This window comes from Ctenocephalides felis, unplaced genomic scaffold, assembly GCF_003426905.1.
Source record: "Ctenocephalides felis isolate EL2017-DRISC unplaced genomic scaffold, ASM342690v1 CF-g0.4_SCAFFOLD_03570, whole genome shotgun sequence".
NCBI classification, from domain to species: domain Eukaryota; kingdom Metazoa; phylum Arthropoda; class Insecta; order Siphonaptera; family Pulicidae; genus Ctenocephalides; species Ctenocephalides felis.
The window spans coordinates 3220909-3475470 of record NW_020539724.1 but is presented as its reverse complement, the minus strand read 5'-3'; the positions used below and the strand labels follow the sequence as shown (position 1 = coordinate 3475470).

The 254562-nt window shown below is 28.7% G+C and overlaps 2 protein-coding genes across 3 annotated transcripts; one reads left to right on the top strand and one right to left on the bottom strand.

Annotated features, from left to right (window-relative positions):
- Positions 1–11368: 11368 nt before the first annotated feature.
- LOC113383012 (forkhead box protein O) lies at positions 11369–151229 on the top strand. Its single transcript, XM_026621265.1, has 7 exons — positions 11369–11489; positions 141152–141449; positions 144455–144692; positions 145405–145543; positions 145652–145969; positions 146068–146438; positions 151091–151229. The coding sequence occupies exons 1-6, from the start codon at positions 11427–11429 to the stop codon at positions 146404–146406; spliced, it is 1395 nt and encodes a 464-aa protein (XP_026477050.1). The 5' UTR covers positions 11369–11426; the 3' UTR covers positions 146407–146438; positions 151091–151229.
- Positions 151230–199426: 48197 nt separating this feature from the next.
- Positions 199427–244451, bottom strand: LOC113382979. Of its 2 annotated transcripts, none has more exons than XM_026621236.1 (8): positions 244349–244451; positions 242780–242942; positions 223880–223970; positions 201740–202129; positions 201456–201645; positions 201210–201393; positions 200876–201145; positions 199427–199844 (listed from the first exon to the last, which is right to left on the bottom strand). In XM_026621236.1, exons 4-8 carry the CDS (start codon positions 202113–202115, stop codon positions 199548–199550), a joined length of 1317 nt encoding a protein of 438 aa, XP_026477021.1. In that variant the 5' UTR covers positions 202116–202129; positions 223880–223970; positions 242780–242942; positions 244349–244451; the 3' UTR covers positions 199427–199547. The 2 variants fall into 2 exon arrangements, with proteins under 2 accessions (XP_026477021.1, XP_026477022.1); XM_026621237.1 differs by having other exon boundaries at positions 244328–244355.
- Positions 244452–254562: the final 10111 nt, after the last annotated feature.

The following is a 254562-nucleotide window of genomic DNA, read 5'->3' as shown; positions in this document are numbered from 1 at the left end:
CAAATTTTACTTTGTTGGAAATCCGATTCAATTTCAATAGATATTCTTCTGATGTTGTACATTTATTGTCTTTTACTCAAATTTGAAATAATAATTCACATATTAAACTCCAGCCATCTATTAATTACGTTAATTACACCTGTAATGAGCTCATACACGTGCCACCAGTATGTAGGTATTTAGGACGCGGAAGTTATAAAGCCATGTAAAAATGAAAACATTTATTTGTAAATAAAAGACAAGTTCATAATTTTTACGTCAAGAACCATGTGCTATTTATATAATTTTTTTCAATTTTGTTTTTATTTATTTAACTTACGTAACATTGTTAAACAATATTACATACCTATGAAAACATAAAATAAATTATGTAAAATAATAATAAAATTAAAATGTTATTTATTATTATTTTAAATAAACTGTCAGAAACAGTTTAAATCAAAAAGTTTAAATCGTAGGCTCCTGAATTATTTTGGCTCGTATACCCTTTCTCTTAAAAACTCATCGATTTGTATAGAAACCTCTCCATGGACCCCATTCAATTCGTAAACGAAATTTTTTTTTGAATCACTTTGGGAATCACTGGCTTAAATACTTATACCAAATTTTGTATTGAGGCCTACCCCAGTCTAATAGAAGATCCTCACAAATTATCTGGTGTTAAATATAAAATTTTCATTAACACTATAAGGATTTTTTTTCTGATTTTTATCGTACTGAAACCTTAGCGACAATTTAAGATCTTCATTAAATATATTCATTATTTATATATAAAAAGTAGTTGGCATACTATCTAGAGGTTTTAGGCCTTATGTGCCAAGAAACAGATTGTGCCTATGCAAGCTCAGGGCCGAGTATTTCAGATGCGAAATTAAATTCTGAGCACGTGTTTCGAGGAAATTAAATATTATATTATAAATGATTTAGATAAGATGAATTTATATGATAAAACTGACCTTAATTGATTTAATAAATGTAAAATTCTAAATCTGATGATATATACTAATTTATTCATATACATATTTTATTTATATACAAATGTTTTATAAATTTTAGAACATTATTTATATACATATATGTGAAAATAGAATACATATCGACTAATGAAGTCAAAAATACTAATGGTAAAAATTCTATCACAACTAGAAAGGACAACTTCTAGGTTGCCTTTAGAATTCAACCATTTCTCATTCTTTCTTGTTAGAAAACCTCAGGTCCCTCTTACAATACTAGACAGACCAATTAGAAATAAAAAATATATACATAGCAAAAATTCAAAAAATAGCTCAAAAATATTCTGAGTGGATATTTTTAATTATAATAATTTAAAACATTTTTTTTATAAACGAACCGTTTCCTTTCAAAGAATATTTTGTCTCCTAGAGACATCTATTTTTTAACTGGGCCATATTCCTTCTCTTTCCTATTTGATATTTCGTGACTCACCTAGTTGACCTTGAATAGAGAATTGAGACTCCGACGATCGTTGGTATGGCAGTAAAAGGAACGACTTGTAACGGATAACACATAATGCTAATTAAGATTTCCATATTTTAGATTTTAAATTATAGCACACTGATGATGAGACAAACGTCTCGAAACGTTTGCAAAAATATTATTTAATTAATTAGTATATATATATATATATATATATATATATATATATATATAGCGAATTTGTATATTATAGTAAAAAATATATTATAATACTATTATTATTTTGAATCCACTATCTATCTATCATTAAGATTCTTTAACAAAACGGTTATTTCAGTATATGGATTTGCATAATATATCTTAATTAACTTTTAGCTCCATAACAAGATGTAATTACCCGGCTTCTGAGGTAGCTGCCTTCTTGCGCACTTTGCTCGTATAATTATTAATATCTCATATTATATCAGGATATTCACAAATATTAGTATAGAGTAATATATCAGATACAATCAATTTTAAAATATTGTTTGAAATACTTTACTAGTGCCAGTATAATATCAATTTTCTAAGCGACTTTCTATCAATTTTATGGATTGATTGAATCCAGTAATTTTGAGTGATATCTGATAGATTTTTGCTTTGATTCCTCCGCAGCATCCAACCGTATCGGTATCAAGTATGATTATACATAAATACTTTAGAAAATGTTTCACAAAATTTTATTAGCTTTTCTTAAATTATTGCGCTTAAGAAACACTGCTAACCTAAGTTCAAATTCAAATTTTTGAAAATTCGGAATAAGTCGTATTTTAAATTGCTAAACTTATCCATAGCTAACCGACAAGAGCTTTAGTCTTGCAGCTATAACGTTCCACGTTTTATTTTTGTTTTGGGACAGCTTGATATCAAGATAATTATAATAATAAATGGTAGTCTGCATCACATCACTATTAGAAAAGACAACTACAGGGTTATAGATATTGCATTACAACACCTCACATAACCCTAATGAGCACTAATTCTTGGTTGGGCCAGCGGTGGCGATATCGGTTAGAGCATGGGCCAGCACCAACTAATCCCAGGTTCGCTGGTTCGATTCCCGCTCCCGCCAAGCCTGACATCAGTCAACTTTGATGTCAAATTTCCTCTTGAGGTTATAGATCTCAAATGTTGCATGATAATAAAAAATGTCAGCAAATACTTCGAGTATAGTTAATTAGTCATAACTGGATTGGACCATCCATTCAAGATTCATGTAATAAGAAAAGTCAAAACAATTACTGAATGTCCTAACTGTGACAGATTGTAATTAAAATAAAAACAATAAAAAACATTCTTAGATAACATCAGATTATCAGCCTTCCGTGGTAACATAACATATTTTGAATAAAAGCAGTATATTGCATATTTGATGTCTGGATGGACCTATTTTTTTTTTTTGATATTTTTTTTGATAAATATTGTCAATGTGTTGGTAGTCAGAAAACTATCAAGAAGCTATACCAATGGTGACCATACGAGCGTGTATTAAATTAAATTAAAAAAAAAATTGATCCTGTCAATTGCAGAAAACTGACTTTCAAAACATCACAAATATCTAATTCACATTAGTTACACTTCATTTACAACTTTTCAGTACATATTATTTTAAACTGCTTAATGTCGCTGTTAATCTGTTCCTTAGGGGCCATCCATTAACCACGTGATTTTTAATGATTTTTGGACCCCCTCTTGATAATACGTGGTTGTGATATTTAAAAACAAACCTCCTTCCTCACTCAACATCACGTGTATTTTTACCACCTAAATTTTTGATTTTTTTTAGCTTCAACTAAAAAATAAGGACAAGTGATATTTTACTAGACTCGTGCTTCTCTAAGTATGAAGTTATTTGTTATAATTGGTCCAATGGTTTATACTCTTTTTGGGCTTGCGTGAGTAAAAGATGGCTCCTTATTGGATAACAGGACAGCAAGTATAGATATTACACTTATAATAAATTAAATGTTATCTTGCCGGAAGGTGCTGAGAATTGGCCAATAAGAACAGTTCTAAAAAAAATAAATACATTAATGTTTTTAAAATTGTCGTTGCCAGAACAGAACATAGTGAAATATCTTGGTCTGCATTTAGACAGCAGACTTACTTGGAAAGGCCACATAAAAACAAAAAAGCAGCAAATAATGATCAAAATAAAAGAATTTGATTGGCTATTGCGTAAAAAGTCTAAGCTCTCTGTAGAAAATAAGTTGCTGCTATATAAATCAATCATTAAACCAATCTGGACCCACGGAATTGAGCTCTGGGATGCTTACAAATCAAATATAGCTATAATGCAGAGAACTCAGTCAAAAATTTTACTTACAATTCTTAATTCTTCGTGGTACATGACAAATGAAACCATTCACAGCGACCTCAACATGAAAACGGTGCAATTAACGTTCAAAGAATTTAAGGAAAAATACAAACGCAAACTGGACTCACATTCGAACCCATCAATAGTTGATATAACTCAACCTTTTGGCATAAGGAGATTGAAACGACACTGGCCTTTAGACTTAGTCTTAGATTAGGTCTAATATAATATTATCATATTAATTGTTAAACTGAGAAGATCTCATTGGAGTTCTTCTTAGGCATTGCTCTTAAATTTTGTCAATTTAGCTCATAGGAATCTTTATGTATTTCTGATTGCTAAATAAAACAGAGTTTAAAAAAAAATGTCGTTGCCAATGAACTTGATTTTTGGATAACAATGTCACTTACATTTTGGAGGGCGATTTAAATGCGAAGTATTTTTTTATTAATTCCGAATCAATTTATTGGAAGCGCAATATGCCGCCTCATAACATATCATCTCGATATTTACGATTACGCAACCGAATAATGTGTATTACAATGAAGAATGGAGTGGAGTGTGTGCGTATACTACATACTCGTATAATAATAATATACTATAATATACTACATACGCGCGTAGAGTAGATCGGCGACCGTCCGCGACTCATACGCCAGGCGGGCCGGTTATCGAGCCGTTTATTCGTGGCTGTTTCTCTGATAACAGTGTTGTTGACCTTCATCCTCAATAAATTGGCAACAACGCTAAAAGACTCTTCGTATTATTACCACTACACAACTACTACCGATACTTTTCTCGAACGACTCTTATAAGCGCGCTTAAGAGAGGCCAATTGTAGATTCAGAGTTGTGGAGACCACTCTGGAAGGTGGAAAGATTTCGCGAATTTGGTCACTGTGATAGAGATCCTAAATTTCATAGATAACTGTTTTATTCAATTTATCAATGTACTGACTCTTCTTAGTATCTAAGAACGGCCAATTGTAGATTCAGAATTGTAGAGACCACACTGAAGATTCCTGGAAAGATTTCGCGATTTTGGTCACTTTGATAGGGTTTCTAAATTTGTAATTCTATTTTCAATTTGGTAGATATCTAATTCATTCAACAGTCTTTGATCAAGTTTATCAATATTTTGTCAAATTAAATTGTCTTTGATCAATTTATCAATGTTTTACTTGACCTCTTATAAGCGCGCTTAAGAACGGCCAATGGTAGATTGAAAGTTGTAGAGAAGCACTCTGGAAGGTTCCTGGAAAGAGATTTTTGTCAATTTGATAGGGTTTCTAAATTTCATAGATAACTGTTTTGTTCAACATTTTTTATTAAATTTACTAATGTAAATTGGCCAAGTGTAGATTGCGAGTTGTAGAAAAATACTCTGTAGGTTCCTGGAAAGTCAGTTTGATCGTGTTCTTAAAACCCCTGCATATCTAATTTCTTTAAGATTCTTCGATTAAATTTATCAATGTCTTGTTCGACTCTTATGAGTGTTTAAGAACGGCCAATTGTAGATTTAGAGTTATAGAGACCACTCTGAAGGTTCCTGGAAAGATTTCGAGCTTTTTCAGTTAGATGAGGTTGCTAAAGTTCCTAGATTTGTTCAAAATTCTTTGATTAACTTCATCTATTGCTTCTGGTATTTTGTATTAAATTAGAATCTTCTCTGAGCTATTCCTTTTACGCAATTTTATTATTATTCTACTACCTAATTTTATTGGAAGACAACCCAAATAATTATCCTTCTGATATGATCAAAAATCTTTCATCAACTCGATTAATTGCTATTGGTGTTATCTTTTTTTCCAATTAGTATTATTATTTGAACAGCTATTGCAACTATTCTGAGTGCTCTATGAGATGATGTTTCTACTACAAAATTTTATTAGAAGACAACCCGAGTAATTATCCTACTGATTTGATCAATATTTTTTGATCAACTTCCTTAATTTATGGTGAGGGTGTTATAAATGGGAATCTATTTGTCCAACTTCATTACTATTATTTGAACAGTAATTACAACTATTCTCAGTTTATGAGATGGTCAGCTCTATGAGATGGTCTGATGTTGTTTCTACTACCTAATTTTATTAGAAGACAATCTAAGTAATTATCCTTCAGATTTAATCAACAATTTTTGTTCAATTCTTTTAATTGCTGGTGATGATATTAAAATTAGAACCTATTTGCCTAATTTCTACTTCCTAGTTTTATTAGAAAACAACCCAATTAATCATCCTTTTCATCTGTTCAATATTTTTTAATTAACTCCATCAATTGCTTATGTTGTTATAAATTAGAATCTTTTCGTCCAATTTCCTCATACAGAATTTGATTGTTATTATTACTATTTGAACAGCAATTTTAACTATCCTCAGTACTCTATGAGATGTTGTGATGTTGTTTTTACTACCTAATCTTTTTATTAGAAAATTACTCACGATTATCTTTTCTCTATGTGATAAACATTTTACATTACAATTTTGTAAAGTGTCTTTTATATATTATTACAACTACAATAAAGTTTTAGGTATAAAGATATGCTTAATAATAAAAAATTCTATTCTTGAACATTAGCAAATTTTTGGTTGTAGTTAAAAAAAATGTCCAGATCGAATTCGCCAATCCATTAATTGACTGACCGGGTATGATATATGTCAACTTATTCATAGTATCCGTTATTATTGTTAAACAAATTTCCTCTTTTTCCTAAAAACTAAACGGTATCTAAACGGTTAACGAATTCAGTTCGGGTTAGTCTGCCGGTATTGTTTTCCTTGCTAATTCTCAAGCCAATGACGTTAATGCAAACACTACTGAATTTCAAATTATCACCGACACGAAAAATAAATGTTCATTCATCTTTAAGCAAATTTCGACAAATAATATGTACACACAAATATTCAGTCTTCTAGAAAAAAAATCTTATTCTCTATATATATATGTGTGTTAAGAAATTTCGTACATATGATAAGTTGTACTATAAAACTTTAAGGTCAAAATTGAATAGTGCAAATGATAATTATTTAACAAAGTATTTAACACATTAGTAAATTTGACGTGATACTATATATATTAGGCATACAAATTTCTATCTGGGCAAGCTAGTCAAATGAAATTGAAATGTATGGTAAATGTGCATAATACACCTAATTTGGCATAGAAAATAAGTATTAATTTATTCTCCAACTTATCTTAATTTATTGACTAAAATCGTTAATTGGCAAGTTGATTAATAAAAAATCTAGCTTGCACAAAGGACTGAAATTCTTCGATGCAGTATTCGTTATTTACTCTGAGATATTTAAACAATCATTGTAGTTCACCTATTTATGAGTAGAAAAAATAGATTCACGAATAAATATAATGTGGCGAGAATAGCTCAATCAGTATCATGCCCGACTCACTCGTCAGGAATACTCGGTTCGTGTCTTGGCACTGACATATAATTGTCATTTGATTTGTCCAATTGAAATTAAGCAGAATTTGAATTGTTGGTTTGAGATAGAATAGAATTGAAAATTAGAAGAAGAAGAAGTAGAAGAAAAAGAAAAATGTAAAAGTCAGTTATAAAGTAGAATGTAGAAGTAGGTTATAAAGAAGAATCGAGAATCAGTTATGAAGAAGAATGGAGAATCGGTTCTAAAGAAGAATGTAGAATCAGTTATAAAGATGAATGGAGAATTAGTTATAAAGTAGAATGTAGAAGTAGGTTATAAAGAGGAATGTAGAAGTCAGTTATAAAGAAGAATGGAGAATCAGTTATAAAGAAGAATGTAGAAGTCAGTTATAAAGAAGAATGTAGAAGTCAGTTATAAAGAAGAATGTAGAAGTAGGTTATAAAGAAGAATGTAGAAGTCAGTTATAAAGAAAAATGGAGAAGTCTGTTATAAAGAGAATTGAATAGTACAGGATGCATGAAGATAGTACATGATATAATAAAAGATAGTATGGGCTATAATAAAAATAGTATATAATAAAAGATAGTATAAAGACATGTTATAGATGGCTAAATGCTCTAATTATATATAAGCGAGGCCTATACAGAATTAGGAATAAAAAATAAATGAAAAAGTTATCAAATCAGTTCATCAAACGATTTATCAAAAATATTTACATCAAGCTTTTTAATAAGGCATTTGGGATACTCACTTTTTTGAGATGCTCTGCTTTTCTATTTAGCTCTATCTTTCATATATTAATTATCTAATATAATTAAACCTAATTTTATACAATGCTAAAAATTTCTTAAGGGAGCTAAGTGTATAAATATATAAATATTATGCACTGCAAATTATTATAAGATCGACGTTTTAATTTTTACTTATTTTTTAAAACTATTTTTACTCATTGCAAAACATCCCGTGCAAAAAAATATTATGCACATAAAATATTGTATAAACCATGAAGTAAATTCAAAATATTTCAAGAAATGATACAGATAAGAATCGTAGTTCTAAAAATATATGAATGAAAAATTATATTTTTGCTAATTTATAAACAAAATACGTTTCCATGCACTTATTGCAAAACATCCTGTGCAAAAAAAATTTATGCACAAAAAATATTGTATAAACTACGAAGTAAATTAAAGAAATGACACAGATATGGATTGTAGTTCTAAAAATACATGAATGAAAAATCATATTTTTAATAGCTTAATTATAATTTTTTATATACATTTGTAAATTGCATTTGCTTAGAAAATTGTAGTTTAAAATATTGCAAATATTTTTAATAATTTTTATATTTATATAAAACATACTTTAGAACATCTTGAAGTACTGTATATTTTGAAAAAACATATTTTTCAAATTTTGTTTAAACAAAATATAAACAAAATATCAATTAACCAATTATTACCATTGACTGAAAATGGATAATTACAGAATGATGATTTCAGAATCAATTTGCCCTGCCCATAATGCATATATCTTTCATACTATTACAAATCAGTCAGCAATATGAATGGGCTCTCCTCAACTATGCATTTTCCATACAAACGATAAAAATCAAAAACTTGCTTCCTCAAAAACCGCAAAAAATTTTGAATCATAAATTATCACACTCAAAATCGTATGAACAGGTAGTCGAAAATCCAAATTACAATGGTAGTGATGGATTTCATATACCTTAGCTGCTTTGTCAGTTAATCCTTTGGGGATTAACAAGTTTTTTCTCCTCAAAGAATAACTAGGAAGGTGCATGCGATCGTATTCGGGTTAATAATCTCTAGGAATTTGTAATACCTGTGTCAGCTGTAATTTCAGTCTGTACTTGTGATCTTAAAGAATTATTATTCAAGGTAAAGAAAGGACCAAACTGTTTTAATCTGTAAAAAAATGTTTGGGCGTTGATTTTCTAAATATTTAATTAGTTACCTAAAAATTCTTAAATCCGAGGGTACTCTACTTTCTCAAAAATTATACATTTCCAAGCTGTATGTTTATTAATTTAGTGCTAATCAAATGAAAATTATACTCTGAATAGAATAGCATATTTATGATTTTTATTTTTTTTGTTTTTTTTTTTATTTTATTTATATATTGTAAATAAAATAGAGAAAAAATCCCAAATATATAAAATAGAGTACTTTTGTTTTAAAATATATAAATTATTAAAAACTTATTCAACAATATATTTTTTTATAATTGGCTAATTACACTTAAATCATTTTTTAAATATTTATTTACTAAATGTCATATTTAACTGGACAGTTGTAAATAAAGTAGATAAAAAAATCCCATTTTTTATAAAATAGAATACTTGTAATTTAAAATATATAAATGATTAAAAACTCATTAAACATATTCTTATATAATTGGATAATTACACCTAATTAATTTTTAAATATTTATTTACTAAATAGAGAAAAAATATCCCAAATATTTTATAAAATAGAATAGTTGTGATTTAAAATATATGAATTATTAAAATCTTATTCAACAACATTTTTTTTATAACTGACTAATTACACCTAAATCATTTTTTAAATATTTATTTACTAAATGTCCTTAACTGGATTGTTGTAATTAAAATAGTGAACAAAAAATATATATTTAATAACTTTTTGCAAATAAAAAACATATAAATTATTAAATGCTTATTCAATTAACATATTTTTTTCAAAATTACTTAATTAAATTTAAATAATTTCATATTTAGTAACTTTATGCAAATAAAAGAGTTCATAATGAATAAAATAGAATACTTGTGATTTTAAACGTATAAATTTTTAATTACTTATTCAACAACATAGAGTTTTTTTTAAAATTGAATTATTAAAATTCATAATATATTTCTATTGAAATGTGATAATCTGACTACCTTTATAAACTGTGTTTAATCAAATTTCAGATATCACAACCAATTTAAAAATAAAACGACTCATGTACTTTGCCGAAACTTTTACTGTGTAATAATTATGATTACAACATAATATTTTCAAATTATTTCTTATCCAATATATTATCTACAAGATAATATTTTGAAATTCATAATCAAAATTCTAATCAGTGCATTTTGCTGTATCCGCTGTTTATTTTTATTCGAGCATATAAAATACTTTATCAATTTCTAAACATGAAAGTTCGCTGTTGAATAAATAATTCTTGGAGTGTATTAAAATATATAATTCAACAAATCATACAATAAAATTGATATATTATTAGTATTGTATTTCACTACATCCGTTGATCAAACGATCCATCAAAAATATTTTGATTCGTTATTATAAATGATAAAACACATGAAAAGTTTAATAAACAGCGCGTGAATCAGCGTCACTTGTATAAAAGTTGTGAAAATATTGTGAATTTGAATAGGATGTGGTGATCAAATATTGAATTTTATTTATAAAATATCGATTGGTATCAGAAATTATTGTTTTAAGTTGGACAAGTTTATCAGTTTTGTCTTGTGCTTTGAAAATCGATTTTTGAATGTAATGTTTTTATATTGATAGAGAAATAAACGATTAGTCAACTTCCTTCAGATATTTTTGTATACTTATATGGTCTTTGATTTTGATTTAGCCATATGATTTAATTCTACACGTACAATAATATTTATTATTTAAAATCTTTATTTTACGGTTTATATTCTACAATATTAGGAGCCAATACGATCCTTTCTTCATATGAAATAGTAGTAAAAACGTCAGGCGTTTTAGATATAATTTCAATTCAAGAATAATTAATTTTCTATTTCAAATATCAATACTATAAACATGTACAATTCAAAATTCAAAACTATACAATTAACACTTGTTTATAAATAAAATAGAGTACAAAACAAAGAATAGTTTTTACATTAAAATGATCATTCACCATGAAAATGAATGCTATAGCATTCACGCCCCCGAACGTGTTAAAGATTGTTCTGAAAACCATAATAAATTTAGTTGACCCAAGCCATTTTATAATATTCTATAACAAATTTGTAGTTTTTAATATTTCATATTCTTTTCCTCCCCAGGAACTGGTCTGCCAGCCCCATCGTCCGCCCAAAATACCAAAAAGAATTCATCTCGTCGCAATGCCTGGGGTAATCTATCTTATGCCGATCTGATCACGCAGGCAATACAATCAGCAGCCGATAGCAGGCTGACATTGTCCCAAATTTACGAATGGATGGTCCAGAACGTACCCTACTTCAAGGATAAGGGGGACAGCAATTCTTCAGCCGGATGGAAGGTTAGTAATAGTAATAACTTTGAAATTTTGGTTTTGGTATAAATTAAATTGATATGGTTTTGATGACAATAAATATCTAACAAAATATTGAAACAGTCTGAGCTATTAGATTTAAGTTAAACTGGAGAGATTTGACTTTGTCCAATATGGCTTGATTAGGCAACTCTCCAATGGAAGCCTTGTTGTAATAAATCCATATGCAGCTCTCCTCTCTTCAAATTGATATTATGATTGACAAACTCCTTTAGCAAAATGTTAAGGCAACACTCTAATAATGAAAGCCTTGTTAAAATATTTTTTATGTGTAGATCTCTTCTCCTCAAATCCAATCTCCTCAAAATTAAACTCCTTTTGCAAAATGTTCAGGTTTATACAAATATTCATTCTTATATATAAACGAGTGTATATATCTAAATTGATACTGCCATCCATATCCATTCCAATCTTGTGCATAATTTTTATTAATTACTTCTGCATAGATTCAGATGAAATTTCAAGTATTGACGAACTCTAACGAGTTATAATGATAAGGAGGCGCCCATTAATCACATAATCAATTTTTTAAGGGTTTTTGGACCCCATTCCCCCTTGGTTATACGTTGTGATTTTTAAAATTAACCCCCTTCCCCACCAAAAATCACGTGTATTTTTAATTATGAGAAAAGTTGGTAATTTTTTTTATCTTTTTGAAAATTTTTGGATTTAAAAATAATCAGGTATAAAATAATTACAGGTGAGATCTAATTAGACACCTTTCTCCCTCACGTGATCATTCGTAATTTTTCTGTCCCTAAATTCCTCAGGTTATTGATGGACGCTCCGTTAGGAATTTATCAATGTTTATGAAATAACACGAAGCACTTTGATTTTTTTCTTCAATTGTACATCAATTTTTTTACAAATGAAAGAGTTATTGTTGATAAATCAGTTTTAAGTTGCTTTTCCTATCATTTACAGTTACAAACAATAAATTTAAGAAGTAGATCTTGATAAGAATCTTCTAGGAGTAAATTTTATAGCTGGTTCTTAGATTTTGTTTAATTACAAATTTAATATTTCACTTATTCATTTTCTTTATTATTCAAGTGTGTTTTATTTTTATTCATTTATATATTATTTTCATGTCTCAATGTTCAATACAATTACATTTCGTATTGGATTCTTAATGAAATCTTAATGTTTTCTGTATTCTATAACACTTTTAAACACGTGAGAATTATTGTGATAATGAATATATTGTAAAAGCATTGTATTTAGTACGATATAAAATCAAAGTATAGAAATTGCGTGACTAACCACTTGAAATTGAATAGAGAATTCGGACTCCGACGATCGTAGGTGGGGCAGGAGACAGTATATTGAACGACTTGTAACGGATAACACATAATGCTAATTTATGTTTCCATATTTTATGCCATGCTGATTAAAAGAAGCCAATATATTTATACTAGTAAATTTTATTTTACTGTATGGAAAACAACCGTTCTTCAAAAATATTGACTTATCATGTGGACATTTATTTTTAATACTATCGACTTCTACAGTAAGTTTATCATGCCATTCATATATTTTCCTCTTATTCCGTTACATACGATGGCAAAATATATAGTATGTATTCGTTTTGCTATAAATCTACGGCATGTGACCGAATGGTAAGCAAGTGGCCTTGCAATAGCTCCGTCTCCGTAGTCCGTATACTTGACTTCGAGAAGCAAGTCAGTCTAGTGCTAGTGAGTGAGAGAATCATTTCGAACGCATTCCTGGCAACCTTCAGCATAATAATCCAAAACTCGCGAAGAAGCGTATTCTGTAACCTCCCCCCTCCCTCTCCGCCCCTTCGATCGACTAGAATTGACTTTACGCGCGATATAAGGTTGTAACGTTTTCATATGAATATACACAGTGGCGTAGGGAAAGGAATTATTATTGACCAATTTTTTTTTAATTTTGTGTATCACCATCTGACATCATCATGAAGATATTTAGTAACTCGATTCCATTCTTATTCTATCAGTTTTGGTTATATTCTACATACTTCAAGTTAGTATTTTTCAATTCTCATTTCTCTTTTTTACGAAGACTTGGTAATTGTTTTGTTAGTTTTTACAGATTACTATTAGTAATACCGTAATTGATTAGTTATTTTTTTTAGTTGTGATTATATTTTACACACTTTCAAAATTGGTAGTTTTGGTCATTTATGCAACTTTATTGTATTTGTTTATTTACTTGGAAACACTTAATTTTTTACTTATTCAAAGTGAAAATAGATATCTTTGCTGCTATCCAATTTTATACCGATTTAGCAAAATTGGGAAAATACTCAGACGGTTGTTGTACCTCTAATGGTTATATTTGATTTAAATCTATTTAAACATCAAACCAATGCATTCAGTAATAGATTTAAATTTTTTGAAACATTTCTTACAGATTTTGAACAAAAACAGTAAGATTTTAAATTTTAAGTGAAATTTGGACGTCAAATTTTTTTTCTTTGGTAAATTTCGTATCACTTATTGCATTTTTTAGGTTTTGAAACTGCTAAACGCCTCCATTTTAAAACCAGTTAAAAATTGCATATATTTTAATTTTTTCCCATATAAAAATATTAATATAATAGATAAAGGTCGTTCATTTTTTCAATTTCTAATTTTCAATTGTTTATGACCCTTTGAAATAAATTTTTCAATTACATTTTTAGAAATATCGAATTTGTTTTCTCAGAAAAATTGCAAAATCTTATGCTTCTACACATTTTGCTAAATTTATGCTATCTATTTCTGTTGTATGAAGCTTTTAATTCAAATTTAAAATTTATTACTTATTATTACGATTTTGTTTACTTGATTACTCCTATAAGTAGTCAGATTAATTAAGTGATTAATGTCAAGTTTTTGGCACCCAAATCTTACAACGATTTAAATTTAAATATAGATTTAATAAAACCCATTGTTAATCATCTACAGTTCGTAAGAGTAAAATTGCGCAAAAACTACTAATTCGTTTGTAAATTAAATACATTTATGGTAATAGTATTAGTGGTTTACAACTTATTGCAAAAATATTTTAGATATTCATTACACAATTTGACCTTTATTTATTTTCATTTTCTTTTTTTGGTTTTAACTGACTAATGTTTATTTGCTAATTTTTCGTGCAACATTGTATAATTTTAAATATGAAATTTAGTACTGCAATATGAATCGTACTAAAATCCTTTTTATTGAGCAACTTTTTATTATCAAATCGTGTTGTCTCCAATTAAAATATTTTAAGGATATCTTCAAGAATTTGGATTCATGATGTTCTACACATACATTTACGTTTTCTACATACATAAGTATTATATTTATCATATACGCGATCATATATATGCAAATACGTTTCTCAGAACGTTCAAATGATACTTTCGTACTCATGAGTTGGCGACACGTGTAGTTTTGTAAATGAAATACGCAAGATTTATATATAAATACAAACATATATATATATATATATATATATATTGATATTTGATAACGCAATTGATTACGTTTCACCATAAAAATATGCGTGTGTGAAATCTCGTGAATGATTAACATTCGAGTATCAAATGAAAGAATTTCATGGTTTATTATTATTATTATTTGGTTTTTCAATGAATCAAATGTTATGACGGAATTGTGCGTATTATACGGTTTGTAGTAAAATTTACTACAGTAGTATAATAGTTTTATTGCCTTTTTACTACACCGCATACAGAGGCGTTTTTGCTCTTGTACACATGGCAGACAACCTAGCTTGAAAATACTTCATCCAGATTTTATGTTATGAAAGTGAAATTTTCTTCAATGAAATGTATTTATAAAAAATCAGCAAAATTTAAATTTTGAAGATTATTTTTAAAAACGCACGTTAAACATTTTCATAATCAAATGTCTTGTATTTCTTGAGTTCAAGATGTGCAAATTATTGATAGATATTCTGGCATTTTTCTAGTTTTAGTATCTTTATGCAGAAATCAGTCAGAATGTTTTGATTTAAATTATTATATCAATTCTGAAATGGTCTTTTCTATCAAAATTTAAAATTTCAAATTACGGGTCTAGTTTTTCATTTGCACTTTTAGTTCAAAGTGTCCAAACTATTGGTAGAGATTCGTGATTTAGTTCTATATTTAGTATCATATGTAGAAGTATGTCAGAATATGATCTAAAAGATTACAACAATTTTGAATTTGCTTTTTCTAATTCAGAATTTGAAGTTATGGGTCTAGTCTTTCATTTGCACCAACTTTAGTTCAAGGTGTGCAAATTATTGATAGAGATAGACTTATTTCTAGGTTTAGTATCTTATCATGTCAGAATGCTATGATTTAAAAGATTACATCAATTTTAAATTGTCTTTTCTTTGAAATTTCAAAATAATAGGTTATTTTTTTATATTGCACATAAATCCAGTTTATCCAAAAATATAAGTTGTATAAATTCTTGACTTCGAATCGTGTCAAATTTTTTATCCCATTTTATACTTTCAATAACTATTTAGCAAAATTTGGAAAATACAATTCATTAATATCATGAATAAACTTTACTTCCTTGGATAACGGGTCACACATATCAAAATAGATTTCAATAATTTCTATAATTCAATGTGATTTAAAAGATGCCGATGTAAGATTGCTTTTTCTAATAAAAATGAGAATTTGGGATTTCTTTTCTAATGCAAAAATACATCAATAGAACAACCTTTGAGTTGCAACGTAGTTCAGAAGATATATCTCACTAAACATCCCATTCAAATCTTTGTTTTTATTACTTTTCACAAACAAAAAAAAACGAATTCTACAATTTCAAAACATTTTTTATACATTTTCATTTTCAACAGCAATCACAACTTCTCCTTTTAGGAGCAGTAATAGATGGTAACTCATTGGTTAACTTAACTGTATTTGATATATGGTATTAGAATGAATCTAATATTGATCACATATTAATATCTTAGATCAGCAAAACACTACCAGAGCCAAGTTGAAAAAAAATCATTATACATTAATCTTTATCAATTTCAAAATTCTCTGACAATGGCTAGAAGATTTAGTATATTCAAAGCCATTCTTTAGTCCTACAATTTTACTTATTGTATAATAAAAAAATAAGTAATTGGTATTCTAGAGGGTCCTCCATCATTATTCATTTTCACTTTTTTTTCAATGGCCAGACTAGTCAGTCATTTTCTATCAGTCAGAAGTAGGGTTTATCGCTTTTCAAAAACCGGTTTTAAAAACCGTTTTTTTGGCGAAAATTATGAAATTCGAAAACCGGTTTTTTAGTAAAAAAAAGTCGGTTTTCACTATATAAATGAAAAATGGCGAATATAGCCAAATATAAAAGATAGATGAAAGCGTTTTGATTCTTGAAATCATATCGTTTCAACTGCATCTTACTCAGAAGTCTTTTTCCATTGTACTTTCAAATAAAAAATGAAATTTTAGAGTTGTTTTTATAGCATTTTCAAAACGTTATTTGTGGGACCCTTTATGTTTTGGATCTATATTCTCAATTGAAAATGGATATCACTACTACTCGATAGAAGTTGTTTTCTTAAATTTATCTTAACCGAGTTCAGCAACAAGTGATTTAAAATTTGTGTTCAATTAAAAGATCTTGGAAGTTTTTCATTTTTACAATCTACTTCATTTTCCTCGAGACCAAAGCAAATTTCTTCTTACCAAGTGCGCAAAAATGGTAAAATGTTGACCACCCCTGTGCCAATTATGTCTGCGCGACAAACATCGTCTCGTAACGGAGTTGGTTGTAGTAAAACGCTGTTGTGGTCGTATGGAGTCGCGTGCAACATCGCCACGTGGAGCATTTATGTAAATAAATAAATATTTTATCCGTGTGCAATTCATTAGTTATGAAATGTTTTTGTTTGCTCATTTATGTTGCAGACGCTTTTTTTATTTCGCGATTTGTACAGTATTGCTTAATATTTTTGTTGATTGAAGTAGTGGAAATGAGGCATTTTTCAGTAATAGATAAGTAATTATTGGTCATGGAATTATTAGATGTTTAGTTGTTATCATTGATGCAATTTGCGCAGTAAGGGATAATAATTAATCACGTGATCGAATTTTAAGGATTTTTGGCTTCCCCTCCCCCTTGTTGATACGTGGTGATACTCAGAATTAGCCTCCTCCCCTACCAAACATCAAGTTTATTTTTAGTTACGAGAAAAATCTGCAAAATTTTGTGGGTGGTACTAATTGGAGTTACTCCAACATACTTATTTTATTTATTTATATATTTTTTCATTTGTTCATAATTTCTTTCACCTAAAATAAAAAAAAGGGCTTAAGAAGTTCACTAGCCAATTTCTGTTGAAGAAATTTAACCTCATATCCACATTTTTATTTATTTTACATTTACATTTTTCATCAAATTTAGAAGTAACACTGTCAACTTCTACGTATTGTCATTTATTTATTATGCGTCATTTATTTATTACAATATCTTTATATGTCCTTTGTGTCCACCAAGGACATTTGTGAATTATATGGTAAAATAATTAAAAAATGTTAATGGATACCAGGTAAATTCAATTTGATACGAAATTAAGAATTAAACTGATCTACAAGAAATAGAAACGATTTCATATTTTATTTTTCGACGATGGAATTTCAACAAGTAATTGATATGCAAATGTTCCACCTCATTCTGAATGCAACATTTAGCAAAATTTGTAATAGATATAACTTGAAAATAAATTTATAATTTTCATATTGCCAAATATATTAATTAATACTTCTATAATGTCTTCGATTTTGTAAAAAGTATTTAACCTTCTCGTAGACCTGGGGTCTACTGGACCCCAAATCCATCTTGAGCGACCATTTTTTACAAGGTCATTTTTTGCCGACTATTTTTCATCCAATTTCGTATTAACGTCTCCAATTTTGTAAAAAGTATTTAATCCTTTTCGTAGACATTGGGTCTACTGGATCCCAACTCCATCTTTAGCGTCCATTTTTCACAAGGTAGCTCGTTGCCAAGTTAAAAATGTAGATGTTGCATTGTAGATACTCCAAATTTCATGTTCGTTTTTTTTTAAATGGAGCCAATATGCAGCCCATGGAGAGAGCATTTAAACACCGCTGGGGTCTGCTGGACCCCATGTGTATGCCTCGGTACTGGATGAGCTTTTTTGGTAGCGAGATTCAAAATGTGCAGCTCAGAGTATGTAAAGTGAATCCATCTTGAATATTGGGGAAATTTTATATTTTAGATTTTGAAAAATTAAATCTCAATAAGTAATTGGTATGTTCAATTCAGCTAAACATGTTTCAATAAATGATAGATATATAAATTTATATTTTATAGTTGATGCTCCTAGAATATTTTCAAGTTTCTTGCCAAATTTTGCCAAATTTCTTGCCAAAAAAACTTTGATATCAAGCAGTATCATAACAAATTTCGTCTTAAGGCCCTTTATAAATCTCAACTATAATCTCATGTGAAAATCGCCTTTCGTGGGCATTGCTGCAACATGCCAACACAATAAGATATACATATATATTCTATATCGTCTACACATGAAAAAGAAGTTGCTCCCGAGGAAAACTATTAGGTTAGAATGTCCGTCACCATGTTAAAAACTAACAATAATCCTTTACTCCGTCTCCAATTTTCTAAAAAGTGTTATAGTCGTAATTAGAGCGCCGTTCGTAATAAATATATAAGCATTCCCGAGCGAGTATTTATATTCGCGAGCGTAAAATTGCTGCCACGTGTTTTAGCTTGATATCAAAAGTGTGGTGATGCGCTAAAGTGAGACGGACGTACAAAACATTCGGCTTATTCAACGTTCATACTACGTATTACGATCCTCTACATGAGAGAGTGTTTGTTATATGAGCTTACGTACATAGTGGGAGAGCTGGGTGGAAATTTGGTAGGGTGGAAAATTCTAGAATAATTCAAAATTCATATTTTTTATTTTATTTATTTGGAGGCCAATCGACTATGTGCGCAAGATTTTGGCTGATACAATTAATTTATATCAGCATACAGACTTACATAAATATACTTACTTATACTTAACGCACATCTATTTACTATTTTTTTTAAATATCTTTATGAATTTTGTATGTGAGTTATTTATTTTGCGTAATTTAAATTCAATCACTTCAACATTCTATTTTTCTTATTTTCCATGGATTTTTCACGGACTTCATCATTTGAAATAATTGAAATTTACTGGATAGTATTATCTTTCTTCTTCTAAATTTACCTATGAGCTTGTATTATTGAAATTGAAAGTTTACCTATGAGCTTGTATATATATTTATTTATTTTACAAGTCGTCGGTATAATAATATTATAATAAGGCTCAAGTCTATATTTTGCAGATTTAATATAATTTAATTAACTATTAGCTATTTTATTACTTATTTATTTATTATTTAATTTATTTACTATAAACTTATTTATATTGAGTTAGTTTTAATTATTTTTAAATATAACTAGTTTGTTTGTTGCAAGTATTTTTTTTTTTAAATTTAATAAGTATTTTAATAAGCTTTACAATACTTTTACAAATTATCTTGTTTTTACAATACTTTTACATATATATATATATATATATATATATATATATATATATATATATATGAGTGAGTTCTTGAGGGCGATACATCAAACAAATATATATATATATATATATATATATATATATATATATATATATATATTGTAATTGTATATTCATTCTTTTATTTTTATAAAATCTTTTTGAATTTGTTCTTATCCTTAATCATTTGCCATATTTCAATTTCAATTGCTAACTAATAATAACTTTCTTTCAATATTTTTTAGTTTTTTAAGTTTTATTAAATTGAATTCGCAAAGCATTCAGCATATATATTTTTTTAAGTCGTTTATAGTTTTTTAAGTGCATATTTTAAATCCTTTTTAGCTTAAATATTTTTACTTGCAAAAACATTTTTTATTTATATATTGAAATGAAAATGGATACTACTACTGTTTGATATCGGTTAAAAAGGCGGTTTGCTATTGTGACAAGTAATTTTTATGCGTAGTAATTTTAAAAATGTTTTGCAGATAACTACTTATTGCAGTTTTTAATTAAAAACAAGCAGTTGCATTTTTGTACGAGTTACACATTTTATAGGTCATCCACTGTTCATATAAGAGTAAAATGAGATATAATATTAATTCATACTTTATTTATTTATACAAACAAATACATAAAATGTACTAGTTTTGAATCATCATAAATATATTAACTAAAATTGACCAAATAATTCAAGATAAACTCAAACTTTTGATCTTTGGATTATATTTTTTTAGTATGATTTTACCTAGACTCTAGTTTTTAAATTAGGCATTTACGTAATTCATAAAAAAAAATACTCTAAAATCACAATAATCTATAAATTAATATATAATTCCATACAAATTTGTATTTGAAGCTAAACTACTCAATTTCAATTAATACCAATATATTATAATATTACACAATGCTAAGAAATAAGAGTTGGATGTCTGGTACAAATTCGTTTTTTTTCGAATATTTATTGGGAGTTTTCAAGAGTCAAAAAATAATTTAAAAACAACGTTTTGCAAATAAAACAATGTATTATTTCAATAATAATTTTGCGTTTTGTCATTCTAAATATTTTATCATTATACTGAGAAAACCTAAAATGCTTAGATTACAATTGAATCATTGAATAGAGTACGAAACAGTTCCAAAAAAATTGGACATGATTTACCAAAATACATTAACGTTATATAAAACATTAGTTTTTTTTTTACTAAACACTTAAAAAACAAATAAAATTTCGATTTCATTTAACCTCACCAGCTCTCACACTATTACGAGTTCTCGTATAGTTTTGCGCGCTACAAATACGTAAGAATCTCTTGGAATCGACGCCGGCGTATGACTTGGAACGGCTTCCCATTCATGTGCCTTTATTGTATTGTGTGAATGTCTACTTTATTTGTTTTGTTATTGTTATATAGGTGCAATTTTATGCAATTTGTTCCTCTGTCAGACACAATAAAACGATAAGATAAAATTATGTCATTATCGATCGATAATTTTTCCACTCTTGAAATAGATAAATGAAAATACTCTTACTCTTTAATAAGAATCTGATATGATAATTATTGTTTTGTCATTCACCAACAGAAATTGATTTATTTTAGTCGAGCCAGTATAAACACTCCTATTTGTTAAAATTGTGTTTGTTCGTTTTTGCAAAATTTTAATAATACCTGCAGATTTTTTTCACCATTACAACTGATTTTAGTCAGATAATTAAAAAAATATAAATAAATGATGAGTTGAAGTTACCAGCATCACTTTGCGGTGAGCCCGACATACGCAGGCAAAAGACCTAGTCTGGGATGCCTAAATGCATTTCCTTCGCAATACCAAAAAATCAGCACTGGTCTACTTTAAAAATATAGTTGCGTATAAGTTAAAAATACATTTCTATTACTTATAAAAAATTATAATTTTGAGTTATATCTTTTGTACAAGTATGATTAGACTGATTCGTTTTGTTTCAGTTTTTCAGTATAAATTTTACCATTTTTCTTGTGGGAGTGAGTACACATATGAATGTGCTAATTGTTATGTATCTAAAAATAATTTAGGTGTATAGAAACGTAATATATTACATAACTGGCTTCTTTGTTAAGAATATATGTGCATCATCTGCACATGAACAATATATTGTAATTTTGGCTGCAAGTATACGCTTTTGTATTCTAGCTAGATAGAATAGAATTTCGCATCTAATTGGCATTGAGCAGTGTTATGTCATTGTGAGTATCTATTTGCCAGGGTTGGATAATAGAAGAAGATAGATTTTGATTCTTTTACAACATATACACCTCAGTATAATTTCTTTATTTTATAAAATGAATTAACTTCTTTATACGATGAATACTTACAATATTTCATTATCCTTTATCCGGATCATTAGTGAATACATAAACGGAAATCCCACGTCCCAAAATATGCGTAACGCCATCAAATAATATAATAATGGCATATATCATCGCATCATTTAAAATTTTACGACTGGCTGTTCATTTATTCTTTAAATGATTTATGAGCAAGGTCAACTAGAATGCTCAACTTTGATTCGAGATGGTTAATTAGCGATGTTCTGAGCGAGACTTCTATATCTAATCAGATTAAAAAATCGAACAAAAATGCATAAGCGTTTTTTTATAGTCAGTTGAGTAATTGACACGAAAATTAGTAAAATGATAAATACAGTAGACCCAGAATTTACATTAAAATTGAAAATACTCGGAAAAGATTCCAAAACCGATATGAAATAGTAGAGAAAGATTACATGATCAATCTACAATTCATTATGTTTCCAATAAAGTATGTTATATAAAATTATTTTTATCGAAACTATTCGTTACAGTGATGAAAATCAAAAGCAAGTAAATTTGCAGATATTTTTAGTAGGTACTGATGTGCGTAATTATTATATTATGGTTCAATGTGTTGTCTTATAGAATTTTTACATAACACTGTAATTAACATAAAACAGAAGATGAAATTTTGAAGCACTCACATTCCTCGCAACATAGTTGTATAGCACACATGCGGTATTTTCAACATAAAATGTATGTAAATGTTTCATATATAAATATGAAGTCATAAATGTATACGCACTTATATTAAATGCAAGGATAGCTAAAATAAAGGCGATTGCATTCGGAATTATTTTACATCTTAATGATCACTTTCAGAATATAGTATGACATTAAACTAAACTTACAGCAATTTTCGAAAACTTTAATGGTAGTTTTTCCTATTTTGTATTCACTTAGTTAACACCGAATATGCCCGAAGTCTGTGCGTATTGGATAGGTAGGCCCGAGGAGTTCCAGTGGTCAGCTAATAAATGTTCAAGTAATTACCATAAGTTTTGCTGAAGCCGCAATTACTTCTCTAATTGAAATTTGGCGGTTCAAATAATAAATACATTCTGGAATTAATATCAAAATGTTACTTAACAAATAATGATTATTTTCTGACTGTAATATAATATTAGGCAAAGCCACGCTGAGCAATTAATATAATATTAAATAAAGTTTTTCAATATAATTGTTTATATATTCATTTCAATCTTTTTGTTTATATATTCATTTATCTAGGACTTTTAGTAATTGATTTTTTTAAAATATATATTGAATGGCAATCAGAACAATTATATTCTATAAGTCATTGGGCTATAATTTTGATTCCCAAGTCTACTTATCATTTGGCTGGTTTGGAACACGGAACTGCAGTTGGCCCCTTATTAAAATAAATGTAATAATAATATTTATTATTCTAATAAAAGTAATCTTAATAAATTTTACTCGTTCTTTTATGGCGTTACATAATGTAATAACATTGTAACTTAATAATCCTGTGTGGCCGCATGTTAACGTTGATGTACAGAAGGCCAAAGTCGTCTGGCGATCAGTACCGACACCTTCGGTCAAGGTTGTGTAAACTAGTATTAACACATTTTTTTCCTTTTAATTTCTTTTGTGTATATTTCTGGTCAGAGCCAAACTTTGAACATCGATGGTAGTAGAAAAAATCTTGTTAAAATCGTACCTAATAACTTAAATGAGCAAAACCAACTAACTTCTTGGCTTCGTTCGGCCATCGAACTTGTGGCTTAATAAATTATAAAATAAAAGTAAACTAAAAATAATTTTTGATTTTATTTATGAACATTAATGATCAGAGTTAAGCATTGATGGTTCTTTAAAATTAAAAAAAATCGCACTGTTGCTATAAATAATATATTCAATACCTTTTTGCCTTCTTTGAACTTTGTTCTAATAACTAAAATTATTAAATATATTATTATAAATATTTGATGATTGATCGTTTTGGTACATATGAGCATTTTATTAATATTTTCAGTTTTGTTAGTATATTTTTTCATTATTAATTAATTAATTACTGTTTTACTAATTTGTGAGAATTTACCATGATAAACACTAATAAAATGTCTTGTCTTGCATATCACTAGCAAATGATAATTATTATACTATATGCAGAAGATTTTTTTGAACACCTAAACTTTATAAATAATTCCTTTATAAAAGTGGTTTTATTCTTTCAATGTTACATAAATTATGCTTAAAATAATTAAACCGATTCTAATTAGACTCATTGGCTCCATTCAATAATCATTGAAATAACAGCTATTTTTGGCACCAAAACCGATAACTCATAACAACAAACACAATTTAACAATATATATATATATATATATATATAAATTTAAAAACACTTGTATAATTAAAAACAATTAAGCAATTTGATTACAAAATGTCTTTTTGTAATACACTATTTGCGAATTATTTTACGTGTTTATTGAAATATTTTGACCCTTAATATTTATTATTACTGACCTGACTTTTACAATATTTTCATAAATTGTCTTTTCCGAAATTAGTGCTTTTGCAAAACACACATTTGCATTCAGCAGTGTTTTAATAGTGGAATAAAAAATATTATTGTTATTTAACGAGTGTTACATACAATATAGGTCGTTACAGTATGTTTTTTTGTAATTAAGGTTATATAGTCTCTTCATTATAGTATTGTATATTTTTTGTTTGAAACAGATATTTCCATTAGTTAAATGATTACAGCGCCGAAATCTAAAATTTCTTAAATTTTAATGTAAATTAAGTAAAAATACAATTAAAATTATATTATTGCTTAAAAGAGTAATCCAACTATAGGCTATATGAGGGGCTATATAAAATATCCTTAAATGAGGGATTAGAAAATTTTAATAACCTGATATTTTAATGTTATTTTTTATCATCGTTTTTTAGTATTGTATATGTTTTTTCAATTTGTGTGCAAAGACCGCCCCGAACTTTAACGAAGGGTGTGTTTCTACACTCCCATAGGCCGAAGCAACAGGTTGCTTTTACTACGGAAGCTTTTTCTGAATGAAAAGCTCAACGCTATGAGTTTTCCTCACACAGAATGAGCTTTACGCATGTTCAAAGTTCTTCGCTTTGTTTCGAATGAATACATATAATAAAAAATTGTAAATTATAATATTCTTCATTTCTTCTATCCCAAAAATCGGAAGAAATATTTAGATATTTTTCTTGGCCCATATTCTCAATGAAAAAAATTATATATTTCTAAGAAATAAACACAGTCGACTATATCTTGTGACATGTTAGTTTGTAAAATAAAATTGTAAAATTGTACCAATGAAAATTTGTCATTTAGAAATAAAATATATTTATTTTGGGGTTGAATCATTTAGCAATATGTGGCAATATACATTAATACATTTTCAGTGTTCTTATTTATATTTGTAAACCATCTACCTATGTGAGATCTTTAACCAATTGCTCGTAAAGTATAAAAAATAAACCTAAGGGTGTGGTATCCTATTTTTTGGAGGTCCGCTTAGAAAGAGAAAAGATTTTTCCCAAAGTATAAACAATGCATCAAATTAAACGAATATTTAAATACTACCATCTAAATGTGAATTTGTTAAAGTTTAAAGTTGGTGCATTCAATAGTTCAATATAATTATTTTTATAGATTACAGAATGAAAATAAAATAAAAAAAATAAAAAAAAAATAAAAAAAGTAAAAAAAAAATGTGCGATTACGGACCAATGCACTCTAACTTGAAACTAGCCTAGTTTTTGGTTAAGAACACGTTTGGCCTACCGAATTTTAAACAGATGCACCATGGTATCTACTCAAAGCGGACTTTGCGAATTTGATGAAACTTGGCTCACATTGTTATTATACTTTACCAAGATTGCGATCAAAATTTCAAATTGGTGCATTCAATAGTTTTCGAGATATGCGAGATTGATCGGTGGCTGGCTCGGCGCTCAATACTAATATTTAACAGATGGTATCTTCTCAAAAGCGGCTCTTGCAAATTTGATGCAACTTGGCACTATATAATTATTGTTGAATATTATTTTAAATTCTTCACTGTGGCTTTTTCACGTTGCACTATTATTCAGGATTTTTTTGAAATATAAATGATTAGATATAATTTTTAAAGAAAGAAAAATTGGATAACAAATTTTAGATCAAAGAGATAGTTATTGTCGAAACAAATAATACTGCAAGGTCAGATGGCATAGAAAGTGTTAGGCACTATTTTTTATTTTTTTTTTTAAATGTATAATCAAATTAAAAAACTAGCCATGACAGGGCGCTTCATGATCTTCATTTAGTATAAATATTTTAGTCATAATAAATTAGTTATCGCTTTATACATTTTTTCAAATCAATTACCATCGGAAAATTTACCGTGCTTTGTTACTAAATGTGTACTAAATGAATAATGATGGATGCAGCCGTCGCTCCACCGTACGCTATGTAAACGCCAATTTAGTGTAATCATATCATCGCCAAGACGAAAATAAACTTTGGCGTTACTGGAATAGATCCTACACACAAGATGGTATTTGGCACATTTTCAAGTTTACGTTTGATTAGTGCCTCTACACATGTAGTTGTGTAAATAATTGCTCAAACACACCGAGGAGTTCATGTATTTATATAGATAATTTTGTACAAAAAAATGTAAGGCTGAATATTTCAAAGCGTATGTTTGAAGATGATGATAATATCGAAACTGACACAATAATAGAAACTGACAAATGTGGAAAAATCAATTATTAGATGGTAATATATATATATATATATATATATATATATATATATATTATTGATAATGTCTTAATATTAATTTCTTGTAACTCTAACCCTTCCAAGTCAATTGTCTGTGACTTGATTTTCCAAATTTGGGGATGCCCTTGTGATTTATTTATGGTCATAGCATTAGCTATATATATAGTGCCAGGTTTTGTGCACTTAATTAATTTCATATTATTTCCGCATTTCGGATGCAACTAATCCATTTATTCCTCTCTTTAGTGGGCCCATAACTTAAGCAAGTTAATTTTTTATATATCGTGTTTGCTTTTCAATATAAAAATGTGTATTGTTTATGAAAATATTTTTTAAATATGAAGAATCTTAGCAGAAATATCATAAAATATTCAAGTCTTTTTAAAGGTATGATAAATTAATGAAATTATTATATATTTTCAATTGATATGAATTGGTCAGCTTTGGAGCTCTAACTTGTATTTTTTTTATTTTTCGAATCGTTCTGCACAATATGCATTCAAACAAATTTTAAAACTCGTTAAATGATACAAAGTCAAAGACTATGATTGCGTTATATGGAATTTCTAATGTATGTGAAATAGGTTATCAACAGAGTTCAGCAAACGTCCAGTGCAATAAAATTCTTGCTGACAAAATTTCTACGTAAATTTTTGAAATAACTATATATAGAGGTCCAGCAACATACTTCAACTTCTACTAATTGCTTGTTTTTAATGACAATTTTCTAATATCACTATCTTTGGTTAATTAAATCATTAGTTTTGTTTATCAACATGGTAAATGGAGATTTGTATATTTGTATTAACACACTTAATAGTTTTGAAAAAGATATGCCTTATTTGTTTCTATTCTCAATTTTTATATTTACCAATATATTTGTTTTGAATACCATGTATTTGGTATCAAATTTGGATGTGAGATTTGGGTTTGTTATAGAAATTGAACGAAGCAAAATATATATAGAAGAAAACAACCTGCTAAACAGGCATCTATCCAAATAGTGAAATATAACTAAATAATATTTTTAATTTTTTTTTTTGATAGACTTCTGTACGTTTCGATGCCTAATTTGACTCTTCTTCAGTGGATAAAACACACAAATTATTCAGTAAACATTAAAATTAGCACATTCAGTAAAATTAGAATAAAAGTCATGTTAGTAAAGAAGAATGAAGAGTATTAATTTCAAAATATTATAATTGATACATAATATCTGTCCAAAGCTGTGGAATAATCATACTGTTCCCTAGAGAAGGGTTTCAATTTGACTCTTCTTTACTGGATGAAACACACAAATTATTCGGAAAACACGAAAACCACCTTCATTAAAAACTACTTGATTTAAAGTCATGTTAGTAAAAAAAGTATGAGTAGTACAAATTTACAAAAATTATAATTAATATATAATTGATGTCCACTCTGACCAAAGACTCGTCCAAGAATCATACTTTCTGGAGTCGAATTGGGACTCAAAACATGTGACGCCCAATTTTTTTCAGAAACATATTTTGGTATTTTTTTAATATCTGGATGGATGTCTGTTTATGTATATTTCAATTTATATTTCTACATTCGGCTCTTTGTACCTGTTTGTATTTGTACGACTGGTATGACTTGACGGTCAGCTCTGGGTTAATAGTTCAACTGATAAAGTATGTTTATCATTCCAAAAGATGGCTGCTGTACAGGGCTGTTATTTTCTTCTGTTTGCCTTTGAGAATGTATTGAAAATTTTGACATTCCAATCTTTAATGATAATACAATCTGTAATAATAATACTCACTTGGATTCCAATCTCTAATAATAATACTCATTTGGATTTCTTATATATTGGAATCTTAAAAATTATTGAACTTGTTATCGATTTTCACACATTGGTCGTCGCAACTGAAAGGTTTCAGGTTCAATACCCTCTTCGGAGAACCTGATATCAAACAGTAGTGATATCAGTTTACACTTTCAAAATATATATCTAAAATATGGTTTCAAGGAAAAACCGCCATTCGAAGAACTATTGCAATATCATAATTCGATAACACGATCATTTAGATTTGGAGTGCCCAGAAGCAAATAAATATGTATCTCGATTAGTAATAATAATAATAAATCTAGATGAAAACTTGTTCACAACAGCTTATTGAATACACGTAGTTTTGAAAAAAAAGTTCAAGGAGATTTGTTTATAATCTTTTTTTACAAATCGAATTTTACTATTGCTAAAGCTCTATTGCGATATTTGTTAAAATACGAACTTATTTCAAATAGTTGTACTTGAATATTGTTTTTATGCTATTTTTATATTTCATTTCGTTAAAGTATATAAATTATAAATCCTTTATAATATTCTTTATTTGATATGGGATGTTGATGGGTGGCTCGCTCCGCTCTCAATACTAGTATTGAAACAGATTGTACGTTTTCAAAAATACATAACTCGATTTTGATGAAACTTGACATACATTGTTACTATACTTTACTAAGATTGTGATCAAAATTTAAAGTTGGATCATTCAATAGTTTCTGAGATATTTGATGTTGATGGATGGCTCGCTCCGCTCTCAATACTAGTATTGAAACAGATTGTACGTTTTCAAAAATGCATAATTCGATTTTGATGAAACTTGACATACATTGTTACTATACTTTACTAAGATTGTGACCAAAATTTAAAGTCGGATAAACAAAATTTAGAGTTGGATAAAAAATTTAGAGTTGGTATAAATAATAACTAACTCATTTCAATCTGTACCTGGAAAATTGACAACATAAAACTATATTTTACCTAAATGACAAATCTTATGGTTTGTTAGACCTTAGACAGTTTCAAGTTTCTTGGTGAAACGATATTGTCTGTTTCATTGTTTTTTTTATGAGTGCATACTATTTCACATCACAACATTATAGTTACTTCTTGTTAAGGCAGTAAAACTGGAAAAAACTATTTTCACCTGGAAACTGGAATTTTAAATTTATTATATTTTTAAGTAAAAATGGATATCGCTATTGGATGATATCGGATTTATCATAAAATCCATTTGTGCTCGACTATACAGATCTATATTATGATTTCAGAGCATATAGTCTTTTTCCGCCATTTTTGCTTCAAATTAAAACATAACAATTTAAATGCAATTATTTTAGAGAAAATACTTTCTTAACATACTTTGATCAATATGTTTAATCTACAAGAGACTGAAATATACTTTATATATTTTTTATTCTTTCTGAATTGGATTCATCTCCAAAATGCTCAATGTTCTTATCTCAATCTTCTATTTCTACTTTACAAAGTTCAAAAATCGGATTGCATCTGATGTTGCTATTGTTTCGTTTATAACAAAGTTGTCTAGCTGAATATTATCTATGAATGATTTTCCTTTTCGTTGGATTGTTTCCAAAAAATTAGATTACGTTTTACAAACGCGCCACGTATGACCATTCTTATGTATTTATATAGCGATCGAATTACAAAATGCTCTTTGGGTCTTTGAACTTTATCTTCGAAAATATTTCTCACCGTGTATTCGTCTTGTGTTTTAATTAGATAAAAAAGATAAATTCGGTTCACTCTCTGATATTTAATATTGAGTGCGCGCTGATATCTTATTTTTTCGATTCTGACTTGTGAGATTTGATAAATTAATTGTCATTGAAAGGTAATAATAAATATACTATATAAACTTAGAACATGGAATATAATTATTGGTTTTATTGTTATAGAATAATAAATACTTAAAAATTATGTTAATGCTGGAAGCTGTTAGTTACTTTACAGTCCAGAGTTTCTTAAACTTTTGTCATTTGCGTCCCCACTTACGATTGCGAGTTTCTTGACAACCCCATACAAAATATAAAAAGAAAAAGAAATATTTTTTAGAAGATATTATTTATTAGGTAACAATATACACATGCAGAAATAGTTGTAAAACATACGAAAATCTAGACGTGATGTTATGAAATAATACATCACATACATTTGACGTTAAAATCTATCGCGACCCCAGAATTTTTTGACCCATAGTTTAAAAAGCCCTGCTCTACACCATAGCTTCCCAAACTTTTTTGTGGCGTGGACTCCTTGGGACCTCATTTACTCGAAATCATTTTATTTTTATAATTTGCCAATTAAAAAGTACCAAGTTTGACAGTTTTCATTATTTCAAAATTGACAGTTTTTACTACCAATTTATACGAAGAATGGAGCATAACTTAGCGTTGCCATAACAACGGTCTATTTGATCAAATAATTTTCTCTGAATTATTAGTCCCATTTTTTTTATTCTATCACATCCACCATAAAGTTGATTCCCCTTTCCACTCGGATGCCGCCGCTCCGGCGAGAGAATTTCATATTAATTAAAGTTAAGAGCTAAAACTTTCAGAGATTTTTGTTTGTATCAATTTCGTAGCATTTGAGCGTTTGGAAGCAAAGAAATTCTAAAATATCCATATTGGACCACCCTATTGTAAATATTTTATTAAATTATTATAACGAATATTTTGCTATTGATTTTGTTATATCAATTGTTTTTCAGAAATAAAAGCTTTGCTTATTTTTGTTCAAAAATTTAGTAATATTTGATATTAAAAATTAAATATATATTTTTTGTAAATATGTGACTAATTCCTGAGGCTTCTGAATTATTTTCTATATATCACAATTTTGGTGTAGTTTTATATCGATACAGAACCTTAATATGTATAAAATATTGATATTACGATTGCTTGGTATTTGCACACGTGAAATGAACGATGCGTATAATTGGCCCTTAGAGAGTTTAGTCGCCTATACTCGTTCGTTACATGTGTTCAAGTATATTATATATATATATATATATATATATATATATATTTCTAACTATATATTCGAATATCAAAAGATTCAGCAAAGCGCTCCTCGATACGGATGCCAACGTTTTCTTATTAGAGCGCCACGTTTAAGTGCGTTTATGTTGACACACATTGGCGGAAAAAAGTGATGAATAATGAGGACACTTTCCCTAAAAAAGGTTTTTTAAATTGTAGTTTCAATCAAAGTTTTTCCATATTTTTTTTGTAATTTTTTCCTAAAACTAAACTAAAGAAATCTAAAATCAAGGCTGATCGATATAGATGTTTTCTTCCAACTCTACGAAAGTATCAGTTATCAGTATTTTTTATACTAAACATTATATTTCGTATATATTATTCATTTATTAAGCACTATTATATAAAGATAGAGAAGAGAAATCACTTTTACTTCAATTTTTTATGCAAATGCAGTTTTGTGGTCAATTATTTCTCTTTACTTCTGCGCTTAAACAGGTAAATTGTAGGACAATAAATATAGTTTTATGTTTATTAAAAAAAATCTAAAAAGTATTTACTTAATTTAATATTAATATTGAAAATATTGTTGTGACTATCAGAATGTTGTATTCAAATACTTATACCTTTGTCTTAAGTCTCTTTTAATTGCATTCTGCATAAATATTTAAATTTACAATAAATTTATTCCAATAATGAGGATAAAATAATTTTATCTAAATGAAGTACGCCACTGCAATCACATTCTATAAATATGTGGCGGGAAACTTCTCGAAATAAAAGACTTGTTGAAATTTTTCTTGAAATTTTGCCAAATTCTCTTCAGTAGGTAGTTAGTGGCCGCATTTGTGGTATGCTACTTCAAAATCAATTAATTGAAAGTGGAAATTATATTCAAGAAAGAAGTAGAAAATTAACTAGAAGGATAATCACAAATTATCAAATGAATGGGTGTACTCAGAATTTGCACTTTTGTTCTTAACATTTTGTTAAATATATAACCATAAGTTGCAGAAGAAATGTGGAAGTTATATTTATTGACGAAATTTCAAAATTTACCATGTTGATCGATATTCTGAAGAGTTTGCATTTTTGTCCTTAAGATTTTGAAACTGCTCATATTCCTATGTAGAGTAGGAAATGCTGATGTTTTTGTAAAAATTGCTGCTATAATTTATCTTCAATTTGTTAGTGATATTCAATTATTATTATAATTACTTTACTATTATTACATTTTAATTTCAATGTAAATTTATTCACAAGCTTTTCAAAAATCTAGTTAGTCTTTTCTCCTTACATTAACAAGTTCAAACTAGCTCTTTAGGGTTTCTGATTTTTATCCTGGATAATTACATTATTATTTGTTTTGTTCGATAAACGTCTTTGAAAACTTATTTTATCACTATTAGTATTTAAATATTCTATCACAATAGTGACAAAAGTTTACATAGTTGTTCAAATAAAAGCACGTCTAGATCTACACATGCTACCGATCAATATTTGTTTATGCTTTCTTTGTATCTAAATGTCATTGTATTTTTTTTAAATATTGAAAAGATATAAGTATTTAATTTTTCTTGCTTCACATGAATTATGGTTTTTCATGATAATGATGGAAAATACCCTGGCAAGTCACAATTGTGATGCAAAACAGCATTAGAAATGGCAATTACATTTTCAAATTTTTCTATATAATATTTGGATTTAATAAAAAATATTATTGACTATATCAAAAAGTACATAGAAATGTAATATATTTCCTATATATCATTCAATGAGGCAGTCCAATGCCACCGGTGTCAATAAAATTCATCGTGTGCACGAGTACATAGACATATCTATCAGATTTGTTCGATTTTGTTTGTAACCTCACATCCTCCATAGAATGAGGTTCATTCCAATAACTTGATGGAAAGCCTACTAGTGTAAAATAGATCCGTGGTTCCCAAACTGTGGGATAATTCTAATAATTTATAAAAAAAATTTAGTATTGGTACTGATACTAAGGCGTCATTCATTTATCACGTGGTTGATTTCCTATGATTTTTGGACACCCTTGTTCACTCTTGTTCACATATATTTTAGTACCTAAAAAAATCGTAAAATAGTAGATTTTTTGAAAAATTTTGGATTTTTTCTTTATTTCTGGTACAAAATAAATACACGTGATATCTTGATAGACCTTCTAATTGATATTCTTCTTTCCACGTAATATTACGTGATTTTTTACTAATTTTATGTATCCTCGACGTTTTAAACCATTCGGAATAGAATGAGACCAAATTTGGAAACAACGTGTGTGTGTCAGACGATTTTTTTAGCTTTTGACGTTATTTTCTCAAAAACGGCTGGACCGATTTTAAAATGTAAAAGCCATTCGATTTAACTGATAAGGGCTACCGTTTGTCAGTCTTGCACTACCATCAGTTAAGTCTTTTCTTCGTAATTAGCAGGAGAGTGAAAAATTTTTCGTTCACGTTTTACCCAAAAATATTATAAATAGATATTCAAAATTCAAAAACTGTTCGAAACATTTTGGTTGGTATTGATACTGATTAGTTTTTGATAAAGGTGTGATAAACTTTAAATATTTTCTTATAAATAAAAATTAAATTTTTTATCCAACATTTTAGAAACAGGCAAAAAACTCTAAAGTAGTTACTCCACCCGTGCTGTATGTAAATCGCGTGTCTAATCAAACATATTCCCTGAGGGGTAAAAATGACAATATCTTCTGGATTGGTTTATTGTTCCATGTGTCATATATTGGACGTGCATTCTGCCTATATGGGATTTATTAGGCCTAAATCGTTTTGTTTTTCCTTACCGACTCAATATATTACCTTGAAAGCCACACTCGTTTGCATGCGGAATGTTTTCATAAGAGAAAGAGCTGTCTTGAATGCAAATTTTATTGGAAATTGCTGATAAATTGATGAATTATTTATGTGCTTCTATATTTATAGTAATTGATAATAATATTGACTAATAATATAATAATTAAATTGATCACTTGGGAAAAGAGACAAAGGGTTTGGTCTCTCTTCTTTGTAAATTTTTCTTTCTTCCTAATAATGGTTCACTTATCCCAATATGGGCTTGGTTCTTCATTTATTACTTGTTTTTTTTTGTATTCATATATTTTTATAAAAAAGTTTTTTCTTTTTTTTTCAATAGCGATCAGAATACATGACAATTCTATGAGCTATTTGGCTTATGTAATTCACTCGTACACATACACACACACTTTCAAACACACATATAAATTGATCTGATAAAAATTATATTGTTAAATAAATATTAATAATATTAATATATATTAATTAAAACACTAAAATATAGCCAAAAATACATAGAAATTACAGCAGCCAAAATTGCTCGAAAAACGATGATTCTAGATCCATCAACTTGGTTTACATTTAAAAATCATTATTTAAAAACCATTCAATCGACCATTTTTGGACATGGTATATTTTTAAAATAATGTTTGTTTATGGTATTTTAATAATAACTAAAATTTTGTAAAAAATGGTGTAGCTTTTTGTTTTGTTCTTCCTGGCATAAATTGCTTAATTTAGACATACATGAAGTACCCAAATGATATTTAATATTAATTTTTTTCAGTTAGTGGAATTGGCTGCCATAAAATTCAAATAATACAAATATATCACTATTCGTTTTAATGCAAAAATAAAACTACATTTTTAAGGTTTTCATCTTTTCTATAAAAACATTTTCCCATCGGTCGGTGATTTCCAGTAAACGTTACAAACACATTATCATAATTGCATAAATTTATATTTATTAGAAAATAATCTACGTTATGTGGAAATTATCCTCTATTAAATAGATAGACGGCGTTAGAAATTTCATATGATTATTTCAGTGGAAAACAAATATAAATTTGCATGTTTTTTAAAGATAAAATTTACCTTACCTTGACAATCATATTGTAAATCATAGATAAATTATAGTTGAGGTAGGTAGAAATGAACAAGTAAATTTAATAGTTCTAGAAAAAATTTAGAAGCATTTTTAATTGGCATAATTTACTTGCTAATTACAATGCGTAACATCAATTATTTTATTTGCATAATTTTAAAATATTATAATGCGTGCATATGAGTAGATAAAAAATTTATAAATCACATATTTGCGTATGATAAAGAGTTTTTATGATAATGTGGAGTCATTATAATTCATAGTTAATAATTGCATTTGTAAAAAAAATAATTAAATCTAAACGCTATATTTATTAGTCTATTTATTTAGTTATGAATTCATCTCCAAGTCTTGGTTAATAGTTATATATTTAATAAAATTTAAGACATTTAATCGAAATCATTTGCTAAGAACTAAATTTTAAGAGTTCTTTGCACTACTTTGTTCGATGAGTTCTGAAATAGAAAATAAATTATATATAAATAATATCCACTATTTGATTTGATATTTCTTATAAAGATGACAAATTATTATAATTACTTCTTTTTCCATCTGGAAGTCTATCGACCCCATTCGTATTTGCCAACGATTTGTATACATTTGTGTACTCTTATTTAAATCGCACTTGTTTGGCACATGTTCACAATTATTTAATGAAAGAATGTTGCTGCCAGACTTTACACATTATTGACAAACTTCTGTGTAAAGAATAAATATGGTCTTCCATAAATAAAATAAGAAGTGGAGTGATTGGACTAGAAAATAGAGAAAATTAATCATTGTGAAATAGTTAGCAACACACATGAATTTTAATCAAAATATGCATCTTTGAGAATAGTTAAAATGTGGCAGAAAGAATTATTTAGGATGATAATGATGAGTGAAAATTAAAAATGTACAAATATGTTAATATTTTGTTATTTATGCTTTGCAAAAGTAATTAATAGTTTATTAAAAAAAACAGCTTTTACAATGAGAATAATTTTTATAATTATATTAAACTATTTTTTTTTTGTTTCAGGTACGTCTAATATAGTGTTAAGCTGATACATGGTATGACTTTTCTTTTCTGCTAATTGTAAGGTAAACTTTTTTTTCTTTAATATCTATCATAAAAATAAAATTGTTTCAAGTTAAATTAATACAATGCGAGACCAAAAATAGAAGAGTTTGAAATAGTTTGTCGGACAGTTTCTGAAGTCTCACCATCCCTGTTACATATTTATCTTTTACAAAACCAAATTAATAGTGTTTTCTTCAAATGATATAAAATATTTACGGAATAATTTATAAAAAGATGCAAAAATTTCAATGCAAAGTGAAAAAAGTGACCTACCGGTTGCTTTGCGATGCATCATCGATGTCCGCGCAAAGTCCGACGCGTAATTAGCAGCAGAGGTCATGGCAAGGACTGCTTATAGGTATTAACTCGTTTGTTAGTGCATTAATTTGAGAATTTTTGGAAAATTTCAAATATTAAAATAAAATACCACAAATTATTACCTGAAAGAAGGGACATATTTTACTGCTAACAGTTAGAACTTCTTCATTTAAAAGATAAAATCAATAGAAAACATGATCGATGAATTTGTATTTAGTAGTGTGAAAGATGTTTCATTATGACATGTAAGATAAACCTATTGTATTTTCAATAAAATTCTGTATCATTTTATGTTATGTATGGGGTTGGGCGGGGGACAAAGGTCAAATTTGACTTTAAGTCCCCTAGTGGCAGACACCTAAGGTTATTTGTGCCCCTTTCACTTGTATTTTGAATTGAAAAGATTCATACTTGCTTAAATAATACGTATTAAATAGAGTGTCCGGTGCTTGGTGCCGTCCGGCGTTACGGGACTTCCCTCTAAACTGTCTAAACCAAATGAACTACATCACAACACATGATACGTATCAAACAAACAACCTATCGAACTATGCCCAGTAAAATTTCTAATTCTTATTATAGAAATGTGTTCTTTTCGTTTTATTATATTGGCCACGAAGGTGACAAACTTCAGGGCATTAAGCTTTACACGAAATTGTTGCTACCCCTGGTAGAGGGAGTAGCGGAGTGTTTTAATTGAACTAGTTGTTCTCTTCTAAAAGTAAAGTCCGCTTAACAACATGTAAATAAACAATAAAAATAAATATATCTTCTTTCATTATAACTTAGTAACAAATAAGTGATTGTAATTAGAACTGCAACAAATACATAATATACAAACAAATCAGTGTTTAATACAGTTCACAGCTACAAGGGTTAAATTATAACCTAACAACCTGAATTATCGAAGAAAAGTTTTAATAAATTCTATAACTACGTAACATAAAGTACAATACGGTTAACGTTCTGTATTTATAAATTAATTCTGATTAATAGCGATTGTTTTTATTATATGAAACATACAAATATATATATATATATATATATATATATATATAATTAGCATGTATACATTACTTATTGTGAGTATAAAATATAATATGTGGTTTTCCACTTTGCCTGATGCAAATGGGAATCACTTTGAAATCGAGTATTTTAATTTATGTTTTCCGCTCGACGGATCTCGATGTTACCTGATCTGTCTAATCATCTAAAATGAACATCTTTGCGTGCTGCCGTGCAAAGATTGAAAAATTTCACTAGCAAATCTTGCTTTCAGAATTCTGAAAGTGAATAAGAGAAGAAATTCTTTTTAAACAAGATGATAATACAACATTTGACCACTTGCTAATGAACATCTTGAAATTGGTGAAAATCCCAAGTTGGTAATTGACTCTGATCAATAGGGTTAACAAATTAATTTAATTTATACTGCGGTTTTCAAACGGTTAGAATTTTGTAAATAAGTGATTCAGAATATTTTCCAGCAGATTTGAATTATGACATTACTTAATATAGATTTGCTGAAACGTTCTTATGCAAATCCGACCAGATTATAGGTGATACGTCATAAATTTAGCATACTTGCATGCGATTCAATTAATGAAGCTAGTCGGATAGTAGTCACACCAGTAATATAGGAATATTTTACAAGTCCTTAGACAGACTTTTCGAGTACAATCTTTTTACTCTATTGACAAAATTTGATAATCTATGTTGGAACATCAGTAAATTGTATTAGGACGTGTTAAATTGTAGGGATCTGAAAAAATTAACAGGGCACTTTGATATTTTGTCTCTATGGATGTTATTAAGAAAATATGCCTGAGAAACCATAGCTCGAGTGTGAATTTTGAGCCAGCGAAATTTTCACCAGTTATAGTTTTTATTTGTGTTCATTTATCAATTTACTTTTTTTTTATCCCAGGTTTACGTGTCTGGTTTTGCTATAAAAATTAAGTTTTGACAAATAAGATTCTCACTATATAAAAATATACGGGCTTTAACATTTTCCTAGAAGTCGCTCATTTTCGACGCATTACCAACTTTTCCACTCATTTTTGCCATAACCCATTTCATAACCCTATAGTATTATAAGTGGTTAGTTTGATTAGTAGTTAGTTATTATAAGTGGTTATAGAGTTGACTATCAACTCTATAATCACCAAGTTATCAGACAAGTGAACCTAAGATTCTTGTAAGTTGATATTTGAAGATTTGGATGAATGTTATGGTTCTCTTATCAACATTTCTGGAAATGACCAAAGTAGTAGAAATACAATGTTCCATAATCCAAAAATGTGTCCCGATTTACTTATAGATCCATCTTTATTTTGTTATACCAATTTTTTGTATCCAATTATAATTGGTGACTGTAGTGATCTAGAAGTAGCTTCTGCAGATGATACAACGAATTCGCAAATGTTTCAATTGAGATAAATTTCATATCAAAGATAATCCAATGTTATGGTTTTGCATTTTGTCCAAGTGATCCAATTAAATTTCGTCATAAACATTTGTGGGTCAAGGATGAATCGCTTGAAATTGCAAGGTCAGCGCCGACCTAACCCGAATTGCACTGATTAGATCCTGATAATTCGCGGAATATGTATTTCGTTCTCATCTCGGACTTAAAAATATAGATAAACAATCATCAGTATTGTAGTTGTACTAATAAATTAATAATAAATTCATTAGAAATAGAGAGACCAACCGTTGGGTTTACTTTCCAAAGCTACGTTTTTGAGAGTAATCACAACAAAATCATGGTAATATCAAATTTTAATTGCTGTTAATAAGTAATATATGTATATATATATATATATATATATATATATATATATATATATATATATCTTAGTGAATTTATATAGTTTACTATATCCTTTATTTAAATCTTTTGCATTTAATACATAGTAGTATCAATGAAATATTCATTAGGCTATTAAAGAATAAAAAGGCTATAATTTAAATATCGCGACATTGAAACTAATTAAGGCGCGACTACATAATATTTTATGTTTTTTTAAATCGTTGGGATTAATCCGTTATTTATATTGCCGGCTTACATTTCTGCAATCACACTTTCCTGATACATGTATGCAGAAATGAATTCTGATTTCTTAATCACGTAATATATACATATTGATAATATATATATATATATATATATATATAAATATATATTTATATATTTCTAATTGGCCTTGGTGCTATCTAAATGCTATACTTGTATATCAGACAAATCAAATAAACTTGTCAATTAAAGTCGATTAGTTGAACCAGGCTGTCGGTTTAAAATAATATTTTATAAAATATAAGCTGTTATAAAATTTGAAAATTAAGCATTTGTTAGTATAATTTTCAAGTGGATTAATTATATTTTTGGTTATTTTTACAGTATATATGCAAAATTTAGAGATACAATGCTCTTTATTGTTTTGTACCTTGAAATAACTCAAGGTTTAGATAATTATGTTTTAAACTTTATTTTTTAGTTGATAGATAAGTTTGACCTAATTACCCAATTGTAAAGATACGGTTAATATCAAAATGAGTATTTTAATACTGCAATATCTAAATGCATGTAATTAGTTATATTTCCTACAAGCAATTTAACACATTTGTTTTTTTTTTAGTCCTATTTATACATTTTGATACACTTTTTAACATTGCTGATTGATAATATTTTATTTGTAGTAATTTTTCATCGTTTTACGTTAAAATATGACGATTTTTAAAATTTTAATCCTTACGTTTTAATCCTTAATTCAGTATATAATTTGATAAATCAGTACATAATATAATAAATTTAATGTTAAACAAGTTACTAATTTAAAGTCGCGAATAAATTCATTTTGAAAGGTTTACATATCTTACAATTTTTTATAAATCATATCTTACAAGTTTTTATTATAAATTATAATGCGTTTTATTATAGATTATATGCTAATATAATGCTTTATTAAATATTTTAATCAAAATCGTGGGAAAATCATTGAGTATTATTAATCTATTTTTTATTATATATATATATTACCACAAAGTGGTAGATTGCAATCTTTTATAATCAATTAAAACTAGATTATCCTTATCCTAAATTATTTTTTATTATCACTTAACCAGAAAAACCACATTTGATGTGGAAATTCAATTTTATGTCATAAAGTCATAATAATTTATGATGTAGTTTAATATTGATAATCAGCTTTTGGTAATAGTACAATTTATGGTAATTTAATTAGAACTGAAATAAGAAAATGAAAAACTTTAGTTTGATATACTTATGTCTGACAAAATTTCATTATTTTGCAATATTTTTTTAGAAATGTATAAAGTCATAAAATTTGCTATTAATTTTAAAAATTAGATGTTGAAACAAATGTATAGTATTAGAATTTCATTTATTTATTCATCAACAAAATATATGAGAAAAGTATATAACTAAAATTGATTAAACGATATATATATATATATATACATACAAATTACAACTATTATTATTTTTGAGTCTGGAAACTCTAGAAGCAGTATAAATGCTCATTCTTCACTTTTATCAAATCAGACAAATTATACCATTTTTTACCAGAAAACTTTAGTTAGATTTAACACAAGCATATCCAAATTTTCCAAACTATCCAACTCAGGTAAAAGAATTAAGAGTTGACCTTCAATTTGCGTTCAATTTATCTAGGAGAGTTTGTCTTGGAATGGTGGATGGCATCATGAATATAATTTTCTAATTTTTTACCATTCTTCTACAGACAACTATTGTTAGATTCACCATCAGCAAATGCAATTTTTCCCAATTACCAAACCCACGTAAAAAAATATTGGTCAACCTTCTATTTGCGCCAAGTGGATTCATACGAAATTTTGGAATGATGAAAAGCTATCAGCAGAATGAATATCATTTACCAACTATTGATACAAATAGCATAAGTGTATCCAAATTTTCCAAACTAACAATCCCACGTAAAAAATCAATGGTCAACCTTCAATTTGCGCTCAATTCATCTACGAGAGTTTGTCTAACCTTCGCGAAGGTCCAACTCGGTTCGGAATATCAAATGGCATGGACCTTGCCGGCGATTTAAACACATTAGGGCTCTCTATTTCAGGGTCTCCAAAAAATTCTGACTTACACATATACTAATGTGAGGTACACATTTATTTTATATGATGTTCAAACACCAGTCGAAATGATTCAGGAAGGAAGAAGTGATAATTTTACACACGGTTTGTTAAATGCCAAGTTCGTTGCCTTGGAATTGTCGATTATGTGCGGTTTAAGATTATATTAATAGATATATTTTGAATATGGATTGGGAAATCTTGGTTATTTTATATGCAATATGGATATTAAACATGATACAAACTGGAATAGAACACAAACTATATGATATTAGAATGTCCATATCAATCAAATAAAACTAACGCACATTCTTAAATATAAATCATTGGTTGGTGTTCAGAATTAAATGATAAATGATAAATTGTTCTATTTTAATTTTAGTTAATTTATTCTCTTATATTACTCTGATGATTTTTTGAAGATTGCCTAAAGTTTTTATTTATTATTACAATATTTTAAGTATCCTTGATTTGATCGACCATGAAACGATTTCCTGGCAAAGATTTATTCCTGATGTATTACACGTGATCTATTAAATTATTATTTTGTATACCAAATGCAATAGATGTGCTACACTTACAATAAGATTTATGATACATTTATTAGCGACCAATTTATGCATTATAAATTTTGAACGAGGACAAATCTTGAATTTATGTAAATTCCTAGGAGTATTTTAGGAAGTCCAAAATTAAATTTCGTAAGAAACACACCTATTAACATAGAAGAACATCATAATAAAAATATTTTGCAAAGAATACCCAAGCCTTCACGAAGTTTATTAAAGGTACTAACTAACGATACTCATATAGTAAGAGTAATACACAGAGGATATTTATTATATTCTAATTAAACCTAAAAAATATTCCATATCGTGGCCGAGCCCAGTGACATAAAATTTTAGTTAATCAATTTTCATTATATTTAACATCTAGTTGTTCGTGGGATCAAATTGCCACATAGAAATATAATGACCTCAATAATAGAACTGAACGCGCCAATGACCTATGGGTGTCAATCGCTTTAGGTGAAGGGTACAGAAATAATATAAGTACAGAGCGATGTGTGCGATTAAATATCATAAATTACAACGGAAATTATTATATTCGAGACAAATGACACTTTTTCGAGAAAAAAATACTGGTAATTGGTAATTATGCACTGGGAGCGAGAATAACTAGTCGAGAATAGCTTTGTCATTTTTACATAAATGGCCGAGTGTCGTAGTAGATTTTTACCTGAATGAAAAGAACTCTCAATTTAAAATCTTCATCATCATCATGTATTTCAAATTTTTATAAAGATAGAGCAATATCTAAAAAAAAGAGTGCGCGTAAGGTTTACACGCGATTGAAGTAAAACTTAATTGATACTGTACAAGATGGCATTTAAGTAAAAATAAATATATCATATAACAATTTTGAATGATGTTTATTAACATGATAACACTCGTGAAGCACACATTTATTAGTTTCGACCATTATACACATTTATATAATGATAAATTATAAATTATATATTTATAATAGCATTAAAAATATGTTTAATATTTATAAACAATAATGTAATTAAAGTCATACTTCAATTATGACACGATCGGTTTGTCATTGCAATTGGCATTTAGGACTTGGACCTTTATCATAGAAATGAAGTAATTGCTGGATAATAAATTCTATATTATTCGTTCACACAGTGGATTATGCTAAACAACGCCTAGAGAAATATTGTTTTCATAATTTCACTCATCATGTAATTATTGGGGTTGAAGAACTTCATGCAATTAAAATCAACATGTATTCATTGACTGATGGATTTTTTTTTATTTTTTTGCTGGCGATATAGTCTCATTCTTTGAACAGCTGTAATAATATATGGTAGAAATAATATCTAATCAATTACTAAAACTAAATTACTGTAAGCAAAATAGGAGTTTGTGATAGGAAAGTGAAAATTTAGGACAGCATGTGATGTTCAACTAATTGCAAGCAAAACAAAAAAATAGAAGAAACGACAAAATTAAATAATAATGATACTGAATATTATCCACGATTAAAATGATTAAATATTGGTAGAAATCAAATACAGGGATTTAGATAATTTTAGTTTGTGTTTTATAATTTCACTTCTCAATACTAACTAAATTCGTGAATACAACTACATCAAATCGAATATGTATATGATTTAAAATCGTCTATTTCCAAATAACTTGTAAATGTGTGCTCTCGTCTCCGAACGACCTTGTACTACATAAAGCCGGCGGACCGTGCGGCGCCGATGCACTGATCACCGCGATTTCACACCGACACATTTTTTTCGGCAATCAAACACCTAAAACTAAAAATTTATATGGAAAGTAAAATGTCCACAAGATGACAGACTGATGCCACAAATTGGTACCTTTTTGTGTAAAATTAAAATGGAAAAAATGTGCTCAGAACAGAGCTAAAACTCTCTAGATCCAAAGGAAAATCTCCAAACCAGTCTTATAGGATAATGCTTTTATAATTAGTATCATAGGATAAATCGGATTGACTATTTATTAAAAATATTTTTTCAATTGCATACATTTGCATAGATTTATTGCCGATGAAAATAATATAATTTTTAAGACAATATTGCTGGGTGTAAATGCATTTAAAGAGATTATCTCCTATGTGATATATATATTTTATTATTTTTTGACATTTCTTTTAAGACCGTATGGCCATTTTTTGTCAATCTTCGACTAGGAGATTCCTCGCATAATTCTTTCAAATATTTATTTTAATGTAATTTTTCGTGGTATTTTTTTATCCTTTCTTTTATCATTCATTAATAGTTTTTATTTTTAAGTTTTCATGTAGAGTGTCATTTGTAATATACCAGGGTGCATTCACAAATTTATTAAAAATATATAAAGACTTCTATACAATCTTCATAAGTCGATATTATTTTTAATAAATTGCTGATAACAAGAAGCGAATTGTCTCTATGAGAAATGTTATGGATTCCTAGCACCAGGTAGAGATAAATTTTAAAAATATCCTTGGCAAAAGCTGGTTACATTTTTTGGTTCAAAACTAAATCTATGTAATAAAAATCAGAAAATTCGAAAAACAACACATTTAACAAAAAGTTGAAAAGAAGCATCATTAATGCACAGGTTGGCTTCAAAATACCAGGAAGTTTACAAACACTTATTTGACTATTATTTATGCTTGTCTTTACTTGCCCATACAAATATATATTAATTATAATTTGTTGCATTTTTATGCATCTTTTTAAAAAAACTAATTGATTTTACTTACAATCATAATTGAAATTCAGCATAAATAACAAAAATTCACAGTAATTTAATTTTGGTATTTTTTGTCTATGAGATATTTGTATCAACTAGTATCATCTAAAACTTCTTGAGCAATTAGAGAAGTTCGAAGAATATTATTTAAAATAATTCACAATCTGAGCCCATGTTATCTTTCTCGTCGATGCCAATACTATATCACTATCTATCTAAATGCACTTTACATATTAAATTATCTTGAATTACAATTACATTAATTATTAACATGCTTAATTAGTTCATTGACGCATGTTGAGAGACTAATATAAGATTAAAACAATATTTATCTTTGTTTAGTTCTTTATCAAGATTATGGAACAATCTCTTGTTCTAAATAATGGGATAAAAATTAAAAGAAATAATTTTAACAAGATTAAAATGATAATTAAATCAATAATATAATAGATAAATTCTAATAATAAAATGTAACTAATATTGCAGTTATTCTTTGGGTTGCCTTGTTAGGGTGATGTGCCATCGTAGAATGGATATATTTACCTTGTCTTCATAGCTGTTCTAGCTCCTTCCTTCCTTCATATAAATTTGCAGTAAAAACTGTAAAAATCCTATGTATTTGCTGAGCAATCAGGCGTTTTATATATATCCAAGAAAACCTACAGGTTTTATGTGTAAAATGCCTGATGCACAGCAAAAACATAGCATTTTGACAGTTTTTACTACTAATTTATAGGAAGACCATAACATAGTGTTGCCATAACAAGGCTATATTACTGTCTATTTTATCGAACAATTTGACCCTAAGCCTATATTTTTTTACCGTTATTAATTCCACTATCTTCAATTCAAAATTTCAAACAAGTGCTTCGAAGCTACAATCATTTGCATTCGATCTTGTGTTTGACTTGGCCTTATCTAGAGCTGTGTATATATATTATGATTTCAAAACTAGATAACAATTTGCCTTATCTTGCACTGATAACATAATGTTATATAATTCTTTCAAGAACAGACACACGACTAATGAATTTACAAACATTCAGTATCTAGAATGTACTGTTCATACTGTGCGTGCATGTTGAACCCAAACAATTTGCAACTTTGGTATTTGATAGAGACATTGATGTCATAATTGTAAATTTAAATGATAAAAATACAAATTTGAAAACGACAAGTTAATCTTTTTATGTTTTTTATATTTGAACAGCAATCAGAACTATGTGTTCTTTGAAATCTCATAAGGTGCATTCCCTAGGGGGCGTCCATTGATCACGTGATCGATTATTTAAGGATTTTTGGATCTCCCTCCTTCTTGGTAATATTCAAAACAACCCCACAACCTCTAAACATCACGTGTATTTTTAGTTACGAGAAAAAATTGTAAAGTTTTTGATTTTTTTGAAAATGTTTGGATTTTTTGTCAACCCCCTCCCCCGTATCCCCTTGTTTTTAGAAGTCAGCTCAGTAAAGGGCCATTTTCTTCCTGGTGAACTTGGGTTTTCCAGAACGAGAATGATTATTTCACTGGACAGCCTCCTAAAAATAATAGGCTAGGGAATGCACATTATGACAATTCATGTAATTCATTCCTGAGACTTTAGCTCTATTTTTGATCAGTTCAGATTAATTGTTCTTGATCAATATAAAAAATTAGAGCTATGCTCTCTCTTTAGAAACCTCAAGTGATTAATGGACCCTAACCTATTGTTTTTAGAAGTCAGACCAGTAAGGAGCCATTCTCTTCCTGGTGAACTTAAGTTTGTCAAAAAGAAAAGTTCCTTACTGGACTGCCTCCTAAACACAATAAGTTAGGGAATGCACCTTATGATAATTCATGTAATTCATTCCTGAGACTTCGGCTCTATTTTGGATGGAGGTATAAAAAAGCCATAGGTTTAAAAAATTAGATCATCTTACAGTCAAACGGACATTTCTTCACATTTTCCATCCTTCAAACCGGTAGAAAATCATTCTATAATTATCTAATTAAATCTAATAATTACATACCTACCATGTGTTACATTTTATCATGTTACTATTATTAAAACAGTTTTCTTAATATTTTCGAACCGGTTTAACTGTATCAAGTCGAGCATATATTTTTCGAATTGAACAAAATTTAAAATTCACGCCATTTTCTGATCGATTTGCATATGTGACCCGGCTGAACTAACGTTTTCAAAAAAATATTTGCATATTATTACATGCAATTAAAAAGGTTAATGCCCATCGTTTTGTAATACTATGACAGAGTAAATGATATTAACCCTGTTTTAATTAGTAAAAAGATAATAATTGTATATTAATAACTAATTTTTATATAAGAACCTTTGGAAATTTTTCTTAAGTAATTTACTAAATTAAGTACTCAAGGTCTAAGGCAAGTTTTACCCGTTGTCAGTGATGTATAAAACTATTATGTAGTTCATTCATTAACGACATCATACAACTACATAAAATATAACCAACAAATATAATATTTTTAAACAGATATTATATTATTTTTGTTATATTCTAGTTATAAATTAATTAATTTTACACTCATGCACGTAATATTACCATACGTGTTAATTAATTCTTCTTCAATATTTTCATACTTGTATGGTCTTGTATGCAATTCTTTGTGTGGATATATAATTATAATAAAAAACACACCTTTTAATATCATCTTTGAATAGATCAAACAAATTACAGAGTTTTATTGGCAAATGTCTTGGCTACGTCTGTTTTATGTTTTACTATATTATATATGTGTACATTCGTTATCGTCGGACAATAATATTATAAGACTTTAGGCAAGAACGTTCACAAGTCCACTATTTGATATGGAAATTTCCGATAGAAACGCACAATGTCTGTCTGCGAGAATACGTAAGAATATATATGTATAAATACATATATATTTACACACATTAGATGTACATATATATTTATACACAGACAGACACATACGCATGTGCATATATATTTATATGATTTTTTAGCAAAAACTATCCTAATGCTATGTTTTTGCTATGCGATCAGGCGAAACTTATAAAATTTGATTTACATTCATTTACAGTATATAAAACTGTGTATGTATATATGTATATCTCGATATAAAAGCCAGACATCAAACATCGCATAAGATAAAGCATCTGTAATGAGCATTCCGTTATCAGTTTTTTATTAAACTGATATCACAGCTTGCTTATCGAATACGATTTTACTGCGTTTATTTATATTTGACTTTATAGTCTTTTGAATTATATTACGAAATCGTGATAAAGTTATACAATTAAGCATAGTCCGGATTAGTTAACAATTAAAAACAGGTGTTGGGAAAAATGTAATTGGAAATGATAATTTTCATTAATTATTTCATTATTGTTAGAAAAAATAATCAAATATCGGGTAGTTCAACAATAGTGATTACTACAGCTAATAGTACTCTTAGTTCTGATCAAAAACTATAAAAATAAATTTTTTTTAACGCCAATAAGAATGTTGTAGTAACTGTGACATCCTTGTTCATAACTCAAATAACTCAAATTCTAGATAATCAGGAATATTTGCACACCTATACTATGTAAGATTACCTAAATAAAATCAATTATCAATTATTAAATAGAACAAACTATTGTAAGTCAAGTTTAAAAAAAGTACAGTCGTCAGAGTCTAAACAATCAATAAAAAAAACTTTATTTGACAAAAAGAAATAATTTCTCTGTTATTCTTACATTTTTTGTTTATCTCACCGCTGCCACCAAATATATAATGCCAAAAACGAGTAAAAGAACTTTGAAGTGGTAATCAGAAATAAAATTTCCGTCTAAATTTCTTGGTTCTTCTTACATTTTTTGTTTATCCCACCGTTGCCACCAAATTTATAATGCCAAAAGCCTGAAGAAGAATTTTGAAAAACTTTATTTGATAAAGAGAAATAAAATTTTCGTCCAAGATTCTTGATTGTTCTTACGTTTTTTGTTTATCTCACCGCTGCCACCAAATGTAATGTGTAATGGCAAAAGCGTGAAATGAAATTTGAAGAACGTATTTGGTAAAGAGAAATAAATTTTTGTCTAATTTTCTTGGTTTTTGTTACATTTTTCGTTTAATCGCACCGCTGCCACCAAATATGTAATGCGAAAAGCGTGAAAGAGAAAACTGAAGAACTTTAACTGGTAAAACAGAAATAAAATCAAACACCGGCGATTTTATTAAGATTTAGTATATTGTATGTGTTATATTTGATGTTTCTTCTTTCGTAAATTACCATCCAGTTGATCCTGTTGCTTTTCTTAATAAAACACCGTTTCTTCGGGAATACTCGTTAGGATTTGGTTCCATAGGAAAGTATTGTGAAGTAGATAATATTTATTCTTTATCGGTGAAATCATGCACAACAATATAAATTCACACATGTGTGTGCATCTAGGAAAGTCCCTAATCTATATTTATTACAAGCGTTGCCTATTACAAATATTAACTAATATTCAAATTATGATTATTTGCAAATGTCCCTGTAAATAACGATGATTAAGTGAAGGTCGCTGGTTACCCATCAAAGGCCGACTTTCTTCCGGATTTCAAAAGTAAGCCACGCGACAACGAACCGACTATGTCGCGCCGGGGATTCACAACTCCGAGCAAAAATTGCTTTTGTGTCGCAATTGTCGAGCAAAAATATATGAAATAATCATTATAGTGATAATGTGCCCTCAAGTAAAAGAATAATATATACACAAATGTATACTCTCATGTATTTTTGAAATATGCCAGAACGATAATGGCAGTCTTTGTTAGTCTTGAAATTTACAGTTTTTTACTGAAATGCTACTAAATTAAATATATATTAATTTATCAGTATCTAACTAATATTTTAACGATTATTTATGTGATAAATGGCAATCTGGTTTTTTATTGTACTATATTTTTATACCTATCCTAAATGGACATTAACAAGTATCCTAAAGTAAATAAAATTGTTAGAAACAAATTGGGAATATAAATTGACTTTGAAAATGCAGAATCATCTGACCATTGACAGTAATTTTGAGTTTGGCAGAATATATGTAGAATGGTTTTTGTTTATGACCTGACCCTGCCAGTGTTCTGGTGGAGTTCTCTGTTGATAATTATTAATCTAATGTTCTAAGAAACCCAATATTCTATTTATTTATTTGATATTTGCAAACTGTACCTGCAGTTTTACCCAAAATTTCAAAATTTTCATTCTGGGCAAAAAATTCCTACTGCAAAAGTAAACCTCAAAAGAAAAACCCAAAACTTGAATGAATAATCAACATAGAAATCACTTTATTGCACCAGGGACAACGCACTCATAAATTTAGTAATTCAGGAAGTGAATTACAAATGAAGATGATCTATTTTGTTTATTGATTGATTATTTGCATAATGAAAATTCGAAATAGTGACTGTCAGAAAATTTGATTTAAAAGTGATAAAAAGTAACATTAGAGTCTTTTCTCAATGGAGTGAACTCTAAATTATTATTTTTTCTTCTATTCTAACTTTTTTACTCTCTTTTATATAACATTAGAAACTTATAAGATTTATCTTATTTATATTCTATCTATTTTACTGTATCTTTTTTAATAATAAAAAAAGTGATAAAATTTAATTTAGTGTCTTTATGTCCTCATAAGTGGTTTTTAAATACTGCAAGTAAACCTTATAAGTAACTGCAAGTCTGCTGATCATTCAATCGATTACTGTAATAAATAACTTATCTTCCTTATAGATACTAATTTGTATTACTTCTTCATATTATAATTAATTGATGAGCTTGCCATGTAGTGGTTAAGAACTTGGGCTAGCTGAAACTGGTTCCGACCTCGATATCAATCAGTATGATATCAAGTTTTCACTTCAGATTATAAATCTGAAAAATGATCCCAAGTAAAAATCGACTTTTGTGGGCATTGCTGCAACACATACATACCAACACTATTACATAAAAATATCTAACATATATAGTCTACAGTTAAGAAAAAACACGTTGACCGCTGGGTTGCCTTCTCGAGAAAAGTGATGCGTCAGCATGTACTTCATAGCTCATATAGTTCTAATCGCTGTTAAAAATATATATGTATATACATAATTAATTTGACCAATTACATTAATAAAAATGTTTTCCTATTCTGTATGCACGCTAGTAGTTACTATTGGAATGTCATACTATGGAATATTCCCGATAGATCTGTGAAAATTTATACTTGAATGTGTGCGTGATAAGAGACTCCAGCTGATAGCTTGGGGCGAGGTCGCATTATTATTAATACATACAATTATATATATATATATATATATATATATATATATATACATACAGTTATATAGCATATATTGATCAATATGCATATAACTTATTCGCAAAATATATAGTTTGCAACATATTGTATCAACTTTTCATCCTACTAATATGTATCTGAACAAAGATTTTAAAGAAATTTTTAGATCTTGTCTGAAAAAAACTTAAAGAAAATTGAAAAATCAATCAGAGGGGGTTCATTAATCACGTAAACGATTTTTAAGGAACCCCCCTCCCTCCCCAAAATTACGTGTATTTTTAGTTCCTAAAAAAATTGTAAATTTTTTGATTTTTATTTTTGAGTTATTTCGGATTTTCACTTGTTGAGGTAAAAAATAAATGCACTTGATATCTTACTAGATGCGATCCAAGCAGATAATTGTAGACATTGCAAAGTTCTACAGATCTTCATTTGGTCTTATCGTCTGCGATAATAATCATCTTATGGTATTGAATTAAATTGAATAATCACATAATAAACCCGTGGCTAACAGAATAAAGAAAGACAAATTGCATTTATCCATTTCCCTCTTAATATTCTTAAGGAATTTGCAAATTTGAATTGATGATCTGTACAACTGCTTCTTAAAGGTCAACCGAGGTGCATTTGGTGCACTGTGCATCGCGACTTGTCTTGCATACGCCTGAGAAGTTATTCTGAATGGATATTTTATTATTTCTTCCTTATTTGTATTCATACAGTGAATTTACACATTCATATAAATTCTAAATATAACCTTGATAGGATTGATGAAAAAGGAAAATTAAGGAAATCCAGGCGGTACATTTTTTTGTTACATTTGTAAATGGTAAAAATAGTTTGTAATTCAATTTAAAAATTTATAAGAAAAATATCATGAATTTGTTTCATCGAAGTTTCGTAAATTTTATAGCTAAATCTAAATGTTACATAGCGTTTCCGACTTGCCCTAAGCCTGAAGAATATTGTGATAGATTTACACAACTTAAATACCCACATTTTGCTAGATGGAATTTAAGCAAATATTCTACTGCATGTTTAATAATTAGAAGACATTTTAATGCATCATACCGATATAAAATTTAGATATCATAGGCCAATTAATCTCACTGTGTTTCATAAAAAGAAAAAGAGTAATAATTCCATTTATCAAAATCTGGGAATTTTTAAAATTTACTGGTAACAATTTAATATTCTACGCATCTCCTCACGTCCATACAAAGTCGAAAACTGTACAATTCTAGTGAAGCGTTCCATTCAAAAAAGTAACTGAGACCAAAACTAGATTTTTATTCGTGATATGTATCGTGAGAACTGCATATTTAATCGTATTCTCTTTTATTTTTTCAAAATAACCGAACGCTTTGAGAATTTTTATGTGAATCATTGGTGCATTGACCAATGTCGCGGACTGCCGACCTTGAGGAATCCCATATACATGGAAAGAAATCATAACGCTCTACTAGTAAAGGTAATAAATACCTATTAAATGAAAAAATGCTGAAAAAATTAAACCTTCAAGAAGATTACTGCACCTGTATCATACAATTCTGTTGGTGTATTTCATTTTATTATCATTATTCCAATTACAATTTATTTCTGAAAACTTTAAATGCAATCAGATAAATTGTAATAATAAAGTCATCACTTACAGATAGGACAAACGTTTGGGTTTCATATCTTCGAAAAGATTGGATCTGCCTTTGCCAAAAACTAATCAGCACAACCTTCCATCAATACGAATCGAATGTTTTTTAGATCATTCAAATCGGTTGATCCGTGTTCTGGAGATCGTCGACGAAAATTTTTGTATCCGCATACATCCATGTTTGTTTTAAGGTATGCCAAAATGTTCAAAGATCTTTGGAACGAGGTTATAAATATTAGTATTATATATTATTAATAGAAGAATGAATTTGTTTATTCGTAGTAGGTAGCAATATTTACGTTTTCCTTTGCCCAAATGAATGTCATCTCCCCATTTTCTCTTACTTTCGAGTATTGTGCCGAAATCTTTTTATTCTTGCGTTTGATAAGTAAAGCGCCTATCTGTCGTACTTAGCGCGCTCTTTGAAGAATTTTCGACCGAAATTCGTCTTTAGAATTTATTGGCCGTTTGATGGCTCGGATTTTATTATCGAATGAAAAACGCCGCGGTTCTCGATAACGATCACTCGACGACAGATTGCCTGAATGGGTCTTAGAATTTAATATCAGGATATTGTCTTTGTACTTTCGAATTACAAGGACGAGAGATGAAATGTCGCAGTTGAGGGTCCGGTTAAATAGCCGATGAATTAATTTGGGCGCCTGGGAAATATGATACAGGTGGACGTAGTAAAAGCAAGAACAAATTGTTAATAATAAATAAAATTCCACTACACCTATTCATAACTTCCCATAGGTTTAGTCATTGTAATCGCAAAAAAGTCGAAAAAAAAAATTCATATATCTTTACGTTTCAAAGGTTTCTGAACAGTTTGGCATATCTTACAAAAAATGAATGTATGTGTGTAGTATGTATGTATGTACGGATACAATTCTTCGTCAAAAGTTCTCAAAAATCTATTTTTTTTTAAATTGAATGTTTTTTAAAAAAAATAATTTCCGGCACGAGATGTTCCAGCAATTTATTTTAAAGCACGATCATATGCGCCACTAGTTCTTCCTCAATTTTCTCACAAAATTGCATACTGCGCTCATTAGCATTTGCTCCTTGAACCCGCAAACGCGCAAATACTCACCTGCGTGCGTTTCTTCTAGAGTGAGACCGGCAAGTCGCGCGATACGGTAGCGGATAATTTGCATAACCGCATACATTTTTTATCATTTGTAATTAGGTTAATTTATTGCGATTGTTTCCCCTCTGAACGACCGTCTTTACATAAGCCTCAAGAGCCTCCACTCTCGATGAAGGGAAAAGGTCTAATATAGAAGCCACCGCGAAAGATGACACGTGTAAAAACTCGGAGGGTTGTTCCTTTGAGGAAATCATAATAAAAAGATTCTGTGGTAGTTAAAAGTTTGAGAAATGATTTTTTGTTGTTACTTTTGAAATTTATTTTTTATCCTATCGTGCAGAATGTAGCAATTATTTTTGTCAAAATAAAAAGTAAAATTTTCTCTTGTCTTTCGTTTATACATCGATTTTACTGTATTTTCATTTTATCATACCTAGCATCTGAATTTGTGCAAGCTTATAGACATTCATTCATTAAGAAATTCCTTATAATTAGAGCTAAGGATTTCTATTCAGAATTATTCAGAAGTCCCAGTTCGATACCCACATTGGACAGCTTTGTGTCAAGCAGTGGTGACAATGATTTTCATTTGGAAATATAGATAGCAATATGTTTCTAAGTGAAAATAATCCTTATCCGTCATTTCTGCATCCAAAAAATAAATTGGAAAGAAAAGACCAACAGTTGAGTTGCTTTCCAAAAACCACGTTATTAAGAAGTCATCAAAACAAGCTTCTACGACTTTTAAGTTCTGATTGCTGGTAATAATATGAAAAAAATTATATATTAAAATATTGACTTTTATTAAAATTAACTTGATGCCAAGAAAAAAATTGACAACCTCTATTCCTGCTACGTCTGTCACCACTCTTTACCTTTGTATCTGTCATATTTCATTCATTTATCTTAAAAAAATATTTACAAATGCACAGCATAGCTAATGAGTCGTTTTATATTAATTTCTAAACCCGGCAGGGTTGCCTTTGCGCTTTCTCCCCTTTTGGTAAAATAAAGAAATTATAATAAAGACACCGTACCGAAGGGGAAAATTGTTTGATCCATTGCCTTAGTCTTACAGTCGATATTTTTAAGGTTGATAAAGTTGAGATATGAAAAACGTTTTCGGGGGCAGATGCTCTTTCATTGGCATTTATCTTTTTGAGTTTTTATTTATCTAGGTTACAACGAGGCAGGATATCAAATTACGAGTGTTGACTTACCCTGTTGGATGTGGACGACGTGGTTTTACGTTGTTGGAGTGGAATTTGTATTTGTCTAATCACGAGGAAATTGTATAGATAATTACCTCGTAGGAATTGGGAAATTTGAATGTATTCGGTTAGGAGGTACAAGATACTAATAATGAGGGCTTAATTATCAATATACATTTTGATTTATTTCATTGATTTATTAAAATGCATTTATTTTAATGCAAAAGTGCCAAAAATTGTAACTCTGTTTTTAAGAGAATGGAGCGTCCGATTTTAATAATTCTTTTTTTTAATTTTTTTATTTTATTTCATTAAATTATAACAATCAGAGTCAGAATGACTCTATGAGTTACACAGCTGATATAAGAAGGAAACTATAATTAAAATAATATATAAAAGTTAAAATAAAAATAATAATAATTACAACTTATAACATAATTAAAACTAAAGGTAAAATTATAATATAAACTAAATAATCCGTGAAACTGTTCCAATGAACAGCTCACTATGTTATGTCGAATCCAAAGGAATTTTTCTCTTTAATCTTCTAGTAGACGGAGTCATAAGTAGAGGTGCTATAAGATGATTTGGATGGTTTTCTAGCTTGGAGTGATGGATTGAACTTCTGATGCTAATTACATCCTCAATAAATCGAATATTGAGGTCGTCATGGATGACTTTACCCCAAAGCTCTATACCGTAGGTTCAGATGAGCACTATTACAGATTTATATATCAATAATTTGTTGTCAACCGATAGGATTGATTTGCGCCCCATTAGCAAATTCAGTTCTGCAATCTTCTGCTTGATTTGTTTTATTTTAGAAATAATGTGGGTTTTCCATATTAGTTTTCGATCCAAATATGTTCCCAGATCTTTAACATTTTCAGCTGGTGGAATTTTCTGGGTACTATAATAATTCAAAAAACATTTTACTTGTATTGACAAAATAAAGAACTGATTAAATTTTTGGCAAGGCAGGTATAAATTCTGTTAACATTTTAATGATTCCATGGTAATGGATAATCTATTTTCGCCTCAGAGTCCAACTCAAAATCTGTTCCAATGCCTGGCGGTTACAGACGATAGTTTCCTCTGGTTACCTACGAATAAATAATTTTAACTTCTTTTAACAATCACTGCACTTCTGATATTAGTTCAGAGAGCAATCGAGCCGAGTATTTATGAATCCGGAGTATTCTAACAGTTCCCGCACCTGTGTTTGTGTATATCAATCGGCGTCGGTTTTATTTGCGCCAAATATTCGCGCGCTCGTGTTTTGTGAACTTACTCGGTTTTCATCAAAATATTTGCGTTGTAGTAATTTCTAATGAAGACCAGTGCGATCGTAGTACGCTTTCCATGTACGTACAAGGGAAATGTTATACATTAATATATGTAGTTTTCATTGGCAATATGCGCGGCCAGCGCAAATATTCTGCGGTTACATCAAATATATACGGAGAGATTCATACAGATTTCTGTATTTCTAGCGAATAGTTCAAAGGGAACGATTACATCAGAAGTATGTGCTTAAAACAAGCGGGTATGGTTCTGCATAATACAATTAGGATATGTCAAGAGCAGGAAGAAATCAGACTGTACTAATATGAACCATCTGTAAATAAGAATAGTCTTCTTGACATATCATAAATTAAGCATAATTGAAGATAAAAACATAACTCATCAACGTTGATTTCTTTCTTTCTAACTTTATACACCAAGCAGTAGTAACAACGTCTTTACTTGGAAATATCGATATCAATATATTTCCAAGTAAAATTTGCCTTGATATGGCATTGCTGCAACCAATAATAAAAAATCATCAGTAATAGAGTTACTCTAATAATAAATAGGGTTGGGCGGTCCGCGAAGGTCCAATTTAACTTTGATCAATTATATTGTGAAAACTAGACAAATTACATAACAAATGACACATATCAAATAACTATCTTACTATGTTCAGTAAAACTCCCAGCTAACTCATCATTATAGAAATGTGTTTTTTGCTGTTTTTCAAAAAAGTACACCTGATCCTTTTTACCCCATAGGCGGGGTAAAATGGGACAGCCAGGGGGCAAACAGGTCTATTGTTTAATTTTTAATTTTGAAGAAATTTTACGAAATAATAGCTACATTACTCAACAAATGCAGAATATAAATTTCGTCTGAAATATTTATCAGTAGGATTGGAAAAACAGTTCATTCAAAGTTTATTTCGTAAAATATCTTTTTTAACAATTTATTTCGCCAGGGTAAAGGTTTAGTTGGTCCATTTTATCCCACCCACAGGTAAGCTTTTATAGAGGTCTTGCAAACTAAACAACAGTGCTCATAACCAGTAAAACTAACAACGAAAGAAAATACTTTTATTATGGATCTTCAAACATTGCTTATCTCCTGATAGCAGTTAACAAATAATGTTGTTAAAAATTTCTTATTTATTTGTTTTTGAGAAATTTGTGGTGGATCTTCTTACCCGCGGACCTATATTGTGAAGCCTCGTTCTGCACTTTATTGTGAAATTGATTTGTAGAACTATCAAATATAATATTTTTAGTGTATCATAGTAAATTTTACATATTTTATACCATGTAGGCCTATGCTGATGTTACCTTTCCAGTTTTCCGAGCTTTTCTCTATGTGTCATTTATTTCGACATGTTCCATTTTTTGCTAATTGGCATATTAAATATTTTTTTCGGCCTGTTTTCGATGTACCTTAAAACCTTTGACATGCACAGAGCATAAAGATTCACATAGGCATCTAATTATCGTAATTAACATTCATTTTACATCCATACGTGTAGTTTCCAACAAAAGTCCGCGAATGGTACTGATTTTTTCTTGAATTAATTTCGAAAATTGATAGAAAAATATTTGTAATACATATGCTTCGTATAAAATGTTTTTGTGACTAATGTAATCATATTCACGTATACTGGGAAATTGAATAATATCTAACATTGCTTAGAAGACGAAAATTGTTTTTTTTTTAATTTTTGGAGTGAAAACACGACATTGATTTTTTTTAAATAAAATGTAGGACTTAAGTGTATATTCGATATGCTAAATTATGAACTGAGCCGAAGAAGCTTATTAATTCATATTCATATATTACAATGCACATATTTTTATTTAGGCTTATGTTTTGATGAATAATGAAATTGTTAGATAGATCGTGTAATCCTTTGTTATTTCAGTATCGTAAATTTTGCTTATGGAGAATATTTTGATAAAATTGCGCATAAATCTTTATAAAATGCAAATTTGTGGAAAATTTATATGGTAATAATGTACTTTTTACTCTTCACGACATTTTTGTAAAGTAATTAAACTGTTCGAAAAATATTAGTTATGTGAAGTATACTACATACGTTCTGAAATGTTGCAATTAAATATCAACAAAAAACTTAGAAACATAATTAGTGTCTTACATTTTTGTTTGAAATTGTTTTATATTTCACATGTTAACCCTATGTAATTTCAAATTTAATTTTAATTAAATTAATTACTTTTTACAGTTATATAAAAATGCTATGAATAGAAAAATATGGATAGCCATTAGCCATGTGCATAAGGGCTTTTTTTGGTATAACAAAATCTATTGTATATCTAAGTTTTTGAAAACTCGAAATTCTTTCATGTTTAACCCTATTGAAAATTTGGCATGCATATGTTGAATTAGCAGATTGCTTTGCAGAAATTTTACCTGCGTTATTTGAAGCATTGTGTGGGCGAGAGGAATCGTGAATAGATTAACCGGATTTCTTTCATACAATTGTCGAAAATCATAGAATTGACTGAGGTATATACATGTATATATATATATATATATATATATATATATATATATATTAGGCATATGTGCACTTCTTTACCTATTCATAATTTATTTTATTGCAAGGTGTTCAATCAGTTTGGTCATCGTGAGAAAAAGTTTCATGTGCACATAATGGTTTAGATATTTTGGATCGAGAATAAAAACATAATTGATATATTTTATAAAAAAATGGATAAATGAATTATAAATAAATGAATGCTTTGATAAATATTTATGTGGTATTTACGGTTTGGAGTACGAATTTTTTATGTAGCTTGATGAAGTGATTATAAAAATTCATAAATAAAATAATAGTTAAATAAACGAGACTAAATAATATTTAAAAAAAAATTACCATTTTCTATGTAAAGACTTAAAAGGACACCCTCATCAGAACTCTGCTAGAAAGAAGAAACGTACTTGAATTATTCATTCCAAGTAGAAGTAGTACTGGTATCTTCTTCTGATTTTCTTTTATTTTTTATATTTGCTAGACCCCTACTAAGTACTTATTGCGTTTCTTGTAAATATTTTGGTAATGGTAATATTTCGTAGTAAAATTAATAAAATGGTCATTGAGCCAGTTGACCCAGATTGTGATACGTAAAAAGCGACTTACCTTTCTCAAAGCTTTCTTTTATTACCATCGCAATATAATTTTTATTAATAAAGTTACTAATAAATTATTACTTTTAAACAAATTCTACAAAATGAAAATGAAAATGAAAAATCTATATTTCACGCCGTATTTTTTATTGCTTCACTAGCAGGCCGGACAAAACGGGAAATGAATACGCAGAGAAGCCTTACACGTAACGAGGGCACGCACTGATTTAACGATTCGATTCAATTGAAACAAAACAGAAAAGAAATGTACACACAAAAGCTACATGGACTTGAAAAAAAAAACTGGAAAACTGGAAAACTGGGAAAAGCATTGCTTTGATAATTGCCGACCCGTTTGTACGACTCGTGAAAATGATACTCGAATTATGAGAAATCATTTTCAATGGATTGAAATTAATCTAACTTGGTCATGGAAAATACATGAATTCTTTAGAAAAAATTCTTCTAACTTTATTCATGTTTTGTTCATACGTTTATGAATTAAAAATTAAACATTTAACATAATTTTGTACCAATGGTCACCTGACGATAGCCATGATTTTAGCCTCCCAAATAATACGAAGAAAAAAAAGATATCTATATATGTATAATTAATCCAGATAAATGTCGCTACTATAGGATTTACGGACAAGTTAAAACTATTGTACTACATAAAATAGCGGCTGTCTGAAAAAAAAAAATTTTTATTACAACTTTTTTGGCATACTCGATTTTTTTTTTAAATAGTAAAAATCGAAATTTGTAGAACATTTTAGTTCATACTGTAGAGATGTCTATGGAAAGAAGGCACTGTAAAATTTCATGAAAATTGGTCCCGTGGAAGTTGGAAAGTCGTGGGTATCTTATGGAAAAGGACAGTTTCGAGAAAAACGCGTTTAAAGTTTCACAGAGGAAGGAAACAACGGAGGATTATCGTGGTGAAAAATCTTCCTCACACATTCATAAATAGTTAAACTTTAAAATATAAAAAAAAACGAAATTGATTTTTTTTAATTCTAAACTACAATACCCCTATGGCAGTTAACACTAGTTGAATTTTTATTTTACATTTACAGATTTTTACTTTCATGATTTATCCATCGTTTTATACATTAAAATTTATAGTTCTTTTCTTCAGGCTATTTTATAACTCGGAGCACGGCCTTGTACGACGGCTTCACTTCTACTTTTTTAAATAAAATATAACGAAGCGCAGAATATAATAAGAATATGCACATAATATTTCCAATATCATTTGATTTTTTTGCTCAATAATCGTGCACATTGTATTATTAGCCGAAGAGCTTGTAAAGGTAATACCTTAGTAAACTAGACTGTTGAAAAAACAAGTGGCAATTGCAGAAAATTGATTTTTTATCATGTATATTGATATTAATTTAAAAATAATAATAATTAAATAAGGTTTCAAGTTCAATTGAATCGGCTCGCTAAAATCTTAACAATTTTTAAATACAAATAAAATATAATTTAATCATAAATATATGATAGTAATTTAATTAGAAATGTAGTTTAGCCAATTAACGAAGAAAATAGATTTTTGTGATTTTTAAAATTTTTGAAATAAAAAAGATATTTTTCTTGGATCTCCGAAACTGCTAGACCTGCCTTCCCACAAATTTCATCAGTTCTTCATCTCGACAATGTAAATAAAATGTTTTTTGAATCACTTAAATCGCTAGGTTCTCTCAAAAATTGAATTACCATTTTGGGCACTTTTTGTCCCGTGATAATTAGATTTTGACGAAGTTGCTGCAGCTTAAATTCAAAAAATAAAAATCAATACAAAACAATGCTATCTGAACATATGCAAAATTTCAAACACACTTTTGATTTAAATAATCCCATTATTTTATATATTGAAAAAAGTGTTGACATAAGAAGTTTCATTCTTTGAACTGTAGTATCTGTCTTGCATATAAAAATATTTTCCATTTTAATAACCTCACAAAAATATAGTAACCACGAATAATACAAAGTATTTCAATAAACTTCGTCAAAATCTCATTATCAATAAGAATCGAATGCTTTTTGAATCATTCATATTGGGCAAATTTCATTTTTGATATTTTGCGGTTACTATAACTTACACTGCGGGAAGTTAAAAATGCAATAACTTGGAATAAATTTTAACAATTTTTTCGCCAAAAAATATATTTCCATCCCCCCAGCCGTTCCCTTAATTCTTGCACACACCGCGTGGCTGGCTGGAAGTACTGGAACCCGTCTTATTTGCAACAATTTTGTATACAGTACTTGTACAGACGATGTGAAGCTAAGGGAAATAATGATATCGTTTGCTTTGAGAAATACCAATATATGTATTTCTCCGAGGTGTATCGATTGTGGTTGACTGATCATTGTACTCTATAACGTAGATATGTTTTTTTTCTGATTCTGTTTGCCTTTTAGCGCTTTGCTTCTATGTTGACATATCGTCGTTGGTACATTCTCGTATATACAGAAGGAACTCCGCGCGCGATTTTCGAATGGATGGGATGCTCTCGATAATTTGAATGTTTATTTTTGATAGGTAGGAAAAAGAATTGGGGTTTTATTATTAAACGATGAATTTTTGTTGCAAACATTGGAAAGTTTTATGCTAATTGTTAAAACGTTAAACCATGGTTGAACCATTACCAAGGAAGATTGATCTTTATGCATATATAGTCAGCTTTGGTACATGATCCATAGGGTTGTGACATTCAGTAATTTGTAATTGATCAGATTTTTAATACATTTTTATATATTTACAAAATAGTGTTTGTGTCGAGTATCAGGTTGTTTAAGAACTTAACGTCAAACCGAAAGGGGGTGATAGTATTGACCTTAACTGTCCAAAAATAACTTAAAAAAAATCATCTCACGTTGTTTCGAAATTAAGAGCTTTTAAGTGCAACCTAAGGCTTTGGTGAAATTATGGCTATTGTGGTTAATTTTTATCAATTTTGTTCATTTAAACTTTAGATCCCTGATCTTGAATAACATATCTAGGATCACAGTAAAAAATAATAACAAAGTTGCTCCAAATTTTCAAGAATTTGTTGAACTCTGAGTTTAATTTTTTTATATGGGTCCACTTAGAGAGGAAAAACTCCGATAATACAGAAAATACTACATGTCACAACCATATAGTTACCATAGAGTTACCATAGAGTTATGACATCTAGTAAATTGTATCCATTACCTATACAAGGTGTCCCAGAACATAACGTCAATCCGAAACAGGGTGATAGTATTGATCTCAACTGTCCTGAAAAAAAATATCTCACGTTCTCTTGAAATTATGAGCTTTTAAGTGCAACCTCGAGCTTTGGTAAATTTGGCACATTTAATCAGGATTGTAAAATGGTATAATTCTTGATAATTTTATTATTGAAAACTTGCGAGTAACAAAATTGTATTAAAGTTGTATATCAAAATTAATCATATGCTCTTTATTTATTGAAAGTTCTCATAATTGTTTTAAATTTATAATTGAATCAAATTTCACAATATTTTTTCATATATTTTTTTCCTCTTTCAGGTAAGCTTTCAAAGATTCAATTGCATGTTCGCTGGTAACATATGAACTTGCTGAAATCACATTCGTCAGGTAAAAATATATGCTTTTATGTTTATAAAATGTTTTTTTTTAAATCCTTTTCAATCAACAATTGACTATTTAATGCCAAAGCTTTCATATATTTACTTGTTTTACTAAAATTTTGGTCTTTCACAACGCCAGCGCATTTTTAGTCAGTAGGAAATCATTTTTCTAAATGAAACAAATTATTCTGCATGTGTTTATATATATAGAATCGCAATGTCATCGTTTATTCCGGGTTCAAGATCGCTTAAAATAACTATGATATGTACTTTTTTCATATCAGATTGTAAAATGAATTTTCAAAATCACCCTCCCTTCTTCTACCAAACACCAAGTGTATTTTTAGTTACGAGAAAAAATGTTTTTTTTTGTTTTGTCTGAATTTTTTTAACGAAATTCAGGCACTTCTCCCTCCCCCGCATGATATTTTGTGATTTTTTGTCAAACCCCTCTTTTCCACAAGAAATCTCACGTGAATAATAATAAAACCCATTTTTATTAATCATTTTGGTACAAATTCTACTTAATAAATTATATCTTACACATCAAAGTTCATAAACTTGTAATTCTCTTGATCTCTTCAATAGAAGTTAATAGTTTTTATTTCTTGACACCTTTTGCGCACGTTTAAGTCATATATTTTTTTCGAACAATCATTTTATTATGAAGTCATCTTTCAAATACTGATTCGAACTATTCATATGCAGAGTCACAAAATGACTTATGCTTTTGTCTTTTACTGTTATTGAGTACTTTTCCTCGACTCGTCAGCATATATATAGTGAACAATCATAAACTCCTAATTTGACCATTATATTACCATAATATCATCGTATAATATGTAGATGTATAAATCGTTTGAAATATAAAAAATATTGGCCGTGCTCATGGTCACCTGATTCGACTAGAAATCGTTTACTTCCGTTTTCCGATTATTATAATGTAAGATTATATTTTATTAGTTTGAATGTAACGGCTGGTAGTGCGGGTCGGTTGGATAGATGGCTCTGGGTCTTGAGAGAGTGTCTGATCCCGTAATAGCCGACAGGATGTATGTGTGGTTTGGTAAGGATGATTGAGAGTAGGAGTGACAGTATGGATTCAGGATTGATTGAGATAAGTTGAGTTTGGTTAAGTAAGAGTAATAAGAGTTCTGTAACGAGTAGTGAATATACCGAGTATTGAAGAATTAGTTGTGTTTTAATAAGTATTTCAGGATATTCAAGAGGACGTTACAAGCTTAAAATAATAACAGTTTTATGCTAAATCGAGTTTAGAATGATACTGGAACTGGATTTATGTAGCATCTTGTCTATTGGCAAGTTGTAAAAACGTAGTCAAATCAGATCTATGCATAGACCTCACATGTTTTTCATTGAGAACGAAACTTGCTGAACGAACGTTGCCGATAATCGTGGACTCTCCCAATTGATTAAATGTCATATGTCACATGTTTCATTTTAATAAAATAATGGTAATTGTGATGACTGATAATTTTGCAAGAAATGATATTAATAATATTTATCATAATAGTCAAATATCTACAATAAATTTACAATAGCGCCATCGCCTTCAACTTGAGCAAAATACACTGACTGTTTCCTACTAACTTTGGCGCAATTAATAACCTGAATTATCAATTGATGTTAATGAAAATTGTTACGTAAATGTGTCGTAAGGAACAAATATATATATATATATATATATATATATATATATATACATATATGTATGTATACATATGTCTATTTCTCTATGAATAGCTAGAAAGTGCTGACCGGCCTTGTCCAGTAAAATTGTACACGTGGACACACAGAACATTAAATATAATTAGCATACATATTACCATTGATACAGTAATATATCTACAAGCCACTTCTGAGAATTGAGATTATTTTTATATTGACTATATCGGTATGGAATTAACTCAAGGGTTGCCCTTAAATAGATAGATATTATTTGTTTTAATAGAAAAGTCCTTGGCTCTTAATCGGACGGAGTGAGAAATTTACTTAAGAAATCGTTAACGACCATTAGGTATAGATTAATACATCTTTCTCGATAATCTGTAATCCCGTATATATTTTTTGATTATAATATAACAATGTCTCTCTAGTCTCTATGTATATGACTACTTTATGTAATAATTTAAATTTTTAAAAAAATCCAATTTTTTCATTCAATATAAAGGCCCAAGATTCAAATATTGCACCGATTCGGCCGCAATCAGGAGTTTTTAAATAATCGCGTACGTAGTCATCAGATTAAAATTTTCAACTAAAATTAGTTTCAGTTATATTTTACACCAGAGACCCTAGTAGAAATGAACCTTATTATGTACGCAATTATTTAAAAACAGCTATAGATACTTATCTGAAAAGACATCTATTATAACCACAAATACTAAATACTTCAAATTTTTTATTATAGCATAATTTGCATAATTTTGGATATTATAATCGAATGTATTTAATTATAACCCAACCCTGTATTTAATCGAATATTATTTTTCAAATCGATAAAATCCAGTGAAAACTAACTAATTTTATAATGACATCAGGCGACAAGTGCAATTTCATAAAATTATTGAATTTAAATTAGTTTTAGAAATATCAGACAAATACAATTTATTCTCATCAATCTATAGAAACTTTTGAATGATGCATATTTGAATTTAATAATTTATATTTATATCCACAGTGGAATGTGATTGCAAAATTAAATGTGTATTTTCGAGTTGAAATGGAAAAGACATAGTATCGATCAGTAATTTCATTTATTGGAAATATAATTAGATTCTTAGATATTAAACGCAAAATGCAAAAATAACCCTGGCTATGGGAACGAGGTAGAAATTAGAATGTTAATATTTGATGGTGGGGTAATTTAAAGTTCTAGGGAGGATAAGATAATGGAGATATATTAAAATGAATGCATTCGATTGGCAAAATTTAAATTTTAATATTAATGGCAGTATTCAAAAAGTTATAATTTCTTTGTAGACCAACAGTAACCTTTGTTTGTAATTTGTAATATATATATAACGAAGGTAATCCTTACCCTGTCTCATGATGTATCTACAACTTCCAAGTTACAAGATGTTCTAGATTTTAGCATAGCGATTTATATATATATATATATATATATATATATATATATATATTATATCTACGATTCCAATGCTAATATACATATAGATTGCTAGCGCCACAGTCAATAGTCATTCCGAAAGTTGCGGCACGATAGTTTTTTTTTTGCTTTCGGCCTCAGTCGAATCGAAAAAAATCATTAGAATCAAATCAATGTGCAAATTGCGTGTTATTTATTATTCAAAAGAGAAAAAGCGAACTACGAAATGAACGCTAGGTGAAGGAAAGAGTTTTTTCCATTGCGCTCCAATCTGAAATGATTATTAAAATCTGCTTCGAGATTATAAAGCACATTCGATATCGGAAACCATAGGAAACTATTAGCTTATAAAATTTTTATTATATACCTACAGGTATTTTGTGTAAATTTTTCTCAAATATTTTTTTATCAATCTTTAAATTCAAAATCACTCTTTTTTAAATGATATTATCAATAATAGTTTCATACAGACTCGTTTTCATCCCATGGCGTGCTTTGAGTTTCTTTCGCGTTGCAAACGGCAATATCCATTCCTAGTTATAATTTGCGATGAAAGTGTATCGCCATTAAAATGCCATGCATAATTCATCTGTCTCTGATAATTATTTGATCTTTAAGAGTCGAACAGAAGCTCAAATGAATTTATTATAAAGATGAGAGGAGGATACTGTCTTACTTTTTCTGAAGACTTTTTAACAGGGGTTTAGTAAAATATTCCACTACCGCAAGTAGAAAAAGGGCTATGGTTAAAAATAGATATGATAGAAAGGGTCTGATCATAATTTTTTTTTAAAAAAAACTACATAGATTTTATCATATATAATCATTATTAGTATTATTGTTTTAATGTTTGATATATTTTTAAATGTGGGGTAAATACAAATTTTGAACGTGGGATAAAAGTTTTATTATATTGAGTCTAAGTTGGTTATAAATGTGGGGTAAATATTGTTTATTTGTACTAACTCATATTAAGTTTGAATGCGCCATGTTGTTTAATATTGCTTGAACCAATATTGTGCTCATGTAAGGCCCATATTGGTTAACTATATAGTACTTACATAAAAAAACAATATTGCGCCACGATTCATTTCTACTTGGGTTACGTTATATATACGTTATAAATTACATGAAATTACCTACTTATAAATTAAATGATTAAATTGTAAATTTAAGGTGCGAAATATGCGAAATCAATTATGTATAGCGCACGTTCACACAATTATATTTTAGTATAAATAATATTGTTTTTAAAATAAGTTTTGCTAATTTAATTTTGTGTGTTAAGATAATTTACAAAACATTAATTCATCTTCCTGTTTGGAATTCTTTTATTTACTGTGAAATTAAATACCGCAAATTGTTTAAAAACATTTCATACACGTGGAGCGCCATACACAATAGCTTATCGCATAAACTCAGAAGGCAAGGTTACCTGGTTTCGGGAAGAAGACTTTGCTATATTTACATTTATCATTAAAAGTAATGCATAAATAAATAGTAAAAAATTGAACAACTGTTTTAAAATGAGAAACGTATTTTTTGTGTTGCTGTAAGGTAATATTCAGATTTTATTTTACTTACGCTGAACGCTGAAAGGGAGGGTACGTACTGCTCGAGGTCTATTTTGAAAACTGCAAATAATTTTTATAATTAAACTACTTTTTGAAAGGCTATAATATTTTAAACTGTTCAGTTTGACTATCAACTCTATCATCATTCAAAGTAAATCTGATGTTCTCCTTGTTAGTCTAAATCAAAATTGTTTTTTTGTGAAATGGAGCAGATTTGAGAACGTAACGATTTACTTACGTTGCTATAAAGTTATTTTTTGATATTAAGAACTTCATGATCTTTGCTTCTGTCAAAATAGATTATATAAGAAAAAAATGGGCAGACAGCGAGTTATTTCGAAAATATTAAAAATGATAATTAAAAGCTTAAATGATAATTACCGATGTTCTTAATTTATATCATTTACGTAATCAAATGTTTATGATGCGTTTATAAACTTGTTTCATAATGATATTATGGCGTATATCAGTTCAAAGAATACTTTTTTTTTAATAATAAACAAACAATATGCGTTCGTATTGCGTCAACAATTGTGACACGAGGTACGTGGGTACTTCAAGTCGTGGGCGCGAAACCTGAACAAGATTTTTGTATTGAATTGTCTTCCTTTAGTATTGTGTATCGGGTTTGTACAATTTTATTTTCTAATGTAAGCATGAAAAATATTTGCTAAAACACTTTTTCTATGATAGGTTATAAGAATTATTTTGCTAGAAAATTAGTACTGATAGTATTAAAATAGATTTAACGCAAATCAACTGTTAGATTGAAAATATTATACCCAGAAAATGATGTCATATTAGATGTTAGATGTTTTGGCATTTACTCTACAAGTGTCATAAAATCGTATGACAGAAGCCAAAATTTGTAGCTCAATCTATTAATCTCTATAATAATAGATAATGCTTCGTTTTCATCTAAGCTTTGTAATACCAAAAACAAAAATGTTGGACGTAGTTCTGGTGCGTCAGAGAACCGGAACAGTTAAACGTAATGTTCCTTTGTATATTAGGCGACACAACAACAATTCCACAATGCGAGAGAACTAAGAAATAGACTCCAAAGATCATGACATGAGTGTATTATATCTCATTCACAGAAATGAAGGTGATTTCCAAACTGCGGTTCGTAGACCACACAATTATGACTAACTTTCGTGATTGATTTTTAAGCTATATTAAATGCATCATCAAGTGAAATATCCCACTCAGCATAGTAATATATAAGCTTATAAGCATATCATATAGTATTTTTTTGACTTTCAGTAATTATTTCTATTTCTTATATCACTCATGTGATTCCTTTTGAAGGATCTTTTGACCCTTGATATATTTAAAATTGAAATTTTCATGTTTGCATACTTATTTATACTGTTTTTATTAAATTACAAAATATATTGACAGAAATGAATTATTAGGTAGTAATCAGGAGAGATCTTGTTCAGGTATGCTAATGATTCATTTATACAGAAGCTTTTATTGGAATCAATAGATACAATTGCAAGCACTAGACGCTGACGTTTGATGCTGAAATGCAAAATTAAAGTGATATAGTTTTTTAAGATTTAGTTGTGAAGAATGCCATTGAAGTTTTAATATTTTTGTTTCTTATTTCATTACATTCTGTTACATCTAGTTATTGAGATGGAAAATAGCGAAAGTTTATTTTGTGATTGATTGTTCAGCTGGATTAGATGTATCATCGAGTGAAGTATTCCATTCAGCATCGCAATATATAAACTTCAGATTTTTTTGACTTTCAGTGAAAACAAAACAATATAGATCACAGCACATGACATACCAAACAACCAACTGTCTCAATATGTTCAGAAAAACTTCCAGTTATAGATGCATCATAGAGTGAAATATCCCATTCAACGTCATAACACATGTACTTCAGATTTTTTTGACTTTCAATGCAGCAAAACAATATAGATCACAGCACATAACACATACCAAACAACCAACTATCTCAATATGTTCAGAAAAACTTCCAGTCCAGTTATTGTTTAAAATTTGCTGCGTTGCTGTAGTAAATCTAAAACTAAAAATTTAAACATAAATACGATTTTGTTACTTCCGGTTATCAAGATGGAAATTAGCGAACGTATCTTTTGTGATTCATTGTTGAGCTGGACTAGATGCATCATAGAGTGAAATATCCCCTTCAGCATCGCAATATATAAGTTTATGACCATATCAGTATTGTTCGACTTTCAGTAAATATACTGTGAACATAGATCACAGCACATAACATATATCAAACAACTAACTATCGAAATATGTTCAGAAAAACTTCAAGTTATTTTTTTAAATTTATATACGCGGTTTCAAGAAATGATTGATGGCATGTTTCTTATTCCTAATTGTCCGGTTAGTGTGCAACACTTGGCGCGCGACTAAACCTTTATAATTTTTTTTTTCAAACCCCTTATTATAAATTATTGGACATCGCTGTCTTAGATTACAAAACGAATCAAAACACAAGTCCGTTTGTTTGTTGTGTATCTCTGTGACGTATCTCACAGCTTTATTTACATTCTGTGACGTAAAGCCAAGTCTTGGCTGTGACGACGCACCGCATATTTAGGTAAGCACGTGGTCTTAAAATTAACCGACTTTTTGCACAAATTGGGAAATTCAGACATTTAGGAATAGAAATATTGGAGGTGACACAATCTCACACTATTTCGTGAGAATTAGTCACAGAAATCCTGGTATTAAGATTTTTTAAAAATATTACTCTATTTGGCTCTCTCTTGTATTTAGGTGATTTTTGTACAAGTATGGTGTGAGCTTTTGTAAGACTTGTTCTATAACTGGTCAACCTTAGGAATCTGCTAATTACTTTCTTCTTGCCGTGATCAAAACCATGATCTATAATAATTATAAATAAGATATTCTAGAAATATCTTTTAAGATATCGTTCGCTTTCTTTCAAGTCCGAAACTAGTTGGGCGTATGGGAATGCAGACCCACACATCGGCGTCGATGGAAACTTTTGAAATATGTAGCACAAGAAAGCAATAATTTTCTAATTCATATAATTTGATTCTAATTTACATGACCCCTATTACAGAGATTTATGTAGGAAAATAAAATTTGTAAAAAGTAGTATTGCAGCAATAAAATAACTTTTGACTAAAATTAGCTAAAAAGATGCAACAAAATTAGATACAAATATTCTTTTTTGTGCTTATTATAAAATTTATCTTTGGAATTTTGTAAACGAAAGTAGCGAATATAATACAATTATAAATTTTTGATTTTTATTTTAATAAGGGGTTTGAAAACTAAGTTTAGAAAGTGTATTTGTAGAGATAGGATATGGAGCTTTTTTTTCTTGGTATATATACTATTTTGTAAATATTGATAACTGACCGAGGAGACTATAGTAAAAGTTGTTATAAGTCGCCTTATTTCATTTCCTTCTTATAAAATTTACCTTTGGGCATCGTTCAGGATTCTGCAAACTAATGTAGCGTATATAATACAATTATAATTTTTTGTTCTTCATTTTAATAAGCAAGAGATACCCATAGCTAATGAACCATTTTAAAGCTCCTTTTATTCTAGGTATGATTTTTTTAAAAAATATTTATAATTAGTAAAAAACATCTCTTTAAATTTATTTGGAGGTTCAAATTTGTTCTTTAGATATTTCCATCTTAATTAGCAAATTCGCCTTATTTTTCAAAAAATATTACATCGTTTTCTCAATAGTTTTTTTTAACGTAAAATAAATTTTCTTGAAACAATAGATACCCTTAACTACTTTCTGGATCATTCCAAAGCTCCTTTTACTACATGGATCATTTATAAAAAATCATTTACATCATGGATCATTCATAATCGATAAAACATCTATTTAAACATTTGTTTGTGGTTAAAAATTTTTCGGATATTTATTAGCAAGTTGCAATACCAGTTGCAATCGTAGTAGTTCCTTGAGTGTTCTTTGTTGTGCTTTGTTTAGATATGTCTGGATCCCTGATTTTCAAAAAAATAAATAAATAAAGCCTGCTACTCAATACAACGCAAATACGAAAATCTATCAACGCAGACTGAAAATTAAAATTAAATAAAGAATTTCAAAAAAATGTGTATGTAAATTGAAATATAGACATAAAACATCGAAGACCTCTCTATCCAATCAGCCTGTTTCAGCATCAAGTTTTAACTTTCATAGCTCGTTTATACGTACTTAGATATATCTAATATGTAATATAAACTATGTATATAACAATATATGTATTATTATTATATTAAAGAGTATCAATATATTAGTATGTGTCTATATAAATTCGAGGTCGTCCGTACTAGCGCCAAGGTTGATCATGTTACATCACACATTTGTTTCGCTTGGAATGCGATACATACAGTCGATTTGCCGGTTTTTGCTACGAAACCACTTTTTCCATTCATTATTTCAATATGCGTACTATGTACATTTCATATAACTTTTATTGAATAGATAATTGAATTATGATGATAGATTGTAAAGGTATGGATTAGAAAAGTATTACAATAAAGCACTCTGGATACTTGCGTATGGTTGCTGGTTGAACTACCTGCAATAGCTTTTGATAGTGTTTTTTTTCAAATTTATGTTTTATAAATACCTAAAACTATCTATTCTTATGCATTTTGTTCTGATGCAAATCTCACATCTATCATTATTAGAAAATAACCCAGTGGTATTTGTTTATTTTGAAGTGAAAAAATTACTACTGCTTGATATCAGGTTGTCTGAGAGTTGAACCCAGAGTTCTTACGTTAAGCCACGAGCGCACTTTTACTCGTGGATCGTGGATCAACCGATTTGAATGATTCAAAAATCATGCGATTTGTATTAATGGGTAAAAGTGCTGATCAGCTTTTGGCAATGGCACGCCCAATAGTTTCGAAGATAAAGGGCAAAAAGTTCCAAAAATTACAATTCAGTTTGTGAAAGAAGGGAACGTTCAATTTTGGAAGATACAAAAAGCATATTACTTGTATTGATGGAATGAAAAATTGACTTTTTTAAAAGGCAGGATCAACAGTTTTAGAGATCCGAAAAAAATAAATAACTGTCATTTGGTGATGAAAAGTTCTTAATAAAAAGAAGTTATTTTTTGGGGGAGAAAAAAAATATTTTCTATGCATTTTCTAGTTTATTAGTTCGTCTGATAGATTATCAGCAACTACATGATCGCAAAATTTTACTTACCATATATTTAATTAATCATGCATGACATTAGAGTTGCTAAAGAGATTTAGAAATCGAAAAGTGCAATTTCTAATTGGAAATTCAAAATCATTAAAATTTGATTGCATAAAAGAATAATCTTAGAAAAAGTTAGCGTGTTTCAAGAACCATTTACTGAAGATCACTAACTAACAAAAGATCTCCATAAAACACGTGATAAACCGTGATAGTGTTTGTATTAATTGGAGCGTGTTTGAAGCCTTCATGTATATTGCTATCCATCAAAACGAGTTTTTTTCTAATGATTGCCTCAAAACCATTTCACTGCACAAAACACAAATTAATTGAATATTAAATAGATGATGTTCGTTTTTAGTATAACGCATCGTGTTTTATGTTTTTCCCTCAGAAAGTGAACGCTTGTCCGATCATGTCAGAGACTATTTAGAAAACGCAGTTAATTTTCCATAACACACCATTTTCAGTTAGTTTTCCATTATTATTTTCTCGTTAATAGGAAAAAACTAGCCTGAGTGGTTTCGATTTTATTGAGACAGATTTTTGTGAATACATACTTTGGACTAGAACATCATTTGAAACATGATAGAGTAATTAAAAAAAAACAGTTTTTATATAGAAATTCAACATCATGAGTCTTAGATATCCAAATATACATTTCTTGATTGAATCGATGTAGCAAGATTTTGCATTGAATTTTTACTTCTCTCGATAAAATCCCTGAATGTTAATATCATTAAATTTAAAGTCCTAATCAATCATTCAATGATGCTTTGTTACCAAATTCATAAAAACTCCGAAAAATCAATTAATACTAAACGTTCCGCATTAAACCCTATAAAATAATTGGTAATTAGCAGACACTTGCCATTAATTAAAGATTTAATTTGATTTCTCGATTGGAGCTTATTAAAATTTCCAACTCCACTTCAGTTTTGACTTTGCATATAATCGGATATCATAAACCTCGTTTGCGATAATGCCAAAATATTTAAATTCCTTTCCTTTAATATGCATAACTAACAATCGTATAATATTAGGGATTGCGTGCGTAGGCACTTCGGGCTATCGCTATTTTTATTTTCAGAATAAGTTACAGTTTGATATATTACATATGCAAGAATGCGTGTCGAATTGGAATGTGCATAGATAGTATTAAAGTTTTGAATTTTAATTGGGCATGAGGAGCCCACGGGGAAATCTACCTTGTGAAACGAAATTATTGCTTATATTGCATATCATATTGCAAATTCATGACAATCCCGATTTGTAAAAATACAAAACCGTATCTACTTGAAGAGCACCTCATCATCAATTGCATAACTTATGGTCTCTTCTTATATAAAAGTGGTCGACCGTCAAATCTGGTAAAGTGGGAGCCATTAAATCACACCGTGAACACGAATCATGTGAAGACATATGGAAATTTACATCATATACACTGCTCTGGTGAATCTCTTAGAGCATATTTTTACATTTTCAATAAGAAGCATATTTTTATTTGAATATATTTCATATGCAAGGTTATATGGTGACAAGCGACTAGTTGATATAGAGATAATTGTCAAAATGAACTTAAATTACAAATTACCAAAATTAGACAGAGTCTACAAGAAACATATATAAACAAAACCAAATCATGTCCTTTTTTCAATAATTTTAAATGGGTGAACCATTCTCTCAAAAATTGAGCTTTTCTATATTTTTTTATCTGTATTGAATTATTCAAATCGGTGCTCTAGAAATCGTCGACGAAAAATTCTATCTACACATACATACGCACATATTACATTTGTTCTAAATACATGTAAAATTTGAGGAGGCCTTGAATAGTATGATATGTAAAAATTCTTCATTTAGATATTAATAATTGTACGAAAATTTTGAAATTTATGAAATTTTTGACAGTTTCTTACAAAATGTGTTACATGTCTTAAACAAAATGTGCCTATATATATATTTGTAATTTTTTGCAGCCCAATCGTCGAATTAAAAACACTTACGTGACTACATTACCAAAATTAGACAGAGTCTACAAGAAACATATATAAACAAAACCAAATCATGTCCTTTTTTCAATAATTTTAAATGGGTGAACCATTCTCTCAAAAATTGAGCTTTTCTATATTTTTTTATCTGTATTGAATTATTCAAATCGGTGCTCTAGAAATCGTCGACGAAAAATTCTATCTACACATACATACGCACATATATACATTTGTTCTAAAGTATGTTAAAATGTTGAGGAGGCCTTGAATAGTATAGATATGTAAAAATTCTCATTTTAATAATTGTACGAAAATTTGAAAGTTTTATGATTTGTTGACATGTCTTAAACAAAATGTGCCTATATATATATTTGTAATATTTTTGCAGCCCAATCGTCGAATTAAAAAACACTTACGTGACTACACTTGCGTTGTAACCTTGATCAGTGTCCATAATGCACCGCTGTTAATAACATAAAATATAGGAGGGCAATATGTACTCCTTCAATTTCTTATATATATATATATATATTTATATATATATATATATATATTACCTAGTATGACTAAAATCAACTTTTCCTCGCCAATTATTTTTGTCCAACTGGAGTAATTATATCCTCTTTTATACGAAATTGATTTTCGTATAAAAGTGGACCATCAGCAGAGTATATAGAATAATAAGGGGGCGATACAAATAATTAATTGGCACATATTACAGAATTATATGGGCTTCTTATTGTTTACCTTTTATTTACTTCGATGGTATCAAATAATTATCGTAGTTCGATATTGTCCGCACAGATGCCTTTTCCTCTTGATATCACCCACATCGTAATTTCATAATTAATTGGTCACGGGACAAATCTTTTTCACAATTTGTTGGAAGATTTAGTTAATATTTATAGAATACAATCGTAGTTACATATTTATCCAGTGGCGCAATATTATTTTTTATGTGGGCTCTATATAGTTTCATATCTGCCCAATATTTATGAACAATATTAAATACCATATTTAAACCCAATATGGGCTCAATATACATAAATATTATATACACCACATTCAAAAATATTATTTAATTTATATTAAATACAGTATTTAACTTAATAATGAAAAATGTTATTTGTTCTGAAAAGTATATACATTTTTACATAATCTATTCTATATCATAGATAAGGAAGTCTATATGTTGAATCTGGGCGGCTTGCTGACTCATACAGCAGTGTAACGAAAGGGTTAACTATCATTTTTTTACGTATTGATTTTTTAAAGTATTGGAATTCTATTTGAGCATGTTATTACAATCAATTGAATAACAATGAATAATAGTATCAAATCTTTGCTTTTATAAAATAATCATTTTGTCGACACCAAAGTGCGAACAACATATTCTTATATAATTCAGAAGCTTTAATAATATTATTATTCCGAAATAGAACAATCACGAGGAAATGCAAGTAACACAATGCAATGTTTTCATAACTCGATAAAAATTAATTTTAATGAATTCATTGTTTATAATCGTTAGATCATCAATCTTACTGGCGCAGTAGTAGCAATGACAATGAGATTTATAAATCATATTTTACGACCTATAAAAAACCAACGTATCACCTATGAACAACATTTAATTATTTTTAATACACTGATAATAATTTAATAGTTTCATAGTAAAACATTTATATAATTGTAATATATTACGACTCAAAGCAAAGTTGGCAATTAAAATAGTAATAAATATGTAAGGTTATTATTTGATACGGATTAGAGTTAACCGTTTGTGGAGAATTAAATTAAAATTTTATTATGTTTTATTGAAAACATGTAATTGCATAATGTCTTATTATAATATTCAAACCATTCGTCATAATGTTAATAGCTTATTTTAAATCCCCGAAGTAATTAACAATGCAAAACGCATTGCATTTCACACATATCCATAAGATTGATTCAAATCGTTAGACCTACGTGTATATATATATATATATATATATATATATATATATATCCAGTGACATGAACGTAAAGTCTTAAGCCGGCCACAGACGTAACTGTATACTTGCGCAACTGAATGAATGCGCAACCAGGCGTATTTTCACAGCGCCCACAGACGGTTCAAGTTTATGTTCAAGTACTTGCGCAAGCATATCACAAATGTCAAATAATAAATGTCAAAACATAACCTAAAAATATATCTTTTTTATTAATTTATGTATTTACAGCATCAGAAGAGAATTCAAAGTGTTCAGAGGGCTAATTTAATAACTTTTAATTGTCGATAACTTCATAAACTTGTATTATGAATTTGCTACAAAGTAAAATAAAAACGGGATATGTGCTGCCACACGCGGCCGACGAATGAACTTGCCGACATGAATAAATGCGCAATTAAAATAATGAAAAAGTGCTCATGCCTACTCGCTTGCACCAGTCTGTCAAGTTGCGCAAAAAACACCCCACAGACGCTAGAGAATACATGCACAAGTCGCAGGTTGCGCAAGTATACAGTTACGTCTGTGGCCGGCTTTACATTGAATTTGTAATAAATTATGAATCAAATACCGATTTCGAAGTAATAATGCATCGCATATAAAACGAGTTTATGCATACATTGTAAATGCACTGGTTTAAAAGAGGACACCAATTTTATTGCATGTTTAAATGACACAAGATTTTTATTTGTATTCTCACGACAACTATTTGTATGATAAGCAGGATATCAAGGATAATTATAAAATATTATAATGAATATTAATTAAAAAATTAGCGGAATGCGTTACTTTGTATTTCACTGATCACTTTAATATATAAACATTTTATATTAAAATAAATGATACAAAAATATTTGTGTTATTATACGTCCAGGTGATTTTTTATATTTTTTTAGTAAATATATAGGGGAAAGTCCCCTAGTGGCGGACACCTAAGGTTATTTATAAATAAATCAAAAAATATTTTACTAAATGTGTATTAAATTATGATTTATGTTAGATAACAAAGTTAGAAATGAAACTAAATTAACAAAACCGCAATCTTTGTTGAAAAATAATTAATGCTATCAATCATACTTTGGTATAAAAAAATATGATTTCAAACAGTGGCAGCTAGTACCGGACATTTCAAAATAACCTGCATTGATCACGTATGCAGCCATCTCAACACTTTGGACTGTCTGCACATGTGTCTTTGACAAATATTCTTAGAAATTGCAAAAAAGTCACTATTTATCTATCCTTTTGGCTGAGCCACACCGATGCTCTCAGCTGGTGCATTCATCTAAGCTTTTCATTCTTTGACTAGGAAATACAAAAATGGGGGTATGTAGTGACCGTTAGCTCTCATACAGAACAAATTAAAATAATTGGAATAAATTACGTAAATTCTCACTAGAAATATCAATATGTTTACTGTGTCCGGTCCTGTGCTCAGTACAGACATTTTCGTTCATTTGGTGGTAACTACTAACAAATAGAAGAATTTATGTTTTGCATTAAAATAAATTTAATTCTGATAACATTGCATACTTATTTTACTAGCATTACTTTTTTTGTGACCATATTTTTTATTGTTTTGTAAGAAATTTGGAAATACTGCCTCCAGATATATTTGAATCGCACAGCAAGCTGAGATCATTGCATTTGTTTATTACCTATTGTTTTAAATGGTTATGAAAAATCCTTCAATGGTGCGTCTTTTGTATAATTTTTCTTCAAAGTATAGTATGATCTATCATAAAAAATCTATATTATGTATTAATGCGTTAATATGTATTCTGTAAGCATAGATTTAAATTATCTGGGTTGTTTTTTACGTACAATAAATGATTTTTTGCCTCTTATCCTAAAAGTAAATCAAACTTCCCCTTGTAAGCAAATGCAAATTAGTTTGTTAAAAACCCGCAATATATCTGGTCTCAATTTACCTGGGACCCGACTAATTAGCGAATCATAAACAATTGTCTGTGCGTTAAATCTTGGAATAACATAATTGCGCAGGGGCATTAATTAACATCAGATTAACATCACAGTAGACGTATGATCCGGGTTAACTATAAGGCTCCGACGAGCGTAAAAGATCAAGTTACTGAATGTAAATAGATTAAGGTTCTGATTGTTGAATTTCCTTGATTTTTAGAAGAAAAGATCGACGATTGTATGACATTCTAAGACATAGCAAATGCTGCTTTTTAATCATGAACTTATGTTATATACATACTGGCCAAAAAATAATTTTATAATGTATCAGGAGACATATAATATTTCATTTACCCCAGTCCAGGGTTACTTATAAGACCTGATGATTTAATTAATCTCGAACAATTTTCGATAGAATCCGCGCGAGGACAAAATTTCACACACCGTTCCGTTAAGACGAACACCCCCCAAACACCAGGAGCTTCGCCCTTTAGATCCACGGGGAGGGTGACCGAAACAACTACCTGTTACACTTTGGGGAATAAACTGTTGCTTCGGTTGTGCGAGAGTCGGTTCCTCTCGCTCCTTTCCATTGTACGTGCTACATGGGGCCCATGGCATTTGGGGGGCGCCTACTTGTGTTTCCAATACATGTGTAAACAATGAACATTACGCGAAGGCTTTTTGTATGAGTACCATGTGGTTGGTTCATGATTGGAAACGACAGAGATGATGGGAGATTTTGGTTAGTTTTATTAGAAATGGTAGTTTCAAAATTATGTGTTATTTGGCAATGTTTTCATTATTCTTTTTTGCAATATATGCAATTTTTTTATTGAAAATCCAAAGACGCATCAAAGTTGTATACACTTTTCTTTTTTTTGCACACCTTTACATTTCAAAGGTTCCTTATCATTTTGGCATACTTTAGGAAAACGGGATGTATATGCTTGTGTGTGTACCAAGGTTTACATTAATTTAGAAATATGAACAAACAACACTTTTTTTTGCACGAATTTATTAAATAATAATTTTACAAACGTTTCGAGACTAGGTTTGTCTCGTCACATCCGTGTGTTATAATTTAATATTTAAAATATGGAAACCTAAATTAGCATTATGTGTTATCCGTTACAAGTCGTTTATTACACTGTCCCACCAACGATCGTCGGAGTCTGAATTCTCTATCAAGGTCAATTAGATGAGTCACAAAGAGAAGGAATAGGGCCCAATTAAAAAATAGATGTCGCTAGTAGTAAAAATATTCTATGAAAATTCTATTCTATCAATATTGTCAAAAATTTTGATGCTAAAAATGTTAAATTTTTTACTCAAGATTCCCTGCACCACTACTTTTAATTTATGTTACGCCACTGAATTTTTATTGATGTGAAAATCTCTTCTGATATTTACAAAATGCGTTTGAACTAAGCTTCTCTATGTGAGCTCAAGGCTATCGCGAGAGCTTTCGCCAGTAAGAGCGAGCTTTTGGAAGCTCATAGCAAGCTTTCATCTGTGAAGAGAGGATATTAGAGTATGGGTGAAACGTAGGAAATGTAAGGAATCACGTGTACGTGATATCTCTTAACAATATGATTGCGCGTTGAGAATTATCTATGTAGCATATTATTATATACACGACTAACTTATAAAAATGCGTAATAAATATTCGTACATATATATTGAATTTTATCTAAAAAAAATTATAGGTAAAGGAATTATACGTATATGAATATTACGTCAAAAAATCAGATCCTCATAGAATTTTTTTTACCAGCAATCAGAATGGTCATCTAACTAAATTCTGAGCTTTGGTATTGCTAGCCCGATAACTGAGCAGGAATCTGGTAACTTAGCAAGTGAGCTTTTTATATTGTTAGTTCGATAACTCAGAAGGCAATCTTATATTGACCTAAAAACTCGAAGATCTAAGCATATAAAACACAATTTGTGCAGGTTTTAGTCAACCTAGAGCTCCCAATTTGTGCCTCCAAATCTTCAACTGACACTAGACCAATTAGACCAATCTTTTGCCAATTAAGTCAAACACAGCAATGAATCATTATGATTCTATTACATATTTACACCATAGATTATTTTCCTTGTCTTCGCATTCCATATTCCATCAGTTCATAATAACTCACGCATCGGAGGCAACATATGCTAACACACTTCATATATAAGTGAGTGGATTGGAACACCCCCAATCCCCCAAACCAACCCCCAATTTAACCGTAAGAAATTGGTTTGAGTAGCCGATCTCTCTCAAACGGTGTAAAGCTCCCATGCTTGTAAAACGTAAGCTCTTTATTTATCCGTTCAAAGCCCTTAAGGGACGCTTCTGTAGCGATTCGTGATACCTTACAAGAATACACATACGCATAATCGTAGATGTCTACATAAATATTAGTAGACACACAATATATACATTATATATATATATATATATATATATATATATATATATATATAATGAATTAGATATAAACATATTGTATTATAGAATGAAGATAGCAAACGTTTGTGAAGCGACAGACTAATAAGACGCTTTGAATTGTTTTGGGTGAATGAATTTTGAATAATTCAAAGACAATGTAGAGGTGCTATGATTATATATCAGTATTACATTATATATATATATATATATATATATGTGTGTGTGTGTATGTGTGTGTTGCGCTAGCAGTTATTGTTTAGCAATCAAAATATTTCTAGAAAATTGTTAGTATAAAAAATAGCTGATTATAATTGTGGAAATATGTGGTGTGTAAGTGAAAGTGTCAGCTGACACATTATATAGATGGTTTACCTACTGCAAAGCATGCCACATTCGCTTATAATTGTTTCTGGTCATATTCATAGTCATTGCCAACCTAAATTAAAACTGATTTCATTGTCAAATTTGGAGATTCAAGAATTCTCATTAATTTATTAATTTTTTATGAAGCAAAATCCAAATATTTATTTTTAAATTATACTGTACCATGCCGGTTGAATCAAGTAAGTTTTCCAAAAGTGTGGAGAAATTTATAGCTTTAAAAAATTTACACATGGTCCAAGAATCAACAAGAATAATTAAAATCCAAAAAGGGGCTATATTAAATTAAATAATATTAAATGGCAATTATTATTCTGAATTAAAATATTATTTCAATAAGTATCATAAATTCAAGAATCAAAATTCTGTTTATTAAAGCAACAAAAATTTGAATATATATGAAATGAAACATTCAACCAATGTTTTAAGGCCATTTTTTCACTACTTAAAATTATGGGATGATAATTAATGTAATATTATGAATGATAAATATATATCATTAAATTTTACGACGTTTATTTATGATATTAATTTGAATAATGAAGCAACTATCTATGACTAATTAGATTTATACGAGGTGATTATCAAAGAGTTAATTTGAGTTCTGTGTTTAATATATTAGATTAAAAATTCACTTGAATACTAAGTATCTTGTAATATGGATATATGAAATATGAACTATAATCTTGTAATATAGATATGTGAAATGAAAACACCGAAGAGTGAAGAAAATAAGAGAAAAATCCTAGTTTATTATAACTAAAGTGGTTAATGCTGAATTTTAATATATTTGCTCACGATATTTCAAGTCATTCTGAATCCAATGAGACCAAATTTGTATTTTATAAGTATGTTAGTAGCACGTAAATTAGAAATAGCATTGATTGATTATTATTGAAAGCAGAAATTTTATTTTTTGGAGTAAACAGTTAAACTAATTTTATCTAAATACCTCAATCTCAATTCTTATTAATAAGTATACTATGTGTATGTAGATGGAAGTTCATGCATCTTGCCTGAAGGCAAAATGCTACTTACAACTAATTTACACATTTTTATTATTACGATATATAAAGTGCCAAGAAATCAGTATTTATTACCATACATAATATAGGACACTTATTAAAAGTATCTACGAATGCAAAAGCTCGTGCAAAGCTCGCGGTACACGCGAAGGCGAGCGTCGCCATGGCTACGCACCCGAACCAGTGCGTAAAGCGTGGGACGCCGCGCCGTAGCGCTCCCGTAGCACGGTGCGTGGCAAGGACAATCGCGCGGCAAAAACAAAAAGGCATTTGTACGATATAAAAACACAAACAGTCTCATTGTCAGTAGTTCAATGTCGAGAGATTTATTTTGAAATTAGCCTTATGAAAAGTTCAAAATATGGAAAATCAAAACATTGAATGATATTGAACAAAATTATTTTACGACTGAGGAAACCAAATATTATCAAATTTATCAACAATATGTATAGGGGAGACTGGGTACGGTTGTGCCACGACAGAGACAGTCGTCATAACAGCTAAACTATAATGATTTTGAAATAGGTTCTAAATAAGAAAAAGCAAGTAATGTTCAATCTAATAACATCCTGAGACTGGGTACGGTTGTGCCACGACAGGGACACTCGTCATAACATCTAAACTATACTGATTTTGAAATAGGGTCTAAATAAGAAAAAGCAAGTAATATCTTCAACCTAATAACATCTCCTGAAAATGTACCATGTCTGTATAATACATATCTATTTATTTGTATTCTTGTCACATACCTCTTCATATTACGTTTTGCTCGGAATATGATCTACATTGTTTGTAAATATACGAAAATATCGTAGGCGTTGATTCAACGTTTTTGCCTTGAATTTCCTTAGAGTTAGTGGGCTGTACTTTCGTTCTGAAGACGTTTCGAAACAGGTTATCGAAGAATAATATTTATTTAATTTGATTTCTGGTAATATATATTATTTGAGAAATATTTATTTGAATGTATAATATGTTTATATTATAACATATAAATTTTTCACATTTGTACAGCATTATTTCTAAACTCGTATCAGCTCACTTGCTCACTGTACTATATGTAGTATAGCAACTTTGATTAGGAATTTTATTTATGCACCTTATAGCGATTCGAGTCAGCATTGATCATGGATAATAAAAGCAATATATTGTCGTTTTAATATAGTTAATAAATTTGTATCAAAGTTTATTTTTAATATATAAAATTTCACATTGGTGGCCCTAAATTGATATAATTTTTATTTGAAAATATAGATCCAAGATATGGTTCCAATTGAAAATAGCCAATTTCGGGCACTACGGTGTGAAATGGCAATAAAAGATCTCTCTCACTATTCTTCCCTGATTTGAGTTGGAGTTTAATTCAGCTCACGGACTTGCCCTAGGGCAGTAGTGCCCATTATTGGTGATCTCGACATGATTTTAACTCTCAAGCTTCTGATAAATGCTAAAAGCTCAATTCATGCTTAACTTTTAAAATGCTTAATTTTTTAATGAACAGCTTATTTACAAATAGTAGTATGGCAATTTTAAGTGATTTTTTTACATATGACATTTTTTCCTAGATATATCCTCGAATTTCGTTTACATTTTTACATCTGTTAACTATCAAATACCTTGGGAGCATTTTACAATTCATCTCTGACTGGCGCCCTCATTTCCAAAAAAGATGCGTTCAAGTGCCTTTAATGTGTTATAAAAATATCCATTTTATTATTAATTTGAGAGTTTCTTACACTCTTCGTATTATATATACGTCGGATGCGTCAATGTAGTAATCTATCATCGAAATTCAAACGCGTAATTTATTGCCTCACAAAGAGGCATTTATGGCATTCTCAGTGACATAACTTGTATTAAAGCGCTAATTTGAAATTTCACTCCTCGCCTTTGTATGTGTCACATGCCTTTCGTTTCATATACCTCTAGGAATATATATATATATATATATATATATATATATATATATATATATCAAAAGTATTACGAGTGGATGGAATATTAAATTAACTACGAAATATGAACAAACAACGCTCTTTTTTCACTATTTATTGAGTATTTAAATTTTACAAACGTTTCGAGGTTCAATTTGTCTCATCATCAGTGTAATAAATTTAAATTTAATCAATAAAATATTGACTAGGAGGTCCGTGTTCTCTTATGCACTACTCGTGACTAAGTGGTAAACAGCAATTGGGTGTTATCGGCAAGATCACGCATTTTATTGAATTTAAGCGAAATTGCGTCGTTTTGAGAGGTAAAAAAAAATGAAAAAAATAATAAACAATTTTCTGAATAAGAAGGCTTGTAGGTCAGATATTATAATATATATTTTATATATATAAGAAATAGCCGATGTTATTTCATGGTTTTCAGTAAATATTAATAAAACAAACACGTACTTCTGGGATATGTACATCTATTCCGTTCAGTTATACGTTTGATAATTGTAAATATAAATAAATTCTGATGTAAATATTTTGTAATTAAAATAGGTGGTATGATGTTGTTGTGAAAAATCACTCTACAAATAATTCCAAAGAATTTAAAACTAGTTCATACGTTCAAAATGAAATAAACATGATATATATAAAAAAAGATTTTATGTTTTTTGTTTATAAATAGTATGGTAATAATAATTCTTTAGTAACTTTTTTCTCGCTGACCCATTCAAAATTGTAATGGACCTCTGGGGGTTCATATGGGCACTTTGAAAATTACTGTCACAGAATTCTAAACTCGTCAAATTCTAAATTCTGGTCGGGAACTCTTGATACTAAAAATGAACCTCTAAACTTACAAGTAATTTAGTGTTTAGGCACACAGTTAACACAGTAATTTTGGTTGCTGTTGTTAAACTCCAAGTCTTTATTTTCATTTCTCAAATTAGTGATAGTGGTGCACATTTAAAATCATATTATATTCTATCGATTTTCTGTCAACTTAGGATTCTCCAAGCACTTGTAATAAGCTACTTTTTCCAAAAGATTTCTTCTATTCATGAGAATTCTTCAAATTTTCTACGTCTTACCTTACAACAGTTCACGTCTCTTTCCGAATCCGATATGAGGCGAAAGCCTTTCCTTATGTATGCGACGCGACGGTCTGAGAATAATAGAGATTTTCAAATATTTTTGAAAAAAAAAAGATATGTTTTTAGTTTGTTCATTTACTAAAATAATACAATCATATTTGATTTATTTAATGTATAAAACTAAAAATATAATTTAATACGATTTTAGTTTAAGGTGTCTAAAAATTTTTTTATCCCACACTTGATAGATTTTGAAAATTTTACTTATGGAATTATAAATTTTGATAGCGAATTAAAATATAAATAAATAAAAAAAATAAATAAAATAAAATTTTAATCAATACATTTATTATTGATTAAAAAGTCTTATATTGATATAGTCCATTACCAAATACTACAATAGCTGAAAATTATTAAGTTAAAGGGTTCTAACTTTTATTATACATCATTTTGATTTGAAATAGTACATAAAACAAATCAAGAAATGCATTAAGCGAATACCAGCATATTTAGTTACATATGCTGGTGTTTACTTTATTTAATTTGCCATACTTCATTTAATTATTATGATTGAATAGTGAATTCTTATATTATAAATTGAGCACTGTATACATTTGTAAATTATACAATGTCTAAATGTTGTTTTGGTTTGAATATAAATTTAAAATAACGGTTTTTTGAATTTTCTTGATTATATACAGTTTAGGTATATGATCCAGAAAAATGCATAGTAAAAAATTAAGCATTATTTATAGTAAGCCTCACATTTTGATCTTTATTGAAACTCTTATTGAATGGTTTAAAATTTTAAAACAATGATGATTGTTTTGGTATTTTGAACAAACTAGCTTATACACACGTAAAATTTAGTTTTGATCATAAAACGGGGAGTTGCAATCTTACCTACATATTTCCATTTTTTTAAATTTTGAATAGAATTAGTATCTATTAGAATTGGAGATGTAATAATGAATTTTTGTAGATAAGTCTTAATACAAATAAAATAATATTCTCGTTTAATTCTCTCTATAATTTTTAATTTTACTAATATTTTAATAATATATATTTCTATTTATTTATTCAATCTACCATTTTAGTCACTGTTTGTCAAGCATTTTAGGAACGCCTGGGTCTGCTTTTGCGAAAAATGGAATTGAATGTTTTTTGAATTATTCAAATCGGTTGATCCGTTTTAGTGGGATCGTTGACGAAAATTTGTAACATACATCAATTTTTTCTCAGGTACGCCAAAATGTTCGGAAACCTTTGAAACGTAAAGATTTATAAAAATTTTCATTACTGATTTTTTCGCGATTACTATAATTTACTCTACGAGAAGTTAATAAATGTATGACATTTTTCAAAAAAAAAATTGCAATTATGCATGATAAAGTACAAAAAATGTAGATGCAATTATTAACTTTCGCGAATAAAAATTTAAAACCAATCAAAATTCAAATTTTTCTTACTACTATTCTTTCATCCCTTAAGATGGAGAACCATTGTATCGAAGAAAAGACACGTCGTTACGCGCATCTTACGAACCGTTCGCACGCATTCCGTGTCCCATAAAATCGTCCCTTTCTTCCTCCAGACTCGCAGACGCCGATATCCCGTTGTGATTTCGGTCATTTGCCAATTACCACTCTGATTTTTACGCAGGGGTTCCAGGGCTTAGGGTTACTCCTTAGGTAGGAAATTCGTATTAGTAATGTTAGAATTTGGACAAATGATGGTTGTTTCAATTTTCGAATATTTTATTGTAATAAGTATTGTAATATTATTTGAAATAATTTTTTTTTTTTCTGAGTATAGATAGTTTAAAATTGAAGAAAATCTTACAAATCATTTCAAATAAACTTCCAAATCAGGTATAGGTCAGAAAAAGAACAATAACCTTATATTAAAAATTTGGCGTTTATCAAAATTATTTCTTTCAACGCCCCCTTTGAAGATCAAAATTTTGTAGTGCATCCCTAAGAAATATTTTAAACAATCTTGAAAAACTGTTTTTTTTTCTATTTACTATCCTAAATTAGACATTTTTACCAACGAGACCAATATAGCTGCTATATAAGAACCATAAAATCAATTTCAATAATCCATTAACCATATTTTCATTACTTCTGATTCGAGTTTTCGTGAAAAGTGAAAACTTTGCAATAGTCAACTCAATAAAAAAAACTAAAGTTCAAAAGTGAATTCGTGTTCACGACACTTGGAACAAAATTCCGACCAAAAAAATAAGATAAGAACTCCGGTAGCATAAGTAAGGAACAATTGCCGAAGTAAATCCGTCACCAGATAGTGATCACCTTTTGCGATACATTTGAGGCGACGAGAAACATTGACGGATGAGTACTCCAGGGAAGAGTTGAGGCACACCTTGATGAAAAGGTCGCATTTTTTTAAAAAAAAAATTTTGCCGATTTGGTAAAGAAAAGATCAGAATGAAATTTTTATTCTTGAAGATAGAGCTTGAAGTGTCAATTATCTACTATCAATATCTAACTATCAACGCATTCAGGAACAGGTGTTGCCCTTACGAAGTGCCGGACAAGTGAGAGCAAACATTAGTTAAATCGTAAAATTTATCCAAGGCACTTTTTTATATTATTCTCATTATGGTTATATTAAATTGCAATAATAAGAACATTTTTATTTCCATGTTTCATCATTATGATCATTTTTTATATGCGAGTTTTTCACATTTGCAGAATTATTATGTGTAATAAGTAATAATTCATTAAAAATGCTTCAATGAAAATGAGATAGAAAATAATGGAAACCTGTGAATGTATAAATATAGTACAATTGAATGTCTTACCCATTTTTTGCGTAGTATCGTGTTGAATATTTCTAGATTTTCATGTCAAAATCCAGAATATTTCCTTTTTAGTAAGTAATATACATAAAATATGACAATCCATATCCCATAAGGTTTTATCGGTGATGACTTATCGTCTGGCATTCTAGTTAGTCATACGCGAGCAAGAAAATATTTCAAGATACTGTTCTGACATTTTGAACTTATCTAGAAGTTCGTATTACGAAGTACGTAGATGTAGATACAATGATCGTCTGTTCAATAAATTACATCCAGCCAGAATATACTTTTGTTATTTTAGAGCTTAAGATCGAAGGAAATCTTAGAAATCATTTCAACCAGGCAGAGAGTTATTTTATAAAATCAGATGCAGAAGTACTTACTGCTTACATTTTTACTTAAAAAGCATCTAACAAATCTAAGTTTTGTTTAGCCTTAAATGCATAAACAGTATGACATTTTATTTGTTGATACCCATAAAAAATATTGGTTAAATAACATTTTCAATTGTTAAATTTCACTAAGCACATTTCCGCATTAAAATTTATTTCACATAATATAATTCTCCTCGAGGGTGTCCGCACTTTTTGCAAACTTTTTTAAGTAAATGTATCGATGATGACGTACACAGTATTTCAAATTTTTTCTCAAAAGTATACATAAAGCCGTCGAAAAAAACTTTCCCGTCTTTGGGGGTTTCGTTCATTGTGCTAAAACGGAATTCACTCTTTTTGATGACGAAGAGTTGAAAAATCACAAAAGAAATTATGATTTACTGTCGTCTTGCCGGGCATGGATGCTCATTTATCATATTTGCTGATTTTTTCGAAAGCCGCACTGCAAAAGATATGCATGCTTGAGAAAAAATTGAATTTTCTACGGTACATTTATGAATTATGAGGTTTAAAAGCATGAAGATGAGTGTAGGTACAAAGTGGAGATATTAGCAGATAAAAAGTTGCAAGTGGTAGAAACATGTATATTTATATTATAATAAGAATTATAAGTTATTTTGTTGAGGTTTTTAACTTCTCCGAGGGTAAGTTATTGTAATCGTCCAAAAATAAAAAATGAAATTTTTTGCATATTTTCATGTTTATTATTATTTATATTGGCATACCTTATGTATGGATACAATTTTCCGTTTTCGGGCGCACGGATCAACCGATTTAAAAAATTCAAAAAGCATTCGGTTCCTATTGGATACGATACGTGTTAATTAGTTTTTGGCAAACACAGGTCCAGCTATTTCGGAAAAATGGAGCTAAATGTGCAAATAATGGTAAAATTCAATATATTATGTATTATCTATTACAGAGTAATGGGCATAGGTCATAGATATTAGGCATTTAAAAAAATAATACCGTATATGATTTATTTCTACTTTGCCTCTCTCTATCTGATCTTTATCTAATTTGTAAATTTATTTGTCATAATTTATAAGATTTCCTCCAATCCTAATGAGCTAATAAAGTAAAACATTTAAAAATTTAATTGGTTGCTCCAATTTCACGATTGAAAGTTTAATTTTTTCAAAATTTTCTTGTATTTTCTTTATAAATAAAGACTAATAGCGTTAATCAATAAATTGCCATAGTTAATAATCATTCAAGAAAAATAAATGCCAAGATCTCTAATTGATCTCTAAATTTATTTAACATAATTTGTAAGATTTGCTTCAATCTTTGCTAAGATGTAACAGATTGTTCAATTAGCGAATACAAGAAAAGTATATATCAATATTTTTGAATTACTTGTTTTTTTTACTTGGTGCTCGAAAAAACATACCTATATGTCTACTTACATATCATATGTTTCTCTACGATTTAGTAACAATTAACTTTATTACCTAATTACAACTACCATTACCTAGAACAATGATAAAAATCGTATCTAATCTACTGACAACCGAAAACGACATATTCCCGGAACGGTCGTTTTCCAACATTTCCATCGGCCAGAAATACCCTCAATAATTTCAATATTCATGGTAAGCGTTCGAGTTAGCCAAAGCCAAAGTCAATTGATATTTGTATAGTGCTTTATAAATAACCTTGTGCTTAATATATTTCTTTATCAATGCGCGGTGTTGCCTAATAAATATTATATGCGTCACATTATCACACAAAAGCCAACGAATAACATAACACCAGAGTTGGATAGATTTAGCGCGGATATAAAATTCGGGTAATAATGGTTATTATCGGAATTGGCGGAAGAGCTGCCAAAATGTGGGGATAAAGGAGCTACATTGGGTAAAAAGGACCAATGGAATACCCTATGTTCTTTTTATTTTGAGTGGGATTTACAGATATCTACTTCCTGATAGTAGAATGTCTAGAAGATTGTAATTCTAAAAAGCTCAATTTTATATGTAAATTTTAACAAATATTTGGTTATGAACTTTATTTACATTTTTTAACAAAATTGTGTGTACTCGATTCGGACATGTGCTAGTCCCAGGTTCGCTGGTTCGATCCACTGCCAAGTGTGACATCAGGCAACTTTGATGTCAAATGTCCATTGATTTAAAAAAAAACAGTAGTTTTTTTTAAATTTCATTTGGCCTCGCTTACTCTGAGCATTTAGCTACCTACAACATTTTTATTTATGTACATTTTAATTTTTATATTATATTCAATATCTATATATCTATATATTCTACTCATTTTCTTCTTAATTTTTCTTCTTTTTATTTTTTTTTAATTTTGGCTCTTTTCAAATTTCTAATTCTATTCAACTTCTTTCTATCTTCATTCCCTTTTTTTTCTTCATTCTTCTTTTTAATTTCAGCAAGTTCTAATATTTTTTCTTCTTATTCCTGATACAATTCAGCTATTTGAATTCTGTTATTCTATTTTTTTCTTAATTTTTGTTCAAATTCTACTTAACAAATGCAATCCATATGAGATTATAAGTATCTAACAAATATCTCAAGTGAAAATTGCCTATCGTGGTATAGCTGAATATAAAAAATAAAAATAATGATGGTCATAAAAATATCAACAAATACTTCTACTAATATATTACATTATTAATCATTCTCACATTTTTGGTTTCTACATCAATTGATTTTTTTTTTCATTTCTCTTTATTGAATTACAACCTGTCTTTACAAAAGGAAGACATTCAGTAATTTCGATGATATATGAAATAGAAAATTTTTATAATAATTTTTTAACTATCCTTATTAATTTTTTTACCTGTGTCTATTTGGCCACACCTGCTATAATTTTCTATTATATGTGACCAGATACAAAAATTTCCATAATGAGTTCATTGATTTTTATTCTGTATTTTCGTATTTGCTTAACAAGTAAGTGTGACATGTATTATGACTACTTTCGAGATACGTGAATGATTGTATAAGAACTTTATTCTATTGAAAGCCTAATGACAGTGCTAAAACTACATTTCTGGCCTTGTTATACATTGTTGTACTAATAACAAATCGACAATGTTATAATTTGACAAAAATATAAATGGAAGCGATTTGTGGAAATTATTGTTACTTTGTATTATATTTTTTTAGGCACAATCGTGTAAATGTACACAAACTCATAGATATTTACATATAGGTATGTATATATATATATATATATATATATATATATATATATATAGAGTAGGGCGTGGCACAAAGGTCCAATTTGACTTTGGGCAATTATATTGTGAATTTTTTTTTTAAGTAATTTATGATTCCATGATATAAAAGATTTTTTTTTATCTACATCCATTCTTACCGCGTAAATGTGCTCAATCAGAATGTAATGAAAATAATATGTACACCTATATATAAGCTTAAACTAATTATTTATAATACCATAAAATAATATTTTGACTGCAAAGCCATGTTTAGTCTATGATTCAGTAAAAATATCATTATAATTTTCCTGATCACGTTTGGAATTTGTTTAATCACTGTTGTACGTGAAAGCTCGTATGTTAATTGGACATGTATAGTTTCTATGATTTGATTCAAAACATTTTATACATGTTTGTTTTGATGCTAACTAGTTTTTCTGTTTATTTTTTCAGGTAAGATCAATTACTACATTCTGCTTATTTATTGACGAACTGGTCGGGATTTGCAATCTGATACTGCATTGGTATGTCATATTTTTGCATATTAATATTTTTATTATTATGTAAATAAACTTTATGTGAAACGTATCGAGAGGGAATGTTACCAGAAAAAGACAAATAATTCTCCAAACTGGTTGAATTTTCATTATATATTAAAGAAAATAAGGTATTTTCAAGTTAATTTTCAATTTGTACTTTATTTGTAACATCTGTATTAATTTCTTTAAAATTTATATTACAATAATATATTATCACAATTTTTCACCTAAATATTTTGCGCATATAAGATTTTACAAATGGAAGAATTTTTTTTTAATGATTTCAGTTGATTTGAGAAATTAATTGTTTCTAAGTAATCGTGCCGGTACATCAGACCATTGTACTTTCTTATAAAAAAGTGTATTGTTTAAAAGTGTGTTTTCCGTAGAACTAAATTTATCTAGATGCCCTAAAATCTATCTAAAAAGAAAGAAACCCGGTTTTCGAATTGCATTTTTTTCCAAATGACCGTTATAACCGGTTTCGAGGTTTTATAATCCAGTTTTATTTTTAAACTTTCATTTTTGCTATATTTCTGAAAAGACTTCAATTAGTTAATATTCGGTTTACACAAAAACCGATATTTTATAAAACCGGTTTTCGAATTGTATTTTTCCCACAAAATCGTTATAACCAGTTTTGAGTATTCTTAAATCAGTTTCATTATTAAGCACTCATTTTCGCTATATTTCTAAAAAAAATGTCAAATTCATTAGTCGTTATAATATATGATTTATACAAGAGCCGACATTTTAGAAAACCGGTTTTAAACCGGTTTCGAGTTTATAAATCGGTGTTATTATTACTCTGAAAAGACTTCAATATCATTAGACAATAGAGTTTATAAAAAACAACTGTTTAGAAAACTGGTTTTTAAATTGAATTTTTTTTCACCGGTATACAGAGGGTATATTCTTGAAAAAAAAAAACGATTTTCGAATTCCATACCGGTTTAAACCGGTTTTTAAAATAAATCCTATTATTCAAGTTCATTATTATATAAACTTCTTGGCAAAAAATTCCATTGTATCAAGATTTTTCATACCGGTCTTTTTCGGTTTCAATAGTAAAATTTTATTTCTAGTCATTTCTATATAACTCGAAACACTTCAATAAAGAAATTATAAAATTTAATACGATTTATACCCGAGAAATAGAGAGAGAGAGAAATTTAGCGCCCAACTTTAGCTCCTCCTTGGCAGCATAGAATATAATAAGAGGCTTTCATATAAATTGCCTTAATAAGGATAATAATCATCGTTATAAAACATAAGTACGCAGTAAGAATATGTATCTGCAATTGCTTCTCTAGACTAATTAAAACGAAAAGAATTAGTTGGCAAGATTTATTAAGTGACGCTGATTTTATGCGTCATTTTCCAGTTTTTGCGAAGGTCGAACGTCTGTAAATGCATATGATTATTTAAACGCCACTTGGGTTCGAATTTTATTGGGATTCACATTTAGAAAAATTTATTGTTTTATTTAAATTAATTGGAGATAATTAGTGCAGAATACTTGTTTTTTATTTATAGATTCAAATAAAATAGAGTACCAGTTTCTGAGGAATACAGAAATAAATCGATTATTATATGATGAATCGTACAATTTAGCAACTGAAATATTTAGCTAATCATTTTTACTCTAATTTAAATCATTGCCAACATTTTTTTAATTTTTTTATTGTTTGATCCTGAACATCAGCAAATTTTTGGTCTTACTTCAAATGTCTAATTTGATTTTCAATCTCTTGATGATATTATAATAAGGCTCATGCCAATATTTTACAAATTTTATATGATTTGATTAATTATTTTATCATTTATTCATTTATTCATTTATTTTCTTAAAACTCTAAAATTTTTATAGTGGTAGTTTTGTGCAAAATTCACAAGATTCATCAAGTATCCTGAAACATAAGGATTTCAATTTGTTTTAACCATCTTACTATGATTTAAAAAGAACCTTTAAAATTACTAATGCACATTATTTAATCAGTATCTAAATAAAAAATGTATCAATTATCGAAATATGAATGTAAATTATTTATTAATAGAGTATTTTACGTTAATGCTCTAGTTTATAAAATAATCTGGGAACTCGTTTTTATTCACGACTGAATAATTTTGTTTAACAATTGAAAATATGAATAATTTATATTATATTGATTAAAATGCACTATGGTATTAACACATTTTTCAGAAATGCGTAAAAATAATTTTTCAGTTTATTTATTACTAGTGAAAAATATTTAGAAGGTAAAATCTAAATTGCCATAGATAGATTTTAAATATGTTTACATATATATATACAGGTACGATATTACAATTTTTTTAGAAAATAGTATTGAAAGTTTCATATAATTTTGGTGTCCTTTGAACTATTTAGCCTTAGCAAAAAAGACGCTGGTCAATTGGATTCGTTAATTCCAAATACTTGATTATTTTGAGTATTTTTGAGCAATACATAAGAACAATATAAATCTTAAAAATATGTATTATTAAAAAGATGTACATAACAAAATACTTGCCCTTCTGAACAAAAAAGCGAAAAATATTTACTTTACAAAGCAAAGAATCCCGATGCAATATCGATGCCCAGTTATTAAAGAGATAACCTTGCATTTATTTGCAATGAAATTAATTTTATTTAAAATTTGTTTTATAGAAAAATACGCATATCGTAGACATGACTTTCTCTAGAACAATAGTTGTATTGGGAACAAGGATTTTATTCATAAATGAGTAATTGTGTTTTGCAAACAAACGTAAATACTTGACATCATCCCCGTCTACTGCCACTCGAGAAACCCTTGGGAAAAGTAGAAGAATCTGCATATATATATATATATATATATATATATATATATATATATCAGATATGGTCATAATTTTTTATGATTTATAAAAAAACGATTCAATATGAGATACATATTAACTTTATATAAGAAATGAAACATTGTGTGGTTGGCTGAGCCATAATATGTATGTTAAAAAATTTAAAATGCTTTTTTTGGTACTTGAAGTAAAATTTTTGGCTTATTAATGAAGAAAATAACCATATTAATTAGTATTTGTTCGAAATTAATATAAAATTTGATTTAATTAATCAATCAATTGAAAATCACTCCCCTTCTTCTTTTGTTTTTTTACTGCCTAGCCAACTCCGCGCTCATGACCAATTTGTCTTACCACAACATGCCCCCTCTTTTGTTTTTTTACGGCCTAGCCAACTTCGCACTTCTGACCAATTGGTATTTTAAACATTTTAAATAAATTGAATGAAAAATTGTCGATAGTATACTATAATTCAACGATCATTTTCGTAATACTTTTATTTAAAAAAAGAACTAAAATAATTTAATAAAAAACAATATTTGTGTTGAGTGGGAAATAGAAAAGTGCTTCTAGATTGTAGTTTATTACGCTGAAGTATGAGATAATAATTACTGAAGTTATTGAAATATCAATTCTACATTTTCATATCATTTTTTTGGCCATGCCTGCTAATCTTATTCAGAATATTTATTCCTGGAGCTTTTTAATCTTTCCCGAGAGATGTCTTTCGCGCAGTCTGTTTGTAAACAAACGATTCGTAGTAAAACGAACGTGAATGCTGCACACGCGTTTGCCCTCTTGGTATTCTAATTATTAAATTGAAGAAAAATACTTCTCAAGATATGAAATAAGTAACTGTAGTAAACAGAACAGAAAACAGAAAAATACTCGTGTATGCTATTAAAAATTATCAATCAAATGCAAAACATTCCCTTCCTGGAGGAACAAAGACTTATCATAAGCAGATGTAGGAAGAATTAATTCTCTTGATGGGAAAAGTAGGGATGTTTAGGGATTTAATTTGTGGGAGGAATATTGGATAAGTTTTCAATTTTCATGTGTTACTATGATTTTAAGGCCAGAGAAAGCTTTTGTTTTAATAAATATGTAAGTTAACAATCGGGTGTTTAAAATTCTCCATGGAATTTGGATTTGGAATTGGAATTGGAATTGAAGTCGATATTACAGGTTTAAATTTAAATTATAGATCTGAAAGTGTTTCTCTCTAAAATGCATAATTTTTTGGTTATATTATCATTATGTTCATTATAAATTCTTGAACAAAGTTAGTAACGCTCAACCAAATTCGTTTTTTCTTGTTTTACTAATTAAATCTAGATAGCAGTTTTTTAGTTGATTTCCTCCCTCCCACCACAAAGCTCTATTTGCAAATATATCCTTTATAATGATTGTTTTATATTACTATATCTATTTTCTAAGATGATTGGAAACGGTATGCAATAAAATTACAAGTAGATAATAATCAATAGTTTTTATTATTTACCGATGTCATATTGTCTCTAGTAAATTGAAGAGATTTGTACGTCAACAAGTACGCTCGGAAAATCTCTTGTGGAAAGTGGAAATGTTCTCAAATACCACAACGCATTAAGTTGCATTGATTCTGCAATAAACCTCCGTTGCACGTGGCTACGGGAATGTGTATGTGTGTAAAAAGGCAGGGCTTGGGAACCTTAACAGAAAACTAGAACTAAAATCCAATTTTATCTTACCTGGGATTCTTGTTTTTATTAATATTTTTTTCTATAATATTGTTTTGAAAACAGCTGGGCTTGACTGGGCCAAAAACTAATCAACACTTCTATCCATCATAGGAATCGAATATTGAATCATTTTAATCGGTTGATCCGTGTTCTTTGAATCATTGACGATAAATTGTACGCTAATATATACCCACACACACACGTACATCCATTTTCTCTAAGGTATGGCAAAATGTTCAGAAGATTTGGAAACATAAAGATACATAAAAACTTTCATTTTCGATTTATTTCCGAGTACTATAATTTACCCTACGGGAAGTTAAGGGAGTCAATTCTAGTGATTTTGGACCCCCCTCTCCCCCTTGATACGTTGTGATATCTAAAATTGCACTCCACCTCACCAAACATCACGGTTACGTAAATTTTTTGATTTTTGTTTGAAAATTTAAGAAAACATGAATACACGTGATATCTCACTAGACCCCTCTCTCCCCCACGTGATTTTTTGTGATTTTTTGTCAAACACCCCCTTCTCCTAAAAGCCACATATGATTATTGGCTAAACTAGAAGTTTCGTGTATTTGATATCTATTTAATGGTTTCCAACCCCTGTCGTAGTACGTCGCATCTACTATGAAACGTAATAACGAGAAATGTGCGACGTTGTGCTTCTCGTTATAGTATCGGACATAGTTACGTGAATGAACACTTGAAATACGTAGAAAGACTACATTGTATCGACAAAATGTTTACTATTATCGTACAAATCCGATCTCTTGAATTTATTTATGTTAACTTCGAATAATAATATGCAATATTTCGAATGATGCGTGATTTAATTCTAACTAGATGTGGGTGGGTAGTAGTCATTATAAAATCTTTCCGGTACACGAAAACTTGTAAATAAATAAATAAAACATCGATTTGTCATTTGAAATTACTGGAAATGGAAAGGTATAAGTTTTTAGATTGGTTAATTGACATAGGATATGAAGAGTTATGCTTTTTAATAATTTTATATATGAAATTTATTTGGTGATAGCGACCTAACACATTTTGGTGGCAGCGGTGTGATCCACTTTTTTATGTTATGTTTTATGTGTAAAACACCTGATTGCACAGCAAATACATAGCATTTTGAAACTTTTTATATACTCGTAACATAGCATTACCATAACACAACTATTTTATCCGAGAGTTGGCTCATGTGTTTTTAAAATCACGGTAGTCCTTTCATAATACAAAGACTGCAGTAACAAACGTAGCACAATTTTTTTTATGGATATACGAGAAAACGCATTATCATTTATATATTATAAATTGAATATATATTATTTATTTCATTAAAATTTCGTTACTGAACTATCTTTTACCAAATTCTATAAATTTGCGAATTCCGAAGTGCATATTAAGAATGAGTTTGCGTTCCGTCAAGAGGCGTGTTATTGTTCCGGTAGTAAGCGCAACAAGTTGTCGAAAGCTCAAAGCTCAAAAAGCTCAGTAAAGCGAAAAGAGAGGAAACATGAAACTGATGTCTTCATTAATGCGATACACAACACAGATAGCAGAGACTTTGCTACTTGCGATGCGGGAACTTTATTAGCAAAGCGAAAGCTCGTAAAAAGCTCGCGATAATCGCCAATTTTTATTATTCCTATAATCGTCAATTTTTATTAATCAGTTATTTATTTTTTATTAATATCTTATACAAGTTGTAATTTCTAGTCATATTTCTTTATACCACGACTAAGTATATATTTATTTAGTACAGAATATTATATATTATAATATTTTATTATTATTATAAGTCATAATAAAAATAAATAACGGTTAGTGCTGCCCGAAGGCAGGTCCGTGAACTGAGTTAAACTCCAACTCGAATCAGGGAAGAATAGAGTGAGAGATTTCCTATTGCCATTTGTCATCACAGTGCCCAAAATGGGCTATGTCCATTTGGAGACATTTTTTTAATTTATGTTTTCAAATGAAACTGGACATCGCTGCTACATGATGTCAGGTTGTCGAAAGCACAACAACGAGTCAGTGAGCTCAACCATTACGCCATCTAACATCCATATATTATGAGTATATATGTAAAACTAAAAACAAATAAAAAACTATTATTTATATTTATTTCGCAAATATGTAAGATTTCTCTTATTCTGTTTCATTCACAGCTATTGAACCCCACAAAGTGGCGGATTAGACCATTATTATCCTCTTATATGCTACAAAACGATATAATATGTCTTCTATGTGTATTCTTATGCATGACAGTATTCTTTTTCAAACATTTACGAATGTAAAATATTACGAATGTGAAATCTGCCATTCGCCTTTGAAGATTTTATACTTTCCAGGGCGCTATTTGTGAACTAATGCTGAAAATAATCTTTTGGTATAAAAGAAATATCTGAGAAGAATTATATTTAAGTATATATATATATATATATATATATATATATATATGCAAAAATGTATTGACACATATGAAAAACTGTATGCCAATGTATATACAGAGGAAAAACTTGTTTGTGTAGAGTGTATATATGTGATACTTGACTGTTGCAACTATAGAGAAGATATTTTGTTGATAATCTGATTAAGACAAACTAATTTACCAAGTCTTTACATTATATTTCTATCATTATAATTTTTGTACTTGAGAAAAAAATGGTAGAGTTATGGTAGAAAAGAATGGTAGACTACAAGAAAACTTAGCACTTGTCAATCACCTACATTTTATTTTTAAAAGTTCCTACATTACTATTATATTAATTCAATTTTAATTTGCAATAGAGGCGATAGAGATCGCATTCGAAGTTCTAATTGCATTTTAATAAGACTAATTTCTATTTCCGAAGACGACGACGTTAAAGGAAAAGCAAGAAGTTGATTTGTATGTGACACATAAGTGCTACTGACTTGGCAGGTCCGATGTCATTAGAACGACCGACTTGTGTGAGTTTGCATTTGTATATTTGAAGATTGTGGGAATTTGATAAGAATTAATCATAGCAGGGGCGGACGAGGGGGTAAATGATAGTAATAAATAATAGTAAGCTTAATTCTATTTTTGCGCTTGGGCAGGTATTGGCCTACCGCTCTCAGTAGGTTCGTGGTTGTCAGTAATTTGAACAAATGCATTTGACTTCCGCATGTCGTATGTATTTGAAGTTTCATTTTTCATATTGCTCGTTAAAAATTGCAGTATGGCGTGCGATTTTCCTCGTATTTTCAGTATGTACATTTATAGTTATCAAGGTTACAGTGATCAAGTGCGCGTAATTAGTATTGATAAATCAGTCGGCCGCTATCTCGTATCGTGTATCAGTTTGTGTGACGAATTGTCCATTGATCGAGCACGCCACGAAAACTTTTGCAACATCTCTGGGAAATTGCGCATATGTTACAGAACTAGGTGAAAATGGACAGAGGAGCTTTTTATGAAAAACCAAAATAAATCTTGATTGAAATTATTACAAAGTTACTGATCGTCCTAAGGTGGGCTTGTAGCAATATCTTAAACAATAGTCAGTAAATTTTGTACATTTAAAACATTTTTTTCTCTTAAAATTTTACAAGTTCTCTTCAGCATAGATGCAATATTTATTGCATACTAAAAAAAAAATTTAAAATTCGCCCATGTGATTGAGGATTATTTAATTTTGTATGAATTTGCCAAATGTAATAGTGATAATTAATATTTATAAATAACATAATGCGTAGGGGAAATTGTTCAGTAGTCGACAAAGAAAATTTGAGGCATATCTCTGCCCGTGCGTATGTTTTCCAAAATCTTCCTCCTTTTATAATTAATGAGTCTCCCATTTCCGTGATACATCTAAAAATACACGAATCCATTCATTCGTTTTCATTATGAATAAACCAAAAAGCATTTTAAAACTGAATTATCTTATTGCCTACTTCCTGCATTTATCAAAATAAAACGTATATTTAAGTATAACTGCGAATGATAGAAATATATAGCATGCCAGTATTAGGTGTTGGGTGTGCATAATATTGTCACTTCTTGTAGGAATGCTCATCAGTCAAAGCTCTGAATGTAAGCGAAGACGATATATGAAAAAATATCGCATACGACATATGCTCGGAAAAAATACATTTGGTAATGTCTGGATGAGGTAACACTTTTCTTTATATGTAATGTCAGCGAATTTTTTAAGTTTTAATTTCTTATCAGACAATTTTAGAGAAATTAGATATTTTAGAGAAAATAGATACTCTATCAGTAATTGAAAATTGCCTATAGACAGCAATATCAAAATTTAATTCGAGTGCAAAGGGTTAACTTTTTAAGAATCACAATATATCTGCTAAGTAATAACTATACTTTTTATTATATATCTTCTATATATATAAAAATAAGTCGGGTTTTCCTTCCTGACGAAATAACTCCAAAACGCACGAACCGATTTCGACAATTTTGCATTCGTTGGAAAGGTCTCGGGCTCCGCAAGGTTTATAGCCAAGAAAATTAGTGGTGCATGGCATCGTGCCCTAATGCAAATTGCTGCAACTTCATGCATCGTAATTAAAAATTCGAGTAATAAAAATAATCAACAATTGCTTTGAATAATTTCAAATAGATTATCTTCTATATACATATAAATAAGTCGGGTTTTCCTTCCTGACGGAATAACTCCAGAACGCACGAACCGATTTCGACAATTTTGCATTCTTTGGAAAGGTCTTGGGCTCCGCAAGGTTTATAGCTAAGAAAATTAGTTGTGTATGTATCGTTCCTTAATGCAAGCTGCTGGAACTTCACGCACCGTAATTAAAAATTCGAGTAATGGCATTATAGTGAGTATTATCAGAATTATGCTTGGTTAAGTCAACGAGCAATTCTTGCCGCAAAGAATAATTATGTACACGCACTGAATTTTACCATTCAATCAAAAATTGCTGGCGATTTGGTGACATACTAATGATTCCGACTGGTCTTCCGTTTGACTTCAAACGATTACAATATCCAGTTCGCCTTGCGTTCGCAATGACAACTAACAAGTCGCAAGGCGAATCGCTTAGTGTTTGCGGGATAAATTTCAAATAGATAGTTTTTCACATGGGCAGTTATACGTTGCCTGTTTACAAGTTGGAAAACCATCCGCTTTGTTTGTGTTAACGCCAGACCAAAAAACAAAAAATGTGGTTTGCCAAAGAGCACTTCAATGAAACGGATAATTTGCGGATTCACTTTCATTTACTTAAAGAAGTTCAACTAAAAACACCTAATTTTTGTAATCGAAATAAATACATTACTTTTGTGTAATAAATCAAATTTTTCCTTTTCAAATATAAAACAAACAAAAAATTTCATCATCTTTCTCACGAAACCATCTGGTGGCGAAACGGAGTTCGTCGGGTTTGCTAGTATATATATATATATATATATATATATATATATATATATATATATATATATTTCCACGTGTGTGTTATATCAATATATGTAAGTTCCCATGTATACATTTATATGTTTCAACCCCTCATTCCTACCCTTAAACAAGAGTTTCTCTCACGGAGGCCTTGATTCAAGACGACAGGACCAGCGAACAAATGACACTCGTCGCGCATCATGCGTTTTGACGTTTGACACCGCGTGTCATGTCATTGCGTGGGGTGCCAAGGGTTGTCCTGCACTCGGGCGAGGGGTGAGGTGTAATATTACACATTTACAATATATATATATATATATATATATATATATATATATATATATATATATATATATATATTTGTGATATTTATGCAGCCCAATCGTCGAACTAAAAGAATACTAAATAACAAAATTATTTATTCCATTAAACGTTTCGACACTTGATGTGTGTCATCATTCAGTAATCTAAAAAACATATTATATAAAAAAAAAGTTGATAATAAATATAAATATATAAAAAGGAGAAAATTATACATACCAAACCAGGAAAAACAACAGAAAAAAATAATTATGATGTAAAATTGATTGAACACTAAATTTGTGTAAAATAATAATAACTATTATATTAACAACGAGAAATTGAAGGAGCACATATTGCCCTCCTATATTTTATGTTATTAATAGCGGTGCATTATGAACACTGATCAAGGTTACAAAGCAAGAGTAGTGATAAAGTGGGAGCGGGGTGTGAGAAACGAAAGGGGAAAGGAGAAACAGAGAAGAAATATAACGAACGAAAGATTCTATTCTATTCTATTCTATTCTACTATATATATATATATATATATATATATATATATATATATATCAAGAAGCACAATAATTTTTAATAAATTTACTCAATATATTTCTTCTCATTAACTTCTTACAATACTTATTCTGATAACTAACATGAAAGAATTGATGATGATGGATTTAAAACAATTTTGAATTGTTTATTGAAACTGTAACACTTTCTACTATATTTACTTTTAATTGCTTCATTAGTTATTTATGTTTCAACTCAAAGAGCTCTATCAATGACTCTTATTATTTGTATAATTTAGTATTAAAAAAAAACTTGTGAAATGCTACGGTTCGAGAATCATCTTTGATTTTCTTTTGGCACGCAATATTTTATATTTATGCTTGCACATAAGTATTTTTGATTTATATTTTTTGCGTATCGGTCGACAAGCAAAAATTAAGCTATACTCGTATATTGTTCCAAATTGGCTGATCGATGAAGACGCTGATAACAGTATATGATAACTACAATTGCCAATGGTCAGTTGATTTTGTATTTTTGAAGCCTATCTTCAATCATATATTTTTACTTGTTATTTTTAGAATAGATATAAAAGTTATAGTACCTACTTACAATGAAAAATATTTGTATTCATATCAAAATGTTGATATATTCTTGTTGATATCTTTTGCTCTTTACCATCGTTGATCATCCATATTATAGGGTGCAACTTTGATTTGATCGTTTTGTCATTAATTGTATGCAGGCGCTCGGCTGTGATTTCTCAGATAATTATCGCTGTATAATAAACTCCTCTCCGAAGCCTTGTCTTCCCTTCCAACTGATGATTGCATTACTTGGAACGAATTCTGAAGTTCCGTGAACTCTTAATATGGTGATATAAATAGATGCAGGAAGTAGGGTACGTTTTGCGTACGCGAAAATGCTCATTTGCATCACTTGAATGTATTAATAAAATCAGTTACGTTTATAGATTAAGATGTAAAGTACTGATTTTTTATTGGTTTTGTTATTTATAATATATAGGGTGTCCCAGTCCAAAACGGGGTGATAGTATTGACCTTAACTTTACTGAAAAAAATTTTAAGAGCAACTTAGAGCTTTGGTGAAATTATGAATTGAAAATAGCCCTATAAGATACTCCGGTGTGGAAAGGCAACGGAAACAAGTTTATTCTTGTACACTTTCTAAAATTTAGTTCCAGCGTAACTTATCCCACTTCTGTCCTTGGTCAGACCAACCATTATTATTTGTTAGCGTAGAATCATTAGATTTGCAAAGTATTGGATATGTAATTCAATCGCCATTCAAATTAGTGTATTTCTTCAAAAATTTATTATGATTTTTTTATGAATTTCATCATGATTCAATTCCTTCTCGGTTGGAAATCCCTGCCCGTTTCATACACTTGTTCTCGCATAATTCTCTTTGCGACTGCACAAGTCTGCGTCGTCATCACTCTAAGTCAGGGACGAACAGAGGTTAATGCCGAATATCATGGCGCGAATTTTTTTCTTCTTTAGTTTTATTACGATGCATACAATCAGAACTGGTATTATTAAAAGACTTTGCCAAGGCGAGGAAAAAAAAGAAGTTTTCCTAATGTGCCTTTTATTATATGAAATGTCCGAAGGCGGTATTGAAGAAAAAAACTAAAGTACATTCTTCACACGTGCACTTGATGGAATTTATAAATACTGCTTCAGCAAGTAATGATGGAGATTTTTAATTTAATTATTATTTGAAATCAAGTTGGCGGTTTATTAATCTTATTGGCATTCACGGGTAGGTAGAATGAAGCTACTATAATTTTGCAGAGATAATTTGCTAGAATTTTTTTTATTTAACAAACTATCATTAGTACAACCATGCGTTTGCTTCAGATGAGCTTTGATTCTGATCAACTTTCAAATACTAAGCTGCATAACGTTCTATTTACTTGTTTTTGAATAAACCAATAAGTCAAAGTTTTTCTGATATGTACTTGATTTTGAAAACTTAATATTATTAACTTTTCGCATCTAAACTGAATTTTGAATTTCTTCATGTTTCAAGATCTCCTGAACATTTTGGCATACCCTATGAAAAATGGAATAATGTATGTGTATGTATGTTTGGATACAAATTTCGAACACCGATATGAATGATTCAAAAAACATTCGATTCGTATTGACTGGGAGACGTGCTGATCAGTTTTTGGTAAAGGCTGATCCATTCGTTTTGGAGATACAGGATCTTCAAAATTGATTGATTTGATCAGTATTGGCGGGGAGACGTGGTGGTTAGTTTTTGGCAAAGACAGGTCGAATCGTTTGGAGATACTTCGCAAAAGTGCAAGTTGTGAGAATAAAGCATCTTAGATTAAACTAGACTGATTAAAAAAAACTTGTTGATGTTAACGGTGTGCAGAAATGATTAGTTTTTGACAAAGTTAGGTTTAATCTTTCAAAAAAAAGAAAATTATATAATTTTTGAAAAAATAAGGTAAGGTCCATTTCATGAAAAATGTCTGTTAAATACAAATAATTAAAGTAACAGTATTTATAATAATCTATACGAAAATATTTAAAATAATTATTACTACTCATTAATTAATTTTTTTTATTGATTATGGATTATTGTTATTCTTTGAATGTGAGTTAAATTACGGTACCTAAAGTTTCAGCTATTTACCTTAAGGCACAATGTCATGTACGATTAGTCAAACAAAATTATTTATCCACTATTAATAATGATACTGAATCTATTATCCAAATTGGAAAATCATTCAATCTTGTGCGTCTTTCAGGTGTTAATTCTATACAAATACGCACAAGTTGTTGCAATTTTAATTGCCTTTTCAATAATCAATGTGGTGACGCGCTCATATACATATCAGGAATAAAAATAAATATAAATATGTAAAGAAAAATGTTATATGATGTAACACGATGACTATCAGTAATAAACTAGAATTACTTTAGTCTTTATCGGTATCATATTTAGATTTGCAATTGTCATTATGACGATGGTACTGCGCACATAGAATAGATACATTGAGGCATAATTGTATAATTTATGTAATAATAGTATCAATATTCTCATTATATAGTTATAATATTATTGTTATTAATTGTCATACATATGTTATGAACGTGACTCCTGTAGTATCCTGATTTTCTTTCAAGTTTTTGATCTAATTATTTTAAAAATTGTTACATATTATCAAAGAATGATAAATTTGTCGATAATGACAATGCAAACCGAAATTTTATAATAGATCAATTTTATATTTCCTGTCAAAAGTGACAGACCTGCACAGTTCTGTATATTGCATCAGCCATAGGGACAGTAGCTAGGACAATATTATGCAAGACGGTTTATATGCCCAATTGAGATAAAAAATATTTTAATATCGTAAGATTTTATTGAAATACGCCTGTTACTACTTACCTTCCCTACATGATTCGTTACGATGAGAAAATAAATAAAAAACTCATGTCATATAGTTGGTTTCATAATTGTTTCATAAATTTGTTTTATTGCCCTTATAGTATTATATAGTTTTGCTTATAAAATATAAACACCATATATTTGAATATTTAATATTTTATATTTAAAGTATACATAAAACTCCAGATTCTGCCAGTCAGGACATAAACAACACTACCCAAACTGGTATAACCAGATCCGTTTACTACGTAGTATTTTGCACTAAAAATCGATTGAACATTTGCTTCGTAATCAAACAGATTTTATTATTTTTAAACTATTTTTTCTATTAATTTATTATTGTACAGCAAATGTAACAGTAATTTTACTCTATGAGCAGCTATGTTGAGATGTATGAAATAAAAACCAAATACCTTTCATCTGTATTGTATTCCTTCAATTGTTTGATATGTTACTAATGTTTTTCAACATCATTTCATTATATATTCGGATTCATTATACGCCTTTTATGCTTTTATTATCTTTGTTCGAACCCTGGTCTTTCACGGTTCACATTTCATATGAAAATTGATTATATGGGTGTTAATTACTGCTGCTAGTTAGCGATGTTTGGTTAATTTAGTGTCTGGACTTACTTAGCTTATATATATATATATATATATATATATATATATATATATAAGGCAAAATCTTCTTGGCAATACATCAAAATTAAAATTGTAAACGTTTATATAATCTTCATTGAACTTCACACGTTTCGAAATTTTATATCATCATAGAAGAGAAGAACAGAGTACGAATAGTTTAAGAAGCTCACATTTAGAAAAAGTTGATCCAAAGCTTATTAGAATGTTAGCTATTCAATACAAAAATTATTTGTACAAAAAATATATACCTATCAATTTCAATTCGTGTCATTTTCAAACAAAGTAATTTTGAAACGATATTTTGTTTCATTCAATTTTGTTTCCAAACAACAAAATCAAGTGAGTACCAACTGATTTTTGAAACATTGTTTAATAATACTTGATCATTTTCACATAGTGGAAAAGTATCATTTCTCTTGTTTATACTATTTTTGTGCATTTGAATGAAACATGTTTCTGCAAAGCGTCCCAGAGATGTATTCGTTTCATGATAAAGCACTGCATTAACATGGAATTTGAAGCTATGATTGTAATTTTTTTATGATCAATGATTATAGTTTTGGAGTTGTTTTTTTTTTCAAATTTTGAAGGCCTTTTTTTAAATTTTGACAAAGTTTGGATTCAAGTTAATGTTAGTACATTGTTAAGCATAATGTTTTTTTTTATAATAACCTCTTGACTTATATATATTGTTATATTTTAATTCAATTTATGCTACTCTAATATTACCTTTATTAATATTATTATTTATTAGTTATTACGTGTGTTTTTTGATGAACAATTTCCAAAAAGTAGATAAGTAGAGCTTAATCTGTGTCCTCAAAATTATTTTTTAGGTGATAATATTTGAACATTGTACGGTATAATTAAAACCATGAAGATTACCATTAAGTCTATTCGTGAAAGCTATATTACAGCTATTTAACTTAAAACATTTCAGATAAGGAAAGCTCTCTATTTTAATAGCTTTAGTTTTCCATATCTATAATCTCCCAACTAATTCTATTAGCATAAAACTTTTTGCATCCAATAAATACAATATCGATAAAAATCTTATGTATGTACATAACTGCCCGAAACTTTTTCTCAATAGCAATTCACCAGTGGCGTAGTTAGTCAGGGGTGGGCCAGGCCATTAGTATTTATGAGAATTTTCAAGTTTTCCGAAACTAACATATCGAAAGATCGGCGGGCGATAAGACTGACGCTTTAATAGTTTAGTTATAAAAATCCGATTGAGTTTTATTCCACGAATGATAAATTTTATCGCACTAGGTGAAGTCGTTTGAAAAGAACTTGCAAAAGTGGTTTCTATTAAATCTTTTTGGCCTCGGCCTTATCACGATCAATATGTATGTGTGCCATACAAATATAGAGAATTTGTTGTTTGACCAGGAGTATATCCGATTTTTCTCGAGATGTGTTATCATTGAATTGGTCCGTTTCCTAATAAGAACTTTGTGATGTATTTGTCTGTGTTCGTGAAATAACTTACCTAATTCAGAAGTACCTATATAAGAGAAGCGTCAGCATATTGTTGGACAGGGAAGAATTAGAACCAGAAGAGGAATTTTATTGGGACATAAATTATTTTTAAATTTTTAATTAAAATAAACAAGCTTTTCATCATGCCAACAGGTTATTCAATTTGCTTATCGTTAGAATCTACTGCTTGACCAGCAAGTAGAGATTCTATTTTTGTACCAGTAGAGTATTTCTATTTATCTTCTGGGTTACTATTTAATTTAGTTCTCAGTAGCTTCCTCATTTTCATTTTGTATCAAATCCTTATTGGTTGTAAGTAGAGTCCCATCTTATTTTTTACGTCGCTATTTAATTTGCACTTTAAAATTTAATAATAATAATTATTATCCTCAAACATTTTTTTCTATTACCAATTTATCATTTTATTAAAGTACGTTTTATTAAAAAGTAGTAAAGTGTAGTAAATAGTAATAGTACACCTATAACAGTTTTCTTGTGTAAATATTCTTTTTAATTAACGATGACTGAACTTTACAGTTTTACGAAAGACAATAATTCTTTTTCTAACTTTTGATATCCCTCTCTAGATTGTTATTTAAATAAATATTGAACTTTTCATTCAGTGGCGTCGATTTTTCTAGAAGTATGAGCCACTTGGGAAAAAATGAATGATATGATATAATATAAGATGAAATGTTAGTATTTTGTATAAAATGGTACTGCTTATTCTAATGATATATTTTTTAGGTTTTTTAAAATATTTGTTTAGTAGGGTTCTAAAACTCTAGTCTATTTTTTCCTTCTCAATCTGGTTTATTGACTCAAAGGCCGTTCATTTTTCTTCCATTTTATATTAGCACTTTATATATTTATAGCCAGATCTATATTCTATATATGGTTTTATTATTATTATACTCATTAATACTCAATAAACAAACGAATTTCCGTTTATCAATGCTTCTTGCACTCTGAACATATTTCAATGTTTATCTAGAAATACGTCAGAACAAGGAGGATATCAAATATTGTTTGTGACTTCGTATAAAAGACAAGAAAAACTGTTAATATAAATTAAATAAGTTTTAAGCTTATTAGGGTATATCCTTTGGACGAGGATTTGTATTTACATAGTTTCTTATTAAAATGGAGATCAGTCGTAGAAGTCTGATTAATTAATGCTACTTTTTGCATTATTAGACTTTCCGCTTGTTGCACTCTAGAAATAAAGAGGAGGTAGAATTCTTTTAATATTAAAGGGAAATATATTAAGATTTTTAAGATCTATGTTTAGTAATCACTACATTTTTTGTATGTAACAGTATTTTTAGCAATTGCATAAAATATTGTATTTTACCGAAGGAGAAGTTTGTTTTCATCATTTCAGTTCGAAATTGGCTGACACCAGAATTGGAATAGGAAATCTGTATGCCAAAATTTGACTTTTAGTTGACGATTGCTGCACAGATTTCAATAGTTTGAAATCCTCTTATTAAAACTCGTTGATTAGTTTTGTGCGACGATCGGCCGAGCCGTTTCTTCATAATTTTTCCTGTAGCCACAGATCATGAACCGATTTTGATATAAATATATTAGTTGGAAATCGTCGATTTCGCATAATTTTCTCAATTTTAGTGAAGCTTTTTTTATAATTGGTAATTAAAAATTTGCGTGCCTAAATTTTTACCCTCCTGCCGCAAACTCCTATTTTGCAATAGTCATTTAGACAAGTATAGAGTATCATTGGTATAAACTCAAATTTAATATCGTGAATTTTTTAATATTAAATATACTATATTTGATACATTTTATTATTCATACCCATCACTTTGCATCTGCTGTAAAGAGTTATATCGTTGGAAGAAAGTTCTTTGTCCTTTTGCCGGGCTTTTTTGAATTTCAAATTCGTATCACTGTCAGCGATTAAGTAATCGCTTTATGAGCCTTGAACTATAACCAGGGTTTGAATAATATTTTACCCTCTACCCTACTTGTTACAATATATATATATATATATATATATATATATCATTTCCATTCAAGACGTTTGATTTTATTTTATTTGATTTTTTATGTTCTACTCTTCAACCCCTAAAAAATGATTGCTCCAGTATGAGTATTCTGTATGAATTTATCAAAATTATTGTATAAGTATATAAATGCTTGAATGTGTGTGATTTAAACGTTTCTAAGAGATAGATATATATGTATCAGATAACTCGGGTTAATGACAGTTTTGTTCTGTCAGAAGTGAACTATAAAAATGTCTCTGAAACGGTCAGAAGTCACGAGGGTTTCAGATATATAGTTTGAACGGATAACTTCTGTGTGAGACATAAAAAATATTGAATATACGGATGTTCGATAAAACATATAAAACTAGATAGGATGATGACATTGGGAGGAATAAGGAAAATTGATATATTTGCATGGTGTAATAAATGGCGACTCTCAGTTGCTGTAATTGTTAATGGTAACATATGCTAAAACATGCATCAACATTTTTTTATATAATTTATTTTAGCTATAATCAATTTTATCCTAGCATACATAGGTATAGTCATATATATTACTTGATTATTTAACAGTCAATAAATAAAATATCGTTTTTATTTAAATTGTCATGTAAATGAAATGCCTCAGAATTCAGCAGGAAAACTAAACTAAATAGTGCTTAATAATAAAATAATATATTGAGCAAAAAAATTCAAGATATTTATTTAGAAATATGAACAAACATCACTCTTTTGTGCACTAATTCATTCAATAATATTAATTTTACAAACGTTTCGAGACTAGGTTTGTCTCATCATCAATGCATTTTAATTTAAAATCTAAAATATGAAAATCTAAAATAGCATTATGTATTATCAGTCACAACTTGTTCTTACTAATGCCGTGCCTACAAATTGTCGGCGTCTGAAACCTTTATACAAGGTCAACTTGATGAGTCATGAAATATCAATTATGAGAAGGAATATGGCCCAATTGAAAAATAGATGTAGCTAGTAGATAATGTGATATTTTTTGATAGGAAACAGTTTGTTTATAAAAAAATGTTTTAAATTATTATAATTAAATATACATGTACAGATGACATTTTTTTGCTTCTGAATGGAGTCAACTCAATATCTCTAATATCCTGTAATAGAACTTTGGCAACATCGATAAATAAATTAAAAATACTGTTACGAGCTATTTGGTGATTTTATTTCCATTTTTCATCTGGTGATTTTATTTTCATTTTTCATCTGGACTATATATCCTTCTTATTGAAATTATAAGACAATCTTCTCCCAAATGGAGTCATCTGAATCTCTTACGTAATACCTGTATTACGTCTTCAACTCTTTCTCATGGCCACTATCTTATTCTCGATATATAACCGTTTGGAAGTTTGTAACATTTTCGTTTTTATATTTCCCTATTCGATGTGTTCTGGCGCCAAGTACCGCGGTAGGGCAACGAAAATCGTCTGGCATGCAAATTTTCCTCGGGAAAACTCTGCGCTTTCGCTGTTTCAGATATTTTTACTTTTTTGCGTCTACTTCGAAGGTTCTCGATTATTCAACATGGACTAGACGTAGGAGAGATACTCAACTGATAATGCAGATAGGATTAAATTTTGGATTTTATTATATTTATTTTGGTTTTAAGAACAGATTTTTGACTTTAAAATCACAAAATTGTACTTCTAAAATACAACTTTCATGGGTAATTGTATTCCAATTCCATAACATGTGCAATTACTTTTTTAAATTTGTTCAAAAATAAAATGATTTACGTTTTATGCTATGTTATACTTTAAATTTAATATACTATAATTTTTGTGATTTTAATCCTATCCAACATTTAAGTTATATCAATCTCTCGTTTTATCACCGGCGAATCTTATTTTATCCTGAGATTTTAGATTGCTTATCCATTTCATAAGAAATAAAGAACCTTGTCCAATCCAGTGAATTACTTCGATTTAGGAAAAACTATGTTGCGAACATTTATCATACAAGTGTATAAGAGGGTGGCTTGCGGAAATTTTACTCAAGGGGGATGAAGATATCTGATAAGTCAATGATCGAGGACTACATTTTAATAATAGTAATTAGACTATTTTTGGACATTATTCTTTATTGGCATTCATTTCAAACTTTAAATCTTTCAAATTTCAAACTTTGGTAGAAAATCAACAGCTACACAAAGACCAGTGTTTTTCGATATTTTTTAAACTTAGATTCGTGTTTGAATTAGTTAACTGATCTGGCCAATATCAATTATTATTAATTTTTAGAAGTCCCTTTCTAATATCTATAAAAATATAATACTTTTTTCAATACATTAACGTTTTGGGTTGAAATTGCGAAGGTTGTTGTTGCTTTATTTGTCTTGCATTTGTTTTTATCAAATTAACAATGAACTTAACTGAGTAATAAAAAGAGTGGCTCATATTTTGTTTGAGATAATGCAATTTTTGATATTTGATGATATCCTAAACAAATGTTTAATATGGTGGTCAGCTTTGATTGGCAATTGGTGGCATTCGAGTTGACTTTGGTGGTACCAATGGACATTTGATTGAATTTGCTTTTATCAGAAGATGGAAAAATAAATTGTCATGGCATGTCGATCTTCCCAAATGATCAGAATTTAATTTAGTTTTATGTATGTGTAAATAGTTAATTTTTGATAAGTCAATTTTCACATTGGTGACCCTGACGTGATTTCCACATTGGTGACCCCGAAACGAAATAGATGAAAAGATCATCATTTTGCAAATACTCTTGTACAAACGCAGTACTTTTTCCATAAGTCTTCTTATAAGTATTTGACCCCCAGCTCTCGCCATGTAATATCCTTATATGAAGGCAACATCTGTATTACTCTGGTCCTCCAATCTTTCCAAAAATCACCGCCTCGGTTAGCAACCGGCCAGCCGTCCCGAACTTGAAGATATTCATCTGCTTACGTAATGCTTCCTGAATATGAGTAGAAACGAAACTCTCTTTTAATGGCAGTTTGGGGGATGGTTTTCGGGGGTGAGAAAAAGCAAGGTGAAGTATTGTGTCCGGGCGGCGAAACTATGTATTGCCCTTCTCTCTAGAAGGAGAACTCGAGAGGAAAATTTCGAATGTTCAACCCCTTTGGAAAGGAATGTTTGGGGTAGTAGCGTGGTAGTAAAAATTATAATTTAATCTACTATTTGGAAAATTTTAAATTTGAGTATAGCATTAGTTTTTCTTCTGATGCAGAATGACATGAATGCTATAGAATTCCAATTTTAAAGTCAATTATTTTGAATTTAATTTTATAGAACCATACGTTTTTGTAATTATTATACTTGATAAGGTAATGACTACCTGATTCTTAAGGTATCTTGTATTATCTTATCTTTTTCCTTAACCATAAATTACCTTGGGCAAGCACATTGCGTAAAATAGAAGCTTAATACTTGACGTGGATGCTACAGCATTCATAGTATATAACAATTTAAATATAATAATTTGATAACCCTTATAAATTTTGTTACCTTGCTGAAACTGTTACTTGGCCCTATAATGCAAACAGTATCTGAAAGTGACCTAAATTTAATACAATTATAAAACTAATTTTTATTATTACATTTCTGAATACACCTTTATAAAAGTAGCTCATATATGCATACACCCACACATATGTAAGCACAAAATCATGGAAAGAGGTCCCGTGAAGAAAAATGATCCATTAATCCGTAACCCAAAGTCTGGTTGGCGCCAAGGTCTCGCTGGATACCGAGGGACGCACAAAAGATTCTTCTCTTTTTGGGAGAGTGGGAGCACCCTCTCTGATACTTCCAGCACTGAGGTACTTTTACAAGGGTGGTTATGGATTCCTCACACCCCTTAACGAGGGTTAGTGAATGATGTGAACTAAAAGAGCTTTCGGTAGCTCTCCCAGCAAAAGTACACTAGACATTGTCGATGCGTTTATATATTATAGGTGGGGAGGTTTGGGTGAACGGAAAAGATGTTGCAATAAATGAAATTGGTTCGGCCAAGGCGGATATGACTTAATCTTAATATAGAATTGAGATGTAGACATATGGATTTTTTGCAATGTTGAATATAATATACCGATATATCTGGATTAGATATTAATTGATTACATCTTATAGCTTTTGCATTTAACGGACATTATTAGATTGAATAAAAAAAGTATGTTTTTCAAAAATTGATATTCATTTTATTTTTAAATTGGTTGTGATATCCGAAATTTGATTAAAGTAGTCAGATTATCGTATTTGAATCGTTATATGCGATGAATGCTATAGCATCCACGTCCATAAATACCCGTCTATTTTACCGAAGGCATTGTGCTTACCGAAGTTGATGAGTGACTATGGGAAATAATAAGATAATACGAAAGTACCTTGGTAATCAGTTAGTCATTATTTTGGCATTTATAATAATTACGTAAGGTTATATGATATTAAATTCAAATTAATTGATTTTAAAATGCTATAGCATTCACGTCTGCGAACCTGTTAGTATGATAACACGGTTTCCACAAATTTCTACACATTTGAAACTCATTCAACATGTCGAAATTTGAATTTTGAAACTTTGCCCAGAGACTTCAAAGATCTTACATGAACATATGTCGAAAGCACTAAAAAGGGGGCAGTGTGGCGCCCTTGATCATGGATCATATAAACAATATATGGATTAATGATTATAATTATACTTCACACGAGGAGTTTAATATATTTACAAGGATGGTACCGAAACTATGCAAATAAATAAAAAAAACTTTTTGATTTTATATTGGATTGTCTATTCAGAAAACATCATGTTCATTCACTTAGAAACTAAAACCCTCTTCAAATAGATTATTTAAGAAGCTATAACTTAAATTTATCTCCAAATGAGGTCCTTGACTTTAAAACCACGAATCAAAACTACTCTAGTTTATCTAATGCTTCACAAGCACAAAATTACATATCCGGATACTTTATACGTATAATAACACTTTTCTTCCGGGTTCCATACAACATATACTATTCGGAAAAGTAGAAATGATAACATCTCACCGATTCTAATAAGCGGAGAGTGTTCTAATTCCAATGGATAGTAGTTACCGCAGATATGTTTAAGTTTTGGCTACTTCAGCAAACAAACACATAGGAATAAAAGGAATCTTTGCTGAGATTTGAGGAAGGTGGGGTAGAAAGATTAAGGGAAAAAGAAGATATAAGAAATGCGAACTTATTTTTGGCAATATCAAGTTTTAGTTAAATATTAAATATCACATCAGACAAGACTAATTTTTCAATATATTTTCATGACACTGAAGATTAGAAATACACATTTCATGTTGTGATGAAAATTAACTGCTGCCTATCTAACAAGGTTTACTCTTCTGGATTTTGATGAAACTTTGCATGGTCCAATGAAATAATATATGTGTATATATATGTATATCTATATATATATATATATATATATATATATATATTTATATATTCTCATAATCTCTATTTCTTGATAACCTTACCCCCAATAACAGTTACCATCTCTTAAGAAATGACCTAAACCTAATTCTTTTCGCAGCCCTTTCTGATAGAACAATCACATTTGCATATTATACATTTACTATATATATATACTAAGGCTAGATATATATCCAAATTTTAATCAGGTTATAGGTTTTTTTTGCTTCTCTGAATCCGGACAGCCGAATGATTGGTTGCACTCCGTCAGTAAATGTAACTCGCTCGTTTATTGATGGCTAATGGCGCATGAAGGAATGAAATTATATATATATATATATATATATATAATTCTGAATACTGCTAAGAAGAAAAATGAATATTTAGGGGTCAGTCACATTTCTAGATATTTTATTGTTTAATCAAGCGTTTTAGCATTTTGCTGTCTTTCGCAATGACCAAAGACAATCTTGTTAATGCAAAATACCCATTTGTAAATCTAGTTTATTTTCTGGTTACCTGAATTTATTATGATGGGATTGTGGTCCAAATAATACATTGTTGGAGGCAAATCAGACATTCATGGATTTTATTATTCGCGTTTAGTTACTTTTATCAGATAGACAATTAGGATCATCCAAATAAGTTGCCAAGATTAGTTCTTAATGCACCAGCTATGAGAAGGCTGGGCAATCGACATGTCTATGTCTCACTCAGTGGAGTGATTATTACAAAATTTAAAAAAATAATATTGGTTTTATATTAATCTTAAAAGAGCAAGAAAAAATAGTTTGATTGCTATTTCTATTTATAAAAAATTGTATAGGCATTTATTTTATTACTTTTACTGCTACACAAGTATTGGAAATGTAGATACATAAGATCAGTAAATAAATATTTATTATATCGCCAGCTTTTTTGTTTCTTCTTAGCTTTAGATTGAAGTTTGTTTCTGAATGATATTTCTGTACATCCCTGCTCCTTCATAAACTGTCGAGAACGAGTATAAAAGTTTTCCCAATAAAATTCTAAAACCGAGTGCGGGATCTGTATTTTCTGGAAGAGGAAATCTTTGTAATCTGCTCTGACAATTGCACTAAGGCAAATGTGCAACGTTATTACAATGGAAATTGTTATTCACAGATCGGAAATTTTAAGGAATTGTGAAAAGTTGAACCATATTGCTAAGTAGATAAATGAATAGATGAGTATTGTTGGAATCGTGTAATTTAAACGTCTTGAATAAATTGATTAATCAGACACGTTAAATTTTGTATCGTTTTCTAAGCTCATTATTTTTTTTACTTATTTTTATTAAAAAGGGACAAGATATTATTTCACGCAAGTGAATTTATAACTTTATTTTTCTATATAATGTGTTCCAATATTTACTATTAGTAGAAATTGATAAATTACTTAAAACCTATCTTCAACTTGATCCTTATAAGTAAATTGTATATATATTTTACATTCACATATTTTCACCAACTATTTTGAATTATAGTGACAAACGATTCAGAATGACTTGAAACGTCGACAAAACATTAAATTCAGGCAATTGGATGTTCTGGCAAATGCATAAACAACTCCTTCTGAAAATAATAAATTAATATTTTCCAATGGCAAAATTTCTGAACTATTATCATTTGAACATAGAAGCACAGGCATAGAAACTTATTTAAGTAATAATATTAAATTAAAAATTTATTTTCCCGAATGTGAATCAATAATTCTGTATATGCACATTCATGTATATGGGTTTATATCCCTTTACCCATAAGGGGGTGCAAATGCATGATCCGGAAACATTTCCATCCGGATACATTGCTTAAATTTCAAATATATCACTAGAACTAGAATAAGAATATTCTTGCATACTACATATAGCAATACACCAGTTTTAGAATAATCTTACAACCAAAAAGAATTCGGTTTTTCCCCTTTCGCCTTTCTAATTTTCCATCTCTCTCGGTTGATTCAGTTGGCCAGACTTCCTAACCGGAATTCCGGAAAAAGTCGCTTGGCGGGAAACGGGAAATATTACAAAAGTATCGTCATCAATACTACACAGTAGACGGTTTTGATATCATTGGATGACTTTATCAAATCTTTGGAAGATCTTCCACTTCAGGTACAAAATAATTAGATTAAGACACAGAAAAGTGACACCTATTTAGCAAAATATTCTAGTATTTGAGGTCGGTCGTGGTTTAGAGTTAGCTTTGGACTTTGATTCACCTGCTTGGAAATATTTGTTAATTGGCTCACCAAATCCTTTGAAATAGATCATACTTAAATAAAGCAATCAGGTGGTGCCGGTCAATTTGCAAATGTGAAAATTTTGTTTGAACCTCTTGGTCCTGGTTACTAACAAAAAATCCAGTATTGCCATCAACTTGGTCGTCAGGACAACATCTCATGCGACTCGACTAGTTCTAGTTGCTGTTAAATAAATAAAGATAATCTTTTGATGCTGGCTGCCAATATTCTGCAGCCTTATTCAGCATAATTTTCTCGTCTATGTACATCATCCATACCTCTAATCCATTCTGCAAGTGTTTGTGCTCATGCTTATACGTATTATACACCCATAATACTTCTAATCTCCAGACTACCCTTTTTAACAATGCGGAAAAGTGCCCGATCGGCGTATCAATTACCTTGCTCCATTTTCATCGAAGTGAAAAAAGCTCACAATATCTGATTTTACCGAAAACAATTTTTCCTTCTGATTTTTACATTCGAGGGCCACTTTTTCCCTTCTCGCTTTTCCACTTTCCCAAAAGACTTCATCGTTTGCATGCAGATTAGGCTCAGTAATGCGAAATAAATTAATATATAATACCTTTCCGGTGTGTCGCCCTTTTAGTAAAGAACACCTCCGTCTGATTTTTTGCTAAGGAACCACCCTTCTTTTAGTCATTTTTTTTGGTGATTTTAAAGATTATACGGTTCCGAGGACAGATGTGCGAGGAAAATGATTTTTTATAATTTTATTCGGTCTGTTATTGAATGGAGCATTTAATGCGCTGGCAATATTTTGAGGAGATAATTGAAATAATCATATTAAAGGAATCGATTTGGAATGGAATCCGATCTTAATTGAGTGATAGGGGAATTGAAAAATGTTCTTATTACTATTTTTAAGTGCTGTATATGTAATAATGATTATTGAATCTTGTATGTAAAATGTTATAAAATTTCGGGCTGTTGTATTTTTAATTAAAAATAATTGGTCCAGAAAATAGAAAACAATAGACCACTTTGGGGTGTGAAAAATATGAGTTAATACATATCTTCAGTTATCAAATTTCATAAAAATCAGTCAAACCGTTTCGGGAGATTATTACCTCTAACACCATGACACGTGAATTTATATATAAATCATTAACCATTATCCATTTAAATTGAATCACATATGAAATCTGCCAGCATGTCATTATTGCATAAGGGCGCTTAACCTTAATTTTAGGTAGGTCAGCGCGTGTGGGCTAATTTCAATCGCTTTATTACGAAGTGACCGACATATCAGACTAAACATCAAAGACGACTTTGACGACGAAAATTGTAATTGTTGTAGGTATGCAAATTAGATTAGCCGACTAAATAAAGGACTCGCTAAAGAACGGCTGAAATGTTTAATACAATTTTTAGCGACTTTGGGGGGCAAATTGTTCAGATCATTAATGTTTTGACTCGCCTTGAGTCAGACTTGTTGAAATCCATAACGTTGTGGGTAAACTAAATCCACAGCATTTTTGATTTGATGATTTCTTTTGAACTTCTGTATAATTACAATCTGCCTGGTAAGGCATTCAGTAATTTTGGTGATAAATGTGTAAATACAAGATTTTGAAATGTTAGCCAGTGGTAATCATTTTAGGTTTGAAAATGGTTGAATTAGAATTACAGAACTTTACATTATTTATTTATTTATTTACATTAGTTATTTGCTAAATCTAGAGTGTTAGTTCTTTTGAGACTTTTGTATAAAAATAATTAATAATTTTGAGATTGATTATGCAATCATCTACTCAGAGAAATTCTCAGAGCTAGAAGTGCATGTTATTATACTAATCAAGGAGTATTAGGACTTGGAAAAGACCTTCGAACGACTTACTGTAAGACTCTTGTATTTTTCCAAGGAAAGGATGATCCTGTACAAGTCCCACAGTCTATATTTTATATAGTACTTAAATCACCTGTTTAATTGAGTTTATTTTGTTCAAATTATAATTTTAAATTGAAAGTTTCTATTAAAAAAAATTAGTGTATATAATATAATACTCAGTATTAATTTAAGTTATAAGCCAAACATATACTTTTCTTCCTTTGAAATAGTAATCAAGGCAACATAAGATCTTATAAGTATTTGATTGAGAGACATTTGATTGAAATTTAAAATACACAATTTTATAAACATGCAAAAATTATTTGATTATTTGAGTTGATGATTTTATTATTTGAGTGTGAAAATTTAGGGCTGTATGTATTTTTCAATTAGAAATTATAAAAAAATGAAAAGGAAATTTATTAAACTTAGTTTGGTATTATACAATGAAAAATAAATGTATTTTAAAATAGAGTAAGAAAAAATAATTTAGATTTGATTCCATGAGAAGTCTATTGTTACCTATAAATATTACAGGAGAAAAAAATATAATTACTACATTGAAAAATTTCGGTCAAAATGCTTTTAATTATACATTCATTAATTTGTTATTGATCAACGGACCTGATATTAAATTTTAATAAATAAAAATTAAGCCTCAAATATTTGTAAAATAAATAGAAACGATTAATTTAAAATTATGACATTTTCTTCAATTATGTGTAAATGTACATGATGTGTGAAATTATTCATTACACTCGTATTTAATCTAAACCTATGATTAATATCAATAAAATACCAGAAAGTATTTTCTTGTTTCATATCTTGCATAAACATCAAATATTTACCCACCATTTGCATAACATTTCTATATTGTTATTAAACAAAAATCTCATTAAAACTAAACCAGTTTTACTTACAATAATATACTTAGAGAGTATGACGTGCATGGACACTGTTATTTTATTTTTATGTTCGAAATGCAAAGTCCGTTTGCAAAGTAACAATGACTGTATAACAAGCTTTTGTTTATACCTGTATATGTCTTTTTAATATATTTAAAAAAGAAAAAAAGTAGTAACTATATTGATTTATGCATTTGCTGTTATGTTTTTTATTTTACATACACCCATTGACGTAATGGCAATTTTCTCGCGATAAGTAGTAAATAGAAAAATATGGAAGACGAGGAGCTTTGTAATGGAATATGTAGAGTTTTAATTGTTTGTGAAAATATTAAAAATTGACAATTTGTAATATTAGTTTTGATACATGTACCGATCCAAAAATGAAATATCTATATTTGTACGATCTAGGATAGATAAATAATTTTTTTCCTACTTCAACATCTTTTCACTTCAATGTCTATCACTTGGTTCATTTTAATTAGGGAAATAATAAATTACTTACTTTCTGAATAAATTTATTACTTAAGTTTGTCAATGACATCATTATTCATATGCCTTTCAACGGATTGGTCATATATTTATAATGATAATATAGCAATGGTGTTTTTTTTATCAAGTTTCTGGATTTCACAGTGTTTCTCCTAGTAATTTTTGTCACTCTTTTTTCTGCTAATAAGTTTTGGTACCTTATTCCTATAACTTTTGGATCCCATACAGTTCTCGGAAAAGCTTAATTAATTCGATTATAATAAAAAAATCATTAAAGTGCGTTTATATTCTTAATGACATCTCAACTTAATTGTCATCATGTAATCATATCACAGTCACAATGAAACGGTGCTTGTAATTGCTTCTACGTGCACATAAGTTTACGAGAGTCTGATAGAAAGATTATTCAAGAGAAAAAAAAATCAAATTTTGAAGAAGCACAAAAAGGCTAAAAATACTACTAAAATAACTTAAAATTATTGTCAAAATACTACACTGTTTATCACTGCTATATGTAATTTATTCAAAGTTTCGATGCAAACTGAGTGATTGCTTATAAAATAACCCGTGCCTCACAGAGTATGATTGTCCACTCAGGTGGACAGCCGTCCTTAAAGAGTTAAATTTATCGTTTTTCCAACTTTGCTGATAAATTTGTATTTGGCATTGGGTAAATAGAGCAGCTTTTAGTTCACAAAACCCCTTATAATTAAAACTGAGACAATGGGTGTGTTTGACCCAGTAAACGAGGACGTTATTGGGTTTATACAGTTTAATTACAGCTAATATGCTTAAAAGCCTATATTATATAGTGGGATGCTGAATTGGATATTTCACTCGATGATGTATCTAATGCAGCTCAACAATCAATTACAAATTTTACGAGGTCTATTTACCATCTTGATAACCAGATGTAATAGAATCGATTTTTTTAGAGAATTTATTGCTTCATGCTAGCCATCAAGCCAAAAAATCAACGAAACAAGCTACAAGTGATTTGGGTTTCATTTATTATATTTGCTAGATGCCTACTATGAATAGTTTTAAACTACATACAAATTAAGAAAAATCTCCAAAGCATCCTTCAATAATGTTATGAAACACAGATTTCTTTTTTTTTTGGTTACAAGGCTTCTATTATCCTAGTATATTTTCCCATTATTGCTAGTAGGTGCTATCTTTCTGTCGATTTTTGAGTAAATTTCCGACCAGCTCTCCAACTCCCCATTATATTTAGTATTTGTATCGGCTTTTGTATGTATCGTTAATATGGTACGTGTTTATGTGCGCTATTATATCATATCGTAAATCGTAAAGTCACATGGTCATATAATAAGTGTCCACCTAGGTCAGTTACGTGATCATTTATTTGATTCTATCAGGGTCACTTATATCACATATCACTTATGGTAGATTATTTATATTAATATATACATACAGTTATTGTCTATTTAATATATTTATGAAAATTGGATCGTTTTTATATTTTTGTGATTTTTTTTGTCCTGGGGTCACTCGAGAAATAGGTTAACTGTAACTGTTAAAGTTAGTTCGTGGAGAAGGGTTGCCTTATGTCTACAAGGTATATTTTACAATTTGCATCATTTATATCTATTTTTATTCGAAAATATGTATAAAAAATATTTGAAAAGTTATGATAGAAAACATGTTCCCCATCAATAGCAACATGCCCTGAAATGATAATGGTAGTTGGTAATGGTAGAGGATTTGTGAGCTTCCTTGATTCAAATTAAATTCTGACAGAGGATGTACTATTCTAATTACTGAAAGCTTATTTTTTGTATTCAAAACATATTGTAATTACATCTTTATTAATATTACAAATATGATTTTGTATTTGCCTCCTAAATTATAGACCTGCTTCTGTAAAACTCATTTTTCACATTTTTCTGATTAGACATCACCCGATTTATTAAATCATGATCATTTTATCTTAACCTTTATTCTAATTATTTTTAGTTTTTTATCAATTCATTTGAAGGTAAAAATTTAGTATTTTTAAAGTGATTAAATTCTTTTATAAATATTTCAAAGATAATTGATATCGGATCGATATTTTTAGATTGATCAATGAATTTGGAATTTTGACGAGATGAAGGTAACAGTTTCGGAAAAATTATCTATAAAAATGGAATATACTTGAAAAAGATATAATAGATATAACTACTTAAAATTTAGTCGAATTAACTACTTAAAGTTTAGTTGATGTTCTAAAATTTATATTATTATATGTAACTTTGTAATAAACGCCAGTTTATAAAATAATCTATATATTGTACCTTTTGTGCAAAAATGAATAGATACGCTTTAGGAATGATTTTACTCTAAATAAAAAAATCTGTAAATTAATTTTTTAAATTTTGTAGCTCCCATATGATTTTTTTTACATCACAGGTTTTATTACCATTACCTAACAAAGAAAATATTCAATTCACTATTTGACCTTTGCCTTGTAAACATTTGTATACAATTGACGTTCAAACGTTAATTATAAGTTTTTTAATACACAATTATTCCTTCAATTTATATTGAGTTATGCTGCTATTTTGCATTCGTTAGTTCCTAGTCGAATTATGTAAATAATACGCGTTTGTAAAATGCATTCTAGATTAAAAAAATCGTGATTAGTATTATGAACTATTCTGTATAATTATGTTTTGAATTGATTTCAATAAGAATATTTAATGAATATTTGCAAAACAACAGCGTTTTTATGTACCTACCTCAATAAGATAGTAATGGTCCCATTCTACAATAAGAATAATAAGCTTTCAGTTACTGTTATGCTTTTAATGTGATGAAATATTTTAACAATAGATCTTATGGTATATTGATAGCTATCAAATTAATTTTGAAAATGTATTTTTGTCGATGAAATATATATAGAGAGACAATATCGTAATCGTAATATAATATACGATTTTTAAAATAGATCAAGAATTTTAAGAAAATAATATTGTACTTCATCCAGAACTATAAATATTTTTTATGAAATTGTCCCAGTAAACAATTTACTAGGTTAGGATAATATTAGGTAGACATTAGTTTGATATATTAATAGAAAAGAAATCTGGCAAGAACTTCTTTTTATAATAAGTCAATAATCAATATGGAACTAGTTCATTTTGTAATTTACGAATTATTTCACTTATAAAATATTATCATATGAGTTTGTATACGTGACTATGAAATAATACATGGTATTCTATGATGATAATGATTTTATATAATAATAGTATCACAAGTGATGTCCTTGTTAATAGGACAATCCGTGATAACACGGTCGTACCTTGATTAGAACAGAATGATCTCTGAATTGGTGCGGAATTATTCAAGAACACTTGGAATGGGGCTCACTTTGAGGAAAATAAATTAAATTCCATAATATAATGGAAATATTGGGCCTAAAACAGATTTAGATATTATTGAAATAATCAATAATAATAAACGAAAACATACTATACTATAATTTATGACATAAAGACGAAATGAATCGTGGCCACATTGGGAGTGAATCGTGGCGCCATATTTAAATCTTGGGCCAATATTACCAATATTGTACCATTATTGAAATGAATCGTGGCCGCATCGAAAGTGAACCGTGTCGCAATATTATATCTTTGGCCCATATTATCAATATTGTGCCAATATTGGCAGGAGCGCGTTTTATTATTATTATTATAGTTTTGCTTTGTTATAGATTAATAAATATTAATTATTATGCATTTACAAAATGCATTTTTTACTAAAAAATCTAGTATTAAAATTAATACTTTATAATGGCATCATAATCTATTACACTGAATCGCACGACATTATTATCTACGGAAAAATTAATGACTAGTTACTAAGCAAAATTTAATGGGTTGCATCATGCAGTAATAATTATCAGATATAAATACGATTACGTATTCTGAACACATAGATGGATAATAATAATACACAATAATATATGTATACTTATACATATATAGGGTAGGACGGGGCACAAAGGTCCGAATCGACTTTTACATCCAAACAAATAACACATTTCCATTTTTCATGAAGCTTTGTTAAAAGAGAACATCATCAGATTTGGAATATTTATTAAATTAATTGATTTTTTGTAAAATATTTTTTTTTTATTATTTAGTGATCTATTATTGTGTACTACTCGCCAGTATAAGGGTTTAGGTGGTCCTTTTTTTGAAATGTATTTTTATATGTGAATATAGAAAAATACTATATTGTAACATTAACATACTTGATTAATATACAACTTACCATTATATTTCATTTTTAGGTATTTCCATTATAAACCGTTATCCTGTGCTAATTTTCCTAATATTCCCATTAATCCATCTAATTATTCCATTACAATAGTGCAATTAGCTGGTGATAAGGAAACATTTCGTTATGTAATGCGCATTTTGCGTCTCAAGGATGTTCGGTTAATTGATTTACTTATATGAATAGATTATGCACATATATATGCATTATGCATCCATTTAAAATACGTATACGCAAGTACAAGGTAGAAGGTTGATGCATGTGATTTTGCATGTGTCCGATTCAAGGATAATAGTTTCTTTAAATTTAAACTCATTCAGTTATTTACTGACACAGAGCTTAGGAATACACATGCATTATTGGTAAAACAGATTTATTTTTAATGTCATAATTTGTTATATCTTATATCCGGAAACTCTTTATTCAAAATTGATAATCTTAAGATGCAACGTTGAATATAGAAATCTCTTTAAATTTAAAAAAAATTAGTGTTTTATGAATAGCATCAAAATTGTGAACAATTGATAGATTCTCTACATGGAAACCACATAAACATGTTTCTATTGATCTTTATTTATGTAAGTGTATCCGAATCATTATTTTGGCAAATTGTTACACAAATCTGTGTTTAATCACTTAAGATTAGCTGTTAATCAATTGTGATTAAATTACATAACGTTCCACTTCGCATTAATCAGGTGCGTGAACCTTGAACGCCAACTAATATCTGGATACAAGGGATCATGATATTTACTATTGTCGAGGCAAACACTGCATAAGATTATAGAGTTGTCTAAAATCAGTGGCTTTAAATCTTTTTTCAATCTCATAAAGTAAATGATTATGTTAAATAATATATATTCAATATATAAATTATAATATATATTATTGGATGTATGTGGCGCCTATGGGGTAAGGAGCTGATGGCAAATTTTAGAAAAATAGCACAAAAATACCAGAAAATGAACAGAACTAAACAACTTTTTAAAATAGTTGGTTGTTTGATATGTGTTATGTGCTGTAAAGTAGGCTGTTTAATTTTTACAGTATGATAACCGAAAGTCAAATATTTATATGCTTATTTGTGATGCTGAATGGGATATTTCACTCGTTGATATATCTAATAAAGCTGAACTATACGTATTCTGTTTTCCATCTTAGATGTAACAGTATTGCATTTTTATTAAGATGTTTATTTTTATACAACTCGAAATTTTTCTACAATGCTAGGTTGATTTTTAATTATTTATGACCTGAACATCACAGATTTAGAAATTCTATATTCGATAAACCTAAACATTATAGTCAGCATAGATTACAGGCAAAATAGAAGAGTCCTCAGCACAAGATAGTAAAGGAATGCACCACAAAATCATATATGAGATATCATGAACTGTTCAAAGTACAAATCGAGCTGAAGAAACGTATATATATATATATATATATATATATGTGTGTGTGTGTGTATTTTTTCAAAAACAACTATTTTTTACTATGTCTTTTGCTAATATAATTCCACGATATGGAGTGTCCCTGGTGATTTTATATACAATGTCTTGAACTCGACGCAGTTCAGATATATAAATTCTATAAATAAAAATAAATAAGTATTGCCAAAAATCCAGCCAAGATTATTGCATTAAAGATAACAAAGAGCACAAATTTAGACGCCGCAGCTTAACTGCCAAGAAGCAAAAAAACGCATCATTGTACATTGTTGAACGTCTTTATAGACGTAGACGTATATGCAGATATATGGGACAGGGCCGGTTTAGGGGGAACCAGAAAAATATAAAAATACATAAACACCGCATTTTAATCACGATCTATGCATTTGATTTGTATAAACTATGCCTCAACTTTTTATAAATTTATTATCATGCTTCAGTGTGATACTTAGTTTTGTTATACTGTTTAATTTGAGAGATTATTTTGAATGCCGAACCCTATAAAAGTATTAAATATACCTAAACAGTTAAAAATTACCAAATTCCATTATTTATAAATAATTATTTAGAAATATGTATTCTTCAATTTGTGTAGAGAATCTGAATACTCTACTAAAAATTTCTGTTAGTAATCGGCACTATGTACATTTACAATGGCATTTTCATCATGTATTAGTTTTACTTATTTTTATAATTCTATACGCAAGACAATTAAATAAGCACTTAGCTATAATATTATTTGGTAAATATGATGTTTTATTTTATGTACGTTATTTTCGCAAAAAAATAAAGCTAAAGTCTATAAATTTTATATTTAAAATGCCTGAAAGCACAGCAAATACATAGCATTTTGATAGTTTTTACTACCAATTTATATGAAGAAAGAACCGTAACATTATGTTGTTATGACAACGCTATGTACGGTCTATTTTATCAGAGAATTGGCACCTTAATTTTGGTTGGAATGTAAAAATGACCAGATTGCATCACCTGGTTAAATATTATTTTTTATTTCGCTACATCGCGCCGTTGATTTCATTGAAGCAGTTCCGTTTTTAGTATTAGTATTTATAATCAAATAAATGACGGGCCGTTGAAATTTTAACCTCTAAATATATTTCAAGTTCACTTGTTTCGCAGACGACTCAACTAATACAAATACATTGTATTAATGATTCGACATGAACACACAATCCTACATATAGAAATAATAAGTAGATATATATACGAGTATATATATATATATATATATATATATATATGTATTATATATATAATTACAAATATCTGTAAACACCAATATCTGTAAATATAGTGTGCATAACCTCGTCCAACAAATGTCATATAGAGCACGAACTCGACAAGTTTTGTGGTTTTTTGATTTTTTCAATTTTCTTAACGAAATATTTTTCTTTGATTTTATTTATAAAATCAAGACATAATGAATATATCAAACATAATACGTGCCATGTCATTATTGTTAAACACTTTTTGCAATTTTAATTTGATGTCATTGATATTTTTTATCTTATGATTTCTGCAGTCAGTTGCTTCAGTTCTAATAAAAATATTTTTTATCATTTTTGTTAGAAATATTTTTTATATAGTTCTCGTAATGCTTAAAATCATTACTAATTAAATTGGAAATTAGGTGTTCATAATTACTAAGTTAAAGTTAGTATGATATATTTCACACATAAATTTTAAATAAATTACACATATTTTTGATTATGTTATTTTTTCAGTGATCTATTTTCGTTTCAATAAAGTTATTTTCTATTATTCTGTGCAAACTTAGAAATTGTTAAAAGTTTCAAGTTTTCTCTTATCTTCAAATTTATACTAAAGCTATAAAAATTACTAAATTGATGTTAGTCCAATATTTACATATACATTTCAATTTAAATGTTAATGGTGTTGATGTTATACTTATTTCAATAATATTATTCAAATATAGAAAAATAAAAAATACACACTCCTCCACATTAATTCTTCTTACGGACAACTTGATATCGAGCAATCGTTATATTATTTTTTTCTTGAAGATATGTATGGATAAAAAATATCAGACTGCATTGGAATTAAAAATGTAAGAATAATATTAAATTGAATTTATTAAAAAAAATTTAAGCAAAACCGTTGGGCTGCCTTATAAATAGCATAACATTAAAATTACGAATAAATTTTGGCGACATTAAGAATCATATACCGTATCATGAAATGTTCATTTATCACATTTGCAATTGTCGCAGACGCTCCATTCGCTAAATTAATGATAATGGGCTTGAATTTAAATTTAAATTTTGACATCGTAATGTACACACATATATACATATACAAAGTTTTAAAAATACTGCACATTGAGAAATATAGTTGGAACATCAATAAACAAAATGAATGAGAAATCATTACAAACTTCACTAACTTTATATAATGTACATTTGAGAAATTTTATATAACACTATGCAAAAAGGTTTTATTACTACTTATGGCAAATACAAAAAAAATATCTGGAAAATTTGGTGCAGAATCAACCTCAAACCTTTATCTCAAGGTTACTCTTTACATCAGATCCCGGTTAACTTTTGGCGATGACTAGGTACGAAAACGATCTACTGATATGCTGAGATGCAAATAAAACTGACCAATAAATAAATGCAAAATTTGAATTTGACTTCGTCATTAGATTCGCAATTTTGCAAGGTCGTGCCGAATTTATAAAGATGAAATGAGTCATTTGGAGACGTGTGCCAAGTCTGTCGCGTAGTTAGCTTCATAGATGGTTGAGTGAGCAGGTTATATTTATTAATATTGTAAGAGATATTTGACATATTTATATACTGGATGAAATGATTCTAAAAGTATATTTTTAGTGATTCGTAAATTTATAATGGAATGAAAACGGTTTACGATGTCTTATACTAGAACAGAGTTCCTCTATAACATACACTCTTATATTTGTGACATGTCAACTTTTATAAATTATCAAGTAAACAATTCATATTTAATTATTAAATTGGTGACCCTGACATTGGTGACCCCGACGTGAAAGACATACAACAACAGGCGTGAAATTAACTTCACATTCTGTTAAGTATTGAATCAGAGTTATGAACATTCCCTTAATTTAATGGAAAAGTTGATAGAATTGTGTAGTATGCGTATAGTCTTTTTATCCCGACCTAAGAATAGTATTATATGATTCTTCCTCCTGGTCACGAAAATATATATTCCATTTTATTTGTAAACGTTAGCGATTTTCAATCAGTTGCCGGTTTTAGCGCCCGGGCAGGAGAGAAGCTGGTAACTGATAAAGTCTTGGCGGCGCCATCGGTTTTTCCCCATTTTCCCGTTTTCCCGTCGGGCGCGAAAGTTAGTAAAACTCCCAAGGTGATAAATCAGTCACCTAGCCGCGCGCAAGCTACCGGCAGATATCCGGACAAATACAGATACAATAGTTTAGTAAATTTCTGAAAGATATGTATACGCCTAAGTTGTGTGGGAATATACCTATGTATACACCTGATGTAATCTAGGAGAATAGTATTTGATTTATGCCGTCGAGAAAAACAATCTTGGATAAATCAACTAATTTGATTGAATGCTCCTTTTAAGAAATAAGAAACTTATAATACTGCAATATTAATTTAAATATGAAGACAACAATTTTTACTACATAGCAATTGATATGTACATATGCATGTGTGTAATATCCAATCAAATCTTGTAATGCCATGTAATAATACCTATAAACCATCCAACTATTTACACTGCAATAGTTTACACTGAATTATTAATATAATATTAATTATTAATTAAATAATAATGATTTTCAGTATTTACTATGTAAATACTGATATAATGATTTTTGGATCAATCAAATAAGGTCAACAATTCTTCGGAAAATTAAAGATTTAAATAAAGTATAGCTAAAATCTAGATTTATTAAAAGTGACCTTAAAATCCAAAGAGAGAGAAATAGAGTATTGTAAATTTTTCACATTGTCCCAGGTCGGAGATCAATTGTGGGCCAATATTTAAATCTAGGGCCCATATTGCCATAATTGCGCCATTATTGGCAGTAGTTTCTTTATAGATAGGCCGAACAATATTCGTTTCAAAATTTTCGTAAAATGTGAGAAATACATGAAAACACATCATGCTTTAAATGGTTTATCTATTATATAAAAATAAGTCGGGGTTTCCTTCCTGACGATATAACTCCAAAACGCACGAACCGATTTTGACGATTTTGCATTTGTTGAAAAGGTCTCGGACTCTGTGAGGTTTATAGCAAAGAAAATTGAAGAAAGATTTCAGCAGAAAAGCGGAAAACACTTTTTCTTTTTTCACATAAAGCATCATCTCTGATACTTAGCATGGACTACAAACTAATATTTTTTGTTTGACTGCTACCCATTTGTTTGACAGCTACTTATGCTCAGTTAATTTAATGTGACAAACCGGCATTGTGTTCACTGTGAAATTGTGCAAAAAAAGTAAATACATTCGTTTCCTAACATTTCAATTGGAAACCATCAAATTAATCACGTGTATTGTGCAAATTCTTATTCGATTTCAACAGCAGGCAATTTTTTTCTTCATATTTTAATCACCAAACGAAACGTTACATAAAGTGAAACCATCTGGTGGTGAAACGGAGTTCGCCCGGTTTGCTAGTTGTATATAAAAATTATGTTTCCCATCTGAATTTCACGTTATATTTACACGAATTATGCATTATTTTTTATGTGGGCGTAATAGGGGCATTTGATGGGCCGACCAGGATTTAATTCTTATCTTATAATAATATTTTGCATTCAAGTGAGATTCTATTAACGCCTGAGTTGGTCAATCACAATGCATTCTGACTATTATTTTTCCTCCTTTGTTATTTACATTACACGTGTTTCTTTCCAAGGATTTAAACAAAACCTCCTTTGGTTACGACATAATGTATCTATCTTACAATAATCTTCTAGAATTTCAAAACACATACATTTTTCTCATGTTTTCATCATTCTCTCACAACTAATGTGTGGTCATCACAAGCTCTTAATCATCAGTAAATTTGATACCTGTTTCGCGAATAAATGACAATAGACTGTGATGGTATTATTAGGTATCATCAGTAATGGGAATCTGGAGGCGGAGAATGATATCTGTAGGTATTCATTCTTAAATTTTGGTAATGGATATAATATGATACGAAAATAGACGGTGGAATCAATTATGTTGCTTTATAAGAGTTGGTAGTAATAGAGATAGAAAAATTATAATAAATAAATAAAAACAATTCTTACCGTTGCAACAATGTTTTTTAATGACTTGAACTTTAATAGAAAGACGCATCTTTGGTTACCTGTGCAACATAACAATTACGAAATTAGTCTCTTGACTAATTATTAATCATTTTCAATAAAGAATTTTTTTTGCAAGTCATAATCGTAATATATGCACATAAATAAACTGTTTTGACTATACTACTCTATTAACCTTTCAAAAAACTGTAATTATATACTATTTTCTATCAGCGGCGTTAACGTTTTAATTTCGAGAGCAATTTTTTCGGCGTATCGCCTTAAGTGAACTGTGGGTGTATTGTTACATCGGTCACGCGTCTTAAGTATTTCGTAATCTGGAGCTAATAGTGAGATGTCTAGACCATTAATGGACTGCCCACTAATAATACATTCACAACCGATAAATTGCGAGTTCATGTGTGTATTTTAACTGATGTTTTATTACACATTGTTAAGTTGAACAACCTATGAAATAAATAGTAAAACTTGGCGAATATAATTTTACTTGTGAAGAAAATTAGAGCAATTTTTAGCATGATTGGTTGGAGGTTTTTATTTTTTTTTACTTGAAAATTTTCAATAATAAAATTATCAAATTGAATGTGCACACGCATATTTTTTCTAATTATGCCAAAATGTTCAGAAAACTTTGAAATTTTCATAAAAGATTCTTTTGCAAGTAACTCACTTTACGAAATAATGGTACGTCTTTAAAAATGCATTGTTTCAAAACATAAGTTAGGATTTTCATTATATTGTCCTACTTTAAAAATAATACATTAATCCCTCGATCTACAACACCATGTAGGAAATCGCGCACTGATCCTTTTTCAAATCGTATTCAAATGAGACATGTGCATTTCCTTTTCCGAACTCTTTTTCAACAAAACGTGCGGCCATCCGTCTAGCTAACTCGCCGCAGGATGCAACGGGGGCGAAATGGGGGCAAAACGGGGGCGAATCGGGCCCACCTAGTGGCGACGGTGTGCCGTGCGTCGCGTGACACCGCGACAATTTACGGGATAGCGCTCGAACTCGACTCAAACCCAGGGCCCCGGGTCGAACGACGGCTGCAGGAGGCCGCCCGCACTTACACGATGTTACTTGCGCACAAGGGAGGAGAAAGACAGAGGAATTTGCGTGGGATCACAAGGATAAACTCGGACTTTTGAAAGATTAAACAATTTGCGCAGATATTTTTTGAAAAAAAAATGTTTATTCAAACTCGAGCAATTACGATCTGACGATTGAATATACCACTTAAGAAGTATCTTGTATACTCTTTTCTACATGCTAGATAAATTAAAATATTCCCATATAAAAATGAGTTCTTCAAACATATCGCTAAAATCCGAAACTATGTATTTACTCTTCGGAGTTTAACATAGAAATGTCACATTTTTTCTTAAAGCAGTTTTTAGCATTTGTTCAAATTTTACGGGAAATTTAAAAAGCGATGGGATCTTGTCATTTTTTAAGAAATTTTGACACGCTATTAAGAAACCATGTGTTTGTTTCGTTCAGGGCCGTATTGTCGAGGCGTTTGTTTATGACCCTGTCGTTATGCAATTGCAAAAACAACCCATCAGCGTATCTTCTTTCAATTACGTTCTCTTCAAAATGTAAAATTTTAATTATGGTATATTTATAATTATTCAAAATGAAAAATCTATATTATGGTTTAAATGTTTAATATGCTCGGTTAACATCGTTTTAAATTGATTTGGATTTTTTGAGTTATTTTTATGTTGATGAAGGCGTTTACTCAGGTTTTGGCTAGTTTCTCCGGTATGAAAGAGTTCGCAATTAGAGCAATTAATCTTAGATTTGTGTAAAAATTGAACTAAGGGTTGTGTCACAATTACATACCAACAAAATGCCACATATATATATATACAACAATTAACAAATTGGTAATAAATCATTATCCATATTATATCTTGTTTCAGAAACTCCGAAAGTTTTTTCCAGTTAGGGGACTTTTCAGATACTATTTAGGCAATTGCTCGTAAATATTGTTGATTGCTGATAAATCTTTACATATAGTCGGCACTCCATCACTGGTTTCTCCCCTGATTCTCGCTAAATCTGATGATTTGTTTTATTCGGTAAAAATTATGACATGAAAATTAAGGAGAAATAGTCAGTTTCTGTTGCATGATAGCTTAATAATAATATTTAATCTTGATAATTATAACTTGCTTATAATCAGTAATAATAATAATGATGTTTTTATAATTGCTGTCTTCAATTATAAAAGCAGAATCGACGTCCATCCTAACGATTTTGCTCGTCAAATGTACTCAGAAGTTTAGCCCATCGACTGAGGCGAAATTAGAAGATTGCATATTTAATTTTAATTTCTTATAAAAATTACAACTTTTGTGCGAGTTTAATTAAATTATTTAGCGATATTTTTCAAGCACCGGATTGTCAGTAAAATTTTACTAACTGGGTTAACTCTTAAACTTATAAATTGACTGATAAAAAAGCACTATAAAGTATTCTATTTCTTCACTACAATTATCGTGGAATACAAGTTTCGATTTTCCAGAGAGACGCATTTTCCCATCCCAAATCGTCTTTTGCTCCACCGGTAATGGATTAATTTCACTTTCCGAATATTCTCGTTGTTTCCACACCCCGCAAACTTTACACCCTCGAACTTTTAATAACCCGACGTGTTAAAGTGCGAGCTTTTCACAACGAAGAAAGCTCTGATCGTGATAAAGATTTGATTAGTGGAAGAGATAATTCGAAATTTGAAGTAAAGATTATTTATTGGTTTATTGTTATATACCAATAAGAATAGTAATGAAGAATATAAAAATCGGTGTTAAAAAATCAGCTTTTAATGAATATCCTAATAAAATGGCTTAGGTGATTATAGGAGATTTAGGAGTTAGTTGTAACAGGGGTAATTATAGTAACAGGCGTTTTACAATACACTTTGTGTTACGTAGTTATAGAATTTATTAAAACTCTCCTTCGATAATTCAGGTTGTTGGGTTATAATTTAACCCTTGTAGCTGTGGACTGTATTAAACACAGATTTGTTTGTATATTATGTATTTGTTGCAGTTCTAATTACAATCACTGATTTGTTACTAAGTTATAATAAAAGAAGATATATTCATTGTTATTGGTTATTTACATGTTGTTAAGCGGTCTTTACTTTTTGAAGTGAAAAACTAGTCAATTAAAACACTCCGCTACCCCCTCTACCAGGGGTAGCAACCATTCCGTGTAAAACTTAATGCCCTGAAGTTTGTCACCTTCATGGCTAATATAATAAAACGAAAAGACGTCCGAACAGTCTTAAACAAATACAATATATAAAATTTTTGTGAAAAACTAAAAATAATTTTATTTTATTTAAACTTTCCTTAAAAAATTACAATAAATTTAAGACAAGAATGAATTCAGACACTTGTACAAATACCTCAAATAGCAATTGAAATTTTTATGATAATTTTCATAATAATATCGCGGTATAATAGATTATATAAATTAGTTTATCTTACTTTAAATCGAATGTTACACATATCTTAGTAGGTACTTTACTACTTTTTGAAGTGTTTTGCAAATTGACAATTTTACCTAAGTAAGAGTAGATACTCAATTGAAGTATGGTAAACAAATATTATCTTTTGTTCGGATATAATATCTTTATAATTAGTCAATATACACGCACTTAAAAATTTGAATTATTGCATTTATCTTTAAGTTGTTCTTAGTTTTATTGCATGATTTATCAGTTATCAGATATGTAAGCACTACATTTGGAAATGACATAGTACTATCATTTATTACTTGTAAATGATAGTTTTTATAATATTTTCTGCTGAGCACATCTCATCTAGATATGTTTGAATTAATTTTACAAAAAGAAATAATTTATTTTTTCTAAAAAAATTTCTTTGTGCGTAATCACTACTTACCAATATTGCAAATTTCTTGTAAATCAGAAAACTAATAAATATTTTAATTTTGTTGGATTAGTAACATGTCAAATGTTTATTCTATAAATACTCTAAATCAAATTTAAATATAGAATTGAGCCATTAACCTATCTGTTATTACAATTTATCATTATAAATTCTAATTAGTGCAATTACCAAGTATGTAATTCTAGCGATTGCATGATCAAACATCTGTCCCATTATAAAATAATCATTCGTAGCTTCCCACTTAAAACTCGATTTCTTAGTAAAGATTTCCAATGGCATTTTCTTCATGAATGTTTTAAACATGTAGAATCGTGACATATTATACTTTTTGTATGATGCGGCGCGTGTCGTCCTTTGAGGTAACCTGTAACCCATTTGCATTGCAATGCATTGGGAAAAGATATTTTAGAGATGGATATTTTAGGTATAGAACAATGAGAATACATATAATGTAAGTTTTGAGATTTTACTAAAATTAATGGTACATTTATTGAAAAATCTACAAAGACAAAAAAAGACCGAATATTTTAAATTAAGTCTCAGAAAGGGTCGTGAAGTGTTATTACTTTTTCGGTAGGCGGCTGTACTCTGATAGATTTCTCGTGAAGTATTGACCAAACAATTTCAAATTTATGCTCGTTGGAAAGGTGACATTTTTATTTTTTGCAACTTTAAATAATTCTTATAATTAAATCATTGCTCAAAGGCCTATGATATTGTAAACTCTTCGGTTTTATCATCAACTTTATCACCATGCAAAGTTTTATCAAAATTCCAGATGAGTAAACCTGAAGTTCCTCTTGTGAGAAAATTTAACACAAATTCAAGAAATTTAGATTATTTATCTTTTTGTTTATTTTTTTAGATTTTTCCATATGTCTTTTTCTAAATGTCCTTTCTAGAAGCCTTGTATAAAGCAGCCCTCATAAATTATAACTTATAGTGTTACGTAATACTTTCTACCCTCATGCTCAGTAATTTATGTCGCAGTGTTCATGGTCTGACCTGCAGGTCGCTGAATTGGCTATGATTTTGTGATTGAATTGTACCTACTGTAAAGGCAAGGGTTGGGAAAAAGATAGACACTGTAATTTATCTAACCGAATTTCTTAGACAAACATTTTGGTACTAAGTTTTATCTTTATGGAAAAGTCTATTAGTTTTGATACAAGATAGGTGCTATTGTTATTTAGACAGTTTAACTAAAATAGGAATGTTGCTAACTTTCATTTTAGTAAAATTAAATTTTACGTAAAATCAGTTCATTTTGGTACAAATAAGATAATTAATGTAACGGAAATATTTTGATAATTTGAGCAAATTTATTGTTACTATTCTAAACTTTATTACATTTATTTTTGAAAAAAAATACTGCCGCGTACAGAGTTTCGTATTAATATATAAATTTTCACTAAAGAAATTTTAGTTTGGGATATTTCATTTAGCAAAATTCAATCTTCATTTAATTTCAGTAGTAGTTCAATATAATCTTTCTCCATATATCAATTACCTAGAGGTGGGCGAATAAAGCTGTTAAATTCCCGATCGCCACAGCATGTGTTAATGTGCCTTCTCTAATTGAGCTTTTTGTCTAATTCCTGTGATTTTAAAGCCCTTTTTCCGACAGCTTTGCTTGAACCCTTCAATTTGAATACGACATTTCTCTACTGGACACAAATAATTAAATATTAAAACGTTCAGCCTAATGAAACGTCAATGGAGTCGAAACGGGCGACCGTTTTTGATGTTAGACGATTATATGGTGAATTTTGGTCATGGAATATATTGCTTGGAAATAGAAAGGATTATTTGGAACTAGTTTCAAATGAAATAACTTAAGGACTTATGATATATTTTTTTAAATTCAAATTATAACATAACTAATGTAAGGGTTTGAAATTTTATTAACAATTGAAGCTTTATATATAATGTTGTTGAGTTCTCCTAACTATTAAAATTTCCAACAAGGTAGTATTTTTCAAATACTACCGTGCAAAAGATTTAAAGAATTTGCGAAATACACCAAAGGTATGATGATTGATATATTTCAAGGTGATGGTTGGTTACAGATCTTTTGCCTTCTACTTTAAAATAGCATCATTAAAATACTTTTATTTTGCTTGTTTTTGAGATATTGATGTCAATCCTATTTGCTATGAAATATTTTGTCATCAAAAAAACCTTCAAATCCTTTACTCCTAATTCGAAAAGTTTTTATCTAATGGTTTTATGGTAACAGGATTTATAAAATCATTAATTGCTCGGATATCTTTATTACTGCAACTTTAACAATGGCAGTGTATATTTTTTTGCTCGAATCGTGTCAATTATATTCGTTTCTATCGCTTCGATTTTATTTTATATCAGTTTTAGAGCTAAACTTTCTAGAATAGCTTTATTGTTGCGATATTTTACGATCGGTTATTCCCTATTCGAACTGATGTGTTTATAATAAATCTGCAGAAGTGTTTATTGGTGTCTTAATTTTGCATATAAATTTTATAATATTTTATATAGACTATATAAGAGATTTATTTGATAGCTTATATTGTGTCTGCTTTGAAATTTGTAACTATCGTGAAGTAAACGTTGAATTATATATTTAACCTTAATTCATTAATTAATTTCACTCCTAGATTGATATTCTTATCAGATCCTTATCTATTATATAAAAATAAGTCGGGTTTTCCTTCCTGACGATATAACTCTAGAACGCACGAACCGATTTCGACGATTTTGCATTCGTTGGAAAGGTCTCGGACTCCGTGAGGTTTATAGCACACTTTTTCTTTTTTCACATACAGCGTCATCTTTGATACTTAGCATTTACTACAAACTAATATTTTTTGTTTGGCAGCTACTCATTGTTCTCTGCTCAGTTAATTTCATGTGACAAACCTAGATAGTGTTCACTTTGAAATTGTGCAAAAAAAGTAAAAAAACTACTACTCAATCAATCAAAAAATCAATCACGTGTGTTGTGCAAATTTTTATTCAATTTCACCAGCAGGAAATTTTTTTCTTCATCTTTTAATCACCAAACGAAATGTTACATAAAATGAAACCATCTAGTGGTGAAACGGAGTTCGCCCGGTTTGCTAGTTGAATATAATTTTATATTCCAACAAAATCTTATAATTAATTTGTTATCTTTTTCCAGAATTCCATAAGGCACAACCTATCTCTCCACAACCGCTTCATGCGCGTCCAGAACGAAGGCACGGGGAAGTCCTCCTGGTGGATGATCAACCCTGATGCCAAACCTGGTAAATCTGTGAGACGTCGTGCAGCCTCAATGGAAACCTCCAAATTCGAGAAAAGACGAGGTAGGGTAAAGAAAAAGGTAGAAGCCATGAGAGTTGGCTCCGGAATGACGACAAGTATCACCGGAGATAATCATTCGAGTCCTGGAAGTTCAGTTTCGGAAGGATTGGATTTGTTCCCCGATTCACCGATACACAGGTAAGAAGATAGATATAATTCTTGTCTAATTGTTGCTCTTTTCTGATCATAGTTTATAAGTGCTTTGGGCAATGAGTACCTACTGATAATATTTTTTCACCATTGGTAGAAAAAATGTTATCTGGCTTCATTGGAACATTATGGAAAAAATATCTTAATATGGAATATACTATCTGGTACTATTACTTTTGCTTTTATTTTTTAAATAATTTTTGTTTATGAAAATTATACCAGGATTATTTTTTTATTTTCTTTATATGGAATATTTTTTGAAATTCACTTGCTTGGTTACTTACTTGTTTACTTATGTACCATTATTGATTAACCATGGACAAATTTTGCTTATTGAGACAAATTATGCTCTGATTAATTTATTTCATATTTAGCTATTTACTCTTTTAAACATAAATATATTTCTTCTTCATCCTGCTTACTTTTTCATAACATTATAGTCGCTTTTTATAATATTTCAGCATTTTTTAAATCTACTGTATCATTCTTAACCACTACTTTTCTACTGCTTGTCTTTACTATTTTTAAATTTAGTGCTTGCTCTCTTATAATATTTTATATAATTTGTTTATATCTATTTTTAATCCTTATAATCTTTAAATCTCAATTCAGGTTCACTCTAAACCATAGGTTTCCAAACTTTTTGTATTGTGGACCCCTTAGGTGTTGCCATTGACCTCCTTATTTAGTCGATATCGATTTTTTATACATTTCTTTACTACTAACATTAGTAACATATAAGTATTTAACATTTAAAATGAAAACACAATTTTAAGTTTAGACATTTTTTAATTCACAATATAAAATAGATATTATAAAAGTGTTTGGTTATCTACTAACATAGACCCCTTGAAAGTTATAACGGATCTCTGGGGGTCTTTATGAGTAGGTTTGGAAACCACTGCCTTAAACCTTTATCGAATATTTTATTATGAATTTCAAAATGCATGAAGTATGAATGGTGTCTTCATTTTTTATATTAATTGTATTTTATAATGTTTTGTTTTTGTACATTTTTCCGATATTTTATCTCTTTGTTTTGGCATGTGCTCTATGGAAAAAGGAATATTAAATTATAATATCATTATACTATATTTTGATTTTAGTTTCATCAAAACTACATATAGGGGCATTTCCTTTATTTTATTATGATTTCAAAATATTCTATTCTTATTTGTGTGATAATGATGTTATAATTTCCACAATTCCTAATTAAAATCATCAAATGCTATTTTGATTTCAATTAATAATTACTTCTTTCACAATATGACTTCTTTGACCCAAGCAAAATCTAAACATAGAAGTGATTTCATACTTTATATTTCGGATTATTTCCAGAAATCGATTTTAATATCTACTAAAATTATTTCATTATCTAGTTTTATCAATTCATTCGTAATATTGCAAAATCGTCCACATCCCTAGGACGGTTCCTTCATTTGAGAAATATAATATTTATTAGAAATATTTCACAGAAATATGTAACACAACATTACATAATCATAATAAAAAATATATTGCAAAATTGCTGGTAATTAACTACAAAAGTTCAACTTACAGCAAATTAACAAAGTGATCTATCTGTATACAAGTAACAGTTATTATATAAATAATTCGAAAAAAAAAACTTTAGTTTACGCGGTAGGACACTGACGCAATGCAATAATGGAAGCTTGTTCGAATGAACATACCTAATCTTTCTCTCAATTGCCCATTCAATTCGTATTCTCTTTCACCAAAGTACCAATCTATTACAAAAATCCCTTGAAAAAGTAACATATTTCAACAATTCTTCAGTGAAGACATATCTTTCTCCAATCGGTCTCAATTAACGAACGGCCACGGTTCAGTAACTCAATATGATTTACTGTCCGTAATGGCTTACAATTATGTAATCTGTTACTGCTAAAGTATTTATGACATTCGCATGCTATTAAATCGTTAACTATCGGAATTCATTGAACGAGTGTGACTGTGCATGTTTAAGTGGTATTTTATTAGATAGCCAGTTTCTAAGGTCCTGTATTAGAATTTATTGGTAATTTATCACAAGTTAGCAATAAGTTGTAAAAAAATTGGCATGGTAGTAGTTTAATTGGTTTTCACATTTATCTGCATTTGTGCTTCTAGATTGATCATTCTTACAGCTTTCAGCATTTTATTCTTACAGCTTTCAGCATTTTACCTATCTTCCACATTTTAAAATAATGCAACTTTCTCCTTCATAATATTAAGTATGCTTTCTAGTCATATATATTAACAAAACTTGTTTCTGACAAAAAATACAGGAAATCTTTGTATGAATTGGTAGTAAGAACTGTCAAAAAGCTATATATTTGCACTGCCATTAGGCGCTTCTTCTAGCATTTTTCTAATCCACATATTTCAGACCTCTTCAACTCTTCCTGATTAACATCTTCCAGCCTGTTTGTTTCCACATTTCATTTATCTACAATTTTTCCTGGTCAAGATCTTCCAGGATTCTTCTGTTTCATCATTTCATACATCTTTAACTTTTCCTGGTTAAGATCTTCTGGCATTCTCCTATTTCATCAGTTCATATATCTTTAACCTTTCCTGGTTGAAATCTTCTAATCTTTTTATTTAACATTTTATATATCTTTAACTTTTTCTGGTTAAGATCGATCTACCAGCATTCTCCTATTTTTACATTTCATATATCATTAAATTCTCCTGGTTAAGATCTTCTATCCTTCTCCTGTTTCAACTTTTCCTGACCAAGATCTTCTAGTCCTCTCTTTTTTTAACATTTTATATATCTTTAGCTTTTCCTGCTTAAGATCTGCTAGCCTTCTTCTATTTCAACATTCTATCCTGGTTAAGATCTTCTGGTCTTCTCCTATCTCAACATTTCATATATTTCTTACCTTTCCTGCTTAAGATCTTCAAGTTTTCTTCTATTTTACGCTACCTTATCATTTTATTCAATTTTTTTCTAAAAATCAATCACCAAACCAAAACAGCTCCGCCGGATTCCAACTATCCCCGGACTTCAGACAAAGAGCATCATCAAACGCCTCGTCTTGCGGCCGATTATCTCCTATTCCGTCCCTGCACGGAGCAGAGCCAGATTGGACGACATCTGGAAGTGCTGGATATAATCCTCCAAACGATTATCAACCACAACAACAACCTGCCTTGGATCAATTGGCAGGAAATTTAGCTGAATCGATGAAACTACAAAATGTAGGAGATTATATGCAAGGGTGCGTTAAGAAATAAATAATTATGGATCTAATGAGTGTAAGAATATTGTAATTGAATAGTTAGAAAAATCGGTAGTTGATATAAGATAATCTAACACATCACCAAAAGACACCTAACAATTTCTAGAAGATTTACCCTAGTATTCATTTCGTGTCCAATTTGCAACAATATGAGAATAGACAAATTCTGTTTATTAATATATGGTTATATTTCGATATTGTTCTATTAGAATCAAATTCTAGAAATTAATTTACTAATTGTGAAAGTGATTGATATATTAATCAGTATATTATTCTCCTACTCTTTTGATCCTTAATCAAATGAAAACTCATTTCTCTTTCAGGCACCCAACAAATTCACACATGGAAATTATATTTTTAACATAATTCTTTTAATAGAATTTTTTTATTAAATTTACATAAGTAGTTTTATTAAATTTTAAATATTTTACAAGTATTGTAGAGTTAAAATTGTAGTGAAGTAATTTGTAGTCGTAATCAATTTTTAAATATTTTTCAAATTATTTTTGCATGCGAATTCGCTTATTTTTATACACAAGTACTGTAAGTTTTTATAGTATTTAGTATTGTAAATATTCAACAACGTGTTTAGATTGATACAGTAAATTAATAAAATCCCAAATTATAAAATTATAACATCTGTGACATTGATTTGCATATTTTGGTATTTATACTCAATTTTTTTCTTTAGATTTGTAAATTCAGGAAATCAGCATATTCCACCTCCGCCATATCAACAACCATATGGGACATCACCTTATGGCTTGCCACAATGTCCATTGCACAGAATACAAAATTGCGGTTGCATGCACTCTTGTGATCCTAGAGAAGTAAGTAAATTTAACTTTGAGTTAAATACATCACTCACAAATTCCTTACCAAAAAGCTACTACGACTGCCTATAAACTTTCCTAACCAAGTATGTTTTTATCTTCTAGAGTCTATCACCATCATCTTGCCCTGGTATGTCACCGTCTTACCCTCAATCTGAGCCATCTCCGGATCCCATGGGTGGTGCACAGTATCTTTCCACAGGTGGAGAATGTTCTCCATCCCAGGGTAATTCTTCCCCTCCAAGTTCTCAAACCTCAACACTTCTGCTGAGGAGGAATGGGACAATCCTGGAACAGCAAAACCAAGCACCGAGCACAATGATGGGACAGTTGATGGGAGCTTTGAATAATAGTGCACTTTTGGATGATTTGAATATTAATATTGAGTCTATTCCTGGAGGCTTCGACTGCAACGTTGATGAGGTAATAATTGATAATTAATAATTGATTGATAAAACCGTAACTTTGTTCAGTTCCATGTGAGTATTTTTTGGTAATTATATATTTTTTATATCTTTTAGTTAATCAAGCACGAACTGAGTATGGACGGTTCTCTCGATTTCAACTTCCAATCCCAAGCTGCTGCAGCAGCCGCCATGGCCGCTCACCATCAGCAACAACAGCAACATAATCACCACCAATTAGGTGGCAATCATCTACAACACTTGCACCATCAACATCTACATCACCATGCTGGCGGTTCCGTACAATTGGCGTCGGGGACTGGTCTTGGCGGTAGTGATAGTTCGAGGACATTAGGCGATGGTGGTGTCAATGGAAATGGTGCAAGGGGTGTGGCGGTGTCCAGTCAATCTGCTCAATATTCGGCGAGTGTGACACCACCGTCTTGGGTGCACTAGCGCCGCGGGCGCCGTCCTGACGGCGCTTACAGGTAATAATTGATAATTGATAATTTTAAAAAAATACTCTTACATATCATAGTAATAACAAGTAGTTAACGTTTACTACTAGTATTTCTACTGCTTTTAACATTAGTAGTAGAATGTATTTATAATGGTCATAGTAGCAACCACTTGATGTAGGCGACTCAATATTCGAAAGAAACTCGATGGTTTATATCAGGTTCTCGAAAATGTATGATTACTAAATCTGTCTTTATATAGAATAAGGTAAATATTGCCACGTCACATTGAAATTCACAATTTTGTGACTATTCCTATGTTTGTTTGCTCCTGAGTAATCAAGAACAATAGAAGCTTCGCAAATCTTCTGCTATTTTTTTATATTGCATCAACTATGTCAGAATCTACCAAGTGATTCCATTTTCTATGCACAACCGTTAATTTATTAATTCGCAAATCTATGCCCCTATATTTATGTACTTTTGTTCCTGAAGTGAAACCGTTTTATAACGGCGACTCGAAAAATGCCATCAATTAATAATTCGTGATCGGTTCGAAGGAACTTGTTCACAAAGTTGCCTACGCTTGTTTTTCACGAATTCGACAAAGTCGTCCAAGATCATCGAAGAGTGAAATTTGAATAATGGAGTCCACCAAGCAGTTTGCTGAAAAGTTTTTTCGCACCGACAAATTATTAATGTGTTTTAGCCGTTCAACTTATCGGTTCCAAGGCAAAAAAATTATTTCGAGGGCAGGCGATCGTATGGTCGCGCGATTGGTTTTTCGTCATATATAATTGAATATTTGCAATCGAAGTTTTGGGCTGAAGTTAATTAATTTGTTCTTTGGTGGGGAAAAAAACAAAATATTCCTTTAGGTACTTTCTAAGTAAATTTTGGGGATTGTTAGATCGCTGTGGTATAATTCAATGAAAGGTTTGTATTGCTTGTTATTTTAATTATTTTACAATAAATATTGTTTGAAAATTACCTGTACCAGATTGAAAATGTCCTTTTAAAATAAGCAAGTTAACAGTAAATAATCTTTTCTGTGTCCTATGGGTTAGACATATCTTCGACCATGGAACTTCTTCTAGTTCGATACTCGGATGGGTCTGGGACAAACTGGTGACAAGCAGTAGCCGGTCATTATTTGGAAATATAGATAACAATATGCTTCTAAGTGAAGCCTTTAATAGCATTTTTACATCGATGAAAAATTTATTAGGGTTACTGATATTGCAATAAGAAATTTATAACAAAGATATATGATAACCTTTTGGTTTGCTATTTATATATGAAATGAATTTGAATTTAGAATTTTTATTGGTGATTTGTGTGACCCTCCAATATTCAATTCAATCAATATTTTGCCAATATAGGGCTGTAAGTTATGTTTAGGAAACACTCGATTAGAGCATCGATAAATCGATATATAGAATTTCAATACTAAAAAGCTTTTTATTAGTGATTGATTAGAAAACACATTAAGCTTCTTCATTAGTGATTGGTTCAATCATGATTTCATTACAATTTCATTGTAATATTTTAAAGAGCTGACAATTTTAATTATCTTCACTAATATAATGAATTTACGTTTATTTTTTGTATTTGTAATTTGTAATCCATCCGCGTATGCCCAATTTGGTGTCCCACAAATAAGACGCATTCAAAATCATTTTCTACCCTGTTTTAAAACGAATAACGAGTGAAAAATTCCGCAGACATTTATTAACCGCATTTACTGCTCAGAGTCGCGAATTCTATTAAATATGGCTTGAGAAAGAACTCAAGTGTTGAAACTTTTTGCATAATTGCGCAGAATAATGTGCCATTTTCCACCGCGGCCCCATCGCCCCTCTCCTTGGAGGAAAAGGAAAAGCACGCGTGCTCTTGGAGAGAGAAGTCGGAAAATGTCGTTTTGTAAAATTACATATTTTCTTAAAACAATTACTGTCAACATTTGTCGACAGGAAGTTCGAGCTTTTTCTTTGTAGTGAGGGATGATTTAAATGCACGACTTGATTTTGACGACTTATAGGGATGGATTTGCATTCATTAAAATCATTCAATTATAGAATACATACCCACAAATACACACACCCAAATATATATATTAGGGTGGTCCTTAAAAAGGTTATTTTCGAATTTCCTTGCTCCCAGGGGCTCAAATGGTTCCAAATAGATAAAAAACAATTCTCTGAAAGTTTTAGCTCTTAATATTAACGTTTAGATAGAGCGCAATTCAATCAAAGTTTGTATGGAAAGAGCATGGAAAAAATTTTGAAAATTAAAAAAAAATGTTTTAGGTGTAACTTAGCGACAAATAAATGAGTTTTATTCATTCATTTGTTTGCTAAATTACATCTAAAAAACATTTTTAAAATTTTTGAAAACTTTTCCATGCTCTTTCCATACAAACTTTGATTGAATTGCGCTCTATCTAAACGTTAATATTAAGAGCTAAAACTTTCAGAGAATTGTTTTTTATCTATTTTGAACTATTTGAGCCCCTGGGAGCAAGGAAATTCGAAAATGACCATTTTAAGGACCACCCTAATATATATATATATATATATATATATATATATATATATATATATATTAGGTTGGTCCTTAATATGAATATTTTTTAATTTTATCTTCTAATTTTAACTTATACCAATGCTAAATAAACTCATTATTCATTGTTTGTCAGAGCTCATTGTTTTGCAAAAAATGAAATTATCCCTTATAAAATTTTTTTTTATCTTAATCTACTTTTTTATTATTTTATATTTTTTATACCTTTGCTAGTGTAAATGCATAGTTGGTCTTTTTTACCCTACCCAAATGTAAGCTTTTACATAGGTTATATGAAAAAATCTGTTTGATATAACTTAAAAATAACAATACTTATAAAATAATTAAAAACACGTATAAAAGAGCTCAAAACTAAAATCTACCGACGAGACAAAATACTTTTGTTATGAATATTTATACATGACCATTTATCTTCTGATAGTGTCGTCGTAAGAGTTAGGGTGATAGCTCATCTTTTGCCTTCATCTTTAAAATAGTGTCGTTAAAATATTCTATACTTCAATTATTTTTGTGATATTGGTGGTGGACCTAGACAGAAATCTATATTTCAGCCATGATGTTAAAAGAATTTATTGGATGCAGAAAATCCACCCCTGTCTTATTCTTTCTGCAATCTTATTCCCACTTAATCAAATATGGTAATCATAAGGTAAACTCTATTTGTTTTATCATTCTTCCATTTCTGGATTATAAACTTCCAGTTCCTGGCTCATTTGATCATTTGATTATCGAAGTAACTCATTTGAATAATTACGTAAAAACAGAAGATGTTAAAAGTTACTTTTTAAGTTCATTTCGAATTTAATAACCGTGAAGATTTAATTTTTTGCCAAACTTTTCAAGACACTGGGATTAACTGAGAAGTTAATTCAATGGGGAAATGAAATATGGTTTTATAGTTTGAATGAAGTAAACTTGATAGATACTTAAATAAATAAATTATAAATAATAAATATATCTGTATATGTATTAGGTTGCAAACTAAGTAAGTGCGGTTTTCAGCTTAGATGATTTTAGCTGAATATTTAGGTTTGCTGACGTTGTCCAATATATAAAATACATCTTGTAATGAATAGTTGGCAGTTTAGTTGTCCATCTATAAAAAAAAGTTTTTTGATCCTTTGCGTTCGGCATTCATTGAAAGTTGGATAATCAAATTGAAAAAGTGGCAGTGTCAAAATTAGATGATTAGATGAATTGTAGATGTTCTTCTTGTTCTTCATCTGGTCGTCCAAATGAAGTTGATCACAAAGGATTTGTCTACTTTGAACTGTTATTACCAACCAACTGATCGATTCTGACATATAAAACTATAAAGTCCTGACCTTGTACCTTTTTGTTTCGATCTCTCTAAAACTCCTTGAATGGTGAACAATTCAATGATTATGATGGTGTCAAATTGTATTTGATTCAGTTTTTAAATCTTAAATTATTGGATCTTGGTTGGAATGATTTGTCACGTCCACCATAAAGTCTTGATTTGGTATCTTCTGATCTGACCTTGTACTTTCTTCTTGAATGGTGAACAATTCAATGATTATGATGGTATTAAAGTGTATTTGATTCTGTTTTCAAATCTCAAATTAGAGGAGCTTGGTTGTAATGTTTTGATGCATCCACCATACAGTCCTGAGCTGGTACCTTTTAAATCACCATACAGACTTGACATTGTACCTTTTTGTTTGGATCTTTCACAAAACTCTTTGTATGGCAAACAATTCAATGATTTTGATAGTATCAAATTATACTTGATTCAGGTTCTCAACCAAATGGTTGGAATGTTTTGTCACATCCACCATACAGTCCTGACCTGGTACTTTCTGATCCACAATACCTTGTGCCTTTTTGTTTCGATCTTTACAAAATTCCTTGAATGGTAAATAATTCAAAAATTATGATGGTGTCAAATTTTACCTGATTCAATTTTTTGCTAATAAAAACCATATAAAAGTGAGAAAATGATGCTGTTTGAATGATAAAAGAATGGATGATACATATACAAATGCCTTATTTTATAACTAAAATCTGCATTTACTAAGTTGTCAACTATATATGTTTGGGGGTATCAATTTTCAATTTTTTAATTTTTTTTTTTGCAGATTTTGGACAATGTGCGAACGAATACCAGCCATTATGGAGGAGTGAAATCGCCGAAGCTCAATCACCCAAAAAAACGTAAGAACTATAAAAAATCTTACTATAAAATTAAATTCTAGCTTTTTCACTATCGTGATGATTACCACCAAAATGATCTCAACTCCTTTCGTTCATGCAAATATTCTGAATATGTGTTAAATATATTTCTGTTGGATAGATATAAAAAATAGATATATCTCGGATGTCTAGTGCTAAGAATAAGAAACTTTGCTTTTTTATAATTCATGTTTTTATTCGGTTCTCAAAAAATTCTCATACTAACTATATACTAATTTTAAGAAATGATTTTGTGGAACTGGTAAAAACATGTGGAAAGTGCAAGCAATTGTATACATACATACATATAAATATATGTATATGTATATATGTATATATACATGTTAATAGCATATATCTATGTGGCTGAATCTACCTCGTAGTTCAGGTAAAGATAATTCTATATAATTTGACAAATTTAGCGCCTCGATTAGGACAGTTAATATATTTTGCATTTTTGCCACAATATAGATAATTAATTAAATTAGTATGTACAGGATATTTCTTTTATGCCAATTACATACAAAGCTTTTTATTTAATAAAAATTATTTTTAAAATTTGTGATTGCGTTTATACGAAATTGATCTTGCAAGCAAAGAATTTTTTATCAACTTATTTATTGGGTGAAAAGTTTTTCACTGGATTTTGATTACATATTATGCTATTTGTCGCTAGAAATAATAAAGCCTTTAAATATTGAAGTGATTAGAATAAAAAGGTTTCATTCTATTTATAATTGAGGAATGTTTAAACAAAAAACAACCGTGTAATTGCATGAATGCCTTGCCTTGTAAATATAAATAAATGGTTATATTTTTTAATCTTTGAGTAACATAATTTTACATCGGCTATAAGATTCCGCGTATTTAATATTTGTATAAATAAAATCATTAAATGAAATATATATATTTGTATGCGTGTTGTAAATATGTCTAAGCTTTAAATAATTATTCTCATTTTTGAATATTTAGCAAATTTTTAGACATATAATGTCTTCTTCACGCGTAAATTTAGTTTGATATTCTGATAATGTTCAAGGGAGTGCTTGGACGATTTTTAGATTTAGAAAAATGCTCATGAAAGCTAATTTCTGGCTATGAATTAAATAATAGATCATTATAAAGAACTAAGTAATTTAGAGATTGCAGAGTGACATCATTAATGCAAGTAAATTAGCTAAATAATAAATTTTTTTACATCTCATTATTAATAAGTTGGATTTTGTTCCTGATTCGTAATTCCTGATTCGTTCCTGATTCGTAATTTTATACTTGTGGACACTGCGGGCTTTAATTATTTAAACAATAATAATTAATATAAAAAATAACCATTACTTCATTTTTTTAAATGTAAATTATTTAACCCTTTCCACTCGGATGCCGCCGCTCCGAAAACTTTTTGCCGTGCTTTGAAGACTTCAGTAAAATTTGAAAAAAAAAAATCAATAAATTTGCTTTTATTAATTATTATTGATTATTATAATATTTTTCGATTCATTTATTTATATAGTACAATTGTTTCTTAAAAATCCATTAATAATTATTCTGAGCAAAAACAGAAATAATTTTTAATTTATGTAATAAAAAAACTATTTGACGCACTTTTTGAAAAATGAAGGTTTTAGTGCAAAAAAGAAGGTGCAAAATTTATAAATTATTATTTAAAAAAAATATTTTAAAGACTTCAGCTTTATTTAAAACAATTAATTAGCCTTTACCAATTGAAATTAATTTATAAAATTTTTAATACAAGCGTTTGTTAAAAATCTATTAATAATTGTTATGAACAAATCCAGTTATAATTATTAATTTATTAAAAACAAAAAAAAATGACGCAATTGTATAAATTTTTTTCAAATCAAGGTTTTAGCGATTGAAAGCTTTGCAAAATTTTATTAAATATTTATATGACTTCCTAATCAACAATTATTATTATAAAAAATATATTAATATTTGAACCAACTGTGAACGTCTTTTTTTCAAAAACTATTTATCATCATTAGTAAATTAAGTAGACAAATTTTTGTCGAATTTCATTAAGATTTATAAAAAAAATTTAAGCCCGGAATTTATTAGTTAACTTAAAACTTTTAAGTTAAAAGATACATCTAAAATTGCGGGTTTACATGCCAGAAAAAACAGGCCCAGAAATTGTTTTATAAAAAAATCCACATCAAGCACAATATCATCCAAATATACGTAATTAAAAGCATTAATAATGTACGAAAGTCAAATTATTTTATTAATTAGCTAGACATATTTTATAGTCAAAGTCGATAGTGTGTATGTTTCAATATGATTGTTTTTATGCGGAAATTTGTTTACCATTAGTAGTTAAATTTTATAGTTAAATTTATTAATAGTCGTTTTGTTTTAGTTATTCTAGATAATGTATAAATTAGTAGTATAGATCGGTTAATTTCTAATATAAATATATATAATATATTGTCTCATAGTTTGATATATAATAGAATTTTAAGTGAGGGGTACATGAAATATTTATGGCGATTAGCTGGAAGTTTGTAGATTGAGGATATCATTTGCTGAATACAGATTTGTTTGAATTAGTAATAGTAATTTAGAAAATTATGAAAAATTTTATTGATCCAACTTTGTTTGTTCTATTATACGAAAACGTACTCAAGTTGTAAAAATCATTTGTTCTTCATTTCACTTTTTGTACCTAAATTATATAAAAATTTACAATCGTTGCAATACTTGTAATGACTGCAGTTTTGCAATTTTGTTTATTTTGCACTCCAATCATGGTTTTAAAGTTCAGCATTTTTTTATAAATTTTGACGGTACACAAATCATATTTGTCAAGTTTATACAAATCTGAATAAGTTATATACTGAAGTCAAATTATCTAAGAATGAAATTTATTCGTGAAATAGACACAACCAGGTTTTAAAATAAATAATAGCTTAATTTATTTCCAATATATATTTTATTCGATTTTTATTACCCAATAGTTCGTTAAACACTTTGCTGTTTTTCAAAATTTTAGGAGTTGGGCGTCTTATGCAAAATTTTATTAAAAGTTTATACAACTTTGAAATTAATAAATTGTGATGATTTAAAAAAAAATAACGATAATTGATGCTCTTGTTTGGAATATATTTTTTTCCAAAAATTTGGTTATATATAAAAAAATTGATAACTTTATGGATACTGAAATAATTAAAGGTTCAATTCTCCGGTAAAATAGACCGTTGCCATTAGGATATTTTTTTTTATTTTTTTTCTGATATAAATTGTAGAGCAATATACGAATATTAAAAATCGCGCTTAAATGTTCAAAGTCGTTGCTAAAAATCAAAATAAATTAATCAATAGCCAATAACCATTAAAAATACCTACTAAAGAGCTTATTAAATATAGAAAAAATAAATGTGATATACGTATAAAAACGGGAAAGGCACTAAGAAAAATATTCAGATTTATTGGAAACCACTATTTATAATTTATTTCTAATAAACAATATTTTAGAATAACTAACTAAATTGTGACGTCATTAGGTGAAGAATTTTATATATAAAATTTTAATTATATTTTACAAACAGAATTTTATATTTAAATATTCAGATTTATTGGAAACCACTATTTATAATTTATTTCTAATAAACAATATTTTAGAATAACTAACTAAATTGTGACGTCATTAGGTGAAGAATTTTATATATAAAATTTAATATATTTTACAAACAGAATTTTATATTTATTACCAATGGTTCCAAACTCGGTTGGTAGTATTTTACCTTTTTAAATTTCTAGCGCTTTTCTCTGTTAGAAAAACTAGAAAATTAATGGAAAATCGTGTACATATTGACAATTAGACTGCCGTGATTTTTTATTTCTGTAAACTTAATTTCATCACCTATAAAAATTATATAATGAAGCGATAAATGATAAAAATTATACCTAAATTATATAGGTAATTTTTATTATACATTGCATATATCGTTCATTATATATAATTTTAGTGATTTTTTATGTGAAAATGTGTTTACAGAAAATATTTTTTTCGGCTTAAGAGCAATTATTTAATAAGTAAACAATAAATGTTAGAAGTAATCAACGTCCTTATGCGTACAAACTCAGGTGTTTTATAACGGTGAGAATACGTGAATGGAAATCATTATATATATATATATATATATATATATATATATATAGAATGTATATATAATATTCTGGATTCTAATATTAAATATAGTTCCAATTTTGCCAAGTAAAAGCCTCCATATTTTTTGAAAAATATTTGTTAAAACTTACATTTATACAAATTTAGTCTAGCAAAACTGTATTAAAATTTAGAACATAAAAAAATTCACAAGGGAAAGTGGAGACCCTTTGTTCACTTGTGTTGCGTAATATCAACGTTTCTGTTACGTTATGGGATGTTTCGTAATATCAACGTCTCTGTTACGTTCTGTGTACGTTACGTATTTCTGTTTCTGTTACGTATATATTATTATTATTATTATTATTATTATATATATATATATATATATATACATGTATATATATATATATATATATATATATATATATATGATTTCCAATATCTCGCAGTTTGTTTTAGCTTTGTAATGCCATTAAGCTTTAAATAATAAAATGTTCACACAATTTATACTAGATGTTCATATATGGATATAACATGAATGTATAAATATGAAATTACATATATGTATATATTTATAAATCAATGTAATTACATAAACGTTAAAACATTAAACACATTTCTCTACACGTGCAATTTGCTTAAAAAAGTGTTCAATAAGGATGAAGTTTGTATGTTAGAATTAATATTAAGTATAATATATATATATATATATATATATATATATATATATATATAATTTATGATTTGTAAATATATGATAAATTTCTGTATATTTATTATTATGGATAATTGTTAGGTTGAAATATTTTTACAGTTAGGAGAATATTGTTTCAATAAGTTGTGTACTATAGAACCTCCGATGTAAAGCTATATATATAGATATATTATATAAGAAATGATAAATTATATGGTTAATTTGTTGTTATTGCTACACATATATACATAGATAGAGCCATCTTTTTTGTGTAAAATCAATTGTTGTATATGTACCTATATGAAACATAATATATACATAATATGAAAGTGATGATACATGGTTATGTTCGTATGTGTATGAAATAAGTTTTGTATATACATAAGAATTATAGAGAGACAATTTTATGGATTATAGTCAATTAATTGTATGTAGATAGCGTAATAAATATATTTGTTCTGTACATCGTTGTTTTATTACATATTTATTTATCATGAATCGTGAATTTCAGGTTGTGAGTCTTGAGTTATATGTCCAGAAGAGGGATGTGGTGTTAAAATTATAATTATATAAAATTTTGCAGCAGAGCTAGGAAATAATATTACCAATAGGACACCAGCGAATAGGAAATTATATTACCAACCAGGTAAGTTGTTCTCATTTGAGAATGATTTGGGAATTTTAGATACTTCAAATTCAAAAGAACGAATTTATTTATATATATATAAATATATATATATATATATATATATATATATATATATATATACCATGTATATATACTACTACCAGTTCCCAAAATTTTTCCACCGAGTGTTTGGTAGATGTATATATACTCTTGGGACCTGCATAAGAAAGTACTTTCCGTTTCTTAAAATATTTTTTTTACATTAATGAAAAATTAATGTACGCTAAAAGAGGATGTTACTTTACATGGCTTATCAAAACGTAATTATCAGAATTTAATATTGAAGAAAGTAGATTCAATAATGTAAGGAAAATATATTAATAAAATCTAGTTAGATTGGGATTATCTCCAATATTTTAATAATATTATAGTTACACTCTATGCGACATTATATTATAGTTCGATTTTAACAGTTACAAAAATTGACAAAATTTTACAAAACATTGGAAGTTCCAAGAAAAAAAATTCTCAAAATTTCGAGATATATAATGTGTACCCTTTATCCAAACTATATAAATAAACCGTATATTATATAGTACTGTAAATTGTATTTTAAATTATATGTCCCAACAAAATAAATTATTTTTTACTATTCATTCCCTTAGCTCTTTTTCTGAATTATTCTCATTTTCCAACAAGTTCAACATTCAATCAACCGTCTCGACCAGAAAAAAACCTGATTAATCAAACAACGCCTATTTTATTAACAAGAATTCCAGTTATGATAGTAATTCAAGGCACCCTTGAATCGTGTACATCGTAAAAAGTGAAATTGAAGCATCTCTTCTTGGATAAAGTTTTATTTTTACGTCCCAGTTATGTAAAAATTGTGTCAGGCCAGTTTTTGACATTGATGGAACTTCATATAACTCCAATATCGCGAGATGAATCATAAACTCACGCAATTACCGAAATTGATATTTTGGGTTAGATACGTAGAATACGAGAGGAATGGAAATTGGCCAAATAATATTAGTTAGATGTACAATAAGCCAGAGAGTTTTGCATACTTTAAAAAGAAATTCATAGGCAGTATACACACATTTATATATATATATATATATATATATATATATATATATATATATATTATATTTCGTGACTCACTTAGTTGACCTTGAATAGAGAAAGAACGACTTGTAACGGATAACACATAATGTTAATTTAGATTTCCATATTGGCACCACACGTAGATTTCCCTCATAAATTTCTTCCTCCAGCCTCAAATCTTGAATTCATTCAATAATTTCATAACTAAAATTCATACCTAATAATCTTCCAAAGTGACACAGTACAAAATATGAACTCAAATAAGAATACCAACAAGCGTAACACATCCGATTACTTTGTACTAAGCGTGGAAAACCGAAACTTTCTCGAAAAACTTTTTAACGATGCCAAATAAAAACACGATTTCTTTTTCAAGGAAAAACTTGACTGAATAGCGGTAACACACACAGGTAACTTGGAGAAAAGTTGCGAAAAAAGTAAAAGAATTCCGAATTGCAACACGTGAAGCACTCATTGATGTGCTCATTGATGATTTCCTAACGCGGTTACTGTAATGAACCGGTGTAACTTATTTTAAACATTTGTTGCAGGACAGAAACTTATTCGAAAAATATAAACTAGATTAGTGATAATGTATCATTTGGATAAGTATTGTAAATTTTTTTTGTTTGCTTAGGCACAATATAAAGATCAACCTTATTGGACCATATTCAAGTTCCTGTACGGTAAGCTATTGTAATCATTCAAAAATCGATAATTTTTTGCATATCTTCACGTTTCAGAGGTTTCTGAACATTTTGGCATATATATATATATATATATATATAAATGTTTGTGATGTTATTTTTTCCAAATATGAAAAAATCTTTTAGTTGTTGTACCTAATATCATTTCCTAATAGGCCAAACCTTTAACATTTAATTTCTCCTTTTCAAAAATTTTCCATCTAATCGATCCATTTAATAATATTCTAATAGACATTCTTTAATATGAAATATGTATAAAAAACGTGTTAGGCAAATAATGTGCTGAGCTGCCACTCGACTTTCGACAAAAAATGCGAACTCTGATATTTATTGAATAAATTATTAGGTGAGCGCCTTTGGGGAACGCACTAAAGACGCATTTTACGGTTGAAAAGGACAGAACTGAATTAAAAAATATTATAAAAAAATAATAACTTAAAATTTATAGTAATAATAACACTGAAAAACTTTAAGAAGAATTTTGTAATAATTCAAATTCAAAAATGTTTATTAACTTTTTTTCTAATTCCAAAGCAAGCAATTGACTCAATTGAATTATCTCTTGACACAAACTTTGACTATAATATTTTTTCAAAACTTTGATGAATTTTTAAATTCAAACTACTTGTCGTAGGACCGCAATATTTCAGTATGTCCTATAAGACCATGGTATCTATAGTCAAAAAAGTTTTTTTTTTTCAATAGTTAATTACAAGAAAACGGCTCGATTAATCTTTACCTAAAACTAATCAGTATCATTCCCAACCAATATCTCTCGATTTTTTTAAATTGATTTAGAATCGTAAAATTTGCTTTAAATTAGATAGTTTTTTCAAGAAAACATACTTCTCCTTCGGGAAGTTAATGATTTCATACATCATTTTCCTCTCGAATGCCCTTCTGTAAACGTTCATTAAAAATTTGTTGCTTTTCGTCTCGTTGCCGAAAGAGAGTGCTTCTCGTTATCGTATAAAAATCTCCCTAATCTATGAGATGAGCTCGTTTTTATTAAAATCTAATTTATTAAAAATCTTAAATTACGCATATGCAAAATCACAGTACCAAGGCAAGAAAAGGAATTCAAAAATGCGTAACGAAAAATGTGGAATTTAGAATCAAAAATGTATGTTATATTATAGGTACTTTAGAGTAAACGGAATTTTTAAGGTAGACTTTATGCTCGATTATATATGGAAGATTTTTTTGGGAAGATTTATATATGGAAAATTTTCTTAGTTATAATTGATACTGTCTTTAACTTCAAAGTAGGCCAAATAACCTCGAGGTAAAACTATTTTGTACAGGTGATACTGAGAAAACATCTTCAAAACGTAAACTATTTCATTAAATTACAACAAGGAAAAAACACTCAAAATTTTGAGTCTAAATGTAAATTATCAGTATCTTTTTCGATTAAATTAAATTAAATTGTACAGTTAAATTTTTTTTTCAATAAATATAATAAAAAAAAACTGAAAAAAATAGCAAAATAGCATATAGCAAATAGAAGTTGCAGGTATACCTAGTTAAAATAATCTTATCATATTTACTAATAAGCATAATTAATTATTTCAATACAAACTAAAAGGAAAGTCAATTTTTCTTAAACACAAAAAGTTTTGTTGAATTGCTATTAAATTCTACGTGTACGAAGTCGCAGATAATAATTTCATAATATTCCTTTACCAATTGCGTGCCATTGTTGTTTGTTTACAAGCTACTATCAACTCAGTGTCGACTGTCCAAAGAGTTTACAAAAAATATTGTAGGCAGGTATTAAAACCAAATGCAGAGGGCAGTTGTGTATCGATATAGTATCGATATTTTGTTTACAAGTAACCTATCTTTGCATTGGCGCTTTGTTGATCTATGGAATCCCGAAATCGTGGCCATTGTCGCAGTACTTCTTTCATTTGGTGCTTACACCTGGTAGGCATTACAAGGCGCATGACCCGAGCGCCAAAAGAGACGCTCGGGTCATAGTGCTGCGTAATCCGAAAGGTGTCGAAGAATCCGGAGGAGTCCAGCAAGTTTTATAGTGAAAGTAATTAATTATTGCATTTTTATAGTTAGTCTGGCGAGTTAATTATTGCATTCCTGTGATCGAGTTTATACAATAATTGTGAGTATATTACATTTTGATAGTACATATTTGTTTTATTTTAAGCATTTATTTAACCTTTCGTTACGTATTTGCGCCATTACCATAGCGTCGTCTCCAAAATGGCGAATTGTACTCATATTTGTTCAGATTCTCTTGAAATGGTGTAGATCAAATATAGGCAATAAATAATGCTTTCTAAATTAAATTAATATTTAAAATCTCTTTTATTACAATTTGGAAGAATTTTGCAATGAGGATTACATGCCGACGCGTGAGCCGTGGCTTGCCAAAAATATTTATGCGTGTATCGAAAGGTTAATTAAATACCAGAATATATTGAAGTTATACTTTTAATTTAATTTGCAAAAGGTTGCGTTTTGCAAAAGACACGTTTGTCAATTACTCGAAGCCCGAGAGTGTTTTGTTCATTCAAGTGATACTTCCAACATGGCTGAGTTAGACATATATACGACTCCTTCTAGATTCATAACTTTTAGAGAAGTTTTTATCACAATATATGCTGTTTTCAATTTTAATTGATATACGAATAAAAAAATTCCAAAACAGTTATATAAAGATTAAATATTGAAATTCTGCCAGGCGTTCCTACATAGTTCGTGATCCTTAGTGCAAATTTAAAAACGGGTGCGCATAATTCCATGTGCAACCGACACTTATAAATATTTAGTACAATTAATAATTTACTAAATATAATCTGTAAAGGTATTCTACATTGAAGAACAATCCGAAGCAACTTATTGCAATGGTACCATTGGACCCTTGATGTGCCCCATCCACTAGGCGATCGGACGACCATACAGTTTCTGAGTAAATGATCAATAAATGTTGAGTTGTAATATTTATTTTTCCCTACACAAATTTAGTTAATTAATTTCAAAAGTGAAGTGGTTTCATTTTAAATATTAATTAAAATTAAAATAATTAGCCACACTTTCAGCACATACACCACAGATGCATAAGTATGTACGTGCATTTAACACCTAAGTGTGTACGAAGCTACATTATTATAAAGTATTATTTTCAAATATCATTCATGCAAATTGTCTAAAGGCTAAATTCTATAAAGCAAAATTTATTCAATCATCATAAATGATTTAGTTTTAAACAGACACCATATTAACTTCGGACCTGAATCCACCAACTCGACCTTGCATTCTGCCGAAATTGTACCTGCTATGTAAACATTGTGTACAATTTTTAGAACCAACTAAGGGAAATGTTATGCAATTTGTTTTGAATGAATTTGTGGTCATTGAAGAACATGCGTTTACAACATCTAAATTTTTGATATTTTTTTTCCAATGTTGAAGATTCAAGCAATTTCCATAAGGCCAAGCGGGTTGCTTCTAATTAGTGTCTTGACAATTTCTTTTTTAATTATTTCACAGAAGTGTAATATAGTTTTTTTATATGCCTATATTTCGATGAAAATTTTGCTCTTCGAACTTTGAATTTTTTGACAGCTCTGAACTTGAAATTTTTTGACAGCTCTGAACTTTAAAAATTTTGACAGATGTGAACTTTAAAAATTTTGACAGCTCTGAACTTTAAAATTTTTGACAGATGTGAACTTTAAAAATTTTTGACAGATGTGAACTTTAAAAATTTTGACTTAAAAATTTTGACAGATGTGAACTTTAAAAATTTTGACAGATGGAACTTTTAAAATTTTTTACAGATGTGAACTTTAAAATTTTGACAGATGTGAACTTTCAAAATTTTGACAGATGTGAACTTTAAAAATTTGACAGATGTGAACTTTAAAATTTTGACAGATGTGAACTTTAAAATTTTGACAGATGTGAACTTTAAAAATTTTGACAGATGTGAACTTAAAAAATTTTGACAGCTCTGAACTTTAAAAATTTTGACAGCTGTGAACTTTAAAATTTTTGACAGATGTGAACTTTAAAAATTTTTGACAGATGTGAACTTTAAAAATTTTGACAGATGTGAACTTTAAAAATTTTGACAGATGTGAACTTTAAAAATTTTGACAGATGTGAACTTTAAAAATTTTGACAGATGTGAACTTTAAAAATTTTGACAGATGTGAACTTTAAAAATTTGACAGATGTGAACTTTAAAAATTTTGACAGATGTGAACTTTAAAATTTTGACAGATGTGAACTTTAAAATTTTGACAGATGTGAACTTTAAAAATTTTGACAGATGTGAACTTTAAAAATTTTGACAGCTCTGAACTTTAAAATTTTGACAGATGTGAACTTTAAAAATTTTGACAGATGTGAACTTTAAAAATTTGACAGATGTGAACTTTAAAAATTTTGACAGATGTGAACTTTAAAATTTTGACAGATGTGAACTTTAAAAATTTTGACAGATGTGAACTTTAAAAATTTGACAGATGTGAACTTTAAAAATTTTGACAGATGTGAACTTTAAAAATTTTGACAGATGTGAACTTTAAAAATTTGACAGATGTGAACTTTAAAATTTTGACAGATGTGAACTTTAAAAATTTTGACAGATGTGAACTTTAAAAATTTTGACAGATGTGAACTTTAAAATTTTGACAGATGTGAACTTTAAAAATTTGACAGATGTGAACTTTAAAAATTTTGACAGATGTGAACTTTAAAAATTTTGACAGATGTGAACTTTAAAAATTTTGACAGATGTGAACTTTAAAAATTTTGACAGATGTGAACTTTAAAATTTTTGACAGATGTGAACTTTGAAAATTTTGACAGATGTGAACTTTAAAAATTTTGACAGATGTGAACTTTAAAAATTTTGACAGATGTGAACTTTAAAAATTTTGACAGATGTGAACTTTAAAAATTTTGACAGATGTGAACTTTAAAAATTTTGACAGATGTGAACTTTAAAAATTTTGACAGATGTGAACTTTAAAAATTTTGACAGATGTGAACTTTAAAAATTTTGACAGATGTGAACTTTAAAAATTTTGACAGATGTGAACTTTAAAAATTTTGACAGATGTGAACTTTAAAAATTTTGACAGATGTGAACTTTAAAAATTTTGACAGATGTGAACTTTAAAATTTTGACAGATGTGAACTTTAAAAATTTTTTTGTGAAACTTTAAAAATTTTGACAGATGTGAACTTTAAAAATTTTGACAGATGTGAACTTTAAAAATTTTGACAGATGTGAACTTTAAAAATTTTGACAGATGTGAACTTTAAAAATTTTGACAGATGTGAACTTTAAAAATTTTGACAGATGTGAACTTTAAAATTTTGACAGATGTGAACTTTAAAAATTTTGACAGATGTGAACTTTAAAAATTTGACAGCTCTGAACTTAAAAATTTTGACAGCTCTGAACTTTAAAAATTTGACAGATGTGAACTTTAAAAAATTTTGACAGATGTGAACTTTAAAAATTTTGACAGATGTGAACTTTAAAATTTTTGACAGATGTGAACTTAAAAATTTTGACAGATGTGAACTTTAAAAATTTTGACAGATGTGAACTTTAAAATTTTGACAGATGTGAACTTTAAAAATTTTGACAGATGTGAACTTTAAAAATTTTGACAGATGTGAACTTAAAAATTTTGACAGATGTGAACTTTAAAAATTTTGACAGATGTGAACTTTAAAAATTTGACAGATGTGAACTTTAAAAATTTTGACAGCTCTGAACTTTAAAAATTTTGACAGATCTGAACTTTAAAAATTTTGACAGATGTGAACTTTAAAAATTTTGACAGATGTGAACTTTAAAAATTTTGACAGATGTGAACTTTAAAATTTTGACAGATGTGAACTTTAAAAATTTTGACAGATGTGAACTTTAAAAATTTTGACAGATGTGAACTTTAAAAATTTTGACAGATGTGAACTTTAAAAATTTTGACAGATGTGAACTTTAAAATTTTGACAGCTCTGAACTTTAAAAAATTTTGACAGCTCTGAACTTTAACTTTTTTGACAGCTCTGAACTTTAAATTTTGACAGATGTGAACTTTGAAAATTTTGACAGATGTGAACTTTGAAAATTTTGACAGATGTGAACTTTAAAAATTTTGACAGATGTGAACTTTAAAAATTTTGACAGATGTGAACTTTAAAAATTTGACAGATGTGAATTAAAAATTTTGACAGATGTGAACTTTAAAATTTTGACAGATGTGAACTTTAAAAATTTTGACAGATGTGAACTTTAAAAATTTTGACAGATGTGAACTTTAAAAATTTTGACAGATCTGAACTTTAAAAATTTTGACAGATGTGAACTTTAAAAATTTTGACAGATGTGAACTTTAAAAATTTGACAGATGTGAACTTTAAAAATTTTGACAGATGTGAACTTAAAAATTTTGACAGATGTGAACTTTAAAAATTTTGACAGATGTGAACTTTAAAAATTTTGACAGATGTGAACTTTAAAAATTTTGACAGATGTGAACTTTAAAAATTTTGACAGATGTGAACTTTAAAAATTTTGACAGATGTGAACTTTAAAAATTTTGACAGATGTGAACTTTAAAAATTTTGACAGATGTGAACTTTAAAAATTTTGACAGCTCTGAACTTGAAATTTTTTGACAGCTCTGAACTTGAAATTTTTTGACAGCTGAACTTGAAATTTTTGACATCTGTGAACTTGAAATTTTTGACAGCTCTGACCTTGAAATTTTTTGACAGATGTGAACTTAAAATTTTTGACAGATGTGAACTTGAAATTTTGACAGATGTGAACTTTGAAAATTTTGACAGATGTGAACTTTGAAAATTTTGACAGATGTGAACTTTAAAAATTTTGACAGATGTGAACTTTAAAAATTTTGACAGATGTGAACTTTAAAATTTTGACAGATGTGAACTTTAAAAATTTTGACAGATGTGAACTTTAAAATTTGACAGATCTGAACTTTAAAATTTTGACAGATCTGAACTTTAAATTTTTGACAGCTCTGAACTTTAAAATTTTTGACAGATGTGAACTTTGAAAATTTTGACAGATGTGAACTTTGAAAATTTTGACAGATGTGAACTTTAAAAATTTTGACAGATGTGAACTTTAAAAATTTTGACAGATGTGAACTTTAAAAATTTTGACAGCTCTGAACTTTAAATTTTTTGACAGCTCTGAACTTGAAATTTTTGACAGCTCTGAACTTGAAATTTTTGACAGATCTGAACTTAAAATTTTTGACAGATGTGAACTTGAAATTTTTGACAGATGTGAACTTTGAAATTTTGACAGATGTGAACTTTGAAATTTTGACAGATGTGAACTTTGAAATTTTGACAGATGTGAACTTTAAAATTTTGACAGATGTGAACTTTAAAAATTTTGACAGATGTGAACTTTAAAATTTTGACAGATGTGAACTTTAAAAATTTTGACAGATGTGAACTTTAAAAATTTTGACAGATGTGAACTTTAAAAATTTTGACAGATGTGAACTTAAAAATTTTGACAGATGTGAACTTTAAAAATTTGACAGATGTGAACTTTAAAAATTTGACAGCTCTGAACTTTAAAAATTTGACAGATGTGAACTTTAAAAATTTTGACAGATGTGAACTTTAAAATTTTGACAGATGTGAACTTTAAAAATTTTGACAGATGTGAACTTTAAAAATTTGACAGATGTGAACTTTAAAAATTTTGACAGATGTGAACTTTAAAATTTTGACAGATGTGAACTTTAAAAATTTTGACAGATGTGAACTTTAAAAATTTTGACAGATGTGAACTTTAAAAATTTTGACAGATGTGAACTTTAAAATTTTGACAGATGTGAACTTTAAAATTTTGACAGATGTGAACTTTAAAAATTTTGACAGATGTGAACTTTAAAAATTTTGACAGATGTGAACTTTAAAATTTTTGACAGCTCTGAACTTGAAATTTTTTGACAGCTCTGAACTTGAAATTTTTGACAGCTCTGAACTTGAAATTTTTTGACAGCTCTGACCTTGAAATTTTTGACAGCTCTGAACTTGAAAATTTTTGACAGCTCTGAACTTGAAATTTTTGACAGATGTGAACTTGAAAATTTTGACAGATGTGAACTTTGAAAATTTTGACAGATGTGAACTTTAAAAATTTTGACAGATGTGAACTTTAAAAATTTTGACAGATGTGAACTTTAAAAATTTTGACAGATGTGAACTTTAAAAATTTTGACAGATGTGAACTTTAAAAAATTTGACAGCTCTGAACTTTAAAAATTTTGACAGCTCTGAACTTTAACTTTTTTGACAGCTCTGAACTTTAAAATTTTTGACAGATGTGAACTTTGAAAATTTTGACAGATGTGAACTTTAAAATTTTGACAGATGTTGAACTTTAAAAATTTTGACAGATGTGAACTTTAAAATTTTGACAGATGTGAACTTTAAAATTTTGACAGCTCTGAACTTTAAAATTTTTGACAGCTCTGAACTTGAAATTTTTTTGACAGCTCTGAACTTGAAATTTTTTGACAGCTCTGAACTTTAAATTTTTTGACAGATGTGAACTTGAAATTTTTTGACAGATGTGAACTTTGAAAATTTGACAGATTGAACTTTAAAATTTTGACAGATGTGAACTTTAAAATTTTGACAGATGTGAACTTTAAAAATTTTGACAGATGTGAACTTTAAAAATTTTGACAGATGTGAACTTTAAAATTTTGACAGATGTGAACTTTAAAATTTTGACAGATGTGAACTTTAAAAATTTTGACAGATGTGAACTTTAAAAATTTTGACAGATGTGAACTTAAAAATTTTGACAGATGTGAACTTTAAAAATTTTGACAGATGTGAACTTTAAAAATTTTGACAGCTGTGAACTTTAAAAATTTTGACAGATGTGAACTTAAAAATTTTGACAGATGTGAACTTTAAAATTTTTGACAGATGTGAACTTTAAAAATTTTGACAGATGTGAACTTTAAAAATTTTGACAGATGTGAACTTTAAAATTTTGACAGATGTGAACTTTAAAATTTTGACAGATGTGAACTTTAAAAATTTTGACAGAGTGAAACTTTAAAAATTTTGACAGATGTGAACTTTAAAATTTTTGACAGCTCTGAACTTTAAAATTTTGACAGATGTGAACTTTAAAATTTTTGACAGATGTGAACTTTAAAATTTTGACAGATGTGAACTTTAAAATTTTGACAGATGTGAACTTTAAATTTTGACAGATGTGAACTTTAAAAATTTTGACAGCTCTGAACTTTAAAAATTTTGACAGATGTGAACTTTAAAAATTTTGACAGATGTGAACTTTAAAAATTTTGACAGATGTGAACTTTAAAAATTTTGACAGATGTGAACTTTAAAAATTTTGATTAAAAATTTTGACAGATGTGAACTTTAAAAATTTTGACAGATGTGAACTTTAAAAATTTTGACAGATGTGAACTTTAAAAATTTTGACAGATGTGAACTTTAAAAATTTTGACAGATGTGAACTTTAAAAATTTTTGACAGATGTGAACTTTAAAATTTTGACAGATGTGAACTTTAAAAATTTTGACAGATGTGAACTTTAAAAATTTTGACAGATGTGAACTTTAAAAATTTTGACAGATGTGAACTTTAAAAATTTTGACAGATGTGAACTTTAAAAATTTTGACAGCTCTGAACTTTAAAAATTTTGACAGCTCTGAACTTTAAAAATTTTGACAGATGTGAACTTTAAAAATTTTGACAGATGTGAACTTTAAAAATTTTGACAGATGTGAACTTTAAAAATTTTGACAGATGTGAACTTTAAAAATTTTGACAGATGTGAACTTTAAAAATTTTGACAGATGTGAACTTTAAAATTTATGACAGATGTGAACTTTAAAAATTTTGACAGATGTGAACTTTAAAAATTTTGACAGATGTGAACTTTAAAAATTTTGACAGATGTGAACTTTAAAAATTTTGACAGATGTGAACTTTAAAAATTTTGACAGATGTGAACTTTAAAAATTTTGACAGATGTGAACTTTAAAAATTTTGACAGCTGTGAACTTTAAAAATTTTGACAGATGTGAACTTTAAAAATTTTGACAGATGTGAACTTTAAAAATTTTGACAGATGTGAACTTTAAAAATTTTGACAGATGTGAACTTTAAAAATTTTGACAGATGTGAACTTTAAAAATTTTGACAGATGTGAACTTTAAAAATTTTGACAGATGTGAACTTTAAAAATTTTGACAGCTCTGAACTTTAAAAAATTTGACAGCTCTGAACTTTAACTTTTTTGACAGCTCTGAACTTTAAAATTTTTGACAGATGTGAACTTTGAAAATTTTGACAGATGTGAACTTTGAAAATTTTGACAGATGTGAACTTTAAAAATTTTGACAGATGTGAACTTTAAAAATTTTGACAGATGTGAACTTTAAAAATTTTGACAGATGTGAACTTTAAAAATTTTGACAGATGTGAACTTTAAAAATTTTGACAGATGTGAACTTTAAAAATTTTGACAGCTCTGAACTTTAAAAATTTTGACAGCTCTGAACTTTAAAAATTTTGACAGATGTGAACTTTAAAAATTTTGACAGATGTGAACTTTAAAAATTTTGACAGATGTGAACTTTAAAAATTTTGACAGATGTGAACTTTAAAAATTTTGACAGATGTGAACTTTAAAAATTTTGACAGATGTGAACTTTAAAATTTTGACAGATGTGAACTTTAAAAATTTTGACAGATGTGAACTTTAAAAATTTTGACAGATGTGAACTTTAAAAATTTTGGCAGATGTGAACTTTAAAAATTTTGGCAGATGTAAACTTTAAAAATTTTGACAGCTCTGAACTTGAAATTTTTTGACAGATGTGAACTTTAAAAATTTTGACAGATGTGAACTTTAAAAAATTTGACAGCTCTGAACTTTAACTTTTTTGACAGCTCTGAACTTTAACTTTTTTGACAGCTCTGAACTTTAAAATTTTTGACAGATGTGAACTTTGAAAATTTTGACAGATGTGAACTTTGAAAATTTTGACAGATGTGAACTTTAAAAATTTTGACAGATGTGAACTTTAAAAATTTTGACAGATGTGAACTTTAAAAATTTTGACAGCTCTGAACTTGAAATTTTTTGACAGCTCTGAACTTGAAATTTTTTGACAGCTCTGAACTTGAAATTTTTTGACAGCTCTGAACTTGAAATTTTTTGACAGATGTGAACTTGAAATTTTTTGACAGATGTGAACTTTGAAAATTTTGACAGATGTGAACTTTGAAAATTTTGACAGATGTGAACTTTGAAAATTTTGACAGATGTGAACTTTGAAAATTTTGACAGATGTGAACTTTAAAAATTTTGACAGATGTGAACTTTAAAAATTTTGACAGATGTGAACTTTAAAAATTTTGACAGATGTGAACTTTAAAAATTTTGACAGATGTGAACTTTAAAAATTTTGACAGATGTGAACTTTAAAAATTTTGACAGATGTGAACTTTAAAAATTTTGACAGATGTGAACTTTAAAAATTTTGACAGATGTGAACTTTAAAAATTTTGACAGCTCTGAACTTTAAAAATTTTGACAGATGTGAACTTTAAAAATTTTGACAGATGTGAACTTTAAAAATTTTGACAGATGTGAACTTTAAAAATTTTGACAGATGTGAACTTTAAAAATTTTGACAGATGTGAACTTTAAAAATTTTGACAGATGTGAACTTTAAAAATTTTGACAGATGTGAACTTTAAAAATTTTGACAGATGTGAACTTTGAAAATTTTGACAGATGTGAACTTTGAAAATTTTGACAGATGTGAACTTTAACTTTTATGACAGCTCTGAACTTTAACTTTTTTGACAGATGTGAACTTTAACTTTTTTGACAGATGTGAACTTTAAAAATTTTGACAGATGTGAACTTTAAAAATTTTGACAGATGTGAACTTTAAAAATTTTGACAGATGTGAACTTTAAAAATTTTGACAGATGTGAACTTTAAAATTTTGACAGATGTGAACTTTAAAAATTTTGACAGATGTGAACTTTAAAAATTTTGACAGATGTGAACTTTAAAAATTTTGACAGATGTGAACTTTAAAAATTTTGACAGATGTGAACTTTAAAAATTTTGACAGATGTGAACTTTAAAAATTTTGACAGATGTGAACTTTAAAAATTTTGACAGATGTGAACTTTAAAAATTTTGACAGCTCTGAACTTTAAAAATTTTGACAGATGTGAACTTTAAAAATTTTGACAGATGTGAACTTTAAAAATTTTGACAGATGTGAACTTGAAATTTTTTGACAGCTCTGAACTTGAAATTTTTTGACAGCTCTGAACTTTAACTTTTTTGACAGCTCTGAACTTTAAAATTTTTGACAGCTCTGAACCTTAAAATTTTTGACAGCTCTGAACTTTAAAATTTTTGACAGATGTGAACTTTAAAAATTTTGACAGATGTGAACTTTAAAAATTTTGACAGATGTGAACTTTAAAAATTTTGACAGATGTGAACTTTAAAAATTTTGACAGATGTGAACTTTAAAAATTTTGACAGATGTGAACTTTAAAAATTTTGACAGATGTGAACTTTAAAATTTTTGACAGATGTGAACTTTAAAATTTTTGACAGATGTGAACTTTAAAATTTTTGACAGATGTGAACTTTGAAAATTTTGACAGATGTGAACTTTAAAAATTTTGACAGATGTGAACTTTAAAAATTTTGACAGATGTGAACTTTAAAAATTTTGACAGATGTGAACTTTAAAAATTTTGACAGATGTGAACTTTAAAAATTTTGACAGATGTGAACTTTAAAAATTTTGACAGATGTGAACTTTAAAAATTTTGACAGATGTGAACTTTAAAAATTTTGACAGATGTGAACTTTAAAAATTTTGACAGATGTGAACTTTAAAAATTTTGACAGATGTGAACTTTAAAAATTTTGACAGCTCTGAACTTGAAATTTTTTGACAGCTCTGAACTTTAAAATTTTTTGACAGATGTGAACTTTGAAAATTTTGACAGATGTGAACTTTGAAAATTTTGACAGATGTGAACTTTAAAAATTTTGACAGATGTGAACTTTAAAATTTTGACAGATGTGAACTTTAAAAATTTTGACAGCTCTGAACTTGAAATTTTTGACAGCTCTGAACTTGAAATTTTTGACAGCTCTGAACTTGAAATTTTTTGACAGCTCTGAACTTGAAATTTTTGACAGATGTGAATTTGAAATTTTTTGACAGATGTGAACTTTGAAAATTTTGACAGATGTGAACTTTGAAAATTTTGACAGATGTGAACTTTGAAAATTTTGACAGATGTGAACTTTAAAAATTTTGACAGATGTGAACTTTAAAATTTTGACAGATGTGAACTTTAAAAATTTTGACAGATGTGAACTTTAAAAATTTTGACAGATGTGAACTTTAAAAATTGTGACAGATGTGAACTTTAAAAATTTTGACAGATGTGAACTTTAAAATTTTGACAGATGTGAACTTTAAAAATTTTGACAGATGTGAACTTTAAAAATTTTGACAGATGTGGACTTTAAAAATTTTGACAGCTCTGAACTTTAACTTTTTTGACAGCTCTGAACTTGAAATTTTTTGACAGCTCTGAACTTGAAATTTTTTGACAGCTCTGAACTTGAAATTTTTTGACAGCTCTGAACTTGAAATTTTTTGACAGCTCTGAACTTGAAATTTTTTGACAGCTCTGAACTTGAAATTTTTTGACAGCTCTGAACTTGAAATTTTTTGACAGATGTGAACTTTGAAAATTTTGACAGATGTGAACTTTGAAAATTTTGACAGATGTGAACTTTAAAAATTTTGACAGATGTGAACTTTAAAAATTTTGACAGATGTGAACTTTAAAAATTTTGACAGATGTGAACTTTAAAAATTTTGACAGATGTGAACTTTAAAAATTTTGACAGATGTGGACTTTAAAAAATTTGACAGCTCTGAACTTTAACTTTTTTGACAGATGTGAACTTTGAAAATTTTGACAGATGTGAACTTTGAAAATTTTGACAGATGTGAACTTTGAAAATTTTGACAGATGTGAACTTTAAAAATTTTGACAGATGTGAACTTTAAAAATTTTGACAGCTCTGAACTTGAAATTTTTTGACAGCTCTGAACTTGAAATTTTTTGACAGATGTGAACTTGAAATTTTTTGACAGCTCTGAACTTGAAATTTTTTGACAGATGTGAACTTGAAATTTTTTGACAGATGTGAACTTTGAAAATTTTGACAGATGTGAACTTTAAAAATTTTGACAGATGTGAACTTTAAAAATTTTGACAGATGTGAACTTTAAAAATTTTGACAGATGTGAACTTTAAAAATTTTGACAGATGTGAACTTTAAAAATTTTGACAGATGTGAACTTTAAAATTTTGACAGATGTGAACTTTAAAAATTTGACAGATGTGAACTTTAAAAATTTTGACAGATGTGAACTTTAAAAATTTTGACAGATGTGAACTTTAAAAATTTTGACAGATGTGAACTTTGAAAATTTTGACAGATGTGAACTTTGAAAATTTTGACAGATGTGAACTTTGAAAATTTTGACAGATGTGAACTTTGAAAATTTTGACAGATGTGAACTTTAAAAATTTTGACAGATGTGAACTTTAAAAATTTTGACAGATGTGAACTTTAAAAATTTTGACAGATGTGAACTTTAAAAATTTTGACAGATGTGAACTTTAAAAATTTTGACAGATGTGAACTTTAAAAATTTTGACAGATGTGAACTTTGAAAATTTTGACAGATGTGAACTTTGAAAATTTTGACAGATGTGAACTTTGAAAATTTTGACAGATGTGAACTTTAAAAATTTTGACAGATGTGAACTTTAAAAATTTTGACAGATGTGAACTTGAAATTTTTTGACAGCTCTGAACTTGAAATTTTTTGACAGCTCTGAACTTGAAATTTTTTGACAGCTCTGAACTTGAAACTTTTTGACAGCTCTGAACTTGAAATTTTTTGACAGATGTGAACTTGAAATTTTTTGACAGATGTGAACTTGAAATTTTTTGACAGATGTGAACTTTGAAAATTTTGACAGATGTGAACTTTGAAAATTTTGACAGATGTGAACTTTGAAAATTTTGACAGATGTGAACTTTAAAAATTTTGACAGATGTGAACTTTAAAAATTTTGACAGATGTGAACTTTAAAAATTTTGACAGATGTGAACTTTAAAAATTTTGACAGCTCTGAACTTTAACTTTTTTGACAGATGTGAACTTTAAAATTTTTGACAGATGTGAACTTTAAAAATTTTGACAGATGTGAACTTTAAAAATTTTGACAGATGTGAACTTTAAAAATTTTGACAGATGTGAACTTTAAAAATTTTGACAGATGTGAACTTTAAAAATTTTGACAGATGTGAACTTTAAAAATTTTGACAGATGTGAACTTTAAAAATTTTGACAGATGTGAACTTTAAAAATTTTGACAGCTCTGAACTTTAAAAATTTTGACAGATGTGAACTTTAAAAATTTTGACAGATGTGAACTTTAAAAATTTTGACAGATGTGAACTTTAAAAATTTTGACAGATGTGAACTTTAAAAATTTTGACAGATGTGAACTTTAAAAATTTTGACAGATCTGAACTTTAAAAATTTTGACAGATGTGAACTTTAAAAATTTTGACAGATGTGAACTTTAAAAATTTTGACAGATGTGAACTTTAAAAATTTTGACAGATGTGAACTTTAAAAATTTTGACAGATGTGAACTTTAAAAATTTTGACAGATGTGAACTTTAAAAATTTTGACAGATGTGAACTTTAAAAATTTTGACAGATGTGAACTTTAAAAATTTTGACAGATGTGAACTTTAAAAATTTTGACAGATGTGAACTTTAAAAATTTTGACAGATGTGAACTTTAAAAATTTTGACAGATGTGAACTTTAAAAATTTTGACAGATGTGAACTTTAAAAATTTTGACAGATGTGAACTTTAAAAATTTTGACAGATGTGAACTTTAAAAATTTTGACAGATGTGAACTTTAAAAATTTTGACAGCTCTGAACTTTAAAAATTTTGACAGCTCTGAACTTTAAAAATTTTGACAGATGTGAACTTTAAAATTTTGACAGATGTGAACTTTAAAAATTTTGACAGATGTGAACTTTAAAAATTTTGACAGATGTGAACTTTAAAAATTTTGACAGATGTGAACTTTAAAAATTTTGACAGATGTGAACTTTAAAAATTTTGACAGATCTGAACTTTAAAAATTTTGACAGATCTGAACTTTAAAAATTTTGACAGCTCTGAACTTGAAATTTTTTGACAGCTCTGAACTTGAAATTTTTTGACAGCTCTGAACTTGAAATTTTTTGACAGCTCTGAACTTGAAATTTTTTGACAGCTCTGAACTTGAAATTTTTTGACAGCTCTGAACTTGAAATTTTTTGACAGCTCTGAACTTTAACTTTTTTGACAGCTCTGAACTTTAAAATTTTTGACAGCTCTGAACTTTAAAATTTTTGACAGCTCTGAACTTTAAAATTTTTGACAGCTCTGAACTTGAAATTTTTTGACAGCTCTGACTTTAAAATTTTTGACAGCTCTGAACTTTAAAAATTTTGACAGATGTGAACTTTAAAAATTTTGACGGATGTGAACTTTAAAAATTTTGACGGATGTGAACTTTAAAAATTTTGACAGATGTGAACTTTAAATTTTTTGACAGATGTGAACTTTGAAAATTTTGACAGATGTGAACTTTGAAAATTTTGACAGATGTGAACTTTAAAAATTTTGACAGCTCTGAACTTTAAAAATTTTGACAGCTCTGAACTTTAAAAATTTTGACAGCTCTGAACTTTAAAAATTTTGACAGCTCTGAACTTGAAATTTTTTGACAGCTCTGAACTTGAAATTTTTTGACAGCTCTGAACTTGAAATTTTTTGACAGCTCTGAACTTTAAAAATTTTGACAGATGTGAACTTTAAAAATTTTGACAGATGTGAACTTTAAAAATTTTGACAGATGTGAACTTTAAAATTTTGACAGATGTGAACTTTGAAAATTTTGACAGATGTGAACTTTGAAAATTTTGACAGATGTGAACTTTGAAAATTTTGACAGATGTGAACTTTGAAAATTTTGACAGATGTGAACTTTGAAAATTTTGACAGATGTGAACTTTGAAAATTTTGACAGATGTGAACTTTGAAAATTTTGACAGATGTGAACTTTAAAAATTTTGACAGATCTGAACTTTAAAAATTTTGACAGATGTGAACTTTAAAAATTTTGACAGATGTGAACTTTAACTTTTTTGACAGCACTGAACTTTAACTTTTTTGACAGCTCTGAACTTTAAAATTTTTGACAGCTCTGAACTTTAAAATTTTTGACAGATGTGAACTTTAAAAATTTTGACAGATGTGAACTTTAAAAATTTTGACAGATGTGAACTTTAAAAAATTTGACAGATGTGAACTTTAAAATTTTTGACAGATGTGAACTTTAAAATTTTTGACAGATGTGAACTTTGAAAATTTTGACAGATGTGAACTTTGAAAATTTTGACAGATCTGAACTTTAAAAATTTTGACAGATGTGAACTTTAACTTTTTTGACAGCTCTGAACTTTAACTTTTTTGACAGCTCTGAACTTCAAAATTTTTGACAGCTCTGAACTTTAAAAATTTTGACAGATGTGAACTTTAAAAATTTTGACAGATGTGAACTTTGAAAATTTTGACAGATGTGAACTTTGAAAATTTTGACAGATGTGAACTTTGAAAATTTTGACAGATGTGAACTTTGAAAATTTTGACAGATCTGAACTTTAAAAATTTTGACAGATGTGAACTTTAACTTTTTTGACAGCTCTGAACTTTAACTTTTTTGACAGCTCTGAACTTTAACTTTTTTGACAGCTCTGAACTTTAAAAATTTTGACAGATGTGAACTTTAAAAATTTTGACAGATGTGAACTTTAAAAATTTTGACAGATGTGAACTTTAAAAATTTTGACAGATGTGAACTTCAAAAATTTTGACAGATGTGAACTTTAAAATTTTTGACAGATGTGAACTTTAAAAATTTTGACAGATGTGAACTTTGAAAATTTTGACAGATGTGAACTTTAAAAATTTTGACAGATGTGAACTTTAAAAATTTTGACAGATGTGAACTTTAAAAATTTTGACAGATGTGAACTTTAAAAATTTTGACAGATGTGAACTTTAAAAATTTTGACAGATGTGAACTTTAAAAATTTTGACAGATGTGAACTTTAAAAATTTTGACAGCTCTGAACTTTAAAAATTTTGACAGCTCTGAACTTTAAAAATTTTGACAGCTCTGAACTTCAAAAATTTTGACAGCTCTGAACTTTAAAAATTTTGACAGCTCTGAACTTTGAAAATTTTGACAGCTCTGAACTTAAAAAAATTTTGACAGCTCTGAACCTTAAAAATTTTGACAGCTCTGAACTTTAAAAATTTTGACAGCTCTGAACTTTAAAAATTTTGACAGCTCTGAACTTTAAAAATTTTGACAGCTCTGAACTTTAAAAATTTTGACAGCTCTGAACTTTAAAAATTTTGACAGCTCTGAACTTTAAAAATTTTGACAGCTCTGAACTTTAAAAATTTTGACAGCTCTGAACTTTAAAAAATTTTGACAGCTCTGAACTTTAAAAAATGTTGACAGCTCTGAACTTTAAAAATTTTGACAGCTCTGAACTTTAAAAATTTTGACAGCTCTGAACTTTAAAAATTTTGACAGCTCTGAACTTTAAAAAATTTGACAGCTCTGAACTTTAAAAATTTTGACAGCTCTGAACTTTAAAAAATTTGACAGTTCTGAACTTTAAAAAATTTGACAGCTCTGAACTTTAAAAAATTTGACAGCTCTGAACTTTAAAAAATTTGACAGCTCTGAACTTTAAAAAATTTGACAGTTCTGAACTTTAAAAAATTTGACAGTTCTGAACTTTAAAAAATTTGACAGCTCTGAACTTTAAAAATTTTGACAGCTCTGAACTTTAAAAAATTTGACAGCTCTGAACTTTAAAAATTTTGACAGCTCTGAACTTTAAAAATCTTGACAGCTCTGAACTTTAAAAATCTTGACAGCTCTGAACTTTAAAAATTTTGACAGTTCTGAACTTTAAAAATTTTGACAGTTCTGAACTTTAAAATTTTTTTAAATCCAAAGATCTTTAACCCAGTATAAAAATTTTTAAAATACCTCCTACCGTTCGCGATTAATTGTACGGTTAAGAATTTTTTTCGATAAATTTTATACAAAAAATATTATACAAAAAACTGAAAATAAATAGCAATATAGCCTATAGCAAATAGAAGTTGCACCTAGTTAAAAAAAAATCTTATCATATGAAATATTAAAATGATCTTACGAAAATGAAATTTTTTATATATATTTACGTTTTAAAACCTTCTGAATATTTTGGCATATCTCAGAAAAAATGGATGTATGTGTGTGTGTTCGCATACAAATTTTCGTCGACAATTTCGGGAACACGATTCGTATTGATAAGGAGACGTGCTGGTTAGTTTTGAGCGAAGGCAGGTCTAGCCGTTCCGAAGATATGAGGCGAAAAGTGCCAAAAACGGTAACTCAGTTTTTAAGGGAACGGAGCGTCCGATTTGAATAATTTTAAAAACATTTTACTTGTATTAACAAGATGAAGAACTGGTCAAATTTTTATGGAGGCAGGTCTAGCGGTTTCGGAGATCTAGTAAAAAATGTAGAAAAAAATGCCATTTGACGGTCGAAAATGATCATTAGATATATGCACATCAAATTATCAGATATTTTATAGAGATTTTAACAATATGTATAAATTTTGTTTACATTCCTATGGGTTCCGTACCAATGTTTATACGTTAGACGGCGACGCGGCGCTTACGCGCTTCGATATTTCGTCTCTATGCAGTTAAAGCAGTACGATTGCTTTGGAAAAAAGTTCAGAATTTCCAAAATATTTCAAAATAAATTTTTCTTCATAAAGTCTTTTTTTTCAGAAAAGTAAATTTTTGTCAAAAATTTATAGTTTCTCAAAAATCTAATTTTTTTCAGAGTAATTTTTTTTCAAAAATGTTAATCTTTTAAAAAAAAAAATTGGTACGGGAAGTTCCAGCAATTTGTCTTAAGGCACGATGCCATGCGCCTCACTAGTTTATAATTATACGATAATTTCATAATATTCCTTTATCATTTGCGCGCCATTGTTACTTGTTTACAAGATACTGTCAACTCAGTGTCCAAAAAGTACACAAAATATATTGTAGATAGGTATTAAAACCAAATGCAGAGGGCAGTTGTGTATCGATATGGTATCGATATTTTGTTTACAAGTTACCTATCTTTGCATTGGCGCATTGTTGATCTATGGAATCCCGAAATCGTCGCCATTGTCGCAGTACTTCTTTCATTTGGTGCTTACACCTGGTAGGCATTACAAGGCGCATGACCCGAGCGCCAAAAGAGACGCTCGGGTCATAGTGCTGCGTAATCCGAAAGGTATTCAAGAAACCGGAGGAATTCCAGCAAATTTTATAGTGAAAGTAATTAATTATTGCATTTTTATAGTTAGTCTGGCGAGTTAATTATTGCATTGCTGTGATCGAGTTTATACAATAATTGTGAGTATATTACATTTTGATAGTACATATTTGTTTTATTTTAAGCATTTATTTAACCTTTCGTTACATGTGCGCGGCATTTCCGCACGAACAACATGTATTTGCGCCATTACCATAGCGTCGTCTCCAAAATGGCGAATTGTACTCATATTTGTTCAGATTCTCTTGAAATGGTGTAGATCAAATATAGGCAATAAATAATGCTTTCTAAATTAAAATAATATTTAAAATCTCTTTTATTACAATTTGGAAGAATTTTGCAATGAGGATTACATGCCGACGCGTGAGCCGTGGCTTGCCAAAAATATTTATGCGTGTATCGAAAGGTTAATTAAATACCAGAATATATTATTAAAGTTATACTTTTAATTTAATTTGCTAAAGGTTGCGTTAGAAAGACACGTTTGTCATTTACTCGAAGCCCGAGAGTGTTTTGTTTATTGAAGTGATACTTCCAACACGGTTGAGTTAAACATATATACGACTCCTTCTAGATTCATAACTTTTAGAGAAGTTTTTATCACAATATATGTTGCTTTCAATTTTAATTATGATATATGTGTTAAAAAAATTCAAGGCAGTTATATAAAGATCAAATTATATTGAAATTCTGCCAGGCGTTCCTACATAGCTTATGATCCTTAGTGCAAATTTGAAAATGAGTGCGCATAATTCCATATGCACCTGACACTAATAATTGTTATTTAGTACAAATAATAATTTACATAAATATATTATGTAAAGGTATTTCACATTGAAGGACCATCCGAAGCAACTTATTACCATTGGACCCTTGATGAGCCCCATCAACTTGGCGATCGGACGACCATACAGTTTCTGACAATGAGTAAATTATCAAATGTTGAGTTGTAATATTTTCCATTTATAATTTTTGTACATTATAGAACAATTTTTGTATAATTTGAACATGTGATGTTATCAATTAAATAAAATTGACTCTTGATACAATTTTATGTTCTCATTTTACAAATGCTATGAAAGTATTCAGATTTAGCATTGCTGTTGTGTATTTCGATCAACAGGTGAATTAGGAATGGATTTTTCCACATAAATATTTTTTATGTAACTTTGCATAGTAAGTTCATGGTCTTGATTATCTCCAAAAATGAAGTGGTTTCATTATAAATATTAATTAAAATTTAAAATAATTAGCCACAATTTCAGCACATACACCACAGATGCATAAGTATGTACGTGCATATGAACACCTAAGTGTTTACGAAGCTACATTATTATAAAGTATTATTTTCAAATATCATTCATGCAACTTGTCTAAAGGCTAAATTCTACATAGCAAAATTTGTTTATTAATTTTCAAAGAATTAGTTTTAGACTTAATAGTAACTTTAGACTTCGGACGTGCATCCACCAACTCGACCTTGCATTCTGCCGAAATCGTACCTGCTATGTAAACATTGTGTGCAATTTGTAGAACCAACTAAGGAAAATGTTATGCAATTTGTTTTGAATGAATCTGAAGTCATTGAAGAACATATATTTACAATATCTAAATTTTTGATAATTTTTTACAATATGAGCAAGACCAAGCGGGTTGTTTCTAATTAGCGTCGGGGCAGTTTTTTTTTAATAATTTCACAGAAAAGTGTAATATTTTTTTTTATTAGTCTGTATTGTTTGATGAAAATTATGCTTTTCGAACCAATAACTAGTAAAGCAAATCAATACTTTCCAGGTCTTTCATGGTATTTCATATTAAATATTACTACTTGAATATGGGATTGAACAAGAATTTTATATATTAAATATTAACATAACAAATTTTAATTCATGTAATTTAGTAATGAAATATAAATTATTTATGCAATTACAATTTTGTCATCTACAATATTTTTCTATATGTTTTACCACTGATACGGTTACCCTTCGAAGTAACATTATACGAGCATTTATTTATTTGTTAATTTAATTTAATAATCGACTATGTACAGTAAATTTATAATATCACACAAGTAATGTTATAATATAAAAATCTACTGATATTGAATTTGAATACTAGCATATAATATAAAAAAATATACGTACATATTTTATGCATAATACTTAGGTAACATCTACTAATTATTTATTAGTTGAAATAATGTGTGCAATTAATAACATCTAATAAATAATTAAATTTTAATTTGAATATTTGCTTTATGTATTTAAGTCAAAGCATAATTTCAAATTAAAATTTAATTAATTATTAGATGTTCATAAATTATTTCAACTTTGAAATATTATTCTTTATGTTGGTCTCAAAAACGTTTTTCATTTGTTTTTCTGGTATCATTTTTATTATTCAGAAATTTTATTTATTTTATTAATTTTATTATTTTTATTTGATTTTATTTTATATTAAATCATCATACAACGGATATCATTTTAATGAAAATACTATCCTTTATTTTGTACTCTTATTTAAATTTATGTTATTCATTATTGTTACTAAATGTTAAATTATTTAGTTGTTGTAACAAATATTCCAATTAAAGAAGCATATATATATATATATATATATATATATATATTATCATTATCATTATCATTTATGTATATTAAATTTTTTCTTCATCCCTTTTACAACGAAAAAGTAAACTAAAATACATAAACGCACATGTAATGTTACTTCAAAGATATATTACAATTTAATATTTTTGGTCGACAATAGTAGGAATTAATGTCGCTACTTGTCTATTGAAGAATCCTTTTAATTTTGGGTACATCTACTTCATAGTAAATTTGACAATTAGTACAAAATGATCTGAATTAATAGAAAATTGTTTTATTATCATGTACAGATATTACATGGTGTTATTTCTTCTGTGCATAACATTTGTGATTATTAGAATTTTTGTTAGGACGTGGTTGGAGAGTGTAATGTTTGAAAATCAGTAAGATATATGTGGACTAATACTTTTTGTGAGTAGTAATGATATTGGACAAGTTGAAGTTACTTTAGTCGCCATTTTGATAAATGCTAAAATTTGCATCGTGTAAAGCTTTACCCATGAGCATTGTAATAGTGATTAAAGGATTTTTTTAAATGCTGTTAAATAGTGTATCTAATGTGGAGAATAATGCAAAAATGTAAGTTTCTGTATTTTATTATTATATTTAATATATAGCGCCATAATTATTATAAATCTAATATTACTAACGTTATGGCGAATGATATATTGGCGATTATTAGAATTTTATCAAATTTATTGATTTTTATTGCATTAAAGTTATGAGTTATTAAGAATAATGCGCAATATATTAACTAGTGGTGCATGGCACGATGCTGAATTTTTCATTCATTTTTTTATGTTTTCAGATGAAATATTCTAAATCCAAAGATCTTTAACCCAGTATAAAAATTTTTAAAATACCTCCTACCGTTCGCGAGATATAGCCCAAAAACTGTTTCAAATTTACAAGTTTGAAACAGTTAATCGTCTATATCTCGGAAAATATTCAGAATAGGGTCATGATGTATATGGATCAAATATGCGTACTTAAAAGATGTATCTGCAGGTGCGAATTTTTTTATGATAGCTCCAACCGTTCCCGAGATATTCGCTAAAAACCATTCGCTCCTTTTCACATATTAAAAAATGCGTTTTTCTCGAAAACTATTTGAAGTGCGATCGAAATTTTTTAATAGCATTTTCCTTACGCCATAAGGTATCAACGTTGTGAAAATCATCAAAATCGGAAACAAAAAATTTTCATTCAAAATCGGATACAATACAAAGCCCTAGCATCATGCTATAAATTCAGTTTTTTCTTATTTACTCGGCAACCGTTGACAATATTAAAATGCAGTTTTTTTCACGTTATTCTAGCCTACAAGACAATTCACCTGACGCTTAATTGAAGCTTCTACGTGCCCGGGAAGTATGTGAAAAGTTAAAAAAACCAACAAATTTTTCGTCCATTTTTGAGCATTTTTTACTCTGAAATCTTTAAGCTCTTATAACTTTTGAACGAATCATCATAGGACCTTGATGTTTTCAGATGAAATATTCTAAATCCAAAGATCTTTAACCCAGTATAAAAATTTTTAAAATACCTCCTACCGTTCGCGAGATATAGCCCAAAAACTGTTTCAAATTTACAAGTTTGAAACAGTTAATCGTCTATATCTCGGAAAATATTCAGAATAGGGTCATGATGTATATGGATCAAATATGCGTACTTAAAAGATGTATCTGCAGGTGCGAATTTTTTTATGATAGCTCCAACCGTTCCCGAGATATTCGCTAAAAACCATTCGCTCCTTTTCACATATTAAAAAATGCGTTTTTCTCGAAAACTATTTGAAGTGCGATCGAAATTTTTTAATAGCATTTTCCTTACGCTTAATTGAAGCTTCTACGTGCCCGGGAAGTATGTGAAAAGTTGAAAAAACCAACAAATTTTTCGTCCATTTTTGAGCATTTTTTACTCTGAAATCTTTAAGCTCTTATAACTTTTGAACGAATCATCATAGGACCTTGATGTTTTCAGATGAAATATTCTAAATCCAAAGATCTTTAACCCAGTATAAAAATTTTTAAAATACCTCCTACCGTTCGCGAGATATAGCCCAAAAACTGTTTCAAATTTACAAGTTTGAAACAGTTAATCGTCTATATCTCGGAAAATATTCAGAATAGGGTCATGATGTATATGGATCAAATATGCGTACTTAAAAGATGTATCTGCAGGTGCGAATTTTTTTATGATAGCTCCAACCGTTCCCGAGATATTCGCTAAAAACCATTCGCTCCTTTTCACATATTAAAAAATGCGTTTTTCTCGAAAACTATTTGAAGTGCGATCGAAATTTTTTAATAGCATTTTCCTTACGCCATAAGGTATCAACGTTGTGAAAATCATCAAAATCGGAAACAAAAAATTTTCATTCAAAATCGGATACAATACAAAGCCCTAGCATCATGCTATAAATTCAGTTTTTTCTTATTTACTCGGCAACCGTTGACAATATTAAAATGCAGTTTTTTTCACGTTATTCTAGCCTACAAGACAATTCACCTGACGCTTAATTGAAGCTTCTACGTGCCCGGGAAGTATGTGAAAAGTTGAAAAAACCAACAAATTTTTCGTCCATTTTTGAGCATTTTTTACTCTGAAATCTTTAAGCTCTTATAACTTTTGAACGAATCATCATAGGACCTTGATGTTTTCAGATGAAATATTCTAAATCCAAAGATCTTTAACCCAGTATAAAAATTTTTAAAATACCTCCTACCGTTCGCGAGATATAGCCCAAAAACTGTTTCAAATTTACAAGTTTGAAACAGTTAATCGTCTATATCTCGGAAAATATTCAGAATAGGGTCATGATGTATATGGATCAAATATGCGTACTTAAAAGATGTATCTGCAGGTGCGAATTTTTTTATGATAGCTCCAACCGTTCCCGAGATATTCGCTAAAAACCATTCGCTCCTTTTCACATATTAAAAAATGCGTTTTTCTCGAAAACTATTTGAAGTGCGATCGAAATTTTTTAATAGCATTTTCCTTACGCCATAAGGTATCAACGTTGTGAAAATCATCAAAATCGGAAACAAAAAATTTTCATTCAAAATCGGATACAATACAAAGCCCTAGCATCATGCTATAAATTCAGTTTTTTCTTATTTACTCGGCAACCGTTGACAATATTAAAATGCAGTTTTTTTCACGTTATTCTAGCCTACAAGACAATTCACTTGACGCTTAATTGAAGCTTCTACGTGCCCGGGAAGTATGTGAAAAGTTAAAAAAACCAACAAATTTTTCGTCCATTTTTGAGCATTTTTTACTCTGAAATCTTTAAGCTCTTATAACTTTTGAACGAATCATCATAGGACCTTGATGTTTTCAGATGAAATATTCTAAATCCAAAGATCTTTAACCCAGTATAAAAATTTTTAAAATACCTCCTACCGTTCGCGAGATATAGCCCAAAAACTGTTTCAAATTTACAAGTTTGGAACAGTTAATCGTCTATATCTCGGAAAATATTCAGAATAGGGTCATGATGTATATGGATCAAATATGCGTACTTAAAATATGTATCTGCAGGTGCAAAATTTTTTTTCAAAATATATTTTATATTTTAAACGTTTCAAAATTCAATAGAATTGAATAACTTCAATAACTGGTACATATTTATACATACGAATTTGGGTCTCCAGTTCGACACGCTCTGATTACATAAAAACGTTAACAAATATATTAACGAATCACTAATTGTTGATGTTTGAAATTAACATTAAGACGCATTAGAATAATACCGTTAAATAATAAATACTTTAATTCTTTTATTTAATTAAGATAAAATCGTAACTGAATAATTTCACACCATTTGTCAGAAATCAACTTATGTGCTAAAATAATATATAATTTGAAATATAATATCAAAATAAATAAAAAAATCCAGTTGTATGTGCTTTTATGTTTTTTGTAATTTGCACGTTTCCCACAAAAGGTAGAAGGCCTTTTAGAAATTATTAGTTTTATTAAGACTTTTATTTATTTCAGATAGAGTTGTATGCATTTTTTTCAATCTTGCGCTAGTAGTGATGAAGCATTGTTTTTTGGCAAGTGGGTTTGGATAATCTTCGAGTCGGCTTTTGTATTCGTCTGTATTAACCAATTCGGTACATACTTTGGGGCATTCCAAATAGTTTTTCAGTAATTTATTTGTTAAATCTTATCAATGCTATTTACAATTGATACCTTTTGATCAGACACATAAAAGTGGGGTGTGTGGCATCGTGCCTTAAGGCAAATTGATGGAACTTCTCATACTGAATGTTTTCAAACAGATTACTATAAATATTGTAACATTGTCTAATACTTATAAGAATTATACAAACTGAATTGCAAAGTTGAAATTATTTGTTTAAAGTATATTAGAACTTTAGTCAGAATTAAAAATAAAATCTGATTTATTTTCGATATACAAAAAAATTAAAAAAAAATTTTACACAAAATTTTTTCTTGCGAAATCAATTATTTTGTTAAAACAAGCAGAAAGTTCTTTGAATCATTTAAATCGGACGCTTAGTTCTCTCAGAAACTGCCATTTTTTAACATTTAGCTCTGTGTCTTCGAAATGGCAGGGCCTACTTTTGCCAAAAACTAATAACCACTTCTCCCAATCATTACTAAATGAATGTTTTTTAGATCATTCAAATCGGATACTCCGTTCTCTCAAAAAATCGATTTCTATTTTCTGCACCCTTTGCTCTTTATCTCCGTCACTGCTGGACCTGCATTTGCCAAAAACTAATCAGCACATCTCCCTATCAATAGAAATCGAATGTTTTTTGAACCATTCAAATCGGTTGATCCGTGCGCCCGAAAACGTGACCAAAATATAGTATACATACATACATGCACACACACATCCATTTTTTCTGATTATGAGGTATGCCAAAATGTTCGGAAACCTTCAAATCGTTGAGAAATGTAAAAAATTTCAATATTACAATAACTTACCCTACGTTAATTATTGAACATTCTATTACGAAGAAACTGCCTGGTCGATCTCGATCAAAAGTTGGAATTAGCACAATTCCCAATTAAAATTTTTTGAACGGTCAAAAGTATGAAAACACATAATTATCATATAAGCATATAAGGTCGACAATTTAAATTATATTTGTTATAATTTAATTATATATATATATATATAAGCAAAATATATTGTGCCATCTAGAAATATCTTGCTGAACATTGCGAATATATGTCTCGGTTTAAATTCATCTGTTCATCTGAATAAGTTTGAATATTTGATACGAGCGTTTATAAGGTTTTTTATGAACCAGTGGTAGCCAAGAATCTAGAGCAAGGCTCACTTCTTTTTAAATTTCTGGTTTAAGTATAAATTTTGCAAATTTTTTTTTAAAGCAGTACTATTGCTTCAAAATGAATAAAATATTTTTCTTTTCAAAAAAAATTTGTTTTTTGTCAAATTTCTAGTTTCTCAAAAATCTATTTTTTTTCAAAAATGTTAATCATTTTTAAAAAAATAATAATATTTGGTACGGGAAGTTTCAGCAATTTGCCTTAAGGCATGATGACCTAATTGCCTTAAGACAGAATTCCACTTACAGCTAGTTTTAATTATTACAACTGCATAAATTTGTAGGGTGTTAGTTAGGTAACTGTTATGGATATCTTCTATCCCCATTCATACAATGGTTTCACAAAATGCTAAAATTTAGAGTCTAAACCGTAAAGTATAGAATACCCACAGATGTCCCCACGTTTATCCATTTCCAAACTCTATCCACTTTCACCATCCCCCAGGTGGAGGGTGAAAATCGCGAATGATTTCCATGGCAGCATCCGTTTTCAGTTCAGTTGAGAGGTACGCTCGATGCGGTTCGCATGTGCCACTTGATAATTTTCCTATAAACATATCCCAAATAAAAAATATCGTGTTTTTATCAATTAACATATCCTTGATCAAAAATTAGGAGTGTTTGTATGTGTGATTTAAAAATTGTTTTAAATCGCTTGAAGTCTAAAGCTTTCTGCTATTTTTCGCGGATTTGTTCGGTTGCATCGATCTGTCGTTTTGTTTAATCGATAAAAGAATTGTGTTAGAGGCAGGCAGAATCGGCGGGATATCTTGATAATGATCAGTGAGTATTAATGGAAATATAAATGATTTAAAAATTGATCAACATGTGTCCCAAACGCAACGAATCTGTATTAATGATTGTTAATTTCTGTACGTCTCTATTAACACATCTCATCTCCAATTACTCGTTTATTGCCTCTAATTACACTCTCTACAATATTAATCTATATATGACAGTATATGTTTTTCACAATATTTAATCTACTCACACATACTATGTTTTCTATCGATATTTCATGCTAATTCTTACACTTTTTATTAGTTTTTTTTATATGAGTTTTTGGCATCAATCAGAATGTTTTGTTTTATGAGTTGTTGTCATGTAATTCCATACACTAGAAGAATGGTTGTTTTTCTCTTTGAGATGATTCTCCCAAATATTTCTAATAGTGATATGATATCTGACCCAATACCCCCAAATGCTATTTTTACTTGACTTGAAATTATATTAAAATCTCTATTTCAATGCGAACTGTTATTACTAGTGCTTGATATCAAGCTGCTCGAGGAGGATTTGGCTGCAAGACCAAAGCTCTAAACACTGAGCAACGGCAAACTGATGCCTCCTAATTAATTACTATTTTGTATGTCATCCATGAATATATTAAGATTTTGGCATTAATCAGAATGTTTGGCTTATTACTCTTGGTGATCATTTTCTAAAATATTTTTGGTAGTGATATGATATCTGTAAATAACCCGAAATGCTATTTTTATCTGATATTATACTACATTTTAATGAGAACTGTTATAACTGGTGTTTGATATCAAGCTGCTCAAAGAGGATTTGGCTGCAAGACCAAAGCTCTTAACACTGAGCAACGGCAAACTGATGTCTCTCAACAAATTACTATTTTGTATGTCTTTCATGAATATATTAAGATTTCAGCATCAATCAGAATGTTTGGCTTATTACTCTTGGTGATCATTCTCTTAAATATTTTTAATAGTGATATGATATCTGTAAATAGCCTGGAATGCTATTTTTACCAGAAATTATACTACATTTTAATGAGAACTGTTATCATTACTGCTTGATATCAAGCTGATCCATATGGAAAGAGAAGGACCTGGCTCAAGACCAGAGCTTTTAATACTAAACTGATGCCTCTCAATTTTTGTTTTGTATGTCACCCACAAATTGCTATTTCTTGGATTTGTTTTTGGATTTACGTAACTTACTTACTATTATTATACTTATTTTCTTATACTTTTTTTTTTTCTTTTATTGGAAATGCTGTAAAACAAATCTTGTACTTCTTAAAAAATCATTTCAATTTAATTTTATCTAATTTATTTAAATCTTACTGAATCTTGTGAAATTTCTTTAATTTATTTAAATAATTATTAGTCTAACTTTCTAGTCATTAATAATTTTCTGTATAATTTTGGTATTTTCTGAATATTTTTCTTGCTTTTCTATTAATATTTTCAACATTTTCTAATGTATCCATTAATTTTTCTTTTTTCATACCGAAGTTTTCTTCATAGTTTTTTTATACTTATCTTACATATTTTTCTATTGTTTCTAAACATTTTTTGATTGTATAAAAATTATTTTTGTTTTTTATATATTTTTTTCAATTTCTTATATAATTTGTTTTTTTGGTTAATATTTTTTCTTGTAATTTATTTGATTTGACTGCTTTTCGTAGATTTTATGGCGTCACACTTCTTTGATCTTGCTGAATTTTTTTTGGGTTTTCTTTAGTTTGTAATATTCCAAAAAATCTAGAATTTCTGTAATTTTTTTAGGTGTTTCTAATTACTTACGTTAAATTCCTGAAATCATTCTGGTTTACATGATTTTTCTCGTATCAGCCTTCAACATTTTTACCTTCATTCGGTTTTCTGAAAATTATTTCTTGATTTTCTTATATATTTTCTGAAAAAAATTTTCTATGCATTTTTTTTTTATTTTTTGCTTCTTTTATTTTCTGATAATTAATTGAATTTCTTATTTTTTTCTGCTCATTTCATATATTCTGATAAACATTTTGTGAAGTTTTCAGCCTTGTGAACTTTGTTTTTCATTCAAAATATTTTTCAAATTTATTGAATTTTTTATACATTTATTTAGTTATTCTAATTACTGATTATTTTCATTCGATATTCTCTATTCATCCATTTTTTTAGACAATTAGAAATACAAATTTCTATGAGCCTATGTGATCCATTGAATATCCATTGAGGAGATTCCCTCATAGATAATAATCTGTGTTAGTAGAAGAAATTGAGTTTGAGTTAAGTTAGTAGGTCTTCTAGCCATTAGTGATGCCTAAATTAAGTTAGTAGGTCTTTTTTTAACCTTCTGGTTGAAGCATGTTTTTTGGTTAATTGCATTGCTGGATTTGGATGTTGGCTCATACAAATTTTTATTCACTACTTTACTCAGCAATTTGGTTTTGTTCATATTTATTGATCCATTGTATAACATTGTAGCATTGATGTCATGGTTGTAAATTATATATATATATATATATATATATCTGTGTGTGTGTGTTGGAATACAATTTGTCTCAGAAATAATCTAACAAACCCCAAATGTTCCATAAACGCAGTTCAAACGATGTGTCAATAATCAATTCCGCATGAATATCGCTTCAGGGCAGGCCTTTTTTTTCATATCTCTGTTCTTGTGCGAATATGTTACCCTCTGAAAAATACTTCATTTTAACGTTTATGCCTATTTTATTACTGTATTTTATGACACAATTCAAATGTTTGATATATTTGTAATAAAATGAACCATGCGAAGAAAGGAGGTCAGAAAATATTAACGACATATAGGTTTTTTGAAAATTCGGAGTGGGATAAATATCAGTAGAATCCGCTTAGTATAACTTTTAGATAGTGCACAAATCAATCAAACTTCATGTGGAAATAGCATGGAAAAATTAGGTATAACTAAGCGATAAATGAATTAAAAGTGAAAATTTGTGTCATTTTTTATTGAAAATTCAACGCTGTGCATAATTTTTGAAAAAAATTTCATGCTATTTCTATACAAATCTTTGATTGAATTTCGCACTATCTAAAAGACAATATTAAGAGCTAAAACTTTCAGAGAATTGTTTTTTATCAATTTGGAACCATTTGAGCCCTTGGGAGCAAGGAAATTCGAAAATGTCCATGTTAAGGACCACCCTAATATATATATATATATATATATATATATTGCATTTTTCTATGCTAAAAACTCGGATCTATATAATAAAACAATATATGTTTCTGTTGTTTTCTTTTTAATAAATAATTACTTTGGCACGTTGGCTTTTTCCGAGAAATTTAATATGAAAATGGAAAAATCACTGCTTAATTATACTTCATTTTACTTATTATTCACTGTTAACTATGGATAGGTAATATGAAACATATAATCTTACTTTAATGTATATTATAATTAATGAAATATTTTTCTCTTAAACATTGATTCATCAGCTCTGCTATTTTTAGTACTTACTTAGAAATAATTATCTTATAAATACACCATATGGTTTATATTACAAAATTAATAAATCCCTTACATTTTATCAGAAATTCTCCAGCAGCGAACACAGATACCATATAACTTTTAATACATTATTATAACAACTAAAAACCACCACCCGCCAGGGTGCATTATTTCCAAGGCTAATGTATTATGTTAGTACTGAAGGGAATGTTTAGATAAAATTTTCTCTCCTCGCCTAATGCTACCCATCCACTAGGCCACCAGGCAACCGAGCAATTTATGACCAAATGACCAATAAATGTCCAGTTGTAAAAATTTTCGGTGTCTCGGGCGATCGAACAAAATTTCATTCATATTTCTTGAACATTAGAGAAAAAAGTATGTATATTTAGAACGTGAAATGAGATAAAATCGACTTTTGTTGCAAATTTTAGATCGTTTTCATTTTATTTAAACATTTATTTTTTATATAAAAATCATATTAAAGTCAATCATATAAAATTAATGTTGTACATTTGCAACAGATGAATTTGTAATGAATTTTGCTACAAATATATAGCTCAAAATATTGTTCAAACGTAGACCAATAGCCGTTATAACAAATTATTCACGATTTACATTATATTAGAACCTAATTTTAACCTGACCTTTGTGTGGATTTCATAAGTGGAATTAAATTCCAAACCAATGACTCATATTTTTTGAGGTGCAATTAAAAACGGACAACTTTTAAAACAAATTCAATATTATATTTATTTTTGAAAGAAAAAAACACGAATTAAAAATCAATTTTTTATTCATATGAATAAAATGTGTAAAACTTTATGTATGCATTTCCCCAGTATAATCAATTTTTTGTAGTATATAAAAAGTTTTTTAATAGATAACACATCGCATTGCCGTTCTTACTATATTCATTTTTAAGATTTTATTTATAATATATAAAGAAATTTGGTTAATTAATTAAAGAAAAAAAATTAATATTTTTCTTATATCATTGAAATCAGAGCAAGAAATGGATTTTACGATCTAAGGTGTTAACGGTTAATTTATAGAATTTCGGGTTTTGGAAAAATCAGATTAAATTCGTTTGGGGATTTTTGGTTCGAATATACCTGGATTCAGAATTAATCCATTAAATGAAATGTTAGCTTTAACAAAAAGCAATTACTGCATTATTGACATACATTTAATATAAGATTTAGATTTTTTGTTCGACGTTGAGACATATTTCTTGAATGTTAATATTTGCAGCCAATCGTTGAAATAAAAAAAAAAAAGAACTATTTTTTTATACGTTTCGACACGGCCCGTGTGTCATCATTCAGTAATTTTTTTAAAATATTTATACAGTATAACACCAGGAAAAATAATCACAAAAATTGGAACTAACATTATTGAAAAATAAAACATAATAAATTAAGTAAAAAAAATTATTATGTTTTATTTTTCAATAATGTTTGTTTCAATTTTTGGGATTGTTTTTCCTGGTGTTATACTGTATAAATATTTTAAAAAAATTACTGAATGGTGACACACTGTGTCGAAACGTACAAATAAATAGTTCATTATTTATAGTTCTTAGAATAAATATTATTCATGCTTATTTGTATGGTTACTTGTAATATCTGAATATATATTTTGCAATAGTGCACTTTTCAAGTAATTTTAGATTAGTTTATTATTATTATTATTTTTATTCTTGAACTATTTCAAATGGTTTACTTAGATAAAGTATTATTCTTGACTGTATAATTAACCGAATAAAAGCAAGGATGTTATCTGAAACGCATGGATTTATAATAATTTTCAAATATAAATAAATATTAAATATTATGCACAAATAAATATAAAATTTCACCTACATATTTTTACCTACGTGATTTTGAAAATATATTTTTGTATTTTACGAAAAAAGGTATCGTTTCTAGTCATTTTATGACTATGGTCTCATAAAATTGGCAAAATATTCAGGTAAAATCTGGTTGCTCCGCTCTCCGCCAGAACTGTGGACATCATTTTAGTCGCCTGAACTATTAATTTTTATCATTTTACTACGAGGCTTCATAAAAATCTTCAAGCCAAGTGCTAATGATTCTTTTGTACTGTTAATTTTTTTATAATGCTTGTTGAAACATATAATAGGCGATGTCTTGCGAATTCGAAAATATTGCTCATGACATCATGTTTCATCTCTATTTTGTATCTGCCTCTTGCTCATTCCATAATAAATCTTCTGGTTGCTTCGATAATAAACTTCCTAATGGATGGGTACCTTAATACTCGATATCGGTAAATTTCTCTTGCAAAGCAGTCACTTCCGACACATGTAGATAATAAATGTTCCTTTCAGAATACAAATAGACGTTGATAAGTAGATATAGGAGTAATGCAAAAGCATACATCTTATTCGATATACATAGAAATCGATGGGCTATGGAATTGGACTTCATCCATTGTACTTGGATCGATTTCACCACCTGGAGGAAAAATAATATACATAAGGGTGGTCCTTAATATGGATATTTTTGAATTTCTTTGCTCCCAAAGGCTCAAATAGATAAAAGAAAATTTTCTGAAAGTTTTAGCTCCTAATATCAACTTTAAGATACCAGCACTCCTATGCATCTTTTTCCTAAGTAAATACTTATTTTATAAAATATATCAAATTTTTTGTTGTATTTTTTTTAATTTATTTTTTTAAAACTTACCCATTTTCAATTTTTATTGATTCATTCGATTATTTAGACATATCGGGATGTTCATGCAACTTACCTTAAGGCAAATTGCAACTCAAATTTAGTTCTCTTGTTTTTGAACTCAACAATTCTAGGAGCTGTATATACATCTCATCATCGTTACTTTTTAGAAGGCAACCTTATATAGTTGGTCTAACTAAATTTGATAATTTTTATTACAATTTTTCAAATACAAATTCAAAATGTGTTCCTAATTGAATTCGGTCAATTTACAGTGTGAAATAACAATGGAAAACATTTCTAATATCAGATAAATTAGCATATCGAACAAACCTACCCTTAGGCAGAACAACCATCATTATTCAATTTAATTAGTGAATTAAATCATAATCGAATTAGCAATCATGTAATTTGAATTAGCAATGATAAAAATTGGCTAATTGGTAATATTTGTATAATTGAAAGTTATTTACGTATTTTATGTACCTAGTCATTAGCTCTGAATGGACTTTGGAATCATAGTTTGAGGAAATACGATAATCTTTTTATTTTAACTATTACTTTTATTTTTTTTCTCAAATATTTTTGCTAGGAATCTCACTATTTACAATTGCTTACAATCTTGATCTAATGTTTTTGATGAAATTTGCCAATACACTTTACAACATTTCATTAAAGGAGAGCTTTGCAAACTCGATCAGTTTTGAAAATTTTGAATTCAGAGTTCAAGAAAATGCCTTTATTCCTAAAAACTTGAAAACATTGTGTCATTATTTTTGACTGTGGTCTTAAAAATATTACTTACCATTATGGATCCAGAGTTTAAATGAACAACATTAATATAAATTATATACTTTATAATAACCAAAAAAATGATCACGTCATCACCAAAAATCTAGTTTGCACTTAAAAGCTCATAATTTTCAAACTATGTAAGATAATTTCTTGCTAATTTTGTTCATGATAGTTACGATCAATACTATCATCCCTCTTAGGTTGACGTTGAGTTCTGGAATATCCTATAAATAAATACATGTAAATATGTATGTATATGTATATATGTATATGTATATATGTATGTATATGTATATTACGAATATTTGTATTGTGTAATATGTATCACTTGAATGCTTTTGAATACCTTATTGGACACTCTCGTGCAGCGAAGTAAATGGCAGAACAGACTACAATACAGTTCTCAAATGCGAAATGAAATCCGAGGACTGAATATAAATAAGAATTTGTTAGAAGTGTACCGTATTCAAATATTCAGCCCTCTCGACTAGTTATGAATAAATGCGTACTGTTCCGTGTAATGCGGTTGCTTCTGCTTTATATCTCCTCTCGAGTGGTCTCTGACGTTAATTAAGAAATATGGTGTAGCAAATCGCTTTTTCGTTTATTTTATTGCAAAATTTATTACTTTACTTATAATCCTGTAGTTAGACCAGGAGATCATTGAGTTCAGCGCATTCAGATTGGGTTGGGAGTTCTGCGCGCGTTTTGGACAACAGACTAAGAAAACTTCTTAAGCATAGTAATTAGTATTGAGGATAAAAAATTTAGCTTTGAAGATTTACTAGCATATAGAATTGGTTATATATAGGTATATATCAGGTTGGCAACTTAATTGATGCGTGTATTCTCTACCACGAACGGAACAGCATTCAAAAACGTTTTGCAGAATCTTGTTTCATCGCATTAAACAAATACGCTATAAACAAAATACCTTTGACTTACACAAGAACTCATTCATCTATATATATATATATATATATATATATATATATATATATATATAATGTCTGTGAGTGTGTATGTTCACAAACTAAAAAAAAATCATTCTCCTATCATTGATGATCTTATAATTTTTTCCAGGCGTTTGGTACAATCAAGAAAGCGGGAGTTCACCTCTAGGCTGGTGCCGTCCCTCAGGGCGATAGTACACGGCCCCATTCCACCATCATCCGCCCCATCATCACACTAGCTCCGGGCCTGGTCTGTCCAGCGCTCGACGGGTACCTCCGCACCAGCCGGTCAGGCAGAGCTCGACCAGCTCAGCGTCGTTCGTCCACACCACTGGATCCACGTCATCGGTGGCATCCATCAACATGGGAAAGGACCAGAGGAGGAGCCCGGCTCACAGATCTGATGGTAAGTGGATAGTGGATAGTTTATAGCATAGGTTCCCAAATTTGTTTGTGCCATGGACCCCTTGCAAAGTTTTTTGTTTTGTTATGGATCCCCTATATTAAAGTGACCTCACGTACTAGTTTCGCCGGAACAGTCACGGATTACCATCTGGTGATCCGGGTTTTTATAAAATCAATTTTCGGCCCGGATTGTGCCGCGTTCTCAAAAAGTATAGGTTTAAATCGAATATTCGCAATGCTTGATACTACAATTACAACTACCCATCAAGTATCCGTAGAATTAAGAAAAAACAAGTTTTTGCTAATTTTTTTATGCAATATAGCTTCTTCGAACACGATATAAAAATTATAGCGAACTTCAGACTTTTCGAAACCATTTTTTTAGCACGATTTGTACTTTGCCATAAAATTCAGCTTTCATCTCACCATTTAGTAAAAGTTTCTTCACAGCAAGCATCCTTTTGAGATCTAAAATCGGTATATGCTTGCTGGGAAACAGACCTAGAGAATATGGTAACAGGGGAAGCAATTTGGAGCTTTCATTTTTCATTTAATTTTTGTGACCAAAATTTAGGTCATTCAATAGTTTTTAAGATATGCGAGGTTGATGGGTGTCTCGCTCCGCTCTCAATACTAGTATTGAAACAGATCGTACGTTTTCAAAAATACATAATTCGATTTTGATGAAACTTGACATACATTGTTACTATACTTTACTAAGATTGTGACCAAAATTTCAAGTTGGATCATTCAATAGTTTCTGAGATATGGGATGTTCCTGGGTGGCTCGCTCCGCTCTCAATACTAGTATTGAAACAGATTGTACGTTTTTAAAAATACATGATTCGATTTTGATGAAACTTGACATACATTGTTACTATATTTTACTAAGATTGTGACCAAAATTTAAAGTTGGATCATTCAATAGTTTCTGAGATATGCGAGGTTGATGGGTGGCTGGCTCCGCGCTCAATACTAACATTCAAAGTTTAAATCATTTTTAAATATGCTGTGGACCCCTTGAATGTTGCCACTTTGGTTTATAGTATCTTTTCTGATATATTAATAATTTTTCATCGTTTTCGATTTATTCTAAATAAATATATTTCGATATTTCGATAAATTCTGAAATGACTGTTTGAAATCTTCAATGTTAAGCAAACCGTAGCTGTTGTTTAGGCGTCAAGATGCTTTCTGCTATATATTAGGGTGGCTCTTAATATGGACACTTTCGAATTTCCTTGCTCTCAAGGACTGAAATGGTTCCAAATTGATAAAAAACAATTCGCTGAAAGTTTTAGCTCTTAATATTAACTCTTAGATAGTGCGCAATTCAATCAAACTTTGTATGGAAATAGCATGGAAAAAATTTTGAAATTTAAAAAAATATTTTTAGGTATAACTTAGCGACAAATGAATTAATTTTTATTAAAAACTCGACGCTCTGCAAAATGTTTGGACATTTTTTCAAATGTTTGGACATATATATATATATATATATAATATATATATATATATATATATATATATATAATTCTCCATCTTCCGTATTCATCTCTCCAATTATGCCTGAAATGAAACCGCACTCCCCATTTCGTCTTGGCTTGGATGGTGCAGGTTGGTTGTCTGATTCACCCTGTTCTCACCCCTTTCAACCCTTTGCTCGTCGGCGTCATTCTAATGAAATCTACGAATGTCCTCGGCGCTTGATTAAATACACGGGCGAAAAATTAATTACATTTACGGCAATCAGGTATTCAGAAGTTAACTACGACCGGGTGCACAATTGTGTCGAGGTGGAATTATTTTGCGGTTATATATTTGGAGCACTAAAATATTAATAGGGAGAAAAGATTGATGTATCATGGAAACTGGGTTGGATATAAAATTAAATAACATGCAAGAAGTAGTGGACATACAAAAAAGAAGAATGGTTGGCCGCTGGGTTGCCCTCTAGAGAAAAATATTAAGAGGATGTTTAATAATCGAGATAATAGGATTTAATCTAATCTATGTTAAAAAATATATGAACAAACTCTTGTGTGATTGAACACCAAGTATTCAAACCTGAGCTATATAGAACTTTTGTCTCTGAATTTGACCTACAAACTTATATAATATTTTTGAATCTGATTATCAATCTTATATATTGTCCTTCGTGATACTAATTAGATTATATAGGTAAAGCATCAATAACAGTTTTTCAAAAATATAATTTTGAATTATCATGAAAAGTTCTTCAGTTCGAGAAAAGTTATTGATTATCCAAAATACATCTATAGCCCCAAGCAATCTAGTTTATTATTTATTAACCATCCCAAAAATTTGAAATTTTTTTTGAGTATTATTTCACTTACGACTTCAGGGTTTTCAAATAATATACATAATTTTCCTTTACATATTTTTATTAAAAATATTTTCAACAAGCAACATACAAATCAACAAAGCATGCATACATCTCTAAAATCTACGTGGTTTTTTTTAAATTACAAAAGATGTGATTTTTTTGTTATTTAATAAATATCTCAACACAAATAATTTTGACATTTTCATAACAAATACAGTATCATGTGATAAAAAATTTGCTTAAATTATTGAACAAATTTCATAAAATTGATAATACTATAAATATAATTTTTTCACATGAAGCTTAGTTATTTTTTGCAGTGATTTTAAAGCGAGTAAATAATTAGTAACTTATATTAAAATATATCTAGACAACATATAATTTGTTGTAATCACATATAAAAATATCTAAAGTTTTGTTTAAGTAATGAATATCTTATTATAATATCTATATTTGGAATATGAATAAGTACGATGATGAATAACGACAAGTTGATGTTTTTTCTGGGATACGTTTATACATTAAAATAATAACTACGTAATAAAAAAATCTTATAAATCTATAAAAATGATAATGCGTTGGTAATGAAAATAAAAAAACAAAGTTTATCTGCAAAACCTACATAGAATTTTTTTTGTACTAGTACTGGATCATTGGTAAACAAATTAATACCTACTAAAAATTTATAATTTCAAAATTCTCGAATTTTTTTTAAATCAATAGTTTTCAATGTTTTTTGCAATTGTCAAATTCACGGTCAACAACCGAAAATTTAGTCTGACATCTAATTTTTATTAACAAAAAATTTAAAATTTCTGCTGCTATAGGTTTCAGATTATTTATATCCTGTTTCAAAACTGTATGAATAATTTATATCATTATTCATATAAGGTTTCTCCATAAATAATAAGAAGAAGAATATTTTCGATACATTGCTCTGTGTACTGCAAAAGTTCGATATCAATAGTCACATTATAAGCCGCTGTTTGGTACATTATAGATTATTGAATTTATCATTCTCATCCAAAATTTAAATCCCAAAGTCAAGATTCAACCATGATTCAACCAATTATACTATTCGCCGCCGTCAAGGCAGCGATGGCCAATTCACTACTGCAAGGGTTTCTATCCCAGAATGGTCCAGGACAATCCAGCCTCTCGAAGCACTCTAAATGTACATCTCTTGATCTTGGATCACAGCAATTGATAATTGCATAAACACATCTTCCGATCCTTGAAGCACTTTGTTGGGCTGTTTGGGGTTGTCCTCCAAAACTAGAAGATGATGAACTACTGGATGATGAAGAAAATCCGCCTGATGGGCGTTGGGATTGGCTGGGTCGTTGATTTGGACGTCCCTGGGAGAAAATAGATGATTGGATTATAACTCAAACTTTACTGGAACAGCACCAAGAAATGTGCATTTCACATTAAAAAGAAGATACAATATAGTATTTGATTTTTTCCTAGTCCATTATTACTATGGCAGTCAATTTATTTGGAAAAATATTTGTACGGATTGCGATTAACTTTGGTTTTAGGGAATACATAAATACATAGTATCAGAGTGTCTTTCCGAAACATGGAAAATCAACCCTTCTTATATTGACTTTTGTATATGAGATCTCTTTGGTTGTGTGTTCGCCCTAAATAAATAGTGATTGATGCTATAGGTTCCAAAGCATAAATATTTCAGTACAGAGATCAGAAAATTTATTCTGATTAATATTTAGATAAAGAGAATCCCTGACAGTGTTGTTGTTTTCATTCTTAATTCTTGTTAAAGCAAAGAATTAATTTTAAATCTGGCTTTACTAAGAATGGTAATACAAAAATCAGAATGTAGTTAGATACCTTATAGAAAGCACATCAATAAACTGTGTCTAAACAAATAAATTCGATTTCCAATATCAATTAAAATAAAGCATACACTCTTCTATGACAAAGCTAATAAAACACGCCTTCATTCCCTAAGAGGCCATTAAAAATCAAAAACAGAAGTTTGAAACAACAAAATCTATTATTAATTTAAAAGTTCGAAGCAAATTACTTCTAAAACGTTCGCTTTTAGATATGCCACGAAGTTTAGTTCAAAAGTTAGAAATGTATTTGTGCCAGAAGCTGCAGCGTACAAAATCGTACACAAAGGAGATTAAATTGATTTTTAAAACTTTGCACTTGGAACGACAATTGAAGCTATTCATTTGTAACATCAAATGTTACTTTCCTAATGTATTAATCTTCTCCCTATGGAAAGAAATTATGAAGGGACTTGTTTTTTTCAATGATCGTCATGCACAAATCTCAGATAGTTCCTTAAAAACCTTTCTTTCCTCACAACTAAGTTGAATTATGATTAGTCGTGAGTAAATTACTATTTATCCTTTACCTCGTTCTGTTGGACTTGGTTTGTGGGACTGGATCCAGCACTTGGCCTTTTAGATTGCTCAATTTCCTGAGCATGGTTTAGAGGTGGTGCAGGCCGTTTTGTTGGAGAAGGCACTCGTGGCACTACATAGTCCCAGATTGGACGATCATCGTAGTCTTCTACTTGTCCAGGGAAACGATTTTCAATGTCAGGCTTTTCTGTTGCTCCTGGCCGATCAATTGTATTTGGACGTTTTGTTGGTCTGAAAGGTGGTAGATAGGGCCTATTATCCTGGAAAATAAACTTTAAATGAACTTTCAATTTACAAATATGTTTGGGATATATTATTACTTACATATGGATATCCAGGATTCCAATAAACTCTGTTGATAGGAAAATAACGAATGGATGTATCTGGAACCCAACGACCAATGCTAACAGGTGGTACTACTGGTAAGTAGTAGTTGGATGGTGATTGTCGTGGTAACTGATAGTAATTACCATTATATCGACGTTCAAATGGATTTACAATATCGTAACTGAAAAGAATAAAAAATTGATACATATTTGTAAAAATATGGAGATTAATTAATGTTTTTACCTTGGGCCTCCACATCTAGGAGTATATGGTAACAAACAAGGGTTACTTGCGTAAGATTCAGCAGCAACTAAATCATATGGGGCATCGGATTGTGGTTTGTCTATATCAGTGTCTTCAACTTTTTTATCATCTTTCTTATCTCCACTTGCCCTTCGAGATCGCCTGTGTTTGTGGTGTCTCCTGTGTCTTCCTATAGTAGGATAATCAATTTTTGATACAATTAAATTGTGGCAAACTATGATATACATTCAATTTGTCTTTTGTTTATATAAATTAATCCTCACCTGATCTTTTATCTTTCTTTTTATGTTTTTCACAGTCTTTACTACCTTCTTCACAAACAACTTTGGGTACCAAAGCATCATGTGAAGGTGGTATCAACGGGTTGTCATCAAAATATTTTTTATTAAACACCAGTTCTGCTGGTTTTAGTTTCTTGTCAATATTTACTTCTTCACTCTTTACCAAAATATTATCATCTTTCTTCTGAATGTCATCAGATGGAATAAGGGCAATTGGTAAATCTAAGCCTGCTTCTTTGGAAGGCTCAGGGTTGTCTATAAATATTGGATGATGTTCTTCTTTGTGGTGTTTAGCGGTTGCTAGGGATATCGTTGATGCAACTAGTAGTAGGATAAATGCTTTTTGGTGTTTTGCCATAGTTATTGTTGTTGCTGGAAATAAAAAAATTAAAATGTCAAGTTTTGCATTGATAGTGCAATTAAATTATGCTATAAATTAGCTCTTGCATTAATTATTAGGATATATTGGATAAGTGTTTTGCCAATGGTATAAAATACTACTAATTTTAAATTTACTTAATGTGACTTTAATTTAGATGGTTAGACCATTGTTGTTGAATCAAACAGTCAAGTAACTTAAATTGTTATGTTAGTACTTTGTAACAATTTTGATCCTTAGTTTGATCTTAAAAGAAAAAAACTGCTCAGATCCAGAATTAGTTTATTTATTAGGTAAATTAAGAAGACATTTTGTTGTCAATTAGGTAAATTGAAGGAGTAAAATCAAAATTTAATTTCATTTATCATGTCCAATTTATTTCTAAAGTTCCATCGAATATCAGAATTCATGGAAATCAAATACAACCATGGCAATATATCGTTTGTGAAATATCTGTGTCAATTTGTAACATTTATGACATACTGAGAAATACGATTGCATTTCGTGCTCGCATATTGCGATTTAGTAGTACTCTGGCCAATATTATACTGTTGTAGAATTCCATAGAAATCCTATACCGACCGTATAATAATTAATCGGCAAATTAATAATGGTCACTAATTATCCGATAATTATTTACGGCACGAATCTTTGTTACAATATGTATAACACATTCAAAGGCACGTGTTGTTATCGAGCTACTTTAGCACGAGTTGGATCAAACCTTTTAATTATGTTATTACTGGATGCAAATGAATACTTTTTTGTATTTGTTAAATCAGAATTTATGCTAAACCACGTTTTATAAATTATATATATATATATATATATATATATATTATAATTGTCAGACATCAGTCCTTTAAGAGGCTGCAAAGGCATTCTTCATCACTTTGTTATTTCAAGGTCTGATATTTACTCGGTTAGCTTCGGTGTAATCTTAAAAGGGAAAATGAAGACGTCCTTATAATAACATCTCGAAGAAAATTGCGTGCGCTCCTTCACAATCTAATTTTCAGGCATCTAAGATGGACGAACAACATCACAAAGTTAGATGTTCTGCTTTACATTCTTTCGAATTACTTTTTAATTTCTTTCAAAGTTACTACAGGAAAAGTTTTTTTTTTATGTGCAATCAGAGAGCAATCGGAAAGGAAGGCATTTTATATCGATCGGGGATTCTGAAAACCATCAGGGTCATTGGGGGATATTTGAATAATAACAATTGATATTGGTCTATCATATATTCATTTTTTGCTATTACGTGTTTTGTGAGCTGTATTGAGCACTAGATATTACCAAGAATAATAATTTTAATATTAGTGAATATTTCATTGACTGCCCTTACTGTTGAGATCTAGTACATTTTCAAAACTGAATTGAAATATCAAAATCGCCTTTTTAATTGTGATATAGCAGCAATATGCCAAAGAGCAATTTTCACTTGGAAAAACACATTCCTATCTGTTTTCAATTAAAAACCGATGCCACTACTGCTCGACATCGCGCTGTCCGAGAAGGGTATCGAATTTTTCAGCCAACCAACCAACTTCTGTTTGGAATCCCAATATGTTAATATAATTACTACTTGAATTATTTATTTATTTTTGAGCTATCGAAAAACGTTATGCATTTCTGGTGCTAATGATTCCTGATTTCATATGATGAACTTTTGTATTGGATACAATACAATGCCAAACTTTGATGAAGATTGAAACTTTCGTTACACTGAAAGTACTGAAGTTTTAATGAACGCGAAATAAACTCTAAAGATGATGATATGACAATGATTTAGTGGTATCATGCCAAAAGTTTTGTCTCTTCTTTCTTTAGTTTTTGTTTGTGGTATATACAAATAATAAACAAAATTTATATTTTCTCGATGAAACTAATAGAAATAGCATTTTTAGTTAAAATATACGGTTGAATTATTATGGCATATCAGTTCTAAAAAATTCCAAGTCGTTTATCAGTTTCATTTTCCATGTTTATCGAAGATAGTAGTATTTTTATTAATTAGTAAAAGTTACTGTTCTAGTTACATAAGAAAATTTAACTCGTATATAGTGTTTGATATTATGCTAATTTATAAATAATCTAAATTTCATATATACGAGTATATATATATATATATATATATATATATATGTATATATATATATGTATATATTTTAAAATTTAGGTATAAGAGGCGTTTTGCCTTAAGACAATTTGCATGAGTTCAGTAATTGACTTAACTAATGAGATATGTATTTTTATGATGTAAAAATAAAATTCATGTATGGATTTTTATTGCAAGTGAACTTCTAAATACGAGTAATTTTTTTATAATTTCTCAATTTTTATATTGTAGCGTGACTTTCAAAATTACACAATTCTTTCTAATTAAAACAAAGACGTCAGATGTGGATTGAGGAACCTCATAAAATCAACTCATAAAAGTAGGTTTCGTTTACATTTTTTTAAATTTAAATACATTATCAACCATTCGCCAATTTAAGACTTTTCTGATTTGCGTAATACGAGTTTTTTAGGATTTTGAACTTGCCAGTATCGTGTGTAAATATTTACATTAGATTTTGCTCTCTTTGAATTTTACCGAGGCCATTTTATTTAAAGAATGAAATTCAGGCTGGTTAGTGTAAGAATTTCTTATGAAAGCACTTAATTGAAATTTATTTTTCTAAACGAGTCTGATGTGATGTTTCATTCATTTATATACATTTTTGCCCACACATGTAATAAAATATATCTTCTGATGAAAGAAAAATTATAACTTGTATATTTGCAATAGGTTGCAATCTGTGAATATTGAAATAAATATTTGGGAATTATTTAGGTCAATTATGCCAAAATTAAAAATCGATGGAGCCGTCTTTGAGAAAACATCATTTGATCACACAGATTTGACTCACACACTTATCTTAATTTTGATGCCTAACGATTCAGAATGACTGCAAACGTCGAGGAATTTCATTATATAATTGTGTAACGTTTTTTGACTGATTTTTAAAAAACTTAACTATACGTCTTATACAATCGTTAAGTTTATAATACTAACAAGATATTAAAATTTTAATACAAGTAATTTGGTAAATTTTAATACAAGTAATTACCATCAAATATTATAGAACAGTTAATAAAATAATTATTTCAATATTTTAAACATGAACGAATATTTCAACTTACTTATTATTTATTTTAATTTATTAACTTATTTAACCTTACTATATATTTTAAATATTTTGCCTCAAAGTCGTTATGCTCTTTTTAATTTTAATACAAAATATCAAGATTATCGAATGAAATATAAAATAAATATTTTAAATATATAAAAAATTTAAAACAATAATCAAAATTGAAAATAAGATCTTTTATATAAATTTTACTAAATAATGATTTGAATTAGAAAATATTTTTTTGTAAATTTGAGAGTACAAAGTCAATTATTTATTTAACTAATTATTGATCATTTTCACTATAATGGTATTCAATGATAATATTAATAATAATATTGATAATTTGTACTAAATTCTTTCATTTTTCAATACAAATATCCTAAGATTTATATATATATATATATATATATATATATAATATATATATATATATATATATATCCATATTCATATAATCATATAAATTCAACTGTAAATTCAAATTAAGTGCTAATGTGGTTTCAAGGAAAGCCATTTACATTTTTGGTAACATTATATCCGAAACATATTTAAATAATTGTGAAAATCAGAAATAATTTGAAGAAAAAACTTAAAAATATAGAAAATTATTTAATTAAAATTAGTATCATGAAGAATTTGGATGTAATTTTCTGAAATAAGTAAAAACCTACTTGGTAACGAGGACAATAAATTTTGAATATTAATGAGCAAATACGACTCACCTTATTGATAACTAAAGTAATACTGTTTGCAATTCAAATTCTTATCACTGTTTCAATATTTTTACACAATATTTTATTTTAACACATTTATCTGGTGCCAAAAAAATAACTTCATTTATATATTTATTAAGTATAATTTACTATTATTACAATATTTTTTTATTAAATTAATCCTTTGCTCTGTTCGCGGATAGAGCACGCCGGTAACTGACTTTTCTCTACTCAAGTCAATCGGTTTTGTTACAAAGAAACGCGTACATGTTATCTTTACCAACAATAAAGTTTTGCTGATATGTTTAGAGGTAATTATTATGTACAATTTATTGCAATTAGTCATTCTTTAAGTAGTATTTGATAATTGCGCTTTTGTTTATTGCAAACGCCAGTTTTGTGAAAAAAACGCGGTAATAATTATCTGATTTTTTGGAAACTCACTTGTAAATAGAATTGGACAAAAGATATGACCAGAATGAAGGATTACAAATCATATGACTGTTGCACTATTTTTAAACGTATATTACTTGAGATAATACTAATTATATGGAGTATAGTAGTTCTTTATCATCAATTACCAATTGGTTTATGACCTACTAATTACAATTTAACATTTTTACTTTGACAAAGGGAAAGTTTATGATTTCACCAGAAAATACAATTTCATAACTGTTTTTTTTTGACATTTTCAGTCATTCTGAATAGTTGGATACACAAATTATGGAAATTACTATTAGTGTACGTATTGGTTTTTGTATTTGTATGTTAGCCAAAATTAGTCATTAGATTGAAGGTCTAATACTCTGATAAAATAGAAATGGTATGGTAATGCTATTTATCAGAGAATGTGCACCTGAGTTTATGATCTTAATGAAAATCCTAAAATATTACAAGAAAAATAGCTCGATTTTTCCAGAACTCCAAAGCTCTATCAAAACAATTTTGAAATTTTAATAAGTTCTCAATTTTTAAAAGTTAATATATATCAATTTTCATTGATGATGTCAAAAGAACGAATTTGGACCTTGCTTTGTGGCAAAATGCCATCTATACCTAGTGATTTTTGGTTCTTAAATTATTTTAAAACAAAATAAATTTTTAAAAAAATATAAATACACTTGTAACTTATAGAGCATGTGCTGCTTCACAATTCATAATACGTAAGATTTTTTATTTATAAATGAATTTGTTTCATTTAATGAATTTGTTTCATTTAATTTTTATATATAATACGTTTTGGCTATCATTCTAGTCTTTATAATCAGAAAATAAAGCTTAATATTCTAATTTGTTTTTTACCATTAGTGCATCAAAATTTTCACCGAAAAAGACAATAATTATAAAAATTTTCAATTTATTACATTACAAATGCACAAAAAAAAAATTTATGTTGAAATGCATGAGATTGTTTTTTTAATCATATGTAAATGACTTGATTGTCTTTTTTATAAAAAATATTTCTCTTACTGTTGTATTGCCAATTTTACCCAGAAATCATATTTAAGCTGATTTTTTTTCTTGCAAATTGTTACTGATAAGAATTTGTGATTCAATATGTCTTTGGTGACGTAAATATCTTGGACTATGATCTAGTAAATAAAGATAAGAATAAATTCATTCAAAGTGAATCATATAGTTTCGACTAACTTTTCAAAGATTTAATTTTGGGGTTGGGCTAGGTAAAGATCGATATGCAAACTTTGATATAATTACTTTGGATTTTTTTCTGTTTGAAAATGTTTACAATTGTTCAAATAGAAATACAAATAACAATGTAAAAATATAATTATAACAATGAAAATGATTAATGAATTATTTTTCATGCAAAAACTTCAGACGTAATCTACAATTCATAATTGTGTTTTTTAATATTAGGAAAATTTTTCATAATTAATTTGCCATTAGTGAGCTCCAGAATTATATTTATGATTTTGCCTACATTGTTCAATTTTTTTCACTTATTTAAAATCTAATGTTTGAATCTATGAATTTTCAAAAAAAAAATAAAATAATGTAAGTAGAAATGGATATTTATTAAAAATTATGCATCAAGTGGATATTTAAAGGATTTCTTATAGTCAAAAATTCTCAAAAATGTTTGCATAAATTAAAGAATTTCAACAATTAGAATATTATTTGAATAATATCTACATCAAATATCTAATTACCAATTACATTGAATATTAAGAAAAATAGTTATCATAAATGCAAATTAAAATACCTGAAGTTTCTAGAACACTTAGAATTTTGGATTAACTAGTTTTTTAATAAACTACTATTAATCTTAAACTTTAGAATATCAAAAAATCTAGTTCTTAATGAATTACATAATTTGAAACATCAGTATCTCAGTTTTCTAATAAATAACTATACTATAGTACACAACAATAAATTTTAATTTCAAGAAATTGTTTTTCTAATAAATTACTATAATTTTACTAAAAAAATTTGAAAAAGCTTACGAATTTAAAATAAAGTTTTAATTTTAATTTAATCATATCAGGTAATATCTAAACTCTATATCATTTCTATATCACATTTAATTTTTATATAAAGGATAAGTTAATTTTAATAATTTTTCCATCAACAAATTCATATTATTGAACTTATCAGTAATTTATTATTTTGCTTAAAAAATCTATATTTTTGTACACAAAGCTTTATGGATCTGCTAGTCCTTAATGAGCTTTATTTTATCCCAATTACCTTACTAAATTACAATTCAGCTCATTTTTAATATACTACAATCTTCACACATTTTTTGTAAATCATATGTTCAATTTTTTCGCACATGTTAATTCAATGATTTTATTTAATTATTAATGTCTTCCGTTTAAATATCCATTATATACACAAAATTTGTGAAGGCTAAACCCATCCGGCGTTTAACAAATACTTCTTCATTTTTGTTAATTTTTGGTCATATGTAAACATTTATTAAACATATGAATAATCACACATGATGTCACATTTAGCAACAAAACGTTTCTAAAGGCCTTGTATCACACCTCGTAGTAATTTTAATAGTAAAAGATATAAAATTTATAAAAAGTGATTGACATTGGTTTGTGATTAACGATATGATATATTAATTAATTTAATTGATTATCACAGTAATGGTGGTTACTCAGACTGTTAAATATGTAGTAGATATATATTGCATTACAAGATAATGATGTAAATAATGAGTAATACAATTAGATGTCAGTCGATGATTTAATTAGAACTTAAAAGATTTTCTTAATATTTTGTAAACAACGAAACTTCTATAATCAATGTATCTAAAATGTATTAAAATCACCTATGACCCTCACATTATCTATTTAACCTATCTCCGACAATAAAAAAATATTTTTGTTATCTTCACATTTTTTTAAATTTATATCATTTATATTTTTTTAATTTGTTAGTTCATTTTTTTTAATGAATAATTATTTAATACTTTTTGTGTACAATATTAAAAAAAATTATACATAGTTACATCTCAACAAAATTTAAAAGAACTTCATCCTATTGTAAAAAAATTTCACTATTTTAAACTTACTATTTTTAAACTACTATTTTAACTGAAGTGAATTTTGAAAATAAATTACTAAATTTTTATAAATTGTTAAAGAGTCCAAAGTGTAATGCGCAATCTGTCTGTGATTTCAGTTTAAATTTTATTACAAAATACTATTTAGTCATTTTCCAAGATTATATTCGTATTCCATCAAATATGTGAAAAAATATCCAAATGTTTATTTGATGTTTAAAATAAATAATCTAAATACCAACACACAGCGCTACCTCTGGATTATGTTTCAAGATTTGTTTTGTAAAGTTAATCCAGAAAATCTTGCGAAAGATCAGGTATCAGGATGAAACAAACGAATTTATTGATAAAACTATGTGTTAGTGCCATTCAGCTAAAAAAATAAGCAATTTTGTGAAACCTTCTATTGGCTCGAATAGAGGTGATATATTGGTTCGATATATTTATGCACTAAAATATTTAGGCAATTTTTGTGAGCAATTTCATTTGTTTAGAATGAGCTAATGAAAACATTATCAGTGCATTCATTATTAAGTTAGAGATGTGCTACAAAAATTTGGTGTATATAGATGCATAAATTTTCGAGTTTTACGACTTTAAAGTTTGCAAAGTTCCAAAAATATCAAAAAAGTTCCTTATTTTGACGATTACTTTCGAAGATTATACTTTCTAAGATTATTTTCTAGATTATACTAAAGCTTCAAACTTTGTAAAATAAATGGTCATTTAGGCTAAAATAATTGCAATAAACTTTTATTAAAATACTCTTTCCATTTGGCAATGAAATCGAAAAAACTGGAAATGTTGCCTGATCAGTGCACTAAAAATTTTAGGCAAAAATTATGAAAAATTTGATTCTTTCGGATTGAATTGATATTGACAGGGTTTATACCCTACAAAGTTAAAAAGCTGTCACTTTTCGAGTTATTCAACTCCAAAGACATTGAGTCGTTAAAACTTGAAATGGTTTGAACAAATCTCGTTGAGGGTAATAGATAGGTTAAAAATTTCACGAATAATAACCTATTTTAACTCGTGCAAAAGTTACAAGCAATTAAAAGTAGCCAGAGTAAAAAAATCATTGTTTTCACAATTGCTCGGCATCTGGAGTAGATACAGGTTATAGACAAGGACTGAAGGAAAGTGTACATTAGCTAAAAAATAACCACAGTATGTCCACAGATAGACGAATGAATCCCAAATGGCACTATTCATAACCTAGTACAAGACTGCAAACACCCATTTCAACTCTAAATACTCAAATCCCTCATTGAATCTAAAAATGTATTATCCTCAACCATATACGGCAATCCATGAATTATTATCGCTCCTCTTATAAACGAAATTAGATCACCTCCCATATCTCTGAAGATGTGTTCGCTAAGGAAATTCTCCGAAAAAGATATCAATTTCCAGGACATGGGAAAACCTGAGTAAGTCATCAATCGATTGACTCAGAATCGTCTGCGTCTTGGCTTGCGTCACCGATAAGGAGGCTTTGATAAGGAGAATACTGGGAGGAAGTTCAAAAGATCAGAAGCAATCATTATCGACGAGCAAAAATTTAATTATACGGATTATTATGTTAATTGTACGCCTCTCCAGCTTTATGAGACAAGAGAGTTGTGCTGGATAGAATTATTGCATTCGCGAGGTGAATTGGATGAGATACCATCGAGATCGAGAGATTGTGGACCGATAGTTTTCTCAAGTTATGAGTAATAGAAGTCTAATTATTTATAATTGGATTGTATAACTAATTAAGATAGAAAATATGTATACATACAACACATAAACATACCTACACACATATCTATCAATAATAATTTATACTAAATTATTATATGAACTAATAACGGCCTATTGTCTCCTACTCGAAGACTTAAAGAAAAATGGTCATACGATCTTGAAAAAAAAAATGACAAAAAAGAGATCTTATTGGTGATAAACTCTTTATAGGCATAAAGACCAGCATATTGCCTTAAAAATAGTGTAATATATAATATGCATACAAAACAAATGATTCTCCATTAATATAATACAGGCCACGATATCAGTTATGTATTTTTACTATTAATATAGGCCAAAGCCAACGTCTTGCAGAATCACAAAAACCTCATTTATTTCATTTTTTTATTTCTGCCCACATTCTCTTCGCAATATTTACTGGAACCCCCTAAAATATTTTATTATTTAATATCCGAGCTTTTTATTACGAGATATAAAGCGATTTATTTGTTACGAAATTTCTCAATATGTTCTAGGTCCGATAAGTTCAAGGTTTCGTCTTGTATCTTTGCAAGAATTCAAGAACATTGTTTACCATCTATAGTACCAAATAGATGGGTGCGGTTTTTCTTGAACAAATAGTCATGATTCAATTGGTAAATTTTTAAATCCGTTTCTTATCTGTAAAACATGATCTATGATGTTGTTTCCTTGGCACGAAGAATGAATTCGTGAGCTTGAAATCCGATAATTCGAATTAAATTATTTTGTAAGAGAAGATTGCGTAATGATTATTTAACCTTCCTCTGCTGATTTACTTCTGGGTGGTTATTTGACTCACGAGCAGAATCGTATCCGGAAGAAGGAATATGATTTATTTTTACTTGCATTTTTTTTACTTTACTGTACTGTTTCATTATTAGTCTACAAATTTTATCAGATGTCATTAAAATGGTATTGAATCATTTTCCTTATCTATGGAATTTCAAAAAATATATCAACATCTAAACCGTGGTGAAAGCCATCACCACGCTGATTAGTTTTTGGCAAAGGCAGATTCAGCTGTTACGGAGATACGGAGTAAAGAGTGCAGCAAATACAAATCGAGTTTTTGAGACGGCGTACTTAAACTTCATAATTGAACAAAATGTGATATATATTTTTATAAATTGAGAAAATATAATAAATAGAGATAAAAATTATATAAGCTGTTTATCTACGTAAAATAAGATTTCTGTGTTTCAACAAATTTTTGCACATTTTAAACATGCGTCACAAAATGCATAAAGTATTTATTTTTTGCTTAGTTATAAGATTTTGAAGTTTGACGATTTTTTTCGTCATGTTATAAAAATTTTATAAGCTTTTCATCTATGTAAAACAAAATTTATGTGCTTAAACAAGTTTTTGCACAATTAAAATAAATGTCGAAAAATGTGCTCGCAAAACAATTCTTATCGATTAAGATGATTATTTACCCCTTTTATGCAACTTGCCTTAAAGCAAAATGCCACTTCCATCTAATTAATTTTATATTTAACATTATATATGTTTACATACTGATCCAGAATCTCCTTGACCACTTTTTGATTAATTTTTTTCATTTTAATCAAGGTTTGTTCAGTTATAATACTATTTGTAATTCCTTGAGAGACTCGGGCTTCTTTGATAAACTTCCCTCGTTTATTAATTTTTAGAATGTTGTTCTGCGACCAATCACAATGCTCGAAAATGACGTATGTTTTTAGCGCTTATTGAGATAATTAATGTCGTTCGTTTTTTTTCGGTTTCTTTCGCCCCTTTCGCATTTTCCATAAATAGGGGGTGAGCGAAGGAAATCGCGGCAGTCGCCGGCCGGCCGGCGCCGGTGCCACCTCGGGTGGCACTGAAGTCCTCGGGGCACCAGACCGGTCGCTCCCTTTGGAGCTGGACTGGACAGGAGCCCCGGGGCCTCCGCCATGCGGAGGCGCCAGGCCATGCGGAGGCTCCGGGCCACGGAGACTCCCGGCTACGGGGACTCCGGGCTACGGGGACTCCGGGCTACGGAGACTCCGGGCTGCGGAGACTCCGGGCTGCGGAGACTCCGGGCTACGGGGACTCCGGGCTACGGGGACTCCGGGCCACGGAGACTCCGGGCTACGGAGACTCCGGGCTACGGAGACTCCGGGCCACGGAGACTCCGGGCTACGGAGACTCGTATCGTGAGAATTTGAATCTGCTTCCTTGCAGCCCGAAGTGGCCTGGACTCCGCGGCCCCGTGACCTGGGGGTCTTTGGCCGGGAGTCTCCGTAGCCCGGAGCCTCCGCATGGCCTGGCGCCTCCGCATGGCGGAGGCCCCGGGGCTCCTGTCCAGTCCAGCTCCAAAGGGAGCGACCGGTCTGGTGCCCCGAGGACTTCAGTGCCACCCGAGGTGGCACCGGCGCCGGCCGGCCGGCGACTGCCGCGATTTCCTTCGCTCACCCCCTATTTATGGAAAATGCGAAAGGGGCGAAAGAAACCGAAAAAAAACGAACGACATTAATTATCTCAATAAGCGCTAAAAACATACGTCATAAATAAATAAAACATACGCTAAGAACATCTCATTGCTTATCTCAAGCACAATGCATAAATGAACTTTTGATGGTAATATTTTTTATAAAGAATTTTTAAAGTATATAGAGTTGCTATAATTCGTTGTAGCGTGTTAGATAATATTGTAGATCGTTTAATTGTGAACACATTTCCCGAAATAAATATTCGTTTTCATTAGATGGTCTAAAAGTTATTAAAGATAAATGACGTAAAAGACTAAAGAAAAATGCGTAGAAACGATAACGATAATTTTTGAAAATAAAATATGAATGTATCTTATTAAGTAAAGTATACATTAATGTATACCATCCCAAAGAAAATTTTATAAACTATACAAAACCCTAACTCAATGATTAACAATTCATACAAAAATATTGTGTAAAAAATATTTTTTTAAAAAAGTGCACAACGTTAATAAATAGTAACTTGCAACGTTAATAAATAGCAACAGAAACAAATATATTTATGCATATATAAAATTCTTATGAAAATTACTTACATTGATATTTTTTAATTAAATTTCAACTTTTTGTGCAATATTTTCGTATTTTCAGTGACTTTAAACAGTTCATTTTAAGAAATATTAATAACTGTAAAGTTAATCCTTTTTTCCTAATTGTTCATAAAATCCTGCAAAAACACTATTAAACAATTAAGCACACATAACTATATATTTATATATATATATATATATATATATATATATATATATATATATATATATATATATATATATTTACCGTCGCGGGAACCATTATTTATTTATATTAAATCGATTCTCTTCTGTTTTTAATAATTATTGAACAAATTAAATCAAATGTCATTTGTTTACGTTTGGGGTTGCCACGGATAAAATAGAAAAGTAATAATTAATTGACAGGATGAAGAACTTTAAAAACTTGTATTTTTTTATTAAATATATGTTCATACTATATTAAATATATATTTGTCAGTAGCTAAATATAAACATATTTATCAATAATAATAATAAATTTATAAAAATATTGACATTTTAATTTGACAATAAACTTAACCGCAAATAGTGTTTTGACATAATGTAAATATCTGGTTTATTTACTATTTAGGTTAGTTTACTATTTTTCTGGAAATTTACGATCAGGAGCACTTTAACTTCATGTCTTATTTTTATTTCCACTTCTCCAGATATTTAAAGCAAATAAATCTTTAGGTAAACATAAATATATTTATAGAGATTCTGAACCGCAGGGTTAATAAGATTTTATATATTTTTAAATCATTTTACGTGAATTTCCTTGAAATCATAAAATTTTAAACGTTTGATAGAGACCATAAAATGCGGATTATTAATCGAACTTAGAAGTACATAGGAAGAAAATTTATGATTTCGAATATCGTAAAATATTATAACATTCTGACTATTATGACTATTATCATTGGGTGCATTAAGAATAAAAAATATCACTCCAATGTAGAAACAATATATTTATCATAAATTGTCTACATTTTTTAATGTTTCACTTGAAAGCTTAAGAGCTTTAAAGTACCTTGAAAAATATTATATCTCCTCATTTCTCGTTGAAAATATCTTCCTTACATTTTCCTATTTTCTAAAAACTATCATTTCATTTTAAAGCTTTTGATGTTACCATTAATTTCGTGTCATGAATATGAAGGAAAAAAATCCAATAACAGTTTGTATGATAATGTTATTCTAAAAGTTGGAAAGCCATTTCATTATTTTTTCAAACAAGGTAATGTAAAAAAATACTTTAAAGTTCAATCCTATTAAATTCAATTCTTGTGATTTGTGAAAGTGTTTTAAAAAGTTTTTGCACGATGAAAATAGTTTTATTCCAAATATTTATTTACATGCAACTGCTTTATTAGCAACTATATCTTACTGTAATGAATGATTTTTATAATTGATTTATAATTAATTTTTTAATATTTAGGAAGAAACACAAATTTTTAATAATAAATGCGTTATAATAACTAGCAAAATAGATTAGCAAATTTAAAATTTTGTACTACATCAACATAAAATTGTAAATTTAAAATAATTTCCCTCTTGTAAATTATTTTTTACCTTAAATCTATATACACAGAAGTTATCGAATAATACAAAATATTTTCTCAGATATTCTATTTTTCTGCAAGAAAATACATTGCAACAGATTTCTGAAACTTTTCAGAAAGTAAATATTTACTTGAACTTTTAAACTCTTTTGTTTGGACGATTTTGTTGTTTTATTTTGGAAAACTCCTCATACATCATAGCGCCTTCTGAAGTTTAATCTTTATAATATGAAAACTTAAAATGTTGTGAAATATACATATTTAAATATAATATAAAAATATAACATATTAGGCATATACAAAAGCTTTTTTATGGCCTTTATTTTTTTAGTACTAAAAAATACAATTTGTTTTTACATAAAATGAAATTTATACAAAAACCTCGAAGAATTTTTTTTCATACTCAAACATGAAATTCTTTTTTTATTTAGATAAAAACTAAATGAATTTGCAACTAGTTATGAACTTATAAAATATTTATTTATTATATATTAGTGAACTGTACTGTGAATTTCAAATTATACGATTTATTATCTGGGCAGATTTTTTTAAAGGCTTTAAATATGTTCATTCATTAATTTCCTCTATTTTTTTTATTTTAGTCTTGAGGTATATAGTTTCTAAAAGGCATATGAAAATTGTGTTTCATAACTAATTATTTATTTATTTTATTTTAATTAAGTATTTAACATCTAATGTTCCAATGTTTTTCTTTAATTTTATTAGTATAATTTTTTAATAAATAATAATATAATTTTTATTTGTTTCAGGTAAGCTTTATAAATTCTTAGCATGCTTTATACCCATATCACAAGTGATCCAGGCAACTATAAGGTAAAAAAAAATGAAATATCTATAGACTATATGTATTTATATATAATATATTTTTATTATATATAATATATATTTTTATTTACATATAATATATATTTTATTATTTCATAAATTACTTTTTGAGTAATAAAGTTAAAGTTGAAGGATACACTTCAATATTTAAAATATTTATTTATTAGGATGTTTTTGAAATTAATTCTTTTGAACCTGAGGATCTAAACGAATGCATAATCTAATTCCAAAATACCATAAAAAACTGTGTTTTTTTCTACAATTTTTTATTATGAAAACATTAACTATTTCTGCTCTAACTACATCATTGTTTGCTTTTTTGTCATAGAGCTCTAAAATAGTACTTCCAAAATTCATTTGTCTTACCTATCTACGTTGTCGGTTACAAGTAGTTTTTTTAAGTAAAAAAATCCTTTGAAGTTTTATAAACATTGTTGACACTGATTAATGGTCATTGTCATTAGTCATAAACCCACTCGATTCGTGGACACTTATGATAGAAAAGAGCTGGTTCTACTTTTTTGATGGATTAACTAAATATTTACTATTGCAGTACGATCTTTATTAAATTCTAGTATTTTATTAAAATATTGAGCATAACTTTGTACTTCAGATGTTTTAAACACTAATCAAGAAATAATCTTTAAATAATAATCAAGAAATCGAGGGTTTTAACTTGATAAAATATAATCGAAATCAGTAGTCTATTTTTTATATATCAAAACACTCATTTTGATCTGACTCGCATGTATTTACACAAAATATGAACCATGACTTCCTAAATATTTTAATAAGTCTTCATCTCATTCGTTCCCAATTTATATACCTAGTGCCAAAAAAATATTTTTTGGATTTTTTTTAGTATAAAAAATAACTGATTGTAAGTTTGAATAACCTGATCGTATGTGGTATATAAGTAAAAGAATCACAAATTATTTGCAAGTGCCAGTCTAATGTGAAACTGATTTCATTCAAATAAAAATTGCACATTTGGAGATTTAAGGGTTTGATATATTATTTTCACGCTTTTTTGTTAATTCATTAATTTTTAATTTTTAATTACGAAACAGAATCCGAACAATCATTTTTGGCATAGATTTGTATGGTACCTACTTTCCCTCAAAAATTGATGTAATTAAGTGTAAGAATTGATCAATATTTGCATATTCAAAGCTTTGCCAAACTATCGGCTGATCCATTAAATTTGTAGATAGACAGTTTGGGTTTTTAAAAGACGCTTTTAAGCTTGAGTAATTAAAAAAATACTTTCGGTAATAGATGTAAATACCACAAGTAAAAAATGAAATTCTTTTCTCCCAAGGTAGATATAAAGCCAATATTATCTATCAATAACAAGAATCGTTGTCTTTGATCTTGAATATGCGGCCTGAATCCAAAGTTTGTTTATATCTTTTTTATAAATCCCGATTTTCAACTACACTCCGGATAGACGGCGCGCTTTTACTGTGATGATTTTCTTTATCGCGAGAGCTAATGTCAACACGAAAATCTGAAAAGCTGCTGACAGAAATCCTCTTAAGGAAAAACGAAAACTCCCCTAACACGCGATCGGACGCTTTTCTTCCTGCGTTTATCGCGGAAAACTGTTATTCGTTGCCGGGTAACAGTCTTTTAGGACAAGCCTCGTCGTGTACGGTTCAGAAATCAGAAAAATTGAGAAAATAGGATGGAAAATGATTATTGACAAACATTGGGATATTGGTGAAGAAATTAAAAAAATTTCAACTTGGAAAATCAGAATGTTTATATAGATCAAGTTTTGATTACTTGCTGGAATATGAAACTTGGCAAATTACTTGGCAAACCAGAAATATAAAATGCTTCTTGATAAATTTTGAAATTTTGATAAGAGTAAGAAAAGGCACAAAGATCCATATTGACTTTGAGCAATTAAATTGTGAAAACCAAATAATTTATATTACAACAATAATAACTGGTTATACATCTTTTTCCGTTGTTAAGAAATTCCTAACTTGTTTTTGACAAATTGGTGGTGGACCTTTCTACCCGCGGATCTTTAAGCTCCGCTCTACCCGGCTTGGTAGGAAAACGAAGTGTCATGATAAATGACAAGTTACTTGGCAACTGAAAAATTTGGAAAAATCAGAAAGTTTTTATTTTTGTAGATAATCATGATATGGTCACTTGAAACATCGTGCAATAATTAGAAAATTAATCAGTTTTACAGCATAAAATTTTCAATGTGTGATAACTTAATAATTTTAAAGCCTGAAATATAAGTTTTAAAAGTTTTCTATTAAATATTAATTACGTATTAGCTTCATGAATTAGATATGGCGATGCGTTGGGAATTGATAATTTTCTTCCGCCGCGTACTCTTGTGTTATGAGAAAACTTTTACGTAGTAAAAATATGAAGCCAAACTTATTTTAATAATAACTTCAGAAAATTTTCACCAAGAAAATAATTTATGCAGGACGTGCCAAATTTTAAGAGAGGAAAATAATTTGATACTGGGGAGTAATAAGAGAAAAATTATTAGTACGAAGGTAAATGATAGAAATTTGTTTTGTGGTCATATAAAATGTAACCTAGAAAAGCGCAAACCCCAGAGAAGAAATGTTATAATAACTGCATCTTTCAGATGTGTCATGATAACACATGTGAAGTTAGGTTGTATGTGTAAAATGTCTGATCGCACAGCAAATATATAGAATTTTGACAGTTTTTACTACCAATTTATATGGAGAAAGGATCGTAACATAGCGTTGCCATAACAACCTATAACCCTCAAATATTTGAAGATAATAACGCCGTTTTACATCAGTCTATGTGGTCTAAATTTCCAAAATAAACTTAAAACGGAACTACTCTGAACTTTACGGGTTTGAGGTACATATCCGATTTAATACCATCTCATATAAGCATTTCTTTTCATGTTTTATATTTTTCTGCCTACCTCGGCAAAAAATCGCCTTTATTTTCGTGACAATGTATTATTATGTATGTATTATTAACTTTCATTGTATTTCAATACTCTGTAATATCAATTCTGTACTCCACATCATAAATCTCAAAAATATACATTTCATAAGAGTGTTTGAATACAATTTCAAATGTCGAGACATATGATTCAACCTTATGATTGAGCCAAGAATTTAATAAAGTAATTCTGTTTATTGAGTATTGCGTGATTGTTTTAACATTTGAGTCATTGCTCTAAGAGGACAAGAAAGTTGCAATTTGTTGTTATAATACGGTAAAGTGGGCTTGTCTGTAGTTCCGTGGTAGGAACATTGGTCTTGCAATAACAGGATACAATATTTAAAGTCCCATGATCATAGCTGTATTTTTATAAAAGTCACTTAACCTGTATTTTCGTAAAATTTCTTAAACATTTATTGTGTTTTTCAAAAAGTTCTACAGTTATTAGCACGTTCGCTGACAGTAAAAGTTTCAGCAAGGATCAATAATTGGATCATTTTTTAATTAAAATATTGTGATATCTAGAATTTGATTAAACATCATATTTAATGGTAATCAGATTTTTATATTTTGATTGTTATTCAAGTTAAATGCTACATCATCCACGTCAGGTGAATTGACATTTGGAGAATATAACAGTTCTCATCTGTCAAAATGTCTTCAATGTCAAACATTGATATGTTTTTTGCAACTTTTGCCATTTATTTTTACAATATTACTATAGTTTCATGGTTCATAACATCTAAAAAAAAATCCTTGACAAACTCCAAAAGGATTTATCAAAATTCGAATAACCGTGTAGAAGGCGTCTTGTGGCATACATCCGTAAAAAAGAATTTTATATAAAATATATACATATATTATCTTAATACATATTCTCAAATTATCTTAAAAATTTCCCTTGAGAAACTCCAAAAAGATTTATCAAAATTTGAATAACCGTGTAGGAAAAGTTAGGTGATATACATCCGTAGAAAAAAAATGTATTTAGAGTTATTTATGTATGTATATATATATATATATATATATATTATTTTTTCTCAGATTATGCTGTATATCTCTTGCTATTTATTTATTTACAGCCTCCGGGTACGAGTATAAAAGTTGAAGCGAACAGCTAAATGTTTCATGTTAAGTGGCCCAACGAGTGTTTAGAGAAGCTTTTCACAGTTTTTCTTTATACCTCGGAAAATATATTGCGTTTAATAAACGTTATTTTCGTGTTCGTATAAATTTTTCATTTCGTTCCAAAGTAACAGGCTAGATAAATAACCAACAACGCCATGATGAGATAATAAAGACTGAGTTACAGATGTAATATAGTTTTTCTTTGTTATTTTAAGCGGTTGTTTATGGGATGAATTAAGGAATGATTTTCTCAAATTAGATATGAAGCTAAATTGGTTTTATGAAATTTAGACTCATGGGAGTAATGAAAGTAATTGAAGCTGAAACTTTAACTGTCCGCAAACGTGCTAAAATCTTATAAAAATTAAATTTTAATTTATTTTTTTAGGTGCAAATAAAAACGTTTTTCTAAAAATGACTATATATTTTTCTTGGCATAATTATAATATTCATAAGTAATTTTTGAATGCTTCCTTGAAACGTTGTTCCGAAAATTAAAATTTTATACCATGGTGAAACAATAACAGATAAAAGACATCTTGAAGCCATTAGGTTTACCTTCATTTGCACTTAACTGAACAAAACACTTGCCGAAGCGTTTTTCGTTATCTTCATATTAATTAATGAGCAAAAAACACAAACTGCGTCTAACAAACAATACCAAGAGCAGTTTCGTATAATTGGAACGGCCCAGTTCTAACATTGTTTTTCCGTATATACTGTAATTAAAATGCCGAAAACGTGCCTACATGAATATTTTAATGTTTTGCTAGAGCTAAATTTAAATATTATTCAAATCTAGTTAATACTCTGTCTCGGTTTTTGCATTTGCATCATACGTGCAAGCATTAATTTATTCATAACACTATTTATGAATGGAAATATAGAATTTAATACTTGGTCAATCTCAATAAATACATTACAAAAATTGTAAAATACAAGTATTAAAAAAAAACAGATTGTATCAATAAATTGCGATTTGTCAGCATTAATACTATAATTCTTGCTATATTGTCAATTTGAGTTCAACATCTGTAGGTACTATTATTAGTACTGATGATGAGCATAAAATGTAAAATTAAATACATTAACATTTGTCATCTTTTTGCAAGCATTAATGAAACACGGTAATTGGCAAACAAATTAGCCGGAGCAAATAAACGAATTAAAAAGAAATAATTATTTTGTCCTTCAATTAATATTTTGCATACTTGTCAACAACCAAAATGGTATATATATATATGTGTGTGTGTGTGTGTGTTTATATTTATGATTTATATTTAATATGAATTCACTTCGGTTAGATTTAATATCAATATATCCGCATTTATCCTCTATATTCCCACCGCTGCCACCAAAGTAATGTTTGGACGTTTACCGCTGTCACCAAAATGATATTAGGAACAAAAGGCCGCCGTATTTTCCTAATTATTTATAAGTGGGCTTTTATTTCTAGCTCATTAGAAAGTTTCACTAAACTCCACTTTAGTTTAGTAATATATAAATCTATTTCTATTCTTTATAGTAACTTTTCCACGGATCCTAGATTGAGAAATATTGTTAGACAAAGCTAAATCTCCCGGCTAGAGAACATTATGAAGACATCAAAATGCACTTAGCCCACTTGATATCAACTAATGACATCGCCTGTAGCTTATTTATTAGGAATTCTATAGGACATAATAATAAAACTGTTGAATCATTCTCGTACTAAAAAGATTTTATATTCAGAAAATAAAAACTCGATTCATTCGAGGCAGAAACAAACCTTTTTATCGCCATTTCGCAGCGTTTCATATAGAGTTAACACTTGGAGGATTTAATTTGCAATATCACGTAGAGGCATCTCACGGATATCAAGTAGACTTTCTTGTCTAAATATTACGGTAACATGTTTTTATTAAAAAATCAACTTGTGCAGTACGATGTGCTATGGCAATGGGAGGCTAAATGGTAAATAAACTTTGACCCACTTTTTCAAAAAAAATCACATTCGTAAGTGTGAATACTGGATCGTGAATAAGATATCAGGTGCACAAGCACTTTCATCTCTACAAATTTTATTTTATACCTCTTATACAAGTTAGCATCGCAAAAAGGATTTTCCGCTTATTGTCAAAAAGACGAGTAAATCTGCACAATGCGATAGATACTACAAAACGTGCTCTTTTCAAATCCATATATTGTCGAGAAATCTGTCGATTCTTCGAAGATCGAACAGCTTTTTGCATTTCCTAGTCGATTTAAGAGAGGAAACATACACTTCCTGGGAGGAAACATATGCTTCCTATGAAGAAACATAGTTGGAGGTTAAACTTATCTAAATATTTTGGAAATTCGTAGAAAATAGGTAGATTATTGAACTTCAGAATGGAACGAATACACAGGAGGAATTTTGATGTTATTTGGTCAATTTTATTCCAACAATTTAATATCAGATTTAGTTGTCAATCATTAAGTTCCAAGTATAAGTAGTGCAAAATGTTATTATCTAGGTAAATTTTAATTTTAAACTAGTGCTATTTTTCATATATGAGAGAAGAATCTGACTTATGTTAACCAGGTTAGTGCTTGCAGATTTAAGTCTTACTAGTACTTCTCAAATTTAAGGAATATAGCAATATTTAGAACGGTCCTTGTAAATAATTTTAAATACTATTGATTTTATTTTATTTTAAGATAAACTTTTATATAAATCATATATTTTTTAATGTGTTCCAGAGTTAGTAGAAATCAATTCTTATTTCCAGATACAGATAATGCTATTCAAGGATTTTAAGTCTTTTTAAAATTTTAATTATTTCAAAGCCAAGTTTCGACTTTGTTACCTTTTACTGTAATTTATTATTATTATTTATTTCTTCGATTTATTTGTTATGATTGTATATGTTTATCAATCATATAATTATGGAACATATCTTTATTTACATCTAAAATTAATATTGACTTAAATTACTTAATATCCATAATTAAAAGCGATTTAAAATCTAAAGAAATACCTCTGGTACTTACTTTGAATAAGGAAACTTCTTTGATAGGAGAAAATTCTCAAGTATCTATAGATGCCAACAGCTCTCAAAACTTATAAGTATTTGAATGAATCCTGAAATACATCGAAACAAATTAGTTTTTATCAATAAATAATATCAAGTATTGAATAATGTAATTATGTAAAAAGCAGGAAAGTTTGTACAACTTTATGTTGATCAACTTTTTGAAGAGGAGTGTATGTTTAGTCAGAAAATGCGATTTGCTAATAGGATAATTGTATTGTAAATTGTATTGTATCTGTAATTGTATATTGCTGCTATACAATATTTTCTCGCTGTTTCTAGTCATTCTGAATCGTTTGACCATCAAAATTGAAATATGTATGTGCGGTCATGTATGTGAGCCAAAATTAGACCATTCCTCGGTATTTTCTTGCAAATTGCCAATGAAAGCAAGACGATCAGCTGAGCCGTTTCTTTAAAATCAAACAAAAACTGTTACATAATTTGTACACGTTTTGGCTAAAAATCTTGTCATCATTCTTGAATGTTGAAAAGCGTTGGATAAAGATTAGTTAGGCCTCGTGCTGATAAGTTAACAACAAAATCGAAAACTTTATCCTCAAAATAAATGGTTAAAAAGTTTATCGTAACCATTTTCTAAATCTCAAGACACTAAATCTCAAATCCTATCAATTAAATCCGATTATTTAGACATAGTGGCAAGTTTATGAAACTTACCTCGAGGCATAATACAATTGTTAATGCAAAATTGCTATGCATTGGACTTTATCAAATACGACAAATAACGTTATTTATAGTTTTATCACGAATATCCTGATAATAGCAAACTTCTATCAAATATTATTTCCCAATTTTCCTTTAATCTGTTTATTGGATATAGTTGTCAGTCAAAGTTCGTGGTTCACGCACAGGTAAGCAAAATTACCATGTGCTTTAGGATGAAGTAATTAGATGTTATTCCCGTCATAATCATCGGAGGCTAGGGTACCACTTTGTAATTTGAATTATACGCCTATTAAGTGACTACGGAGCCTTCTAAGGGTATGAAGATATTAAACCTGTTACGTTACATTTACGGGCTCTGACAGAATGTTTGATTAACATATCAGAGACATACTCATTTGCGAGAGATGTTGGGAAAGATTAATTCGGTGGCGAAAATTAGGAATTGTTGGGATGGAAAATGTTTTAATTTACTTTATTATTATGGGGAAGAAACAAAATATTATTTATGTTTAATTCACGGGCTTATCTACGATATTCTATATCACAAATACATTGTTTGTTAAGATGTGTTATTAAATGAATTCTTCAAAAAGTACTATGACCAATGAAGCATTTGTTTACTCGTGCAATGATCATGGTACAAAAACTGTTAAATTTTAAAGATTAAATAAATTTTTACCTATTAGTAGACCTAAACTTGAAAGCCAGTAGAAATGAATCGTGGCAGGAGGTTGGCGAATCGTGGTGCAATATTTGAATCTTGTGCCTTTATTACCAATATTGCGTCCATATTGTCTGGAGCTCGTTTTAAAATAAATCTTAAAAAACTTCATAGACGTTTTTATCAATTTAATGTAAATAGTTTTGCGGTATTTGTAATAATCATAAGATTTCTTAGAATCTTTAAAAATATGTGAAAAATATGTTATGCATTTGTGCATTAATTTGTCTATTTTGACACTTGTACAATATGAATAAATTTTTGCTTCCTCTAATTTTAAGCTTATGGATGTAAATCAAATTAATATATTCCTTTTGTTTTGACGTTCACAAATTTTATTTATTGCAAACCCTCGACTGGAAAATATGACAAACTATAATAATTTCAAACCATAAAACTGCTAATAATAATAAATAATACTATAAAAGCTATTCATGTATTTACTACGTCCTGACAATTAAATTATTTACGTCCACATAATTCATTACTATGACTAATTACAATTTAGCTTAAATCTCTCTGTTGTCCGTATATAAAACGTCGGATGATTTATAGGTGTTCATTTCATGTGCCAGTTGATTTGTTTGTTCTGAATTATATATTGTATTTCAAAAACGTTATTGTATGATTTGTGTTTTTGTCAAAAACCTCGTATTTCGTTTTAGCACTTGCTAACGATATCATCGGATAAGGGTATTATCACACGTGCAAAATTTCTCTGGGATAATTGAAGGTACATTTCTCTTTAATAGTAATAAAATTTTGTTTTTCTTATGTTAGAAATCATTTATTTTAATCCACTTTTTTCAACTATGTGATAATATTTATAAACGTACTTAAAGAACTGATTAGGAAAAAGCAACTTGAATACTTTAATTTTGAATAATATTTATAGGTTTGGCCGTTTCTAATAACACACATGAGTCTTGTATTTCTTAATTAACTTTAATAACTTTGAATTACACTCTTAATCTCTATATATGATTTCCATATTAACCACTAACAATACTATCATTCATACCAACAATCATATTAGATCCATCTATTATGCATAACTAGCAATATGAAATTTAAGAACAAATATAAATTTAGTTATTTAGATCTTTATTTTAGGCAAGTACGACTTGAGAAAAAAATAAATCATTTTAAAATCATATAATATTTTTTAAAAATCGTTAGAACGATATGGGCGCTCTAACAAATGCGAAACAATTTATCAAATCTCAATATGTGTTTTCGATGGTATTGGTGTAAGGAGATCGATAAATTTAATCCTGTCCGAGTATAATGCTTTTTTGTATTTGGTGCAGAAAATAATTGGTTTTCGAGGAATAATATATCAAATTGTATATTATTTAGAGTTAGGTATGGGCAAAATTGTAAACTGAATAGTAAATACTTAAAATTCAGATATTTATTTTCAAGCTTGATATCAGGCTATCTGAAAGGGCAATCGAACTTGCAAAATTGATTTTTAACTATAAATTTCATGCTATTTTACTACATACTAAAATACAGACAATTTTTATCAAATATTTAAATAATTTACATTTTTTATCGGCGTCGACGTATAAACATTTGACAATGATAACATTACACCAGATGACGAATTAATTAATTTAAATTAAAGCGTTATCATACATAATGTTTATTTTATGGCAATCATAAAAATGCTATAAATAAATGTGAACACATGTGGAAAAAAATATTTGATACTGTTATTTGACCTGTGTGAAAAATCGTGAGTTAATTTTGATATAAATGCAAACATCATAATGAATAGAAATTGCTTTCATAAATAATTTACATAGACAATTTAAAATAAAATAACTTTACCCAAGCTGTTCATAAGTAAAGTTTATAACTAGTAAAAAATAGTAGTATATGGTAATTTCATAAATTTTGATAATTCTTAATACAATAAAGTACTTCATCCTAGTTCTCCAATAAATAATACTTTATCATAATTTAAATTATTATTTGCCATATGTTTTTATGAAACTTTATACGCAAGTACAAATTGCGAAATTAACAACATCTCTTCATATCTCGAGCATTGAAATCATTACATTGCAGGAAATTCTGTATTTTACAAAGATTCTTAGAGATAATATCTTACAAGAAGAACATGTAGTAACATTTGCTTTTGTAATGAGGAAAAGCCTTGAAGAAACTAACACTTATTTTACAAGATGAGTATAACATGTTACATTGTCGGTCGTGAAATGAATCAAGATCATTTCGGTAATAGTCATCATATTTTGAGATAAAATTTATAAAAGCTCAGATTTATAGGGCTGTACTTGAATATTTTTATGAAAAAAATCACGTAGACAGCATATCCATTATGAATAAACCTAAGTAAGTAAACGTAAGTCGGCATGGTATCTAATTGATTTCTTTAGTTTTTTTTTCTTTGTTCTTTTTCAACTACATATTTTTAAAATTCTGTTTCAGTACTGTTATATTCAATTAATTTATACAGATACTAGTTAGCTCATAAATACAATTCACATTACATTGAATTAATCATTTTTATCAATTGCTTAAAATAAAACTTCGACAATTTAAGCAACACTGTTACACAGAAGCATGTTGCGTATTTTGGAATTTATCCAAGGTTAATATTATACAATTGTATATATAAATATATATATATATATATATATATTACCATTGCCAAACCTTCACAGGCGCTTGTATTTCAATCAATGGCAATTTAGAAAAGTAAATAGTGGAACCACCACATCCAAAACTATACAAATTGCTTACGAAAAGGAGAGTTTGCAAACATTTCATCATCAAATTTATTCTATTATAAAATTGAATTCATATTCCGTAAAGATAAAATAATATTTCCCTTTGACATTTTCGTAAAGTGCACTTTGTGAGGTTGCAGATAATTTGATAATCAATATCCATGAAAAATTCATGGAAACTGCTAACCAATAATTTCATTAAAAATCAAAGTATCATTTTAGCTAGCTTCATTAATTATTTAACAACACGTTTACAAGCTCTTAGAAATTGCAGTTATAATGAGCCAAGTTCTAGCAATTAATTTTACTTCAATTATAATTCAATAAAAGTAACTGCAAAAATAATATTTAATAAAACAAAGTAAAAATTTGTTCATTTAAAACATAAACTGATTTTTTAGACTTCAGGGTAAATTTTATCACGAAAAATCGAAAACAGAAATCGAAAAAAACGTTTCAAAGGTTTCTGAGCATTCTGGCATACCTTAGAAAAAAATGATGTATGGATGCAACCTTTTGTTCACGATTTCGAGAGCACGGATCAACCGATTTGAATAATGCAATAAACATTCGATTCGTATTGACGGGAAGACGTACTGATTTGTTTTTGGTAAATGCATGCCCAGCCGTTACGGAGATATGGAGCAATTAATGCAAAAATAGTATTTTTTGAGTGAACGGGGAATCTATTTAAAAACAATTCGGAAAACACTCGATTCGTATTGATGGAGACATTTTAAGTTTCAAAAACTCTAAAGCTAATTTATACATTTGATATAAATAATAATTTGGTTTGCAATTCAGTTTATAATCTTATGACAAAATATGAGATAAGGTCCATCAATCTCACTCGGGTTGATTAGAGTTTTATCATTTGCTCTTTTTCTAATAAGTTATTATATTTTGTCTATAACATATGAATAATAACAGTTACAGAATTTATACTTATGTGTTTGAAAATATTCAAAATAATTATTAATAATCATTGATCAATTATTATTGATTATTTTAATTTCTCGAATGTTTAATTACGGTACGAGAAGTTTTAGCAAATTGACAATTGTTCTGCTGGTTTAAAAAATATATTTTTAATATATATATATATATATATATATGTGAAATTTTTCTATAATGTATGTAAGAATACTCCTCCTAAACGATTATTCGGATTTTGATGAATCTTTTTAAAGTTTGTTAAGAGAATTTTTCTGAATGTAAATAATTATGAAAATATAGTAATATTGTGGAAATAAATGGAAAAAATGCAATAAACGACATGTCATTGTTTGACATTGTAAATATTTTGACAAATGAGAACGGTCATATAACCGAAAATTCAATTTATTTATGAGCCTAAACAATATTAGAATATATTCATGATTACATTATTACTATTATTATGATATCTACATTATTATAAGCCAGAAATTAAAATAATATAAGATACAATAATTATTTCCAAAAATCTAAAAGGAAAAAAAATAAATTTTAGACAATTTTCATCAAAGTCAGTAAAAAAAAATGCTTCTACAATACCGTGTTCAACGAGCAAAATAATTTCGTAGTCCTTTATCTACACGTCATGTTAAAAAGTCATTTATTTTTCTGGCAATTTTTACTTTGGTTTGTGGTTTCAATTGGATTGTTTTTTTTCTGTACGAGTTTTTTGACAATCGTAAATTGTCAAAAAACGACCGCATGATTTATTATACGTAAACCTTTGTATTTCTTTCATAACCGGAACATTTTAACGAGTGCTATTCACATGTCCATGAATCGAGTTGATGGAATTTAAAATAGGATTTAATAGAATAAAAATGTCATATAATAAAATAAAAATTTATATAAAATGCATTATATTTTGTTAGTTGTGTCAATAAAAACTTGTATGTCGACTGTCATCATCACTTTAAACAAAAGTTATAATAGAGTTTTTAATAGAGCCCTGTTTGCACTGAAAATGATACAGAGAATAAAATTTTTAATACTCTCTTCGGTATTCCACAATACTGAAATTTATTAAATGAAATTATATCCTAGAACCTAGAACGTTATAAATTGATGAATCAAAATAAAAAATCTTAAAAAATTAAATCATTATTCAATATTATTATAGAGCATTTATACATAACTTTTCGTTTATCATTTTATCAAGTCAAAGCTTGGTAAAATGACCCGTAGTGTAAGTTATGTTTTGAATATCTTTACGTTTCAAAGGTTTCTGTACATTTTCAAATACCCTAGAAAAAATGGATGTATATTTGTGTGTGTGTGTACGAATGTGCGGATACAATTTCTCACAAGTGTGTGTGTGTGCGTGAGGATAAAAATTTTTGCCGACAATTTTGGAACACGGATCAATCGATTTGAATTGATTTGTATTGATAAGGAGACGTGCTGATTATTTTTTTGTTTTATCAAATGTTAATAAATATATTACGAAAATGCATAAAATATGGAAAGTCACAGGGCAATCTAAACATTTTCTTGCAATAACTGGTTCTAAATGATAATTTTGTAATTCATACGCAAATGATTTCTGCCGACACTTTATTAGGCATTTTATCCATAACTGACGTTTTTGCCCTCATTGCAGCAGTACTGTTCGTTAATTCTGCAAACTCTATATAAAAACAAGTATGTAAATATTTGCAATAGTTGGTTTAATATCGTATCTTAAAAAAGTTTCTTGCTTCCTGAATTGATTTATTTTATAACCCAAGTTGTAGGTGGTTAAAGGCGATCATATGCAAATTGTGCGCGGCTTGAATAACTAATTGACGCCTTCATCTGACATGCAAATTGTATTATCTGCTTTTCCAGAAAACCAAAGAGACGATTTAACTAATGGTGACGTCTTAATAAATAAACCCATTGGATGTTTAGATTAAAAGATAGTAATTGTAACAATAACAACGTTGTGTATAATCTGTATCATTGTTATAAAGTTTATTTTTTTGAGACTGCCATATTTCGAAGCAGGGTACATTAAAATATATCATCGTTGTATTATTACATTAGGCTCAATAAGTTCTAAACTTTCTGTACAATCTGACCATTTTCTGAAGACTAAGAAAAAAAGACGTTATAAATACAAAATCTTTCGACCTTTGTCAGAAATTTTGAAAGTGGACATATTTTACAGTAGTACTTTCTGGTCAGGATTTGGCCAGGTCTTTTTGCATTTATTCCGGGACCCACCGGGGTAGGGGGTATAAATACCTGTATTTTATAATAATTGAGAGGCTCTCAAAAATAACGAGTGGAGAAGATTGCAGAGTGAAGATCAATATATATCATATACCAAATAGCTATTTTATTCACCTTTCTTATACTGCCAGCTTCTTATTATATTAACACCTTTCTTCAAAAATAAGACTTAAAATACGGTTCAGTTTATTTTAAAATCTCAGGGACAACTTTAAAATTCCAGACCCATATTTCATTTACCAACCAGAATCTCTCGTTCAATTTGAAACCTGGTATATTTTTATTCCAAATCCGTTTCTCCTAATCTATAAAACAAATCGTCCTGCATTATCTGTAGAGCATATACAAATGAGTTCGTGCAAAAATCCATGGGTCCTTGAATGGAGCCCATTAATGTCAGAATTTTAGATGATAATTTATGTATTCAAACAGAACCAGACGCGACTTGAAAAGCTTACTGGAGCACAATGCTCGCGATTCGAACTGACGAGAAGGTCGCGAACGAGCATAAATTATACGACGTTATTGTATGGGCACGGCCAATTGGAGAATTCAAGTTCAAATTTTGTAATTGGACGAGGACTGATGTAAAACAAAACTGTTTGTTCTCGGTCACTATCATATGATGATTTATTTTATTAGTCTCCTGCAAGAAAATATGGTATTTAGTTTCTTATCTGTCTACATTCTACATTAAATCATTTGCTCATAAAGTAGTAAGATTATACATATAACTAGATAGAGTAATCCAGTGATGCAATCTATATCCAGTGATAGCTGAGTTTAAAGTTTAGTAATAATCGGTCTAGCCTTTCTGAATATTATACTACGTTTTCGTGTGGGGACTGCCAATTGGAGAATTCAAGTTCAAATTTTGTAATTGGACGAAACCTAAACTGTTTGTTATCCACTGATCCAAATCTTTGTTGCCAATAGATGAGTTCATGTTCAAATTTTGTAATTTTACGAGACCTGATGTAAAACTGAACAGTTTCGATCATGGCTCATTTTATAGTCTTCTTCAGAAAAACATTTTTAATAGCACATATTGTCTTTATCAACTCATTCAGAGTTAAAAACAATTTGCACTATATTGTTGTTTCAGTTGCAGTACTAAAATTCCAATCAATAATGTGAGTTATTCATTTAAATTGATACATCAATTCAGTCAGAGTAATAATTTTTTCACTGGTTAATAATTCGATTATATATTCTATATTAGTATTTTAAATGTGATTCAATAAAACAAATTTGGAGAAATGCTCTGAAAAAATCACGACTACAAAAGTTTGCATAATTTTATTTCTTTTCCTTCAAATTGTATAAAAAAGATATTTCCTCGGACAACTAATCTAATACGAAAAAAGGGAATCTAAGGACTAAAATAAGTTTTTCCATTATTTTTTCCTCCGGATTTCTTTTCGCATCAATCCATCTTGTCAATTTTCCCACAATTTAACCATTCCAAGGTTTATCACTAGAATAGTAAAGTCAATAGCAGACACATCACAATCGTTCAGAGCGTGTAATGGGATGCCCGTTGTTTTATTATTATTCTCCTAACATCTGTGCCAGAGGTAATCAACCTTAGTGGTAGTAATTTGAGCTTTTGTATGGGGAGGAATAGTTTTTGCTTAAGACTTCAGCTTTTTGTCTGATTGCATTAAAGTAGAAGTAGAGATCGATGGAAAGAAAAAGATTGATTCCTTTTGTTGTATGAAGGATACTTTATTGAAGCAGCATAAGTGGAGTATCTACTTGAAAAAAATTTTAATCTTGAATGAGTTTTAAGATTATTTAAAATTTGATAGTTTTGCCGTAAAAATTTTAACATATATATGAATATTTTGTGATGAATGGGTGGATTTATTTCTACTAATAAATATAAAGGGATTACATATATTCCTTTCTACCTTTTTGTACTATCATCACTATAAAAAACTGCGTCACTGTTCAGTTACTTCTTTGGAACTTCATCAACAATTTCTTTTAATTTCCACCAGCAGAATAAACAATATTCTATGAGCTATTTTGTTCAATTCACTCACTCAAATACATAGTCAGACACTTATAAATACACATATTCAGCACCATTTGTAATGATAAAATTTGGTAAATCAATAGTTGTCACTTTGCCAATACAGCTTAGGTCTGTACAATGCTTTTGTAAATGTAAATGTGAAGTTTTGGAATCTTTTTCTTCAACCTCCTAGGAACTGGTGTGCTAAGAAGTTAATCTACTATAGAATTTGGATGATCTTGAAGATTATTAGCAATTGATCCAATAATAGATAAGAAAACAAAAAATATGGGTTGCTACAAATGGCACTTCATGGATTTTATACTATCTCATCGTAATTGCTTTATCACCAATAGGTATACATTGTTACAATTAATTCCTCCCAGTATTATTGCAAAAGATCACCTCGTCAATTGAATATCATAGACATCAAAGGTTGATTACCACTGATCTCTAATAGTGTTCTGTAGTACTCTGAAGCGTGTAATTTTCAATCTACAAGTTACAAACAGACGCGGATAGATTGTCAATGGATGTCATTTGCAATTGATATATGCGCGCTTTGGCGAATGCCATCGCCGAGCGAGTTGCTAATGAAAATCGGATACGCCGCGCTTCGGCCCAACACTAATAGGGATACAAACTATGTATTATAACAGTAATAGATGGTTGCTTCCAATTAATTATATTAATTCACATGATATATTTTGAATTGACATTCGACACTGGGATGTTACAAAGTTTGATGCCCGGAATCGTGGTGAGAGCGAGGGTCAACATCGACCAAATGGGACTGATTCGTCTCTAAAAAAGACGACCTTGAAAACTACTTCAAGTACTTCACAGACCTCTTAACCAAAGATGAGATACGACAAAGCGATCTTCATGAAAAACCAGAAGATGAAGATGTCTCTAATTGCGGAAGAACCTGATACAAAGCTACATTTAGTGCAATTCCCCTTACTTTATTAAGAATCGATAAAAACTACTTTGAAAATTTCGAGATGTTTTGAATCGACATTTAACGTTAAGTTTTGATGCACAGAATTGTACTGAGAGCAAGGGTCAACATCTGTAAAACAAGACCGATGTGATTGTCCAAAAAATGAGGATCCTCTGAAAGACTAATTCCAGTACTTCAGAAGAATTTTAACCTGTGCAAAAATGAAGACCCTCTAGAAGATATCTTCCAGTACTGCAGAATTCTTTATATATTGTCTTCAATGCTGATGAGCAAAGAACGAGTTTTAAATTTCTAAAAAACGTTATAAAATTATTTCATTAAAGTTATTTCATTTTAAGAAATCTAGATGAAGATTAAAAATCAAATTTTGAAGAATAAAGAACAAATTGATTTCAACTGGTAAAAAACAAGTTATTTTGCATAAGGCAAGTTGCATGAACTTACCGATATGTATGTGAATCTAGTTTAAACAATCGTCTTCAACTATAAGAATTAAGATTTAGGAACGTTTACAAATTGATTTATTAGAGTCTACTACCATATAGTTTACATACCTTAATGAATTTTTATGAGCCGTACGCCAAGGATACTTTAAAATGTTCGTTAAGACCATAAACTTTATAGATAATCAAAGTTTCATTACAATGGTCACTACTTTTAATTTGAAATATCTCATTTCGTAGAAACGACTTGACAATCTTTACCTGAACCAAAAAAAAGCATAATTTTCAAATTAAATCTTCTGAACAGTTCTTGAATTTTCAAAATTGGCATTAAATTGAATTGAAATTAAATCGTTGACGTTTAATATCAGCTAATAATCTTCAAAATTTTAAATAAACTATCAATGCAAGTTTTTCTCAAGCTGCATAAATTGGCTTTTACATTATTTAAATCTGTGCTACTGTTTTTGAGAAAACGTCCGCAAAAGATCAAATTTTGTTTACAGTTACACACTCATACTTCCCATAGGGCAAGTTATAGTAATGGACCAAAAATCAAAAATGAATATTTTTGCGTATCTTCACGTTTCAATACATAATACATTCATAATACATTCATTTCATAACACGCAATCAATTTTCATAGAGCCCTCATTCCCACCACAAGAAAAATCAAATTACTCTTTTTATCAGTACACCACCAAGCTAAAACAATAAAAAACCACTGTGTCATAACTCATGATAGAGTCTCCCGATTCTTCTTTATAAATCAATGAAGTGTTCCGCCAGTGCAATCAAAAGCAAACATTTTTATCCGTTTTTCACACGTTTTCCCAAACAAAGTGACAAACTTTATTACGAGCCATTAATTACGAAAACAAGCGCCGTTGTATCACGAACCACTTGGCAGCCGGCCAGATAATAATAATGCACCAAGCTGTTGGAATATAATTCAAATATTTTTTAATTTTATTTGCCGAAAGTTTTTTGACATAATAATGAGGTGCCAGGAGCCATATCTGAACCATATGGGAGATAGCGAACAAATTGGTATCGGTTTACAAAGTTCAATAATAACAGACACATTTTTTATGTTCTGCTACCAGAAGTTTAGAGATCGAACTTAGTTATTAATATTTAAAAGTAACGATTTCTAAGAATTGGTATTATTTTATAAAAACATTGATTTATTTTTTTAAAGTTAATTATTTCATTTCATTATCCAACATATAATTATAATAATCTTGTCTTTTTCCGCAAACTTTTCGATTTCTGCTATTTGTCTCATTAGCCAGGATTGGACGTCAACAGAGTTGTCACGCGTCAGTTGTCCATTATAGTAATTAATGTTCTCACAAATAACTGTATTGGTGACAGAACATGTACACTAATCGCTTTTAACATCGGTAAAACCCAAATTGTGTTGTCATGATTTATGGGACGAAAAAAATTGTGATAATTTTGAAATTGTGATAACAGCGCCAAGTAACGCAGATGTGGTGTTTGTGTTTGATTGACGACGTCGTTTGTTACATATTTCCTTTATTTGATTATCACGATCTCATATCTTCCTAACACATATAGAAGTATATTAACAAATTACAGCATATAAATATTCCTACTAATATATATTGAATAAAGTTAAAATCTTATCTAGACTCTCTTGTTGTTAGCATCTGATCTACCATCTTGGTCCAGATATGACGAAAATTTGTCCAGATGTCTTCTGGTAGTTTTATTTCTACAAAAATATGATGTACAAATATTTGCGAACATTTACAAAACATTTTTGGCTCTGATGGCTTCAGAATTCTGGGATGCATTTGTTTAATATTTCGCTTCTGGTGGATTTCGTAAAATCCTCAATAAAATCCTACTTTCGCTAGCAGTTTACTAACATCTATTATTTTATAATGATAGTACTTTTAAACATTTTTTATTTGCAAAAGTGCATTAAAAATTACATATATTAACATAATGATTAAAACATAAATTGATGAACATAGTACTAGTAAAGATTTCGACAACTTCAATTCCATCAAGGGTATTGTTAAAATATTTGCCATGGTCATTCATTATTTATAAACTAATTATTAACTAATCTTTCCAAAGTAATCATGGCAGTTTACTCAATTAGTGATGTAATTTTATTTAAAACTGTTTGTAGGATTCTATTTTGTAATTTTACTAACTTGTTAATAGTTCAATTTAGTTGCAAAGTTTTAAAGTTAGTTATCGTTAGTCAACAGTTTCCAGTGTAAGACTTTAGATTAATTTGTTTATTTTTTTTATATACAGCTCAGTTTTACAACTTTTATTTTGAATTAATTTATGATAATTTAATAGTTAATTTTTAAGGAAATCGACAATTTTTATATCAACATTGGCACAGATGTTTGATTTGAGATTTTTTTTCCATAGCAAACTATACAAAGTACATTCAGCTATATATTGTTGAGATAATTTAATTAAGGTTCAGAACAAGTTGCTTCAGTAACACTCAAACAGTTTTATAATGAAACCACTTTTCATAAGCCTTTAATATTTTAAGGGGATTGGTTTGTCTATCAACTCTATCATCATGGAAAGTTTCATCAAAATCCAAGAGGAGTAAAACTAAGGTTTTTCTTGTGAGTAATCAAAAATTTGATTAAATATCAATAAATCTCTTGTGATTGACTTATGCTTTTAAAATGTAGATAATCACAGCAAAAATATTATGTTTTGAATGACAAGATATACAGAATTAATATTCTGGAGCAACTATGAAGTCAAGTGCCTATTAATTACATTCAAACGTTAGAACATCTGTACAAATGGGTTCATGTAAAGTACAAAATGTTTCTTTTGAGATTTAAGTACCTTCGTCGTAAAATAGAAGCACATCCATAAAAAGAACAGTTTCTTAATTAAGAACAACTTAATGAAAGGAAAGTAACGACCGACGGCATTAAATTAATTTTGAACCCAGGGTAAACGGAGACAGTTAAAAGGTGATATAAAGGTACTAAAGAATTTTACAGATTAATGACGCAAATTGCTCTACTTATGGAAAATAAGGTACGATATCCTTTTCCAGGATCAAAGGAAACAAAATTGTAAATGTTTGAAACTGGATATTGTCATAAATCTCTGGAAAATTTCAATACCACGATAACAAGTACTCATTGAACAGTATATTTAGTTTACTTCATTATATCAAGCTGTAAATTAATCCTTTTGCCAAAACTTCTGAAAAACATTAAATTTTTTGTCACACAAGTATGACTGACATGGCTCTGTGTTACAACTATTTTTATCAATCAGTCAAGAAATTTTTAGGTAAATTTGTCAGACATAAAAGTCTGTCATGACTCATCTATAACTTCAAATCGTTAGACATCTATGACCCTCATGGCGATTAACGTGTTAATAATTATATGATAAAACGACTTTTTCGTTTATTTCATATATGAATTTAAGATCTTAAGCAATTTTTTTTCAAGTTTAAGTGTAATTAAACAACCAGTATTAATTATTATTTGCAGCTAACTGCAATTAATAATTAATACTGGTTTTTATTTCTTATTGGAATATTTATTTTCTTGTGTAGAAATAAATCTTATTTAAAAATATTATGCACATCATGAATATCAAATTGTAGTTTTAGAATATAACATCAAAATAATGCAATTAAACGGTGCCTCCGAAGTTGCTGACCCTGCCTCTCACAAAAACTAATTATTTCCTCACACGTTCGCAAAACAAGAAAAAATTTTTATCAGAATATGCATAATTTTGTTCCTATATACTTATTCAATTATTAATAATTAAGACAATGTATAACATTACAAAAAGTAAAATTTTTTGGAGGCACCATTCGCAAATTAGTAATATTGGGTAAAGTAAAAATTTCGTTTCGTTTTCCGCGATAGGCGGCTTTAGTTACAAAAAATTTAGAAAGTGCAAATTGCAGTGAAAACTCGTTAGAAAGATGACATTTCTAGCATTATTTTGATGTTATAATCAAAAAAAATGGTCAAGTGGTTGAGAAGTTATTTGTGTTTGAAAATGGAGAAAACTAATGAAAAAAAAATCGCTATATTTTACAATATTAGTATAATAGAGCGAAAAACGCTGCGCAGGCTTGTGAAATAAATTATGCTGTTTAAGGTGAAGGTACTTTGTCAAAATCTGCTGCTCGAAAATGATTCGCTCGCTTTTAATCTGGTAATTTTGATGAGAAAAAAAGTTGATGAAATTCTTAAAAAAGCAGAGCAAGAAGAAGTAAATCAGCTCTGTATACATTAGGAGGGAACTAGCCATTGATCAGAATACTGTTTTGAACCAAGTACATAAAGCTAATTATAAAAGGAAGCTCAATGTGTGGACTTTCATAAGTTCGGCGCGAAGATAGACAGAACCATCTTCGACACGTTGCTGAAATGCAATTAAATCCAACTATTTAATTTTTTTCGTAACTGGTAAGAAAATCATAGTTTAATGATGGTGAGCGACGACAGACCTTTACAAGTCAGTAATGACACTGAAAAAGGTGATGCTGGAAGGAAATCGTCAATCGTGAGCCAGTTGGTCAGATCAAACATCATTATCAATTTTCAATCCTACTGCAAATAAATAGAGAAATTACACCAAACAATTCAAAGAAAACGGCCTCAATTGAAGATATTGTTTTCCATGGTGACAAAGCTCGTCTATATACTTATTTGATGACCTGCCAAAAGTTGAGAAAGCTTAGCCGAGAAATTTTTATGCATCCAGGCATAGTACCCTTCTGACTAACATTTGTTATGATCTTAATGGACTTAAACTAATTTTAAGAAGAACTTGCAATTGCAGTTTTTCAACCACAGAAATTTTTCACCGAGAGCATCATGGCTCCACTCGAAAAATAGCAAAACATTGTCGATATTAACTCTTTGGGGCCGGTTGTCCACCTAAGTGGACAAACATACTCTGTGAGGCGCAGGTCATTTTATAAACAATGACTCAGTTTGCATCGAAAAGTTAAATAAATTACATATAGCAGTGATAAACAGTGTTGTAATTTGAAAATAATTTTAACTTATTTTAGTAGTATTCTTGTCTTTTCTATATAGTCTGTTTTTAATATTTAAAACGACCGAGCTTATGGCAAAATGACTGGAAAATTTTGTGAATTAAGCAGTAGTGAAGATGAGTTTCAATAGATTGTTTTACTTTATATTTTACAAATGAATTATTAGACAATATAATAGATAAAACAAACTATTATGAAAGCACAAAAGTGAACACATATACTGACTAATCAGTGGCATATTCTAAATGCGACAGAAAAGCACCAGGAGAAAGGCGGCGTACAACATTTTATTGAAAAACACATAAAAATCAACCAGCTATGCATTTTGGAAATTGTTTTGAACATCACCATTCTTTACAAAATGATCAAAAATAAATTAATATTATAAATGTGTGTCCTTCTTCAATGACCACAAATTTTCATCAAACAAATTGCATAACATACACAATGAATTCAAGTTTACAGCCGGTAAAGTAGATTGTCTTGAAATCAGTGCCGTCCCGTAAGTGTTAATGAAGCATATTTAGTTTGAATACATTTATTTGCACCCTAGATAAAAACTTGTTGAGTTTCACTAAATAAACGAAACTAACTTTTTATTTGACCCAATACAAATCACAACCATTAGATCTGTAATCTGCAACTTTCGTTACAGATCATAAATTAAATTATATTTGTAGAAGCCGAAATCAAAATAATGCAATAATATATAGAAATATAGAAAAATCAAAAATTGGTTTCTCGGTGCCTCCAAAATTGCTGATCCTGCCTTTCATAAAAATCTAATAATTTCTTCACACCGTGCAAAATGTTTATCATCCAAAGCATAATTTTCTTACGAGACATTGTTTTAAATATTATTAATTGAATAAATATATAACAAAGCAAATATTGAAAGTTTCTGGAATTATAATTCGCAAATTAGAGTTGCGAAACACGACCATTGAGGTAACTTTCATTATTCGCTTATTAACGAATTACTGCGGTCGAATTTGAGGTCAAGGTCTTCTCAACAGTGAAATTCTAGGTTTTGTTTATTTTGATGTTACGTCGCACATTTGACTCATTTGTTTGAAATTTAATAGCACACCATGGCGTGATTTAATGAAAATGACACCCAAGTGTAATAAGCAAAATTTTTGCAAGAACAGCTATATAAATATTTGTTACTAGAAAAAATATACATAACTCATATACGGATAAATATCTGAAATCAACGAAAGAACTCGTCTTATGATCATTGACAATCTTCAATTTATCATGATGAACAATTTCCATTCCAATATCCAATTTTCCATGATTTTTCATCAAACGTGACAAAAGGTGGATTACTAAAGCATTTTAATAAGCTCATGAGTTATTTAATTCCTGCATACCGTATCAAAGTTTATTATCGATTTTATATTAAAGTCCGCGCATAAATTTTCTATATTGACAAAAAAATATGAACACTAAAATTAAATTCATTACTGCATCCGTTAAATGAATATATTTACAGTCTGTTCATTTTAATTTTATTATTAGATTTTTCCGGTTCGATAATTGTATTCAATATTTAATTTGCATGCTAATTGTGTGTTAATAATATTGTTGGATTTATACTGACATCCTAGCCCTGCAATGATATGTTTTGCATTTATTACTTACAAGTTAGTCAAGGACATGGTAATTATGATTTAATATCCGACATAGAGATTCTTTAGTAATTTATTACTTCAATAACTCATATGTGTGATATTGTAATGCCATTTTTCTTTGTAATAATAGAGTGCCTAGTAAACAATGTAATAATAATAACAATCTGATAATTTAATAAGCATAGTATAGGTACTATGCTTCACCTCTGGTTGAAGGATCAAAAATATGTTTGAATTTTTATTTACAACTCTCTTGTCTTATTTAAATTATTTAAATCTATAGTTTGAGTTGTAGAAAAAAGACATGCTGAGTATATTTTTTTTACCAGAACAAAATCATTTTTCTGGCTTATCAAACCAACTGCTCGGATTGTCATTTAATATATATGGGGAAAACTAGCAAAAATTTATTTGAACGCTATTTTCCAAAATCCTGAGCTGTTTAAAACTACATTGACAAATCACGTAAAAAATTTAAAGCATAGTCTAGAATTTTTAATCCCGATCATCCTTCATTTTGAAGAAAATTTATTTAAGAGACGTTTTGCTGAAGGTTGTTTTATTCAACTACATAATGGAGAAGCAATAAATAAACGCACTGACATTATCTCTTTTTGAAACACACAGTTGGATAATATCTTTTTCATAATTAATACAAAATTGACAAATTTATATAATTTTTTGACTCTGTTTCCTTACCCTGGCTCCTCTACTATGCATAATTTAAATATAATACAATGATGATGATGAAAGCAACAATATTGCTAATCAATACATTTTGATTGAATTTATTTTGTTTCTAATATATTTATAATTACATGACGTTATATCATAAAAGACTTGTTCCTACTTCTCAATAGCGCGGCCTCGTCTAAATGCTATTTTCGAAATGTTAGATATGAATATTAAAGACGTCATTTCTGAATATTTGATAAAACGATACTTTTATCAATTTTAAGCAAAATTTGAATAACCAATATTTTTCTGATTGATCATGTGAGTATAAAATATATATCTCAGGAGAAATGAAAATTGACTTTTAATTATGAGTAGACTCTAAATAGGTTTTTAAATTTCTTTTTCAAATTTTTCTCTTGTTTCGAAAAATTCTTTTGCTACGTTATTAAATTGTTCAGTATTAATGAATATCATATTAAATTATTTTGAATATTTAATTTTTTATGAATTATTTCCTTATTATATTCATATGTAGAAGAAAATTACCCAACTGGCATTACCAGTTTTTTTCTAAATTATTATGGAACATGACAATTATATCAAAGTTTCTAACTATATTCTAACTGATTTTCTCTAGGCTTGCGATATACAAATATTATTCTTAATTTCACCAAAATTTACCTTAAATATTTTGCTTGTCCTCGTCGATGGCACTTAAACAAAGGTCATACAGTTTAAACTCTTGAATAATTCTGCTCATGTAAATTTTCACAAAAACACTAGAACTGAAATAACACTTACAACTTCCTCACTTGAAAATTTGAGTTTTGTATAATCATGTCACCTGCCATCATTAATGTAAAATAATTAAAAGAGTTAGACGTTTAAAAATTTGATGATTGCTAGAATTTATTGTAATTGGATGATTGTTCTAAAATGTATATTTGTTTTGTTGTTTGATAAATAAGGATTTGTAGGATTCATCTTAATATAATTAGTTCTTTATTGTTTCTAATGGTATAAATGATTTTCAAATTCGGAAAACCTTTGCTGTAGAAAAAAAATATTTTATCATATTTTACCGAACAAATATGAAAAAGAATGAAAATAAGTGAGCAGAGTTATATTATTTTAATATTTTTGATAAGTAGATTACGATTAATGATATATAAAATTCACACGGAAAATAACATTATTTTTACCATTTTTGCAATATTTATATAGTTTTTTGTGAACTTCATAAATTTGAATAAGAATGAATTTTTTGACATTAATTTCAACACTTTGAGCCTTGATTCTTTGCAAAATCCTAACACAAATATTATTTAATTTTAATAGGCAATTTAAAAAAAAAAATTACATCATAAACATCATAAACTTCGAAACATCGATGGTGAGCTAGATATTTATTATTCTATTATTTTCAATTGGAACATCAAAGAACTTTTGATCGAGTTATAAACAAATAAAATTTGTATAATTTATAAAGAGCCTTTATGTATCTGTGAATATTCATATTTACTATCACAAACAAATAATTTTATTATCGCACAATTTTAAATAAATAGATTTGGATAATTGCAATCTGAATTTTATATCTTACTGTCTTACCCGGTCACAAGAATAATCAAAAATCTGAACAAAATTGTCGTTATATTACATATACCAAACAAAAAACTATTCTGAAATCTTTAATTAAATTCACAGCTAATTCATCACTGCAGGAATGTTTTTTTGCAATTTTTGAAAAAGTTCTCATTTTGGGGTTAAAAGGGATATAAGTCTTTATCTTTAAAGAAGTTTCACGCAATAATAGTTACATATAATTTAAACAACGGTTTGCAGCTTGATTATAAGTTGAACATGTGTAAAAATCTTAAATAAATATGAATATAAAAAAATAAGAAAATTGATCCTATACATTGAAAAAGTGTAAAAGTTGGGAAATCCTTGATGATATTAATTTTTCATGTGAAGTTGAGCTTCTAAAGTTCAAAAAATCTCGGACAGAAATCGAGATAGAAAAAAATAATCCTGATTTTTGTGAAATAGGGGTTTATGATTAGAGAGTGAAAATTTAAGGTTACTTGTCTTTATACATGCTTTATGAAAAAATGGCTTCAAATCTTTGGGTGTCCAACCCCTAGCACTTGGTTCCATCAAAATAATTATATAAAATCGATCAAAATATTTACACAATTAGACACATATTATAATTTTATTTATTACTAAATATTTTTTGCCACTGACGACTGTAAATCTTCTATCACTTTAATTTTTATTCCTGCACAATTTTCAAATTCTCCAATTGCAATTCGAATTGGAAACGTCTTTTACACATGCGCTCTCGGCGCCTTCGTTCATAACACTGTACGATAACTTCGAATCGTTCGAAATGAGTACTAATACATAGTCACAGTCTAATTAGCGCACACATACAAAATTTCTATAACGATGAGACCGGACATGTGAATATAGACGTATCGGCGGCGTATAGGGCAACTCTGTGACAATGAAATTTAATGCAAGAGACGTTTTCGGTGCGCGAAACCTGTTTCGGAAGTATTTTGGTTAAGGTTTGGAAAGGAATTTTAAGGTTGAAGGACATGTGAAATAGTCTTGGAACATATTTGCAATATGATAGAATATAAAAACTAGTGGTGCATGGTATTGTGTCTTAAGACAAATTGCTGGAACTTACCGTACTAAAAACTAAATTTTTCAAAAAAAAATTGCAACAATTTGAAAAAATTAGAATTTTGAGAAATTTGGATACTTTTGAGAAAATGATTTAATTTTTTTATTTTTTATATTTTGATTTTTTTTGTATTTTGATTTTTTTGAAAATTTTGAATATTATTTCAAGCAAACGCGCTGCATAGTTGATAGTCGAAATATCAGAGTCGTCTAACGTGTAAACATTGGTACAGAACCCATATTGGTACACAAATCTTATACTTATTATCATAATCTTTATAAAATGTCTGATAATACGATGTGCATATGTCTAATGATCATTTCTGACCGTCAAATGACATTATTTTTTACTTTTTTTTTTATTGGATCTCTGAAAACGCTCGCATGTCTGTAAAAGACAATCTTAGGCAATATATATTATTTATTACAAAGAATTTAATTTTTTAATGAAAATCACAATAAAATGCTTGTAATTACTTGGTCTAATTTAAATGATTTTAAATATTTTTTGGTAATTTTCCGAATATTGTATTATAATTTACAAACTATATGTGTCACTGATTTTACAGCTAATTAACATATTTTATAAACAAAAACAATCATTCAATTCATTATTAAATTTTTATTTCCTTTTCAAAACAGAGCATAAATATAAATTTATCAAAATTTATACACCAGATAATTATAAAAAATTCTTGTAGAAACAAATTCAAGTAATACTCAATTCATTGTTTCCTCCAGCTTAACTATTTCTTTTAGTTGCTTTCCAATCAACTCTCCCAAATCAATTAAACGTTTTTTAATAGAACCATTATCATATTTTTTCATGTAGATTTCGTAATGTTTTGTATAAATTTCAATAAATAACTCCAAAATGAGGGCAAATTCTAGCACTTCCATATATTTTGCATCCAATAACGCATTTGACTTTGGGATGAATGAGGGAGTAAAATTTTCTGAAATAAAACAATAGTAATAGTAATAATAATTAAGTCACAATATATTGTTCAATAATAAATTCAATCTAAATTAATTGAATATATGAATAAAACGCTAATTTTGTCATAAAATTTTTGGGTATAGATTTTAGGGAAATTATTAGAAGTCCTACTTAAACCATGTGCACAATGTTAATAATATGTTGAAACTTTCACACACTTATTATAAAAATGGTGTAATGTCATTATAAAATGCCACAAAAATTATGTATCAAACTTTGGCTTTTATATATTATATTTTCATTATTTACCTTTTCCTTGTTCTCTGGGTTTGCTTTTTACCAGATCATCCAAACAGTTTTTTTCTTCTATTTTTGCATGTTCAGAACCTGAAAATTGTTGTTCTGCATCAACTTTATTTAATCCTAATTCCTTCATTACAAAATTTTTGTCCAAATAGGTGAAATATTTCATGACATGAAAGTTTAGTTCATCAGATTCTTTTTTGGAATCATTGGAATCCATTGAAATAAAATACTTAGTTAATTTAGAGTTGATTAAAACAGACTAGTACAGAAACATAAATTTAGTACAAACAAAATAAATTTATTATAAACTGTGAATTTATTTTGCTATATTGTCAGTTGTTTGTTTGTTGATTCGACTGTGTACTAGATTAAAATTTTAATTCGCAGAAAAAATTATAATTACGAAAACTTGAGTTACATAACTTATGAAGAACAAAAAGAGGCTATTAATTCAGTTTTACTAAAACTATATACATACTAGTAATTAGTATTTTGCAAATGGTTTTGTTTGAGAACTTTTATCGCAATGTTTCTACAAATTAGATTAGATAAATAATACTAAATCGAAAACCTCATAAAATGCATTCTTTATCATTTTCAATTGAATTGAGATCTCTTCTTCCATAAAATGCCTTGCTCATACTTAGAACCAGCATTGTACAACTTCAGTCATCCTTGGTACTTGAAAAGAATAATTTAGTTTTAAAACTTTTATTACATCCATCTCGAATATACTTCATGTTTTAATGAATGATAGAGCAACTTCGTAATAAATCATAATATTTTATTAAGTTAGTTTTCTTGGCTTATTTCAAATCTTGTTGAATCAATTTGTTGAACGGTTGAAACTATATCTCTGACTTTGGTCCAATTTTCGAGTATTTAATAATAATTTCAGGAGCATATAAAATAGATCAAGTAATGGCATTCAATTTTAGTACATTTTAATCAAGTTTGCCGCAAATTATATTATCGCAGACTATCAAAATCAATATTACCGATAGCTAAAATTAATTGAATAATTACCGGGTTACTGCATAACTTTCCAAGCTCACCTTCTACATTCCACCATCCAAAATTAATTGGATCTTCCTGAAACCTTCGCATTAATCAATATTTAGATAAAAATTAATCATAAATATATTTACCTTGATAAAATGTTAATCTAACATAGAAAATAAAAATATTTTATATAAAGAATACATAAATATTTTAAAGGACGACGTTTATTATGATGAGATGAGAATGCATGAGAGGTTAAAATGCACTTGTAAATAACTATGAATTATTACATAGTATCAGGTGCATTCTTCAATTGTGTCGAGAAAAAACTAGTGCATGATAAATAAAAGAAAGGACACATGTCACTTGTGCAATGGTGTGACCTAAATTCTGCAGAATTATAGAATTATATAATATTAGAGATTTAACTTAGACTTTTTGGCTATTTTCACTTCCCGAATATGTTCGCTTTCACGAAAAAACTTGCTATTTTTATGATTTTTTCATTCCAATTATTTGAGTCCAAATTTGGAAAAGTATGTCTATGTATACGAGTCGATATAGACTTTTCGTCAAAGTTTTTTTTATAAACGGCTGAACCGATTTCAAAATTTTATCAGTCATTCGATGAAACTCATTAAACTCGTTCAGTTTATCGAGATTATTGGCTGAGTTGTTACTTTAGAATTGAAAGAAAATTGAATAAGTTTTTGTCGAAAAATCTAAACCGATTTTGAAAATTCATAAACTGTAGTGATTAATTTTTGACAAAGATTAGTCGAGTTATTTTCGTGTAATTAAATTGTTGAATAAAAGTTATTTCTATAAGACATTAGTCAAGATATTATACTACATGGATAACTTGTTCTCATACGTTTTTCATTTTATAAAGTGTTAAAAGATAAAAGGGAACAGTGACGTCAATTAGTGAACGAGCGTTGCCGACAATCTTACTACTGCAGAACACCATAAAATATTTTTCATCTATCTTCTTATCGAAATCGAAACCGCGTTAACGACCAAGCAAACGTGTCGTAAAAATGCGATGGATAATATTTTCCCGCGAGCTTTTTCAACAGATGATCGTTTAAGCTTTCTAGAGCTTTGTGAAGCTTTCTTCTACAGATATGTGAAATAGTCACTCAGGTGCACACAGGGGTACGATGAAAAAGTTTGCCAACGTTGGATAAATGGTACTCCTATTACACTGTTCAATGAGTTTTTTAACTAGTTGGTATTGGTATTTTGCCTTGAGGCAAGTTACATGAACTTCCCGATATGTGTAAATAATCGACTTAATCAATAAAAATAAATTAATTTATAAGTGTATATAACAATTTTTATAATTTGAATGATCGCGTGTAAGGGGAGTTTTCGTTTTTCCTTAAGAGGATTTTGCGCCGTCTTTCCATAGTGTAGTTGAAAATCGGGATTTATAAAAAAGATATAAATAAACTTTGGATTCACCGCACCGCAAGACAACGATTCTTGTTATTGATAAAAAATATTGGCTTTGTATCTACCTTGGGAGAAATGAATTTCAATAGGTATTTACATCTATTGCCGAAAGTATGATTATGAATTACTCAAGCTTAGAAGCATCTTTTAGTAGGTTCTAAAAACCCAAACTGTCTACAAATTTAATGGATCAGCCGATTCAGAAAGCTTCGAATATGCATTGATCGATTCTTACACTTAATTACATTAATTTTTGAGGGAAAGTAGGTACCATACAAATCTATGCCAAAAATGATTGTTCGGATTCTGTTTCGTAATTAAAAATTAAAAATTGATGAATTAACAAAAAGCGTGAAAATAATATATCAAACCCTTAAATCTCCAAATGTGCAATTTTTATTTGAATTAAATCAGTTTTACATTAGACTGGCACTTGCAAATAATGTGTGATTATTTTACTTATATACCATATACTATCAGGTAGTTATTCAAACTTACAATCAGTTATTTTTTATACTAAAAAAAATTTAAAAAAATATTTTTATTTGGCACTTGGTATATAAATTGGCAACGATGAATGAGATGAAGATTTCTTAAAATATTTAGGAAGTCATGGTTCATATTTTGTGTAAATATATACGAGTCAGATCAAAATGAGTGTTTTGATATATAAAAAATAGACTATTGATTTCGATTATATTTTATAAAGTTAAAACCCTTGATTTCTTGATTATATAGAATTTTCAAAATTGAACTTAAGGCAGTGGTTAAAACATCTGAAGTACAAGTTATGCCCAATATTTTAAAAAAATACTAGAATTTCATAAAGAACGTACTACAATAGTAAATATTTAGTTATTCCATCAAAAAAGTAGAACCAGTTGTCTTTCTATCATAAATAAGTGTCCACGAATCGAGTGGGTTTATGACTAATGACAATGACCATTAATCAGTGTCAACAATGTTTGTAAAACTTCAAAAGATTTTTTTACTTAAAAAACTACTTGTAACCGACAACGTAGATAGGTAAGACAAATGAATTTCGGAAGTACTATTTTAGAGCTCTATAGCAAAAAAGCAAACAATGGTATAGTTAGAGCAGAAATAGTTAATGTTTTTATAATAAAAAATTGTAGAAAAAACACAGTTTTTTATGGTATTTCGGGATTAGATAATGCATTCGTTTAAATCCCTAGGTTTAAAACAATTAATTTCAATAACATCCTAATTAATAAAAATTTAAATATTGAAGTGTATACTTCAACTTTAACTTTATTACTCAAATTAATTTATGAAATTATTAATAAAAATATATATTATGTATAAATACATATAGACTACCCGCACTGGTAAATACTAACATCATAGGAGTTTATATTTAAATATTTTTTTAATGAATTTAAGTTTAACTTAAATTACTTAATAGTTGGTATTGGTATTTAGCCTTGAGGCAAGTTAATGAACTTCCTGATATGTGTAAATAATCGACTTAATCAATAAAATATAAATTAATTTATGAGTAATTAAAAATATTCCGAGCACATCATGGAAAACGAACGAACAAGTTAACTCGAGTGTTGTCTAAAAGCAATAATTTTCAAAAATCAATAATTTTTATAATTGAACCAGTTTCCATAGGACTTTAATGGTTTAGTATGTTTATTAAGATCAAGTACTCTATCGTTATACCAAGTAAATCTTCTAATTTTGATTTTAACAAACGTCAAAAAACTACTCATTTTCTAAAACTTTGATTAATTTTTAAAATTAAACTACTTGTCGCAAGGCCGTTATATTTCAGTAAGTTCTATAAGACCATGATATATATCGCCAAAAAAAGTTCAATAAAAATCGACTTAAATTTTGTTCGGCATTTTAAGGTTTTTATTTATAAATATCCATGATTTTTTTCATATCTTAATTAATCTAATAAAGCTGACTTTTTATTGGTGCATCAATGCCAAGGGCTACTTTCACTTGGAAACATATTGCTATCTATGATAAATATCCATTGATTTCCATATATTTGATTCTCCAATAATTAATAGCCTTTAGGTAATATACCACTTATTGTCAATGGGCAGTACTGCCCTGGAGCAGATCCGTGAGCTGAGTTAAACTCCAACTAGATTCCAAGCAAGAATAGTGTAAGAGATTTCATGTTGCCATCTCACACCCCAGTACCCAAAATACTACTACTTATATCCGTACCACATTGTACTACAATTAGAGCTTTTACTTATTAACTAATTTGTACCAATATAGAATTTTATTTACATATCATAATTTTCCATTAATCCAGATTTGTTAAACTATGATAATTTATGAATCCAATCAATTCAAGATAAATAACCTTAACCAACTAATATATTTATCAACTATTAATTTATCCAAAGTTCACCTAAAGCAAACGAATCTACTCAATAGGGGTAAGATTGTTTGAACAGTTCTGTTAAATCAAAAGTTTTTGAAATACGAAACCTCAGGAATTGCGAAAACCGAGTTTAAACTTGGCAGTAGATCTTCTTAGAATCCCATACATATGCCATAAATTAAGGCAAAAGTATTACCACGTACATGATATTTACCGAGTACGTGATATCATGAAGCCAGAAGGAATTGAGAGAAATTAATGGTGTGAAATTAACATTTGCTCATTAATTTAAAAGCAAGTATTCGTAAGTTAATTTTATGTATTTAAATGGAGATAAATAAATAAAATCTCACTTTGTAGTGCATGAGAATTTAAGAATAGTATACAATTTTTTAACTTCCCGAAGGAGAAGTTTATGTTTTCATCAAAAAATCCGATTCGCTAATTTTATGTTTTCTCGACGTTTCAAGCCATTTTGAATCGAATGAGACCAAATTTGAAAAATGTATGTGTGCGTGTGCATTAGAAGATTTTTTGTCGTAAATCGCCATTTTCTCAAAAAAATTCAAAAATTTAAAAGCCATTTGATGTATCTTGATGAGGACTATCGTTTGTCAGTTTTGTGCGACGATCAGCCGAGACGTTTTATTATAAATAGCAAAAAAGTGAAAAATTTTAATTCAAAAATTAATTCCACCTACCTCACCATTCCTGTTTACTCGCCGAGTTCCATAACCATGCATTCATTATCCTTTGTTGTTCTGCTATTTTTCCTACATGATCTGCACATGATATTTATCTGACTCTTATTGTTAGTCATTTGCATTTATGCAAAAGCAGTTCTAGATATGGTTTTAGACTTTAGTCGTATTTAAAATGACGATGTTCGTTCATGACGCGATTTTGCATATACTAGCATGCGGGCAAAAGACATGTCAACGTACTAAATTGTACGGTGACATCAGACACGCAAAGCTGGTCTTATTATTCAGTCCAGGATAAAATAAAATTGGAGTTGTATAATGTATGCCTTACTGTGACTTTGTGCTATATTTTGGAAATATCCTCTCTTGAGCAGAATAATTAACTTTCCGTAGGGTAAGTAACAGCAAAAAGTCGAAAATGAAATTTTTTGCATATTCTCACGTTTTAAAGGTTTCTGAACATTTTGGCATACCTGAGAAAAAGTGGATGTGTTTGTGTACGCGGACACAATTTTTTGTCGACGATTTCAAAAACGCGGATCAACCGATTTGATTGATTCAAAAAACATTCGATTCCTATTGACAAGATGATTAGTGCTGATTTGTTTTTGGCAAAGGGAGGTGTAGCCATTTTGAAGATACAGGGCAAAAATTGCATAAAATGGTAATTCACTTTTTGAGAGACCGGAACGTCCAATTTGAACGATTCGAAAAACTTTTTATTTGTATTGACAATTATATTTGGTTTTGGAGATTAAATTAAAAAAAATTAAATAATGACATTTGCAGTGAAAAATTATCATTAGACATATGCATATCAAATTATCAGATGTTTCATAGAAATTTTAATAATAAGTAAAAAAATATCAATATTTCAAAATTCGCAAAAATCGAATTTATTCGAAAGTTCCAGCAATTTGCTTCAATGCACGATGCCATGCACCAGTAGTTTTATTATATAACTAAAGCTAAAATTTTATAACTAAAGCCAAATATTTAAGTTCCAGTATCTTCACCAAAAATCCTAAACACTGACATAATAATTAGCAAATTTTAAATTATAGTAGTGATGGCAAAACTTTAGCCGATTTTGTGCAAATACACCAAGTAATTGTTTTTGGACCCAATAATCTTTACGAAGATTAAGGGTAGGATTTGAAGTACTCTGGAGATAGTATTTTAAGCAAAAATATCATTATCATTACATTTGGTTGATTTTCTATATAAAATATTTAAATCATAATTTTTACTATTGATTGGACTCATTGAAGTGAATTTCACTACAATGATTTTTTATATGAAGAATCTAACTCATAATTTTCTATGCCAATTAACTTAATCAAAGTAAATTTCTATGCATTGGTATATTAAATATTTGATTTATAATTGATTTATCAAGGTAAATTATATTGAATTGCTTCATAAATAGAAATATATAAATAAATTTATTTAATAGTTAAGTTCATAAAATTCGATACAATTTTATGTCGTATTTTCTGCGAATATAGTATTAGACTTTCGTAAAATATCTAATATATAACTCCCTCTACATATTAAGCTTATCAAAATGATTTATATACATACTTTTTTATGTAATAAATTCATAAAATTCTTTACCAATTAGGTTCGTAAAAGTAAAATTTAATTAATTTTCTATAGTGCACTTAATTTAAAATTTTCTCTATCGATTGATTATCATTGAGTAAATTTTGTTGATCTTTTATATGAAGTTTTTAATTTAAAATATTCTTTGGCAATTGAATCAATAAATTTCAATATATTTTTATAGGTATCTGTATAATTTTGAGTGAATCCAGATATTAACTAACGCCAATTTAAGATATCTATATTATAACTTTATCTAAATTAATGAAGTTTTATACAATTTAAAATATAATTTTGTTTATCAATTAATTTGATAGAGTACATTTTAATTAATTTTTACATAGTGTGCAATTTATAATTCTCTGTCTTGGATTCAATCAAGTAAATTTCAATGATATTTTATTTAAAGAATTCAATTCATAATTTTCTTCACTTATTTGATGCCCTTAAGTAAATTTTAATGAATTTAAAAAAACATTTAATTCTCAAAATTTTCTACCAATTAGATTTATCAGTGTGCACTAAGACCAAAAATACAATTTATATTTTATACCGAACTATATTTTTAGCTTTTTCTTATACAATTTCAGCTTTGTTCTGTATTAGTACAGGAATGTAACTATAAATAATAATTCACCATTAAGAGGTATCCAAATATAGAATTGGTTTCGATTTCATTGTTATATCAATACATAGTCATGGACATTGATCCAAAACAGAACAAACATAAAACCAGACTCATAATAAAAATATTATAGGATATATATATATATATATAGATATATATATATGTATATATATATATATATATATATATATACATTTCCTACAACTCAATACATATAATTTGCTTAGAACTGAATAATTGTATTAAGAGTCTCCTAATTACGACTTTTGAATAATCCTTTCGAGTGTCTAATTAGAATTCCAAAGGGCTCCAAAACGTACTTCTATTATATTTCTAAGAACCTGTTAATGGCATTATAAGATTTTCAATAAAATTTACTTCGTTAATCGGATTTCAGTATTTTGGAGTACAATTGGGCCTATTTTGATCGTTGGTAAGGCCTTTGGGTAAAGTTCTATTTTAGACCTTTCATTACATTGATAGACAAATTAATTTAAAATTAAGGACTGATAGAAATTACCAAAATTATAAATGTGAAAGCAATATTTTTCATTATTTGGTATAAGATTATCAAAAAAATACTTGGCTGTTACATGATAATTCCATTGCATATGAAGGTTTATAGATGCAGCAATCATTTTCATAGATTGATTTGTTTCTTTGGATACAAAGACTTGGGTTTTTCTATTTTGATTATTTTTATAAAATCACGTATGGGTTTTTATATTATTTAACATATTTTAAATATTA

Bases quoted from the DNA above. Each gene is read 5' to 3' on its own strand.
- LOC113383012 (XM_026621265.1), top strand. From the start codon at position 11,427: ATGGTCCAGAACGTACCCTACTTCAAGGATAAGGGGGACAGCAATTCT. The intron at 11,490-141,151 runs GTTAGTAATAGT...ATCTTTTTCCAG, and splicing joins ATTCTTCAGCCGGATGGAAG to AATTCCATAAGGCACAACCT. The intron at 145,544-145,651 runs GTAAGTAAATTT...TTTATCTTCTAG, and splicing joins ACTCTTGTGATCCTAGAGAA to AGTCTATCACCATCATCTTG.
- LOC113382979 (XM_026621236.1), bottom strand. From the start codon at position 202,115: ATGGCAAAACACCAAAAAGCATTTATCCTACTACTAGTTGCATCAACG. The intron at 201,646-201,739 runs GTGAGGATTAAT...ATCCTACTATAG, and splicing joins AAAGAAAGATAAAAGATCAG to GAAGACACAGGAGACACCAC. The intron at 201,146-201,209 runs GTAAGTAATAAT...TTTATTTTCCAG, and splicing joins GGAATCCTGGATATCCATAT to GATAATAGGCCCTATCTACC.